This window comes from Larus michahellis, chromosome 8 (genome assembly GCF_964199755.1).
Source record: "Larus michahellis chromosome 8, bLarMic1.1, whole genome shotgun sequence".
Lineage (NCBI taxonomy): Eukaryota > Metazoa > Chordata > Aves > Charadriiformes > Laridae > Larus > Larus michahellis.
The window spans coordinates 36,031,250-36,277,309 of record NC_133903.1 but is presented as its reverse complement, the minus strand read 5'-3'; the positions used below and the strand labels follow the sequence as shown (position 1 = coordinate 36,277,309).

The 246,060-nt window shown below is 37.4% G+C and overlaps 9 protein-coding genes across 22 annotated transcripts; 5 read left to right on the top strand and 4 right to left on the bottom strand.

Moving 5' to 3' along the window:
• Positions 1 to 31,203: 31,203 nt before the first annotated feature.
• LOC141747193 (uncharacterized) lies at positions 31,204 to 88,986 on the top strand. The gene is made up of 73 exons (XM_074597109.1): positions 31,204 to 31,233; positions 34,007 to 34,202; positions 36,356 to 36,492; positions 36,796 to 36,887; positions 37,981 to 38,089; positions 38,717 to 38,743; positions 39,109 to 39,147; positions 39,931 to 39,975; positions 41,352 to 41,396; positions 42,865 to 42,906; positions 43,828 to 43,860; positions 44,716 to 44,751; positions 45,952 to 45,990; positions 46,667 to 46,684; positions 47,262 to 47,297; positions 48,819 to 48,863; positions 50,101 to 50,136; positions 50,461 to 50,502; positions 50,808 to 50,837; positions 52,389 to 52,424; positions 52,745 to 52,786; positions 53,081 to 53,110; positions 53,725 to 53,766; positions 54,071 to 54,100; positions 54,356 to 54,391; positions 54,795 to 54,836; positions 56,121 to 56,153; positions 57,620 to 57,640; positions 57,906 to 57,944; positions 58,068 to 58,109; positions 58,289 to 58,324; positions 58,439 to 58,474; positions 58,821 to 58,865; positions 59,858 to 59,887; positions 61,673 to 61,708; positions 62,334 to 62,375; positions 62,575 to 62,616; positions 63,529 to 63,570; positions 64,083 to 64,124; positions 66,463 to 66,504; positions 66,607 to 66,645; positions 67,034 to 67,075; positions 67,178 to 67,216; positions 67,532 to 67,573; positions 67,676 to 67,714; positions 68,104 to 68,145; positions 68,248 to 68,286; positions 68,415 to 68,459; positions 68,921 to 68,986; positions 69,805 to 69,843; positions 70,824 to 70,862; positions 71,548 to 71,586; positions 71,862 to 71,900; positions 72,218 to 72,256; positions 72,534 to 72,572; positions 73,298 to 73,327; positions 74,807 to 74,848; positions 76,813 to 76,851; positions 77,494 to 77,532; positions 77,817 to 77,855; positions 78,241 to 78,279; positions 78,638 to 78,676; positions 79,541 to 79,579; positions 80,016 to 80,054; positions 80,336 to 80,371; positions 81,072 to 81,101; positions 82,238 to 82,276; positions 82,710 to 82,748; positions 83,969 to 84,007; positions 84,457 to 84,495; positions 86,316 to 86,354; positions 87,001 to 87,030; positions 87,401 to 88,986. Exons 1-73 carry the CDS (start codon positions 31,204 to 31,206, stop codon positions 87,497 to 87,499), a joined length of 3,225 nt encoding a protein of 1,074 aa, XP_074453210.1. The 3' UTR covers positions 87,500 to 88,986.
• Positions 88,987 to 89,081: 95 nt separating this feature from the next.
• SLC35A3 (solute carrier family 35 member A3) lies at positions 89,082 to 109,858 on the top strand. 3 transcript variants are annotated; one of them, XM_074597039.1, is made up of 8 exons: positions 89,082 to 89,464; positions 101,496 to 101,700; positions 102,564 to 102,718; positions 102,800 to 102,922; positions 104,053 to 104,224; positions 105,386 to 105,504; positions 106,020 to 106,153; positions 108,426 to 109,858. In XM_074597039.1, exons 2-8 carry the CDS (start codon positions 101,514 to 101,516, stop codon positions 108,514 to 108,516), a joined length of 981 nt encoding a protein of 326 aa, XP_074453140.1. In that variant the 5' UTR covers positions 89,082 to 89,464; positions 101,496 to 101,513; the 3' UTR covers positions 108,517 to 109,858. The 3 variants fall into 3 exon arrangements, with proteins under 3 accessions (XP_074453140.1, XP_074453141.1, XP_074453139.1); XM_074597040.1 differs by lacking the exon at positions 89,082 to 89,464 and adding an exon at positions 89,840 to 90,041; XM_074597038.1 differs by lacking the exon at positions 89,082 to 89,464 and adding an exon at positions 93,020 to 93,185.
• Positions 109,859 to 112,771: 2,913 nt separating this feature from the next.
• Positions 112,772 to 130,561, top strand: MFSD14A (major facilitator superfamily domain containing 14A). 2 transcript variants are annotated; one of them, XM_074597033.1, is made up of 14 exons: positions 112,772 to 112,832; positions 114,830 to 114,902; positions 115,379 to 115,472; positions 121,340 to 121,435; positions 122,590 to 122,652; positions 123,272 to 123,399; positions 124,494 to 124,608; positions 125,769 to 125,987; positions 126,269 to 126,382; positions 126,869 to 126,940; positions 127,456 to 127,568; positions 127,707 to 127,804; positions 128,397 to 128,560; positions 129,229 to 130,561. In XM_074597033.1, the coding sequence occupies exons 2-14, from the start codon at positions 114,871 to 114,873 to the stop codon at positions 129,433 to 129,435; spliced, it is 1,515 nt and encodes a 504-aa protein (XP_074453134.1). In that variant the 5' UTR covers positions 112,772 to 112,832; positions 114,830 to 114,870; the 3' UTR covers positions 129,436 to 130,561. The 2 variants fall into 2 exon arrangements, with proteins under 2 accessions (XP_074453134.1, XP_074453135.1); XM_074597034.1 differs by lacking the exons at positions 112,772 to 112,832; positions 114,830 to 114,902; positions 115,379 to 115,472 and adding an exon at positions 115,840 to 116,072.
• Positions 130,562 to 130,988: 427 nt separating this feature from the next.
• On the bottom strand, positions 130,989 to 144,670 carry SASS6 (SAS-6 centriolar assembly protein). The gene is made up of 17 exons (XM_074597028.1): positions 144,586 to 144,670; positions 143,278 to 143,338; positions 141,374 to 141,453; positions 140,132 to 140,236; positions 139,113 to 139,284; positions 138,100 to 138,177; positions 136,983 to 137,102; positions 136,687 to 136,878; positions 136,284 to 136,478; positions 135,834 to 135,923; positions 135,559 to 135,738; positions 134,850 to 134,931; positions 134,319 to 134,428; positions 133,352 to 133,474; positions 132,962 to 133,050; positions 132,373 to 132,464; positions 130,989 to 132,275 (listed from the first exon to the last, which is right to left on the bottom strand). The coding sequence occupies exons 1-17, from the start codon at positions 144,651 to 144,653 to the stop codon at positions 132,190 to 132,192; spliced, it is 1,923 nt and encodes a 640-aa protein (XP_074453129.1). The 5' UTR covers positions 144,654 to 144,670; the 3' UTR covers positions 130,989 to 132,189.
• A 15-nt stretch (positions 144,671 to 144,685) lies between these two features.
• Positions 144,686 to 151,024, top strand: TRMT13 (tRNA methyltransferase 13). Of its 2 annotated transcripts, XR_012588630.1 has the most exons (12): positions 144,686 to 144,891; positions 145,310 to 145,356; positions 145,445 to 145,511; positions 145,936 to 145,998; positions 146,131 to 146,200; positions 146,627 to 146,739; positions 147,696 to 147,863; positions 148,151 to 148,223; positions 148,950 to 149,024; positions 149,887 to 150,030; positions 150,156 to 150,301; positions 150,621 to 151,024. XR_012588630.1 is itself a non-coding variant. In XM_074597036.1 (11 exons), exons 1-11 carry the CDS (start codon positions 144,703 to 144,705, stop codon positions 150,814 to 150,816), a joined length of 1,476 nt encoding a protein of 491 aa, XP_074453137.1. In that variant the 5' UTR covers positions 144,686 to 144,702; the 3' UTR covers positions 150,817 to 151,024. The 2 variants fall into 2 exon arrangements, 1 of the variants encoding a protein (XP_074453137.1); XM_074597036.1 differs by having other exon boundaries at positions 149,887 to 150,301.
• LRRC39 (leucine rich repeat containing 39) lies at positions 150,399 to 162,324 on the bottom strand. Of its 4 annotated transcripts, none has more exons than XM_074597043.1 (11): positions 162,169 to 162,324; positions 161,316 to 161,502; positions 160,718 to 160,763; positions 158,331 to 158,492; positions 157,296 to 157,401; positions 156,069 to 156,225; positions 155,391 to 155,527; positions 153,924 to 154,069; positions 153,395 to 153,547; positions 152,180 to 152,319; positions 150,399 to 151,147 (listed from the first exon to the last, which is right to left on the bottom strand). In XM_074597043.1, the coding sequence occupies exons 4-11, from the start codon at positions 158,453 to 158,455 to the stop codon at positions 151,092 to 151,094; spliced, it is 1,020 nt and encodes a 339-aa protein (XP_074453144.1). In that variant the 5' UTR covers positions 158,456 to 158,492; positions 160,718 to 160,763; positions 161,316 to 161,502; positions 162,169 to 162,324; the 3' UTR covers positions 150,399 to 151,091. The 4 variants fall into 4 exon arrangements, with proteins under 4 accessions (XP_074453144.1, XP_074453146.1, XP_074453143.1 ...); XM_074597045.1 differs by having other exon boundaries at positions 158,331 to 158,531; positions 161,316 to 161,414; positions 162,169 to 162,253; XM_074597042.1 differs by lacking the exons at positions 161,316 to 161,502; positions 162,169 to 162,324 and having other exon boundaries at positions 160,718 to 160,859.
• On the bottom strand, positions 162,309 to 176,343 carry DBT (dihydrolipoamide branched chain transacylase E2). 4 transcript variants are annotated; one of them, XM_074597031.1, is made up of 12 exons: positions 175,545 to 176,333; positions 172,158 to 172,222; positions 171,051 to 171,174; positions 170,820 to 170,895; positions 169,697 to 169,878; positions 169,242 to 169,369; positions 168,250 to 168,493; positions 167,340 to 167,506; positions 166,199 to 166,276; positions 165,067 to 165,258; positions 164,836 to 164,907; positions 162,309 to 163,940 (listed from the first exon to the last, which is right to left on the bottom strand). In XM_074597031.1, exons 6-12 carry the CDS (start codon positions 169,329 to 169,331, stop codon positions 163,773 to 163,775), a joined length of 1,011 nt encoding a protein of 336 aa, XP_074453132.1. In that variant the 5' UTR covers positions 169,332 to 169,369; positions 169,697 to 169,878; positions 170,820 to 170,895; positions 171,051 to 171,174; positions 172,158 to 172,222; positions 175,545 to 176,333; the 3' UTR covers positions 162,309 to 163,772. The 4 variants fall into 4 exon arrangements, with proteins under 4 accessions (XP_074453132.1, XP_074453130.1, XP_074453131.1 ...); XM_074597029.1 differs by lacking the exon at positions 175,545 to 176,333 and adding an exon at positions 172,871 to 173,050; XM_074597030.1 differs by lacking the exon at positions 172,158 to 172,222 and having other exon boundaries at positions 175,545 to 175,881.
• Positions 176,311 to 185,644, top strand: RTCA (RNA 3'-terminal phosphate cyclase). Its single transcript, XM_074597037.1, has 11 exons — positions 176,311 to 176,672; positions 176,794 to 176,894; positions 178,286 to 178,429; positions 179,831 to 179,954; positions 180,456 to 180,514; positions 181,036 to 181,177; positions 182,313 to 182,437; positions 182,562 to 182,620; positions 183,256 to 183,350; positions 184,538 to 184,642; positions 184,997 to 185,644. The coding sequence occupies exons 1-11, from the start codon at positions 176,628 to 176,630 to the stop codon at positions 185,093 to 185,095; spliced, it is 1,098 nt and encodes a 365-aa protein (XP_074453138.1). The 5' UTR covers positions 176,311 to 176,627; the 3' UTR covers positions 185,096 to 185,644.
• A 23,464-nt stretch (positions 185,645 to 209,108) lies between these two features.
• On the bottom strand, positions 209,109 to 233,919 carry VCAM1 (vascular cell adhesion molecule 1). 4 transcript variants are annotated; one of them, XM_074598326.1, is made up of 10 exons: positions 233,828 to 233,919; positions 224,320 to 224,424; positions 222,557 to 222,673; positions 215,722 to 216,000; positions 214,675 to 214,995; positions 213,806 to 214,078; positions 212,935 to 213,201; positions 212,222 to 212,488; positions 210,517 to 210,783; positions 209,109 to 209,784 (listed from the first exon to the last, which is right to left on the bottom strand). In XM_074598326.1, the coding sequence occupies exons 2-10, from the start codon at positions 224,357 to 224,359 to the stop codon at positions 209,624 to 209,626; spliced, it is 1,992 nt and encodes a 663-aa protein (XP_074454427.1). In that variant the 5' UTR covers positions 224,360 to 224,424; positions 233,828 to 233,919; the 3' UTR covers positions 209,109 to 209,623. The 4 variants fall into 4 exon arrangements, with proteins under 4 accessions (XP_074454427.1, XP_074454429.1, XP_074454428.1 ...); XM_074598328.1 differs by lacking the exon at positions 210,517 to 210,783; XM_074598327.1 differs by lacking the exons at positions 222,557 to 222,673; positions 224,320 to 224,424; positions 233,828 to 233,919 and adding an exon at positions 216,888 to 217,089.
• Positions 233,920 to 246,060: the final 12,141 nt, after the last annotated feature.

The window sequence follows — 246,060 nt, the reverse complement described above, 5'->3', positions numbered from 1 at the left end:
TCAGCTGTCTCAGTTGGGTTTGTGGGGGATTGGGCTAGAAGAGCTCTGCATGTCCCTTCTGCTATAAATTATTTTATCATTTTAAGTCAGAACAGTCCTAAGGTATGCTGACCAACAGCTGCCCAAGTGGCACACAGTTATTAGTTAACTTTCTGTACAAAATTTCTGTCACTAAAGAGAAGGGATGTCACTTTCCAGCTCTGCTTTGTAAAATCAAAGTGTCGCAGCACAGGTGACAGAACATGTTTTGCAACTACCCCATTTCATTGCATGCTTTATAAATTGGGATTTATCTATCTTATCTATCTTTAAGAAATTATTTCTGTTATTCTATTGTACAATACTTTTAACTAAATATCCTACTGAAAAATTGGTAAGGAAATGTAGAAACGAGCGGGGCTGGGGGAGGGGACACATCAGAGCTGCCAACTCTGAAACCTCACGGCACCTCAAATGGCTGAATGGAGGAATAAAGAGATGAAGTGCTAGTGGTGACCAGGCAGGTTTCTGTTGAAAGCGCCTTTTGAGATTGCAGACAGCAATTTGGGAAACATCTTTAATCAGGAAATAGGAGATCTGCCTGTCTTGCGGTGTTATTGTAGGCCACCCTAGAGAGACACCTGATCTCATCACCTGAGAAAGGACTTCCCTCACCAGCTGGTTGGGGTGAGGGCCGGGGGGCTGCCCTGCGGCCTGAGGGGCTCCCAGCTGAGCACTCTCCCAGCGGCGGGAAAGGTGAGGGGCTGCTGAGAGGAGCAGAGCCTGGGTTGGCTCTTCTGCAGAGGGGCCGCAGGCTGCCTGGGGGGCAGGACCCACTGCCTCTGAGGTGGGATGGGTGCTGTTGGCGTGCTGTGAGCCTACGGGCCGCTCCGGGAGGCGAGGCCTGTGTGTGTCCCCGCTGGGCCTGGCCACCCTGCGAGCCAGGTGAGCTCGCTGGCTGCCTGTCCCTTGGAGCCTGCGGAGGCCTGCAAGGGGGTGACAGTCACGTTGGTAGAGATACAATTAATCATAACTGTGTGCTCAAACTAGCCTTTAACTATGTCTGGTATTTACTGCAGCTGCCGTGTACCTGCGCGTTCGTTAACTTTTAAAGGGTTATTTGGGTTACCTTCCTGAGCAAACATCCCTTTGCAGGCCCAGCCCATGTATCTTCCCCTCCAGCCGAAGGGTTCTGCAGCGCCTCATCATTTGACAGTAACTACTGGCAAAACGCAACCTGCCAGACCCTAATGAGCCAAGTCATTAGGAGAAGCCTCTTATGGAACCGTGTGAGTTGTTCAACACCAGCAGTGGGTGCGGCACTTTTTGGTTATAGGCGAGCACTGCACCTGACAGGAAAACAGGTGAAACTTGCATTGACAGAAAACTTTCTTTTTTTTTCAAATGTGCCTGTAAACAGTAAGAAGGAAAATAGTTTTGCCTGTTGGTATTTTGTTTGTTGTGCAGACTTCAGAGCTTATACACCTGTTGTTTTAATGAGGGAGAGCGCAACCCTGAGAGTTATTCACATTTTGTGTGGTTTTTCACAGAAAGTGCTTACTAAATTAAAGTAGAGGCTTCCTAGTTCTGAGTTTTGCATAAAAGTGCAGCTGTCCAAGTCCAGCAATATTCATTTAAAACAGGCAAAAGGAATGTTGATTTCAGAGCATGAGCAGAATGTACAGTCCTGACTGAGGTGCAATTTCTTTATTACTTGTTTTAGTAACCACTGTTTCTCCCAGCGTCAAATTCCAAAGCAGAATTAGCTCGCTAGCAGTTGTGGTGGTAAGAAAATGAACCTGAGAGCAATATAGAAAGGAAACTGTGTTCCTGGTGATTGGTCAGGTGGTACTATTAGGTATCTGTGCTGTTGCAGTCTGTTGAGTTTCTGTAGGCACTTGCACAGTCCTGTTGCCTGTGATGTGTTTGTCTCATTGTGGGATGCCTCCTTGAAGCTGTTTCTTTCAGAAATCTTTATCTTTGTAGTATGTCTGTGCTATCTACAACCTTTCATCCACGGGTGGCTCTTTGCCCTGTGTAACAATCTCAGAGTACTATACACATGAAGTTTGGTATCATTGACTGTATTTGACAAATAGTAAAATTGTTTACCTCAAGTCATGTAATATTTGTGAGGAGCGTTTCCCTTCTCTGTGTCCACGTGTGGGCCACAGCAGTATCTCAGTAAAACTTCAGGTGGAGACACTGTTCCTCCCTATAGTGCCTTTTTGCAATGACAATGAAAGCTGGTCACGAGAGAAGAGAATTGTGCTTCAGCCTGGCAGGTTGGATCACCCGGCCTCCAAGCACTAATACAGGTAAGTTCCTTGCATTAAATTTTCTAAGAAACATAGGGTTCTATACTTCTGAGTTCTAAGTCTGGCTTTGGCAAATAAACTGGAGCCTAATTTTTTGTAGTGATGAGAAATGTAAGATGACATCTTCTAATCAGTTCTAAAGGAAGAAAGGTATTTGCAGTCACTTAGGACTGCGACTTCTAAGTACAATTATTTTAAAGCATGATGCTCTAAAGTGGGGTTAAATGATAATAGTGGAAGTTTTTTTTTTCAGGTGTTTTTTTAGAGTTGCAATCTCACAAAAAATGCAGGAAAGCTGAAAGAAATATTTGCTTCTTGCAAGTGACATCTCCAGAAAAGATTTCTACAAAACGAACAATCTGTTCTTTTGTGGGGTACATTCAGGAGCTGCTTTTTAAATTTCTTTGTAATTGTTCTTATGGCCATTGTCTATAAGCCTAGATAAGGCTAGCCTATATACAGCCTAGAACTGGAGAGTGGTATCTGCTCTAATAATATGTGATGAAAAATTGGTTCCAAATGCAAAAGTAAGGCTCACAGCTGCTTGAGACACCCTGAAGAGTAGCAAAATAATGAAGTAACGTTGTGTTAGCAAGAGCAGTCATTGGAGGGCATTAGTAGGTTAACTGTTGTCGAGATGGTTTGTAGTATTATACTTAAGGAGAGTTGGGAGTAGAATTTTGAAATAAGTTCGGTATATAAATTTTGTGGATGCGAATGATTGATTTAAACACCAGGGGTGACATGTTAGAAAGGATATCATTTGAATGTATGGCAACCTAGAAACTAGCACTGTGGGCTGTCTGGAGGTAAACATCTCAGTGGAAAGTTTGGATGATAGATTGGGTAAGAATAATTAAATTTTTAATCATAGCTGAAAAACTAAATTTCCATCTTCATAGCAGAGGGTGGCGCCAGTTTGCCACCTTCCGTTGTTCAGACTCATACTAAGACTAGGCTGGGTGATTTGGTTCTCCGGTTACTCATTCTGAAGAAGTCTGTGTATTTCTGTAGGGCCACACAGTCTGTGTTCTAATGGCTGAAGTCTCCGTTCCCAGAGGTCAAAATCATAATAATTTTTTAAGATGTTTAGAAAATGTTTTGGTAATATATTCCCATGTAGGGGAGGAATACATCTTTGACCGTTTGATGTTTTAAAGTGGTAATTGAAGCTAATGAGTAGATTTCAGTATTTAAAAGTTCAGGAATCTGTTTATCTGTTTTACTGCAAAGGTCAAGAATCTATTTATCTCTAAAGAAGGGTAAATGCTAGGATATGAAACCAGGTGTATTTATGATTTGTGTTGTCGTAAATCTAATGATTCTGTAATTGCTTGCATTTCTATCTGTTTCCTTATATGTTTTGTTTATGTACAAATAAACTTAATGTGAAAACTGAAAATAATTCTGCCTGGGCAATTGTTCACCATAACTGTTACTTTAACTTATGTATTTTGTTACATGGATTTTTTTAATTGCATTCAACTTGCACATAGTATTTTTCTAGGACAACCAATTGCAAACAATCAGGCTAATAATTATGAAACTGTAATTGAAAATTAATAATTTGGGACTCAGGAGAACTGTGTAGTGCTCAGATTTAGTTGTCAGTTTGCTTTGAATGTCTTTGTTCTCACAGAGTATGAAAGATTTGTAGGCCTGAGATTTATGTTGTGATATTGTTAGTTAAAGATAATTGTAATGCTGTACTCTAGGAATGAAAGTCAGTAATGGAGAAGTCTAGATAAGAATACTAGCAGTAGAAAGGAATCTAGATGGACACAGGCACTGAGACATGGTAAGAAAAAAGAATAAAGAGAGTATATGAAATGGTAGATCATTTTAAGTGGCTCAGGACAGCTTTATATAAAATACAATAACAAAAGAAAAAATACGGAGACTGTAGCTGAAAAAATCCAGGTGCATCTGTCCTATAGCTTTAAGTTCTAGCCATCAGCTTTACATGGTTTTAACGGGATACATTTTCTAGCAGTTATTCCAGTTGCTGAAGATGAGTGGGAACACCACATTTTCCAGATAATTTTGTAATTTGTGAAGCCTATAATTAGACCTACTGTGACAGCTATTATAAGAGGTAGTTTTGTTTTCTTGTAATGGCTGGCTGGCTAGTACTGCTCCCGGTCTTTCTCCAGGCCTCTGAGGGCCATATTGATGCCCTTGGTACAGTTAGGTTACTCCAGAGCTTTCCCCAAGGCCTCCAGGCACCATTCAGTTAAACTGAAGCACCAGATTCTGTTATCAGCTAGATCAGAGTAAATATAGGGTAATATAATTTCCATTCCTTGAGTAATTACATGTTTACTTTTCCATGATTTTGGCTTTAGACAGTTTATACATCTTTACCAACAGCAGTTTTAAAAGTAGAAATCAGAAGTATTAATGCTATAAACTATTGTTTGTTCCAGGGTAGGGGAACCTACACTGTGATTGGATACACTGCCACGATAGGGTCTTTAAAATAGTCATATTTAGGGGGCTTTTGCCTTCCTTGAAATATCAAGTCAGTACCTTTCTGTGAATCTAACTGAGCAGACTCTAAATTCTGCTGTATTCCCAAAAAGCTGATAGAATTTTATACTTTGGATTTATCAAATTAGAGAAAACATTATCTGCAAGAATATTAAAAGCAAATAAAAGCTAGGTGATAATAAGGTGTATATCTTAGTGTGAGTAGACAGATGTTCATCTGGTTATTTCTGTCATGGTTTCAAAGCTGACCTTTGCACAAAAATTCCTTAAAAATATGAAGGGTTTGGAGATTTTGTTCTTCTGTCATTAGAATCATAGAATGGTTTTGGTTGGAAGGGACCTTAAAGGTCATCTAGTTCCAACCCCCCTGCCATGAGCATGGACACCTCCCACCAGACCAGGCTGCTCAAAGCCCCATCCAGCCTGGCCTTGAACACTTCCAGGGACGGGGCATCCACAGCTTCCCTGGGCAACCTGTTCTAGTGTCTCACCACCCTCATAGTGAAAAATTTCTTCCTCATATCCAGTATCTTGATATATCCTGATATTCAATGTCTACCCTCTTCCAGTTTGAAGCCATTACCCTTTGTCCTATCACTACACGCCCTTATAAAATGTCCCTCTTCATCTTTCTTATAGGTACCCTTCCGATACTGGAAAGCTACTATAAGGTCTCCCTGGAGCCTTCTCTTCTCCAGGCTGAACAACTCTTTTAGCCTGTCTTCATAGCAGAGGTGCTCTATAGTCACCTTCGTGGCCCTCCTCTGGACATGCTCCAACAGGTCCATGTCCTTCTTATGTTGGGGGCTCCACAGCTGAACGCAGGATTCCAGGTGGATTCTCACGAGACCGGAGTAGAGGGGCAGAATCACCTCCCTCAACCTGTTTCTTTTGATGCAGCCCAGGACATGGCTGGCTTTCTGTGTTGTGAGCACACATTGCTAGCTCATGTCGAGCTTCACATCTACCAGTACCCACAAGTCCTTCTCCTCAGGGCTGCTCTCAATCCATTCTCCGCCCAACCTGTGTTGTGCGTGGGATTGCCCTGACCCATGTACAGGACCTCGCACTTGGCCTTGTTGATCTTAATGAGGTTTGCACAGGTCCACCTCTCAAGCCTGTCCAGGTCCCTCTGGATGGCATCCCTTCCCTCCAGCATGTCGACTGCTCCACACAGCTTGGTGTCGTTGGCAAACTTGCTAAGGGTGCACTCAATCCCAACATCCATGTCACCAACAAAGATTTTAACAGTACCAGTCCCAGTACCAACCCCTGAGGAACACCACTCATCAATGCTCACCACTTGGACATCGAGCTATTGACCACAACTCTTTGAGTGCAACCATTAGAAAGTTCTGTTCTGTCTGTGCTGGAAGATTGACTACAGAAGTTTGAAAGTTATAATATTCAAAAAGTAAACGTTTGTTAGTTTAGTAGCTGAGATAAGAAGCCTTCAGTCAGGTTATTAATCCTTTCTTCCAAATATCAGCACATACTTTTTTTTATCAGTGATGAAGTAATTGTTCTAAAGTCAGTGTTGCTGTTAAATGTTATCTTACTTCCTATCTTTCTCCCTGATTTCATTTAACAAAAGGCTCCATTTAATTGTGGAGATTCGTTGTTTCTATGTCTGCTGCTAGTGTTCAAATTGTAAAGCACTTAAATATTTGTTGAGAGGGAGAGCCACAGCATTGCTGTTTGGAAGAGAATCTCTTGGAAGGCAGAACCTTTGTGTTTCAGTCCATGCTTCAGTGCTTCAATTTTCAGTTAAGACTGATGGTCTGAAGAGCAACCTGCTGCTTGGTAGTTAGTAAATCCTTCAGAAAAGTCAGAGATGTGGTGATGGTTTAAGGGCAGGATATGAGAGAAAGGGAGAAGGACTTCTATGAGGACACCAAAGAGGGATAAGGAGGATGTTTCCTCAGCTGTGGAGAGTTTCAAAGTGGGGAGGCAGGAAAGAGGGAGTTCTAGTGTCTTGTGTGGCTGCATGCTGTAGTACAACAAAAATGATGGAGGGCGGGAAGCTGCAGTTTAACATTAGTCTGGGCCTACTGGATGGTCTGTGTGGCCCTGTATTTCAGTGGAGGGCAAAAGGAGGAACCTGTTCAGATTTGGCAAGATTCTTTAAAAAACAGTGTCTGATGCACAGCAGAGGAAGAAACTGGGAACACTGACAACATTCTTCTTTTTTTCTTCCTTCTTTTTTTGCCATTTTTGGAATAAATTAGAATATTTTCTAGGTTGTACCATTTGCATTGATTTTTCACAGTCCTCTTCTGAAAAAATGATCAAATGTAATTTAAGAGCCTACTGTTCAACAGTATTATAACAAAGGTTTATTATGTCATAAAAGTTTTGAAAAAGAACAGGCATTTTATTTTAGGAATTATTTGTATTTTTTAACTGTACAATAATAGCTGATCACATTCATGTGGTATAAAAGAAAAACAATTTAACACAGTTTCTGTTAGACTAACAAGAAATCTATTTGTAATTATTTTCATACTACAAAACCTTTCATCAGAAAGATTTTTACAAGTAAATTACTTTCTAATATTTAACTCTTCAACTATATCCATTTTGGATTCTGTAATCCTGTATAATATCACTGGAATTATTAAACTTATTGCTTAAACTAACTTTATTAATGTTGTATTAAAGTAATTGCTTTTATCTTATTTTTTTAATAGATTAATTCTGAGATGAAGCAACTGAATGCGAAAAGCAGGGACTTGGGTTACAGTTTGTGAGAAACCTTTGCAAAGAAACTTTTTTTAACAATTAAAAAATTTAGATTTATTTTTTTAATATGGGTAGAAGTTAATTTAGTTTTTTTTTTTCTAGTAATACTAAGCAAATATACTGTTCTGTTCAACAGGAAGCACGCCTCAGCCTGGAATAAAATAATTCATGTATGAGACTCAAGAGTCAGTAAAATGAAGAACAAGAACAGTATTCTCAAGTTTTCACGGAGTGTCCATTAATTTATGGGCTGAGGCTGTACAACAAAGGTACTCTGCAGCCTGTTACCATTATGTTACTAAATGTAAGAATTGAAGAGTTCCTTTGTTGGACACAGCTGTCCATGGACTATATTTCCAGATTCCTGGAAGATGGAGGAAGAGGAGATGGTGGTGGTTGATATGTAGTTTGATTTGGAAATACTGCCAACTGCCTGGTGAGATTTGTACTCTGAAGTACATTATGTCCTATTTTTGTCTCCCCAGCTGCATGGTATGTCCTTGCAGGTATCACAGTCATAGGGCTGTAGTGATATTATACCAAAATGGAATAGTAATCTAAGAGTTCTAGACCACAGAAGGGAAGAGCATCTTGAGGAACGTCATCTGGTTTTCACTTTTGAAAAATAAATACTTTTTTATATTGAAATCCCAGGGGAAAAGAATTCCTGTAGAGGCTGAAAAAACATTTTCCACCTGACTGCAGTCAAAATTCTGCATTATTTTGTCAGCTCTATTTCTAGCGCTTCATCCAGTTCACTATGGTGTCTTAAAGAGGACTCTCAATTTCTACATTCAACCCTTCACCCTTCTTCAGTGTAGCTAAAATACCACTGTGAATTTCACCCAGTAGTCATCAAAACCACCAGAAACATAAGTATTGCATCAGACTCTAAGGTTTTATGTGCTTGAACTTCATGTTTTGAAGTCTTTTGATGTCGTATACAAAAGTAGCTCATAATAGTAATTACTATAATGCTAACTTTTGTCTCATAAAGTTAATTCTCAGCGTTCCCTATTCAATTTGCTGTAATTATATACTCAATGTACTGCTAATAAATATACTCTTTGTGTATATGGTTGATGTATATACGTTTTCAAATGTGTAGGAAAGCAGTAGAAGTCAAGGATTCTACATCATCTTTAGCATTTTTTAGTATTAATGCTTTACTAAGTATTGTATTACATTAAAATTTGGCATGAACCTCAGACATGAGGATGCTTTGAAATGATAAACAGTTGTGACAGTAATTAGTACACACCACTCACACTATTCTGTTTCCAATGCTAAGAATTTAAGAATTGCGCTGAATTAACTGAAGAGACATTTGCATAGTATGTAGGTGTCTCTGTGGCCTAAACTTCCTTTCTTGGAAGATTTTGACTGCTGTACCCTGAGAACTTTTGGTAGCTGCAGGACATGTGGAAGTGGATGACAGCTAGAGCTAGCTGGTTAACACACTTCTTTTTGGAAAGTTTTGATTTTGGTTTCCTGCTCCATCATTTTCACTGCCCTTCCCAGTTAATCAGTAATTGTTTTCTGCTGAAAACAAAAATGCTGCTAGCTGAACTCCTACTTGGCTGAACAGGTATCTCCAAAGCAAAGAACCATCAATTTTGCTGCTGCTGTTGGATATGATCTTGAAATACTGTTGCTTCCATTGCTCGCAGTGCTATTAACAGAAAAAAAACTCTTCTTTTTAACATATGGATGAGGGGTGACTGGTAGTGGGTAGTAGTCTTCCAGTAGGCCTGAAGGTCTGCTTGTGTATGTGCCTTCAGATTGCAGTACCTACAGTTAATAATATAGTTTATAAAAATTAAATACTTAACTCCTACATTTTACAGCTGCTTTGCTCTCACATTTGTCACATCATACCATGTATAACCATCAGGAAACCTCACAGCCTGTGCTCATCTCTGACCTAACTGTACACAGCTTCCTGGGCTCTTTTTCAAGCATCATCTACAAATTGAGTTCTGAAATGTGTCACAAAGGTTTCAAAAACTCTGGTTCTTTCTTTGGATCATCATATGGCTTTATATAATGAAACAGCTCAAATATCCATTGAATGCCTTTGGAGATGTTATTCACCACGCTGCATTCTGCAGAAAATTACATGGCATGTGAGGAGCAGTTATATGAAAGTTATATCTATATATTACTTTAATACAGGCTGAATGATTTTTTTAAAAGATTATTCCATAACTTAGATCTTTGGATGTGTAGACCACAGGTTTATAGACTATGATAAAACTCCCATTTCTATTACTGTTACTGGAAGTTACACACTCATGACTTTGTTTTACTTTTCACGTTGATGGAGAAAGCGTTAGAGATGTAAAAATAAGAGATTCCTTAAATTAAAATGAAACTTGTCTTTCTGTGAAGTTAGATGTGAAGCTGAAAGTATCTGGCTCCACAGCTAAATTCTCTGGTCTACCTAGTTATGAAATGTATCTTCTTCCTCAGCTACTTTTTCTCACTTGAGATGTGTTGGTATTTTCCTTTTTTCCCTTTTCCTATGCTGTTTTTCACATCCATTCTGTCTTTATTTCCGGTTGTATTACTTTGTTTGAATTAATGTTGAAAACTATACACAGTGACCTAGTTTCAAGTATCTAGTTAATATCTTACACTGTTGATGTAGATGTGGTTTAATTCTTTTAAAACAGGCATGCAAAGGCATATTTCTGCGTGGCTAGCACAAACAATAGTATGAGTATGCAGCTATAGCAGATAGTATACTGTATTTTCTTGAGTTACGTCAGAAATTCTCAGTCCGTGCTTTGTGAATTACTGCCAGGTGGTCCTTTGACACCAGACCTTGAGTTGACTCTTCAAAATATTTTCACTTGCTAAACCTAATTAAAAGATATATTAAGGATATCTATATTACTGTTTCTCTATAATTACAGTTGCTACAAGGACGCTATTCTTTTGTGAAAAAGTGAAATTGTCTTTCGTACTGTGGATAACATCAGATTAAGCTTGAAAATTGTTAAATTAATGGATTATACTAAATTAATATTTCTCCATAAGGATGGTTATAAATTATTATTGCATTCAAATTTATTCCAAAAAGTAATGCATTCTGTAAGGATTCCACTTAATACATGGAACATCAGATTGGAGGAACTCATTGAGCAGGAACTCTACATGATTGTAGTCATTTGATGGCCCAAAGAAGGCTGGGCAGTAGATTCTTAGTGCAGAGCAAAAATACTGAAAAATGCTGGAAGAATAAGAGGACTTAAAAGCTATATTTGCCAGGCATGCCACGCACTAACTTATTATCCTGTCTTTCTGTATGCCCAATCACTCCAGGTCTAGCACATCTGTGAGGGACCCTGTACCAACAACAGCCTTGATGGGCAGCAGGTTCTCTGTGGAACCATCATAATAAAAAAAATCCCACTGAGGACCAGAAGTGGCCTATGACCTGCACTCAAAGCACAATCCAGCACTGCACTAAAAAGCCTGATCTACAGTACTTACTACTAAGAGTATTCGTCACCATCATACTGCCTTTTATCTTCGTTAATAAAAGCTGCAGAACACTGTGTCGTCTTACACCTACTCACAACTGAATCTGATATTTTTAGGTCTTCAAAGTGCTGTGTTTAGCATTAACCTAAGTCTACAGGTTGTGGCAAGAGCAGGACTGTGCAATATGGAAAGTTAATACAGAACATGCTTTTTAAATTTAACATTAGTACTACTTTGTTAGCGTAGGAACTGGATATGGGCCAACAGTAATAATGACAACTGAGAAAACATGGATTTGACATAGGATTTTTTTTATGGTGATTAAAACATAGGTGTCAAATTAGGTAGAGAACTAAGAGCGCTTGTGGTTGGTCTTGGAGATTGCATAAGGTTGTTGAACTGCAACCCAAAGACTGAGATTTATGTCTTTTGGGTTTGTTTGGCTTTGTTTTTTTCTAACCATATTAGGAAGAATGCTAGTATGCATGAAATTCTTCCTGCTCTTGCATCGTGTTCAGAATAACACAGTGGTTCTTAAAATAACTTAAGCAGCTTATGTCTGTGCAGCACTACTTTCTTTTCCTTTAAAGTACATATCCATTCTGAAACTGCGCCTTTTATCCACTACTATTTGGGAGATAAAACATTGTTTTTAATGTTTTATCTGTAAAGTTTGAGACCTGAACTGGTAGCGTTATGCTGATACATGCCAATATTTGTTTATTTACATATCTATATATTTATATATGCTGATACCATTACACAGATGTAGCGTAACATCTCCTTGGACTGGAAAGCAAAAAATAGCTGTAGTATGAAATTATCGTTTGGGTGTGTAGCATTTAACTGAGTCTGACAGAAAACAAAAAAAAAACCCAACCTATCTTGTGTTAGCAAGATAGCGTTGTGCAACAATTCTGGGAATGCCAGAATTCAGTGATCAGTAGGAGCATAAAGCACTAGATCAGAAGCATTAGATCAGAAGTGTCATGGAGCTCAGTTCCCGTTTTTGTCCAAATTACCTTGTATGTCATGGGTATACAGGGCTTTCATACTCCATGATGAGGGCTTTTAAATCTTATGTTACAAGGTTAACGCCTAGTGCTTCTTTGCCCTTCCAGTAGAATACTCTGTGGCTCTGACTGTTCCCTCTCTTAGAGTCACCTCCTTCTCCTCCCTGTCCTCTGGCTAAATGGAGGAGTAGATTAGTAGCAAAGGAATGCAACACTTCCAATTTGCCATGTAGGTGGTAATTGCTGCATTCCAAAGAGGTTACCACGGCAAAACCCTCAGAGATACATGTACCTTAAGTAGAAAGAAAGTATAGCTTCACTTACAGAGCTTGTTAAAGTTATAAATCATGTTTAATGTGACAGTTAGTATACTTTAACTTAGCTATTTCAACTCTAAGGAAAACCTAAATAAATAGTCATCTGTTTCCTCGGGTGGCCAGCTTCTCACACTAGTTTTCCCTATCAGTCCTAATACAAAGTAATTATTATGATCTCAGCCATTTCCTTTTCCTCACCTTCCTATTTTCCATTACATAACTATAATTATTATTGATTATACCTAATTAGGATTCATTGTGCTTCAAAGGAGTAATACTTGGTCTCTGCCTCCAAGAAGTGATAATCTTACATTTAGGCTTAACATCATGAGCAAGAGACAAGGGGACAATTAAATAGAAGGATAAGAGTGACCACTTCAAAAACACATGATCTTTGCCTTAGTTAACTAACTAGGTATTTGTAATTAAGTAAAATCTGAGTTCAAAGCATTTTCATGATTGGTATACGGAAGGAAATACTACTAGTGTGAAGTGGTTTCTTTATTTATTTCAGAAAAATGTGTTATCTTGAGGGCAGCTGTATTTATCCAATGTATAGAGCATGTGCACTTCACCGGTCTTGTAAGTTGAATGGCTTGCGTGCACACCAGGGACTCCTTTCTTTCATTTCACAGAAAAGTATCCAATAAGTCATGCTTCCCTGGGAACAGGCTCTGTTTACATGCTTGTCCCTCGCCCGTTTGGAGCTCTTTGTTGCTATGCTGTCTTCAATTTATTTATGCATTTTCTTCTATGCACAGGTCTCTGTATGCCCCTCATACCCAGGGTTACAGGATAATGAAACAATGACAGGAATTGACTTCTTTGTATATTCCATCCCCACTGTCCTCCAAAACAGATTCTCATCCTCGAAATACTATGAATTGTGTGTATTCTTTTGTTACTACTTCATCTAGAAAATCATGTGTCATCTGTCACTCATTTTGCCATACCTTGAATACTACATGGGAGACGAAGTACCTGACAGTCAAGTACTTGAGAAAACAAAGATTCCATAGTCTAGTAAAAATTATGTAATCTCTGGCTTGGTCTATAGGATGGAGAATTTTGCATGTTCCAATGCCTGGTGTTAATCAAGCCCCAGGATTGAAAGCTTTGCCAGAAGGGCATGAAGGTTTCTAAACTGGCTTAGCAAGCCAGAAAGTTGGTATAAGCCACAGCTCGCACAGGAAGACCATGTTCTCTTAGTGAAGTTGCAGGAAAGTGATTAAGAATGAAGAGGAAAAAAAAAAAACAAAGGTCAAAAAGAGGAAAGGTTAAGAGGCCTCAGTAGAAATGTTTTGTCTTCAGCCTCTGTGTCCTTTGTCTGATATGCTATCTGCAATGAGCAATCTTTGCAAATCAGGCTCCATAGCTACTTGCACTACCAAAGAATGTATGATGTATTATCACTTCTGAGGCTTTATCCGTTACAAATTTTATTAATTACTGCACTTCTATCTATTGCTGTGCAACGGGAATGCCAAACAGACACCAGATGCTTTTTTTTGGAGATGAATTGGTGTTGGTGCCTATCAGCGTCATTCAGGGAATGATGTTGGTAGGCATTAACAGACTCTGTCCCAAGCCGTTGCAAACTGGTGGGTGTAGATATGCCTGAAAATGTAGCTATACTAAATATACTGCACTTCCACCTATTGCCATGGGAATAAAAACCCCCAGACATACAGTTTTGGGTGAATTAAGAATTTTTATATTGTTACATTTGGTAAATAACGGGTGTCATCAAATCCTTGGATAGAATGCAGTACAGGAATTTATAAGCAAAATGACTCTGTATTAGAGTTAAATTGTTGTTATGCATTTCTCAGTTTAATTTTTAATTTATTTCAGATACGATTACAGGCATCTTAGTATTTTGAAACAAAATGGAAGACATTGTTCCAGCTTTGGGAAACTGGCTATCTATAGAAAGTAAGTTGTTTTTTTTTTTACTTATAGTAGGCAGATTTCAAATTCACCATGAAAAAATGTTAAGAATACTGAACAGAAATTGTTACCTAGGTGTTCCTTACAGTGTTCACTGCTGAAGGAGTGGGACTTCACCTACTTTTGCCTTTGAAAGTGAAAACTCAGTGACATAGCATCATGAGAACATATCCTGTGGTGACTTCTCAATGCTATGCAGAGTGAAAGGAAAGGCTTGGGAAACAGTCAGGGAATACCTTTGAAACTCTCTAGACTCTAATTGCCTGACAAGTCTTGAGTGCCAAGACATACATTCCAGTCCTGGCACATTTGGAGGAGACCTCTGAGCATTAAACAATAAAGATCAGCTGATTCTACTGAGAAGGTCACAGTTAAATAGTTTCTTTGTGGGCTTCTCTTGTGCCTTCCAGGTCCATATCTGAATATTAATATATTTCTATTAAGGCAATATCTAGAAGCCCCAAGAAGGTGTTCTTGTATTGACTATGATGACATAAGCAGTCATAACCCTTGCTCCAGCTCCAGCTACCTCTGACCATAAACATAATTTTTTATTTGTTTAATGTGTCTTTTTATTTTTACAAATTTAAAGAGTCTAAATGCTTGAAGATTTTAATTTATTATCCAGTGAAATTCAAACCTCTTTAAATTAGTTGGTCTAGCAGGAATTCAGCCGGGTAGATACTTTCAGCACCTCCACGTTACCCACTCACTGTAGCTCATCAATAGCCTTCTGCAAAGAAACAGGAGAGAAATCTTTAACTCTATGTCTAAGTCACCAAAGTCAAGCTATTTTAGACCAATGAACAAAGCAACTTCCAGACACTAAAACATTTGAAAAGTCATTTACACTTACACAAAATGTGAAAATAGATTACCACCAAAAATGTATTTAACTTACACTTAAAAGATTCCTTCTTGGTATGGTATGAGAGCTATCTCTTAATAAAAGAAAAAAACGAGTGAACCGTTAGTGAGGGATGCTGACTCAGCATCAGTAAGGAGCTTCTGGATCAGGCAGAATGGGGCACAGTATAGTTATTGACAAGGCTGCATGCACTAGAATGAGAGCTGTGAAGAACCTTGAAAACAGAGGAATAAGATAGATTTTCCTAGGATAGATTTCCAGGAGTAATGTGAAAGTGTACTCCTGGTCTGAACTATAGCATTAATATAGGTGCAGCCAGACTTTGCTTAGAATCAGGAGGACTGCCCGAGTCTGAGATCTGGCTGTCCTAATCAGTTGTCTGTTCTGGATTACAGTTCACAGTCTGAAATTCCATCATGGATCATTAAATCTCCTCATTAAGTTTTTGCCAGAAATATTGCTTGACAGTGACAGATTTGTTGGGTTTGTTGGGCAAATTTTTCAAAATGTTTTTGCTCAATCTTTGGTATTTGGACTTTTTAATCTACAGTCAAATTTTAAAATGTGTTTCCTTCACCTGGTCTTGGGCAGTCAGACTATGTCATAAGGGAGATATTTTCAATTTTCGGGCAAATTCTTTAACTTCTTCAGGACTCTCAGGACAGGAGAAGAAAGGAGTGTCTTTTTAGGTGATCACATTCACATTCTTTCTACTGCATTTATGAATAGCTCTTTGTTAAATTCTTATTTAGTTAAGCTCAAGTTAAGCTACTGATGCTTTTAGGAGTAGGTACACCTTTATGAATCTCCTTGATTCATAAGGCTGAAGATTCGACTGGTGATTGTTTATTTTAAAACAATGAAGCTAGCATAACTAATTGATCAGAAGTAACCAGGTAACAAAAATAACATTGTTTCCAAAATCGGTAATGTATGAGCAGACCTTTGTGGAATGCTGCCTTTCTTGGACTACTCTTTGTTGTAATTGTTGTAATTGTTATTTTGTTTCTGTATTTTTTCTAAAAATCATTGTTATTGTGGTAAGAATGGAATGCTTCTTTGAGAAAGAAGGCAGTAACAAAAACACTTTCTTCAGTTATTCTTTCCTCGGTGGTTCCAATTGCTGCATTTGTATGACAAAATCTGCACTGTCATACAGATAATCATTTAGATGATCATCTTTTATAAATATTAAGTCAGATACTGTAATCTTATACGTAGTTCTGAGAATCAAAAATTCTAGAAGTAATCCAATAGTAATCACTGTAAATAAATAAAAAAAGTCTATGTTTGAATTATGTTTGGCTTATGGAAGCTTGGTGAAGATTCAGGTAGAAATTGTATTTCCTGACTGACCATTTTATACATTGGTTTTAAAAATACATCAAATTAGTGTTAGTATATGATTTCTTGCATAATAATGTTCCTTTGGGTAGTCTAGAAGTAGACAGAGGATATAAGGAAACGATTGACTGTCAGCTCTAGTAAATCTTAGCTATGCTAAGATGGATTCATGCCTAAAACGTGAAAGTAGCTCACATCCAAGAAATAGCTCTACTTCCAAGTCATTGAGAAATCTTTATCTATATAAATTAATTAGTTGAACCACCCAGCAAGTTTTTCTGCTGCTGCTTCAAAGAAGAAAAATAAATGGAGATGAAACAACTATTGTTATTTCCACTTACCAACCTAACCATGTTCAGATGTTGGTATGCATCAAACTTCCCATAGTTTATCAATACAGAATAAGCATACCATGTGCAGTGCCACTGATCAGTGCCACCTGCCTCTTCCCGTGTCATTTGTGTTCTTCACCATCTTTTTCTTAAAGTACATTTCCCATCATCATACAACTGTCAAGTGCTTTGGGATGCATCTACTTTTGGAACTGCAAAAATGGTTTGGATATAAAGTTGAAAATGGAGTTATGATGCAATGCCACCCAATCAAGGCCTTGGAAATAATTATCACCGGACTGATTTCAGTGTAGCAAGCTATCTGCAGAAATAATAGGCATTGCTCAAGCCTGTCACACCTAACTTCTTGTTTCCCAGGCCATATAAATAAATAGTTGTCTTTGCATCCACACCTCTCCTGTCCCATTATTTCTCAGCATAGAAGGGTCCTTCATCTAGATTAGCGGACATATTGAAGCAGACACCCTCCTATTTTCATAACACTAGGTATCATTTTGATATGCTTGCAAGTGAAGAGGATAATTACCATTGCTCCTATTATCAGTGACATTGCTGTTACTGGTTCTCAAGCTTAATTTTCAGGAACCTGGTTTTATTCAGTACTAAAAAAGCACAGCTACTTAAAACTTCATCTCAGTTAATGATATATTTTCTGTCACATTCAATTCAACCTTTTATTATTTTTTAGAAATAGGTGTTTTTAGGAAAAAATATTCTAAGCTGTAGATTCTGTACTTAAAAATTTGCTTCTGGTCATTCCAATATACTGAACACGCTCTACAGGTAGTTTATCATTTTTACTCTTGTTATCTAAAAGTACTTTAGGCCCTCATATAGTATATGCTATGAGTTTCATTTTCATTCTTCATTAGCACTTCAGTTTTGTAGGATTCACTGGCTTTCAGTATGTCAAGCAAACAATTTCTTGAAAGGTTTCATTTTTTCTCATTCTAAGCTCCAAAATTATGTCAAGAGATCATAGGTCATTAAGTAGGAAGTAACTTGGATTACTAGGGTGTGTTAGTAACTCCCCAACAGTGCAATTCAAGATTAATGCTATCATCTAGAACTTTGGAATGCAGTAAATAATTTGATTTATTGACTGTTGATGAGCTTGGAAAAAATTTATGGTCTAGAAGTACCATCAGTTCAGTGTGAGCTTCTGGAGCACAGAGCCAGGAAAGAGTAGATATCCTTAGGGTTCTGCAAGATCTGTTCCTAAAATTAATTGTAGGGTAAGCCTAATGAAACTGTTCAAAACAGGATATGGTGAAACACAGAGCACTCCCTTGGCTCCCTCACAAATCCTTCCCTCCTCTTTCTACATTCTCAAAATAAATAGCTGTGGCTACTCGGAATCAGAGTGCCACTAATGCTACACTTTCCATTTTAGTTTCTGGGTTGCTGTAGTTGTTAAATACTGGAGACCGAGAGCTACACTGATGTGATTTTCATACATCTCCCATCTTTTTGCTCTTTTTCTGATGTCAGAGACCATCTCAGTTGCCACCATTCCATTTGCTTAGACACAAGTTCAGGGATGTACTGGACCAGAATTTCTTTAGAACTGTGAGGATTAAATCTGCTCCCATGCTGTCATAATAAACTCACAGTTGCATCCTGTTCCAAACTTTTCACCATAGCGGAAAACATCTAGCTTAGCAATGCTGCAGCCTGTGTAGAATATCTAAGTCTTGTATTACCCAAAAGTTTGAAAAGTTTTATTTCACAGGATTTCTGATATACGAGAATAGGGTCAAAAAGGCTCTGGTTAAAATAAGAAACTACCTGCAAGTTTGTGTCTCGAAGGCATTTGAATATACACTTCCTGTTTTAGCAGTAAGTGGAAATTACTGCTCTAATTTACTATTATTGGCATTCTTAACAATTTCTTAGAACTGCTAATACATTTATTTAATGGTGTCAGCCATTAGGCTGTCAACCACATACAAGAAGTCCAGTTTGTCATTTCCACAAGCAGCATTGCAGATCAATAGCTGTATCATGGCTAACATCCTAAGCCAAAGCCAAGGGAATAATTACATTTTGGTCTGATCTCATTTTAGGTGTGAGGGAGTTCTACAGCAGAAGAGTCTCCTCTAGGTTTTTTAGCAAAAGCACTGAGATTAGGTCCAGGATTGCAAATTCAACCATACAAAGCTATGAGGTTTGAAAAATAATAGTCACTGTTCTCAGTATTTAAAATACAGATGATGTTTCAATTTTTTTTTTCATAACTAGAGTAAAAAATGGAATCTGATATTCTCATATAATCACTTTTCTTCTGGCCCTAAGGAAATTAATTATTGAATCATGAGAACTACAATACTGTGTTGCTCAAATAAAAATTGATTTTTACTTTTTTTTTTTTTTTTGGCAAAAGCCTATCAGTTGGATGCCTCCAAATGAATTTGCCCAGATTTTCTCTTATTTTTTTTTTCTTCATTTGTATGAAGCTGCCACAGTATACTGAAGAACATGTATATCCTAACTAGCTTGTGTTTCTGTAGCGAGAGAATGAGAATCACATGATACCATTAACCAAGAGGTCAGAAAATTTTGTGATGTGTCTCCGCCAGCATCATAATAAATTAAGGGACATCCCAGTTCCCTAGGGCTCCAAGTCATCACCACACGGGTCAGTGTCAGCCCTTAAACTTTGGGTTGCACCCTTCCAACAAAGTGGCCCTCTACAATTAAAAGACACTTAAACACTTTTAAAGTATAAATTATAAATGTATAAAACTTTAGGTACCTTGCAGCTAACCACATAAGCATTACAATTTGAGGTTTATCATATATATGAATTACAAAGACAGTTAATTTTTCTACTCTAAACATAACTTATTAACACCATTCATTACAAATATGAATTACAATGAAAGTTTGTTTCTATGCTCTGAAATTATAAACTTCCTATAGTTACCCACTAAACATTTAATATTGATACAGGAAAAAGAAGCCAATTTCATTCAGGGGTAGCTAGGCCATTGGTCATTTTTTTGGTTATCTATGACGTGCTCTTGTAACTGTCTGTATGGGGAATTTATATGAGGGGAAAATGGAAAGCTTATGACTTTCAAAGACCCTACTCATTGTTCTTACCAAAAACTGAATGGGAAAGACCTCCATTTGAAGGCAGTGGTTAGTATTGTTCTCAGTCCTTTAGAGCTACTTTAGGGTCACTCAGACCTGAAGCTTTAAATGTTAAACTGCACGTTCCATACTGTTTATAATTCTTATGTCAGGGTCTCAGTCCAGTGAAGGACTTACTTCTCTGTCTCCCTTTCTCCCCTTTTACTTTTCTCATTTCAATCATTATATGCTCCTACCTTCTTAGAAAGGCACAAGAGTCTGTGCAATTTAAGAGGTCCGCAGCCTTGGCACGGTGGTTTCTGTAGTGGTATGGTATGTCCTTTATAATTTCACACAGTTCCAATTAGGTGGAAAGAGAATCAGCTGGGGAGTTTGAGAATGAGCTGGGCATGATATACAATATTACATCCTTTCTTCCCACCCATATAGCCAAATACCTATAAAGAGCAAGATTCAGGGGAAAAATAAGTAATCTGTAACTTCTTCCTTTAGTGTTTTAAATGCCTCTTCACATTTTCCTAAATTTTCTTGATTCCTAATTTGCATGAACGTGTCATACACATTCTTCTTCCTAACAGTTTTTTTCAAGAGTGGTTTATTTTTACCATTTTTTACAGACCAACTGTGTGGTACCTTGTCCCTGTACAATTCTTCAGTGAGTATTTCAGTAGAAGAAATAGGCCAAATTTTAATACTCTCGACCTTGCCCATTCCAGTTTATCCACTCCCAGCTGTACATCTTCTAATGCCTACCTTAGTCATGCCAAGCTCACATTTTTCTCCACTGAGTGTTGGGTCCTGCTGGCAGACACTGACTTCTGAGTTAAAAGTAGGGCTCGTTCTCAGTTGTAAATCTCTGTGTTGTTATAAGCAAGTGTAGATTTGTACAGACCTCTCAGTGATGTCAGCTTATACAGCGTAGTAACTGCATTCCTTTTGCTAAAAGCAAATATTTGGAACTTACATGACCCGATTTAATTTTAAAACCACAGATTCTAGAGTGTAAACGCATACTAGAAAAGCCCCAGCTTTAGTGGATGATCAGTTTTAGGAGCTGGGTAGGTCTTGTCATAGTACATCTGTTTTACAGCAATCTGCAAAACAGGTGAATCCTTCTTGTTTTAAATTTGGAGTAAAGTTAATCCAAGGGCTTTTCAGAGGTTTAATGGTGTCTCCTGTACTATATTTGCTATGGTTTGTCTTACAAGAGCCTGTATTGAGCACTTTAGAAGACATATATATTAAAATGATTCTTGTCACAAAGGCTTACCAAAACACAGAAACAGGCAGAAAACAGTAATAGAGCAGCAGCAGTTCATTCAGGTATTCCTACATCTAATTTGTAACCTTAACATAATAATTGATAATTTGTTGTCTATTTAATGTACTGCTACTAACAGAATTTGCATTATTCGGATTCTGCCAAGCAGAAACAACCACAGTGGTCCTCTGTTAAAAATTCCTATTTCAGCGTTCATTTGTGATTGCGTTTTTGAAAATTGCTCTACTAAAACATAAATTTTTCTTCTTTTCAGGACTTTAACTAATTATTTCATGTGTGTTTCCCAAGGTGATGGTTGTAGAATGAATGTTTTAACCTGTTAACCCACTCTATGAGTTCTGGCCACTTACATATCATAACTGATCTTTTGTTTTACTTGGGTGGACGTGAATCAAGTATTTGGTGATGGAACTCAAAAGTGCAGCTACCTACAAGTCTATTGAAACGACGCCTTTTGGCTTCACTCAGTATTGCTCACTTTCCAACGATACAGCAGTTCAACAGGCACTAGTGTGATGTGGTGGAATCTCCTGATCTTTAAGATATGAAACCATGAAACATGACAGGTGTGAGAGGATCCTTATTCAGCTGTGTTGCTGCAGAGAGGTTGCAAAATGGTGTAATGAAATCTTAAAAAGTGGTTAGCTAGCTAGTTGCCCTGTGTTTGACAGAACAATATGTGAACTTCACGTTTATCCCAAAATTTCTTATTTTTTCTGAAATATGGATCTCCTGTGGACAGATAATGTCCTAGAGAAAGTTCAGCTAAATTTCTAAAGCATTGTGAATTTAATGGATTATATAGGACCAACGCTACAGTTTCTAGTGCCACTACCATTAGAAGACTTTATTTCTGCTATGATTGTAATAACATTCCTAGTAATCCCATTGAAAGGCATGCCCTACCTTTGAGAATGTGTTCTGTACACAGTGATACAAGAATAGCTTTCTCTGTTCTGTTTCATGTACTGTTTTCTGTATTACATAACCCTGTTCTAATTCCTTGTATTTAGTAACATGCATTTGGTGAAAGTGAGTTCCTTTTTCAAGTAAAAAGGTGGCTTGTTATTTCCTGTAGTCAAGGTACTGGCTGTGGATATCATGAATGGGTATTAGGTATTTACAAACAGTGCATATAGACAGATATATTTACTTCAGATGACCTTTTAATTTGAAGAGGAAAACACCATGTGTTCATTGATGTTTTACCAACATTAAAATGCACAGATTTAGGTGACCAGTATTAATCCCTAATCACAAACAAAATGAGGATTGCCGTGGTGGAAGCAGAAGCATCAGTTTCAAGTTGTTGCCCAAAAATAAGTTACCAGTCATGTCGTCAGCATGAGTTGTTGGGGGTTGTAGGAGATAGTTACGACATTTTTCATTATGCTGACCAAAAGCAGTATAGTAGAGTACTTGATGTCACACCCTCTTCTCAATTAAAGGAATGTAAGCCTTAAAAAAAAAACAAGCCAGGAAATATTGATGAGAAGGAGGGAGAGGATGCAACACTGGAGAGAAGTGAGGCTTTGGCAAGTTAGAACGGCTGAGTATGTGTGTCTAACGTTAGGTACCTACATCCATAGAGAACTTCCAAAAAAAAGGTTATGTGTTTTTTTTAGAGATTCTAAGCATCTGTGGTTCCCACTGACTGAATGAAGTAGATATTTTTTCACAAATACATTCAGAATCCGTAGCTGTGTTGCCATCTAAGAGTGTGTGAATGCCAGATACATTAATTCAAGATCCATTGTTTTCTAGAATATCAGAGGAAAAATCAACAAGGAAATAATATCTGTGGTACTCTCTATGGCTCTGATCTGTCACATGGTGGGATATACTAGTCTGTAGCAGATTTCAGAGCCCATAGTCACGTTTCTAAACCTTTTGTAGGCTGATGCTTGCAGTTAGATTCTAAGACTAGAGAAAGAATGTGTCATTCTCTGAAGAAGGTATCTCTTTCCACAGACTCACAGGGTGTTAACAGTTCATCTTGACTTTGGGGTCCAGACATTATGCATAGATACCACAAGTGAAGTAAACCACAAATGTCTCAGTTAAGTGACTCACTTGATTAGCCAGGCTTGTCTGTGTAATGCAGAATTGTGATATTGATGTGTTACAAAGTGCCTGTCCTAAAACCTTCCCACCAAACATAATCATGCTATTACTGTTTACTCTGACAGCAGCTTCCTTCCACCCAAGGAGCTCAGCACATTTCACAAGCATTAAGCCTCCCTATGAAATAGTTAAATATCATTATCCCATTTTCTAGATGGGGCATATGGAGATTAATGACTTGTTAGAGTCACACAGGAAATTTGTGACAGAGCAAGGAACAGATGGCAGCTCACCCAGCTCTCATGCCTATTTTGTTTACAAAATGACTTTCTGTCCCCTAAGAAAAGGCACTCCTGGTTTTGGAGGAGCACTACTAATGCATGAACTGAAAAGGTGGATTAATGAATCAGTAAAAGAAAAAACCAAGAGCAACTCTCCTTCTTTTCTACTAATATAATGGAGGGACTGAGCTGTTACTGGTATAGGATTGCTTTTAAGTAGAGACAAGTTACAAAGAATGCAAGAATCATAGACCTGAATTTGAAGAAGGTAAGGAAGGGGAAGCAGGATTTCATCAGTTTGAGGCAGCACCAGAAATCTAGTATGACCAGCATAGAAGAAAGAGCTGTAATCTGGTCTTGAGTCTTGACCATACTGATTCATTCTTGGGCTACTTGATTTGGCTGTGGCTGAATCTCAGCATTTCTGTGTAAACTGAGCAAAATGCAGTGTTCACTGTGTGGGTCACAGGGGATGATGATGTTGTTTTCTCTTCCCCATTGCGTGAAAAAGGCACAGATCACTTCTGTGGCCCATATGTATATCCATGTTAATTCCTTTACTGTGTATGAGGAGGCCCATATTTAATTGCTGATTCATGGGCTATGTCCAGTTTCTCAATTTACAGTTTAACACAGCTAATTTCTCCTTATGGGTTAACCACAATCTCCCCAAATTCACACTGACTGTTTTTTTACTTAACAGAGTTGGTTTTTCTATTTATTGTCTTCCACGTTGATTTTACAAAAAGACCAGCATTCAATGGAAAGACTGTTTCCTAGGATAGGATGCAAATTAACATAATGTAAATTAAAAGTAGATTAAATTACAGAAGGTATTTGTGCTATCAGGGTCTTCTGAAGTTCAAAGTGTATAATTTAACAAACTATTAACCAGTAAAAAAAATAAATTCCATTGTTATGTGCACAAAGTAGAGATTTGAAACAGGAGATTCAGGGTGTTTGTTCAAATTCAGGAACAGAAAAATTTAAGTGAGGAAGATATGAAGAAATTTCGTAAGACAAAGTTTGGGCAACTGAAGATCTAACATGAAGCTCAGGTTTCTGCTTTACCAGCAAGAAGAAAGGGACATGATGCGCACATAAGTTTTTCATCATCCAAAGGCATCACCCAAATTAAGTACACTAACTATTCTAATACACAAACACACAGTGAAAAAATAATATGTGAAATGCATACATAAATGCTTACACATAAAAATACATCAGAGGTTTTGATTGGAAAGTTACTGTAAAAGTGAAATAGTTTAGCATGTGGGTTTTAATTTTTTAAGATTATTCTTGCTATTTTTTACTATAAGGGTTGTATACTGATTTACTTCTATAGTATAACAGTGTCTATACAGGAGGTATTCTGCTATTTGTGATTTGTCTGTATGCGTAAATATATGTACACATAGTGTGACATGAATTGTATGAAACTTTGAGCTGATATACATTGTGTAGAGACAGAAGGTGGGGTTTTTTTAAGTGCAGGAGTAGAAATTGTGAGGTTTGTGTCCTGTGTGTGTTCCGAGAGAAATACGTATGTATCTTTGAAAATAATTACTGCATGTTTTTATTGCATGGTCTATTTGTGCAATATTATCCTGCCTTGCTACGTACTTTTAAATTAAAGGAGTCCATAAGGAGGAATTCCTGGCAGAGGTGAAAATAAAGTAGAATCCTGGAGATAATCGGGAGTCCTAAGTGAAACAGCAGGAAAGCCATTAACTGGGGATCATGCTCAGCCTGGCTCTGACCAGGGCTGATGGAAGTTTCTTCTTTCAGTCAAGATTAGGGTGGAAGATGATACTTATGAAATCTTAAAGATGCTGGCCTACGCAGAGAAAGGGGTTGAGTGAACTTTTCAGGGAGTGTCACTGAGTGCTGACAGAGACTGACGCATACCATGAGTGGCAGCAGACTTTCTATATGACCTTGTCCGAGTCACTTAATCCCCTTGTGACTTGGTTTCCTCATCTGTAGAATTATGTACAAATAATAATACTTCTCTGCCTCACAAGGAGCTGTGGGGATTATTTCATTATTGTTGGCAAGGCGTGTTCAGAGAAGAATAGAAAAGATGCAGTGGAAGTGTTATTATTTATTTCTGAAAACCTGTACAATATCAAATACTTTGTGGATCATGTTCTGGAAAGTATATTGTTAACTGCCTATTGCTTGGAAATCCGATATTACCAGAAACCACATGAGCCCATCATGCCTTCCATCTTTCCTCTGCTTCCTTTATGCTCTTGTATCCAAGTAGTTGTGCACATGTTGTTAGGCAAAATTAGACAACCACTCTGCCTATCAAAAAACTATGCCTCTTTCTACAACGGCTGCTTTTTGGCTTCTGTAAATGATGAACCTGAGACACTCCCCCCCCAAAGCTACAATTGCATTCTCATACCTAGGAACATCCCGTACAGATTGACGTAAAGATAAGTAATAAAATTCCTTTAGTTTAAGTTCCAAAGAAGTAGATCCCAAGTGTTTAAGTAGATTTTGAAGTCCAAAGGAATGTCCACTAGTGTGAGCATCTCCCTCTTGGCCTAGGAGATTGAAAGAAACTCTTTCAATAAGCTCTATGCTTATTAATACTAGATTTGTGCACTGTCTGATCACATACTAGTACAGGTTTCAGTTATGGACATGCAACAATGTTTCTCTTAAATTAGCCAACACTCAATTAGCCTAAGCAGTCAAACTTTTTGAATTATGAGAGTGCATCAGCAAAGTGAGTTTATACCAGTCAGTGTTTTGTATCATGTAGCTATGGTATTTTTGACCCAGTACTGTTGGATTGGTAGAAGCTATAAAGTTAAATGTACATTACTGAACCCTAGCTGCTCACTCATGAGTGGACCACACAGGCATATAGATATGCATTGCATTAACTCCAATATACGGGTGATTCCTCTAGGCCACAGGGGCTCATGAAAAGTCTCTAAACATATTTCAACTGTGCTTGAAATATTCTGGATCCATATATACAAATTACATACGAAGAGAATTTTTCAGTAATGCCAGTAGGTGATATGTGTAAGAGGGACCATTTAACTTCTCCGTGCCTGTGAAAAAAATGAATTTTGATTGTTAATATTAAGGCTCCAATTTTCTTTTGGACTGCATATCTCAATAGTGGGATCCCTCTTCTATAATGTCTTCCATTCCATGAACAGATGTTTACACTTACTTAAATCTGAATATAGGGTCTGGTAAATCACTAACAACTGGTAGTCACTGTGGCTTATATGAAGTATTGCATATGTTTGCAGCCACACCCCAGCACTCACCTTAAAAGCACATGGGGACAATGCTATTTGTTAGCTTGCACAATGCGTGAGATAAGATGACGCAATGTTCATATGTCATTGCTGTTGTATGTGCTGTTCATGTCAGGTGTTTCTCCTGAGCAGCGTGTAAGTGTATGACACCGATAAGCTCTGCACAGTCTTTCTCACCCTCACCTCTATTGCAGCTAAAAAGTTCAGTCGAAGTAATCTGTTTGATCGCTCCTTTTCTACTCTTTTGTAGTCAAGTCAAACCTTTTTTTTGCTCACTAATTCTCATGTTAAGGCTCTTAGTGACATCATCTAACTAGGACTTTCAGGGCGTGGACCATTATTGTTATTTATAGAGTACCAGACTTGCACTAACGTCAGCAGTGTTTAAATCAGACAAGAAAAGCACTAACATGAGCAAAGACAAGAAATTAAAGTCAAGAAGGAGTTGAGAATTTTTAGTATGTGAGAAAGGATAATTTTCATATCTTCTTTTTTTTTCTAGAAAAACCTATAAATTACTGATTTGCTGAATTATCAGATAGTTACACGTTTATCAAAAGTACATTTATTTACTTTATATTATTTGTATATTATATTGCATAGTATTATTTATAGTGCACTTAAGAGTGCAAAATATACTATCTAAATTTTAGTTGGCTCTTACAATGTACTATTTTAATGTAATAGTCTTTCTCTGAAGAACAACACTATACTTCGAGGTAGAGCTATTTTGGGCAATAAGTAATTCTATTGTATTATGTGTTGGTGTATTTTTAACAAGGGAATATAATTATTGAATGTAAGAAGTATAATGTTCCCATATAAATAAAAAAATGCTGCAATACTTAAAGGCATTGGAAATAAGATATAAATATTGACACACTTGTATAAGGCAGAAGAAATACTGGTTTTGAAGGAAAGGTAAATAAATATATCTCTTCATATAATCATTATGAGACAATTTACATAGCCTATTAAGAATCCTCACCATTAAATTTAGACTAGAATATGTTTCAAAATAACTTCAGTTGAGTACTTTCGAGTTACAGACAGCATGCTGGAGCATTGCTGCAATGATAACATCCTCTTAATAGCACTTAATACTGTACACTGAGCAAACCACTTTCATTTGGAGATGAAATGTAGGATATTACAGAAATTTCTTGTGATTGTTGAAGTAGGTGTCAGGAAAGCAAATTTTATTTTTAACATTTATAGGAATTTTTCTTGGCCTTCTCTCTTTGAGCAAAGAGGAAACAAAGAAAAGGACTGGGAAAGCTTAGGAAGGCAGCTGGCACTTAAGAGGAGGGCAAGGGTGTTCAGTAATAATTGTTTTCTTTGTCATAATTATGGAAAATTGTATTTGGAAGAAATAAAGCTTATTTTCCTCCCTTCCCACTCACTTTTATTGTTTCATAGAGTCAGTATGAGGTATCCAAGCAAATAGTTTGTGAGTTCTCCTGCAAAGTCTAAGACTCAGTGAAGTATCAATACTGCATACTGGAAAACACCAAAGTGTTTTGATAATGATACCAGACCCTGACAAAAATAACCCTCACAACTTTTACCTTGCTATTTATGTATATATGTTGACATAAGCTGAAGCTTTGTTATGCTTTCTAGCATTTCCAGTTGCAATGTAAGTTTCCATATCAAAAATCATCTTTGGCTCAGAAGTTGCAGAGAGCAAGCTGAAGGTTGTTGAGGATCATGAAGGCAGTTGGATAATGTCAGTGAAAAGAAAAAGGAAACAGGCTGCTTTGTCTGATTTGGTTTTAACAGCTTTTAGTAGAAACAAAATATTTCTCGAAAACCGTGCCAGGGTTTGCAGTCCTTTATTCAAGGAGATACTCCTTTGCTTAGGTGAGTAGCTGACTTCCTCTTTGTCCACCATGTACCCTTTAAAATTTTCATGCACTGCCCAGTAGGGATCCCTTTCAGCGTTCTGGACTCTGGCCTCTCTCCCATGTTTCCTGGCTTGTTCCTAAAATGAACTGACTCACCCTTGGTGGGACAAATCTGATGTAATTATTTTAAAGAAAGACCAGCTGACTCTATATGGGTTACCATACAATCAGAGATCTGGAAAAAAAAAAAAGTGTGTAAGATTCCCACAGGAATATGCATTGAACACATTCCAAGCACCAGGGAAGTCCCTGTGCATACAGTGTAGGGTTGATCTGTACTTGCACAGTAGTTTCAGTATGTAGCAAACTTCGTAATCATGGTTTCACCAGAGTCAGGAATTCACCACTAGTTCAGTCGGTATTTAATTTCTGATCTCAAAATCGTCCTTTCAAGTGTGGAGACCTGAAAAAAGACTTTTAACTGTCAGTTCTGGAGTGCAGGTAAATTAATACTGAATCAGTGTCCTATGTTTGGTACACTGGAAATACTGTTCCTTTGAAATAAACCACAAGCAGTGTGTTGTGAAAGAGCTGGGACAGCAGGTTTACAACTCTCACATTGTAAACTAATGGTCTGAGTCTTTACCAGCTTATTCAATATAGTATTTTATTAGTGTTACAACCAACATAAGCATATTACTTGTCTTATCTATGCTTCTTTATAACCATAATATTACCGAGATTACAGCAATTCATTGTCTGAGACACTTACATATCTACCTGTCAAACCAAATACTAATGGAGTACTCAATGCTGCTCCGAGTAGCCTGGAGTAATAGTTCTGATCCCTCTGGTTACCTCTCAGTATCTCCTAGCTGGCAGCGAAGGAGGTCTTGCATACACGCATTTCTAAGATCCCATCTCGTTGTTTATGTGTTTCAGGTGCAATCAGTTGGCATTCCTTTACTGTATCGTTTATTTGATGGTGTTGCCAGTATGCTTTTGCGTTTGTGGTGTGTAGCGTGCATTTTCATTACTATTTATAACATTGGTATCAATGGTAAGTTTAGTGGTACAATAAGAGAAAGAAGATTATGATCTCTTTTCCAATGTCTTTCTTAATGGAGCAATGTAAATAAAATGCTACTCATTAATTAAAGGTGATTAACTGAAAGAGAATACAGTTAGTTAAATACACTAAATCTTAAAAATAAATAATGTTCTTAAAATGCTATCAGCATTTTGAATTTTAAGTACATTTTAAATGCATAAACATCAAGAATTTGAAGAAGTTTCTTGTGAACTTCTTTTGTTCATGGATTTCCTGGTATTCCCTGATTAAATACAAATGTCTATCATATTGTTAAGGTCCTTGAATGCATCCAGAGGAGGGCAACAAATCTGGTGAAAGGGCTGGAAGGAATGTCCTGTGAGGAGCAGCTAAGGACTTTGGAGAAAAGGAGGCTGAGGGGCAACCTCATTGCTCTCTACAGCTTCCTGAGGAGGAGATGTGGGTATGGAGGTGCTGATCTCTTCTCCCTGGTATCCAGGAACAGGAGGTGTAGGAATGAATGGTTCAAGGCGGTGCCAGTGGAGGCTTAGACTGGACATTATGAAGCATTTCTTTACCAAGAGCATGGTCAAACACTGGAACAGGCTTCCTAGAGAGGTGGCTGATGCCCCAAGCCTGTCAGTGTTTAAGAGGCATTTGGACAATGCCCTTAATAACAGGCTGTAATTTTTGGTCAGCCCTGAATTGGTCGGGCAGTTGGACTAGATGGTCCTTGTAGGTCCCTTCCAACTGAAATACTCTGTCCTGTTCTGTTCTATTCTACATGTCAATCAGCTTTTGGACTTCTTCCCAGTCTTCAGCAGAGACCTTGGGGAAAAAAAAAAATTAGTTTTTGACGGAGGTCAGATGCAGTAACTTCAGATCCTTCCCACAAGGTACATGAGATAAAACAGCCTCATTAACTCTTTGCTCTGAGAAAATGCTTGGCAATATTACGAGTGGAGTTTTCCATGTCTTTTCCAACTGTAAGAAAGGAGTAAAAAAGTGAAAAACTAGCAGCAGAATACTGTGAGGTCAAATTAAAGAGACTAGCGTAGAATATTTTACCGAAACTGGTCATGAAATATCAGTCTTCTGTATCGCATAATTCTGCAGATTTTATTCAACATGCTAGTGTAGTCTGTCAACCTCCCGAAGCCTTACCTATCCCAGATGCCTAGTTAAAGGTCAGAGGGGTTATGATTCACCGGTGAGGAGTGTGTGTTGTCATCGCCCCACCTGGGCAGGAGAGTCCCACCTGCCGTGTCCTCATTTCCACGGCAGAGGCGCGGGCGGCCCTGATTGGCCGCGCTGGCTCCCCGCCTCGCTGCCGATTGGCCGAGCCCGCCGCCTCCTCTCTCTCATCTTCCTGGGGCACCTGGGCTGCCCGGCTGCTGCTCTTCCACGCTGACCATAGAGGGACCGGAGGATGCCCAAGCGTCAGCACTCAGTCGATAAGGTGTGTTGTTGGGGATGTGGTGGACAGGGCGGCAGGCTAACCGGTGATGTTTATTCTCAAAGGCTGAAGAGTAAGTCTTGTGGCTCATCAAGAGCATTTAGGAGAAAAGAAAGGAGAAACACTCAGAACGACGTTAGAAATGGGTATGCAGGACTGAGTCTTAAACTGTTGGCAGGATGGACTTGCCAGGACTGTGTTTTTCAAATTACAGAAAAGTATTTATCATATTAATTAAATGCTCTATATTTAAAGGCTTTTAAAACAACTTTTGTCTCCATTCAGAAGTTTGCCCAAGGCTCTGGAGAAGCAAACCACCAAAGTGTCTCTTTCCGAGTCCACTAGACTTTGAACACAGTAGCTAACTAACTAGCACCCAGGGATTTAATTGCTGGCCTGAAGTTGCATTAGACTAAATGTGGAAAAGCATTCTTAAGGTAGCAGCTCAGGTACTGCAAATAAGAGGGTGATGTAAGCTCATAGGAAGAAGTGATTCTGTGTGTGATAAAAAAAGAATTAGAATTTTTCCATCAGATGAGGGAACTCAGGATACAGTTAATTTTTCATAATTTTATCCAATTAGAAACTTGCAAACAATGTTTATTTGCCAGAATTCCCTATGCTTCTATTTTATAAATATTTACTTTAAGTTTCCTGGCATTTTTCATGGAGAAAAGTTAAATTAGTGATGCAAGATAACATGATTGCATTGCATATGTATTGGAACTCAAGATCCATGGAAATTATTTTCTGCTTCTGCCTCAAGTCAGGACTTGGAATTTTGTAAGATGCTAATATCTCTCTCTTCCTCATCTACAACCTAGTTCCAAAGGATGGCGTGATGAGGCTCTTAGGATAGCTCTTGAACTGTTAAATCAGAGAGCTGATGCAAAGAGAAGGCATTTCATCCGTGTTTCAACTTCTTATGTTTGTGTTTCTGGCTCTCTTCTAGCCAGAAAAAGAGGAAAGGAGATTTCAGACTGGTTTTCTTTTGTGGCAGAGTGTCGCTCCAGACAGTTTTCCAGTCTCGGTTGAAATAGTGCTAAGGACTCTGTGCTTTGAAATAGAACATCTAATTAGAAACAGAGTTTTTTTCCATCTCTCCATGAGTCAGACAAAGATTTCAACAACACATAGGCTGGTTCATATTAAATCACTGTTTACCACATCTGTTATTATATTAACACCTATGCTGTATTTAAAATTTAATTAGAGGTGGGCCACGTCAAAATCGTCAGAAGAGATTGGATAACCGCACCCAGCATACTGATACCCAAATATAATGCTTACCAGGATCCCACTTAAGTGACATTTTCATGAGACTTTTGGGAGGGATATTCTTCATCTGCTTTAAAGACGTACTAACTTGCATATAGAGCTTTCCCGATTGCTGCACTTACTGGTTGTGACACTATGCAAACCTTCATCATCTTCCTATAGGAAATCTTTCAACACTTCACAGTCACTTGTTTTGTTATCTGTTGACTCAGTGGCTTTTTACAAAGTTGTTTAAGTTCAGAGTTAAGTGAATGCGTGTTGGAATTGTGTTCTGAAGTTTTTCCCCTCCGCTCCCAGATACTTCTGTTACTTATTTCATTAGCACATGCAAAACCGAATGGCCTTACACATTCATGCACAGATTAAGATACACAGGTAGATGATACAAACTGAACATGTCTCTTAACATCGTGTTTGAAATGCTTTAAAAAATCTCCAGTAAATATCTCCATTCTTTCTGTTACAGCCTATTGTACCACACAAGGCAATCCTGTAGCAAACAGGCATAAAAAATAGTGTTATTAAATACTTCTTGTGATTTAACAGTTGTATCAGCATTTTTGTAATTGAAACAGTGAGATATTCATAAGATGTAATGGTCTTACAAATTATCTGCTGCCACAGTTGAATGTTTAGACTTTGAACGTGGGCCATAAAATCTGGTATTAAACACCTGAGAATACTGCTGGGACGAGTTTCCTTTCTTTCTTGGAAACAGTTTACTATCATTGTCAGTACTACAAGTGAATTATAAAGAAAATACATTTTCTTCCCACTAACAATCCTTAAACACTGGACTTCAGTCCTGCCTCTTAGTTATTTTTGTGAATTTCTGTCCTGGGTATAATTTATTCTTAACCCAAAGGAAGCACACACTAACAATTTACCATTTTTAAATTGATTAGAAGTTCCAAAGGACTTTGCGGAAGTCTCGTTAAATCCTTCAGGAAACAAATATTTTGAAAAAATTTTAAGAGTTCTCCAGGGCATTTAACAATAGATTTCTTGGCTGTCTCTTGGAAGTGGGAGTAGGCAAAGCAGTCAAAAGAGAGCATGCTAGTCATGGTTATATCTACAAAAAGCAGTTCAAGAGACCAAGGTTTTTGTCTTAGTTCTTGAATAACAAAGGAGCTAAGCTAAATCTGCTGGCTCAACAACAAGGAAGCTTGTTTAAAGTCTTTTCTACTCCAAAGCCTTAATGCAGCAGACATGGCTGTTAATGGTTTGTTGTCATGTAAGCAGAGAATTTAAACTTCCATTAATAATTCAGTATTTTAAAATGGAAATATTTCTGTCCTTTATTGCACTGTTCTGCCAGTGTATATAGGTATTTCACTCTAATTTATTTTCTTCAAAATACATTAATGCAATGAAAGCCCAGCTCTCTAGGCTTTTTCTCTTTCCTGCCCTGGAGAAAAACAGATATTTGTCAAATACAGCAACTACTGAAAAGAAGATGCTATAAACTATAAAACTATACTGTCTTTTTGTTCCACAGATGAGAAGACACTCCTGCTTTGTTTTTTTGTTCTGTGCGATATTTTTGCCCAGAATCCTTGGTTTTCCACAGACAAATACCTCAATTGATTGTGATTCTCTGTTACCAAACTATGAAGCTGAACCACAGACATCTGCACCACCCTATCTTATTGCTGTATCTTTTGATAACTTTGAGCCAGGAAATGAAATTCAAGGTAAATAATCTGAATGACACAAAATCTTTATCCCTGTCTCTCAGAATTACTAGTCTTCACCAAATTTCCCCCTTCTCCCTCTCAGTCCAGTTAAATTTATTTTTTTATTTCAATCTCGTTCATCTATACCTGAGATATTAATCTTTTTTTGAAATGTTCTCTCTATATATGTTTATGTACAGTTGTATAACTGAAAATATATTAACTTTTTTTCTTTTCCCTGTCTAACAAATGTATCTTAACTTCATGCTATAATTTTTGTGACAAAATTAAAATGAAATGGGGCAGCTGAGTTGGACTAATAATTAGTTGCTCTTTGTAGTTTAGTTGCTCTTACAATAATTAGTTGCTCTTTAACTTTGTATTTGAGTATCTGCTGTTGTATCAGGCCTCTGCAATACAAAAGGATCCTGCTCATTAGATGTTCGCATGCTGTCATCTTAGAGGAAAATAAAAATTCAGGATGCAGTGTAAGACAACTCGAGAGTGAGACATTTTGAGTCATCCTAAGAGCTGCATCCAAGATTTTATCAAATTGCTGGAGGTGGAGCTATTGTGGTTTAAACTACCTTTTAATCTTCCTAATCCCAAATTGCTCTCTAGATGGAACACCTTGAACGCCTTGTTTCTCGACACTATGATGCCATCTCATGGTGCTGTCACACTTTAAGTGCCTTGTGAATGCTTTTTTTTCTAGCCATTTGCTAGAAGAAGCATAGAAGTGGAAGTGAGTTGTAACCCGTCATATGTCCATTGTTGTACCTCTGTAGCTGCCATTCTCGGAAAAACATGTGCGAATAACTCCTTCAAGGATCAGAGGGCTGTTTGATTACTGATAGCTATTTTCAAAACAGTATTGCCAGCAAAATGGTGGATGGATTTAAGTATATGCAGGCTGTTCTGTGAGGTTATATGGGATTTACCACGATTTACCATGATGAAAATATTGAATCCCAGATGCTACTACCCTTGCCTTTTTTTTTCTTTTTTTTTTTTTTTCTAACCATGCTTTTCTTGCTTTAGCAGTACTTTTTTATTGCTTCAAATTGTAAACATCCAGTATCTGATCTCTGGGAGCTGCTTTAGGTTGCCCTTCCATTGAGTATATTGCAGTTTCAGCTGTGGCATGCCATGTGCCAACACTCTTACAGTTGCATCTGTGATTGATTTCATACTGCATGCAAGTGTTGGACGTCATCCCTCCTGTGAGACCTGCAAAAAATTAGTCAATTAGGACTGAAAGTTGATGACAAATTGGAAGGCTAATAATGCAGGTCTTTGGAAATTTTAAATTGTCAGTGTATGATTGGTCCTTGCCTTGACGCTGTGTCATTCCCAGTTTAGCTTTCCTTATTTTTAAAGACTACATATTCCTTTGGTCATAAACCATGATTCTGATTTTATTTGTGAAAGTGCCTGATATTGGCATTAGCAGAGCAAGTTTATAATAGATCATAACAAATTTGATTATGCCTCTTGAAATTTAATTTCGGTTTGGATATACACAAAACTAGAAACTGCTCTCTTCCATATTTTTCTGAGCTCCTCAGTAACAGAACTTGAGTAAAATGGAGTCGTTTATAATTATTAATTTTTCATATTTAGTATAGAACATGAGAGCCAAACTGTCTAGTTTTTCTTTTTACAGCTGTAACACATTAAAATAAATGGTTCTGTAATTCAGCCTCAGGCAGAAGTTAATCTTTTCTTTTGAAACAGAGGTAGAAAGAAATGCAATTCTTTTTCTCCTGTAGCTAGTTTGACTACATAGGCCTAATTAGACAGAAAATAAATAACCTCTTGGTCAGCAGGGCCGTTGGCCAATATTCTTGGGGATGCAAATTAGATTTATAATAAAGTTGTAGTCATTTGGTAGAACAGAATTACTTTTAAAATTGTCAGTAAATCATATATTTCATGTTACTTTGCACAGAAATGCCTCTCCAAATTTCTTCCTTTTCCTTTATTTTCATTCTCTTGATAAGTAATAAAAACTGTAATAAATCCCAACATTTTTAAAAATTGTAAAAGGTTTTGAGTAATTTCTGTACATGCAGTCTTGTGCTTTGGAGTGAGGGAAATGAGTTGTTAAACATTTAAGAGGTTTCAGTTGTATACGAAACTTAAATTTCTCAAAATGTCTGTTTTCACAGTGACTCTAGAAGCACTTAAAGATGCTGGTTTTAAAGGATTTCATCTACAAGCTCGAGAAGTAGAAGGAGATGTTCCTGTTGGTACTTTTAAAATTACAGATCCAAACACTAAAGGCTTGGGATGTCATAATGTGACGGTATGTGTTCAGGCTTTGGAATACTTACTTAAGCTTGCTTTCCTTTAAATACTTTCATCAGAATTGATAGAAGTGAGCATTTTTATATGGCAAAGTTATTTAATCAATAGAGTTTAGAAATTTAGACGTTCTCAAGAAGTACATGTATCTTCTGTATGTAATATGAATCTAATGTAAAAACTACCTGGCACTTTTTAGGAGGACATCGATGTTACCTGTTGTAGTAGAGACAGTTCCCCTAATAATATAGGTAAAAGTCACTTTTGCATCTCATAAATTATATGTATTTCTTTTTCATTGCAGAATTCAGCAGTAGGTCATGCAAATTCAGATGTGAAGCAGAAAGTTACAACAACATGGATCGCTCCACGTGATGCTAGAGATCTTCAATTTATGTAAATTATTGTTTTTCTTTTTTTTTTTGCCTTGAAATTTTATTTATTTCTATGGATTATTTTGACATGGATCTGTGTTGCTGTTTCTGACGTTCTTCTCTTGCCACAATCATGGGGTTTTTTTCATAGTTTGTCATAACTTCCCACTGTGTCCATTAAATAACATGATTTCCATTTCAAGGTATATTTATGAAAGGTTAAACAGTGTCCTACAGATGTTAATATATGTAAATAATTATTTACATATATTAAGCACAGTGTTATTAATAGATCTTTGAGTAACCAGTTTTTACACTTTGACCTCTTCAATTACAAGAGTAACAATATGAATGTAACTAGTTCCCTGAATAAGTGAAGTTCAAACTCTATTCAATTATAACTTTTTTCATTTTGAGGAATGGAAGAATAGTAGTTTGATGTAAATGCTTGTAAGATAAATTTAAATATAAGTTTGTGACCTATGAACTACCTGCTGAAAGCAGGAGAAGACAAATTTATCCTACATTTACTGCTACTTTTCTTGCAGATCTGAAGCTTGTAAAAATACCACCTGGGCTAACAAAATGCAATCTTGATGTAATTGGAAAACATCTAAATATTTGATAGCTTGATATTGTTTGAAGTGTAGATTTATGACAGGGCATCTTGGCTTTCCTTCATTAAATCTTGAGGAATACAAAAAGGGGCAAAAGAATGCAAATTTAAAACACAATCACTTCCACTCATTAATGAAAATCAGTTCACCATCACAGATACAGATTGTCAGAGCAGGAAAGAGGTGTGACAATTTTTATGGACATTTGAGCATATACTCCCCACTGGAGTCAGTGCTTCTTCAAATAGTGTCCATTCCTCTTCTGCCCCTTCTCAGCATCTATTTTTATTTATCTTCAAAATGATGTTGGATGATAATACAGTAACTGGAAAAGTGTTCTGGGAAACAATGATGTTCTTTTCAAACTTGTACTGTATACCATTAAAGTCAAAATAGAGTGATTTTCTTGGTGGGGGGAGAGGAGAAGGAGAGTTTATTGTTATTTTTATACTGAAATATTTTGATAGAAAAATAATTATTATTTTGTTTCCTTTCCAGTGCAACTGTTGTTCAAGATCTGGAGAAATTTTGGGTTGGAATTCAAAGCAAAACTCTCACACCTACACATTCTGAGCCAGTTAATGGGACAGGAAAAAGTAAAAGGAAGGTATGTTTTGAGTGTATTTACGTACTAGAAATTAGTACAGTAAATTAAAATATGTTTGACTTGATACAAGACATACATTCTTTAAAGTGTATTCATTAAGATGGCCAAAATCAATAGATATTTTCAACACTTTTAATTTAACTGTCTGATCCTCACTAAATTGATGAAAAAATGAAATAAATATTATTTTCCCTCCACAGAAATAAAGAAACTAATAATCTAGTTATCAAAACAATCCATAGCATAAAGACAAAGAAAATAAATTTGGTCATAAGGAGAACTCTACTGTACTTATGGTGTATTGTTCTTAACTGCTGCCTCAGTCCCTGGGAAATGTAGCTGTGTAGCATATTCTAAGAAATTAGTTTGTTTCTTTTTTGGGCAAGAATTATGCTTATATGAAACATCTTAAACACGATAGGCAGCTAAATAAAGAAAGTGTTCAAATCCACCATATTAGTTCTTGACTGTAGCAACACTGATTTATGTCATCTTGTGTTCTAACCAAGAGTGAACACCTGTCTTTCGTCCCTCGCTTCAGCGAATGTATTTCCTGTTTCCTATAATGAGCTGGGTTTTTTTTCCCAGTAAATACTTTGTAAATGTTTTCTCATTTTTTTTTCACAGCTTATGATAGAAGTAGAGTGTAACAAGGTAAGAGCAAGTTTTTTTTCTATTTCCCAACTTTCAGTTACCAGTTTTAGAATTCCTGTCCTACTGGTGCAGTTGTTTCAGGGTTGTAGCATGAAGATTATATCATACCATTCAAATTACTTTCCTAGCAAGATCTCATTTATGCTTACGTTTTTGTATGCGGTTTTGAAGGTATTTTTAATTTTAATTGGTTAGCGTCAGTTCTCAGATCAGATTGTTACAACGTGTAAGGTATTGTAAGCAATGAAACACTTGATTTCTTCACTCAGACCATGAATGTGAATTCAGTTGATTTCCTGTTTAAAATAGTTTGGTATTTATACACCAGTCAATAAACAGTAACTGTAACCTGTACTTTCTTGCAGCGTGGAGGGACTTACACAACACAAGGCCGATGCATCATGGTAAATATTCTTTCTTCAAAGACATTGACAAACTGCTAATTGCCCAGACCTATTCAGAAGCTGCTTCTAGTCATATCTTTATCCCTCTTGTCTCTCAATGTATTTTTCTTTTTAGCAATTTATCTTGGTTGATTAAAATCCCAAGCTTTCTAAATGGTTGTCAGCCTTGTTACCATTTCCTCCTGCAGGTTCTCTCTAGCTAATCTGGAGTAAATTTTCTAACAGAAGCTTGCTTTTTTGTCTTCACTTTTTAGTCATAGTGTTTGCTTGCTTTTCAAGACAAATTATTTCAACAGCTCTGAAACCTTACCTTTTGCAAATCATGATCTAGATATAAGATTTAACTGATTTTTATTTCCTGAAAATCACTTTCAACTCAGTGAAGAAGCCTCTTTTTCTTCTCTCCTTCCTCCCAGAAAATATTCCCTACATTGCATAGTGTCTAGTAATTACATAGTCATATCAGTAAAAAGTTTTCATCTACTTTCTAATGATCTTGACAGTGTAGGTCTCTTCCTCAATGATGTGTATGAGGCCAGATAAAAAGGATGCAAGCAGCAGAATTATGTTAATTTATACTAGCTGTTTTGGTATAGTTTTGATTATTTGGCTTTAAAGATCTCTGAAATAATTTTCATAGTATCACTTGGTGGAATGAAGTCACAGAAAACTACTTTGTGTGTTCTTCCTTTTTCCACCAAGTAGATCTTTCTTTCCCGAAAATGTTATATACCAAAATCAATTTTCTGCAAAATAATAAATAGTATTTTGGTTTCTTTACAGGTTGGACCTTCCAGTTCCTCTCAGAACAGCTATTCAGGGAGTCAGGTAAGAGTCCTAGCTTCCAGCACTTGTATATTTTCCTTTAGTAACTGTGAACAACTGAAATTCTGTAACTAGAGTACTGAGGTGCTTTAATACTGTACTGAAATCTCATCTCTGCTAGTTGACGCAGAATGTCGGAGCTATTCATCCAGTAAACTGTATGTTCAGTACCTGGACTAGATTCAACTACTCACACTCTGTTGAACTCAGCAGCTTGATGTCAATATTCTTGCCTAAAAGATGCTTCACCACCTCTGATTTCACACATTAAGCATTTTTATCAAGCATTAACTTGACCCTTTTGAGGGGAAAAAAAAAGATTCCTTCCATCTTCCTAGAGGATTCCTACCTCTGTGTGCACATGTGCATGCAAACACAGTCACAAACCATTTATTTTATAGTTTGAGACATCTGGCAAAATGAAAATGAAACTATACTTATTAAATTATTCATTAGGCATTTTTCTTATTTCTATTTTTTTTTTACAATCGAAATAAAAGCACTAATTATACTTGTATTTCACTTTCTTTTCCACAAAAATTTGCAAAATTTCTCCAAACTTCACCAGATATGCAAGCATCTATTAAAGCTCCAGTATAATGTCTGTGTCACTTTTAACACCAGATTATATTTGCAGTTGAAAATTTGGGCATTTCACTGTCTAGTTAGCCTTTTAAAACTTCTAGGTTATGTATGTCTGTGGTCTCACTGATCACTTTCACTTCTTTAATCACAGAAATGTATACTTGGTTCTTAGTTCATTATTTCCACAACCACAATGTGCCTATTTGCACTTGAACTGTCAGATGCTTTCTGGTATGTCTCCAGTTTCTTGAACTGAGCTTCTCAAGGATGTATTTCTTACTACTTATTAGTGATTATATTTATTAGTGAATTATCTGGTAATATTCCACTTGTTCAATCTTCACTACTTGTAAGTGGAATTACCAGACTCTAAGAAATACCAAATATTTTGATGTCTATACTAAATACTAATTTTCTTCATTGTATTTCTTTCATACATAATACATACTCTTTTCTAAGAGCTGAGTTTCTCATCTTGTTACATAACAACCTGAAGTTATTGATTTTTTCTAAAATACAGACCGCTTAGTAAAAAAACTTGTGGATTTTGAAAGGTTACATGACCAACGACAAAGTTATATGAAATCCCAATGATGACTAATATGTCATACTAAATTAAAATTGTTACACCCAGTTAGCACTGAACTGGTAACCTCTGTACTTGCTTATCCCATACTTGCATATACACATTGCCAGTTGCACAGCTTTTCATGCCATAAACAGCAGGCCTTTTCTTTCCGCTGCCCCCACCTTTTTTTTAACATGGAAATAATTGACTTCTGTTTTTATTTCAGGGAGGAGGAGTAGTCTACACAATAAGCAAGAGTGGATGTGGCCCTGTAAGCACTTTTCTTACATTTACTTTTTTGTCCTCAACATAACTATATTTATAGTAACTCCTAGCCTTCAGTTGCGTTATTTATATGAGTGTTCATGTTGGAGTTTATGTTGCAAATAGAAAATAATGAAGAGAGAGCTAAAAGATTAATATTGCAGTTTATTCAATGGTATGAAGTATCTGGCAAACAGATGTCAAAAAGTTAAATAGAAACATTATAGAAATAGAAAATAGATTATAGAATCACAAAAAAAAGGACTGGAAGGAGTTATCTGTTGCACTTACATTACACGTATTATACAAGTTGCCTATTCTCCCCTTCTACTCTAGACATGACTAGTGTGAATGTGTCTGCATGTTCTAAGTTGTTCTTCCTCTCAGAAGTAATCACTCAGATATCTACAGTAACTAAGGCTATTTCAGTTTTTCATTCTTTCATGCAGCAGGGATAATTGTGAAGTTATGAATCCTAGACAGGTTAAGCCTGTCATCAGGAAAGAGGTGAAAGATGCTGTAATGTGGTGCTGAATACAAGTATTTTTATCAAGATGGTGACTAATTGTATGGACTAAAATATTTGCAGATTTATGTCAAATATATATAATTATTTTGGTTTTCTTTCAGCAAGATAAGATTTTTATTTTTTAATGCAAAGTTACTGTGTTCAAACACAATATAAAAATGAGAAAAAACTTGAAAGGTAAATGAAGTCAAGTTTACTCTTTCTGTGTCAATGACAGGGGTTTTTGCTTGTTTTTTATAATATAGCAAGTAAGCAAAAATAAACTAGTTATGTAGTTTGCTGTTGCTAAGCACTATCAGTTGCCTCTTCAAACTAGAAAAATGGGGATGTCTCAGCAGCAGCAAGGACAATGTTTCCAAAAATGTAAAACATTCATGTCATCAATACTTGTAAAATGTAAAATTTATGACAATGTATATTGGGTTTTTGCAAAGAAGAACAAAGTTACAGTTTTGGGGGAAACTATTGATTATATTAATAATGACAAGTGAAATTTACTTTAAAAAAGGAACTATTTATGCTGGACCGTGATATTTTATATTTGATTGACGGTAAATCAGGAAGGTGTTAATTTTTGTTTCTTTCCAGTTTCTCCTTCCTAATTTTTACATGTTGTGTATGTGTACATATTACATACATAATATGTTTTAACACCAAGCATTAAATTAAATCTTTATAGTTTATTTCTATTAAAATAATATCTTCACAGTGGCTGTTTTAAAATGTTTCCCGAGTACCCCTAGATAATCACTGTTATACAAAGGGCTAATGCACCTGGCTCTTATGTTCACACGTGGGTGTTCATGCATTAAAAGTGGAGAGTACAATACTCTCCTTATCATTTACCCTTTACATAAGGATCAGTCAGAATTGAGGGTGTCTGAAGTATGCCTTTTCTTCTTAAGCAATTATAGAAGAGAAATAACTGATTTCATTTTTTTCTTAGGGCGGTGCTGCTGATGCATATAGTCAACACGCCTGTAGAGATGTAAGCTGCTTATATATGTATTTGCTGATTGTCTACTACTATGCTTCTTAACACATCTCCTTATTGCAAATTGCATTTGATTCTCTTCTGCAGACCTATATTATTCTTCCTACACATATTAAGGAAAATGGTGGTAGTCTGAGGTATTATTCTGAGATTAAAATCCAAAATTAAAAGGTGTTACATTGTCACTTCCTTGAAGTGTAATCATTTATGTTATAGTGGCTACTCATTACCTGTTATAAATGCTTAATTTGTTAGCCTACTGCAATGTCAGAATTCTTGCTGCATAATGCTTTTTATCTGTTATTGTCTTTGGATATTGTATATTGTGCAATATTATTTGGGGGGTTTTACCATCTTTGTGTATTAAACCAATAATTCTTTAATTGGTTGAGAAAATTCTATTGTCAATCTCATTTATTTCATTTTCACATGAAAACAGATTTATTTTAAAATCTAACATATTTTACATTTTTAAAATCATGAAGGCAAGTGAAAAAATCTTATCAGAAAGACGACACACTCTCTAATGCCTGTTAGGAACTGAAACCATGGCCAAGAAGCTCCTTAATCATATGCTTTACTTTAAATACATCATTAGTTATATTAATTCCTAAATATTAAACATATTTCATCTTTGTTTAATATGTATGTGTAAATTGTATTTGTGATAGAGCAACATTAATCTGATAACTACAGTAGAACTTTTGAAAATTTTTACTTCAGTTATCTTTAAGCAGGTTCGGTATACTTTAGTATTGCCCTAGATTTACTGGAAATGAAATCTTAAATAATCTTATAGTAGATTAAATCGGTTTGATTTGAAGTGTACATCCTCTAAGGAAAAAAGTGATGACTTCTAGATATAATTAACAAATTATTGTACAAATAAATACCTGATTTATGTTTTGATTTCAGGGTGCATCTGGCAGTGGTCTTACCTATGGTCAGGTAACTATGTGCTTTCCAAGATGTTTTCAGAAACTAAGCAGTTATGCCCAAATTTTACCAAAGAATAATAAAATTCATGGAAGGGGATAAAGGAGGACTGTCTTCAAATGGATAAATAATAATCTTATCTGGAAATAACTGAAACAGATGAGTTACATGTTTAGGGGATGTTGTAATATCAACTTTGTTGGAAGTTATTAACTTCTGTTTTACACAGAAACTCGATTATATTTATTCTGTAAATGAACACCCAGTTACATTTATTATGATTTTCCAAAAGTCAGTGCTTTCTTTGATAGTAACTAAGAATTTAAAAGTATTTTTTGTGGCTTTTGCCTATACAATAGTACATATGCATTGATGAAATGGAAAACTTCATTGCACATTATTTAATGCTTCATTTAAAACACTTCTATTCTTATGGTGCATCCTATTTATTCAAGTTTATATTTCAAAGGTAGGTTTTTTTAGTTTTGGGAGACGGGTTCTGGAGTTTGGGTTGGTTTCTTTTTTGATGAAGTTAGAAGAGATTAATTTTTCTTTTCTACCAATAGATTATTTTTTATTATAAAAAACTTCCAATTTGATGTTAGGTGAAACATTTGCAACTTTTACACAGTGCTGTGTAAAACTAGCAAAACAATTGGGGTTTGTAGGAAAAAAAAAAATTAAACCAGTTGATTTATTTCAGTTGTTCATTTATTAATTGCCTGTACATTAATATTTTTCTTCAGAATCTTATTTTGTTTGGTACTTTAGGGTAATGATGTTAGCTGTAATGTTCTTGTGGAAAATAGTGCTGTTAATTTGTCATACATTTACCTAAGCAAAAAATGGATTCTGTATTCTCTACAGTCTGTCCCTTCAAGCAGTTCAGATTCCAGTAAGAAGGTAAGAACTCCTTTTCTTTTCAATTCAAAGGGAAAAAATTCTTAGAGTTTTAACTTGGCATGACTCATTTTATTTCAGTGGTATTACAGTTCCGTTTACTGGTTAAGACTTTTCAAGGTTTTAATCCAGATAGATTGATTCATATGGGTTGAATCAGTTTGCTTCTTAGATGACTAAGACTAGCAGTGCTATGGTGGCTTTTGTTGATAGTTGACTTCATTGTGTATAAAATAAAATTCCATACGTGTTCATGGGGATCTGTTTTAAAAAAGTTAAGATAGCGATTGTGATGTAATAAGGACTTTTAAGTATATAGATTATGTAATTATTATTCAGATGTGGCTGGAGAACGTGTGTGACCCAAATGAAATCAATAGAATTCGTATTACTGTTGAATTTGACTCATAATATTTACATGGACTCTTCCTCTCACTTCAGTCCCCAGGAAGCTCAGGGCTAATACTATGGTGTGTTCAGTAAACACACAGCGTACCCATTATGTCCTCACAGATATTGGGTTTTTTCATTTTAATTTCCCATTGTTTTAAGAATTTAAAATATACTGATAGGTTATTTTTTAATAACTTAGTTTAAAAAAAGTATTACTTCTCTCTATTTTATATTAGAATTCTTTACTTCGGATAGCACCAACTCCTTTTTTTACACCACTGGATAACATAAACTGTTTTCGGTTTAAAAAAAAAAAAGAAAAAGGAAAAACCCTTCTAATCAGAAAACATTAAAACCTGAACAGAAGATACTACTATTGCATTTGGCTTAGTTGTTTTGAATTAACTCAATATTAAGCCTTTTTTTTGGCATAATACTGAATACAGAGAAAAAAAAATTGAATGTCTAGTTTGGGGTGGAAAGTTGAAGATCAAAAAGGACACATAGTGTACGGGTACAATAAATGAAATCCTGCTTCTGCCTCTACAGCTGAGTCATTGTGTAACTGGGAGCAAGTCTTTTATCTCCTTATACTCTTATGTAAATCATGTATATGTATATATTCTTCTTTGCTTGGTAATGCGCATTAAAAATTTTTATAAAAATAGTATTTTATAAAAGTGATCATCCATAACATTATAATCAGAGTTTGTAGATTTAGAGAATTCAGTATTCTTCATTTTCCTAACATACTTTATTATTTAAATAAACTCTAGGATGGGTAAATTGCTTTCTCTGATTTCCCTATAGGTAGTGGTCATTGCCAACAGCAACCCTTTTCCACCTGTGGTAAGCAGTTTTTCTCCACAATGCTCAGAATTTTGACTCAAAAAGCTTTCAAATATCTACATGCTTAATTTGTCAGAAAGATTTATGGTGTATGGAGACAATTCTTTGGCAGACAGGGTTTACCCTAGGTGCATAATTATCTTCAGGGAAAGACAGTAGTAAGATAGCTACAAATCTCGTGGTTCTATGATTGCTATTAGTACTTGAAGAGTTATTGGATTAGCTGCAGATTCCAGGTCTCGCAATGCATACAGCATCTGTGTTCCTGAATAGTTCTGATTTTCTGTTTCTATTGCAATTTCTTTTGTAAATTCACTTCCACTCTCACTTTTAAACTAGATTAGATTTAGATTAGAAAATTAGATTTCCACTCTGCTTACTTGGAACTGATACAGTCAGTCAAAAGTAAGTTTAGCCTTAAGGTAGTTAAAGTGAGTTTGTATGACGTAGCATTTGATATATATGTTTTTCTGATGTCTAGTTTCTGATCAAACATGGTGTTGTTCTAACCCAAATGAAGATTAAGATGCATTTGTTCTATGCTATCCTTTCCGTGGATTTCTTTCACATTTGGTTGTGTATTGCATCCAAAAGACAGGGCCCTTTTCCTGACGCAGTTTTCTGTTTGCACCAGCCCTTGTGCAAATAATTAAAGATTGTTTTGTTTCATTTGCAGCGTCATACCTACCCCCAGGTAAACATACTTTTTTCTTATGATTTCTAGAATAGTAATATGGTTCTTATGGGATCAAACCAGTTGCCTCAGGATGGTGTCCGCTACCCTTTTATATTTGTCCCTCACATCCCAAAATTCAGCAAACAAATGATTGGATCAGGAATTGAATTTGTATGTGTGGTGATATATCACCAATGCAGGTGACAGTGAGACAGGTTGGAGGGATGATGATGTCTTAGCTTCACCCACCACATTTGGAAAAGCTGAGCTGACTGGTAGTGCAAAAAGGGTGTAGCCTGTGCTCTGCTGCTCTCTACATAAGCTGTAACAGAAGCAGATGCAAGCGTGGAAAATTACTTCGTAGGGGCAGGCCACCTCCCCAAACTTCTAGAGCTGAGGATAAACTAGTTTAATAGTAAGTGTTAAGAATTTGATACTCCGTACATCACACATACAACCTGTCCCTTTATTCTCACAAGCAAAATAGTACAACTTGGTATTTTCTGTTTAACTGCATTGCATTTAAACAAGCCAAATTAAATGTTTTCTGTTGTGGTTTTTTGGGGGGTTTTTTTGTTCTTTTTTTTTCTTTCAGAGTTTGGGAAGTTCTGCTACTAGGATCATAATACAGGTAGACATTCTTTCTCGATTATATTTGAGTTTTAACTGAAGCCTTGTCTCAGTAAACTAAATAATGGCTCATCTCTTTGGGAATAAATAAGTATGAATAACTTACAGATATCTTCGATATCCACAAACTACAGTGGTGGAATAGGATGTTTCTGTGGTTACAGCAAAGTGGATATCCTACTTGCTTGCTGATTAAAGACCAATGCAGCTGTTTCCTACAGCCATAAAATATGAAGACCTCTGCATGCTAATTACATAGTGCTCTCAAAATTTGCAAAATTTAACCATCTCAATCTGCTCAGGAAGGTAGATGGAATTCTAGAGCTGAAGCTTGAATGTTATTTGATATTAAATCAAATATGCATAAATCAAAACCTGCAGAGTTCCATGTTCATTTAAACAGTCTATTTTTTTAATAGAAACAACTAGTTCAGTGTTATTTTTTTAAAAACATTGCACAGTTAGGGCTTAGGTGAACTTTTGTTTGCTGTTCTATTTGTAACATTGCTTCTTGATAACCAGGCACTTGGAAAGCTCATTACAATCCAACCTCATTAAGAGCATGTTTGTAAAGTATTATGGATATCAGGCATATTTTTTCTGGGTCCTTTGCAGTTTTAACCAACCTACCACTCTTCACGGTTTAGGCTCTTCTTCCTTCATACGTTAGTCCTCCAGACTGTCAAAATAAATTCTCACTTTCACTGAAATATCAGAAGTAGGTGAACCCAGCTGAAATTTGTCTTTTGAAAATCATTGCTTTCAAAATGCATAGCAGTAGATTTTTCCATAACTAGTGATGAACGCTGGCAGAGAAAGGAATAAGATTTCCTTGTTGTTTTATTTCTGCATTTAAATGTATAGTGTTTTGATTTCACAGGTTAAGTATTTTCAATGCATATATATAAAAATAAAACTGATATATATATATCAGTTTATATATATAAAAATTATATATATATATCAGCTTATATATATAAATAAAACTCTCATAATCCATGTACTTCACAGGAATTGAAAGATCTTCTGCAGTGACTTTTCCTTTGGTTAAATTCTAACTGTGGCTTTTCCAATTTTTGTTTTGACAAAGCCTTTGTCAAAAGTTTGTTGTGCTTATTCATGAAAAAAAATCAGCCATAATATGAACATAAATGCATATAAGTTTAATGACAGTGTGTGATACATTTGAAGGCAGAATTATTTAAATTCATTTGAAATACAAAAATATGACACTACAATGTATTATATGATGAATTTTCATTAAGAAAATGACATCAAGATGTATAAATACTTTTAACAGTTTATGAAGGATCCTTATATACTGAAGTATTAAACATTGTAGTGGTTGGAGATGGCATAAATAAAGAACAGGTATAAGGAACTCTTTTTGGCTTTCAAAATGTCTAGTAGATATAAGGAGAGAGTTACTTCTTGAAATTTATTAGTATGTAAGCAATTCCTCTTAAAAAATAAATGCAATTACTCTTAAAAATAAATAACTATTTCTTTTGTTCCTGAGTAGGGTGGACAAAGACAGCAAAGCAGCAGCAGCAGTACTTATGTTCAGGCAAGTGAACTTAAAAAGGACTAGAAATATTCCTGTAAACTTCACTAAAACAGGGCCAGCACAACTTGGAAATAAATTATTTCCTACATTTTAAAATTTATTTCACAGGGTGCAGATACTTCTATTTCTCTGATTTTTGTTCATAAAATTGTCATCTGGTACTGGTGTTCAACCAATCACACATGGAGATACATTTATGAGTGTTACAAACAAAAATAGTTGAAGTTAAATGACTGTATACCACTCAATGTGTCCTCTAAAAGGTGCGTAAAAGTCATGGCACTGAGAGGAAGTGATTCTAGACTCAGTGTCACACTATAAATCCCATACTGGTAGATTCAGACCTGATGTATATTAGATCTCAAATTTCCAAAGGTTGTGAAGGATAGTTGCTTATCCATATCAAGAATGAAGGAGAATCATAACTGTGGACCTCTGTGCAACGTCTTTCAGGAGACAAAGCTACTTGTCTGAAAAACAAGTGTGTAAATTTAACAAATACTGAAATAATAATAACATAATTTGTTGTGGAGTAACAAATGAGAATAATCATTGTATGAACTCAAGTATGAAGGCTCTTCAGAGTTCCTCTTCTTTTGGGGGGAGTGGGGGTGGAGGGGGAAGCCAAACATCTCTCAATATTCTCTGTACCACTACAAGCAACGAGGAAAATGTTTCACAAGGGTAGGTATAACTTCTAGGGACCAAGGCTGTAGGTACTCAATGTGCACGAGGTTGGTAGTCTGTGTCTCAATTTGATTCATGGCTTTTGCTGAGAGTAGGACAATCTGCTGAACAGATGCTAGTGTAATGCTCTATCTCCTTAGAATGAGGAAGAAGCTTTTTTTGGGGGTGGGAAACCCCTGTGCAGCTGTATTTCCATAAACATTATGCTCTTTGTAGCAGCCTCCTTGTCAAGGTGCTAATTATCGTCTGGGGTTTTTTTTGTAAAGGGTTCCCAAGGCAGCCAGTCCTATGGCCAGGTGAGACTTTTCTGCTGAACTGTATTGAGCTTTTCTGTAGGAGCCTGCCTTGTAAATGGACTTTGGGGTTTGGTTGGGTTTTTTTCCCCTTCTTGGTGTTGCTGAGTGGTCCTGTATTTTGGTTTGTACCATTGAATTACTGTGAAGGGAGAGGAACATAGCACAGAAGAACTTTTAGTGGAAATGGGCTTTTCTGTCACAGCTGTGCTACGACTACAGCTTTGTTTACAAATGAGTTCTTGCCTTTCTTAAAGGGCTACCGGCCTCAAGGTGCCAGCTCCTATGGCCAGGTAAGCATCAGTCAGTATACACCGTTTGAGAAAGCAAAGTGCCATGGCACTGCAAAAGCACTTAGCAATCACTCAGAAGATGAACTTAAAGGACACTTTCTCTGAAAGTGGGTATTCTCACACTCAAAATTGATCCCCATGCTACTTATTTATCTGGAATCTCAGCATGTGAAATCATGACATGCGGCATCATTGTGAGGGCCAGGAGGAAGTCCAGGCTCTTCATACTGCCCAGCAGAGCTTCAGAGTGTAGTTGCTTGCTTCTCCTAATGCAGGCTGGATCCCTTACAAAAGGGAAATAACCAAATGGTGTCCTTGTCTTAGGGTGGGCCAAGTTACTCAGGCAGCAGCAGTTCCTATGGCCAGGTAAGCAAACTGGATATTCTGTAGGAAGTTCTTCACTGATCTCTCTGTGACCAGCATGACTGGCAGATTTTGAGAGTCATGTTTCGTTTTGTAGTCTGCGTCTCAATAGGACAATCTGCCATACATATGCTAGCACAATGCTCTATCTCCTTAGGCGCGGGAAGAGGCTTTTTTTTGGGGGGGAGGTGGGGGAGGAGGAAGGGGGGTGGGAAACCCCTGTGCAGCTGTACTTCCATAAACATTATGCTCTTTGTAGCAGCCTCCTTGTCAAGGTGCTAATTATCTTCTGTTTTGTTTTTTTAAAGGGTTCCCAAGGCAGCCAGTCCTATGGCCAGGTGAGACTTTTCTGCTGAACTGTATTGAGCTTTTCTGTAGGAGCCTGCCTTGTAAATGGACTTTGGGGTTTGGTTGGTTTTTTTTTTCCCTTCTTGGTGTTGCTGAGTGGTCCTGTATTTTGGTTTGTACCATTGAATTACTGTGAAGGGAGAGGAACATAGCACAGAAGAACTTTTAGTGGAAATGGGCTTTTCTGTCACAGCTGTGCTAGGACTACAGCTTTGTTTACAAATGAGTTCTTGCCTTTCTTAAAGGGCTACCGGCCTCAAGGTGCCAGCTCCTATGGCCAGGTAAGCATCAGTCAGTATAGAGCCCTTCAGAAAGTGGAGAGCCATGGTACTGCAAAAGGTAGCAGACTTCACGTTTTTGTTTTTCTTTCAATTTATATTCTGTTCTCAAGAAGAAAAAAGAAACAAATCTCTGAATCCGTTTGAAAACTTTTGTTCTGAAAATGACAGTTGTGTTTTTAATGGATATCTGCAGGAAGCATGGTTTCCCGTTGCTATGTGATCTTTTCCATGGGTATCGAACTTTAAAATTTATGCTAGAAATAGTCTATTTAGTGCTCTTCCTGTATCAGTTGATTTTCATGCTACAAGACACATTTATAGTCAGTTCTTTGCTGTCTCTGTTGGTCTCTGTATGGAGAAACAGCATTGAGGAGCTAAAGAGTACTGGGTCAGTTCCTCAGCAGCAGGAAGATATTCTTAGAGCCTACAGCTGATGCATGTTTACCTCCCTTTACAGTTTTTATGTGAATTAAAGCATCCCTAAGCTAGCTATGAATTTTGCAGGATCTTTATCTCATCAGATAGCAGAAATAGACAAGATAGTTCAAATCCTTTTTGGTAATGCCTGTCTTCATCACTCTCCCAGACAGCTGTGGCGCAGGTCTGCATGTACATGAAACATCTGCTCTTCTTTGACATTATATTGAAGGCAGATTGCATCAGCAGCTTATAGTTTCCCACAGTAATTTTGTATTACTGAAAGTTTTTCAAAAGGTACTGGCATCCTTGACTAATTCATTTGACCTGCAACTTTGAATTGAAACAAAAGAATGCAATTTTACGAATCTATATCTTTTCTAGGATTCTTTCTTAATTTTTTAAAATTATTTTTAGCCTTTATTTTCCCTCAGAGGAAGGGAATTGTGCAACTGGGGATCACCAAAAATACAAATATAGGAAATCAGTATTCACCGACCATTAGCCATCTAAGCCCAGTGTCTGAGACACACCAGGCAAAAGAAACAAAATAAGAAAATTTTGCATCCCTTCAGTGTCCTGGAAAACCTTCGTAAGACTAGAGTCCTGTCTGAGACGGATGTGAAACTACTCTCGGATGGTCATTTGAGAAATACACTGTGATCATTGAGAAATGCAGTGATTCATTCAGAAAAAGAAATGTCAAAACAATTGTAGTTAAGCACCAGAGTCTGTACATTCTCTGTCTTAATCTGCGTTTTTTTTCCCCACTAAGAGAGAAATGTGAGAGGCATATTGCATCACAAATACAATAATTATGAATCACTAATTCCTTCCTTACAGGGCTACCAGCCCCAAGGTGCCAGCTCCTATGGCCAGGTAAGCATCAGTATACACCGTTTGAGAAAGCAAAGTGCCATGGCACTGCAAAAGCACTTAGCAATCACTCAGAAGATGAACTTAAAGGACACTTTCTCTGAAAGTGGGTATTCTCACACTCAAAATTGATCCCCATGCTACTTATTTATCTGGAATCTCAGCATGTGAAATCATGACATGCAGCATCATTGTGAGGGCCAGGAGGAAGTCCAGGCTCTTCATACTACCCAGCAGAGCTTCAGAGTGTAGTTGCTTGCTTCTCCTAATGCAGGCTGGATCCCTTACAAAAGGGAAATAACCAAATGGTGTCCTTGTCTTAGGGTGGGCCAAGTTACTCAGGCAGCAGCAGTTCCTATGGCCAGGTAAGCAAACTGGATATTCTGTAGGAAGTTCTTCACTGATCTCTCTGTGACCAGCATGACTGGCAGAGTCATGTTTCGTTTTGTAGTCTGCGTCTCAATAGGACAATCTGCCATACATATGCTAGCACAATGCTCTGTCTCCTTAGGCTCGGGAAGAGGCTTTTTTTTGGGGGGGTGGGGGAGGAGGAAGGGGGGTGGGAAACCCCTGTGCAGCTGTACTTCCATAAACATTATGCTCTTTGTAGCAGCCTCCTTGTCAAGGTGCTAATTATCTTCTGTTTTGTTTTTTTAAAGGGTTCCCAAGGCAGCCAGTCCTATGGCCAGGTGAGACTTTTCTGCTGAACTGTATTGAGCTTTTCTGTAGGAGCCTGCCTTGTAAATGGACTTTGGGGTTTGGTTGGTTTTTTTTCCCCTTCTTGGTGTTGCTGAGTGGTCCTGTATTTTGGTTTGTACCATTGAATTACTGTGAAGGGAGAGGAACATAGCACAGAAGAACTTTTAGTGGAAATGGGCTTTTCTGTCACAGCTGTGCTACGACTACAGCTTTGTTTACAAATGAGTTCTTGCCTTTCTTAAAGGGCTACCGGCCTCAAGGTGCCAGCTCCTATGGCCAGTTAAGCATCAGTCAGTATACACCGTTTGAGAAAGCAAAGTGCCATGGCACTGCAAAAGCACTTAGCAGTCACTCAGAAGATGAACTTAAAGGACACTTTCTCTGAAAGTGGGTATTCTCACACTCAAAATTGATCCCCATGCTACTTATTTATCTGGAATCTCAGCATGTGAAATCATGACATGCAGCATCATTGTGAGGGCCAGGAGGAAGTCCAGGCTCTTCATACTACCCAGCAGAGCTTCAGAGTGTAGTTGCTTGCTTCTCCTAATGCAGGCTGGATCCCTTACAAAAGGGAAATAACCAAATGGTGTCCTTGTCTTAGGGTGGGCCAAGTTACTCAGGCAGCAGCAGTTCCTATGGCCAGGTAAGCAAACTGGATATTCTGTAGGAAGTTCTTCACTGATCTCTCTGTGACCAGCATGACTGGCAGATTTTGAGAGTCATGTTTCGTTTTGTAGTCTGCGTCTCAATAGGACAATCTGCCATACATATGCTAGCACAATGCTCTATCTCCTTAGGCTCGGGAAGAGGCTTTTTTTTGGGGGGGAGGTGGGGGAGGAGGAAGAGGGGTGGGAAACCCCTGTGCAGCTGTACTTCCATAAACATTATGCTCTTTGTAGCAGCCTCCTTGTCAAGGTACTAATTATCTTCTGGTTTGTTTTTTAAAGGGTTCCCAAGGCAGCCAGTCCTATGGCCAGGTGAGACTTTTCTGCTGAACTGTATTGAGCTTTTCTGTAGGAGCCTGCCTTGTAAATGGACTTTGGGGTTTGGTTGGTTTTTTTTTTCCCTTCTTGGTGTTGCTGAGTGGTCCTTGATTTTGGTTTGTACCACTGAATTACTGTGAAGGGAGAGGAACATAGCACAGAAGAACTTTTAGTGGAAATGGGCTTTTCTGTCACACCTGTGCTACGACTACAGCTTTGTTTACAAATGAGTTCTTGCCTTTCTTAAAGGGCTACCGGCCTCAAGGTGCCAGCTCCTATGGCCAGGTAGGCATCAGTCGGTCATGAGTCAGTATATAACATGTATGTGATGTTCCCATATATGTATTTAGAATTCTGTGATTTGCTTTTTGAAATTATATAGTAAATTGTCATTATAAGTAAGAGTTTTGAGCTTTCTTTCATTTTAGTCTGGGAACAGTAGCTCATTGAAGCAGCTCTTTCCCATACAGGAAGGACTGCATGCAGATATCAGCTTTTTGATGCGCTATAATATTCAACATACACAATACTTTACAAGAAATTTCCCAGTAGCTGGTATTCTGCCATTTAAGCAGTCAGGCAGCTAAAGCCTTTAAAATTTATTTCTGTATTTGAAATGGAGAAAAGTAATAAAGTAATATTTGGATTATTGAGATGCTTTTTTTTTTTGTTTTCTTCTCTCAAGCAGAGTGGTTCTGCATCTTCAGGTGTCAGCAGTGGTTGTGGACAAGTAAGTCCCCTTTCTCCAAATTATTTGGAAGCTAGACCCAGCTTTCTTTGTAGTAGTAAAATAATTTTTTATAAGTTATATAATGTTTGTAGTTGGAATCTTTTTTTTTCATTGTTAAATGGAATTATCTAGCACAGAGATCAAGAAAGTCTGATATTGTTGATCCCTCTAACCAAAGTGAAATGGCTTCTCCCATTTAGTGTTACACATAGAGGACAGACAAGTAGTCATTCATCTGTCTACTCAGTAAACAGATATAATCTTTGCTTGGAATGATTTTTGGATGTTACTGCATTTAGTTCCTATAGAAAGTGATAGGATCAGAAGGTGGCTCCTGTGGAATAAGAATTAGATTAATAGTTTTGATCCTAGTTCCATTTCAACTTGTGTATGCCTACCATGGAGTAAAGACAGTGTCTTCAATCATGAGATCCCAGATGAAAGGGTCATGGATGAGGCCATGATAGTAAACCTATGTTCAAATAAATATATTTGTGAAAGCAACAGGAAGGAAAGAGAAGTATAAATACAGAAATTTTTAGCATAAGTATTTAGCAGAACTATTAGGAATGGTATGAGTTATGTATGAATGGAAATGCATGTGAAAACATTGTAAGAAGCAGCACAAGGACACAGGTAACAGAAATTGAACTGATAAACCCTGAAGAATGTGTTACTTCCACCAAAGCTGTGTCGCAGGTTGACTTACCAACAGAAGACCTGTGCTCTAATAATGGGAGGGTGACAACCAGGGTAGAACTCATTGTATGTTCTGTTTCTCATCCTGTTATCCCAACAAGAAGACTGGCTGTAACCAAAATATACCCCAAACAGGGAAATGAAAGGCATTGGGCAGCAGCCCTGCCTAAGATGGGTGAATCTAGCAAGATTCTGAGGTAGGCAGTCACACAACAGTAACTGTTAATTCCTAAAAGAACTGTCAAAGAAAACCCCTCCAGTTCATCTTTATCAATTAAGAGGAACTAGGATGATACAGAGAGACATCAATTGCAAGCCTACCTTGCTTTCCATGTGGCACGCAAATAGTCCTCCTTTGATATGTGGGCACATGTCTTGGTGCTTGTGAGTAGGTGGGTATGGGAGTGACAGAGGGTAAAGCCACAGACTTAAAGGGTCAAATAAAATTAAACTCATCCTATGTAAAGTTTTATGTTGAGTTTTGTTACATTAATTCTCACATAAGAAATTTTAAGAAAGCTAACTACTTTTCAAGAAAATGAAAATTTGGGCATTTACCTTTTGGTTTGTTTGTTTTTTTAACAGGGTTATTCATATGATAGCAATCCCTGCCACCAGGTAAATGTTGCCTTCCTCCTCCGATTTTAAGATGCATCCAAAATGAGTTTTGACACTAACTCAATTAGTACCAACTTCAGATTCATAGATATAATATTACCAATTATGAGATTAGAACTCACTATCTTCCTATACGCAGGAGTTTGGGGTCTTCCCCTCCCCACTTTTTCCTGGCATTATGTCTGTGAAATGTCTAGTTCTATAAGATACTAAGGCCAGATTCTGGAAAGAACAGGTCCACTGCAGAGTTACTCAACTGGCGCTATTTAAATGAGGGATGGACCTCACCAGCATATTGTGGACTTTTCCCTTCAAAACTCAGAAAATATTTCAGGACTGCTGCTTGAGGTTTGTGAAAGAGACTGGCTTAATAATTCATGCAGTTTGTGCAGTGAAGTATATAGATAGCTACACGTATATTTGCTACAAGTTTCAGTGTTGGAACTCTAAAACCCACTATCCTAAAAGATGTCTGCTGTGTTTAAAGAAACAACCTCTGTAAGTGTTAAAAATTAGTAAGGAAACAGCAATGGTTATCTCTTTTTTTTATTCATGATATTCCTCTTGAGTCCTACTGATTTTTTACAAGAAATAGAAAAATTGAATAGATCATTGTATTAATAAATAACATGTATTACCAATATAAATATATACTATATTTATAAATCTACAAAGAACATAGATGTTGCTAACATATATTATTGTAATGTGGTATATGTATGCTATATGGAATATATTTTTGTAACTTCAAAGAATAATACATGATGTAGGTATGTATATTATTTTATAATAGCTTTTCAAGTTTTTTTATAAAGAGGAGCTATTTCTTTCTAAGACTAAAGGAAACACTTAAATTTTGTTCTAAAAACTGATAGAACATTGAAAGATAATACTTTTCACTTCATTTTCCTTTGTCTCTTCTGGATGAAGTCTCAGCTCCATTTTAGTGAATGGCAAATATCCCACTCACTTCAATAGCTCAGGATTTCACTGTTCTTTATGATGCACTTTTGACACTGACACCTCTATAAATATTTCTTCTCATTTCACTTTTAAATTACATTCCTTTTTTAAAGTTGAAACATATTGAGTGCTCTATTTAAAACCTTTTCCTCAAGGCCACTGAATCTCAGAGCTCCCAGCTTTCTGTGTAATAATGCTACCAGGGAAATTTTTCATTCCATTTGTACAAATTAGGTTTTCTACAGGAGAAAAAAAAGATACGTTGTCTAGAGTCTGTTCAGAATGCAACTCGTCTTGACGTATGTTCCTTGACATATGTCTCATCTAGTATTTACCTTTGCGCTGTTGGCAATCTATGCTTACTACTTTAGAAATCATACCTATATTGCATACCTGCCTCTGCTCCTTACTTCTCCTAAGCAAGTATCATAACTTTCATTAAAAATAATCCATAGCCAAACAGTAAGTGTCTAATGCATGCATAATTTGTGTCTCATTTACAGGATGGATCACAGGGTGGTCAGGTAGGTAGCTCTTTATTATCCATTTGGGAAAACATTTTAAGCAGCTCTAATTTAGAGTATAGCTTCCTTGCTTGTGAGGGTATAGACTCTTGCAGAGTCTCCTGAGCTTCAGCCTGTAACTCATTCTCTTCAAACATACTTTTTTTACTAGCCCTGAAATTCCACTTACATAGAAAGAACTCTGCAACCTAATAAAGCTAGCTCTGTGGATTCTGATCAAATTCAGCTCTCCAGCATTGTAACAATTGTTGTTTTGTTTTCACAGGGTGGGTCATACTCCTCACAAAACTATGGTGGTAGCCAAGTAAGTAGAGATTATTATTTCCTCCCACAGAGGTTTTACTTCACACTGGTTCCATGATGGCTGATCAATAGCCAATCTGCAGTATTGTAATATTAATTCTAATATTTTATTTTTTTTTGTTAGCAGGGTGGATCATCATACTCACAAAATTATGGTGGCAACCAGGTAGGTAGACCATGATTTTCTCCTGGTAAGGATTTTTATAATATCTGATAAATTATCTAGATATCTAGAAAGTTGTATTTGTTCAAAGGAATCCCAGGCAATTGTTTACTCAAGCTTTACAGCCCCCCAACAAAATCAGTGTCTTCTGAAGTAAGCATTTATATTTCTTTATTTTATAGGGTGGATCCTTCTCACAAAACTATGGTGGTGGCCAAGTAAGTAATGCCGTTTCCCTACTTGTACATCACTTCATACAAGCTTTAGCCTCTGCTCAGAATCAGGTTTTCTATATCGTAATTTTCTCTGATTTTGGTTTGTTTGTTTTAAAGGGTGGATCCTCCTCAGACACCTACTATGATGGTCAGGTAACTAATTCATTCTTTCTCCTAGTTACATATTATTCCATGCTAATCTTTGTAGTCCCTGCATCATCTTTCTCAAAGATGTCGTAAAACATAATACTTTCCATAGTCTTTTTTTTGTTTGGATAGATTTTTGGTTTTTTTCTTTACTGAAGAATGGAACATTCCCTGTAAGCAACCATTGCAGCCATGTGTTTAGCTCCTTATTTTCCTTTTAAAGATTTTACTTTAATTAAACTCAGCTTTTTCTTTGCATAAGCCTCAATTCTGTCTTGCAGAGTACAACATCAAATTGTATTTTAACCATCCATTTTTGTGAGGAAATAACTGGTATCTGATCTCCTTCTAGGATTCACAAGATTCCTCAGATGATAATCCCAATGCTTGTGATGATGTGAGTATATTTTCTCTAAAATATTTTCATCACAACATTTTTCATGTAGATGGGAAAATATTGCACTGCTAGATGTGAGCAGAATGATTCAGAAAGAATGTTGAGTTCCCACAGTAATAGCTGTTTCAGCAACTGCATGTTTTTCTTACTGAAAATTGTCATGCGTTTACAGATACATTTTGTGTTTTTTAAATGCATTTAACGTCACGTAATTAAGTAGCCTGGATGAAATTGTTCAGCTTGGAGAAGAGAAGGCTTCAGGGAGACCTTCTAGTGGCCTTCCAGTATCTGAAAGGGGCCTGCAAGAAAGATGGAGACGGACTTTTTAGAAGGGCATGTAGCGATAGGACAAGGAGTAATGGCTTCAAACTGGAAGAGAGTAGATTTAGATTAGATATCAGGAAGAAATTTTTCACTATGAGGGTCGTGAGGCACAGGAGCAGGTTGCCCAGAGACGTTCTGGATGCCTCATCCCTGGAGATGTTCAAGGCCAGGCTGGATGGGGCTTTGAGCAGCCTGGTCTAGTGGTTGGTGTCCCTGCCCATGGCAGGGGGGTTGATGGTCTTTAAGGTCCCTTCCAACCTAAACCATTCTGTGATTCTATGAAATGAAATATGGATAAAAAGATTTCACTGGCTTTGCAGTAACAGAAAATTTTGCCTAAAGTCTAAAGATACAGTAATTAAAAAAAAAATAAAAATAAAAATCCCTTAGACAAGCTTTAAATACATACAATGAAAGAGAGAGAAGAGATACTGTGGCAGATATTCCACTGCTTTTCATGTTACCTTTCTACCAATCTGAACATGCTATTAAAATATTTTTCAGACTGGAATGGTAGGATTTCAAAGTAATTTAGGCAAGGCTGTGGAGGATGTGAGCATCAAATGATTTTTGTCATGTCTGTATGCAGTATCAGAAAGAATCAGGTTTCTGTAAACTTACTGTATTTAAATAATTCTTAAAGAAGGAAATAACTTCTTCTTTTCCAGAATGACACTACCTATAGTGCCAATGGTCGGGTAAGTGCTTTTTTCCTTCTGCAGTATTCAAATTATTATGATTAATGACAGTGTTAGTAACTGAACACTTCTACATTAGACCTGTGGGCCTCTAATTGGAGTGTATGATTGCTTTATAATACTCTACAAAAAGTTAATTAAAGAATGAGATATTTGATGTTATATTTCTCTGTACTTAGTCCCTTCTAGCCGTTGTCAAGGCTGCTGTACAATACTTCTGAGAATATATACTATGTATATACTAACACAGTTTTTCTGAAGTATATGCACTTTGACTGGATAATTATTTGCGAATTAACCATCTGTGTACATGAGGCATGTAGCCACCTCAAGCTTTTTCCACTTGTTCTATTTTAAACTTGCATATATGCTAGTATTGTAACATTTATCCCCTGGTAATAGTCTCTTTGTCAAGACTTTTCATCTGTCCTACAAATTGTGATTAACATGGATAGCTCGTGACCAAGCAAATATACTATGTGTAAGAACTTCTTTCTGTTCGTAGAAAAGCTTTTTCCATCTGTTACTGCCATCTAGAGTAACCTTCTGTCATCAGTTACTTGCCTTTTCTTCAGTTGTCAGCCATGTACTTTACTGCTTTATTATTTTTCCTCTCTAGTTCTTTAGTACTGCACCAAAAATGTATACTAGGAAGTAAGGAGGCCTTCTGAAAACATCTTTTGGTTTTGCTTGTATTTTTGTTGAATGTGTTGCATTAGGTTTAATGCAAACAGTTCTGCAAAAAAAAAAAATCCTTCAGCAGCAAACCCTGTTTAAGTGTCATCACTTCCTCCTTTGTTCACAAAAGATGATATTCTCTTGGTTATCGCTATCCAGTACGTATTGCCGGACTTCATTGTAAAAGAGTTTGCTTCTAAATGTTCTCACAAAGAAGGGTGGGGGATGTTAAAAACAAACAAACAAACAAACAAAAAAAAAACCAAACAAACAACAAAAAAAAAACCAAAAAACAAACAAACAAACAAACAAAAAAAAAACAAAAAACCAAAACAACACAATTTGTTATAGAGATTGTTCTCTAAATCCCAGTGGTTGTGCTGAGGGAGACTCCACTAAGCAGGAACTTTTGATGAAGGAGTGATAAGGTGAAAACAGATGAAGAATATGCTTTTTAAGACTCTCAGTGATAGTAAAATGATAGCTGTGGCAGAACATAGCTGATGGCAGATTGCAGAATTATTGAGAAATTGGCCAAAATTCAGGTGATGAGCTTGACATAAACTTTTTGGTTTTGTTACTACATCCTTTACTGATAATTAAGCCAATTTACTGAAAAGTGGAATTACCTTTTGAATGTACTGTAGACATAGCTTGGTAAACAAACTATTTTATACTTTCACAATTTCATACTGAATTGTGAAAAAAATTAAAAAAAGAACACTAAAAGAAAGTGAGACCTGGCTACCTCACTCTTTAGTAGATGTGTCTTATGGTGTAGGTAAGTCTGAATTTTGTATTGGTTCCACAGGAATAGGCTGATGATGTTTGCATTCCTGTTTGTACCATATGAGGGTTTCAGCAGACAAATGACACTTTCCTGTCTTGCTCCAAAGCTAGCCTATCAATGTTAGTTGCTTTTATTTTCAAAGAACTCTGATACAATATTTTCTACTGTGTTTTTTAGTGAAAGGGAGGTCAATTCTCTGGATATTTTCCTGTCCCAAAATATGCCACCTTGACAAATTTAGGTAGATTTTTGCTGAAAGTATTTTGTGTGAATGGCTGCATCTATAAAGTAATAACAAGCTTCTGGCTCCTTTACAGAGTTCTGGTTGTGCAAACAAGAAAGTTGTTGCCAGAGTAAGTAACCTTTTTTTTCCTTTTCTTTTTTACTGTTTGTAGGATTTTTGCCCTAACTATACCTAATTTGTCCCAATTATGCCTAATTTTTCACTAATTATGTTTTTCCTAATTAATATTTACAGAAAAAGTAAAATAAAAATACCTTGGCTATTTGCTCTTTGGATTAATTTACTTTAAAGGATATGTGTGTGTGTGTGTGTGTGCGTATATATATATATACACACATATATGAAAAAAAGACAAGAAGTATGTTCTTCAGGAAGCACATACAGAGTTGGTCCAAGCTAAAGTTAAAATTAAACGAGTGTCATACAAACAGAGGATAGCTACAATTTCGGCTGAACTAATATAGAATAATGAAGTAAGAAAGATTAATGTTTCGTAATTTGTTGTGCATGTTATGGAGGAGATACAGATAAGTGTATTGTATAGCTTCAAGTTAGACTCAGCAGTAGCCTATAAAAATGATGCGCAAATAACTTTTATTTTGCTATAAGGCATTCCTACTCAATGTATGCATTAATGGGCCTGGAGTTGTTGTAAGTAATACGGAAAAATAGAATGCCTGTCACTGATCATAGAGTTTTCATGTCCTAATAGTAAATGTCTTTGGTTTTTACAGGATACATCACATGTTTTGAGCAGAAGAGACTACGATGCCCAGGTAATCCATTCTTGTCACTTTTTCTGAAATACTGCGGGTGTTACAGCTCCTTGGCATATTACCTACAAAAACAGGAATAAAGATCTAGTTTCCACAACAGAGTATTCTATTTAAGGTTAGGTAGTTCTTTCCCAATAGAACTATGTATTTTCATTTATTACCCTTACAGAAAAATGAGTCATTTCTTGTTTCTTCACAGAACGAGTCTTCTACTTCAAATAGCAGCCACACTAACGTCCAGGTAATAACATGGTGTCTACTGCGTGATCTCATTGCAAGGAGCTTTCTGATAAATTATATTTCATTTCTGAAAATTAGGTTCCACTAATTTATCTGTGCTGAAGTTGCTATTTTGATTTGGCAGCATTTTCCCTATAATGTTATAATTTTATACAGTTGTAAATAATTATAATGGGCCCAGAATATACTGTCTCCTCTGTTCCTTCACTCTACTAAGCAGGTAAGCATTGCACGTGTTTCTTTACATAACATGTTGTAAAAGTTGTTTGCAAAACACAAAAGAAATAGTTTTAGAATCTTTTTTTCAGAAACAGTCCTGTTCTAGTGAAGGTAATGGCCAGGTATATAATTCTGTTTCATTTAGAATTTGGTAACAAGGTACATCTTGTGATTATATACTTCTATTCCAGAAGTAGGTCCAGCTTTCATATTCTGTAGACTTATGTACTGCTGCAGCACTGTATATGTTATAGAATTATGTGAAATTTAACTGATCCAGAGTGTCACCTGATTCTATTTTTCTTAATATTTTGCACTGTACTGGTACCCATCAGCTTCCCAGAGATCTGGAATCCCACTATGCCCAGCATTATGTAGATGTAACACTACGATAGTCCTCTGTCTCAGAGAATTTCAAGTCTAATTCAATAGTACAGTCAGATGTCTGGGCTCCAGAGAGTAACAGCTGTCTTAATTAGTTTTCCTGATACCCATTCCCTGTGTATTGTGTCCAGTCACTAAGTTTCATCAAAATTTATGTTTTCACAATGATTCATACAGAGAGTTCTGAACAGATAATGTTTGTTGATGCAGGGAAGTAGTACAGTTTGTCACCTTACTTCTCACTACATAATTTTATACATGTTAGATTCTGATAAAATGTTTCCATAAAAAATAATTTGTTTCTTCACAGGGTGGATCATTTATTGCAACCGGTGGTGGATCAAATAGTCAGGTCAGGATTTTCTCTATTTTTATCTAGTCTTGTCAGATAACTTCCTGGTAATTAAACTAATTAAATTCAGGAGTCAGAGTTTAAGTCCAGTAGTTTTGCACGGGGGATTGTTGATGTTATGCATTTAATTGTAAATGAAGTGACCCTGTTCAGATAAAATTTATCTGAAATGGCTCTCTGAAATCACTTCTTAGCACTGTTTCAATTTCACGCATGGTTTATTGGTAAGACCACAATGATGATTCTCTTGGCTACACAAATAATTCTATCTTTATGAGGCATCTGGCACTGAGACATAGCACTGAGAGCTGTAGTATCAGTCTAACTTCCACAGGAAACATTAAATATATAGAGCTATGCTGTCCCCTCATTTGTTCTAGGTATAGGAAAGATCACAGTTACTCAGTAGTCCCACAGTCTTTCTTCCTCTAAATGCAGTTTCACATCTGAAATGAGATTTTATTTTAAATTTTCACAAAGCAATAATTATTTCCTCTTTTTTTAATTTATAGGGTGGTTGCATTTGTCCTGATGGAAGCAGTGGTAGCAGACAGGTAATTCTCTTTCTGAGTTTATACTTTCATCTGCATAATGAGTATTTTGAATTAATCACCTAGTAAGTACGGACACTTGGGTAACACTAAGCATTATTGATAATTTCCTTAGTATGGATAGAATTATATACAATGAAATGGAAGAATGAGTCCCACTTTAACTGCATGATTACCATTTGGCCAGTAACTTTCTGTAACTGTGCTTGGTAACACAGATGCTCTGTCAGTTGACTGTTATGTGCTAATTATTCATTCATTTCAATAAAACAGAGTCAATATGCCCTGCAGTAACCATGGGATTTAATTGCATCCAGCTTAGGTTCCATGTCCTTCTCATTGGCGCAATAAAATACTGCGACTAAAATGTCAAAATCTGGAAAACGTTTCAAAAGATAATCTCTTAAATCAGTATTTAAACTATTCTTTCCTATAAACAGGATCACTGCAATTTCAGGATCAGTGGCACTGGATAAACTTTTTTCTTAGGCAATGCCTCTGTGCCAGGAAAAAGCCCAAGGAGTGTGGCTACATGGGCATTATGTACTAGCTTTACCAGGCTTCTGGCAGGCAGGTGCTGCTTCCAGATATTTCTTCACCTGCTTCCAGGCAAAGCCAGGTGAACTTGGATTTTAAAGTCACCTGTCTTCTACTGGAACACTTATTTTTGAAGCTTTTATTGAAGCTGTATTTACATAAAACCATTTGAATGGTGGAATATTTTTTTCAGTTTTCAATTTCAATAAGAATCATATTATGGATTTTTTTTTTTTCTAAAAAGCATGCTATTTAAACAAACTAATTGTATAAAAAAATTGCTGCTTTCTGAACTTAATTGTTATTAACTTTAACATACAGCAATAATAATTTTGGTCAGGTAAAATACTGTCTCTTTCATAGAATTGAGGCTGAGCAGTAATCATGACCTACATGTTTTAAAATATAGACTAGTCTATTAAAATAACTAATATTGAAACTTAATTGAGGAAAACCTTCTTTATTTGTCATGTGATTGTAATGCTATGTAAGCAAATCCATTTACAAGGAAAAAGATGGACGTCTATGCAAGTTTTCATACTAATAGGGCCTTTTTCTTTGCATGCTTAAATTGGTGCAAAAAGAGGCTTAGTTTTTAATGGCAAGGCACCACAGCTTGCCCAGGGGGAGGAGAGTGTATTTAGTTGCTATCAAACAATAATTTTCAACATGAAGAATATAAGACATCTATATTGGACATGTTAAAAACCAGTTCTCAGTGCAGATGTGTCCACTTTGATACATAAGAGACTTGTATTTGTTCGTGATATTATCAGCTGATAGAATTAATTTATGATAAACTAGGTAGCAATAGTCTTGATCTTTGTCTTCACCCAACAGTAAAGTTCAGTGATATTTGCAAAGGAATAAACTGAATTAAAAACTGGACTTATTTTCATTTTCTGTCCAGGGTCATTCCTCTACATACGGCAGATTAGCATGTAAACACATTGGCCATGATAGGCAGGTTGATTCTTTTGAATAAAAAAGCAAGGTATAAGTAGATGGATATGTATAAATAAACCAGCTTTCACAAATCTTACTCAAAAGAGACAGTCATTTATTTCCATGAAGATTCTTCAGCCTGGAGGAAAATTCCCACAAAAGGCTTTCTTCTAAATGTAAAAGCTATGAGTTACATGAAGGTGTCTTCAAACCTGGAAAAGATTATAAATTAAAAGTCAAAGCTATACATATTTAAACCATCTTGTTTCAAAGGAAACAATGGGTTTCCTTTTGTGGATCCCCAAATTCCTCACACTGCAATTATTCCACTTTTTCTCTAAGCTTTATCCAAAGGCAAGAGCTCAGTCTACAAATAGTCTCTGACGAAGCAGTCTAACCATAAAATAACACTTTGCTTGTTTTGTATATAAATGGGATGTGGCAGTAATAATGGATGTTATGTACTGGTAAACAGTCTTCTCCTTTAAGTGGTGAGATGAAAAATCTGCTCTCCTAAACCCTATTTATACTTTGGAAGTTCAGTATTCTGGCAATTTTTAAAAACATGATCAGGGTCATGATCATCTGTAACAATATAGAGTCTACCAGGTACGACATAGGATTCTGTGATTAGAAAGAGTAAAATGAAAAGTTATTATTCTTTTCAGGTCTTTTAACCTGAACAAAAAAGTCCTTACTAAAGGTTTCCTTCTCTCTAACAAAAGTAACCAGTGTCGTCTTTTAATGGTTGCAGTAATGTCCTTTTTGAAAGCTCTATTTTGAAAGAATAGAAATTCAGAAATGGACTCACTTACATGTCTGTTTGCAAGAAAAAAGTTAGTCTGTGTTTTCATTTCAGGGAGTCCCAGGTTCTTCATACAGCACGTATTCTGGTAACCAGGTAAACATTCAGATAAAATGCCCTATTCAGAAACTCCACCTAAAACCTTCTCTGAAGGAGTAGCCAAATATAAACCAGTAACCCATTCTGTCTTCTGCACAGGGAGGGCCTTTCTTCTATCCTGGAGGATCCTATGGACAGGTAGTTGTTCTTCCTCCCTTACCAGGAGAACGCAGGCTCCCAGCATCCTGCTTCCTTCACTCCCAATTATAATTACAGACCTGACAGTTGTCTCTTAGAGTAGAAAACTTAAATTAACCCTGATGTAACCTAGTAGTGTGAGGTTTGACAGGGAACAGTGCAGAATGCTATCCACAGTTTCCTTGCAGAATTCAAATTTCAACAGGCTAAGAAAATTACCACTGGAAGACTTCTTCCACTTTAATAATACTGGTCTTGATTTTTGTTTAGGTACATAAAAGTTAGCTCAGAATTGAGAGAAAGGGTGTAAAGTTGAGAACCAGATACGCTGGTATTTAAATACTCATCTTGCCTGCAAGAAAACAGTTGGTCTGTGTTTTTCTTTCAGGAGGGCCCAGGTTCTTCCCACAGCTCTTACTCCGGTAACCAGGTAAATATTTGGGTCACAGTGCCTGCACAGGAGCACTCTAAAAGTCTTCCCTGAAAGAACATTTCAACTACAAAACAGTAAATGTTTTTCTTTTCTGCACAGGGAGGGTCTTCCTTCTATCCTGGTGGATCTTACGGACAGGTTAGGGTTCTTCCTTATTTGTAAAGATAAGACAGACTTCTGTTATCTTCATTCGTATATTCCCCATATAGTGACTGTTGTGACATATAAACCCCAAGAACTAAATCAAACATTTATAACTTACAAAATGAAGTCAGAGGAAAAGACTAAATTGTGTTTACAATTTCCACGGAATGATCTTTCATCCAGTTAAGAAATTTAGTGATAAAAAGTCTCTTGTTCTTTAACAATAGTGGCCTAAAGTGAGAGTCAGGTATATTGCTATTTACATCACCCTGTTTCCAAGAAAATAGCTAGTCTGTGTTTTCATTTCAGGGAGTCCCAGGTTCTTCACATAGCACGTATTCTGGTAACCAGGTAAACATTCAGATAAAATGCCCTATTCAGAAACTCCACCTAAAACCTTCTCTGAAGGAGTAGCCAAATATAAACCAGTAACCCATTCTGTCTTCTGCACAGGGAGGGCCTTTCTTCTATCCTGGAGGATCCTATGGACAGGTAGTTGTTCTTCCTCCCTTACCAGGAGAACGCAGGCTCCCAGCATCCTGCTTCCTTCACTCCCAATTATAATTACAGACCTGACAGTTGTCTCTTAGAGTAGAAAACTTAAATTAACCCTGATGTAACCTAGTAGTGTGAGGTTTGACAGGGAACAGTGCAGAATGCTATCCACAGTTTCCTTGCAGAATTCAAATTTCAACAGGCTAAGAAAATTACCACTGGAAGACTTCTTCCACTTTAATAATACTGGTCTTGATTTTTGTTTAGGTACATAAAAGTTAGCTCAGAATTGAGAGAAAGGGTGTAAAAGTTGAGAACCAGATACGCTGGTATTTAAATACTCATCTTGCCTGCAAGAAAACAGTTGGTCTGTGTTTTTCTTTCAGGAGGGCCCAGGTTCTTCCCACAGCTCTTACTCCGGTAACCAGGTAAATATTTGGGTCACAGTGCCTGCACAGGAGCACTCTAAAAGTCTTCCCTGAAAGAACATTTCAACTACAAAACAGTAAATGTTTTTGTTTTCTGCACAGGGAGGGTCTTCCTTCTATCCTGGTGGATCTTACGGACAGGTTAGTGTTCTTCATTTGTAAAGATATCAGTCTTCTGTTATTTTCATTCCCATACTGCCCTATTCAGAAGGAAAACTTGTTCTCGAGGGAACCAAGATAATAAACTTTTTTTTTTATTTTCTGTACAGGGAGGTTCTTCTGTCTATGACAGCAGTAGTGAATCCTATGGTCAGGTAAATACTCTTTTTCTCTTCGTATACAGGGTGCTGAGGGCCAATACCCTTGCTCCTATATACAGCTATATTCTGTATTTTGGCTCTCACTATATTTTAGTGAAGGTGTTTGGTTTTTTTCTTTGCAGTCTGAATTTGCATGTACTTCTAACTAAGTAGTCTGAAAGTTTATAAGGGGAGTAAAAAGTGCCTCCAACCATTAAAGCTTATTCCCATAAACAATGCTAGCTTTGAATTATCTGCAAGATGAAGGTCTCTTCAAAAATGGAAACAGAATTTGAGTTAAAAATATAAATTAGTGTTTTACAGGGACATAACTATGAGTTGCTCGGTAGGAATTCTGATAACTAAGTAAATATTCATATTTTTTGAATCTCTCCAGAAGGGAATCCCTATAGTAAGTGTCCAAAGGAAAAAAAAATCTGTCTGCAATGTGAAAATTATTTATGTTTTCTGAACAGGGTGGATCTTCCACATATGGTGGTGCTGGATCTTCCACATATGGTGGTACTGCAGCTTATGGTCAGGTAAATATTAACTGTCTCATACATCAAAAGCTTAAGCTTGCTGTGTTCGTTCTTATGTGCAGTGGGTTCCATATTTCAATTATCTTTAAGCAATGACCATGGAAATGCTATTTTACCTTTTGTTTCTCTTTATTTTTATTTACCCCTTTACAACTCCAAATGCTTCTATAATGGAGGGAAGGTGACGCACTAGATAAACTAACTGTGCCACTGTGACTGTTCAATGCTTTAACTTCTTTATTGTTTATGCATTAGCTGTTTCAAAAGGAAAATATTTTGTGCATTTACTTTACACACCTTACTTATGCAGAAGCTGTTGAAAGTCTAGGGCAATGTACATACTGTATTTGAAGTCTGTATTTACTGATGTGAATCTCATTGTGGGACCATTTTGTTTAGCAATACATTTTAACCAGCCGAAGTCATATAGAATTATTTATTAAAAATAATAAAACATATAATCCAGATTGGGTTTTCATAGAAAATTGTGTTGTGTTGCTACTTCTGGTGCAAGATCTGGAAAGAAAGCATAAATAATGGGATTTTTGAATGTAAAGAATGGTTAATTTTGCAAATCAACTTTATCTAAAATTTTTCCTTATAAAATGGATGTTTACAAGGAGGGTTTTTTTTAACCTCTTCTGCTTAAGCAACAGGTAGAGTTATGTATCCTTTCTTGCACATTCCCTGGTTTAGGTAAAATTGGAGATTATAAGTGGATGGTTATTTTTATTCTTCTATTTTATATTCTCCACAAGTAAGATCATGTAGGAGTCCTGTTGATATGAAAAGAAACCTGTTTTTTCATTATTTTACAGGATTCACCTTCCATAGGAGGCGATGAAACTGATGACAGTGTAAGTATTTCTTCTCAGGTATATCAGTATCAGAATTTACTACCTTTTAAAGTATCGAGGTGCTTACATGGACCTTATCTCATCATCTTATCTTCAAGAGCTCGTTCACAGTACGTTCTAATCCTCTGTGATGTTTAGTAATTTTCTGCAATAACTTATTTGAAATTATATTTTTTTCTATAGATAAAAGAAAATGTAGATTTAAATTATGTCACATTATTGTGCTATGGTGTGATAAGGACTTAAAATAAAATTGTAGTTACAACAGTTCTGACTTGTAACCATCATACATTTTGTGAATCAATTGTTAGAAGTAGCATTTACAAAGGAAGCTCTTTTCCTTCATTTCACAATTTCCATTGAAACTTAATATTAGTATATGCTCGTGCTGTACAAAACAACCAGATACATCTTACTTCCAGCAATTTAATTTGATTACTTTTTCAGTGTTAATTTAATACAATAACACTAATTTAACTACAGGAACAGTACTATCAATATGTCAAATCAGCCATTCTTGTTCTTAAGGGTTATTTTTTATGATGTATTTCTTTAATAGTATATTCCATATATGTTTACTATTATGGACTCTCATAACAATTTCCACAAATTAAGACTTTGAAACTTAATTGCTCTTAAAATACACATTTATTTTAAAATTCTGAGGTCTTAAAAGAACAAGACAGCTTTTTAAAGTGCTGATGTTTTCTCCTATAGCATTCTAAGAGGAAATAACATAGAGATGTGATCTCATTCCTTTATTATGCTATATCAAGGTTCATCTTTCCAAATAAAGAAATGCCATTCTCCAGAAATGAGCAAAGAAAGAACTTGACAGAATGCTACTTATCCTACAGCCTACATCTTTAACCTTTACAACAAGTCACGGAAACAAGCAGTAGTTTTCTTTGCCGTCCACCCTTGCTTAGAAAAAAACAGAAATATTTGCCATGCAATAACTAGATTCTAATATTTTTTAGGATTCCACCTCACCGTCTGGCAGCTGGCAGAGTGAACGGGTAAGCATTCCTTCCTTACATGTTGCCAGGGTGTCTGCCCCAGTGTTTGGCAACTGCTAGCCACCTACAGTGGTGGTGTGGCTGCTGCCAGTGTGGGACAGAAAATCCTCAAGCACAGAGGGAATGATGATACGGCTAAAGTCTTAAAGTGCTGTTAGAAATCACAACTGATGCTGAGGTGTGCTCTTGAATCTCAAACTCACAAACACGGTACCACAATTTACTTTTTCAGGTTCTTGCACCTTTTTACTCATTGCCTGACTGCAAAAGGCTTCAATACCATGATTTGTCCAGCATTTATTCTAAGTGAAACCCTTTGCTTTGTTGTGCTTCAAGACTGACTTATGACTGGTTCCATTTTCCTGTCATTTTTACATGGCACCCATTTTACTTATTTTCATGAGAATTAAATGACACAGACTTGAGAAATTATTTTGTTGGAGATATAAGAACTTCTTAATCATTGTATCCAAAAGAATATCTTTCACCAATTATTAACAATTATTAACAGGCAAAAAGGGGCATGTGCTGTTTTATAGAGGAAGACATTTTTTGTTTTCTTGAACAATCCATGAGAGAAAATTAAGAAATGTGGAGGAGTGTTCAGCTTCCATACTGATCTTTCCATACTACAAAAGAAAGGAAGTTTTTGTTTTTTTCATGTAATTTCAATACATTTTTCCAGGATTTTTATTCCCCTGGAGGCAGCCAGTCAGGTGGACATGTAAGCATCTATTTTATTCATTATTTGCAGTTCCCTTACAAAATGGCTGTTCTATTTAAAAATTATCCTGATGAGTAAATTATACGCAACTGTTTACCTCCTAGAATTTCTTATTACATCTGTCGTCATGTCTTGTGAAACCAAATGGCAAACTGTTTAAAAAAAATTAAACAAATTTTAAATAATTTAAATAAATGTGTGTATGACTATTCAGCAACAGTGGTGTTTTCCAGAAACCATTTTTAACAAAAATACATTTGATCTACTTTTTGCAGGGATCATCTTTTCAAGGTGGTGGCTACTCCAGTGGACAGGTAAATACTAACCCTTTGTATTTTTGACCTGAAGTATCTGTTATGAAAAAGCTTGAGTCCTGGTATTGTATTATAGAATTTTTTTTATCTGGGAGAAGATTCATTTGGTACTCAAACACGTTTTCCTTATATATCTCTACATAAAAGTCCAAGTGTGTAAGCAGAGAGAGCAAATAGAATTCATGTACTAACTGATGTTCTAACACCAGGAAACAAATGAAAGTAATAAATATTTTGTATTCATTTATACTTTCGAAATAGTAATTAGTTATTTTTTTTTAAAATATAAATTACGTTATTTTTGGTTTGTTTTTTAGGACTCATCCTCATACGGAAGCAACCAGTATGGTGGGCAGGTGGGAAATTTTTCTTCAGTATTGGTTTTTTTGGGTTTTTTTTTTTCCCAAGATATATATTTCAAGAAAATATTACCAGATTAGTAATACCTAAGTTTTCAGACTACTGTGGGGTTTTTCTATCCTCATTAATCTTTCTATAGGTAAAATTGGATTCCTAACCAGACAGATCATTTCAGACATAATTTAGAGAGTAAAAGACAATATATTGTAATCAAATATACATGTCAAACTTAACTTAAAGAAAATCTTTTAAATGAAAATACATTATTTACAGGGTTCAACTTCTTCAGGAGGCAGCCAGTCTGGTGGACAGGTACGCTTTCCTTTCTCCACACCATTCAGTTGTGCAAATGTCAGGCACTCACAATTTACTTTGCCTATCTTTCCTTTACAAGAATGGTTTTCCTTCACCACTGTCCTTTTTGCCCAAAGCCTCAGCAACACATTATTTTCTTTTTCCGTGTCATTCAGACATCCCGCAGGCCAGAGTAGCCAGTAGTAGCTGTCTGAATGGCAGTTGTAGTTGAACTTCTGTACCTGTGTTGGTGCTAAACATTTTTCTTCTTACACATTTCATGCAGATTGAATGTGTAAAGTGAACCCCTGGCCACCTCCCAGTTAGTTTTATCAGAGTAGAAATGCTGTTTTCTTTAACATCTGTAGCATGAAAAAGTATTGCATGTATTCCAGGTGCTCTGGCCTCTCTTGGCCGGGCGGGGGAATTGCTTTCTGCAGTACTACTCAGAATTTTTTACTCATCCTCTTGGTGAGTAAAGTTTTTAAGGTAGAGATTGTAGATAACAAATCTGAAGAAAACAAAATTTGAAGTTTTTTTCCCCATCAGAGCAATAAGTACAGGAATAGGATGAAGAGAACAAAAAATAGACTAATTTCTAGAAGTTGGGCACGTGGGCAGTTATGAATGTAACTTTACGGATTGCATACCTGGGATGATAGAAGAAGTAATTCGAGTTGTAACTGAAGTCCCTTTCAATCCTGTGCTCTTGATATCTTAAATATTTTCTGCGTTCTTTACAGGGTGGATGTGATTGTTCTGGGGGAAGTTCTGTAAGTGTTACTTGTTCATTACATGTTTTCTTTTACTAAATTATTTAACTAGAAAATTATCTGTGGTCCTATTTATTTCTAACTTACTTATTTGAATGTACTCTTAATTTTCATTGTTCTTTTGGTGACTTACATATTACTGACACGGTTGGAGTTATTTCTCATTATGCCAAGATGAAGAATGCAGAATCACAGAATCATAGAATCATTTAGGTTGGAAGGGACCTTTAAGACCAAGTCCAGCCATAAAAATAACAATGCCAAGTCCACCACTAAACCATGTCCCTCAGTGCTACATCTACACATCTTTTAAATACCTCCAGGGACAATGACTCAACCACTTCCCTGGGCAGCCTGTTCCAATGCTCCATAATCCTTACAGTGAAGAAATTTTTCCTAATATCCAATCTAAACCTCCGCTGGCGCAACGTGAGGCCATTTCCTCTTGTCCTATTGCCTGTTAACTTAGGAAAAGAGACCGACCCCCACCTCGCTACAACCTCCCTTCAGGCAGTTGTAGAGACCAATAAGGTCTCCCCTCAGCCTCCTTTTCTCCAAACTAAACAACCCCAGTTCCCTCAGCTGCTTCTCATAAGTTTTGTGCTCTAGACCCTTCATCAGCTTTGCTGCCCTTCTCTGGACATGCTCCAGCACCTCAATGTCTTTCTTATAGTGAGGGGCCCAAAACGGAACACAGTACTTGAGATGTGGCCTCACCAGTGCCGAGTACAGGGGGACAATCACTTCCCCTCTCCTGCTGGCCACACTGTTCCTGATACAAGCCAGGAACCCCTAAAGCTGGCAGCAAGGTGTATTCTCTGAGCAGTGACTTTAAGTTACCATACAGTATTTACGGAGATGTGTATCTCTTCTCAAAAAAAAAAAAAAAAAAAACAAAAAACCTTAACAAAAATTAAATTGGTCGCATTAAGTAGCAGAATTAATTGACAAAAGATCCATCATGAACGGAAGCTAAAATAATATTGGTCTACAAAATTGCCAACCATAAAAAGTTGTCTCAGAAATCAATGTTTACCAAATTAAACAAAAAACAAAAAATACAAACTGAGCACTTCTCATTTGTGCTTTTGAGTCCATATGAAATTATTTAAAGACTGTGAAATAAGGTGATACATGCTTTCCAAAGCAAATCATATATTGTCAGTCAACATGTAGTATGTAAAGGATATTCCTGCACCTTGGGTAGCATTCTTGTTTTCTACGCAGTGAGTCATGGGCAGATAAAGACAAAATGATACTTTGTGATTTATGGTCTTCCAGGCCAAAAAAGACTATTTGCTATCTTGGCAAATTAAGAAAAGTGATGTCTAAGTGTAATTTAATTTCAGACAGTGATATTCTTCCTTTAAAATACCATAGAACCATTTTAAGGTTTTGTTTCATTTTTAGTTTATGATCAAAGACAACGCCTAATTTTTCTTTTTTTTTTTTTTTTTTTTTTCCCCCCATTCCCTACAGGGTGGATCCCCTGCCTTAGTCAGAAGTAATTCCTCTGCAAATGTAAGCAATGTTCATCAGCTTTTAAGTGTGCCCTCTGTTTGTTTTGTCAATATAATGGCTGAGAGGTTAGAAAGAGTCAGTACCTAATAGACTGTCACACACTTGTGAAAATAACCTACCTTAATTACAATTAAAAATACACACAGGACATTCGTGCAGCACTCAGTTTCTCTTTCCATTTGAAATACTGTTCATTCAAAGAGAAGTCTTGGGATGAAAAATGTTGTTTAGCACAAAAGCAGATACATAACAAGATAAATACTTACTTTGGGAGTCAGTTCCATTGGCTTCCTTGGAATTATGTCAAAATATCCCCCAAGGACATGGATTTACGTGTTTGTATTCCTCTTAGATCATTTACTGCAAGAAAGGTTAGTATTCATAGATCAGTAATCTAATGATGCCAGCCCTCTCATATGAATAAGAACTCTTTTGCAAGACAGACCTGTTTACAGCATTCCCAAGACCAGTTCTGTTCATCACATGTTAGAAAGTCATGCCATGTATGTCACTGGAGCTCTGCATGTGCTGCACTAAAGGGAGAAAAAACATTTGGGTCTTTTTGTATCTAGCACAGAACTCTCTGGCATTGTTACCACGCTGCTAACTCATAGAAAGCTGGCTTTGTATAAAACACAGCTACATAAATGTACCATATCAAAATTAATATTACATGATAAATAGGACTGGTCTTGTGCTCCCTTTTAGGAAGGAAGAATGTGTGTATATGAACAGTCAGGAAAATATTTTTACCCACCTGTGTTCTACATCCTTCATATTACTGGGATGGTTTTTCCTTTGAAACTTCCAATTGGGACTGATTTTTCTGTTTTTTTCTGACTTGGTCGTCTTTGGACAGCAGTTTGGAATCAGGAGTTGTGTATAAAGATTGAGGGAACATAGTGGTTGTGTCTACATCAACAAGTACTGCAAACTGCTAGGACTGTTTCGCTCTATAGAGTGAAACAATCAATGCTGATAGACTGATGGCCACACTATACACATGCTTTAGTGGTGGTTTTGGCAGTGTTAGGTTGATGGTTGGACTCGATGATCTTAAAGGTCTCTTCCAACGTAGATGATTCTATGATTTCAGGACGGGTTTGCTCTGGTCTGGTCCCATGGACCAAAAGTCTGTTTACTACCTGAATGCATTAAGTGTGCCCCTAGAGAGCATTCTACAATTCAGTTTAATCTGAAAGGCATCCAATTAATTCACTCTGAGACCACTCCATGATGCAAAACAAACTACAGTGAGTGGGACTATCAGTTTTGTCTCAAAGGCGCACTCCTGATCTGTACTTTAATGCGTAGATGCACCCAGTACCTCAGCATGGGAGAATGGCTTTTGCATCCTGGACATAGATCTTAATTCTCCCCCAACTATATGTTGTAGTCTACCTCACAACATTGTCTTTAATATTGTCTTTACAGGGCAATGAAAAAGTCATCTTACACAGTTAAGATTCCTCATGAAGGGCATGTTTCTGATAGATGCTTGACATTACATACTAAACACAAAACAGTTTCATTTCTTTATGAGCTTAGCAGATCTTGTGGAAGCTCAGAGTACTCAAAAGGTCTGTAGTATTCTGCAATAATGAATATTAAAAGCTTTTTGTGTGGATGTCGTTCTTCAGTATGCTGATTTTAAAATGAGAGAAATAAGCTGCCTATCCAGTCAGATCCTTTGAAGTGAAATAGCTGGTATTTCCTTTCTGAAAAGGCTATGGAGGCAACCATTCTGGTGGACAGGTACATACTAAATTTTAGATGTATTAACAAAGTAGGGAACGCTGGATTTTACATTTTGAGTAGATTATTAAACCCATGTAAAAAAGTTTAAAATATAAATCTATATACTACTGTCCTTCAAGAAATTTTGCTTTCAAATAGTTCTGTTAGAGAAAAACAACTGGTTTCCTTCTTTTTTTTTTTTTTTTTTTTTTTTTCTTTTCCCCCAGGGCTCATCATCTTCGGGAGGCAGCCGGTACAATAGCCAAGTAAGCACTCATTCCAAAAGGAGATACGTCCTAAAAATTATACACATACACAATGGTTTTTTTTAGCAAATAGTGCCCTTGTTTTTGTGAAACTTGTGATGAAACTAGTGATAATGAAGCTCTCACAAAAAACAGGTGTGGGGAAGGAATGAATCAAAATGTAGCATTATTGATTCCTAATGAACCCAATTCATTAAGAAGAAAAACAAACCCAATCTCCCCTCTTTAAAGAGACTTCTTGTATGAGGTTTCAGTAAACTTGCTTAGTTTGGTTTTCAGAGTCCTATTAGGTAGCCAATCTTTTACTGCCAGCTTTGGTCCAGGATTCATCTTTCCAAATAAAGATATGCCATTCTACAGAAATGAGCAGAAAAAGATCTTGCAAGAATACTGCTTTAACCTTCCCAACAAGTCACACAAACAAAGCAGTAGGATTTTTCCTTCCACCCTTACTTAGGAACTTGGGTATTTCCCCAAGTTACCTTGTAAGGCTTGAACTCTAGTTATTAAAGCTTACTGAAAGTCCTGCTTGCCTGCCTTCACTCTTACCTTGTTCTCTTGCTTCTATTGTTTTGGGAGAGTCATGCTTTGATTTAAGGAAATCCTACAGCAGGTAATTCACTTATTTGGTATTCTTTACAGGATTCATATTCCTCTGGAGCTAGCCAGTATGGTGGACATGTAAGCTCTTACTTCTAATATTTTATACGATATATTTGTTTTACCATTATTTGACCATTACTAAATAAAGGATTATACAGATAGCTATCTCAATTTAATATTTCAAGAAACTTTATAGTGATCTGTTCTCTGTAGTAATATTGTGAATTCAAGGAAGACAAAAATATGGAGTATATTCTGGGAAGACTACAAAAAACCAGTCAAATAACATAATACAGATACCTTTGCCATTCATCTCCATGAATTAGATATTCAGAAATAACTCATTTTCAATATTTTTACAGGGGTCATCTTCTTATGGAGGCAGCCATTATGGTGGACAAGTAAGCATTGAGTCCCCATTTTTGTAGTTTTGACCTATGCAAGCTTGTATTTTATTCGTTGTCTACTGGGCTGTCTGCCTTAGCTTTATTTATCTTAGTCTAAAATTTTATCAGTAAATCTTTCTCTCTAGCATTGTGGTGCTACTACAATTAAACAAAACGAGTTCAGATGAAGACCATTATTTAAGACTAAGAAAAAATAGAATACAAAATACATGGTTGACTCAATTGGCTCATTCAATTTTTGGGACTAGAGGTCATGTCTTTCTGAAATAAATTAGTACTTCATGAAGCTGACCAAAATTTTTAAAAGCCTCGTGAAATGATTTTATGACTCTGAAATGGGTGTAAAGAAGTTTCAGTTTCCTTTTTTGTTGATATTCAGGGCTCATCTTCCTCAGGAGGCAGCCAGTATGGTGGACAGGTGAGAATTCTTCCCTTGTAATGTTTTACTACTTTATCCAAGAGATTTGGTAATTCTCTGTGTAAAAGAACATTTTAAGGAGATGGATTTAATTCTTTTTCCATGTTTTCTTTAATTTATTGCTAAGTATATAGTAGTTATAAATGTATATGATAGAAAGCCACAGGAGAGTTTTTAGGACATGTAATTTCTAATGCATGATGGTAAAGGCAGATGAGTCTCAATCCTTTTTGCACAGTCTGGCTCAGTCCACTCAGTTTTGCACTGAAAGAAATTAGGTACCTCCCCTTCATATGGGGCATGGTTTAAAGGAGTACTATGACATGAATGTAGAGATCATTTAATTCTTTTTGTTCAGGGTTCACCTTCCTCAGGAGGCAGCCAGTATGGGGGACAGGTGAGAATCTCTTCCTCTGTAGTCCTTATCCTAACACCCAGCTTCTACATCAAAACTTGGTACTTCTCTATTGACTGAAAAAATAATATTTTTGAGTAAACTCTGTTAATCTGATAATAGATGATCAGGCGTCTAAAGATACATGATCTGAAACAATGCAAAAACTATGAAGGGCCAGTACTTCTGTTGTATCACAGTAATGCAGTTCTGGCCTTGTTCTACTCTCTGACCCGTCCTGCTCATTCTGGAGCCATTTCGCTTCTGCTGCTGTCATGGGTTCTTAGCTCTATAACAGTAAGGAGAAGCTGGAAGCAGATTGCATTCCTCCTCTACCTTAATACCTCACTTCCTTCAGCAAAATGCAATGTAAGGGTTGGTATCAGAGAAGCAATGTGTCTCAGGAGGGCAACAGCGGAGAAGGTCAGGAGTTGTTAAGAGGTGTTTCAGGCCCTTGTGAAATGAAAGATGATGGATAGCGTTCCTAGTGCTGTCTAGTGGTATAGCCTTTAATATGGAACGAAATCCCTAACAAACTCATCCTTGGCCTCTGAAAACTTCTATTGTCACGTTTTTTGGAGAGGGAATTAGTAGAGAAAGACATTTTCAGTCCAAATACAGTCCCCCAAAATGAGGTATATAATCCTAATAGCTCATGATCAGTATTATGGAAGATCCGTGTGTTACAAACCATCCCTAATTTGCATAGAATGCATAAAGGAATAGGTTGAGTGTTTATCTTTCTGTAATCTTTCATTGTACAACAGAGAAAGAAAATAGTCTTTCTATCAAAAACCCTTAAAAAAACTTTAAGGGAAAAAGAAATAATAATAATTTATAGAGAAATAATTGGCACCTTTGCTTCAGGGTCCATCTTTCTCAGGTGGCAGCCATTATGGAGGACAGGTGAGAATTGTTTTTCTATTTATGGGTTGTTTTTTCCATTGTTTATATTCCTCTCTCTCTCTGTTTTGTGAAAAACTGAATATTTTACAAAGGGGTGTCTTACAGCAAAACAGTGTTTAGGCAGAATAGATGAACATACGACCTGCTGCTGCATCAGCCCATTCAGAAAATTAAAACATAAGAGGCTGCCCTGAGCCCAGGATCCAGTGCAGCAGTACTACTCACACCTGCCTGAAGCTAACTTTGATTTAATCTTTGTTGTTCTGTTTAAACAGTAGCCATTGCAAAGGCCAGTAGATTTCAGTATAGTTATAAAGGAAGCGTTCACATTCCTGTGACGCTTAAATCCATGAAGACAAATAGAAGTGTGTTTTTCTGTGACAGGTCATGAGTTAGAGAACGTGCAACAAATATAAATGCTTTCTCATTTCTTTAGGGTATAGCTTCTTCAGGAAGCAGCCAGTATAGTGGACAGGTAAAATTTCTCCTTTCATAGTATTTTCAGTTTTGGTACACTGTTCATTAAGAAAACTGAGACATATTTTTTGGGAAAAAAAAAAAAAGGAACATTCTGAGAAACAGGGGCCTGTGTGACTGCATGGAAATACTTCGTTAAACAGATCATCGTTCTAAGAAGCCCATTTTTGTTGTTATATTTGAACAGAAGCAGTTTGAAAGACTAATGACCACAGAGAAAAAGTGAGAACATTACTTAGTAACACAGAAATACTTAGTTACTCTTTTATTTTTTTCCAGGGCTATTCTTCAGGAGGCAGCCAGTCTGGTGGACAGGTACGCTTTCCTTTCTCCACACCATTCAGTTGTGCAAATGTCAGGCACTCACAATTTACTTTGCCTATCTTTCCTTTACAAGAATGGTTTTCCTTCACCACTGTCCTTTTTGCCCAAAGCCTCAGCAACACATTATTTTCTTTTTTCCGTGTCATTCAGACATCCCGCAGGCCAGAGTAGCCAGTAGTAGCTGTGCTAAACTGTGTTGGTGCTAAACATTTTTCTTCTTACACATTTCATGCAGATTGAATGTGTAAAGTGAACCCCTGGCTGCCTTTCAGTTAGTTTTATCAGAGTAGAAATCACCTAGTAGACTCCACTGAAAGTCAGCTTTAGTGTTTTCTGTAACATCCATAGCATGAAAGAATACTGCATGTATTCCAGGTGCGCTGGCTTCCTTAGGAAAATAATAAAAAAAAACAAACAAAATATTTTTTATAGTACTACTCAGAATTTTTTTTACTCATCCTTTTGGTTAGTAAATTTTTTTCTGTAAGTTTTAAATGAGCAATTAGAAGAATTAGCCTGAAAGGACAGGGGGGAGAGAAAGAAACTATGTTTTAGATGGAGCTTGTTAAGTCTATCGTCAGGATTTTATAGTCTGTTTTCTTGCAGTAGCAGAATGTGAGTTTTATTTACTAATTCAGAGGCTAATTCAGTTATAGACTCAGGAAAATAAGTTTGGTTGTGTTTTATACAGGGTGGATGTGTGTGCCCTGGTGGAGGTTCAGTAAGTATTCTTTGTCTTTGTATATTTTTCATAGCATGTACACATACTGGAAAATTCCCAAGGAACTACATTTCTTGAAATAATTTTGTCAGTCAATTTATATGTATGATGAACAGTTTTTTTCACATTCTGCTAAAATGAGAAATGTTGAACCTGCTAAGGGGAAAAATATTAAGTGACTTGCAACTGTAGTATAGTGTTAAAAACTAGCTACACAGATGCATTTCTATTTTAAAAGAAATACATGGGAAATACATTGCGCTTTCCCCACCCTGGAATAAACAAGTAGTAATGTTGTCCAGTATCTGTATTAAAGGAAGATTAGTCCTAATTCTGTAAAATACCCAGACAGGAAAAACTGCTTCGAAGCATTTTATTTCTCTTGGTTTGTAAGACAGGCCTGTGACTTTTCTAAGAACCCATTTCCCAAATATCTCATAGTGTATCTGCTGGGTTTTGGACACATGTGTGTTGTAGTGCTTTTCTTATGATGGTTATTAACAGTATGGTTGAACAAGTGAAACTTAGATTTAAAATCTTAGCCCAAAATGCTTCCAAGTGGGAGCAGAGCAACATTTAAAAAGTTAAAGCTATTTACATTTTTCTAATTAGTATATTCCCTATACTTTTGTAAATACTTTAAAACAAACAAACAAAAAAAACCCAAATGAAAACAACAACAAAAAAAAAACAAACAAAAAACAAACAAAAAACAACACCCCACACTTTTGCTGAAATTAAGCTAATTTACTTTTGAGGGAGGGTTCAGTTATCTATTGTCTCAGTATAGTCAAAATTGCTTAGATGACTACTTCTCTTGCTTGGATTATGAAATCAAGCAAAACCCACAGGCCATAAGTACCACTCATGGTATATACGCCACTTCTGATTCTCAGAAGTGCTGAAAACAACTTATAAATTATCAGCTTACTTCTCTTTGCAAGCGAATAGTCTGAAGGAATAAGGATGAACTGAAACTAAATCCTTTCCTTGTTTAGTATACCTTTCTACTTGGTTGATTAGTAATCAGTGTAAATGACTTGTTCATTGCAGTAGGTGAATATGTTCTCTTGTTTTTCCTCTCCATGACATTGAATTTAATACAGAGTAAACATTGCTATTTTTCTTGAATACAGGGCTCTTTTGGAGGAAACAGCTACCATGGTGGTGGACAAGTAGGCAATTTGTCTTTAACATTTATACAGAGTAGCTCTTCAGGAATTAACATGGCTCAGTTGCCATATTTGCCCAGAAGCCATTAGATACTGAGTTCAGTTTAGTCACAGAGATAGGGACAATAATTCCAGAGAGTCCATGTGGCTTTTATTTAATTACTCTTGATCTTTCTGTGTACTAGAGCTAAGGTTTTACTTTGTAGTTATAGAAGCTTTGTTACCTCAAAAAAGTACTGAAGAATAATTCACAGGATTCATCTTACTGCATAAACAACAAATACGATGTGCAGATAAGTAGCCATTTGCCACTGCATTAATAACTGTGTAAAGTTCTTCCAGTTCTTCTCTTCATGAACGTTTAGATTAGGTATAGGTTTTTTTGATGCCAGGTGGTATTTAAGAAAATATAGAAAAATTTCACATTCTTTTTCAGGGTTCATCGTATTCTGGAAACAGGCAGTATGGTGGACAGGCAAGCAACTTTTCTTTGTTTTCAAGATCTTCTTTCTACTTGCTATTTATTAAATGAAAAATACGATGCAGTGCATATACTGCCAGTCATTTTTTCAGTGTCGTTTTACTCTGAATAAATATCTGCAAACAGGGACCGTTTCTCAGTAACTGAAATGGAGTAGCATGAATAAACTTCAATTTAAAGAAGAGGCATAGATCATAATTTTGGGTTTTTTACCTCAAAATGCCTCTTACTTAAAACTAAGTGATAGTTTTAATTAACCACTTTTATGTTTCAGTTTCCCATTGCTATGACACCAGTTCAAAATCTATATTCTGTGTTATTTTTCAATTATATTGAAATTATCCTCTTTTTTTTTTTTGCATTTGTTTAGATTAAATAGGTGGAAATTTGGTACAAAACACACCAATACATATTGCTTTGAAAACATAATATATATTATAATTCTGGTGTGTTACCCGCAATAATACTACTATGCTCATTTTCAGCTGCAATTCAAGTCCCTTACTGTAAGCAGCTTCCTATGTACCTTTTGTAGACTTAGTGGTTTGTCACTGATCATGAAATCTTACTAGCCCCAATAGTTAACAAATGTAATGGATGGCTATCTAATAAGAAGGTGGAACATATTTTTCATTAGTATTACTCTGTTCACAGTGTTTCACTCTGCTATACTAAAAAATAATTTCATTTCTTTTTACTCTGTTGGCAACCATTTGAGTTCAGTATCACTCTTATTAAGAAGATCATGTCTTGTAGCATGGAGAGGATTTTAAAAGCTGCAAAACAAATTTTTCCTAAATGACTTATTTGGAATAATAAGGATGCTTTTACGATAATACACATAATGCTCTCTGAACACGTTTGACCTAGCAGAAAATCACAAATAAAGTGGATTAATTTTTTTTTTTCCTCTGGAACACAGCCATACTTAAAGAAACTTTGTATATTTATGTCAGAGAATAGTCTTAGCAGGTGTCTTGTGACTGTTTGACAAATTTACTACCTTAAACCGTAAGGGAACTTAGCAGAATGAAGTCAGAAGTCTTTTACTGCATCTTTTTAGATTAATATACTTTCCAGATTGCTACTGAGATTTCCTGTCAAAAGGTCCTTCTGTGATGCTTCATTTGCACAGGAAAAAAAAAAAAAGGGGAGTAACTGCTGTTACCCTGCCAATGCTTAAACACTTAAGTTTCCTGTGATTTTTTTAATAGGGGTATTCTCCTTCAGGAAGCAGCCAGTATGGTGGGCAGGTGAGTGTATTCTCTTCCCCTCCCAACACTCCTTACTCTTTGCCTGTACTGTCTGGATCAGATCAGTTACTTAATGCTGAAAGATACATTCATTTGGCCATTTTACTGAGCTTAAATAGTTGAGGTAATATCAATTAAAGCTGTTTCAGTAAGCTGAATAAAAGAATTGGTTACAATTCTTACAGTAATTCTTACACAGAATTACTGCTCTGTGTAAAACTATAATTGCTATACTGTATTTCATAACACTACTTTCTTGATTCAGAATAACAAATTGCTGCTGTTCTGATGTGCAGTAGATGATAGCTTAAGTTTCAGATACCCCAGTTACTTTTTGTTCAAACAACATCCAAATAAGTTTGTCCTAAGTACTGCACAAATTGTCTCAAGACAGTGATAGAAGATTTTTTTTTCATTCAATTAATAGATGTTTGATTGACTTCTTACAGGGCTCATATCCTTCTGGAGGCAGACAACATGGTAAACCAGTAAGTAAAAAAAAAAAAAAAAAAAATCAAGTTTACCTTTCTTTTTTTCTTATAAATCTGTTTATATGCAGTTAGTTATGGAGTAGACATTTTTCTGAGAATTGCTTAAATATGCAGAGTGTCACATGATTAACTTATCTGGGATAGTCTCAACAAATGCAAATGCAATATTTATTTTCACACTGTTCTATAGTTTTGAGCCAGCATTTTACTCTGTAATTGAACTTCTGGTCAATCTCTGGATTAGTTCTAGTAATCCCAGAATGAGATTTCAGGATCTTTATTATTTTTTTTGTAAGGGACTTCTGAACAGTTTTCTGTTTAAATTCATAATGATCATACACTTTTTGCTCAGGGCTTACTTTTTCATTGATTTTATATGCATTTGTCTTAACTATTTTTGGCTTGCTTTGAAGAAAATATTTTTGTTTTCTTTTTGAAGACAATAATAGTTGACATTTGACTATGTGTCTTTTCATCTTATCCCGTTTCAGACCACTCTTTTTACTATGTAACTTAGACCTTGCTCTTGTTGTCATTCAACGGCAGGAGATACAAATAAGTACACACAATGTTTTAGCTTATCTCTTATAGAAAATAAGATGTATCCACCTGTTATTAAAAAGCAGGCACAAATGTTACATTTTCTTATACAAGAATCATAAAAGTGAGGCATGTTGTGTACCATGTTTGATGGCATTTCTGAAAGTCAGTGCTTGTAAGAGTTCCTGTTGGCAATCCCATTCAAATAAGCAGAGCAACTTTGCCAGAAAACTGAATAAGACTCTTATAGAACATCTGATTTTTCAATATCTACTTTTATTTTCAATTACGTTCATTATTAGAGCTTTCTTGAAGTAAGGCTGTAAAATAAAGGACTCTTAACACTTACCTTCCTGGCCCCTCCACAAAATCTAACTGTAGACTGATTCCAGGTGAATTAATGTTTAATTGGACCTTATTATGTTTTCCTTTCTATATATTAAACACATCATAACTACAAACCAGAACTTTCTTCTTGAGAACTTAAATTCTCTGACTAACACATCATTCAAAAAGAATGCTTGTAACAAAGATGTTAAATCTTTTTCTTTTGGGTAAGCTTTTCCCCTGTGATTTTTGGATGACTGGACACAAAATAGTGTTCATTTTCCTGTGGTCCTTTATTCCAGATAGCAAGAATATATTGAAGTACAAATAGGCTTAGAGTCAAAAACAAGTATCTTTTTTCAGGGTTCATCTTCCTCAGGAGGCAGTCATCAAGGGAAGCCAGTAAGGATATTTTTCTTTCAGTATTCCACAACCAAAGTAGAAATGTGGATATTGATATTTAAATAGGTAACAATAATGAGGGTGAAATTTAAAATTATGTTACAATGGTAAATGTCTGAGAAAAATGACCAATAAAAATTAGAATATTTTGTTCAAACTTGAACCTTTGAATGAGGCAGCATTCATTCAGCACATAGCAAAGTTTTTATATACTCTGTTACTCAGGAACATGCTTGGATCATTCTATTAAGAATGACGTATTTGAATATCAGGATAACTCTTTCAGTTTCAAACTTTGTAATTCAGTCCATGATACATTGCTTTGAAAATCCTCTGAAATTGTTCGTGGAATAAAGAGGACACAGCTGTGCTCACTTGAGACAATTCAATTAAAATAGGGGAAAAAAGTGCAAGGAAAAAGATAAAATCAAAGCCAGTATCAAAACTACTAATACCTAGGGCATTTTCAAGGCCACTGTGTGCTCTTTGGACACAATTCACTAGGAGTCTCATACAACAAAAATAAATGATTTATAATTATTTTACAGGGTGGCTCTACCTCAGGAAGCACTTATTCTGGGAAACCGGTAAGAATACTTTCAACACAACATTTTCATCTTCTTTTCTTAGTAAACAAAGAACCTGGGTGGTTGATAGAGCAATTTCAGGATGATTTGGTCTGAAGAGAACATTCTGTATTAGTTCTATTTGTGTTAGAGCATATTTTAAAAAAAACGCTGTGGAAAATACGGCCTCAGCCTGAGGTATTTCATTGTTACATTTTAAATCTGAATCTGTCTTGCTTCACATTCCAGTTAGTGGCCTTGTTACATTCTGCTGCCCCCTATTTTTAAATTCCTGTTCTCTGTGTAGATTTTTATAGGCTCAGTCCAGTTAATCCTTTCCTTTTTTTTTCTTCAGTACTCATCAATTTTTAACATCCTCTTTCAACTAGGGATGGAAAACTCTGTATGGAATATGATAGTAGAATGAGAGAAAAACAAACTTTTCCCTGTCATCAATTTAGCTGAAATTTTCAGATGTAAGATGAGATAGATGAGATAGAATGTGTAACAAACTATTTACTTTATCTATGCAAAGCTACTTTCCTCTTGCATAACTTAAAACCGTGCTGTGGGTTAAGGTATTGAAATTTTGTTGATCAGAGGCAAAACTGTGTTGAAAATCATTGTGTGGGAACACTTCTACATTTATTTATTTGTTTGTTTTCAGAATTCACCTTCCTCGGGTGGCAGTCAAGTGGTAAGCACTTTCCCTTTTTGTAGTTTCTGCTGGTTTCTTCCTGTACGTACTGTAGGAAACTGAAGGTATTGTTTATACTGTGAGGTTATCTGTCAGATTTCCTATATTTGAATAAATGTTTGAGAATACATGTGCAACATAATAAATGGGAATAGTATCAACAAAAATGAGGAAAACTTGAAAACTGAACACCCGTTGATTTAGGTGTACTATATGTGTGGCACATGATCTTTTAACATCAGAAGCATCTACATAACAGAAGGGGCTAATAGGAAAAGATTTCTCTGAAACTTTCTATGCTTTTATAATAGTAGTAAATAGAACTACTTTGAATTGGGTTTATCAAGTTGCTCTCTCCTTTTTTTTGCAGAGCTCTGCTGGGAAACACTCTACTCCCCAACTCCTGCTGTTATTCAGTGTTTTGAGTGCCTTTGCTCTCTCTGCTGTTACATCAAAATGGTCTATATGAACTTCTCAAGAGTTGCTTGGCATCCTAGACCTAGATGGGTTATATTCAGTAATATTAGATTAATTACTTGATGTAAGAAAAAAAAAAATACCCTTAAATCAAATTGGCTGATGCTACTTGGCTGTTATGTTGTATGTCTAGATAGTATGTCATGCCTCTCCTTAGTTTACCTTTGGTTTTAGTCATCAGTAGATATCATTAGTTTTGTCAGTGTTTTAGGTATCATTTTAAGAAAGTATATTGTACCCTACCTATATGATTTATTTTTGGTTTTATTTCCGATGGGGAATGCCATGAACACCTACCTGAAATCTGATTGGTACAACAAACAAATACTTAGAAAATATTTGGTTATTAAGCAAAGCGGAGGAAGACAAACAAATTGTTGTATATGCAAACTGAGCACCGTGCCTGGTCATCACCACATAAAATAAGGCTAATGTAACATCTGATGAGCAGTACTCCCTGGGACAGAAGAAAATATGCTAAAATAGTATCAGAGTTATTGGTTTTAGCCTGTTGTAATCAAATGCAAGTTCAATATGGAGGCTGCAAAGCAAAAAAATAATACTCCATGAGAGTGAAATTTTGGGGGGTTAATTAAAGTTTATTCATTAGAGAAGCCAAACAGCTCAGAGCGAAGAAATACTGAACTCTGTTCAAGCGGTTGCAAATACCTAGAGTTCTGTAGAGAAGCGTATGAGGCAATGCACTCCAGATTAGGCTGATAGTCTAAAAGCTGCTGGAAAACAATGCATTTTCCCTTGGGAAGGAATGGAAATTTAATTAAGTTCGTATAACTGATAGTATCTTGGCTCCTTTTCTCAAGTCTTTAGTCTAACCTGTACTACCCAGTACATCTGCAAGTTTAATTTCAAGAATGATGCTGATATCTTGCAAGCAGGTACAGTAAATGTGTTTGCAGAAAGGCCTGTGGCCCATTTTTGAGTTCAGGAGCAGTCCCGCATCTTGCAGCAAATGCTTTGGGAGCCGCCGGAGCCACCATCTCTCTGTGCGCAGTGGCCCTTGTGCCCACTGTGCATCAGCGTTAGCCATGGGCTGAGCTCTGGCGTGTTAACAACCTGCACCCTCCTAAAGCATACTCCTAATCAATGACTTATTGAACATGTGCCTAGTATTAAAACTACATTTATTAGTAGTATGCTTGTCTCCCCATGCTTTACAGTTGCAATCGATGACATATATTTCCATTCACGTTCTGCTGCCAGCGGCGCTGGGGCCTGGATTTCACCCGTTTTTGTCTCTCATGTGGTACACTGCGCAGGACACACGCTCCTTTGCCAACCGTCAGTAAATCAACCCAAGTACCTGAAACTGTAATTGAAACATAAAGGAGTTTTGCCTAAATATAATCTTCAAAATTTGCCGCGCAATTGGTTTCTTTGGAACAGTTCTCTGTGAGAGGTCCGTATCTTAATTCGAACTAGCCTTGCACTTCTCTAATAAATTTATCACGGATTTCATACAAAATATTCGTGTCGTTCTCTGCAGAAACACCCCTACTAAAAGGCTGTTCCCGGTGAAACGCCCGGTCCCTCTGTCCCCTGAGGGGGCCGCGCTCGCTGGAAGGCGTCCGCTGTGGTGGCGCCGGCCCCGCGCGCAGCCCCTCGCGCCGCCCCCTCCTCATCGTCCGCCGGGGCGGCCCGAGCCGCGGCGCCAATGGCGGCGGCAGGGGTGGGTAACGCTCCGCTTGGAACGGGATCCCTGCTGCCCCTGCCGCCGCTCCGAACCCCAAGCATTCGCCCCACGGCCCTGTAGCTATCGCTACACCGCCCACCGGGGCCGGTGGCTGGCGGGGCGCGCTGCTTTGCCGCGGCCCTGGGAACGGAGCGGGCGGGGCCACGGCTGCAGCCGGAGCCTTTGCGGGACGGGACCGCGGCACCCGGAAACACCGAGTGGAGCCGGCGGCAAGGGGCGAGCTGGGCCGGCGGACGGGTGCTGCAGGTGGGAGGCCTGGGCTGGGACCGGGAGGAGCAGAGCCCGGCTGAGGCCGCCCCGGAGGGAGCGGTGCAAGGGCTATGGATGAGGGAGGAAGCCTGAGGGAGGCCTTTGGTGTGGGAGAGGGAGATGTTTGGGCTTGGTGTATGGGGTGGGAAGCGGGTCTGTGGGAGCAGCCTGGGGAGGGGGAGAGTGGTATTGAGGAGACACTGAGAGAAACGCCTGTAAATGGAATGGTCTGGGGAAGAGGGAGGGAGGGGTCAAGGTGAAGTTACTGTGGGGATGCAGCTATCTGTGAAGTTGGGGAGGGATACGGATCTGGTCAGCAGGGGTGTCGTTGCTAGGGTTGTGGCTCACTAGCTGGGTTTGTTCTCGGTGTAGGTGCAGCTGGTGCTCTGCTGAGAAGGTGCTTACTGAGCTTGATGTAATGCTGTATGTGAAGTTAACAGAAATGCACACTTCATAAGTATTTTCGTGGCATCACAATTTCATCATGGGTTTTTGAAGTGAGAAACGCTCGCAGTACAAAGCTTATGGGTTAAGTCAGGAAGTCAGAAGATGCAGAGATAATGAACATAATAAGGTAATACATATAATGGAATAGACTGGAAGGTAAAAAATAAACACTGAAAGGTACTCCAAGGTATTTCATTTTATTGATTTAAAATATAGCTTATAGGATTCAGAGTGAGGAAGACTTGGATACTAGAGAAAAGATTTTTAAGGAATGATTTGGTGGAGAAGACTCAGATTGCTTTCTGCAATGGAGGGATGTGTTATTTGGGACATAAAGAACTTTTGCAACAAACCTTTCTAAAACTGAGCGAGCACCACAGTCAGAAGCTTATCTGCCACAGTGGTCTCTACACAGGAGGGTTGGGATCTAAGGCAACCCTTGCTTTTCAAAGAACATACATGCAGACTGACAAAATGGGGTTTAGAATGAACACTAGGTGATGGACTGCTTCTCCCAAAATCTGTGGGGTTTCTTTTCTCCATAGGCACTGCACGTGACTCATCTGAACTCTTTGTATATGGACTGGGTTGAGCCTGACCTGTTCAGCTCTTCTCTGTTAAGTTAGTACACAGGAGCTGCTCCACAAAAACTGTCACTGCGTAGACAGTTTGCTAGAGTAGACTCTAGCTCTGTGACACATGCTTTTTTTTTATAAAAGAATAAGCAGCATTGAATTTCTTTAGGGGCTGCAGGGTAAGTTTGAGGGAGGCAATAGTTGTGGAGAAACTGATTTACAATCATAGAATAATAGAATAGCAGGTTGGAAGGGACCTCAAGGATCACCTGGTCCAGCCTTTCTTGGCAAAAATGCGGTCTAGACAAGATGGACCAGCACCCTGTCCACCTGAATCTTAAAAGCATCTGATGTTGGGAACGATAACCTCTTGCTTTAGAAACTAACTTATAATTCCTTTGCATATTGTTAGGCATTGTGAAAACTTGTGATTGAAAGTTACAATTATGGGAGATAAGGATCCATTGGTTTGGGATGTGTGATATTCTGGTTTGTAGAAGTAGAATATGTAGTGAAAATACTGGGTTTGGGAAAGACTATGGTGGTAGTAAGTATAAATTTGCTTTATTTGGAGCAATGTATTATTAGGAGTGATTCTATGTCTTTAAGAATCCTGCAGGCTGCCTACGGGGCCTAATTCCTTATGCTAGTTATGCTGCTGTTTGCAATAACAGGAAAAAGGCAGGAGTCATCTGAATGAGGTACCTAGGTAAATCAAATCACATGTGGCTGCTTAAAACAGTTCCAGATTTGACAGTGTTAACTGAGGGCAATACATTCTTGATCTTTGGGACAGGCTTGCTAGATATAGTTGTTCCTCTCTTATTATTCTTGAATTGCCACTTGGGCTCATTCTTCACCAGTTACTTCAGTTCATACCCATATACATGCTGCTTGCGCAGGCTCAGTGCCTTCATTGGAACTCAGGAGGCTGCACAGCTGGATCACATCAATGGAGGGTGTCTCTAGAAGGGAGGGGAAGTTCTTAAGATTTGTACCTCTTAGGATCTGGCATAATAACGTAAGATGGTTATGACTTCAAGATTTTCCCATTGAATTTTTCAGCCTTCTTGTCTTATACCCCTGCAGTATACTGTTCAGCTGCCTAATTTTATTTGTAATTACTAGCTTTCTGCAATAAGTGTCTACAGATTTACTTTCACTGTAGTATCTAGTTTGTATTACTCTACTCAAACTAGGTCACCTTGACTGGGGGTGGCTGCATTGCCTTGAGCACCCAGGCTTGATTAGTAATTCATAAATAGCGGAAGTGTAAGCTGTAGCTGAACCCTGGCTGTATTCAGTGTTCAGCCTTTCTGCACCTTAAAACAAGCTCCTTCATTGGCTTGATACATCTGCAGGAGTTGCATTCGGGCGGTGCTTCAGTTTGTGGCATTACACTCCTGTATGCTTGAGGAGGTACGGGCATTTGAACTAAACCAGAACTGAATGCGTCCTTGCTTACGGTATCTGAATGTGGCTGCTAGGATCTTTCAATACTGTGACCTATACAATGAACACAGTGTATGTACTGTTTGAAAAAGAGAGAGGCAGTTAAGGCAGGTGGTGTCAAATTTCTATGCTGGCAGGCAGAGTTATGTCAATGTTATGTTATGTCAATATAAAACTATTGCGCTACTGTGCACATAGTTGAACTCTTCATCTTACAAGAAAAACTGGTGTTAAATTTAGCTCAATGAGGACCTGAATTTCCTGAATACTGAATATTTATACTCAATATGTGATTTCTTTAATATTCATCAAACCAAATTCTTATCAATGGAAGAAATCTTATCTTTGGATTCTTAGGTTTGGTGTAAAGGTTTAAGGAGGGGGGGGCCTTAAAGAGTATTTAGCTACAAATTTCACATTTAAGATTCACAATGCCCAACTTTTCTTGTCTGATACATAGATTAGAATGGTGATTATTTTTTTTCCCACAATAAAATACTCACAAAAAAACCTCAGCAGTGTTAAGTTCCCTTTCTGCTAGGTTTTCTGTCAACCTATAAGAAAACCTTACCTGAGTCTCAATCAGTTTATAGCGTTGTCTGAAATTATATGTTAGTTAATATGTAATTGCATTCCCTTTGTTAGACTTGGCAATGGTGGAATTTCCTGCTTGAGTGATAAGCCAGCAAATTACTGATACACCCTCCACTATCCTTGTCAAAAGCCTAGGTTTTTGGAACAAAGTTGAGAAGAAATTGTTGGTTGATCTTTAGCAGTTACAATTTAATGTGTAACTGCAATGCTAAAAAGTATCTGCGTCATTTTAAAAAGGCCAAGATAGGGTTGTGGCTAGGGAGCTAGATGATGTTGCAGGGGCGAGGTGCGCCAGTGTTCTACTGCATTGTGCTTGATATCCTTGTCATGAAAATATTATTTGAATGCAGTGATGTTTTTAATTTTTTTTTTCACCAGTTAAGATTTTTTTTTTTTAATGTAAATGGAGAAATTGGAAATACTGCCTGAAGGAAACCTTCATGTGAAAAAAAATCTTTGTTACTTAGTTTCTGCTAGAAGAGTAAGGAAAAACCTTTGCTAGAGGATTTGCTTTTAATAATGCTTCTGAAGAAGAATACAAGCTCTGAGAAAAACATAGCATATTTTTGTCCATAGTGTACTTAATACAAATTATAATGTATTCAGCAAGAAGGATGCATAACAAACTGAAAAACAAAAGAAAGAGCAAGGTAAGTTTTTAAACGATGAAATGATTTGCAGTAGTTTAGTTGAAAAGTGCCATGTATTTGGGGAAGAACAGCTGGCAAGTACAGATAGCTTATGAGAGGGAACAGAGAAGAAGCCTGTTATCAAGTATGAGGAAGATGGAAGACATGAACAGTGACATTTTAAAGTGAGAAATACAAGGTTTAATATTATTAGGAATGTTTATAACGTTATGGTTTATAAAAAAAAATTACACAGGCTTGACAGATGACTTCTTTGGGGGGTGAGGGAGAAAGAAATGCATTGTTGAATTATAGTGGTCTAAACTTAGCAGTTAAATTATTTGTATGTAGGTAAAATCTTGTTCATAACCCAGTTCAGCAGGACTTACTAGATTCAGAAAGGTCTATGCACCATCAATGCCATCTGTGATATTTATCATGGAATCTTAGAATGGTTTGGGTTGGAGGGGACCTTTAAAGGTCACTAGTTCCAACCCTCCTGCTGATGGCAGGGGCATCGTTCACTAGATTAGATTGCTCAAAGCCCTGTACAACCTGACTTTGAGCACTTCAAATGGGGCTTCCGCAACTTCTCTCACTGGCAACTTGTTCCAGCATCTTGCTACCCTTACAATAAAAAATTTCTTTCTTATGTCCAATCAAAATCTATCCTCTTTCAGTTTAAAGCTGTTGCCCCTTGTCCTGTTGCAACAGGGCCTTCTAAAAAGCTTGTCCTCATCTTTCTTGCAGGCCCCCTGTAAGTACTGAAAGGCCACAATAAGTTCTCCCCAAGGCCCTTTCTTTTCCAGTCTGTCATCTTTCTTCACAGCAGAGGTGTTCGATCCCCCGATCATTTTTGTGGCCCTCCTCTCAACATGTTTTAACAGGGCCATGTCTTTCTTGTGCTTGGGGTACCAGACCTGGATCCGGTACTCCAGGTGGGTTCTCATGACAGCAGAGTAGAGGGGCAGAATCACCTCCCTCAACCTGCTGGCCATGCTTCTTTAGAGGCAGCCCAGGATACAGTTGGCCGTCTGGGCTGTGAGTGCACATTGCCAACTCCTATCCAGTTTTTTATCCACCGGTACCTGCAAGTCCATCTCGACAGGGCTGCTCTCAATCCATTCATCACCTAGTCTGTATTGTTATTGGGGATTGCTCCAGTCCATGTCCAGGACCTTGCACTTGGCATTGTTGAACTTCTTGAGGATGGAACTTCCTTCCATCCATTTATTTCAAACATAAACTACTTGTTGTATTAGATGCAACTTCTGGTAAAAAGGTGGCTATATTGAGTCCAATAGAAAGAAGATTTATGGAATAGAGCTTTCCTCTGAGGAATGTAGTTCTTTTATAGAAAGCAGTGAGTTACGTGTGTGTTAGCCCACACAGGGAAGAGGGCAATGCACATGCAAAAGCGTAGAAGGAAGTCTTATAAAAATACATTCTTCAGGTTCCGTGAATTACCTCCTGCTCCACCTTCCAATTGTGCTTTTCCTCTTGGTTGCCAGCTCATTGTATTTGTATAGGTGTAGCATCAGCACTGGGTTCACATTTCGTTTGAGAAATAAGAGAACACAATCCTGTGTCCTTAATCTGCTGTCTTGATTTCAAAGCAAATGCCTGGGAAGTGTGTCCATACCTGTTCCACTGGAATGAAATAGTGTGCTTTACTTTCCACTCTGTTTTTCATTCTTAAACTTTACCTTTTGCAGTTTTCAGAGGCTGGTTGTCTACTTCTATTTGGCTTTGTACTTTAACTAATGTGCAAGTGCCTTTTGGTTAAGCAGTCTCACACTTGTTGATCATAAAATGGAATAAAAGCCAGCAATAGCAATAACTTTATAACTTGGCTTCTTACTCTAAAAGACCATCAGCAGTGAACATATTTCACAGCTAGGCTGGAAGGAGCGTAATTCATGTAATGCCATCACTGTGAAGATTGGAAGCATAATAGTAGTTAGTAATTTATTTATTTTTAATTTAACTTTCCTTGTGACAGTAGGGAGTAGTAAAGAAATAGTGGCCAGTAGAAGTTATTTTCACATCAAATCTTTTGGTAAATGGGTAGAAAATAATACAGACATTAACTCTGTAGCCTGTCGGAAAGGCCTCATTTCAGCATTTCCTGTTACTCTGTATGTGTTTTTTCTCAATACGGTGCATCCCTAGGCCATCACCTGGGAAGGCCTTTGCTTTTGTACCTGTGCAGTGAGGTGTGAATTGCGGGATGGGAGGCTAAACCAGTTAGTAATGTCTGTCATGAATTCCTCTCATTTTATCTGTGTGGACTTGTTCTAAAGATGGTGTTAGTGGTAAATTTATTGACATCAGACCTAAATTTATTGACATCATGACCACAGGTACCCCAAAACTATTTTAAGTGACTTTTTAATTGTATGTTACAGTGAGAGGTGCTAAGTACCTGCAACTCATTGGCTGTAATGTAGCCTGTCACATCTGTTACCTGATAGTTAAAAAACAAAGTAATTGCATGGATGACTCTTACTGTGGATTGCTCTGCCAAATGACAGAGCAATTTGTTATTTTAATCTGTGAATTTAGCCTGCTTTTTTGTTATGTGGCATTGTGGAATTCATTGTTAATTCTGTTTTTTTGTTGTGTGAGCTACTTCTTGAGATAGTGTTGGGTGCTTGGCTTTTTTTGGATGCTAATTTCTTTTTTTTTTTTCCAAGTTTTATCAGATATTCTCTGGAAGTTTCAGAAATTTAAGGAAAATTAAATTTAATTAATATAGTTAGCCAGCTGCAGTGACTGTAAGAAAAGCTTTCTTAGTAATTTCGGCTGAACTAATGAATTATAATATAGAATACTGGATCATTTGTGATACTGAAAGAACTTTCAATGTAATTGATGCAGAAGTCAAATAAATGAAATTTGGATCATTTATGCATGAACTATCATCTTTTTGTATTTATAAAATAATACGTGAAAATGTAAGGCATCCCAACCTTAAATTTTCAATGAGTCTAAAATGTGCTAATCAGCTAAGTACTTGATGTTAGACAATGTTGAGTCTTAACAGTTCTGTGCTCACTTTATCTTAATATATTTGTATCTGCACGGTGTGAAATTTTGGGATTGCCTGGATCTATGGAGTTGCCCCTGCCCTTTCATTCTTGCAGATGGTGTTAGGCTATGCTTGCTGGAAGGATCTCCATAATACATAGTATATCTCCAGCCATCTCTGGAAAGTGTCTCAAGGCAGTCTCTAGTTTAGCTAAAGAGTATTTAAAATAAATTAGTCGTGTTTCCTTCTAGAGTTCTCTTTTTTAGTGTTTTAGATACCTCAAACAAAAGTAATTCTGTCAGATTTTGAGACCTCCTACAAACTCAAGAATAGGATAAATTCATAAACTAATCCTTAATTTTGCACAAAATTATGTTACTGTAGATATTCAGCAGCTGAGAAGCTTAAAAGTTTAAAGCATCAGATCTTTAAAAGACAAAATCTTAAGATTAAGAAAAGTTCTGTAATCTTCTTGTTGCTCATGTAGTAAATCCTGATTAATATTAGCAAGTTTTGTTAAGAATGGATAGAGGAAAATAAAAAATATATGGTATGTTTACTGTTCATTAAGTCAAATTGATTATGTTCCTTTTGGTCTGATGTATTTGATCTGCAAACATTTACCAGTATTTTAGGAGGGAAAGTGTAGGGACAATATAAAAATAAAATGTAAAATATGAAATTTTAGTCTGTGGTGGAGAAATTACTAAAGGAGGTGAAAATCTGCAAGTCAGAAATTTATTCATTTTGTCTGAATGAATATTATGAAGTGAAAATGTGTGAACTGAGGTTGTTTAGTCTGGAGAAAAGGAGGCTGAGGGGAGACCTTATCGCTCTCTACAACTACCTGAAAGGAGGGTGTAGCAAGGTGGGGATCGGTCTCTTCTCCTGAGTAACAGGCGATAGGCCAAGAGGAAATGGCCTTAAGTTGCGTCAGGGGAGGTTTAAATTGGATATTAGGAAAAATTTCTTCACTGTAAGGATTATCGAGCATTGGAACAGGCTGCCCAGGGAAGTGGTTGAGTGACCAGTCCTGGAGGTATTTAAAAGACGTGTAGACGTGGCGCTTGTGGACATGGTTTAGTGGTGGACTTGGCACTGTTAGTTTTATGGTTGGACTCGATCGTAAAGGTCTTTTACAACCCAAATGATTCAATGATTTTCGACTTCAAAAACATCTGCTTCCATTGGACAGGTATTTTTCAGACATTGTACGGTATGATACTTTGAGCTGAAGTTATTACTTTCTGTATAGATTGTCTTGTTTTGTTTTTTTGAGTCTGTAAAACCTTTTCCAGGTTCTCTTCCTTTAAGGAGAACAATGCTTCATGTAGTATCCACCTGCGTTTTATCCACATGTGTGTACTGAAGTTGAACGTTACATGGCTGTAAATACCATCTTGGCTTACTGCATGTTGACTTCCCATATAGACCTGCCTTTAATTTCTTCCCCTGCCTTCCATATTGCTGGCAGTAGAGTGTCTCTACATGGTATACTGAATGAACTACACAGAAGTGATTAACTTTTTTTTAACCTAACTAATAAAAGAGAAGAATAACGAGCCTGGTCACTGAGTTAACATATGTGACAGGCTACATTACAGTCAATGAGTTGCAGGTATTTAGCACCTCTCACTGTAAGATACAGTTCAAAAGTCACTGAATTAATGTGACCACTCAACTTACAGTCTTTGAATTAGCAAATCTAAATCTGATTTTTGGAACAGATGCATCCTGCAGAGCACTGAGTAGTCTGTCCAAAGCCCAATAAGAAATGTAAGCCCGGTTGTAACTCTGTACAGGAGACATGCTGGAAACTTTCATTTCATTATTGGTTTAAGACAACCGAAGTATGGGCTGTTACTGAAGACAACAGTTCATTTAGTATATGAGTGCACAGTCTGATACAGTGAGGGTAGCAGGAACTCATGTCGAGAAGAGAGGGATTTACACCTCTGGTAGTAATCTGTGAATCTAAACCTGCTGTGAAACTGCAGCTGAAGACAGTTCAACTGTTTAAAGTTCAGTACTTGGCTCCTTTTCTGCATCCGGTCCCCAGTTTGCACGGAGTTCTATGAGCTGATATGCAGCTCTTTTAAAAGAACGGAAGAAGGATCAGGACAGCTGGTAAGATATTATGTGTGCTCATTAAAGGGTGGTTATTTTATTGACGTACGTAAATTTCAGGACTTTGTAGTTCCTGCTCTGTGAACCAACCATTTGCAACTACAGCATGAAGGTTCACATACTTGTTCTCTACAAGTCTGTCTTGCTGACCACTGACAGGAGAGCTTTTAACAAATATCCTTATTTCAGTTATCACACTGGATGCTTAAAGTTCATTTTGTGTGAATTTTGGAAAGTCTGAAACTGCTTTAGTGAATTATGGTAAAGAAATCATTTCTGCTACTGGCAGAGACACATTGTCTGGGAAAGTTCCCTTTTTTATCATGATTGCTAATGAAGATAAGACTGTAGTTCAAGAAGATATTGTGGTATGTATTCCTTAGGCTTTGCTGATTAAACTTTTTAAACTATTATGCTTGTTGGTATGTTTTCATGCTGAGTGCTTTGATACTTGCTCATAAACAGGACATTAGTGATTTACTTTTAAAATTACCTATTACGCTGCTTAGTAAATAGAGGGTTGTATTTCAGCGAGAAATTTGTGTGAACATTATTTTCTGATATTGTGACCTATTTTGAAGGTTAAGTAATTGATCTCTGAGAATTTTGAACATTTGTAACTTCACAGGCTCACAGAATGCAGAAATTTGGGCCCAAGTTCAGGAGAGATGTGTGTTCCCATTATCTGTATTATCTGTTCAGAAATATTTTGAAAACTGAAACCCAAAAAGTTTAAAAACTTATTTATCGTAAGTGTGCTTTCATGAAATTTAGTGTTGTTTATTTTAACCATATATTGCTCTTTGTGTTTCCAGATTGTCAGGGCTCAATAATAAAAAATGAGGTAGATGAAAAAGGTGGAAAAAATTGCATTTTGCAATGTCAGTTTTCTCTAGTAGCATAGGTAGACTTTTCATGAAGTTCAGTTCTGTATTTTCTCTCAGTGGATTTTTTTTTTCGCTTTTCCTCTTTCTCCCACTGTATTCTCTATGCTGATGATATTTCTCCAGAAAGTATGATCTCTGACCTTGCGTGTCCCCTCTTCATCCTTTCACAGCAGCTGTTCTTCTGTTTCTCCTCCTTGTTCTCAGCTATAGCAAATCTGTTCTTCAAAGATGTTCCCCTTTGACTAACTGATCTTCTCCATTTTGTTGGTGGGGATGCGTATGTCCACAGTTAACATCCTCATGTAAAGGGTTATTCCACCGGAACCTGTGGAAAAAGTTAGTAAATCTTGAATGTTGTCTGCAGTTTTCTTTCCTTCATGCTTTATATTTCTGTCTGATTTATATTGTTCAGTGCAGTTGCATCTTTAGTATTTGTCTCTTCAGTGAGTTAAATGAGATCCTAGTGCATACAAAAGTATCTTCTATTGAGATTCCTTAAAGAAATCCTTGTGTATTTCTTCCTCAGTTTCTGTATCCTGGCATCTTTTTCTTCCTCCTTTGCCAATAGGCTTTTACAAATATTTTTACATCCATGTGATTCTTGAGGTAAAGAATTTTATTGTGTAGGATACAAGTATGTATTTCATATCGCTGCAGCTGTTTGCAGTTCATATTTGTTTGCAGGCTACTGCAATGTCTCTTAAGTATCCATGTCATAGCTATTAATATGATTTCGTATACTTGACTGGAAAAAAATCTATTAATGCTTAGAGACAAGATAAAGGCAAGTCAGAAATATTTTAATAGCACAACTCTCCAGATCTCTGAAAAAATAGCAATAAAAATTGTTATGAAATGCATCTTGAGCTAGAGAAATGCAGTCAGCAAGAAGCAGCTTCAGTTTCAACTACAAATATTTAGAGGCACCAGCACAGCACATCCTTCAGCAGTGTGTACAAAGCTAGATAGTTAATGAGTCAAAACTTCTGTGCCTGTAGATGTAAAACATGCATAGGGACAGCTCTGGCATATGCATCAAATAAGTACTCCTTATGCCATCTCTAGACTTCTAGAAGTGAGAACTGCATTCATTGTCTTGACTTGTTACTGTTTTTCTTTTACTTTAAAACATATTTTTTAACTGTTAGTGATTTGATTTTAGTTTAGCATTATAAAACACTGCTGGTTTTGAATATGCGGGCAGTGAAGGCAGTAGTAATTAATTTTTTATAGAAAGCATTAATTTCTGTGCATATGGAAATTCTTCATACTTAATATGAAGAATAGCAGAAAATTATACAATATTTTGAATAGCAGTTACGCATTTTTCATTTCCTTTTAATATATTATGCTTGCAAAATGAGAATTGCTTTCTCTTGTAGTGTCTTGCACTAAATTAATGGTTTAATTGGTGACAAAGGCCAAAGAAAACCATATTAGCTTGGTGAAAGTTCATCGTAGAGATAAGGATCATACAGCTTTACTAATGAAAGGTTTGTGGTAGTCAGTGCATTATGAGAAAGTAGATGCAGTCATCTAGTTATCTATATTCAACTAATTTTTTCTGAGCAGGATAATCAGTAGGACAGGTTTAGTGCTGTCTTCCTTGCAGCTCCTCCATCCCATGTTTTCCTATCCAACCCTGCTTTCCCACAACTCTCCTTTTCCTTTGGTGTTGGGCATACCTCTCAGTTTCATATAAAACAGCCCAACTCTCACCCTGTCCTATGCTGACACTGTGTCGTCTGGCAAGGCAGAGGCTGCAACCTGTAAAACTTTGGAGAGGTGGAAGAGTGAGAAGATCTCTTAATTCTGGGAATAACTCATTGCAGCAGGGGTACTGGGTATGCAGTACCACAGAGTGGGGCTTTTTCACTTTGAAAATACCTTCTGAGCCTTCACCTACATAAAGAAATCCATGATTGATTTAACTTGGGAGATTTGTTTTGTGAAACCTATTATTGGAAAGCTAATTATCAGTTAATAGTCCTTATTTACTTTATTATTGTGACAGATAAGAAATACTTCATTTCTCTATTAGTTATTACTTCTCGTAATATTCTGATATGCTTCTCCATTTGTAATCATGTATTTGAAAAACATTTTTAAACTGTTAATCTCCTTTTTCTTTAATACCTTTAAATATCACATTAGGTTTGTTGTTTTCCTTTGGTTGAGCTCCCTGGGCAACGTATTTTAATATGCTGATTCCTAAGGGAAACATCTATCTGCAATATTACCTTCTAAGCCTGGGTTTGGGTTTGTGGTTTCTTTTTTCTGTTTCAGGAAGAAAAAAGTGAAGAAATGTCTACCAATTTAAAATACCTTTCCTTGGGCATCCTGGTTTTTCAGACCACAAGTTTAGTCTTGACCATGCGTTATTCTCGAACACTCAAAGAAGAAGGACCTCGTTACTTATCCTCTACTGCAGTAGTTATTGCTGAACTTCTGAAGATTTTGGCCTGTGTTCTGTTGGTCTACAAAGACAGCAGTATGTGTCAAATTTTGCACCAAGTAATTTTCCTAATCAATATGCTGTATTGTAGTGGCAACTGCAAATCAGCCATGTGAGTATAGGCATACAACAAAGCATTTCCCTTCTTATGTAAGAAATAGTCTTGGAAAGACACTAATCATACTTCACTCCTCAACACGTGACAGAAGATGTTGTATTTTTGTTGAAGAGAGTTCTCTTTAAAGAATGTGGATGCTGAGGAGTGCAAGAATAAATTTTCTACTAAAAGCTTGAAGCCTATGTTTGCTCAGGCATTTTAAGAAATTCATATGTAGAAGTAGGAAAAAATGAAAAGCTTTAAGTGTGTCCAAAGCATGAGTGCATTTAGAAGCCTGTAATAAACCGGAGATGCCGAAGGGAGGAAGCAATTTCATTACTACAGCAAGAAGCACACTTTTAAACTCAAAAAAAGTATGTTCAGATTTACTCGAGTTCTTATTTTGTACATTTTATACTGAATTTGTCCAGTTCCTTGGAACGTATATTTGATCTTCAACAGCTTAAAAATATCATTGTATGTGCATAAATATTGATGACTCTCTAAGCTCCTACATGTGCATTTTTTAGGTGATACTCTGTAACGTATCATCTTCAAATATCGATATGGTTTCAATTAATTTTACTTAAAGTATTTTGAATAATTGTTCTAGTTCTAGTATTCTAGGCTACAGGAAGACACTTTGCAGTGTCTTTTTTCTTACATATATGAGGTTCGTGAAAGTCAAACAAACATAGTGTTTTGAAGTCTTGATAGCAGTGATAGCTATCTTTGGTTTTGGTTTGGTTTTTTTTCCTCCCTTTAAGTAAATGTCTATTTCTTTTATTGTTTCTTTGGGTAGAGTGCAATTTGCGGACTCTGAACAGAGTGCTACATGATGAAATCCTTAATAAACCCATGGAAACTCTTAAACTTGCTATTCCTTCAGGAATTTATACACTTCAGAATAACTTGCTGTATGTAGCATTGTCAAACCTAGATGCAGCCACATACCAGGTATTGTACATTTGAATTTCTCTGGAAGTTTCAAAGAAACCCATGAATTATGTGGTAGTAACTGTTTCTGGGTTCTTCTAGGTTACATATCAACTGAAAATTCTTACCACAGCATTGTTTTCTGTGTCCATGTTGAGCAAGAAATTGGGTGTGTACCAGTGGCTTTCGTTAGTAATATTGATGACAGGAGTGGCATTTGTGCAGGTAAATTTTTACAGGCGGTTTCTGTTTATTTAACGTGTTTATTTAAGGAATGTGCGTTTCTATACTGATTAAAAAGCTTTCAGTTTCTACCAGCTGCACATGAGCACCAGACTATGGTCAGGAACCATGAATCACTACTGGCCAGGGCTAGAAGACACCAGAAATGGTTCAAAGGCAAAAGATAACACCTCTTTCTTGTCCCAGTGCTCTATTGCAGAATGTGACAGGTCCGCTGAAGCAACCTGCAAGTAACAGTGATAGCAGTATTTATTAGCACACTTCTTAAGACATTAGGGATTCACAGATCTTCTGTGCCAGCATGGTCGTGCTGCTCACCTTGTGATACACTTTATGCATGGCAAATTTACTTGAACTTTTTCAAGAGGCAAACTTGGCCTCTGTTCTAAATACTGCAGGTACAGTATCTTGTACTTTTCAGAGGCCAGAATCATGGGATAAGAGAATATTGTAAGAATTTTTAGCAGATTTTAGCATATCCTAGACATCTTCATTTTAAAACTTAAGAATTTGAAAAAAACTCTGAGGATTTAATTTGATAGAATTTTAAAATTTAATAATGAGAAATGAGAACAAAACATTCTGATAATAACTATCAGACTCTTCAGTATGTTTTTGTCTATGGCATTGCATTTTATTCTGTTAGCATTAGATAATGCAGGATTTAGCTTCATAAATTTCAGCTTGTTTTAGTCATCTGCATAATCACTGAAGAGAGGCACATGCAAAAGGCAGTTCATCCCATCTTAAAGACAGCTAGTGTAAGTGGTTTTCTAAGTGTGCTTATATTTGTAAGGTAACTAACTTTGGTGGCAAAAGATGGTGACTGAATGAACACGATAAGTCATGCTGGGATAGAGAAACAGTTATGGCTTATAAAACATAAATTCTGGACCTATTTAAATTGATGGGTATTCTCCCAGTCCAGGCACAATTTTACTCCTTACAAATATGTAGAAAGAAAAATTATGGCTTTTCAGTCCTTTAAATTGACCAGCATGTGATTGTCTGTATTTAGTAACTGTTACAGTTGCTAAAAACAAATTTGCATTTTATAGATGCTCATGACTTGATTTTATCAGTGAATTCTGTATAACTGTTTTTACATCCAGTGGCCTTCAGACTCTCAAGCAACAGCTGCTAAGGAACATTCAGCAGGATCTCAATTTGTAGGCCTGATCGCAGTTCTTATAGCATGCTTTTCTAGTGGATTTGCTGGGGTTTATTTTGAGAAAATTTTAAAGGAAACTAAGCAATCTGTGTGGATCAGAAACATTCAGCTTGGTAAGTTTAATTTTAGTCATCTCTTACAGATACCGCATTCTGAAGAATTAAGATAAAGGTGCAAAATATCTATATGTGTATATATATAGATAAATAGTATCACCAACATTTTAGTATTCTGCATAAGTGTACTTTTAAAACCAAAAGTATAGACTCTGCTAGATAGAATTTTAGCAGTTGCTTTCTGATCTCAACCTAGTTCTTCATTTAATTTGCTTATAGAGTGTCTGTAAGTTTGTACAGAATCTGTCAATTGAATTTGTATTGAAAATTTCCTGAAGAATGTTATCTTATGCAGGATTCTGTGATTCTTGTTGGAGTTGCCCTTCTTTCTCTAATGGAATCCCTCTAGTCTTCACCTGTAGGCAATAATTCTTTATTGCATATTTGAATAAATGCCTCAGCAGAATTTGAACTTTCCAGCACCACAGTACGGACTCTTGAATAAATCCATAGTTCTGTAGAATTAAGTCATGAGGATCACTTAGTGGATCAGGGCTGTGTACTGAGTATGGTAGAATGTCATGAAGTACCATAAAAACAGGAGATGGTGTGGTTTTTTTGTAATTAGATAGTTGGTCAAAAACTAGTATGGTCAAAAATGCCTGAGTACAAGCAATATTTTTTTCCTTTCTTTTCCTGTTGCTGTGTTTTAATTATAAATGGTTATAAATGCAGAACTGCATTTTGATTATATTTTAATATTTTTACATGTCCATAATGGTTTGAAACTTGAGGATAGAGAAGGGGATCAAAACCTCAACTCACAACTTGCTAGTATTTATTGAAATTGTGCATGTTAAAACTAAGTTTTCTTGAACAACTCTAGTGTGACTTCAGCCTTCAGTCATGACTAGTTTCAGGAAAACTGAAATTGTGTTTAAGTGAATTTTGCTATATGCCATCCCATTCCAGTAGAAAGCAATGGAAGATAAGTATATAAGAATGCCCTAATGGAAACAGTCAAAGCTTGTTATAAGTGTGGAACGTAGATTTTAAAAGAAAGTATTTGTCTGAACACCGATTGCATTTGAACGTGATGGTATTGCAAGTGGCAGTCCTATTTTTAAAATCAGATATATGTGAGCAGTCCTTGAGGACAAGGAACCTGTTTGTATGTTTTTTTCACGTAAAGCTTTTAAATCAATCTTGTACTTCCAGGATTTTTTGGTAGCATATTTGGACTGATGGGTGTATACATTTATGATGGAGAACAACTGTCAAAGAATGGATTTTTTCAAGGATACAATAAACTTACCTGGATAGTTGTTGTTCTACAGGTGAGATACCTTGTATGACATGTTTCTGTGCATTTGCAATTTACTCTTCTATAAATGACTGGGTAAACTATTGGGTGTCATTGAAGCTATTGCAAATTCTATCATCAAAACTCTGATCTATTAGAATCTATTCTATCAGAATAAACCTCTAAAGAAAAATCTGGAAAATACATAGCAAGTATATGACTAAGTATTGTGCAACATAAAAGCATGTATACCTTACTTCTTTTGCAATGTTTTAAAAAAAATATATATACCCTTCCTCCTGTGGCTAAAAATGTATAGTACAAGCACTTCCACTAATTTAATGATGGTAATATGATCAACAATTTCTTTAATGGGAAAAGAAGGACTCCGCGAATATTTATCTTCAACAGTACATATCCATAACATAAAATAAATGTAATGCTCCTAAACATAAACAAAGGCTTTTCCTAAAGTAAGCCCATGTTGTTAAAATAGGTGCTCTCAGTGGAATTGGCAGGCTGCAAATCCAAACCTCAATATTTTTTCAGGCACTTGGAGGGCTGGTGATTGCTGCTGTTATAAAATACGCGGACAACATTTTAAAGGGATTTGCAACCTCTCTCTCTATTATACTGTCAACGCTGATCTCCTATTTCTGGCTGCAAGATTTTGTCCCTACAAGGTAAGAATTATTTTCCATGTCTGATGAAAAAAAAATAAAGTTGAAAACTTAATGCTTACCAGATATAACTCCAAAAAGAAATAAAAAAACATGTTTAGATACAACTTGCACATAAAAGTTTAGTTTCATAACATACCATAACTAATATTTAATTTTTTCAGTATAGTTGGCAAGATTAAATTTTCTGTAAGGTACAGTGCCCCACAGGTCAAGAATAATTGAATCTCAGTTCTTGGCTTTTGACACGCCACTCTCTTGCAGGCTCTATGTTTTAGTTCACTGTCCCTTTCTCTTCTTTTCCTCCCTCCCCGATCTCCCTCAGTTTGGTTCAGCTCCTACTTTGCTTGTATGCTGAAGCTCTTCAGTTTTGACGCTTGCCTTGCATTGCCTTTGGCTCTGCTCTTTGAACCAGTCTCCCCCCTGCTGGCTCTTCTGAGTAAGATCGTGACAAAGGGGTTGCCTGTCTCTCGTTTTCTCTTTGTCCTCTGGATGGACAGATCTTCCACAAGTCATCTCATTGCAAGAGGAGTTACGGCCGAACAATTATAATAATCTTTTTATAGTGGTTTTCATCCATTCTCCAAACAGTCTCTAAAAGAGATAACTGCAATGACACACACATGGAAGTTCCACGATTAGTTGCCCAAGGACACCCAGAAGTCCAAAGGCAGAGCTTTTTTCTAGAGACAATACCATATTTATTAGTGAATGCACTCAATCAAGAGAGAGAGAAAAATGGTTGCTGTATGATTCTAGGCCAAATACACTCTGTCCTGATGTTTTGTCAATCAGATTTTAGTAGCTTTGTGCAGTGCAGGTTTTGTATGTGGGTAGGTTCCAGAATAGTGCTTGTCTTGGTAGGGCATGTTAATATATGGTATGTAGAAGTAATATTCCAACTTTCAGATACATTAATAGGTTTTTGCTTATAATTAACTTCATATATGTTACATATACTCATAGTGTAAAAATATTTTGAATATTTACAACTTTTGTATCTGATACAAAGAAATATCTTTTTATCTAAAAGTAGTATTTGCAATATTAGCAGGAGTTTACTTAAACATTCAAAAAAGGAACTAGAACAACTATTTAGGCTTAAAAAGTGGAAGACATTGAACTTAAATTATAAGTAGCCTATACTTGTCCTATGAAAACAAATGTAGAAGGTAGTTTAAGAATTTCTATGTGCTCAAATGGAAAATTAATAAGTAACTTACCAGCTTCTGCAAACATGGTGAAAATGGAAACAGTGGTAAATAATTAAATGAGATGGAGCCAACTAGCAGCATGTAGAACTTGAAGCAATCTAGTTTAATAAAACTTGATTAACTTGAGTTAATCAAACTTAATCTTTAGAACCTTGCTTATGCCAGCTGAATTTATTTGAACTGAAACTGCATGATTGTTTCTGTCACTTCAACTAATTTTTTTTATTGGGATAATAGATGTAAAGTGCTTAAGTGCTTCAATGTGTTGCAATGGATCGTGTCCAGAAATAGGCTAACTGTATTCTCTGAAGGATTATCTTGTCACGTGCCACAGTTTTTTTAGCATTTGGTTCAGAAGATCAAATTGTCAACATTGTCATGTCTTTATGACAAGGTTCTTTTCTAAAATGTGTACTGATTATCTGTTGGCTTTGGATATTTTGTTTCAGACTCATAACTATCAAAACAACTTGAAAGGCCCATATGTCATAATACAAAAGATGCCTTTATTATCTTTTCCTTACATAAATCTTTATGTATCTGCCAAAAATTAGATTATACTGACTTGCAAACTGGTTCTTGGGCAGCAGTAATTTGTTTTGACATAAGCTTTGGACTTCAAAGCAAACACAACTCCAACAACATGATTTACGTAAGATGTTAAGTAACTATGGTAGTTGCATTTCTTTAGCTTCTGCTTGTGTTTTGCACAGAGCTTTAGGCAAAAGAAGAAAAAACCCAAACAAATGAAAAAAAACCAAAAGAACAATTGGTCTGATCACTTTCGACAATTGTTCCATGAAACTATAATTTTCATTTTCAGAATATGTCAGTCTAATGATACATTACTTTGTGGATATGTTTCTTATTTCAACTTCTTCCTGCATCCTTCTATAATAAATATATGCAAATTATTTCGTTCTTTATAAACTGGACAAATTTAATTTATCTTTCTGTGTTCCCAGAGGAAATATTTCCTTTCTTTTGATTGTATTATGTCAATAAAATTGCATCAATTAAAATGAGCTAACTTTTTTTTTTTTCATCCCTGTTCTATTCAGTGTCTTTTTCTTCGGAGCGGTCCTTGTAATAGCAGCTACTTTCCTATACGGTTATGATCCCAAACCCGCAGGAAATCCCATTAAGGCATAGCAGACTTCCTCGTCAACCTGCTTCTCAAGATCATGCATTGGGGGTCTTGCTAACAATGGCATGTGGAAAGTGTCATTGTGCACTGCAAGGACAGGAGTACTACCCTGAATCTATTGAAGAAATGCTTATGAGTAGCTTTGAACAGCCAGAGTGGCTAAAGGTGGATGATGATACTGTCTGTAACTGATGAAAAAATAAAAAATAAAAATGGCAGGGGAATGCCCAGTGCAACTTGCTAATTAAAAACTTGAAAGGAACAAAAAGTTTCCAAGAAACTGCAATTAGGAATGTTTACAGCTTTGACTGGGATTGCATCAAAAGAATTTACTGTATTGACTGCTGCAGAAGTATGTCCTATGCACTCTTTGAAAGAGCACATGACAATATTGTCAGATTGTATGTTTTTGCAATTTGACTATACTTAATCTCAGTAAATGTTTTTAACTGTTTGTCAATTTACATGAAATCAGCTGAATATACATCATAGTTCTAAAGTGATGGTTCTAATTAGGTATTCCTTATTAAAACTGTGAAGACTGAAGTATGATTGAAAGACACTTTCACAATATCCAATATTTTTATATTTTTAGAAGGCTGATTTAATAACAGAAATGTGTTATTAAATTATAATATTATCATTCTGTTGCTTGTATAAAACTATTGTAAGAATGTTAACATTCTCACCTAAGTACTCAAAGGGAGAAGCTCAGAGTGAAATCTTTTTTGCTACTCCAGCCTTCGTCAGGAGAGCCTGCAGTGTTCCAACAGATGCAATAACTCTGGGAACACAGGCCGGAGGTTACTGCACTGACCTGGTACTAAGCATAGGGTTATGGTGGAGCGCTTGCTCAGATGTAATGTTCATTCTTTTTAGTTTTATTGATTATAAAACAACTTTTTGGCAGAACCTTTAAAGTAGTTTTTATGCTTTAAATACCCTCTGGGGATTTTTTTAGCCACAGTTTAAAAAAAAAAAAAAGAGCCCATAATAAACATTTTAAATGCATTATTGTTGTCTGTAACAGCTCCATCTGGAGCTATTATGGTATATCATCTGTATACGGTACTGTACTTTATTACAGAGGTGTTTTTTAAACAAGTGTTGTTTACTCATGAACTCTTCAAAGCTTTTTCAGTACATTTCTATGTAACGGCTTAATTAGAGATTTTTTTTTTTTCAATTATTATTTTGTTCTGGGACCCCTTGAGCCAACAGACCAAAATGGGTTTTCTGGAGCTATTCAGTCTAGTAGAGGAATTACGTTAATAGGAAACATAATGAAAAAGTAACTAATTGTGCAATAGGTAAATATAAAAGCATGCTGTTCATCTGTTTTAAACCAAAAAAAAAGTTCACAAAGAAACCTAGATGCAATTAGAACTTAGATCAATTAGACTGTTACGAACACTTCACTTGTTGAAGTGTTTGCATATAACCAGAAACACCAAAAAAAAAAAAAGCCGGAACTAATAAACAAAAAAAGCTGTCTTAAAAATCACTTGTTTTCAGGAGACCTATTTGCAATGGATTAATGTAGAGTGACTTCTTATCCATATGTTACACTTGTAAAGGTATACCTTTATAGAAAAATATATCAATAGTCCCTTACCTGTAGAATGACAAGTGGTAAAAATATATGATTTTCTTTATTTCCCCCGTTCATGCACTTTCTCGCTTCTGTCTTCTGCTAATGAGCACGTTGTGAGAGAGGTGTTTTAAAATGTTTGCCAAAGTACCTCATCCTCTTTCCCCCATTTTCGTGGTGGATTTACAAGGAGACTCTGTAAGAGTGCTCTAAGATTTTTTTAATGAAGTATTGTAAATGGGAAAGGAAAGATTCCACTTACGTCAGCCAAGTAAAAATAGTGTTTTCCTTCTGTTTGGCAATGACATGGATTATCAACTTTGCATTTGTTTATCATATTAGAGCAAGACATTACATTTCAGAGAAATTCCTCAAGGAATTAACCAATTTCCATTACTGTGATTCATGGAATTTATTGCTAAGCTTTGTGAACTGTGAATCTATCCAGCATGCCATAATTGCAGGAGCTCTGCTAATTGGTATGAAAACTACCAATGCCAAAAATTGGCATTCTATGTTAATATTAAACTTTTTACCTAGAACATTCAATGTGGCAAAATCTTTGAAAAATTGCTTTTAGCCATTTCGCCACTGAGATACGAGAGGTAAGATGTACGTGTAGAGCAGCAGCTCGCAGCATTGTGTAGTGTCGAATGGGAAGAGCCTGACTCTGAAACGATCTAAGAAGTGTTGGTAGTACTGTCTGATTTGGAGTTTGGCCTACACGATAATACTTTTAGTTCCATGAATCACAGTAATGGAAATTGGTTAATTCCTTGAGGAATTTCTGAAAAAAACATTAAAAGCAGGTTGAGAACACTTTAAAGCCAGTTGCACAGGAAGGGACCAAACAATCAACACATTGCTGGAGTTCTGTTACATATAACCCTGTTTTAATACTTCCGGTGCACCTGTCAATATTTGTCAATAAGCATCAGTTTAAAGGGAAGCACAGGAATATGTGCTCTTTGCTTTTGAATAGGATGTCATACAGCTTTGGAAAACAATATATCTACTGTACTAAGGAACAGTAACTCCTGCCTGTAGACCAGTGACTCTTCCATGCTTTCAGCTGACAGTTCTGTTACATTCTCCAGTAGAGGGACAGATCTCTTTGGACACTTGTTGCTGTAAAGGAAATAATAATTTGCGTTTTGAGCTGTCTTTCCCTAGCAGCCCTTTACAGGCTAAGGAGAGACTCTTGTCTGAGGCCCCCAGGTTGAAAAGCATTATTCTAGACAGCGGGAAGACACCGTATGTTTCTTGAGAACAGAAAGGATTTGAGGAGGCTTTACTGATTTCTGTAACCTTTGCAATCCGAGAGCATATGCCCATTTTCTCATTGAGATACTTTTGTATCTGGATTTTAAAATTAAAAAAAAAATCATCAAAAAAACCCCAGTTTAAGTCTGTAACTGATTAACTAACCAAAGAAGCATAGCTAGCACAGAGCATTGGGAAGTACGGGGTAGCGTCCTTTGAGTTTGCCCTAAAAGCAATCTGTAGGAGTCTAACTTTCCAAAAATAAACCTGTCTTTCTGAACTATTGTTCTGACTTTTAGACAATGGATTTGTTAGTTTAGTTGTATATTTAGGAAGCTAACCTATACTTAGCAAAATTTTATTTAAATATTTATAAAGTTATAGCTAGGTATTTATTTGCAATAACTTGAATTATGTGATTTATTTTTTTTAAGACTCGCATAATGGAAGTACTAGTATTTATTGAATACTGGGGTATTTGGTAGTTTGAGAATCTCTGGGATACATGATAAATGGTCGAATAACTATAAATGTAGAAATATTGTCAAAGAAAAATAAATCAGCAGTTCAGTGGTGAAAAATCTTGAGTCTAATAAAATAAGATAAACTTTTCTTTAAACATTGTATTTCTGTGCTATCTACAAGTGCCCAGTAATATTTTTTTCTCAAAGAATTCAAATAATTTTATAGTTCTATTCAACTTCTTTGTTATAGACAAACTATAAGAAAACTTACCTTTTTGTTTGCTTTATTAATGGGTAGGTTAATGTTCTAGATCCAGCTTCTACAAGATAACAGCTTGGGGTTTTTACTGTAACTTTTTAGAAATGATTGTTTTATTTTTCCTCAAAAAAACAATCTTATTTTGGTAGCATGTACTTACGTTTCAGTTACTCATACACTCCTTCCATAGATTTTTAGAAGTAGGTAATTGTTTTGTTTTCCTAACTTATTTTTATGGCTGTAATTCAAAAGACTGTAATGGATTTTGTTAAATTATTTCAAAATTGATAAATGAAACATTGCATTTCTTCTGGCTTTTGTTGTCAGTAACTTTCATTTTTTAATATATTTCCTCATCAGCTGTGCATGTTCTGTTGTATTTAATCAATCATCCTTTTCCAAATTTGAAGCTGTTGCTCATTTTCCTCCTGTTGACAGTGTTTCTTGCTGGATATTGTGAATGAGGAAGATTATTCATTGTTTTCGTCTCTGAAATCCATGTTTTGTAAAAATGAGATATTAAAAAACATTGAGGGGTTTTGTGTATTAGAATCATAATGTTTATCTATAATATGGTATTATACCATATTATACCATATATGTGGTAGTGTATCATTACCTATGGTGTTCGGTTATTGTAAGACAATCCAAGAAGTGTTTCCTTACCTTTATTTTCATTGTTCTGTTCATTTTTAATGCTGATTATTTTCCACAGGAAGTTACTAAAGAGTTCTACTCTTCCAGGTAAGCTATCGCTTGTTTTTAAATATCTAGAATCAAGGTATTTTTACTGGAAAAAATGCAGGGGGAAATGCAACAAAATAAGTAGGATTAATTAGATGGTATCTTCTGCTCTGTTCACTGTGAATACAAATTTCTGTTCAGTTGAATTTATAACTTTTTCTAATTATTTCCCGCTAAGTGAATTTATAACTCTGTCTAGAAGCAAAAAAAACTGTCCTGAGGTGCCATTCAGTGATCATTCTTGAATGTCTGCTGCACGTTTGCATCCAAGAGTAGACATGACATTTTTAACTCTTGCTTGCAGTCTTCCATCATAGTTCTGACTGTAATTAGCCTTATTAATTTCATTAGTAATTTATAGCTCAGTAAAAATTGCTTATATGCTAAGCATATGTTTATATTTGCTGACATGAGGAATACGTTTTTAGATTTTTAAAAGTTCGTCTTTATTGTCAGTATATTTTAAATTTGATTTTAAATATATGAGCACAAATAGAAATCATATATTCAAACATTGTAGCAAAATTTTTAAGGTAGTCTTAGGATTTTTTATATATTGACTTTGATATTTGTGTGTGATTATGCTGGATACAATTCTAATATATGGTGTTTCCAGGCAGTTTGGAAACAGGTTATTTTTTTGGTATAACACTGCTGAACCATGGAATGCATCTTACATGACCTAATACAGTCTTTTTTTAATCCATAATGGGGTAAAATACTGTATTTTTTTCTCCTGTATGTGTAGATAATGTAACTAGAGTAATAAACTGGTTAAAATTAAGCACCGGCTGTATTAAGGATATGATATAAAACTGTTTGAGAGCTTTGTAAATGGAGAGGCTTTCCTTATGCATATTTTAACAGAAATAAAGCAATGTTTTAATTAACATACATTATTTCAGAATATAATTTTTGGCATAATTTTCTGTAAACTCCAGAGGGCTATTGTAAGATGTTTCTTAATGGTATCTTTTAACATACAGTTTACTGAATTTTGCCAGAAATTTAATTTTGACTGAGACGTGCTTCTTTTTTGACCACTGTATCATGACTTCTTGTGAATCGCGTTCCACTATTGTTCCTGTGACTGTCTGTCTGCACTCTTCTGGTCTGAAAACCCTCATCTCCGTGTTCAGGACTGCGGTTCCTGAACTGGAGGTGGTAGGGAGCATCTGGGTCTCAAGTACCAGCTTACCAAGTATGGTGTGCAATTGTCAAACTCAGTAATCCTTTGTAGAAGAGTTTTGCCACAAGTTGCCAGGAGGCAGAGGGTGATTCAGTAGGGTTTTTTTTTTTGCCCTGTTTTAAAGATTTCATTTTAATAGCAGTAGAATGTACTATACAATATATTCTCTAGAATACAACACAATCCATTGATTCATGTTACAATTTAGAAGCTGAGGTTTTGTATAGCTGTAATTTACAATATATCAAAGACCTGAACAGAGTTCACAAACACATTGCTATAGATGGTGGATAACATGTTTCCCTGTCCTTTCTAGATATAGATAGACAGACAGACAGACAGATAGATAATAAAATCAGGTCATTTCACCGGCTATGCACCAACAATTTTCAGGACTTTTCATTTCTGTCAGTTTCTTTTGTCAATTCCTCTCTGATCTTAGTGATCGCATGCAGCATGATTTAAACTGAAGTTTTTAGGCCACGAGGTGACAGAAATGAATTATTCATCAACTAACCAAAGGGGCATAGCTGGTACAGAGTACTGGGATGCAGGGGACAGCATTCTTCGAGTTTGGCTTGAAAGCAATCTGTAGGAGTCTTAACAGAAACCATTGAAACCATCATCTGTCTGTGCTGTAGAATCAATGGTTTCCCTTAGGGAAATGATAAGTACTCTGTCGATTTTCATTCTGCTTCCAAAAATATCTCCTACAGCTGGCAGGTAGTATTATGCGTTTACTTTCTATAGAAGGGTGAACAGTACAGGTGTTTAGATGTAACAGGCAATTTTTGTTTCTCTTCTTCAGCAGATCAAATGTTTGTCAGGAATTTATCTCTCAGTTAAATAATGACAGAGCGGATTATGTCTTACTTAATTAGGTAAGTGGAGTTTGATATTTGAAAATGTGTAGCTAGCTCTCCCATGGAGAGCTGTGTCTGAGGTGGTCAATGTCGTAGTACCAGATGTGGACAGATGTTGCTCCATTTAGTGCTGCCAGACAGCAGCAGTGAAGGAATTTAAACTATAAGCCACAGAATAATAAATAATAATAGTACATGTTTCTAAAAGATTCTCTCGCCTAACAAGGGGTAGGATGCCTTCGGAAAGCCGATCCCAGTTATCTCGTTACCTGCAGGCTGCGTCAAAAATCAGTGCCTGGCAAGGCCTGCACATGCGAAGTTGTTAAAGCCGTCATAAGTGAAGTTTAAAACTTGAGAGTAAGAAAGCAGAATGTCTCCGAGTTGGATTTTTAAGATGGATTATGTGTGTGGTTATGTACTTTGGCTCTAGAAATGTCTTTCGACATCTAGCAGGTATATCCAGTAAGAACTGCCTTGTTCTGCTCTTTCTCCAGGCCCCTCGCCCAGCTCGGGGCGGGAGGCGGCGGCTGGTATCGATCCCTCGGACCCGGCTGGACGAGGCAGCTCGTAGGACGGATGCTCGCGGAGGTAGGTGAGACACCGGAGGGCGTCGCAGGGCGGACAAGGCCGCGGTCCAGGTTCTGAAACGCGGGCGTTGCCTGGGCAGGGGAAGCGCAGTGCCTCAGAGTGCAGGTGCGCTTGGGCAGCGGCAGCACAGGACGGCGGCCACCGCCGCGCCCGGCCCGCTGGCAGCAGCCTCTTTTATTATTTTTTTAAAAAATGTATTTATTTTTTGTCCCACGCTAACCATTAATTTTCTGCAAGGCACCAAGAGGAAGCCCCGCCCGGGCCAAAAGCCTCCGGGCGGCGGGCGCGCGAGGGCCGTGCCGGGCGGTGCGTCCCGCACACGTGACCGGCCTCCGGCCAATGAGGGGATCGCGTGATGCGCGGCGGCGGCTGCGCGCGGGGGGTTGGCTGGCCAAGATGGCGCCGGGTGCGTGAGGGGTGGTGGCGGCCGCGCGGGGAGGGGAGGCGAAGGCCCGGCTGCTGGGGAGGGTCCGCTGCTGCCCCCGCTCCCCCCCGGGGCTGTAGGATGGTAAAATGAGCCAGGGGGGGAAGAAGAAGAAACGCGCCGTGAACCGCAGTATCATGCTGGCCAAGAAAATCATCATTAAGGACGGCGGGACGGTGAGGCCGGGCGGGGCTGGGGGCGGCTTTGGGGCGAGCTGGCGGCGGCGGAGCCCCGGGTCCCGCGGCGATGCGGGGGGCTGGCAGCGGTCGGGCAGGGGGCCCAGGCAGGTGTGACCGGGCCCGGTCCGGCGCGGGGGGCGCCGGTGGGCCCGCGGGCCTCGGGCGCCTTTGGCTGGCGGCGTGCGAGCGGGCCGTGCTCCGGCAGCGGCGGCGGGCCGAGCTCCGGCGAGGTTTGTTTGTTTTATGCTGCGGGTTGCTGCAGTGCCGGTCACTTCGTTCCGGCACCCCTGGCTGGTTTGCTGGAGGCAGTTGTCCGCGAAACACCTGTCAGCCTGTCCCGCCAGTTCAGGTCTTCTTCGTAAATGCTCTTTCTCAGTGTGGGCCGATTTTTAGGGCTCAGGAGCAAGTGTGCAAAACAGTGCTGTCTCAGGGAGTTAGGCATAGGTAACTGCAGATCACTTACGTTTGCCTGAGATCGTGTGGTACGTGTCTAAACCTAACTTTACATTGAAGATTATTTAAATGAAACGTGAAGGAAGAGCTGCACAATAGCCTGGGACGGTGCCGGCAGGCAGTTGGGCATTGTAAAGGGAAACAGGAAGCGCCGAGTGTGGTGAGGATGCAGTTCTGCTAGTGGTGCAAAGCCCGTCTGGGATGGATCGCCATCATAGCAGCCTTCCATCCGCTCTGTTTCCATAGTCTGAGAAAGAATAGGTCAGCAAGGGGGACAGACTCTTGCATCAGAGAAGTCCCGTAAAGGCTGTCCAGAAGTATTTTGCAGTTCCCTCCCACTATTTTGCTTCCTCTTAAATACATACACTTTAAAAAGAAAGGAAGCTGTTACGTGTTTGGGCTGCTGGAGCTTGGTTTTTCTAATTGATGAGTAGCTTTACTTCCAATGTATTATTGCCCTCGGATTTTTTCCACCATGTAACATCACGTAGCTTTGATGTGCACTCTTCTAAATACAGTATCATTATTTCAAAGAAAGAGACGTCTTGACAGACTAAATTGCTGGTGGCCCTTCAGTTTGTCTTTTGGGGACAATAATGGGAAAGAGGGAGGTGTCAGAGTCACTGTAGTTGTTCATCGAACTGGTGACCAACTGTCTGGATTGCTTAGTGGTAAGAAGCAAAACTAATTCCAGTGATGGATGTTGGTGTTTTGCAGGACATGTTTTCCTGCTCTTTATAAAGATAGAAATGTATGAGATTACCTTGTACAAACGCTGAACACAAATATTTTAGAATGAATAATAAAAGCAGAGTAAATGTTGTTTCTTATGGGACATGGTGCTTCAGAATTTCTCCCTGGAGCAATCATTGATTACAATATATTTCCAAGTGTCCTTTGTCTCTCAACTTTAACTTTCTTTTGCCAAGAGAGGAGAAAGGATATTATAGTAACTGCATTCAGTGATACTTACGGTGCTGCATTCAGTGTCTCCTGCCAGTTTCAGAAGCTGAGCGCAAACTTGTATGAGTTCTGTATGACTTTCAGTTGTTTTTAGAACAGTGGAAAAATGGGCTATAAACATTAGATGAAGGTATGTGTTTTAATGTTTGCTGAAATGTTTCATTAGCCTTCTGTGCTCAGTCGTCTTAGTTTCTTTGCTTAACCAACGTGCTACGTGACGTTATGGAAACAATTATATGAAAATGGCCCACGTCTTGAATGGCTCCAACTAGCAAACCAGTAATTAATCAAGCATCTAATTTTGCAGTTTCCAGCCTTATTGGTTTATTTTGAAACTGTTCGACATTAAAAAAAAAACCTGTGTGACTCTCTTTGCCAGCAAGAATATACAGCTGTTGAATGAGGCAGTGTCACAGGCAAAAAGAGTTGACGGATGTGGAACTTGAGTTTATTTTATTGTCACTTCTAATCACTGATTATGATATGGAAAGGAAAAAAAAAAAAAAACAAGCAAAAGGGAAAACCTACCCATTGCCTCTGCAATGGCTCTCCTCCTGCCACAGGTTACGCTGGGTCCCCTTGGCGAGGCGGTGGGTGGTGCAGGAGGTTGGGTTGGTGCCTGGTGGTATTTTTGTAGTGTTCTCTTTGCAGCTTAGTAGCTGTATCACAGAAAAAAACGCGTGATGGTATGTGTACTCAATTGCGTGTTGTCAGATCCGGCAAAGGAGAGGCAGTAACACCAGTGAAGTGGTTTCAACACTGTTGTTCATTTTCCCTTCCTTTGTGACCAGTTTGAATTAATATTCTGTAAGATCGTGCATTTTTGAAGCAGTCATGAAATGAATTAGGAGGGACACCCCTGGGCAATGCTGGAGAGAATTAGAGCTTAGTGCTTTATTTGGTGCCTTTTCCTTTCCAGCAGAGGAGCAAGAGCTGTGATCTTACCTGATACTTTTGTTGCTTTGATGGTTGTTCTGTTATTGTCAGATGCGTGTTCTTAGAGTTGCCTGGTATAATCGCTTTTTATCACAGGCATGACTGATAGTGCAAAGTGTTTGGTTAAAGACATTTTCTCTGTAACTAGAGAAAGGTGCGTTCATTCTTACAGTACTGTTCTGTGCCATAGATTTTGCCAAACATAAACAACCTCTGCTCCGTCTACGTGGCTGCAGAGAAGGGTTGCTATTACTCTGATTGGAACATCTCAGTTCCAGGTTGTTCACACAAAGGCTCCGTATCTTTTATCTCCAGGTATAAGGCCTTCTGATTTGGTTGCACTTAGGTTATCACATTACATTACACTACATTAGCCAATTTGTAAAGCTCAGTGGGGCAGGTTTTTAGAGTAAGACAGGGCTGAACACCCAACACCTGCGCTGTACGTATTGGGGTAGGAAGGTACATCAGACTAGTACTTAGGACTTATGGACTGAATGCACATAATATATCTTACTGCACTGTAATATAACCACCTATTAATCTGTCTCCCTCTTTCATCCACCTCAGGAGTATTTTTGCTACTTCATAGTTTAAAAATAGCTATAGAGGCGGTGATCTAAATGTGACTAAATTACAGCCTTTTTTATAGATAAGAACAAGTAACAGTACCTGTGATAAGCAAGCATGAGCAAGAAGAAAGCAAGGAAGTGTAACCCTAGTGAACTAAATGTCACTTGTGTTTGTTTCTGCCAATGTAATGGAAACATCTGATCCGGTTGCTTACAGCTGGATGACATGGCAGAGGGCAGCAGTCACCCGCTTCTATGTCTCTAAAATCACCAACAGTTTAGCTCTGCAGAACAGCCACTGGTTTCATTCTGCTGTTTTGGGTTGTGCGTGTGATCTTCAGGTAGCTGCCCACAATGGGACAAGAGCAGCATAGAGACTGTTGAGCTTGCATTTGCTGTATGTGAACAGAGTGGAGGTGCTTGTAACCGCTGGTGCTTGAGGGGACAGGGGTGGTTCCTGACTCTTGCCTCGCCGGGTGTAGTACCTTGGAGGAGTCACGGGCCAGTAACTTGACAGACATCTGGGGACTATGAGAACGAACCTGATTTTCTGTATCAGACTGGGGCAAACAGCTAAGGTTGTTACTTACCATTTGTGCAGAGCTGGATAAATTTTTAACCCAAAACTAAAATAAGGGTTGTGGGTGGAAAGTGAAAGGAATTGTGGGAAGTGAATATAATTATAGCCACTTTCTGTACCTATAAAGACTGGTAATTTACCTCTGTAAGAGAATAGTATGAAAAAATAGCAGAAATATCTGTATGGTCTGCCCGTATTTACTGAAGAGAATTTAGGAAAGAAAAATGGCACAGTGCTAAGTTACTTTTGTAGCTCACCTTTTACATATTGTTATGGTTACTTTTGATAGTTATGATCTTGTCTAACGATAGGGGTGAGTGGCCAGTGTGGTTTTCTGTATTTATTTCCTACAGTTGTTCAAAAGGCTTATTTTTTTCCCCGTACTGGAAATATTGGAATCTGGAAAGAAAAGCTACGTATGGCTTGCATAAATCTTGTAATAAAAGAAAGATTCTAGTATTACCTAACTGGAACTTAAAATAGTGTAGTACTTGAGGTTGCAGGGCACCTCTGAAGACCTCTAATCCAACTACCCTCTCTCTTCCCCCAAAAAGGGTCAACTGGAGCAGTTTGCTCAGGGCTGTGTCCAGTCAGGTTTGGGGGATGCGGATTCCACAACCTCGCTGGGTAGCCTGTTCACAGGGGTTTGTTTTGTTCGAGGTTTAAGCAGAATTTCCTGTCACTGACACCTCTGAGAATAGTCTGGCTGTGTTGTCTTTACTCCCATCAGATATTTGTACACATTGATAAGATCCCCCTCAGTCTTCTTGAGAAGCAGCTGTGGACCTTAGCATGCCTGTGTTTGCTCAGTATAAATGCCAGGTCTAATCAAATCAGTGCCCCTCTGTTACTAACTCACCTTCACACAAAGCTGGGAAAGTAGATGTTAAGGCAGCGCTTGTAAGCTTAAAGAATGCCTATGAGATTTCTGATGAGTTATTCATACTACCTTCATATGAAAATAATTAGTGCACTGTTTCCTCAGTTTGCAAATGATGAACTGTGGCATGTTGTTTGACAGGGTAGCATTTACAGAGTATATGAGATGAGCAGGTTGTCCCGCCCATGCTGCTTCTGATTATGATAAATCACTGAAGAATTTGAAGTTACTTATTTCCAGTCTTACCCAGATCTCTTCCTAAATTTGAAGCGCATTGTAGCCAATAGGCCTGCTGTCAGTATTTGGGAAGGGATCAGTGCTGTTCCTGAGATTCACTTCTGATGTTCATTGTTTCAGTTTTTCTTTCCTAATTAGGACTATTAAAGTTTTGTACGTAGCCATGGTGCCTTTTAGTAACAGAAGTACTATAAAGCTGATTGACAGACCAGGTAATTCGACTTTAAGATAGCTGAGTGTGAATGCTACCATGTTTTGAAATTATGAAAACTTGATTTCCATGCAGCATTCTGTGGACTTAAGTATTTTTCTCAAGGAAAAGGAACTAGTTTTCTGAAGAAGTGTATGTTTTTGCTTTCAGTAGTATCCTTGTTTCCCAGACTGGCCGTATTAGTGGTTTATTTTTTGATTTGAGATGGGATCACACTTTGTATTCTGCAGAGGATTAAGACACTTCAGGATGTTAGCAGCAAAGGGTTAAAAAAGGAATTTCACTCAGTACCAGTTAGCCTGAATAACTGTATTCCAGTGTTTTGAGTCCTGTTTAATTTCTTAATCCTTCTGTTCATAGTGTTCAGATGCATTTCTCGTGACTGTGATAGATTGTTAGATATTTTAATCACTGTTTTTTCTCTGATTTTAGCCTCAAGGAATAGGTTCACCCAGTGTCTACCATGCTGTTATAGTGATCTTCTTGGAGTTTTTTGCATGGGGACTCTTGACAGCGCCCACTCTGGTGGTAAGTGATGCGCTTAAGCTTTTTCGTGCTGCATGGGAGATGGGCAATTACTGCAAAGGCACTGAGTGTCTTCTGAGAAAAACTATATATCATTGAGCTGCTCTGTTGTGCAAGTGAAAAGTTTTGTATTTTTACACGTAATCATGAATTTAAAATTATTTTGTTAAAGCAATGCAATGCTGCAGCATAGCTGTTTATGTACAAGTCTCGTAATGCTCAGGCTTACATGTAAATATTTTCTGACTTGAAACCAGTAAGACAGTAATGAAATTACCTTTCCTTTCAAGATGCAACAGAAAGTTGGCACATTACAAATGTAAGGACAGAAACACACTTGAAGTTTGGTAAAATTATGCAAACGTGTGTGTGTAGGTAGGGCGATCTTTGCTGACCTGGCTTTAAATGGAAGCTTCAGAGCACAGACCCTGTTACACCAGTCAAAGCTTCCCTATGATTAGCGAGACAGTCATTCCAGTATGTTTGTAACAAATTATTTTCTAAGGTAGTTGGTTGCTTTCCATTTCGATTTAATCTTTGAGAGTGACACATGCTTACAAGTTAAAAGGAAGTGAAGGCTTAAAGGTCTTCAAGCAAACTCCACCTAAAATGCCGTCTTGGTGCGTCTCCATACTCTGATGTTAACCATAAGCAGTGTCTTGGATATAAACTGCATGTCGGTTGCTGAATGGAATCCATCTCACATAACACAAGTCAGAGTGAGACAGGTGCCTATTTTAACCTGCATACTTAGGGTCTGGTCACCAGATTGAGAGGTGCTCCAGAATGACAGTGTCGCTCCACTCTCTCCCCAGCCCCCTGCAAGTGACACAGTAACATGTGGAGAGTCTGGTCTGAGATCATTTTCTAGGTTCTCTGTGGTCTATTTAGATTTCAGACACTGAAGTTGGATGACATGAATCCTTCCCACAGTGTTGAGAGAACTGAGGCCTCTATCAAGTAAAGCTAAAATCTCAAAGTACCTTCCACGTGAATTAAAGATTAAATAGATCATTTGTGGTGTATCTTTTTTTTTTAGTTTCTCAGTATTCTATGAAAGTATAAAACTGTGTGTGTCACTGTAGAAGTTGAATGCATCATGAGCAATATTTGTAGTTCATATTATGTAAATGACAGTGTTTGTTTTTCTTCTCCAGGTTTTGCATGAAACCTTCCCAAAACATACATTTCTAATGAATGGTCTAATTCAAGGAGTAAAGGTAAGGTGACAAAAGTTAATCACAAGCACAATTTAAAGTGAATGGTGGGAGGAATATAGAAATGGCTGCCAATTGAGAGAAACATTCAAGACGTTTTTCAATGTAGCTTTCATGGTATAAATAAAACAGGGGAATAAATTATTGCTAAAAAGGCAAATATGCATCATTTTACTTTTAGTAAGATGTTGCTTAGTCTGTACATGCTGTTTGGGTTCATCAAATCAAAAGGTAGTTGACTAATCCCAAATGACGCACATGGTGTTACAATTTCAGAATTTTTTACTCGGAGCTTGTAGCTCCAGTAGGGTATTTTCAATTACTTGCATTTATGTGAATTCTAAATATATAAAACTATAAAACACTGTTCATAACACTGCTAGCATGACCAGATCATTTGCATTTTGAATTTTATGTAGCTCTGAGGTAATAAATCTCAAATTTTATGTAACCAGAATGGGACAGAAGATCAGTAATGCTTGACCATACTGCCTTTGATGCATTGCGCTGTAGTCATCAACTTTAATAAAAACAGGGCCCAGCCTGCTCTCAGATTGCGGTACGGTCGGCTGTCACAATTCTAACCACTTAGTTCTAACTTGAAATGTTTTGTTTCATTTAGGGCTTATTATCGTTCCTCAGTGCCCCGCTCATAGGTGCCCTGTCCGATGTGTGGGGACGAAAGTCCTTCTTGCTGCTAACAGTGTTTTTCACCTGTGCACCAATACCACTAATGAAGATCAGCCCTTGGTTAGTAAATTTTTTCAGACTAGATTTGCTGTTTCTTGTCAAGGTTGCTGTACAATGCTTATGTTTGTAGCATTGATAAAATGCTGTTTGTGCTCCAGGGAAGGTCGAGGCTTTTGTACTACTTCAGTGCAAAGTTGGGAGAACAGAGTCAAACTGAAGTAGCTGCCACGAGGCCCAAACGCCTTGGTCAGAATTCTGAGAGCCGCTGGGTTTGAGCTCTGTGCTGTAGGCCCCACTTCCCACTGCAGCACATTCGCAAAAGACATGAGAATGCAATCCAGTAAACTGCGCAGGTCTTTACTGTGGCTGTATTACTCAAATACTAACCAACTATGCAGAAATTAAAACCTACCTAGTGATAGCTAGTGCATGAAGTAACCCTTTGTAACCTAAAATATTGCTGCGATTTTATACTGTTGTTTCTCAAGTTTTAAAATCCACCAACTTTCACGCTGTGTGCAAGTTAGTAAGTTCTTAACTGGCACGTACGTTCTCCGGTAGTGCATGAGTCAGGCTCTCAGTGCTGTTGGACTCCCCGCGCGCTGTGCCTGAGGGTGTAGCTGAACTAACACAGGCGGCACTGACGCAGGGCAGAGCCAGCGGTTCAGGTAGCTCCCAGGGCCTTTTCAGTTTTCTCTCCCGTCACACAGACTTCGTGGTTTCTTCATCCCTTTTCGGGGAAGTAGCTTGTTTCTTAGTGTAGATTAATGTTTGGAATGATGAGTGCTAGTGTCTGCAGTATAAAGATAAGGCTTATGTTGAGACCTCTCAGTGACCAGATTCCCAAGTTCCTAATTTGCTTTCAGTCATAGGCATCCAGTCTAAATTAATCTAACACCTCATTTCTTAGAAGTACTTAATCACAACAGCTTTTTGTAGATGTTACAAAATTATGCTGTTTATCTTTGTACTCGGTGTGCTAAGGAGGAATTACACAACTGTATTGAGACACATTCACATTGGCTTTATCCAAGTTTATCTTAATATTTGTCAGGAAAAGTTGGACAAGATGATTTACTGTTGAACTGTACTTGGATAGTAAATAGAGACTTCTTGTTTCTATTTAGCTGTTCTAATTTTTTTAATGTTCTTAGGTGGTACTTCGCCGTTATCTCTGTCTCTGGAGTTTTTGCAGTGACGTTTTCTGTGGTTTTTGCATATGTAGCAGACATAACCCAAGAACATGAAAGAAGCATGGCTTATGGTTTGGTATGTATCTCTTTTCGGCTCTGTTCCTGTGGTACTCAGTACTAAACACTTCAGTAGGTCAAGCTTTTCAAAATTTATTTTTGTTTCTTCTCTGGCAATTTGCTTTTAGTTTGGAGTAGAGTTTTTCTGTTTAATTGTTCCTGTCATCCAGTCCTGTCTGTCTTGAATACTCTGCTTCTAACTTAAACAAAATACGACCATGTTAAAAGCTGTCTTTCAGATATCTGTCTGAACGGTTATTGTCGGTGTTAATGATGTAACGTGAGGGGCTTTAGTTACTCCTCCATTGTTTCTCACACCAGTACTACTCTGTCATCTTTTCAAAAATCTAACCTTTTGATCCTGGATAATTTTGGAGCTGCCACTGTATGATATCTTGACTACTCCTGCTCGTGTCTCCAGTCACGCTGCTGCACTTCAGTTCAGAACTGAAGTAGCTGAGTCGCTTTTCTCTCTGAGTTCTTACAACGCGCCCCCGTTTCTCCATTGCCTCCTGATAACCTGCCAGATCTCGGGAGCCTTCGCAGCCCTGTGTATTATGGATTAGCAGAATTATTTGTTGCATTCAAGTTACAGAATCCATTGTCATATTCATCAGGAAGAGCCGAACGCAATAGATACATAACTAAACAGTTTCTTTCTGCCTGTAACATCAGGAATTGGGATCTGTTGAGAAGGTTCCTTCAGTTTTAAAGTTAACACCTTCCACAAGAAGGCCAGCTGGTTCACTGAGAACTACTTTCTGAAGACCAGTTGTACTGAGTTGGATTAACCAGCAGATTAAATTTAATAAGCCCTTGATACATCTGATTTTTTTCTTAACAGGAATCGCATATTTCACTAATATGAAGATTAAATACAGCCCATCACTTCCCAGAGATATCAGCATACTGTATAGTTAATTAAACCTAATTATGTCAGTACATGCAAGAGAGCTGTGAGCCTCACATTGCTGTCCAGTTATCAAAAAAAAATAATTGTTTTTCTTGAAAACTTTTGGCTGTCTGAAATACACGGCTGCTACCACATAGTCATGGGAAAAAGGTTACTTTTAATCACTACCTGATTAAAACGGTTGGGCTTCTGAAAATGAGGAAAAGTGGGTGATAGTAATGTTGACTTCTTTCATTGAAAATCTTACCAGCTGTTATTTGTTCTAGGTTTCGGCAACTTTTGCGGCAAGTTTAGTTACCAGCCCCGCTATTGGTGCCTACCTTGGTCGAGTCTACGGAGACAGCTTGGTCGTGGTCCTGGCTACAGCAATCGCCTTGTTAGACATTTGTTTTATTCTTGTTGCTGTACCAGAATCGCTGCCAGAGAAGATGAGGCCAGCATCCTGGGGAGCACCCATTTCGTGGGAACAGGCTGACCCTTTTGCAGTAAGATATTTAAATATGGGATATTTTGTTACTTGTAAAATTTGAGGGAAAAGACTGACATTTACTACATTTCAAGCTGGAAAAACAAAGCCTGTATTTTTTCAGGTTTAACCTTGAGTTACTGCTTGTGCTTTTGCCAGTGATCTTGCTAAACATGTAGGAATGTTTTGGGAGTGCCCCATAACAGCTTTGAAGCTATTAACTGACGTGCTTCTCAGATTCTTGCTAGGTACGCTTTTCTGAGTATGAAGATTAAATGTTTTACTCTTTTCTCGCCGTAGTCACTGAAGAAAGTCGGCCAGGACTCAATTGTGCTGCTAATCTGCATAACAGTCTTTCTTTCCTACCTCCCAGAGGCAGGTCAATATTCCAGCTTCTTCCTATACCTCAGACAGGTAAATTAACATTTTGATACGGATGTGAGCAAAAGTAAACTTTTAGGAAAAGTTTTCAGTATTGCTGAATTAATACAGAAAGTATAGATAACTAGTGTAACTTAAAAGTTTCCAGCAGCTGACTGAAGTCCTTTTGCTGTTCCGTTTTTCTATTTAGAGAGAGAGAGAAGGATAAATGAGTTATAAACCAATTTATTGTATTTTGTAATTATTTGCACTGTTCTTGGACTACAAGGTTCACCATGTTAAACTGTTGGGGTTTTTTATTATTTGAGGGAACCATTTACTTATTTTCTTCTTATTCCCCTTTATTTTTGTACACTTTCTTGATTTATTTAAAACAAAACCAAAACAACAACTTCTTTCTAAGTTAGGGAGGAGTTGAGCAATATCGGTCTCCTGCATTGTGTGTTCCCCCACTGATGTTTCTGACATCGTGACACACGGTTTACAGTTAATAATCACATTGTGGTTTTTTTAATACAGATAATGGGATTTTCATCGGAAAGTGTTGCAGCATTTATAGCAGTCCTTGGGATTCTGTCCATTATCGCACAGGTGAGTTACTGCTCTGGGTCTCATCGATTCGGTAACTTTGGAAGAGCTGAGCACAGCGGAGAACTTCATAACACGGCGCTTCCAGAAACGTGACTCACCGTTTCTGTAGCTGTTTCTCCAAGTCCCTAACAATTGATTAACACTCTTACCTTAACCGAGATCAAAAAACAGCTCACCAACAGGGGGTGGTTCATCAATATCCAAAGTGCATTGTGTTGGGAAAACTAAAGGCTTCGTGCATCAAGGGAGATTGACAGTTTGTTCATATAACTTGCTAGATGATTGCTGTGGTTTTGGCAGAGGTTCCTGAATACTTGGCAAATTAATGCTTTTGGGTAATTTTACTTGGCTTTCTAAAATTAATTTATTTATTTGCATGTATTTAACATTTAGAATAAAAAATTCTGATAGTTCTTGTTTGTTTATTTTTTTTATCCGGATATATTTAACATTTAGAATAAAAGGTTATTTTTCTTTGATTCCTTTTTTTTTCATTTTTTCTCCCTCTCTGCCAGACAATAGTTTTGAGTTTACTGATGCGGTCCATTGGAAATAAAAATACTATCCTACTGGGCCTAGGATTTCAAATACTACAACTTGCGTGGTACGGCTTTGGATCAGAGCCATGGTATGTAAATGCTACTTTAATATCTGAATGATACGGTGTTTGTCTGCATTTTATCCTTTATCCAAGGGAGACACTGAAGTGCGTGTACATGTGTATACATACGCTCCAGAGCAGTTACTTTGAGCGTGTTTTTTGCAGGATGATGTGGGCAGCGGGCGCTGTTGCAGCCATGTCCAGTATAACTTTCCCAGCTGTGAGCGCACTGGTTTCCCGAACGGCCGACGCTGACCAACAGGGTAGGTTTTGCCCTAATACTTTGAATTCTAGTCAAAGCATAGCGCAGAGGCAGCCACTGCAGGGAGTCGGCCTCAGCCTTTGGCACCGGGCAGCCCGTATGCGTGAGCGTGGGTCACACAATGTTAAAATCCAAGTTACTTGGAAGTCGCAATACATGCATAGGACGTTTTCTGGCACAGGGGGAAAACATTCAACAGGTCCCCAACAGCAGCAAAATTAATATGCTGATTATTTTCCTCACTTTTGACAAAAGTTTGCTTAGTTGTCCGGGTTGCGTACAGGGCGCACTCTCCCGTGAGCCAGCGATAGCAAGGCTGCTGTTACATGCAGGTCTCTGAATGAGCCCAGCGTGGGAAGCACCGCTCTCTGCCTACAGGCAGCTGGAAATAAAACTTGGCTATACTGTAATGACAGGTTTTTGCACCCCTTGTTAATTGCTACCCATAGCGCAACACTGGTTAGAGAAACTTTCCTGCTTGCATCGGTTTCAAGGTGAAGTGAATAAAGCCTTACTGAGCTGTTCATAATCCATTAAAGATAGTTAATTCTGTACGTATTAATATAGGTAACAGTCTGTTTTACTTTTCCCAGGTGTGGTTCAAGGGATGATAACAGGAATTCGAGGACTCTGTAATGGTCTGGGACCAGCACTTTATGGTTTTATATTCTATATATTTCATGTTGAACTGAATGAACTCCCCATGCCTGAATCGCCATCAGGAGGTAGCGTGGTCACACAATACCACTTACAACAGGTTTGCTGCTTTCACTTACTCATTCCAAACCACAGAAATTAGGAAGGGATCATGTGCCCACCCATTCTTCGGGGTGATGCTGTATTACATTTTGTTACACTGTAACTGCAAAGGAAGCCTGTAAAAAGAGGTTCTGAAATCACTCTTGGGGAGGGCTGTTGATCTGTTTGGTTTTAACTAGACGTTATGGTTTAGTTTAACTTGTGAAGAGATACAGCTGATAGTAATTAGACAACTGATGACCCTTGTAAAGAGAACAGATTGAGGGAAGGATGGACTAGTAACTACAGCAGCCCACTCTTCTCTTGTCTCCCTGACATTGTTTTTACCTTTCACATGTTGTACTGTTTTGTTTTATTGTCGTTTAGTCTTTTAACCAAGCTCGCTGCATTTTTGTGGTTCCTACTAGATATTAATTTGTTGAGGAAACTCAGCAGCAAGAACTTGCATGAGATAAAGAAGTTTGGCAGGCATTGCTAAGAACCGTACGCTCCCTCTCCTCAGACTTGGGATGGAACACTTTCCACATGGGGACAAATACTGTATTGACTCCTGTAGCAAGAAAAAGTTCTTCCCATGCTTGAAATTTGTGTAATTAGCAATTGTAGTCTGTTACTGTGTGCCTAAGGGTTCATTAATACTTAGTTGTTGTTTGTTACTGTTTTCAGAATTCCATAATTCCTGGACCCCCATTCTTATTTGGAGCGTGCTCTGTGCTGTTGGCGCTACTTGTTGCCTTGTTTATCCCTGAACACACCAACCTGAACGTACGATCCAGCAACTGGAAGAAACACTGTGGCAGCCATGGCCATCCCCACAGCCCACAAGCTCCAGGTGAAGCTAAGGAACCCCTATTGCAAGACACAAATGTATGACAAAAATCTAGAAAGATCTTTTAGACTTTTTTTTTCATCAGCAGTTTGGGATACACATTCCAGTTCCATCAAAAATGTCATTTCTTAAGGTAATCTTAAGAAGTATCTTTCTGCATGAAGTTTGTAGGAATTAAAACAACAAAAAGGATGTTTCTCCAAAGATGTTGCCATTGAATGAATAATTTGCTTTTAAAAACAAACTGTTACGTACTCATCTCTTGCCATGAAATACTGTTACTACTAAACTTTACATTCTAGTTCAGAGACAAGAAAGAATGGCGTCACGGCATGAGCATGTGTCCTTCTGTTTCCTTACGGTGGTGAGCTTTAACTCCAGTCACGCTGAGTCTCAGTGGGGCCCACTCGTTTTAACCGTGTAAAATCTTGGGTCAGACGATTCAAAGCCTTAATGTAAATGTACTCAAGTAGGGAGAAGGTGAATTGGTATCTTTATTTTAAAAGTCATATGGCAGATGTTTTTTTTTAAGTTTGTACTAATATAAAAATCACATGAGCACGCTTGCTGAACAGTAAAAGTTATTTTTATGTAAGTGCATTTACTCTTTCTATTTTTGAATAAACGGTAGTATCAAACACTTATTTAAATACTAAGTGGGTGTTTTGAGCCTACAAGTTTTAATACTGGCTCTAAAACTCTGCTTTCTAAGTACCGTTTATTATACCACTATACTTCGGATGTTTGCGTAATCATAAAGGACCTCAAAACTTGAATACACAGACTGAAATATAAGCTGATAGCCTTGAATATGTCCGTGTGCTATATAGTGGCCTTTGAGGACTGTCACAATAACCCTTTTGCATTACAGAGCTAATGTTTTAGTCCTAAATTTTCAGGACCCTTAGTACAGAAGAGAGCTTTATACAATTACTGATGTGAATTTCTCGAAAAGTGTATATTTTTGTGTCCAGTTGTATTATTTAAGTGTTCCTTTGTATAAATTTGTGTATAAAGTACTGTATAGGTTTAAAATGTTTTCATCTTGTGGTTATTGCTTAATGCTTTTTTACCTTTGAACATTCACCATGGTTGACCAAGAGCAGGAAAAAAATAAATATGTAAATATACTGTTAATAAAGTTAAATATTTTAATGAATTTTTAAATAATTGTTAATGTCTCTTAAGACCTTAATTGAAGTTTCTGCCTCCCCTGGGCTGCAGTGGTGTGGGGCTTCCTGGGCCCGCTACACTTCTGTTTCATGCAGGTTGGAATAGGACGGGGAGATGTGGAAAGCTCCCCCATCTTAATTACCAGCTTCCTCTTTGAGAGCAGCTTACAATACTTCTAGATAAATAGATTTACATTAATTTACACCTACTAAAACTTAGCTAGAAGTAGCAGCGTAAGCACAGACCTTCAGCCAGGGTGGTCCAGTAGCACCGCCTTGGGTGGGGAAACGAACAAGCTGGGAAGAAAACTCCAGAAAAAGGTAAGGTGAATGAAATAGTATCATTCTGGCACTTACCTCAGCTTGGACTTTCAGTACAGTGGAGATGTTGGGTTCATACTCTTAAAACATTGCTAAGCAGAGGCTTTGATAAAAAACATTTAATATTGCCTTTGAAACTTACACGTGCCAAAACAAGTGAATATACATTAACATGGTGCTGATTTATAAACAAATATACACATTTTGCACTGCAAAACAAACCACTTAAATAGACAATCCTCTGGATGCACTTAGTTACTTAAGGTAAAAGGTATGAAATATCATTAACAGCAAAAGTATGTAAATAATCATTTAAAAAGTGTCTTTTGTATATTACAAATACTTGCACGCCCATTCTTTACTGGGACACCAACTAGAAGGTGGCACCGAATGAAGTTGTTACATGACTCCAGCATCTGAACGGGCAGCAGAATGAGCCCAACAGACTCAGTCCCCCTAAACTTGAGTGTCAGAGTATCTTACATTTCACACAGCCTTACCATTAGTAAAAATTAAGTAGCTTTTAGCTGTTGTGACACTTTTCAATAGTTAACTGTTCAGATACTTCTCCTTAGAACCTTTTTTTTTTTATGCGTGGTGGCCGGTAGAGTATAATACTGACAGATTAATAGAAAAGTTGGGATAACCAAGAATGAGAGTTTTAAATTATAATTTTATACCTTCCATGAAATAATTTAGCATGTTTAATATTAAATATATTTGTAAATCTGTATGCAATTCAAATAAGTTGGTTCTAAATTAAACAAGTTTTTAAAATCAAAACTGTCAGGGAGGATTAGTGAGGCAGTCGTGCTAACGTATGAGCTTGACCATTATTGACATCGACAGCTTCACCCTGTTCTCCAGCACTTCCCATTTGCACCAGCCTTTCTCTGAAAGGCATCAAGAAAGTTCTTGGAGAGGAATGCTCTCTCGCAGGGCCTGCTAGAGTGCACATTTCAGCTGTTACACAGCCACGCTTGTCAGTTCCGCTAACAAAAGAGTCAGTGCGCTTCAGTGGGTTTTTAGGCAGACAAGAGTGTCTCCCGTGTGCTGAGAATTATGCACAGCCCCAGTGGTGTAACTACAGCTACAGCTGAGGCTGCATAAAGCTTCGTCTTTTCTTTAGGCTCAAGTATCCTGAAAAGTCATCCAGGTCAGTCAAGGCATCTTTCTCAGAGAAAACAGATTCAGACTTGTAAAATGATGTCAGTTCACATTGATACTTTACTAATACATTATCACAGGACATCCAAAAGTTGCCTAAATGGTTAAAAGAGCGCTCTTAAATAAGAGCCCTGTCTGCTATCCAGGAAAATAAGCCGAGGCTGGTGTTACCGCAGCTTTCGGTGACGGCTGGGCTTTTGCTGTTAAGTAGGGTTTCAGATACTCTGTAGAACAGCAGAAACAAGATACTCTTCTTAGGACCGTAACTATTCCTTTAGGGACATTTCAAATAAGGTTGTGTTTTACTATTTCCATACATACCTGAGTTCACTGTGTTTTGACTGAGCCCTCGTAAAGGAATGCTGTCATCTTTTTTCTTGAAATACTTTGAATCCAGCCCCAAATTATCACCACTAGGAAAAAAAAAAAAAGGCTAAATAAAATTTAAAACACATGTAGTTAGTTAGCAGCACATTAACACCAAGTGGATACAGACTCATTCAGAAAAGTCTCGAAGTGGAACTACTGCATTCATATGAACTTCAGCATTTGAAGGTAAACCAGCACTGAATAAGTTAAGAACAGTCTAGAACTAATTTTCTGATTGACCCATCACCTGACAGCCTTAGATCTACCACCAGGAGGGACAACAAACTTTTGTTCCTTGTGACCCACTCCTGAGAGCACGGCTCTTGGTTTGTTACCTACAACCCATGCTTAGTGACCAATTACATCTGCCACAACTTAAAATTCATTAACACAGTGATGGAGAAAGGCAGATCTCGGAACTAGCTTTGGTACTGGAAATGTTTTGCTCAGTTCCAGACACACATAGAAGACAAATGGCTTGATAAAAATAATAATAAATAAAACCCCCCACTAAAAACACAATACATGACACTTAACTTACTTCTCCTTATTTGCTGGATGAGCGGCTGCAGTCACTGCTGGGACATCTGAGCAGCGAGTCATTTTTGAAAGCTGCGTGTTGAAGTGAACCTGCAGAAAGGTAAGAGTTGCAGTTTAGAGACAAAAACTCCAGACACGAGGGTCCCAGTGTGAACTATCGGGGACCAATGTTGCTGTTCCTGGCACAGCACTTCCACGCAGCAAAGCGCGCTATTAGCTATTACTATTAGCTATTAGCTATTACTAATAGTGATCGTGTTCAGGACGGGGAGTTTAAGAGTACTAGGATATACAGTAAACATCCATGCATTTTGAGAAATACTCAAAACATTAAGCTTTGCTGTTTTATGTTATCCCGTTCTTAAACGAATAGAAAGGTCAAAGTGCCTGCCTTTGGTACTGGACGCTGGGAATTGACATTTTGGTTGTGTGCCGGTTCCGGAAAGTTCTGGAAGGCATACAGAGGAGAAATGGGATGACTGATTCCTGAGCTGGGAAAGGACGGTCGGTCAGGCTGTAAGAGAAAAAACAATTCCTGAAGTAATTTTTTAGAAAGATTCAAGATTCAGAAATTATCAACTAGCCACAATTAGAAAGCTAACGCTCATTTGAGTCTTCCTGATGGGAAGAAAACAGCACTTTCCCAAGATTCACATTCTTGGGGAAAACTTGCAACTTCTATGAAGTTAGATGAGTTGAACACTCTTAGCTAATAATTATAAGCTCACAATAAGCTACACACCCTGTAACTGATTAATATATTAAGTGTATCTAGCTATAAATCAGAGACCCTTTGCATGAATACACCCCTCCACTACTGAATAAGCAGCTCATCAATTGCTGGGTGGCATTACACAGCTGTACACAGGGGACAACACCAAGTAAGAACCAATAAGCCATGGTATTTAACAAAGATAGTAGGTAATGTTTCTTACTGCTTATTTTCATGTTTCTAAATATCACTAATAAGAGTATTCAAATAGTACACTTACTTTTTCAACCTATACAAAGATAATTAGTATGTAAGTGAACCTCACAACACAAAAATGGTGCCTTGTTTTTCCCTTCCCTCTGCACTTCATCTTTTCCAAGCTAATTTTGCATTCCTCTGTATTTTAATAAATAAGAGCTTAGAAAATTCTTGCTTAGAAGGCCAGAGCACCAAGTAGCACCCAACAGGGTATTATGTTATTAAAAAAAACCCAAACCTAACCTAAACAAACAAAATAAAAATCCACACCCACCCAAAACTATAGGGCCCAAACAAGATGGGAGCACTTTTGTTTTTTCTTTTAGGGACACACATTTCAGTAAATGATGACTAGATCATAACCGTGTTATGTATAGTTGTGTCTTACCATGCCATGAGGTGAAATGGCAGCCCTCACACCAGCGTGTGTACCCGCAGAAGGCTCCAGCTTCTTGGCCATCTGAACTTCATTCAGCTGTTTGTTTAACCATGTGATTACTGAGGAGATAGGGAAAAAAAAAAAAAAAAAAAGGTCAAGCTGTTTAAAACAGCAAGTAGCCCTTCCTCAAAAAAAGTGAGAGCTTGGTGGGCTATTTTTCCTCCTTAAGCGCAAGCATCACTAGAACCCGGGTTCCATGGAAAGCCTTTTTGCTCAAGCTTCCTCCTCCCCTGCACGTTCCCTCCTCCGGAGCCACCCCCCCTCGCACACCCCCCAGCCAACCACAGGTGCCAACTCGCAGCTCTCACCTGTTGCACACCTGCTACAGACAGAAGCTGATTTTCCATAAATTACCATAATCGCAGCCCTTTGCAAAAAAGGGCACTGGTAAAACAATAAAGTTACTTCCATTAATTTTCGGTAGCAGCCACGTCACTGTGTCATTTTTATGGCAGAAGAAATGGAATTGTACAAACCTACCATTTTCATTGGTCTTCAGTAACTGCTTACTTTCTTCTAATTTTTGTATTGTTGTTTCTAGCTGTTCTTGGAGCTTGCTAACCTGCAATATTCCCATAATAATTATAACACCATCAGGAGCTACTACTAATTACAAACTGAAGAAAAAATATAATATAAATAAATAAAAAGGATCTATGAAGTTCTAAAATTACTTCGAGAAGTTTGAACACAGAGTTTTACAAACGCAATACAATAATTATTTTAAAATAAGCCCTACTTTTAGCTAGGGTTCCAACAAGATGACAGCCACAAACCTTTGCGACCTTAATTTTTCTCTGAGTAAATAACGCAAGAACTCGATGCAGGGGAATCTACTTAATGGAACAAAAAGTTCACTCTGTTCCTGTCCTTGCCTCCTTCACCAACTGTCACACAAACATGCCCTCTAAAGGATGTCGACCCATCCATTATATCGTTTTGTACTCTTAATACAATTTTAATTTTCTTCCATATGGATGGATGGTTCCTACAAATCAGTTTAACATGAAAAAAAATGAAACGTCGATGACACTTTTAAAAAAACACGTTAACTAAGTAAAAGAGTATATTCTATTCCACGGAAAGATTTAAGACCTTATTGCTGTAAATAAGTAAGTTAAAATACACAAAAGCCAACCCACTACATACAACAGCATTTACAGGACAGAGGGTTAACATGCCACAATACCTCCTGCTCCTTCACTCGAAGGGATTGTCCCATCTCCTCCAATTCTCTCTGCTCTTTTTGAAGTCTCTCTTCTTTTTCTGCTAACAGTTTTTCCTGTTGAATTGTCACTGTATTTTTCAATTTTAATTTACTCATGAGAGTTTTCAAGTCTCCTTGTAACTTCTTGATAATTTCATTAGCCTATTAAAAAATATTAAATCAGATATTCTCAAAATAAAGGAACATGTAAAAATAAGGAAGACATTTCATAAGGATAATGGCAAGTTCAAACAGACCTTAAGAAGTTCAGCAGACAACGACTTAATTGTTGTCTCCAGTTTTTCAATATGACTTTGTTTTTTCTCTGTACTTTCTTCCAGTATCACCTTTAAAGAATAAAAGAATATTAAAAGTATTATAACAACAACGTGATAGACATCATTTATGATTTCAAGCAGAACCTCAATAATTCTTTGAGAACTAATTCTTACAAGAAATACAGTCCTTGCTTTTCAGTCAAATTACATAGTATCTGCATTCATCCATTTTTTTTGTTCACAAGCACTGACCTTTGTAAAACTGAATCCAGTATGCTTTTGATGCCGTAATTTAGAAGCTTTAACTACATTTGAAAGTTACATTACTTGCTGTATTCATAAAAACGGGTCAGCTGCTGATCTATAGAGACTGCAACTAAGAAGGTTCTACAGAGCTTTAGAGAAAATTATTTTGAAACTTGAAGGAACCTTTTGTTCTTGTGTCGCATCTAATACTTCTTTTGTTCTAATAACCAGCTGATCTTTATCTTTGATCTCTTGTTCCAGAACAGCAACTCGTGTCTGCAGCTGATTAATGAGTTTCTCTTTTTCATGACATTCAGCATCCAGAGTAGTGTTCTCCCGACGCAGCGACAGCACCTCCTGCTTTGCTCTTTGACATTCCTAGAGTGTTGAGAAGGAATTTTATTTTATTTTTTTAAAGAAAGCCTGTAATAGTAATTGAAACAGATATATCTAAATAGTAAGCATAATGTGGAAGGAAGAAGAGCTGAACCAACTTCATATGCTGTATTTGCTATTACATGCACAGGCAGGCAGTGTTAGTGCTCTAAAAGTGGTAAGTTTGGTTATGGAAATTAACAAGCCGTACATCTTCCATTCCGGAAAGCTTTGCTTTCAGTTCTCTGACTGTGGAGTCTCCTTTGTATCTCCTTTCTGTTAGATCTTTATTGATGACCTCGAGTTCTGAGAGTCTGTTCTGCAACTGTTGGGTACTTTTCTGATGCAAATTTTCTAATTCCTTCTTCTGTTGCTCATGCTGTTGTTGGTACTGAGCTTGTGCCTATGAGAAGCAAAGAAACAAAGTAGTTAGTCAATGAATTTGAAAATTAGGCCAAGAAACTATTAACATATATGAATACTGTTAATTCTTCTCTGTTGTCATACCTGGAGAGCTTTTTCCTTTTCATTTGTCAGCTCCTGGGTGTGTTTGTTTGTTAGAGCTGCAGTGTGTGATGTCCATTCATTTTTCAGTTTGTCTAGTTCTCGGCTCTTCTCTGACAAGCTCTGTTGAAATTTGACAAAGCAAACAGAGTTTTAAAAATTCAAGCATTTCAGTCAATACTGAATGATTCTTTACTGTTACTTCTTAAAACAGACATGGAATTATTAAGAAAAGTCTAAATTTCAGCACGAGGTGCCAAAACATCTGTTCAATGTGTGAACAGTGAGGCACTGAAAAGCTAAAGAGCACCTTTCTGACACTGTGGATAAAATAATCTTAATTTCAAATTGTGTTTTCTTCCAACAATTATTTAAGAGTGAAAAAACAGCCTGCTGATGTTCCCTACCCTTATAACACAAAGTGCTCTAGTGGGGGGCAGGGGGGGAGAAAGTCCTTCAGCAGTATCTTTTCCTCTTTTTGATTTGTAATTCTGCATTCACATTCAGCAAACACATACAGTAACTCCAACTGAAACTGCAAAGATGAGTTAAGCAAGTATTCCATTCCAAAAAAGCTACATAACAGGAGTTTTAATGGAATTTTTCTGTTTCATGATAGTCAAAAAAGTCAACTTGGTAATTCTAGAGTTTGACCCAAATCATCCTCTTGAAACACAAATACGAAGTCATTACTGGGCTGACTGCAAAAATCAGAAAGTAGTAGAGTAACATGAAGTCCAAGACTTCGGATTTATTTATCATGGTTTCACATTTTTCCAAATATAAGGATTTCCAACTATTCACAGAATATGTAGAATATATTTATCTTCACACTACCATGTATCTGGTATACAATTTGTATATGCATATGCAGACAGACCTCTGTGCAAAATAAAGTAAAATTCTGCTTTAGTACTGTAAGACCTAAATTTTATTTTTCAGTTGCACGCTTTACTCATTCTTAAGAAAAGCTACAGTAAACGACTACTCTCCTTTTCACTCACTCCCAAGTCAATTATCTTGGCTAGGTAGTGACTAACCAACCAGCCCACAAGAAGTGCATTTGCCACAGATTATAAGAAGTGCAACTTACATCAGGAAAATTAAAAATTTACATTACCTGTTGAGTGTAGCTCAGCTGTCTGGTAAGATCCTCTTCAGTTTTTCTAAGCTTTTCTTCCAACATCATTTTGTCTTCCTATGTACAAATTGACATTAGGTCAAATCCTTAGTTCCCAAAAATACAACTAGTACTTAGCTTCCATTTTATCAGCATACCCTGCCTAAGCAACCACATACCCACGATATTTGTGTATAATTGTATAAATGTATGTATAATTAATACATTTAAAAGGAAAAGCACTGGTTCAGAAGGTAAAAAACTCTGAATGAAATTATTTGCCAAGTTTCTATAAAGAAAAATATCTTATCATAAAGACTTGTTTATAAAGGAATTGCATGAACATCAAATCAAGTGAAATAGTGTAAGTTTGTGTTATTAAAATGGCTTATTAGGTGTCTATAACCATGGCAGCACAGTAGGAGAGACACATACCCCAGGTTATGAAACTGAAACAGACAACAGTCAAACTAATGAGACCACTAATTTCTCATTAAATAAAACCTAGCACGCTACCAACTGCATCAACATTACAATTTTAATTTGGTATTTATAGCTACTAGTCCCTTGAAGTCCATAAAGCCTTAAAATTACATACACACGCGCATGCTTTCCTAAACCCAACTGCAGAGCAAAGAGATTGAAAGCTTAGTGTTTTATTTTTGCAGTTGATCTGGCAATCAGCGCAAGGCTATGAAGCACGAGACACTGAAGCATTCAACAGCTGCATACTACAGGCACTGCACGTGTAAAATACCCGATCTTCTGCCAGTTCAAATTATAGCGCTTGGCTGAATATACATGTAATATTGTCATGGCTAGAGTGACAGTAACAATTTAGTTTCATAACATGCACCCAAATAACTGCATGCAATGACATATATGAGCTAAAATAAAAAATAAACTAGAACATACAATTTGGTACATACTTTTGAAGTGTTAAGACTGAAAAAAATGCTTATGTACACATAGCATCAAGGCCTAGTTGCAACTATGACAAACCTTCATTTTACCTTAAGGCATTTCAAACAGCTGGCTAAAAACTTCTTTATTTCTGCATCATTTCCTGGTAGAAATTTTAGAGAGAGATGGGTAAGATGTTTGAAAGGGTTGGTCTCCACTACATTTAAAGAGACAGGTGTGTGATCTAGAACAGACGCTGAAGAAACCAACTGCAGCAAAAACCTAGGGAAAATAAAAAATAATCAAATGTTTAGCATATTTCTTTTCCTGAAACTACCTGTAGATCCTACAAGCTATTTTCAAATAAAATATATTTTTACATCTGCAATGAAACTTGTCTGTCCAGTTTTTGTTTGAAAAAGAACTATGAAATTCGATCCCTATGTTGTAGTTAATATTACAAACAATTATCAACTAAAGTGCTTGCACCTTATAATAAGAAATGTACAAAACTAATCAGTTTGTTTATTGGTAAAATTTTCAGAAGCCCATCTTAGATTTAAGAGTCCAAAACCAAGTAAGACCTTTGTAACCAAATTCAAAAGGAAAACACACTCCTATGTTTTAGGTATCCTACAACCTCGTAAAATTCACAGCACACAGTAGATGCTTCAGGAAACGGCCCAATTCCTGGAGTGGAGCAAGGTATTCTGGACAGGGCTTTCCTCCGTACCCACACAAACAAAAATAACATGTGAAAAGGCCACTACAGGGAAGAGTGGACCTCAGGTCTCCCCCCTCACATCTTAATATCTGAACAATGAAATGAAAGAAAAAAAAAATCCTTGTCAGAATGCCTCATAACTTTGCCTTCTCCTGTGAAACAGTACGATTTACACCTCAGTCCATCAAATTAAGGTTAGCTCTCTAGCATGTTAAAAAAAAAAAAAAAAAAGCGGGGGTGAGAACAACAACACACCAGTGCTGCATGTGCACCAACTGATACTCAGATGCCTACAGGGGAAGGTTAAATCATCCTTGTTCTACTGACTCTTCTCAGTCTGAGTGGCTGGCAAGTATGTTAAGGACACATACACACAGAGTACTACAGCACTCACTTACTACCTACCTTGGGATGTCTTTGTTCTGTTCCTGAATGCATTGTTGAAGCAGATCTATAAATTTTTGTGGGAAAGCAGAGAAGTCTACCAAGAGACCCTGCTGGGATTTTAAACTATATAAACAGAATGGAAAAAAAATACATTAATGATATACAGAAGTCTAATTTATTTCCTATAAAATATTTTGTTTCCACTAGCAGAATAAACTAATACTGAACACGTCATTAAAGTCCACTAGCGTGTCATTTTTAATGCTGAATACAGAAGAAATGTGATCACGTGTTGGATAATAATCCCTAGAGGACGTTTTTGATTTCAAGAGCTCTTGCAAATGAGCTGCACTAAGAAGAAAAAAAGTTATTGTGGCACAAAAAATGTGCTCCCTTGAGTAGACGCCTTCCTTACAGCACAGAGTGGTACGGTGATTGGATAAGGGCTCGTGGAAGAAGCAAAGGATGATGAGGGGAGACTCAACCATTATCAAGACTTTATCTGCCTACTTCTTTATTTAATTGCTTGTCTTCACCATAGACACAGTAAACTCGAAGACAGAAACAGACATTCAACAGGGTATGCACAAAGTCATACCTTGTATATCAAAACACTTCTGCACATCTGTTTTATAAACAGTGTTTTACTTTTGCCTTTTGATCCACACAGTGATTATATCACTCTTTAAAAACAAAACAAAACAACACCAAAACCAAACCAAACAACAAAACAAACAAACAAAAAACCAATCACCAAACAACAAAGCAGAAGACTGAACTGTTCACGCCTGGTGCCCGAATTTGATGACCAAATTCTAAGCAAGTGAAGTAAAATGAGACCAAACAGCACAATTACTATGCAAGAAACCATAACACAAAGGCTCAGGTCTGTGAATCCATGTCCATGCAAACAGAATTTCCTCTGGCAATTACTTCTTGAAATAGTTCACACATACACAATAGTCTGTAAGAAGTAATTACGATAAACAGAAGATTCAAGTAGTAACATAAACTGTGGTACTGTAGCTGTGCAGGGAACTTAACATCATGATTCTGTCATTCATCTCTATAATCCTGAGCCAATCCTGTTCCTGTACTTGGTTGTTTCACCGACTAGTCAAAGAGAACGATACTGCTAAAATACTGACAAAACTGCAAAAGTGAAAAATGCCAAAACATAAATTACAAGATAAAAGATATTCCTTCATTTTTTTGGCACTTAGAAATATCTCATAGACAAGACACGATAATTTCACTTACCTTTGAAAATCTTCCTCAGATATGACAAGGTTATAAAGGAAAAAAGGATCAGTATCATCAGTCAATCGAACAGCTAAATCCTGAAAAAACAGACATTTAAGTATGATTTAAAACACTATAAACCACCCTGTAGGATTATTTAAATATTGTAAACAATATTGCAAACAGTATTTAATGCTTTTACTGTTTAGCCAAAAATACGACAGAATTGTGGCAACTAATTCAGAAGGTGGAAAACATTAACATTTAACACAACTTCAAATATTACAGTGGGAAAAACAGAAAAATGTTTTCTCACAAAAATAAACTAAGTAAAAACCTTCAACTTTGAGCAGCAAAGGTTTCAAAATTCAATGTGTCTTCATCATTTTACAGAAAGAAAACTATTCACTATTTTTCCCTATCATGAAATAGAGTGTAACATTAGCAGTCCACTGAAATGCATCTCAAACACATAATTCCCGTAACTGGAAGTTTTCCAGAGCATACTGCTCCTAAAAAGTTTAAGAAACTATCTTCTGAAGAGTTTATATTATTTGAATACAGAGCTTCACAAAGCAAACATAAAATAGTTACATCTGAAGTCCAGGAAGCTACTGAGGAAAATTGTAGCATTATGTTGCTTAGCTTTTAAAAATAAACTCTTTGTTAGCTGGAGGTCTACACAGTGTCTGGGGAAAACTGCCTTCTCTGTAAATGTTAGTCTTCATTACAAGGCTAAGGTTATGCAAAACACCTGGTACATTAGGCCCAGGCATCTGTTCTCTGTAAGGAGACTCAAACTTGTGTGAAGAATGTAATATTCCCTAACAGAGGAAAAGAAAGGAAGTAGAAACCTGACAGGTCTTCCAACATAACTGAAGTGTGACCATAGCACGTATACATACACAGAACTGAAACACGTTTCAGTAATTGAGATACCAGTAACACTAACAAAGCTCTCAGTTGGAGGCATACAAACAAACTGAGAGATTTACACGTGCAGCCACCTTATGTTAAAACTAATGCCATCCCAAATTAGCTAAGGCGTGTTGTTCAGTAGCATAAGAATGCCTGCTTGGTTTGACATCTCGTTAACTGATCCAAGCATTTGAAGTTATCTTTTTAGACTGATCATTCACTGATGTACCCAACTGGATTTCCAGGCTCCTGCTGATGCAGGCTGCAACTTGGCACACAGTTCTTAACTGAACTCAGTATTATCATTGTCACAGTTGGCAGAATCTTACAAAGAAATGCTGTACTCCTTTAGAAACAAACCTTTACTCAATAACACTATAACCAACTAATGGCCAATCTTAACATCATGGTAGGTGAATGTACAGTTTAAGTGACAAATTAGACACACAACAAAAAAGATTTTATATCCTCCAGTAGTAACCTCATTGCTATTTTTTATGAGAAAGAAGAGGTGTTTTTTTACTGCAAATTTAGTACTTTACTTCCTACCCCCCGGACGAATTCCAAACAAGTTCAAGTTCAAAGACTAACACACTTATCAACAAAAAGCATAATGTTACAACCACATACAAGCTGTAATTTTTGCTAGTTAAGATGAGGACTTTGCAAAGACAACTGCTGCTCTTATTCTTAAATAAGTGTTGAGTATATTTGAGACTGCTCTTAAGCTCTAACTCGGGTTCCTCTGAGGGTCTCCAAATACTTTTGATTTGCAAGTTTACTAAGAATCATGAACAGCGAATACAAAAGACAGGACTAAAAGGGCTAGAAAAAAAACACCATACCAAACCAACTAAATTACTCAAGAAATTATACCAAAAATAAAAGATGGACAAGTGACAAACATACTAAAATACTATTTTGCTTTTTGTCTATTTGTCCTCTTATACAATGAAATCCAGATTATACCTAATGAATGACACAAACATAACTAATCCACAAACCTTTTTATGAACAGGATTCGAAATTGACAGTAGCTCAACGTTCACTCGAACATTTAACCTCCTGTGTACAAAAAGATGAAACTTAGTAACAAATGAAGAAGACGTTCTCCAAGTAACAGATGTTTGTAGCCACATTACAGGAATTAAATGACATTTCGAAAACAAAAATTTAGGTAGAAATAGCGAGAAAGTTCCCATTGATGACTACTACTAGGATATCTGAAAACCCCACGGTTTACAGCTCCTCAGTCAGGTCAGGTTTTTTTGTTGCTTGTCACACACCAAACTTTAAATAGCAAGGCACAAGTTTTGAAACTTTGTCCAGAAACTAGAACCTTTGGATAAGCTTCTTGAAATTTATTAACGACTGCTGAAACCTTTGATAATCATTCATACAGCACTACTTTGTCTTCACTTACTTCTTGTTGAGCAATCCGAGAAGTTATTTGCATTACAAAATACACCCACTGCCATCAGCCCTTCTGTGCTTTTTAACACAGGCAAGTCAGAGTAGCCCTAACGCCTGCACGCATTGTCTAATGGGTCCAGATAGGGCCTATATTGCTGAAATTCAGTATATTTTCAGCAGACGCTTCCCATATGGTATTCCTGGGCTTTCCCAAACACCAGTGCTAAGCCACGCATCCACGCCTACAATGGTTTATCCCGCAGCAGAAACCGACTGGGACAGACGCGTGGGCTCGCCCACGCCACGGGAGCAGTAAGGAGGGAGCTGAAACGCTCCCGGAGGCCGCGGTAAGGCCGGCTTCAGGCTGCGAGGACGAGGAGGAGGAGGAGGCGGGCCTGCCCGCGGGGCAACCGCTGCGGCCTGGGAGACGCGCAAACAGCGGCCAGGCCAGCCGGACCCGCAGCGGGAAACCTCGGCTCTCGCCTCGCCGGTGGCGGGGACGCGTTCGCCCCCGCACCCCTACGGCGTTTCTGTAAAGCTACTGCCTGCGCTCTCCGCTACCAGTGCCTCCTCTGCCCGGCATGGTACCCACAGGAGCCGCTCCAGCTCTCACTGATCGCCTCCAGCCCTGCTGCGACCGAGTCCCCCTCCCTCTAACACAGAGGGGCCCCCCATAAGCAGCCCCAAAGCAAGAACAAGGCGGGCGGCTACTCAGCTCACCGCCCGCACCAGGCGCAGGGCCCCGCCCCTCACCCACAGCTGTTAGGCCAGGAAGAAAAGAAAGAAGGAAAAGAGCCCGTCACTCAGCAGCCGTTTTCCAAAAGAACGCAATAAAACTTCCGGCAACTGCTGAGGAAACCAATTCAGAGCCCGCCGCGCCGTTCAAGCCAGCCTCTCACCTCTCCTCGCAGCCCTGGCACCTCACTTGCACACTCACGGGCCGGTTGAACAAGCTCTCCGCCGCCATCTTACGCTTCGAGTTTGGCGCCCGGCTCCCGCGGAGGAGGAGCCTCAAGATGGAGCCGCAGGCGGCGACCGCAGGGGCTGCTGGGACGGAAATGGCGGCGCCGGAGCCGCAGCTGGAACCGGGCCGTGGCTCCCCGGTACCGGGGCGATGTGCCTACTTCGTAGAGAGAAAGAAGCGCTTCTGCAAGATGACCCCGGGTCCTGGGCGGCGCTTTTGCGGAGAGCACGGGCAGCACGAGGTACCGGCCTGGCCGGGCGGGGCAGCAGGCCTCCCGGAGGCTAGGGAGGATGGGCTCCTGGGGACGGGCAGCCCCGGCGGCACCCCTGGGGGGGACACCCCGGGGGCCTGGCGGCGCCTGTCCGCCTGGGCTGGCCCCCAGCACGGGCAGGGCAGGCAGCGCCTGCGCCCGCCTCTGGGCCCTGGGTGTGCTGAGGCCGCCGGTTCAGCCCAGCAGGAACGCTGCCATTGCATTACGGGTTTATTCTTTTAGGGTCCGTTAAAGTATTAAATTCCTGTCTCAGTCTCTCCATTCCGGTTAACCCACCTATCTCAGAATAGATGTTTTATGAAACTCAGATGTCCCTCAGCAGCTTTTCTAAAACAGGAACACTGAATGCATGCTAAAGTGTTGTCTAAAACTTTTCTTTTATAATTAGGGAGAAAATGACAGAAAAAGAATTCCATGCCCTCTTGATCCAAAACAGTAAGTATATGTAAATGCTTTTCCTATTTTTTGCCAGAGCTCACATGATAAGTGCTGTTACTTACTTTTATTTCCATTTGGATTTTAGCACTGTATACGAAGACCAACTACAAAAGCATTTAAAAAAATGTAATTCAAGAGAGAAGCCAAAGCCAGTAAGTGCAGCGTAAATTCATCACTACTTTCACTCAGATCTAAGACCCTAAACATCACAGGTCGGCAGAGAACTGATCGTGCTGGGGGCAGCTGTGACCTGGGGACAGCAGTCCTGGCCAGCACCACTAAGGATGGTGTGGAAGCTGAAAAAGTACTTGCTGAAATGTCTCTCCGTCTTCCATGCCCCCTCTCACTGTAGTTCAGCTTTTCAGCTCTTAGTTACAAATGAAAAGGCCGAATACATTTTTCTCAAGAGCGTCCTCCAAGAACAGTCTCACCATGCTGTTCATTTAGAGGCTTGGTGAGAGGTTGTCCTCGAAAGCAAAGCTAACAGGGAGGCTGTAGGCGTCTGGCAGTCTGACAGCTGCCGGCTTCAGCCAAGCTAGCAACGAATTCAAATTTCTTTTCTTTTGGTTTTTAAAGGTCTACTTTGTTCAAGATATTAATGCAGGTTTAAAAGATGGGGCAGAAATACCAGAAAGACAAGTGAGTACATTTATTTCTTCTGAAGCTCAGTCCCTACATAACATGTTGCAATTTAGCATATGACTAAAGAACTAGCAAAAATAAAAAGTTCTTGTATTTGTGAGTGGTGTTTTTTTTTCCCTTATTTAAAAGGTACCTATCTCTTCTCTATCCAAAGAAGGGCTGGAGAATTTAATTACCAAGTTGAAAAAAGCAAGTAATGGTGAGCTTACTTAATACTGAAAATAAGATGTTTTAAATTGAATTACTTAAAAAGTCATTGTTATTTTTGTTGTCAGATATCTGTGAAAGTGTGAGACTAAACGCATCTGACATAATTATCATCAAGATGTTGGCAATACTCCAATAACTAAATTTTATTCAAAATAATAAACTAGATAGGGAGAATGATAAAATACTGATCTTTTGTTCATATAGCTACTTTCCCTTCCTCTTGTGTTTTCTGTTTCCCACTCAAGTATCCCTAGAGATAACAATAGAGCTGTGTTATAGAATGATAGATTTATGCTCCCAACAGACTATTTTGTTAGTGCTACAAATTGAACTCATGTCTGAATATTGTAATGTGTGTGTTACAAAAACAGAAACTTGGAAACTGGAAACCTATACCTAAGAGTTTTGCATTTAGGTGCAGGCCTAGAGCTTCGCCTTAAGGAACAAATACTGTCCCACCAGGCTTTACAAGAAGCCTTAAGTGACCCAAAGAACGGGGAATCTGCTTTCAAGCACTTGAAACAACAGGTATGGTCACTGCTTTACTAATAGTGATAGATGTTTCTAAACATGTGGAATTCTGCTGCTGTAAATTTGATGACTGTGCATGCATAATGCTAGTTGCTTCATGTAGAGGAAATCTGATATGCTCTGTAACTCTATGCGCTTCAAATAATAGCATATATATAACCTTTGAATGGCTGCTTTGTTAACTGTTAGTAAGAAAATTTTATTAGGATATTGGAATAAAATTACAAATTGTGCAGTGTTCGTCTCAATTTTACTTTTCTTATTTTATATTAACTCGTAATAAATCTGAGCTACAAAAGGTAAAATATTGTATTTGCTAGAAGTAAAAGGAATTTTTTTTACTTTTTCTGTGAGAGCTGATCCTAGATTTCCTGGTTGTGTAACAGATGTGTAAAAACTGAGTTTACCTTCTACATTTTTAAAGTATATTGAACAGCAAGAATTTTAAGGGAGATGGATTGCATATTGTAGTAAAATAGAAAGTTTTGGGAAGAAAAATTTAAAAGTGAGAAATGTTTGTTTCCTGTATGTTCTTTCTGTGCTCTACTTTCCTTCCCTGTGTATTATAAAATGCCTAAATCCAGCAGAGAGAGAGGGCTCTGCAGGCACTGATGCCTCACAGAAAATCCAATACAGTACCCATATTTTGGATGACTACTTCGAGAATCATCAGAGAAAAAATAATATAATGTGTATCTGATCACAGAACTCCATTTAAAAAACTTCTGGGTGGAGTTGTGTGAGCAGTGGAAGAAAGGCAGGGTGATGCTGACCAGACAGAATTTATAATCCCTTTCCTCTGTACACACAAGATTTTTTCCCTAATCCCTCATGGAAGGGGAGACTTGAAAAAGTCTTCTGCAGTTTGGTGAAGTAATCATTTTTCTGTCAGGTATTACAGTACATGGTATATACATTTGCTTGGTTTGTAAATAAGTAATCTATGTTTGTAGGCTTCAATTTTAGGTAACATGGAAAAATTACATTTACTTGGTCCAGGAAGATGTTTTGTTGAATTTGGAGCTGGGCGAGGAAAGCTGTCTCATTGGGTTGATGTTGCCTTACAGAACGTTGAAAACGTTCAGTTTTTGCTTGTGGAAAGGGCAACTACAAGATTCAAGGTAAGAGACAATATTGTCTTGTTATCAGAGTATAATTTTTAAACTGTTGTCACTGAAGCTGTTAGTATTTGCTTTTTATCTTCAAAAATAACATAAAGCCTTCAAATTTTAAAAGTTTTGGAAGTGTGATTCCATACTTCACCAATAGCAAATTTATTAGAAAAAAAATCCTGGTGTATAATGTTGGAAATGTGCAAATGTTGGCTTGACAGGGAAAAAAAGTCCGACATTAATACCTGGAACAAAATTATTAGTGGCCAGCCTTACTTAATGTTCTGTTTACACAGGTGGATGGAAAACATAAAAGAAGAGATTCTATATTTGAAAGGCTTCAAGTTGATATTCAACACTTATGTTTAAGTAAGTTCTTCTTGGCTTGCATAATTCTGAAATAAAGGCTTAATTTTAGATTTTGAATACTGGAGTTCAAGTCAATTTGTATGTAGCATGCTTAAATGGACTTGGTTTTGAAGATATTTCTCAGTGGTTGTTTGGACATGTTAATACAGTGTGTATGTACGTATACACAGGCATACATACATTAAATGGAGATTTAAAATTTTCTGCTTTTTATACACCTACAGGACATCATTATGGGTGAGAAATACCAAAAGAAAAAACTTTTGAAGGTTTTTTAGAATCTGCAGGATTAAACGCCTTTGCATTGTTTGTTTTAGGTGTGCAGAATAAAGTAAGTCATGCATATCATTGGTATCAATCATATCAATTCTATAGAATTTGTGAGAACAGCTCTCATCAGGAGATGCATTAATGTCATATTTACATTTCATAGGCGGTGTAGAAAGGCTGAAATGGTTAAATATGCTTCTCAGCCACAGCATCTGATTCTCTTCATTTGTTTTAGAAAAAGAAATTTTCCTTTTAATAGCTTATAACTGTATGTACAGACCACTGTAGTTTCAGCAGTGGTAAACATGTATTTCATTTTTTAAGTGTGCTGAAATTGTATTATCCAGAAAAAATATTGCCCCAACTATAATAATAGAGGTTCTGGGGTTGTTATGGATTGTGTGTGTGTGTGGTGTGTTTTGTTTTTTGGGGTTTTTTTTAACCTTTTCCTTTCAGAGAAAGTACCTATTTTGGAGAAGAAAAAACTACCAGTGGTAGGAATTGGGAAGCATTTGTGTGGAGCTGCAACAGGTATGAATCGTATTCGTGTTAACTGCAGAAAGTTAGGATACTAAATCTTACGATCTGAATGGACTGATCTTCCAAACTGTCCTTTTAAGCTTTTCTTGCCCTCTGACCCTTTGTTGGTGAATGTCGCCGTTATATTCTAAATATCTGTTGACTTCAGTGAAATAGTAAATGAATAATAGATGCAAGGCTACATTAGACAGAAGTAAAACCTTTCTGTTTTTTTATAGAGTAGAACAAAGAATAGTGCGTGGTGGCATGGGTCATGTATTTGCAAACTGTTGAAAGTATCTCTTCTTTTTTTTTTTTTCTTGACACCTTTGCCTCTACTCCGAAATATTTTTTCTTTTTAAGTGAGAAGAATGTGTTTCTGTCCTGGCCATTTTAAATTAACTAAACACTTTTTTTAATGTTATATGTCTACTAAGTAGAGAAAGACATCTCAAATGTGACACCTATATAGTTACTGTTACAAAAGATGATGCAGTTAAGTGTTTAAGTAGTACATATATCTATTCAATAGACTGTGTACTAAATGTCAAACTTCTAGAGCATGTTTTATAGGGAGGAGATCCTCTTACAATATGCCAGTTTGTTAACCAAAGTATTTCACATTCACTTATGTAGAACAAATATTCAAGAGGATAAATATTCATAATATTCATTTAGAATTTAGGGTTTTCATGTTTTCAAAGCATGCTTGTAATTTTTAGTTATCCTTAAAACTGCTTTTTGGCTTAGTTTGTAATGTATACGTTTATTCTCCTTTATGGGAAGTGCATTCTCGACCATGATAGAGCCTGTATAAATAATGGTGTGGTGTTCATCACTATTTTTTGAGGGGTGTATATCTGTTTTTTCCCAGATCTTGCTTTGAGATGCTTGGTTGAAAGTTATACAGCTTGCTGTGACGGAGAAAGTGAAGAGCCTGCAACAAAACGCTTTAGGACTGATAAGACAGAGGTGGCTTCTAGCAATTCTGCTGATAATGAATGCAATAAAGATGACTGTAAGCCTGTAGCTGGAATTGTTATTGCACTGTGTTGCCATCACAAGTGTGACTGGACACATTATGTAGGCAGAGAATTCTTTAAATCAGTAGGACTTGGACCATTAGAATTTCATTATTTTCAGAGAATGAGTAGTTGGGCCACTTGTGGCATGCGAGAAACCACAACCAGAGCCTCTACAAGTCAAGAAAGTGAAGATGAAACTAACGACACAGAAGAACATGAGCAAACATTCAGCAAGACAGAAGGTGGTTCTGATATTTTACAAGGGTATGTAATTATATTTTTTTTTCCTAGCAAATGGACTCCTGCAGAAAAGCAGTTATGTATAGTGGTACATGAAATTGTTTCAGGTCCTCAAAATGACTCATTTTACAGAAACATTTTAATTACTAAATTTATAGAAATGTTCTACTTTAAAAATACAATTTTTGTGGACATATGTTTTAAAATATTTAAACAGCCATGCTTGCCTGAATTAAAATGAACATAAATTGATGTCAATACTACTTCTAAGCTTAACTACTAATGTTAACAAAACTATTCTTCTGACACATGTTCATTCTTTTCCTCCTTTTTATAAAACTAGGATACTTACTGTTGAAGAACGAAAGGAGATAGGTTGCCTCTGTAAACGGCTGATTGATCATGGACGGATTGAATATTTACAACAACGAGGCTACAAGGCAGCACTACAGTATTATACAGAGTCTGCTGTGTCCTTGGAGAATGTCCTGTTGACAGCTGTCCCAAGTCCATCTTTGATACCAGAGCCAACTATGTGACAGAAGATAGATTTGGAATTGATAGGGAAAAAACCCTATAAAACTTATCTGATCTTTTTTAAAAAGCTAATTCATTGCTTACAAAAAACTGTTTTAGTCTTTCCTATACCCAGGAAAAGGTCTTATATTTCCCAGTTTCACTGGGAATGACAAATATGCAAAACAGTTCTTATAAGTGGAAAAATAAAATGCCTAAGAATATTTGAAACCTGTTGTACGCCTCTTTACTAAGAAGAAGTATACTTGATATTTTCTTCCATTCACAGTTACATTCTTTATTCATTATCATTTATGATAGGAGAAGGATCAGAAGCACAACTTTCCAGATTTCCTGAAAGACAATAGGTTAAAATAAGAGAAGTTAACGTACTTCATTTTAACTTTGAAGTTCAGGATAGCTTTGTATTTCCTCTTAAATTTAAGTAGGCCTAGGTACTTTCATCAGCCTGTGCTGCTAGGGGAATCTGTTTAAGGAAGAAAACTTATTTGTAAATTGTCATCTTGATATATTTTTGCTAATTTGATTATTCATTCATGAAATACCGGTAAGAAAAAACTGGCTTGGCATTCTAAATCAAGAGCATTTCAGTCATTTGTTATTTAAGCCTTCACTAGAAGCAGAACAAAGATCAGAGAGAACGTTTTATATCTGCAATGAAGTTCTCTCTGCAAGTAACAGCTGCCACCTGCACATCTGTTCAGAAGTGCTCATTTTGGTGTTCTACTGCAACCTTTAAGCTGTTACCTTTGAGACTAGTAATGGCATTTTTTTGGTCATAGTGATTTCGAAATGGGATGAAGTTGTAGGGGTGTTTTGTTATGATTGGATTTTCTGTAAGGGAAAGCAAGTTGTGAGAAACTTCTGTTTAACAGTTGTTGATACTTCATTGCTAAGAAATACTGTATGTTGGGAATGTAGGCCTCTGTCCCTTACATCTGTATTTGGTAGTCTCCATCTGGACAACATCCAGAAATAGGGAAAGCTGAGCTTCATGAGGCAAACAGGGCTGGAAGACCCACACTACGTAAACTGATTAAATTGCAAATACAAGAGACAGTCATCAACTTCCAGTTATCCAGACTGTAGGTAACTCAGGCACATTTACTCCAATGTTCCATGGTTCCAATATGTTCCTACTAGAACATACGGCTGTTCATGTGAAGACTTGCTGTGCCAACTCCTGAAAAAAGCGCCCCTGGCCTCACTAAAAATCTGTTTACAGATTTTTGGAAAGTGTTACTCATTTATTAAGAAAATCATTCATGTTTCATTTGTATATGCATCCTAGCTTTCTTTTATCCAGTTTATCCTTCCCTTCCTCACTGTATTCCAGAGAGATTAGAATTAATAAAAAAGCCATACCTGTTTTCTTGAGTGACTCTTGGATATACATGTGCATGAATTCAATGCCGAACATTTCCTGTTGCTCCTCCTCTTCTGTATTCTCACATGGAGGAAGTGTTACCTCTAACTCCAGTGGGTTGTCTCTGAAGTTGACAAATCTGATGGTTCACCAGAAAAGGTTACTCTTGCAATAGGTTTTGTCCAGAGAGAACAACCGAGTTAAAAGTCCTCAAACAGTATTTTGAGCAAAATAAAATAAGTCTTTTCTTGTACTGAACTCACCACTATATTAGTAATATTAAGTAAACTAAGCTAAGATGAGGCCTTATAACAACAGTAGCTGATCGTGGTGGGAGAAAACATTGCAGCACTCCTCACTTTGTCTTCAGGTTTTCACCTAATTGGCATCCTTACTGAGCTTCCACAAACAGATGAGTGGATGAGAACAAGAGTGCAAATGCTTGCATCCTCCCACCTTTGCAAGGCAAGAGCCAGCCCTTTCTCCCTCTGTCCTTGATCCATGCCTGGGCCTATACTTGTATATATATATGTTTATAGACATGCTGCTGCTTCTAAAACATCTGAAAACAAAAATTGTTTTACTGGGTTAGATATGATTTATTTAGACTAGCATTCTTTCTCTAAAATGGCCAGTATCCAGTAATTCAAATGAAAATGTAAAACAACAGGAAAGTTTCTATCACAGTATACAAAATAATAATTCCAATTCTACCAATTAAAATGTTATGTTCATTTCCTTTTTCAAGCAAGTACAGGAGAGTTTCATCCATATTCTTATACATAATTTAATTCTGAATGCTTGACTTCTCAGTGCCGAAGTTCTACTTTTTGCCATTTTTATGCTTGTCACATTTTTCCTCCTAGCTCTTGGCTTTAGAGAGTGATATAAAATGTCAATTAGAACTGGGAATTTGGACCTTTCAGAAATGAGAAAATGTATTACAGTCTCCTTTTTCATTTGGGACTGTAACTATCGTAGCTTACTTCTTTAAATGAGTTGTGCTACACAAAGCTTTCTTGACCAGATCCTCAACTGTTGTGAATCTGTGTAATTATGCTATGTAATTATATGGTATTGTGTCCATCTGTACAACTGTGGACATGCCTTTTCTTTTCCACTTCCTTACTATCACTCCATGATACACCACTTAAGGGAGGCTTTAAAACTTGTCTTCTGGTATTTTTGTTTATATTTCTGTTACTTTTCCTTACCTCAGATTCGTCATGTCCTTCATACAAGCTGGAATATCCTTAAGTTTGTTGTTGCTGAGAACAAGAGTACTAAGATTTTTCATATTTCCAATGGTTTCTGGTAAAGAATTTATCTCATTCCTTTGGAGCCATAAAGTGTGGAGATGTTCCATTCTGTAAAAGAGGTATTTGTGCAATCAATCAAGATTTAGAAGATCGATCTTATAAATCATTAATATAAAGTAATTGATTCATTTTTACAGCCACATAAAGAATACAACAATTCTCAAAGGAAACCCAGTATCAAAGATAATTACCTAACCTCTGGTCAAAAATGTCATTGGCAAGAATATTTACTGGGTAGTTGATACTGAATTTATTGTTTATTGAATGGATTATTCCAGCTCATCCAAAATAACATATCAGGGCTGATAAATCTTAAGTTTGCAGTGAGGTTAACATTAAAATAATCTTTTGAAGTAGGATTTAATAATTAGAATTTCAATGCAATGGAACTGAGGGTAAGATGTGAGCTTTGAGCTTTATTTACCTGTCAATTGCATCAGGAAGCTCCTGGAGTTTATTTCCCCCCATGTCTAACCATTCTAGATTTGGCATGTTGAGAAGAGCTGAAGGGATAGTAGTAAACTGATTCATGCACAAATCTATGTGTGAAAGCTTCTTTAAATCACTGAGCTGAAAAGAAAGGGAGATTTAATGCAAGATTGTATTGCTGTTCCATTACAGCAGTGCTATAATAATGTTGACTAAAAAAAAAAATTAAAAATATTATAACACATTTTGGAGTTAGTAAACAGAATAGTTTCTGAGTTACATTACATTAGCTGATACTACCTAAAAATTACCATTCTTGCCTGTAAGGTAGGTAGGTTTGAAACTGCCACATGAAGAACTTTATGGCAGATAAAGTTCTTGTAGTGAGTGGTAGTGAGTGCCCTAACTGCTGAGAAGCTGAACGCCATGGCTGCAACACAGATATACCTCAAGCCTTGAGAAGAGGAAGAATTTTAAAGATACCATTGTCCTTAGTATTTCATACTCCATGCAATATGCCATTTTTCGTTAGTCAAATATTTAGATTTTTGTGGATCAAATTGCATGGACTGTATTTTAGAGCGAACCTGCACACCTTCCTTGTTGTAAAGTCCATTATTATTGGCAAGACATTCTAACAATTACACAGCATCATTCAGTACTGCAACACCTAAGTCCTTTGGTGAATCATGTCTTCAAGTGATTTTACAACATTCAAGTGATGCAAAGATGTTTTATTGCAAATCTGGTCCAACTGTCTAAACACTGAAGGCCACTCAAGTACGTATAACCAAAGCTTCACGGATCATTGTAGTCTCAATAGGACACAACTATGTATTTACTATGAGCTGTTAATTTAAAAGCTATCGCTCTACACTACACCACGTAACCAGTATTCACATAGATTTGTAAATTCTGGATTCTGATTGATAGTGTGTATTTTCATTTGACGATTTATTGTTAGGTATTACCGTTTGGACTCACTCAATTTTGCAAGGCACTGATTGCTGTCAACTATTGCAAACCCTTTTCATAGCTAGCAGCTCTGGTAAAGATGCTTGCAGTTGTGTCCTGGCATATGGTATGAATTTGTATTCTCATCCATAAAAGGGAACTTCTCTGTGCTAAGGCATCAGATCCTCAGTGGGGTAAATCAGAGAAGATCTAAACAAATGAACATCAAGTATATCACTGTCCTACATGCACTACCAAGTCATTTATCTGGACAAAGATTGGGTCCTTCAACTATGCAGGTATACATCTGTCTGTCCTCATGTGGCTTCAGTTTGACTGATCATATCAGTATTGTTCACATACGTGTTTCTGTGGAGTAGTTGTGAAATCAGAATATCAAAGCAAATCTGAAAACATGGAGTGCAATGTTTAATGATAATTGGTTTTGGATAAATTCAAAATATGCATTAAACAAAACTCAACAAAAACCACAACAGTCTATCAGAACCTGAGGAGGAAGATCACTGATACTCCTGTTCACAGCCAGTTCCAATCTTTCCAGACTGACACAATTACTTATTTCCTTAGGAACAGATTTTATTCTATTGTAACTGAGAAGCAGCTCTTGGAGGCTAGTCAGCTGACCTGCAGAGACCACAAATGAGAAATGTTTATTTTATCTGAAATACAACATTACTTGTTTTGTGTTATCCTTATACTGTTATACAAGTAAGTGCGCTAGGTTCTCACTTAAAAATAAACATATTCACTGAAATACAAATAGTAAGACATAGGACTCTTTAGTACAGAACTCTAGTTGAGTGCTACAAAAAAGCCTCAAAAACCACTTATGAACATGGGCTACTCATGCTGTAGACTCAGAACATGAAGCCTGGTTTTCAATATCACTTTTCTAGCTATATTCTGATGTCTAGTATCTGCTGTGCTTACAAGTTTTTTTTCTTGTGGTGACCTTTCACAAAGTTATGTCTCCTCCATCCAGCCATCTTTTTTAATTTAGAAGGAATCCATGGTTTTAAGATCTTTATCTCACTGTCAGATTTAATTCTAACTACCCAATAGGATTGATAGACAGGCAAAGTACACAAAAATGGCATGTTTATGTACGATTAATTTTCTTCGAAAAATAAAATAAAAGCTTAAAATAAAAGAAAGCACAGCTCACCAATTTCTTTAGGTACACTTTCGATTGAGTTCCGGGATAGATCCAGAACAACAAGATTGCGAAATCTTCCAACGAACTGAGGAATTTTCTGCAAACTAGTTCTATGAAGCTGCCATTCCTGGAGATGGATTAGTTTCAATAAGCACGAAGGCAGCGTCTAAGACAAGAAATATGAACCAGAAGAAATTCAGCTTAGTATACAACAAGAATACAGGCTTAGGTAGAAGTTTTATTTAAAACAGTAACAGTCTTGTGATTAAAAAAAAAAAAAAAAAAGGAGGAAAAAAAAGAAATCTCTCCTCCTCTAGCTATACTGTAACATCCCAATATGAACATGATGGATGTGGGTCATTCTGACCACAGATTTAACCTGCCCGCTTTTTGCTCCCAGTATTTAGATACCTGCACTACTGTCATTGCTTGAAAAGCCTCAGGCTTGCTTTTCTTTGTTTGTTTGTTTGTTTAAAAAAAGAAAGCCAATATAACTGAAGATGAAACTGCTCTAAATAGCTTTTTGCATTTAAATGGTGGTCTAAATTGTATTTCTTGTTAAGAAAAACAGCGAGCAGCTGAGAGCAGAAGAGCTGAGGGATATTAAAAATGAGAATGTCCGTATGCTATGAGTTCTGAACAAACGCTGGCCTATGGACCACCAGAGTATTGCTGAGTGTGGGTGTCACTCTCTCACTCCCCACAACACGGTCTAATTCTCAACACTTTATAGGGACTGGCACCTGCATTTCTGTGTGGCTCAGAACAGACTGTTAGCTTCCACTCTGCCTTTGAGTCTACACTTAGCCAATTCCCCCCATGCATTAGAAACAAAAAATAATAGTATTCGGGGAATCTACTGGTTCATTTTCACTCTTAGAAAGTAAATAACAGTAAGAAATATTTTCATGCACCTAAACACCTTGACACATTTCAACAGTTCCGGTATGATAATGTTAAATGAGAATTTATGTAATTAAACTCATAATTTGCAGTGTAAATAATTTCTAATGCAGAAAAGCCTTTTGAGCTGTATTTTTGCAAAGTAATGCTTCATATTCAGTACTAAAAAAGAAAACCAGCTTGCTTTTACACCCTCACAACAGTCTCAATTCATTGTTAGCAAAGCACTTCATAGATTAAAAACAGTAAAATTGTGAGACTAAAGTTGTAAATAGTAGTTTCCTGATGCATCAGTCATTCAACCCAAACAACATTCATTCCTATCAACACTACCTTCCATTCTTCTTCCTCTATCCTCAGAATTGCTCTTCCATCTTTGTGAATAACTTTTTCTTTGAGCTTTGCTAGAGCAGCTCTCTCCTCCCAGACTAGTAGTAGCCTACAAGGGAAAGAAGATCAGTGGTGCAACAATGAATACAGGCAATAATTACCATCCATTCAATTTTCTGGAATAAAGAGACTTTTTGGATGTCAAACAACATTTATTATCTCTGGATGCTAAATATACTATCAATTTGAGGGAAAACAGGAACATAAAGCAATGTTTGGCTGAAGTAATTTACAGGAATTCTATTTTATTGCAGAACTATTCTAGTTCTGCAAATTTACAGTCAGAAGGACAACATAACTTCATTCACTTTCATCATGCTGCAGCAGGGCAACAGAATATAAAGTCATGTGGAATTAAGTTCCAAAGCCATTAATTTTGAAGCAGTCTCCTAAAAAGGAAGCCTTCAGTTCCACCAAATGTAAATGCAATCAAACAAGGTAAATCAGCTAGGGATTCTTTTAGCTTGATTTCCAAAGGGACTTAAAGAAGAATTATGAAAATTAGGCTAATTCTTTTTCTTTCCGCTTGTATTTTCCATTAGTAACTTTTTAATTTGTTATTCCATTTCAAACCAATCTGACAAATTAGGAAGAGTTACAAAAATAGAATGCTAAATTTCTTCACATTTCATTAAATTGCTGGCCAGACAGAAGACCGAGTGACCTGGTTAACACCTCCACTGAGAAGAAAGCATAACAAATTGAATCTCCACAGGTTAGGATATCCACACTATCTATACCCATAGGATTTTAATATCTGAATTTAGGGGATTTAGTATGTAGGCTGATATTTTTAACACAAAACAGAATTCTTGGTTTGACCTGACCATATTGCTAGATTCCAACCGGTGGTAATTCTGCTGGAGTAGCGACTAAAGAGTTAGACTCTGGATGAGTTTGAAAAGACCAATTGTAGTCATCTGAAGTATAACGTGTCGTCCAGCTTTTCACATACTGAGAGATCTACACTTTACCTACCTTCCTGCAGACCTCTGTCTGAATTCCTTTTCTTTCTGTAATTCTTCGTTTATCTTGTGTATTCTCACTTCCCAAAGTGTCTTCACAGCAGTGAACGTTCCAACGCAAACGGCAGTTTCAGTCATGATCCTCACATGTTCAGGTTCAGTCACAGGAATCTGCCTGTGAATTCCAGGGTCAGTGCATCAGCGCGTGTATCAGCTACCAGATGGGGACAGTGACATGAAAACTAAAATGCTGCAGTACCCACTTGATTATATTATTAAATTTATTTAATGTATAGAACTGACAGAATTTTACCAACTGCTTTCTCTTTATAAAAATAGATAATTGCAACTAGTTTTCTTATAATAAGAAATGGTATTCTTGCAATCTCTCTGCATTCTTAGTCAGTGAACAACTGCTTCTCTCAGTTCCTTCCAATGGTAGGCTGGGTCCTGACCATAATTATTAAATGCAGATATGAGCATTCATTCCCTTCCCAGGAAGAAATTAAGCTGTTAGCTGCAATGTAAGGCAGTTAAATCCCAGTAGCTGCATCCCGGCAGCTACCTGCCATAAATACTTGTAACTAAAGGAGTTTTGCACTTTTGAGAAACTGAAGCGTTGCTGGAAATAAATTAGTATACTTTACTTGCATTAATTTTCTTCATAGTTTAACTCATTATAATATATTTTATAATTAGCAAATTTAAGAAAAGGCTTTTTAAATTCTTCAGATCTCTCTCTGAATCTTCTTGTAGCCCTGCTGAGTGTCAGGATCCACATTTAAAAAAAAAAAAAAATCAGCCTAAAGTTTTGCAGTCATCTAGCTTAGTGAGATAATTAATACATATTTTCCTGAAGAGCAGCAAAGTAGGATACTCGGTCATCCTAATCAGTGCATCCCTCTAAAAAGCATTCTTGTTACTGTTATAGTAGTCATTTGGGGAAGGACTTTTTTGGAAATAAACTGGAGCCAAGACATTGATATTCAAATAAGCTTGGAGGGCTAAACTTCATGCCAACAGCAGTGTACTCTGAACAGTGATGATCTGAGTGCTCCCTTTCAAACATTTTACTAATACTTGCAGGTACAAATAAGAAAAACATCTTACACATCCATTCAAATTAAAAAAGTGAGGACAACTTTCTTCCAAACAAGCAGGTAGCTAACAACAAAAGTGGAATTTCAGGTCTTTTCGTACATGTATTTCCCTACAATAATTGTTGCAGGTCTGTCCTTCAGAGCAATCTTTTTTATTGTATTTATTCCATTATCATTTTATGTGGCATGGATAAGCCACAATTGCTTAGTGAAATTTTTTTTATTCAAACTGTCAATCATTCTATTTTATGTTTATCATGTCCCTTGCTAACATAGTTATTTTTAAAGCCTGATTATACTGAAATCACTTAATTAAAAATGTATAGGCAAATACCAAGAAACGTAAATTGTCGGGATTGCTTCCTGTTTTAAAGACAGCATAAAAATCAAATTATAATGCCTGAATAAAGAATCTGGTCCAATACATTAATATTAAAGATTCTTAAATGTTCTCTGTTTGTTAAGAAAAATGGCAGGATTTGACAGGTGACAAATAGCAACCAGTGGGGCACAATGCAGTCTGGCATTTGGGTTCCTAAAGAGGGATTGAATTTTTTCCTGTAAAGAGAGGATTGTATCCACTTTCCCTCCCCCACATAAACATGATCACATTTCCTAGTTTGAAGGATTAACTTCTCTTTCAGTAGTTCTCAGAGTGATTACCTTTCCTATTCTTCATCCCAATATGCAACAGTAATGACTAAAATATCGTATGAGGATTTTTCCTCTAATTAGTGGTTACAGTTGAAGTTGCCTTACCTTTCAGGATTAAACTTCTACTGAGATTAAGTGATTTACCTGATGTATAATTTCTTGTTGTTTTGGGACATTTTTTGAACTATAAGCCTTTTTAGGTAAAAAACTTGATATCTTTTTATACAAATTGTGCAGAAAAGAGACATTTGTTAATATTTGTACTACTAAACCCAGTATCAGACTACATCATTGAAACAATACTTATTTTTAGTAAAGCTTACACTAGGCAACTCTCTTTTGCTGTGCAAAGCGTATTATTCAATAAATATTGCTTTAGAACCATGAAATATGAAAGAAGGCGTAAGTATATGACTTTGTTTTCAAGGAGATTTAATTATATAATAAAGGGACTACCATCAAAAACTTCTTAGATCTTATTATTTGTCAGGAAAATAACCACCATAATAATCATGCCATCACAGCCAATGGTTCAGAAAGGAATTCCCAAGTGTGGCTGTAGAACAACTGCAAATTTACTCCCAAGTAATCAGATCTCCCAACAACTTCCCCTGCAAGCATCTAAAAGAGTTTAACAGCAACTTACCTCAACTATTTGGCGTTTTCAAGGATTTTCTGTGACTCGTTGCTTTCTGGGCAAGAGCAGAGATAAATTACAAATCCTGTCTGTACTACCAAACCCATTTAGAACTCTCACTCAAGCTCCAATGCAATGTCAGTCTAGTTCTAATTTTAACCTATGCTGAGAATAGAAGGTATCACATGAGGCACTTCTGCAAAACCCCCAAGCATTCACCACTCTTAATGTCTTACCAGTTTGCTGAATGTGACTGGACTCCCATAAAATCCTGGACTCACATTAACAAAAGTTAAAATTGTGAACAAAAAGAACAAAGGAGTACTTGTTATGCTTCACAATAAAAAATAAGCTAGTTTTAAACTCAAAATGACAATTACTTGCTTTACTCCAGTAATGTTTCTCTGGAAGATAACTGAGCTACAAGGTGCTATTAAACAGCAACATTGACTAATTAGTCTAGAAAAAGTATTACATCACAAAGTATTTTACTCATTACTTTTGCCCATGCTTAAGAATTCTCTTGTTGAAGAATTTTAGTGCAAATTATCAAAGTCCAGACAGAAAAGTAATCTTTATCAGAATGTGCAGAGGGGTTATTACTCACCCCTTTTCATGCTTCCAGTCGCGAAATATTTTTAACATTCTGGTTCTTCAGAGAGCCCGTGGAGAAGATAAATGAGAACACCTCTGTCAGAATCTTTCTCTTCAGCCAAATGGAGAGAGAGCAATAATCACAGGTCACTATTTGAGGCAGAAGCCATAAAACTGGATAATTCTAACCAATTCTCGCACTGGAGTATAAAATATGAAGATAACATTTTAAAAATATCATTAATTTTGTTATAATGCTCTTTCAGTAGAAAAAAAAAATTCCTCATTATTAGCCTTAGATTCTAGCATTACCACATAGAACTCTACAACCAAAAAAAAACCCTCTCCTGTCCACGACCAACTAAATACCTGAACACCAAGACCTATTTAAAAAAGACACTAACTGCTTTAGCTTTCAATCTTCTAAGCCTTTTTTGTTTTGGTTTGGTTTAAATAAAAGCTATGCAAACGCGAAAATGATCCAACAGGTTGTTGGTGCGGGAATTTCTTCTGTCAGTTTTGGTATAGATTCAATCCCCACAGTGTTTTTTTCATCAATGCTTTTTCTTGATCTAAAAAAGTCATAACTAAAAACTTAACTACTTAATTTCCTCCTCCTTAAAAGAGACAGCTAATTAGAGCTAGGGAAAAAAAAAAACCAAACCAAACCAAATAAACCTCAGCCTTCCCCTTTACTGGAGCTTTGAGAAACAAAGAAACTTCAGGCTCCTTGGGTGAGCAAAACCATTCTGTCTCAAATATTTCAAAATCAATTTAATGCTTTCTATCATACACTTATATTTTCTCAATTTATTTTCTCCATGGTCATCGTATTAAAAAATATACTTTTCAAACTAAGCCCTTACCACAACAATATACTTGGAGGAAAGCAACCATTAGGCTGTGTTCTTTTGGTAGCCTTGAGTGCAATACGTTCTTTAAGAAGAAAGAGAAGTTAGTCACCTGTACAGGATCGCCTGCATAAAATTCACAAATAAAACCAGTATTACTATAATTCTTTGTGGCTTTATTTTTTTTATTAGGAATAAATAAATCTGAAAAATGGAATAGGTGATAAGCACAATATATTAGTCAAGCCTTGCAAGAAATGATTTACATATAAAAGACCCTTATACCACAACATAAATATAAATAGCACCTTACACGTATGCTCCCTCCCCTATATTACCAGCTTTCCTCTTGCTTAGTCTCAGCATCAAAGATAGCAGAGATTCTACCTCTGGTAGCTTGTGTCTTGCATCTTCACACCTAAATGTAATAGACAACTTTGGTCTACAATTTTGGAGAATGCTTCTGTAGGGGCAGTTTTTGATATATCTAAAGAAAGGAGAAAATGTCCATTTTATGTCTCACTAATTAATTTTTAAGGCTATGTAACTGTCTTTTCTTTTGTCTATTTGCAACTTATGTTTCTAGAAAGTATTTATATCCAACGGTTTTCTTCGTATCTCCTGTTAAATAACCAGTGCGATCTTCAGCATCTGTTTAGTTTACCTCAAAGCCACATAACTCTCATCTCTTCTGAACGCATTAACTTGAACCTATTAATTATGTGCCTCATATCCAAGTTTAAAAAGTCCTTATCTCATATAGTAACTTTTTAGTGTTAGTTCTTTGTTGTATCTGATTAATCTGTCAAATTCTAGTATCTGAACATCAATAATGCAATGCAAGCTTTTAGAGAATGTTCTGCTTACTGTCAGTCTTACCTAATAACGGAATAACAAATGAGATCCTCCTTTCTTTTTTTTTTATTTTATTTTTATTTTTAACAGATAGATGCTTTCTATAAGAAACAAAAATAACTGGAAAGTATTTAAGGACTGCAACTACTTCCAGCCTATAAAAGTACAGGGTATTTTAGAGTGTTAAGGCCCTGATAGTTATCAATTAATGTTATCAGTAAGCACTTGTTGATAGGAAAACATGGACTAGCAAAAGACTTGAGAGATTTACTCAGTTAAACAACAAAAAGCTCTCTGGACATCTTACAGCAGAAGCATAAAAGGAATTTTATTTGTATATAACTTTTGCATAACTTCTTTTGGGAATTTGGATATTAGTTGTTAAAATAAATTTACATGTCCAACAAGAAAGAACAGGTTAATCAGATTATAAATACTGCAGATGTAGACCAGTGTCATTCAGTGACACCAGCCTCACAACCGTATGTATTATAAAAGGCAAAATAAAGACATTCCATCACCACATTCAGAAGTCGTGCCATGACCTATTAAGTCTGACAGTCTGCTGTAGAAGTAGTTACAGCACTAGTAATTAAAAGTAGTAACAAATAATTGATAGACCGACGACAGCTGTTGAGAACTTTTAACCACATAAAACTATTATATAATGTGAGTAGCAAAGGGCACGTGCTAGCAGAGCTAGCTTTTATAATTGTTCAACCTAATCCACAAAGTTTAAAGGCATATTCTAGCCATGGTTTCCTTTATTTAAGGTCTAGCAGCATCGAAGCAGGGTTCTCCAAGTAAGATTTCCATAAGTTAGAAAACCGGGCCATCGTAGCTCCATCAATGATGCGGTGATCAGCTGACCAACTCACATTCATTATCTGTGCTTTAAATACTTCACCTTTTCCATTAAACCGAGGGAGAACCTAAAAATCAGCGGAAGGAAAAAACCAGAAATAGTAAATACTTTCAACAACAAATATGTATTTTTTTATTATTAATTTCTTAATCTAAAATTTAAACATTTTGCTAAATTAGACAGACAGCAGTAGTGCCATTCAAAGACTGAAGACCTTCCCATTATTATTTGTGCTGCAGATTAGAAGATATTGCAAAATAGTCACATTCTATTTCCACTATCATGGAAATACTGAAGTAGTGAAAACCTTTCTTGACTCAAAAGTTTCTTCCTGAATAGTTTATTACACTGTTAGTGCTCAAAGTAATGGTTTCCTTAAAACATTCGCTAAACAAAAGGCTCATAGGAAGAACACAGAAAAAGTATTTTAAATTAATACTAATTTAATTTCCAGCATTGATCTCAAATCTCTATATTAAAGAATTAAAGCCTGACATTCGGAAAATACAAAACTGCCTTCACCATACAGAGTTCTGTATGAATTCAGCTATCTGGCTCATGAAATTATACTTCATTATCAGAATACTTTTTTAGACTCAAGTTTTCCTGTTAATGATAGCAAAAATGCTATTGCTGTGTTGTCAAACTTGTAAAAATATATTTACGTTGTTTCTTAGTAACTGGAAGGCTAAATGTAGATGTGAGCGAAATATAACAGGATCCTAGAAAGCAAGTGTGAACCTTTGGCAGAAGAGACTTCTATTTAAACACTTGATGTCTCTGCATAGTGATCTAAAAACATCACAAAACTTTGCACACACAAGCTATGCAGTTTCTGTAACATAAAGAGGAAATATGTTTATATAAGAAAAACAAAACAAAGGGACACTTGACATTTCATTTTCATTACAGATGATCTTAGCTAGAGTTACACATTCACATCACTGAGAAAGTTAATATACCTGTATCTTTCCAAGTGCTCCAATGGCTACTTCAGGAGGTAGTATCACTGGTTTGGCGTAAGTGCCACCAATCTAAAAAGAAAAAGCTGAAGGTATTAGTTAACAAATAATTTTTCTATATTTTTTAAAGCAGATTGTCTCGCATTAATTACTACAGGTTTTGTTCATTGCACATTAAACTTTACTAAGGTATTCATTTCAGAAGTAAGTTCTCATTTTTCCTGTACTTACTGTGCCAATATTTGAAAGGGTGAACGTTCCCCCACTGAGGTCGTTTGTTCCCAGTTGGCCAGCAGAGCCCAAGGACTGTAGGCGATTTAATTCAGAAGCGATCTCAAACACACTAGAGACTTGAACATTTTTCACATTTGGGACAATTAAACCTTGCTCTGTATCCATAGCAACTCCAATGTTGTGCGAAGCCTGCAACAAGTTTCATTAACTGGACATTAACATGAACAGTCAACATAAAATGTATTTTACATAAAAAAAGCACTTGAATAATGTCTTTTTTATATATCTTTTTAACGTAGAAAGTGCTGTCCGTGCTAAGCAACTCCTCTATACAATTTTGAGGGGAAAAGGGGATGTAAATTTTTAAATATTAGCTTTCCACATCTGCAAAATGCAAACTGGTTTTGGCAGTTTTACATCCAGGAAATAAAAAATCCTGGAATCAATTTCACACTGAAAATATTTCACTTTAGGGTGATTATACAGGCACAAAACATGACTACCAGATTTTAAAAAGAACACTAAAGTTAAAAAAAAAAAAGGAAACTGCATCGCCTTTCATATGCTATAAGGAATATATAAGGACTCATCTGAGAGATATTGATAAAACAGCACAAAAGGAGTCTGTGCTGCAAGGAGTATGTACACATCACTTAAAAAAGACACTTGCTGCACACAAGTATTAATTCAGCACCTTGTATGAAAATTAAATAACGTTTATCAAAACTGAGTTTAAAATATGACTTTAATACATAAGGGTCGAGCATTGGAATAGCGGAACCACTGTGGCATTACTAAAAAATTACTGTATTGGATTTTAAATGTTCTCTTTTTAAATGCTTGGCCCATCTTCAGGTAAAAAATAGGAAATCACTATATTAATATGCATTTTTGAGGCAAAGTATAATAACAACATATAAAATTAATAACAAAGTGACTCTCATTAAACAAACTACTGAAATGAGATCAATAATAAATCAAGTCCAATATCAGAATTTGGACACACAAATTATTTTCCAGCACAACACCATAATTTTGGTTCTTACAATTAGCTCAGACATTCCGAAAAGCCCTTGTTAGCTGTTAGTTTAGGTTTTCTGCTCACAACTTTTGTCAGTAGTTTACAAACCTTGTATGTGACATTTTGACAGCTTTCATCCAAAGAAGCATTAAGAATGGGATACTGCAATAATCCCAGAGAGGCTGCCTGTTAAATACAAAAGAAAAAAAAAAGATAGATTTTTATATTTTATAACCAGAGAGCTGCGTGGAAAGAAAGGAACAGTGGGAGACAATTTAGATTAACAATGCTATGGATTTTCTCAATGCAATCAAATTTGGCTTGAACCCTCCTAAACTCGTCTGTTGATGTTCTGTCATTATTAGGATCGCAGAAGAAAAAGACAATCTACAAAACCCAAATATACATCAGACAGACATATAAAAAGTGATAATCCCTTTCCCAAGTATAATTGAAGCTGAATCTGCATTTGTTATTTCTGTTCCACAATTCAAATCAAATATCCCAAGACAAAAGTTATGAGATTCAGCAGCAATGTCATTCTCCGCTCTCCACTTAGATGACAATTATTTCAAGGAAGTAATACTAATTACCCCTAAAGAGAGTGAGCAGAATGAGTGCTTACTTAGCACTCTAATTGAAACAGCATTACCAGAAGTTTCAGACTAAGCTATACATTCAGTGCATAGCTTAGACAGTGCATCAGCCTTCATTGATGCCAACAGTTGGAAATGGAACCATGGCAACTAAATGAGTGCAAGTGCCTGGTCTTCCGAACAACAGAAGAGACATAATCATTCACCTGAACAACAGAAGAGACACTCATTCACCTAATGGATTTATTATCAACAAAATAATAACAACAACAACAACGCATTTCACGTGACATTCATTTTAATGGAGCTCATAAAAAAAAAATACTGACCATTTCCAAAATTGCTTGTGTGTAATTCAAACACTCAATGATGCTTACTCCCATAACAAATAATTCTTTATGTGCTCTATCCTTCCCCATTAATATTCCAAAAATTTTTCATGATATATATTGTAGCTAGGGTTACATAATAACCATAACTACAATTCCAACAGTAAATTGATTAGTGGTGCAATAAACAAGAAGAGTTAAGACTTTTCTTGTGACCTGTAATTATTCAGTTGATAGAGAGGTGCTCCACTTAGAATAATCGTCGATCAGATTTTGGTAAAATCTGCATAAGTACTCTACACAGTGCTCTGTTGCATGTCTCACCTTTATGAAGAAAGGCATAAAGGAAAGCTTAACTCCACGAATTTGTGCTAGAGGTTTCAGCTCTTCTCGCAGCTGAACAAGCTGAGTCAAATCAATCTCATCACAATAACCAAAGTGGGGTATCTTCAGGGCTGCACTCATAGTCTTTACCATCGCCTTCTGAAAACCTAGAAAATATTCACTGACTTCTTACACCAACAAAATGAGCTTCTGGGAAGTTATGGTGAAATTTCAAATATTTGTTTCCATTAAAAAAAAGACACAAAAAAAACCCCCAAAAACAAAACCCAAAACAAAACCCAACAACAAAAAAAGAGAGGGTAAAGTTCACTTATTTAGCACATGCAACTCAATTTTTATGACTGTTATATTTTAGATATTACTGCATATCCCTCCTATGTAATTTGCACTACTCTTTTCAGCCTCTCCAAATAAAAATTGCCTGAAAGGCAAGCAAAAACCTATTATCTTCCTCTCTTAATGTGATTTTTCTTCCCTTAATGTCTTTCCTTGCACTCTTCTCCAAAACAAGTGTGAATGCTGAAGTACGCTATTATTAAGCACTGATAAACTCTTAAATACACTGCACTTTGCCACTAATTGCATAATGACTCATACTGGGACAAATTCACGTTTCAGAATTCCTACCTGTTTCAGCATACGTTTGAAGAAATATGGATTAAAAATGAGCAAGTGCAACTTGCAGCCCAACTCCATCCAACCAAAACATGATTAATTATTTCATAAAATAATACCTTCATGCAACACCTTCCTACAGAGCATGTTTTCCTATTGCTCACTTGCATGACAATAACATGAAACACACTCCCATCAAAAGGGATCAACTGTTCACTGATTAACATCTACTGGTAGTGAACGTGGTCTCAAGTTTTTATATTTCATTATTTACCTGTTATAGGTTCCGTTTTATCTTTTCCTGAAAACACAATGGGTCTGGAAACAGGCACAGGAATTTTGTGTGCTCTGTCCTTTGGAGCAGCTGGCACAGTCTCTGATTTTGGCAAAGGTGGGATAATTTCAGCCTTTGGTGATGGAGGTAAAATAGCTCCTGTTTGTTTGGCCAAGTAATTGAGTATGTCTTCTTTAAGAATTCTGTTATCTTTCCCTGTTCCAACAACTTCACTCAATTTAATCTGAAAAGTACATAACAAGCTATGACACTTTGGTTTTACAGCAATATAAAAATGGTTTAAAATTATTCCAATTACTGATCTAACATACCTACAGTTTTCTTTCCCTTTCTATGATATATTAAGCACTCAACATTGTTCAAATCATCTAGAAGGCCCACTAGGTGTCTAACTGCATACTTTAAGGAGGAGCTATGAATACTACTTACCTCTAAATTCCCTCACGGGACCAATGGTGAAAGCTATTTGTCACTTAATTTTCTCTACTTATTGTTTTATTTTTCTCCTAAAAATGCACCCCAAGCTTTCAAAACTAATGGAATATTGACAGGGAAGAAAAGAGAATTAGAAAAGCGCTTAAAAGATCACCTAATACATCTTCTGCTCTAATACAAATCTGAAAAACAGAACAAGGTTGCCAAAGCTGAGATTCCATTTTACCCTCCTCCTTTTTCTGTTCCAGGAATCTATTCTGGTACTTTGTTATTTTTATTCTAAAAGGGTTTTCTTAATCTCCAGCCTAAAGCATCCTAGCTGCATTTTAAAGCCAGTAATTATTTTCCTATCCATCATAATCATCAGGAAATACATTAGAAATCTTCATCTTTACAACACTTTTTACACATTTGAAATGTATTTGAAAACAAGTAATTTCTCACTGCACTTTCCTCCAGATCAACATTCTCCTAGTCAGTCAAACAGCTATGTAACGATAGATAAAATGCAGCAGGACCTGATTCAGCAAACTTACATTGTTCTCCATGGCCAGACGACGAACTGCAGGGGTTGCTAAAGTTTTGTGACCTTTTATCTCTTGGTGAGTATGCTCTTCATGAGACATAGGAGGTGTTTCAACAACATCTTCTTCTGGAGAAACACCTGCAAACAAAAAGAAAAATTTTAAATTTACTATATTATAAGCATTTGTTAAATTACAACCTCAACAACTCTGTGATGGGAACGTAGCATGCTAACAGCTGCTGCTTAAGCTAGGTTTTCAATAGGAAACACCTGACTTTTGAGATTTTAAATCCTAATAAAATATCATAGCTTTTTCTACTTAATTTTCCTGACTTTATAAAGGTAAAAAAAAAAAAAAAAAATCAGTTTTATGATTTTCAGGAGGAGAAAATAAACTCCGCTGTCACTGATCGTTTTATGACAACAAACGTAAAACATGCAAGATAAAAAACTGTCTTACTATACCTTTTGAAGCATCAATTTCAATGTCCACTAATGGCTTTCCAACATAAGCAATTTCATCCAAATTGTAATGGAGTTTCCTAATGATGCCATCATAACGACTAGTAATAGTAACAGAAGCTTTATCACTTTGTACTTCACAGATGCTATCAAACTGAGACACGCTATCACCTTCTTTTATATACCTAAGAAAAAAGACACAGGCTTGTATAAAACATATTAAGTGTAAAAATCCATGCTGTGCATGCTTTTGATTAGTTCAGTTACATACATCCCCACAACGTGAAAATGCATTCCAGATAAGACAAATTCTACATAATAGATATATTTGCTATATACCTTTTGCCTGACTGCTCCAGAACCCTTATTTGTGTGAAATGACACAATGACTTAGAATATCATCGCACATATATTTTTACTATTATTTTAGTAAAGCAGAGTTTTCCTGACAGATTATAAACCATCTAAAAACAATAATGAGCCCAGCTTAGTCTGAACCAAAGGAAGTTCTTAGTTGCACATTCCCAGGATCAGTATACGATCTGAAAAAGAAACTGGAAGCGGGAAACACTGTCTTCTATGCAAAGAGAAGTATTTTCACTTATTTGTACAAAGAACAAGGCATTTCAACAGTGTCTTCCTTCACCGTACACTTTGATTTTGCTTAATCCAAACATCATTGGCTTTTTACAAACAATTTAAACATTCAAATATTTTACTAAAGTCAATAGAGAAGGGGTATAGATAAAATTATGTGGATTCTCCAGACTAGTTATTTGTTTCTGAAGTTCGGTTTAAGCAAGTATAATAAAAGACAGACTTTCTGCACTCTAAGAACATTAATCACTGAAGGAAAGCCTATATACAAGTGCAGTTAGGGCATCCCATTCCTTCCACCTTTTCCACTCCCAAATAAATCAGATTGCATAAACAAAAATGTAAAAAACATAAACAAAACATAAGCAAAATGTAAAGCTTAATATATACAAGGTTTTACAATGTGGAAAATGAAACTTGAAAAACTTCACTAGTAAGCCAGAAAATATATTCTCAGGTAAATAATTGATAATATAGCTGTTAAACTACTGCTGATTTCTTAGTATATTTCTAAGAAAATAGAGCTTACCATTCTTTTACAGTCACCTCCGTAATCCCTTCTCCAATGTCCGAAAGCTTAAACTGGACTATTTGGCCACATGAAACTTAAAACAGACAATAAAATACTAAGCATAAGATATCAGACAGAAAAATCTGAATTCATCAAAAATAGTCTACATACCAGTCATATACAAACCGCTAACATAACACTCATAAAATAGCAAAATAAAATAAATTATTTTATTATGAAAAAGATTACCAGCAGATGTTCTGAATAATCGCTGTTGATGACTAAACTTGAGGGCAGATTTGTCAAACACGCACACATATTTTGATTTTATAAAGCGAATGCCGCTGCACGATCTAACACGGTGAATGCAAACCTGGGGGAGAAAAGTCTCAAGTGTTAATATAATGGACCAAGGAACGTAGAGCTCATTTAATATTCCTGATGCAACAGTAATACTAAAATTTTTTAATTCTAGTTTATATAAGAGAAGTTCTTATGGTAACACAATTATACTGAATACATACTGAATGTACAATAACCATTAAACTAGCGTAAGCTTTGCCAGGTCTTTAACTTCTTTCACTAACACAAGACATGGGGAGATCAAAGCCACAATAACATAACCAATTAACAAAAATCATGACAAGATCTGGTAAGAGATTCATACTTGCTACTGTTTCTCTAAGCAATTAGTTTAATCAGGACACACACACAAAAAGCATACATAATATCAACTACATCAGCCATCTGAAATATTCTTATCCAGAATGGATGCTAGAAGGGTCCCCTAGACTGCAGGAAAGATCAGCATATTTTTCTTTGTCAGTTCTTATTCCAATCAAAGGTTGATCAGAAGCACTGATTGGAAAGGAAATTCACACCAGAGGGCACAGGCAGTGGCCCTTTTATTTATCTTAATATATAGGAGGCGATCATCTGCAAGTAAATATAATTTCACATAACTTTAACGGCATTTTTTAAGAACTGGGTGTGAGAGGGTTTTCTTTCATGGTTACAATTATATTTATCCACAAATCAACTTAAAGGGTCAATGGAATTTTCTGAAAGGTTCTTCAGACAAAACCTTATGCTTTATAGGATCATGTAATCAGTCATGATTTTGGTCAAAAGCAAAGCCAGTAGCACTTGCATTGACATAAACAGGCATTTTATCATTAATCTCAACAGAAGTTAGTTCAGACCCTTTCTTATTTAGTAAGATTTCTTAAATCTAGCGTAATTCTGGTGTTATGTTGTCTTAGAGTGCTGTAAAATTAATAAAAATAACAATTCATCTGTAGATACTATCTCTAATTAATTTAGAGATATGAAAAAAATTCAGGTGCTACAATGTACCTCAAGTAGCGCAAAACTGTAAAATTTAGAAATTATCTTCTTAGAGGAGCCAGAAAACAGCACACCTGCATAGGAAAGTTCATTTTAACTTCTTTTTTTTTAAAAATTCTTTCAGTAATTACAGAGCATATGAAACTTCCTGATTGCCCTCCCCGCCCCCCAAAACTGTTCAACTATTTGATTTTATATAACACTTTAAAAGAGTAGATCAGAAAACTGTACAATTCTGAACTGACGATGTACATATTTTCTATATTATTTGATCTAGCATTGCAAGTTATGTTTAATATCACCTTTCTTTGAGGAACAAATATTTATACAGTACAATATACCATAAAGGATACAACAAAGTTATATTGAGTTACTTTTCTACTAAGATTGTATCTACTGATCTAGAATAATAATTTTTCTAATTCCTATAATGAGCAAACTTTTCATCCTTTTCATCAGTCCTCCAAACAATTTTCCCTATTAAAAGATCAGCTTGAATGGTAATTTTAAGCTATGACAAATCTTAGTTTATGAACACATTTAAAATTCTCATTCAATTACAAAATTGGTATATAAGGTACATCTTCACAAGCCTACTTTCTCCTATATTTAATCCTGTTTTTCTTCCCACTTGAGTCCATGGTTACATCTTTTTGTCCCAAACTTACAATAAAACTCTTTTCTCTTTACATGACCCTACATGGAAAACATTCAATATTTACCTGTGAAGATGACCACAAGGAGCACATCAAATCTCTGAACTATTTCTAAATGTGAAGTTTCATAACGCTTTCCATGCGTTTTTAACATTTGGTAACCAATGCAGGTAGTGAATTAGTAATGTCACTGCCAAAAAAACAGACTGGTTTTGTTACAGAAGAGTTTCGATGCTGTTTCACATTACGGTTGTAGGAATAATTCAGAACTACTCCATTTTTTTTAAATTGAATCTTTTGGGTTTGCAGTTTTGCACATTCTCTAGGAAAAAGCTGGTGCGCTAGTATGTTAAGGCAATAACACAGTACCCAATGTCTTCCTTTCTAACACGGGAAAAAATTAAAATCCATGAAACAAAGAAGCTGTGCTTATTAATTTCAGTATTTAGTCCCATAATATACTATTTTCTGTGTAATGACAAATAAGGAAATAACAAAAGCATATAAGAGATAACATTAGTTCTAATATCCATAGCATACCCATCTACGTACCTTGATGTCTGGAGAAATATAGTAATACAAAAACCAAGCACAGTACTAGCTGTTAGGTTTACATCACCACTATCACGCTATATGACAATTTAAAGGCAATATTGCCACAGCAAGGTAACACCTTTCCTGTGCAAGTCCTCAAAGCGTGGAGTTACTCTGGGGAGAAGAAACTGAGGACCCACTCCAGAGGGCACATCAGCTGCTGATATTGGGTTGAACTTGTGGTTCAAACCAAGACAACATGGGAGCTATATGCTGTTTGGGGGAGAACTGTCTTGCCCCTGTTTAGTTCACTTTTGGTTGTTTCCTTAAAAAGACGCCCATTGTGCTTTTTGAAATAACCAGTGATTCCAAAACTACTGCTGGCTGCGGAACAAAATGTTTTTATGCAGCCTGCAGGCAACTAATCACCTGATGAAGTAACACTTAATTTCAAAGTCAAATTGAATAGTTTGTGCTCAAAGGCAATGACTTCACATTAAAGGATACTCCTCTGTAGACCTCTTTTGACTTGCTGTCCCATTGAGTCATTTTTAACAAACATTTACTTACATCGGCTTAGTATTTAGGCAGGTATGTACTTGGAGATAAAGGCAAAACAAATCCAATGTCTTTGGTAGCATGTTTCAGTCAGACACTATTCCTCACCTAAATAACTGGCACCATGTCCTAGTGTCCAGGTAACTGCTATTTCCTAGCCACTGAACACGCAGACCCCCAGGCTCCTTTATTTTCTTCTTCACAACTTACACTCCCCATGGACAACGACCATTACTGGTGTCCTGCTTCCCCTTGCTAGCCAAAGTGTTTGCAAAAGCACTGAGAAAATAAAGCTATTTAATATTATAACAACCATATTATTTCTTGGATCTTATGACTGTTTCACAGTACACAGTCACAAGAATAATTAGTATCTAGCAAAATTTAAAATGTGCTTGCAAGAAACACACACTATAAATAGTCAGTTCTATAGTTCAGCATGCACATAGACAAGATGAGCGTTTACATGTTATCAGACTCTTCCTCTGGATTTAAGAGTAGATAGTTTAGTTAGAAGGAAAACTAAAAAGAAGCTGCCATTTTCAATATTCTTCATTATTAAAATAACTTATATGTAGCCTAAAACTAGATAATTACAAAAGTATCGCTGAAGAAATTCCTCACTACTAGGCTTTTAAAATACAATATAAATCATTAAGATAAAAAATTAATAATAGAAACTAGAATTGATCCTTAATTTTGTTTTCTCATGGATTATCTGACAAAAAGATGTTTCTTTTCCTGACATTCCACAAAACAGCAGTGACAATTGGAAACCAACATTCTTAAACACTTCTACAGCAGGAAGACTATAAATGGAAGAAGGCAGAAGAAAGCATGAAGTAAGTCTTCATAATGGTATATGCTTATAAGATTATAAGCCTCCTAAAAGGCAATCAAGTAGATTCACTTCTTGAAGTATGGTAAGGCATCTCAACTACTTAATTTACATATATCAAGGCTCCTGGGATTCAAAGAAAGAGGTTTCCCCTTTCTGCGTGTGCAACTACACGGCCTCTGTGCAGATACGGTGTGCGAAGGGGGCTGATGCACGGGCGGAGGAGCGGCGATGGCAGCGCAACGTACGGGCAATGCAATGAATCCGATGAGTGCAAAATGACAGAAGGATGCCACCTTACCGGAGGCACACCCATCTTTCACAGGAAAGACGGGCAACGGGGAAGACATCAGGGGGCAGCAGCGTGGGGCGGAGGAAGTGTACCGGGGGTCCCTGGGGACCGAGGGCTCTCTGACCCCCGGGTGCAGCGGGCGGGCTCCCCGCACCGCGGGGCGTGCGTGGCCGGGCACCGCCGGCTGACGCGCCGCGCGAGCGCCGTCACGTGTAGGGCAGCGGCAGGGCGGGCTGAGGCGGCAGGGCGGGCTGAGGGGAGCCGGGGAGGGCAGTTCGGGCATTGCCCGCCCGCCGGCACGGGGGAGGCGGCGGCCGGGAGGGCTGAGGGGAGGCGGCAAGTCTGCGTGCGTGTCGTGTTTGCTCCGAGGGTCTGCCGCCCGGTCCTCGCTCGCTCCCGTCTGGAAGGAAGCAACGGGGCTTCAAGATGCCGCTGAGACGAAGATGCCGCGCGTTGTCCACACCCTCGCCGGCTAACCCAGCGCCCTACCACCCGCAGGGTCCCCTTGCTCCCCTTACCAGGCGCCCCGCGGTCCGGCAGCTGCTCCTCAGAGCGGTCACGGCCGCCATTTTACTCCGGGAAGAGGCAGCGCCGGGCCCCCGCACACCTCCCACCGAGCAGCCAACCGGACGGCAGCCACGCCAGCCGCAGCCAACCAGGCGGCGGGCGGACACCCTGGGCCTGGGCCAGGGAGGGGGCGGTGGCGGGGGCCGGGAGCGCGGGGTGGGTGGCGGGGGGTAGCCGGCTGGTCCCGATCCGCAGGCGGCGCCTCAGAGCCGTCAGACGCCCACGGGAAGTAACGGGAGGGTGTCACCTGTCCCAAGCGCCTCACGGGGGTTCCCGGAGCAGAGCTACTGGCGGCGGCGGTGGAGGGAGTGTGGCGTCCCTTGGCCAAAGCGGCGTGAAGGGCAGCGCGAAGGGCCTGGCCTTCCCGGTACACCTGTAATAAAGTCCCGAGCGTGGCTGCCAGGCCAACGTGCCTCTATCTCTCCGTGCTTCGTTTAGCGATCTCGCTTCTGGGGGAAACGACTCGCTTGTAACTGTGACGGCAGGAGTTCGGCCGCTCTCCTCCGGCCCTCGGCGGCGGCACCGGGCGCCGCGGGGCCGAGCTGTGCCCGCGGGGCTGCCGTCCCAGATGCCGCTTGGTCGCGGGCTGTCACGTTTGTCACCGCTCCAGCCTAGCGTGGCCCTTGCTCGGGACAGGGGAATGGCACTGTCTCCTCCGGGCCGCCGAGCCGCCGCAGCTCTGCCCTGTGTCGGGACGTGGCCGTTAACGCGGGGAGAAGGAAGCTACCCCAGCCCGCTACGGGGCTGCCCGAGCGCTGGGACCCGGCGGCTGCTCCTCAGGCAGCGGAGCCGCCCCTGACGGGGATGTGGCTCCGCTCTGCGCCTGCTCCAGCGCCGCCGCCTGCTCGAGGCCCAGACACCGGCACCTTGGGGCTCTGCCGCCACCGGAGCGCATCTTGGGCGTTCTTCCATCGCTAAGTGTTCGTGGCCCCGGGGGGCTGCTTCGTCGGGGGCTCGCCGTCTGCAGGGCCCCGCCAGGATCCCATCGGCGCGGCGGGGGCCTCTGCGAGAGGCAGCTCCGCTCGCCGCCAGCCATGGACGGGGACAGGGTGGAGATAGACGGCGGCATCATGGAGGGGGTGAGCACCGGCGGCGGGCTGGCCTCGCACTGTCTCGCCCCGGGCAGCGGTGACGGGCGGGAAGGGTGGGTAGCGGCCGTCCGGGTGGGAAGTGCCTGACGAGCGCCGTTTCTCCGTGCAGGGCGGGCAGATCTTGCGAGTGTCCACAGCCTTGAGCTGCCTGCTGGGCCTGCCGCTGCGAGTGCGCCGGATCCGCGCCGGGAGGAGCCAGCCCGGCCTCAGGTAACGGCCCCTGACGGCCGCTCGCCCGGGCGGTGTCCCGCGGCGCCGTGGGGCTGGCGATACGTCGTGTGCAAGGCGCCCCCCGGGCCGGGGGAGTAGCTGTGCAAACCCCTGGGCTTGCTTTTGTCTGAAAGGCTTCCAAGAACAAACCCCGTGTATTTCCATTGCTTTAAGAGGGCCTTTTCGTCAGAAAATCCCGTCAGTGGCGGAAAGCTAGGCTATGAAGCGGGCACTCTCCCGGCGGGGGGGTTCGGAGCCTTCGCCTGCTCCCCTCAGCGCCGTTCCCGCCCCTGACCCCGTCCGGCTGCTGGGGCAGGCGAGGGCGCTGCGCCGGTCGCCACCTGTCAGGGCCGACAGGCTTACAGCGCATCTCCAGAGCGTATTCAAAGGGGCGAAGCAGACTGCAGGGTACGAGGCATGAAGTACAGCTGAGGTCACGTAATGCCTCAGCAAAACATGGTTCACCGAGTGTGTAGTGTTAAGGACAGTGCATTTCTTTCCTGATTAAATTACTCAAATGAATGGAAACGCAAACAAAGCAAGATACATAGCAAAACCGTTAGCGCTCTCGTGGCTCTGGCAACCAGCTACTGGCTGGGCTCCAGTTCAGTATTGCCATCGTTACCCCATTGCGGTTTTGTCCAAGCATTTATCACAGTAGGACAAGCGACTGCTCCTGCATCTCATCTGTCTGTCTGGGTCCATTCTAATGGAAAACACAGCAGAATCCTGCAAATTCCAGAATGCTGCTCCTTTGGCTGCTGTGAACTCAGGAGAAGTACTGTAGAATCATAGAATCATCAAGGTTGGAAGGGACCTTTAAGATCATTGAGTCCAACCATCAACCTAACTGTGCCAAGTCCACCACTAAACCATGTACCTAAGCACCACGTTTACTCATCTTCTAAATACCTCCAGGGATGGTGATTCAAGCACTTCCCTGGGCAGCCTGTTCCAGTGTTTGACGACCCGTTCAGTGAAGAATTTTTTCCTAATATCCAATCTAAACCTCCCCTGGCACAACTTGAGGCCATTTCCTCTCATCCTATCACCTGTTACTTAGGAAGAGAGACCAACTCCCACCTCGCTACAACCTCCTTTCAGGTAGTTGGAGAGAGCGATAAGGTCTCCCCTCAGCCTCCTTTTTACCAGACTAAAAAACCCCAGTTCCCTCAGCCACTCCTCATAAGACTTGTGCTCTAGACCCCTCACCAGCTTCGTTCCCCTTCTCTGGACTTGCTCCAGGAGGAACCAGACCAAATTTCTGATCCTTATTTGATCTGAAATTTGCAATTGAAGTATTTATCAGTTGGTGTTTAGTAGTTCTTTCAATGTAAAATGAGTATGTAGTCTACTTGAACCTATGTTTAACTTCGTATTGTCACTCCAAGGCCTCAGCATCTGTCTGGTTTGGAGATCATTCGGGATCTATGTGAGGGGAAGCTGGAAGGTGGAGAAATTGGCTCAACAGAAATAACCTTCACTCCCGGGAAGATCAAAGGTGGAACCCACATAGCAGATACAAAAACAGCAGGGTATGTCTTTGTACACAGATAATGACTGACTGTTAACTGCTCTTACCTGCTTTTGGTAACTTTAAAATTATGACAGAAGATGTTTTGGTAACTTAAAATTATCACAAAAGGGGGGGGGGGGAAATAACATTAATACATGGGCAGTGAGCCAAAATCTGTACTGCCTGAGCCAGGTATATGTTACCAAAGAACCTTTAGTGTAGGCAGAACATGTATGAATAAAGTACATGCAAGTGTACTAGTTTTAAAATTGTAATTGATGTATAAGTTGAACACTTGATTGATGTTAAGCAAAAAACAGCTGCTCAAATGCATCAAATTAGATAAGTATCTAAAATCTGGGAGATCTGAAATAAATTTCATCATATAATAAAGTAAATTTTCAGATTTTACTTACGCATGTAACGGTACCATATGGGGTACCAGTCTTTTGGAGAGGGAAACATATTCTATCCACAGTTCTTTGTACCTGTGTTTGTCTGTCCTGTATTTCTGTGTTGGGTCCTTTGTTCTTGGAATCTGTTTCAAATCAGAGTAAATGGGTTTAGCTATGGAAGGTTGCTGTGAACAGTTGTTTGGAAGTATAAGCTAGGTTAGGCATAAGTTAAAGTTTCCTTTAATTTAAGAGAAATATTTTTCTGAGTATGAACAACCAAGCCGATGCCTTTTATGTAACACAGAAAGGTTTGAGTAAGCAGCAATGCAGCAGAATTAGTAATTAAGCACAAGCAAAAAAAAAAAAAAGAGAAACAGTATGGTTCACAAACATTTGGAAGCTATTTAAGGAAACAAAACTGTGTTTTCTTCAGTTCAGTGGTGATTACTGTTTTCACAATTCAAAATGATGTTTGAAAACCCTGTGAGATAACTTTTGTTTTGCTGAACAAGCTTACTTTTGGAAAATTTATTTTGGAAGTTTTTTATTATCTATGAAATATGGAGAGATTCAATGATAGGGGAATCTTATCTCTAAAAGTGTATTTTCTATGCCTCTGAATTTTCTTGTGCGGGATGCTGACTGGCTTCTAATCAATTTTATAGTTTTCCAAATATTTTGTTATTTAATAAGTATTAAAATGCTAAAATTGCTGCCTAAGCCTTTTCTGCTTTTATCACCTGCTAGCCAAACCTACAGTTTTGACAGTCTCATCAGTACACTGAATAAGCTACATTACTTTTATTTCAAACAGGAATATTAAAGATGCAGTTATCGTGAAACAAAAATCTTCATATTTAGGCTTGCTAAGGACATAAAGTTTTAAATTAATAACTTTTAAGTAATAGGTTTATAGGTAATGTTCAAAATCAAATACTTATGTGAATGCTCTGAATAATAATGATTCTATGGATTTCTGTGGAGTATGACTGCACAACATTTGAGTATCTTGTAATTGCTTTTAGGAGTGTGTGTCTACTGATGCAGGTAGCAATGCCCTGTGTGCTGTTTGCTGCTTCCCCATCAGAACTTCGTTTAAAAGGTGGGACTAATGCTGAGATGGCTCCTCAGATAGACTACACAGTCATGGTAGGGAAAAATTTCTTTGGCTTGGTGTGTCTTTCATACATATATATGCAATGTAACGATTGTATTTCTGTTGCTCTTACTGCAAGTTTATTTGTTAATATGGAATTGGGCATAGGCATATTACATGATTCGTGTACTGTATGTAGAGAGCAACCAGTGTTTCATGGAATTGCCTGAAACAGCAAGTAGTCTGTTTGCTCTTAATTACTAAAGAACACGTCACTTAAAATATATTCTTTATTCTAGAAGTGCTGTGAATTGTTAAGAATTTATCTTCCTCTTTCCATAAGAAAATACTTTTCCACAAAATGTTGCTCAGAGTGAAGTATGAGGAACATCAAATAAGCTGTATGGAGGAGTCTGGGTATCTTTTTTTTTTTTTTTAATAATGTAACTGAAATTTGTGTTGAATTCTCTTTTCTGTAAGACTGCATAAAATAGTAGGAAATTATAAATGCAAAATAGATTCACCTTATGTTTTTATGTATGCTTGTTTTTCAGGTTTTCAAGCCAATAGTTGAAAAGTTCAATTTTACATTTAATTGTGACATAAAAAAGAGGTGAGTTACAGAGGCATGTGTCATAGGCAGGCCTTCCTGAACCAGTGTGTGAGCACAGAGGCACACACACAAGGTGCCCTGAATCAAGCTGAGGGGTGAATTTATAATACATGAACTAATCTGCATTAGCTGCCCCTGTATGTAGTGTCACCGAATGATCAATGTGATACAGTTTTTCCTGTCTTTTTTTCATTGCTGATTCTTCATCCGCTGTTTAATGTTTCCCATGAGCTGCCTCCAAGGGAAGCGCGTGCTGAACAGGCACTCCATTGCTGAGCTTTTTCTGAGGTGCCAGTTATGTTGGTGTTAGTTAGTTAGTAAGATGCGTGCTATGAGGTAATACTGTTAGCAAACATAATTCTATTACAAAGATTTCTAAGGCATGCATCAACAAAATTCACATGTACAGTGACAGAAAACATAAACATGTATAACGAAATATATGCAGAGCATTATGGTTCTTTTCTTGCTTTCCTTGTGATCTTTGCATTTAATTATATCTGATTACTGTTTCTAAATAGGGGCTACTATCCTCAGGGAGGTGGTGAAGTTGTAGTCCAGATGTCACCAGTAAAAGAGTTGAGCCCAATAAGCTTAACAGAACGTGGCACAGTGACAAAGATATATGGAAGAGCATTTGTTGCTGGAGCGCTGCCTATAAAAGTAAGTACTGATAATAGCTCTGGTAGTATCCATCTTCATATATCTCTAGAAAATTGCATGTAATCTGCTTAACATACTTCTACTGTTCTTGTATTCTGCGGTCTTTCACACACAAAGTCGCCTTATTAAATGGTTTCAATTATTCAGACTGTAGAATAGAATTTTGGACGTTTCTGAAATGCATTTATGGCATAGGAATATGGTAGCAGCTGAAACAGGAAATGACAACTGTATCCTTGATATCCTTCATATGACTGTTGAAAAGTCTTTAGCGTATATTGAGGGTATCTTATATGTGATTTACATACTGTTTGTGTTTACGTGGATTATTGTAAATCTGAAATCATGGCCCTCGTTCATAGGTTTATGGGTAAACTGTGGTGCACTGTAATAGGCATAGGTCAGGCAACATCAAACTTTTCAACCATTGCTAAGGGTATTGGACAGAACAAGTTAAGGGTTGGTTTAGCCAAGGATAAAACAGAGAAAAATTTGCTTCTTTATAATCCCTTCTTTCTATTATTCCTATCCTGTCTGTGTTTACAGAGAATGAGTGGTGGGATCTCCTCAAGGCTCCTTCTCATACACAGGGTAGGAATTAGTAGAGAAAGGAAGAGGAGAAACTGAGTTACTTTTTGAAGAGCAGTGGACAGCTGGTTTTGGTCTTAAAATCTCCAAACCCATGAATATTGGCTATGGTTGGATCACAAGGATGGGATAAGCTTCATGTGTCCCCACCTGCCTGCAATTTAAAATTGTTATTTTATATATTATAGAGTACATAATAATTGGGGGGGAGGTTACAATCTAATCTCTTGAGATAATTGGGACTAAAATTAAATCTTTCTCCCTATGAATGGAGAAAAGTCCTTGAATTTCTATTGATATTGAAGCTTCTACATATATCACTATAACTGGCATTCGTTCAGCATTTAGCGTTACCTGAATTTTGTGGGAAAATTCTCAGAAGAGATGATGTTCAGTGCTTGCTTGTAGGGGTTCTATTGCAATCTTTTATTTTTCTAGTTGATCAAGTAACCCCTTTATTCAGGGATCCACTGTAATAATTAAAATTACGAGAAAAAAGTATTACTATAGTTACATAATTAATGTTTTTTACCTCTTACCTTGTTAGCTGGCAAAAGACATGTCAGCAGCAGCAGTGAGATGCATCAGAAAAGAAATCAGAGATCTTTACATTAACATTCAGCCTGTTCGAGAACCTGATGATCAAGCCATTGGCACTGGAAGTGGAATAATGTAAGACAAGCCCAAACTTTCTATTAATACCTGTAATCTTGCCAGTTCATTAGCTAGATCTTGATTACGTATCTGATAATGTGAGTGATTTTGTTGTGATACTGATTCTGGTTTTTCCGCTTAGTGTTGTTGCAGAGACTTCAACAGGTTGTTTGTTAGCTGGGTCTTCACTTGGCAAGAGAGGTAAGAGTTACATGAAGTATACCTCTTTCAGATTTAACTTAATGTATACTATTAACAAATAGGAATCTGAAATATAATTTGTTCAAAGATCTGATGCTTTGAGTGTTGCAATTTTAAAAGTATGTTGTTTAGTAATAAAGGACAGCAGAAATAAGCAGATTTTAAACGTAGTAAGTGGAATCTTACACTTCTAAGCTACTTCTGCCTAGTGACAAAAATTACCAAAGGGTTAAACTTACCTTTCATCAGAATGGATTGTTAAGGATCACTTGAGTTGAAAATGTTTCTGGACTTTTAAGACCATAGTCTTGGTGGTTTACCTGCGAAGTTTTTGTTCAGCACTGAATCTAGATGTGTATCTAGATTAAAAGGAGTATAAGTTATTTTTGTTTTAAATTATTTGAATAAGATGTTTCTCTGACTGTAAGTAGGACTACTTGCTTCCCACTGCTTAGGAAATATGAACTACATGTCATCATAAGGTGGGAGGGTTTTTTTAAGCAGACATTTTAGGCAAAAGAATGGAAATAAGGTTTAAAAATTTCGTCATTTCTTGTTAATTTTCTTTCATTCTGTATTTTTAAAATGTTAAATAATAATTGGCAACATTGTAATCCCCTGGATTTCTCTGTTAGGAAAGAATGCCGACAAGGTTGGCATTGAAGCAGCTGAGATACTGCTTAGGAATCTTAAACATGGTGGAACTGTGGATGATTCTCTGCAAGACCAAGTAAGGCTCCTGTATGGGTTCACCTGAAGTTGAAGTAGCAAGAACATGCATGTATGTATTACTTGTAAAGAATATAAAGCTGAACAGGGAAAGAATGAGATATAGATTTCAAAGTTAGACTGTATCTCCACAGGTAGGCATGGCTTTATCTAATTCATTGATAATTAGAAGTTTTAGGAGGTTTCTGGGTGTGGTCACAACATCACTAGGATTAGCAAATTACCTACAGTTCTTGGGAACTCCAGATGCTGCTGACTTTGCATCAACGCTCTTAAATTTTCCCTTCCTGCAAATCATAATAGGTATGGAAGAAAGAGGTAGGAATTTGCTTCTGTTTGTCACTCCATGTAGTGGAGTAAAAATAGTTCCCTGGTTACATATTGAGAATGATACTAAGTGAAGCTATTAGAGAACAGAATATCTAGGAGGTGTTCCTGGTTGTCTTGCTTGCCTAATTTTATTTGAGAATTAAGGCCTTCCACCATCCGCTATCTTATTTTCAATAACGCAGCCAGGTAAGAATCTTGGGCTGTTCTAGATAGAATGACATTACCTCCTAGCTGTAAACAGCTGGCCACACATTACTATTATGTAGATTAAATGGAAGTATTTAGGTCTGGGACTCCTCGTACTTTTTCCAAAGCATGCACAGTACAGTTGATGGAAATGTGCCACAGCTAGATTTAGCGTGTACGGGAACTACTCAAAGTTAGATGATTCTTTACAGAGTACTTGTCATGGTGATGCTTCTAAGTCAAACCAGATTTTTTAAATATCTGTCTGGTGAATATGTGATCAGAAAGTGTTATAATTAGAAAACCCTTACTGAGTTTTTCTCACCACACAAAAGTAATATAGCAATCTGGAGTGTGAGATGACTTGGGGGAATTTCGGGGCAGGAGGGTGAAGGAGAACAAAGTTAAGTGTAGTGACAGAAATTCAGTGCCAAACTCCACCGTGGAAAAGTAGCAGCACTTGTGTAATATGCATTACAGTGGTAATTTCCAAGCTTCTTGAGCTTTGGATCACTGTTAACACTCAGCACCGTGAACTTTTATGAAACTTGGCAGACGACATTTTAACATCTACAGACATTTTGCATGTTTTTCCTCCTTCTTTTTTTTTTTAATCAATAAGTTGCTAGGATCTCTAGAGTTACTTAATAATTACCTTTCCTTCCCTTTCAGCTGATCATTTTTATGGCGCTAGCAAAGGGGGTATCTAGAGTGAAAAGTGGACCAATTACACTTCATACTCAAACAGCTATACACTTTGCAGAGCAGCTAACAAAGGTGAGTCCAAAACTTCAGGAAGTTCTACCTGTCAGTTGTCATCCAGTAACTAGGAATGTTCGCAATGCAGTTTAGCAGGCATTGTGAACTGAACTTGATCATGGAGGACAAGCACTGACAAAATAATTACTACGATATTTATATGGGAGTTTACCTGTAGAAAGTGAATGTACTTTAAGAGTTAAATGCCTTTAGAATGGTTACCACCTTTATTTAAATGTGTTTTCATTAAATCAGTCAAAGCTATAATATATATAAACACATATCAATATGATTATTGGACATGGGACATTGAATATTTAAACTTACGTATGTTATAACTTATTTAGTGATGTATTTCTAATCCTGTTTTAGGCCAAATTTACTGTGACAAAATCAGAAGAGGAAGATCCCAGTAAAGATACCTACATCATTGAGTGCCAAGGAATGGGGATGATAAACCCAAATGTATAGTGTTAAAAACAAAACAAAACAAAAAAAGCAGCAAGCTGACAAAAGCAAACCTCAACATACCTCAGTGATGTACTGCACTACATTTCAATGGATGTATAGTACGCATGTGAACAGGAGGAGCCTTCTGCCACATCTGAGTGATTTAACTTCAAGGATGATGTTGAGTTTTTCCTTGGTGTGCTGAGAATCTGTGGTGTGAAAAATGGAAACTTTTCTTTCCTTTTTTTTTTTTTTTTTTTTTTTTTTTTACTATTAGCAGCAAAATGAGCACAGACAGGACAGCAAAGAGAATACATTGTACGTATGTGAGGGCTTCAATTTAGAAGCTTTGAAAATTCAGATTCACCAAAGTAGAAAATAACTATTTCAGTTTTGAAAAAATATTGATACATTCTTTTCCCTTTAAAAAAATTAAGTTTTATTCTTTGAGAACCTTTATGGTATGAGGTATATGGAATGAAGTGCACCATCAAATCTGTATTGCTGTTCTTCCTTAACCGTTTTGCTTAAATTGTGCGTGAGGAAATAATAAAGCAATATCACAATATGAAAGCCTGTTATTTGTATTTGCTGTTACCTCAGCAGGTTGTGTTAGTGGGAGATGGATACAAAGTAACTTTTCAGAAGCATAATTTCTTTCCTGCAGAAAGAACACTCAATGCATAAAATAATCTTCTTTTAAATGTTTTCTTTTCGTCTATTTTAGAAAAACCTTCTCAGGCAAGCTAAAAAAATGTACCTCATTACATCCGAAACACAAATTATTAACTTTATGAGATGATAGGATTTTCTGTCTACGGTTGTCGTTGTTAGCATACTAACTGGGTCTACGTTTTCACCAAGCTGTTGTTGTTTGTTCTTTTTAAAGGGAGTACTTAATTTCAGCTAAGATCAGGTAGCTGTTGAACAGGCATATACACACATATATTTACACAATGTTGCATATACACACAGGTATATTTAGGCATATAAAATCCAGTTGCGTTATGCCCCATCTGTGGCTTAAGTAAGGAAGACCTTCTGCCAGTCTGGCCTTAGTAGTGCTACAAAAGCTTTTCCTGTTGTAAAAGAAGGAATATAAAAGGAGAGATAGGGCGTAATTTGTTTTGTATATGAAGAACTGAGTCACAGAGTTGGAATCACTTAACCGAAACTATATAAATGCACTCTGGATGCTTGAACTGATTTCCAGGTTTTCCATAGCCCAGTGTTCAGCCCTTGCTTTAAGATCTTTTTTTCTTCAGTTGTGACTATTGAATCTAACAGCTAAAGATGTAACTTGAAGTATGATTTGTCTTACTCATTAAGATAATTGCATTACTGTGCATTTCAAACAAGACAGAAATCCTTTACTGATATACAAAAACGTCCACCAAATACCTACTTAACAGTATCTTTCCTCTTAAGGTTCTTCCCCTCTTCCCACCTGAAAAGTAGTGCAAAGGAATGGGATGCTGTTAATGTCTTTCTCTCTAATACTGGGAATGGTCTGAAGGCGGCAGCAGATACCTGCGAAACACGTTTGTGACACTGATACTTGACTGCCGTTGAAAAGCACCTCTCTGAATTGCTAGTCTGTGCTGCTAATGATTTTTAGTGGCTGTTTTTGGAAGAACTCAAAAGTGTATTTTTCAAATAAACGGAAAGAAAGCCCCCAAGGAGTTGTTGCCTGTGCTTAAGAAAGCAACCTCTTCTAAGACACATTTCAGTGGATCTTACCTGTTTCCACAATTCAAAAAATTAATATACTTGACTAATTTTATTTCTAATGGAGAGATTCCTGCTGAAGGGATGGCTGGGTGTAATTTAATTCAACCTCCTGATCAAAACACCACTAATTTAAAAGTTGTATCAGTTTGCTCAGAGCCTTGTCCAGTCAAGTTTTGAAAGTTTTCAAAAATGGAGGTTCTACAATTTTTCTGTGCAACTTGTTAACAGAGCTTAACCCCTCCCAGAGCTGGCATCTAATGTGAGCAGGCAAAAGGGTTATGCTTTGTGTTTGTTTAGTTTTTGTGGAGTTTTTTGTTTGTTTCTTAAGCTGAGAGTCTGCTTCTTAAATGGAAGTTACTTTCTGCTACAGGAAACATATTGCGAAGGTGAGCTTAGCAGTATACCAGTTCTGCAGTATTTCTTCAGAAGAAAATTAAATAGTCAATTCTACCTTACTCAGAAGATTTCCAGTACGTGGGGAATCCTCAGGTTGCTCTGGCAGCTGAGAACAAGGAATCTTCAGTAAGCCCTAGAACTAAAATGATAAAACCAAGAATTAATTACAAATAGTTACATAGCATTGCTTAAAGTAAATACAGAAAAGCCTACTGAATACAGTTTGTAACTAACAAAGTATTCCTTTTTATTAGTTTTGAATTCAATCATTGGATTCTCTATTTTAATATCTTTTTACCAATATCCAATCAAGTAACTTTCACAGAGTGCAGGCAATTAAATTTATTTTTTATGATGCAATTCAAGCATTCATAGAAATTATGCTAATTGAGAGACATTCTTTGTACTATTATTCAAAGTAAGCCAACATTGCGTACATCTTTATAAATTACAGTCCAGCAACTAACTCTTTAGGGGTTTAAAACCCTTTAGGCTTTAAAATCTCTAGCGAGTGCCTTACACACTCGGCCTTCTTGCCCTGTAATCACAGCTGCACTTTAGCAATCAAATAAGAATGACCTGCTTTCTTGCCTAATAGATTCTTTGTGGACTATAAGCATACTTAGATGTTAATGCCCAGATGGTTTAAAGACTAAGTAAATCAGCGTAACTAGCTCCTGTCATACTAAGAAAACCTTATGAATAAAAGCATGGCCAAATTACATCTTTTAGATTAGGCAGGCTTTTACATTTTTGTGCACGTGTACATACTGTGTTATGCATGAAAAGTAGGATAAGCTTCAGCATGATTTTATATCTGCTCAAAGGCTGGCTGGAGTACCTTGTCATAGCTTTTTTATCGCTTCTCTTTGCTTCTGAAAAACTATGCCAGTTTGCATTCCTGAGGTGTTCTCTGCAGTGCTACCAAAGTTTTTCCTACATTCACAAATGCCCAAGACTGTCTTGGAACAATTGCAGCAAAAAAGAAGAGCTAGTAAAACCTTGAGAGAACTATGTCACATTGCAATTCCTAGCTCTATCCAACACTTCCTGAAGTCGGGTCTATCTAACTAAAAATTTATTTTGGAAAGCAGTTTAAAAAGTGCAGGCTTTGTTTCTAAGGAGAAGAGAAAACAAATAATCAACAAAACAGAGCAAAATTCAGCTGAACAAAAAATTCCCATTGAAAAATTAAAATGCAATTCCTGGCTTCCAGAGAGACATACAAAAGCATATAAATGCTCAGCCAACATACTTAACAAATATTATGAAAACCCAGGCTATCAAAAAAAGTTTCTTCAACTTCCTCTTGTAAATGTACAATAAATAGCAGCTCGGCAATACTGACAACTATTACTGCACCTCCCCACTCTCCGCAAGCCTGTTAAAAAGAGCAGCTGGTCATTAATAATTAGCAGTCCTTGGTAGCTTCCTTGCAAGCCCATCAAGTGTCCAGCCTTCTTTTGTGACATGACCACTGGGCCACCACTGCATATATACCTTAACGAATTTTAACTGAGGTAATAAAATTCATAAAATTAATTTGGAACTACTAGTATCATTCATATTCTACTGAGTTGCTACTTTCCCTTTTCAATGGGGTTCTGCATCGTAAAACTTAATTCCTCTGAGTTTAAGTTTACTTTCAATTCACTTAGATTTTAAATCTACAAGTCAAAACATGAGCTGCAGATCTTGTTACACCACACTGCTAGGTAGCGCATGATGTATGTACTCAAGCTTAAATTTTACAGCATAATTAATTCTTAAAATTAATGCACTGTGTGCAAATTAGTTATTGTTAGTTAGCGGTGTAATATTTCTTTTTTAAAACTTCCTGCCCTTCTTGAATATTAACTAATAATTACAGTGCATTACTTGAAGCTTTTTAACTTTCATTTATATCCATTTACAATCATATCATTTTTAGCTATAAGGTTGGATTAAGTCACTTGTGGGAATGTATTAACCTTTTGTTCAGGAAGAGATGAGACATTGCTTGCACCTGCTCTACAAATACGCACCAGGTTTTCTTATGTTAATCAGGCACATTTGAATCTTACATAAAAACTTCAGTGTGGGTGTATAGATGCAACTAAGATGCTTACATTTAATACTGCTCAAACAAGTAGTGGCGATGACTCACAAGTTCTATACACCAAGGAAATGGGATTAATCCTCTCAAACCACGTGTCCCTACTGTACTTTGATGAGAGAGAATTGTGTTTGGATGAGCGCGATGATCAGGGAAAGGCATTGCACTGAGACATGCAGGGACTGAAGTCTCAAGGCAAATAATAAGGACATTATATGCAGCCAGTTATAAAAAGTTTCCCAGGAAATACTGCACTCTGGTTACTGAAACTAAATACTGAACTCTGGTACTCAAAAAGAGTAACTTTGAGCCTTTCCTCCTCTCGTGCCCTTAAATCTACTTCAGCTGGGAACTGTTTCTCTTCTGAGCCTATGCATCTCATTCTGGTCACTAAAATATAGTAAAACATTTACTATTTTCTAGGCCTTATTGAGAATGCTGCATTCTGTTATGGACCCCTCCATTCAAGAAAGACACCAATGGTCAGGTTGGTCAGGGGCTGGAGCCCTGTGGGGAGAAGCTGAGGGAAGGGGGTTTGCTCAGCCTGGGGAGGGGATGGATTTGGGCATCTCCCAGCAACCTGCCAGTGCCCGTGAAGAGGTTATGGAGGGGACGGAGCCATGCCCTTCATGCTGGTGCATGGCAGGAGGGCGAGAGGCAGCGGTGGCACACTGAGACATGAGATGCTCAGGCTACACAAAGCCCTGACCAGCCTGAACTCATGGCAGATCCTGCATCGAGCAGGGGTTTGGACAAGAGCGCTCCCATGGTCCCTTCCCATCTCAGTTATCCTGGCATCCTGAATGCCCTATCCAGCAGCTAATGATCACCCGAACATAGTGTGGAAGAATTCTCTAAAATATTCCAGCATAGTTTATTTATAACTGACATTGTTGAAATGAGCCATAGGTTAAATAAAACACTAGACCAAATAAAGGTGAATATCGGGAAAATAATCCAAATTAAATTCTTTACAATGGAAACAGTGGAGAAGCTTTTTTTAAAATTAGAGCTATGTATTCTTGAATTAAAAACAACAGAAATGCAAGTGAATGCAAACACAGAGATACAATCTGTTGGTGATTGGAGACAATAGAAAGTAATATCAGTATCTAAAAATCAAGTAAGATAGGTCAACTGGAAAGTGCTTCTCTAATATTTGACTGCAGAAAAGTCTGTAAAGACTGAGGTAAAACAAGTGGGAACAACAGTCCTGTGTAAACTTAGGCAGAACCAGATGTTTTCCTTTAATCCCACATTTACTAGAGCATTGCAGACCAAAGTTCAAGGCTTAGGAAATCCTCTGATAAATTCACTTAAAAGCTAAAAGCTCTTACGGAGTACGCATATGGAGAAGCTCACACTATAAACTGTGTGATTCTGAGTATTTTGTAACACCCAGCTGCCTCTTAGGTGTTTCACAGTCTCTCCTCGGCCCAGGATGCTTTCCAAATCCAATACCATAATTCCATAATGATAGGGTATCTGCTAGAACAAGGATCCCTGATTTGAAAAGCCCACTTTCAAATAATAACTGAATCTTTTTCTTCACATACAAGTATTTTAGGATGAAATTTCGGGCAAATTTTCTGCTACACCATGCACGTTTTCAAAGATCCGTAAAAACAACAAATTTTTTAGCTAGGAAAACATCCAGAACTATTTCTACTTCTCTCCTTCCGAATATATTTGTCTAGCCACTTAAGATTTCCATTACCAGATGAATGATTCCTGTGTAAAATGACAATTTGTGAAAGGGTTTAATGATTTTTCCACATGGAAACCTCTCTATAAACAGAGAATTTTACATGCACTGCACTGTTCTAGTTTATACAACTTCAGCTGACCTGAAGTTTATGCAGCTCTTGTAATCCAGGAATGCGCTAGTAGATCGTATGTTTTCTCAGCCTTTAACACTTGTAGTAGAACAAAGTCAGGCTTTTTATCCCATACTCCTTTTGTATACCGGTATTACATTCCATTAAAAAAAAAAAAAGAAAAAGTGATGAATAAAGCATTCACATTTTATCAGAATGGGGTCTTATACAAAAAGGCTGTGCAGACTAAGACAAATTCCAGTATACTGCATTTTAGAAACAGTGGTCAAGACTTTGCTGTTATAATACAACAGCAAACCTTTGCTTATAATATGATGAAACCATGACTAAGGGAATTTACATTTGCATAACTGAAGGTGTAATTTGGGCTATATGCATAATTGAAAAAGATTATCAGATTATAGCATTTGGCAAAGAAAGGAAGGGAGAGTAAGCAGTGAGTCTAAACAGCATTTCCATCACTTTTATTCTACTATCATCCCCCCAAACTTAGCCACAGACTACTCTGACTTTGAATTATACTTTGCTGTAATAGCTCGCTAGTGAGTACTCCACAGCAATTGAATTATGCTCGCTCAATTATCTGTCAGTTATACAAAGTTACCAACTATATTGCTTTTTATGAAAGTTAGTCCTTTCTTCCCCAGCCCCATTTTCCAGGATTCCTTAGACTTTTTCCTTTGATCAAGTATAGGTTAAAAGTTAGGTCCTCTATCAGTACCATTTTAACATGGGAGTGTAAAGAAAGATTCTCAACTTATAGCAACTAAATTCACAGAATATCCAAGTAAGTCAAAGAAGTTACTCTGCAGTAGCACTGGGGAGCACCGGCCCCAACTGAACAGGGAATATCAACACGTGCTGACAAATCTTAGATAGCTACAGTGGGCTCGTCATCAGAAATGAGGGTAAGCACATGGCTCCCTCGTGTTTAAGTGTTTTGATGGTGCTGTATAAATATCTCTTATCACAACAAGATTGCTAGCATTCTCTTCTGTGTGGGAGAGTTCATTTTCATAGTCAAATTATCAGATGTAAAACTGTAAAGGAAAACTCTACGAGTTAAGCTAAACTGTATGAGCTCAAAATAAGGGCTTAAAAATTAATTACATTCCATATAGACAAACAAATCTTGGGCCTTGTATCCATTCAAACCTTTCATCTTTTTATTACCCCCCACATCATAGCTCTGGACTTTAAACTTCAGTTCCTCAGCTTTACCAGGGATTTTGCTACACATAATTACCTTCTCAGCTGAACATACTTAATAGTACCACTAGCTGTTTTTTCTCTTTCCATTCCAAAGTGTAAAAGCCTCTTGTCTCAAAAGCCTTTGAAAATAACTCTTAATTCTATATTTTTTCTTTCTCTAATTTTCAGTGCTAAAAAAGGAACAATTAAAAAACAACAAACAATAAAAAATCAGTCTAAGCTGCTGCTTTTGCTGGAGAGCTAAGAAAAGACCTTTGCAGCTGATTTCCTTCACCTTATTAATTACAACTGGAACGAAATTTTCAAACTTGATGGACTGCTGGAGCAAAATTTTAAAAGCAACTAACTGATTTAGAAGTTTATATCTTTCAATAGGACACAGCCTGCTCCTCGGTCAAGCGGTGTTTGCATATAAATATGTGTACAAAGTCTTATTTCCAGAAGTGGCTACTTGAGCTCCCACCAAAGTTTACAAGTGTTGCAGTGTGCTCAGCTCCTCTGAAGCTGAGGTTATATTTAAATTTTTTCTTTCTTTCCTTCCTTCCTTCTTTTTTTTTTAAATCAATTGTAAAATGTGCACCTCTGAAGACAGATTTGGTTAGTACTAACAAAACAGAATATTTAGAATTCGTTAATATAGTCCAAACAGCCATATACTAAATAAAAATACTTTATATATTAACCCTTTTTACTTGCAGAAAGGAATTAAGGTAACTGAATGAATTGAGATAACCACCATCAGGGAGAAAAGGTCGATGTGACTTGCTTGTAACGTATTTTGGTCAGTCAGCACAAATAATTTTGAAACTGCGCTTTTAGATAGATTTGTTTGCTTCCCTCTTAGAAGATGGTGACCTCCAGGACCACAAGATTTATGTCCTCTGGCTGCAAGCCAAATTCCTGTATCCTGTAAAATAAACACAATGCAAATGCTTTGCCACTCAATCAAGAGTCAAGCTCAAGCCCAAGCCCACATTTAGACAGAATTTAGACGTGTTTTATCCAACGACTGTTTAATGATCCTGAAACAGAACAAATGAAAACTTCTTCCATATGAACTCCGCAGCCACTCTGGTTATCACGCAGGAAAAGAGGCAAGGCTCTCTCCCACAGCAACCTGGATAGCTAGTGATTCCTGCAATTTGGAGGGAAAACTATTTAAATCCTTTCTAGCAGAGGAAGAAGTTGAACCTGCATCTCTTACTTCCTGAATGTTGCTTTAACTCACACATTGTGAAAAGGAGGAAACCCTACCACCTCTTGTCCAGACTTTTAAATGACTCATGCTGTCTTTCTGTTGAAAAGATTGCTGGTCTCTTGCACTAAAATATCACAAACGGATGGGAAGGTGTCCCTGCAGGAAGAACTGGGTTTCGAACATACGCACGTACCACTCAGGTCTTGGCAGCAATGGCCAAGAATTTGGATGGTTCCCTGCTCCACTCCTCATGGGCTGCACAGTGAGCCTTGGGGCAAACCAGGCTCCCACTGTCCAGGAATTTGAGTCTCAGAGCCAGCCACCGCAATCTAATCTTTTTTCCTTATTGCTGCTTCTCCTACCACGTGACTGCATGAAACTCAAATCCCCAGTAAATCATAGGCAGGCTCTTTCCAGGAGCCACTACTCCCCTGCACATGTCAGTAGCATGGGTAAGATAAATAAGGTAAAAATTCATCAGAATAAGGAAATCTCAGCAAAAACCACCCAATTTTCCGTATGATCTCATGGCATACGACAAAATCTCTGACACTTCGCAGGTTTAAATTACACAGTGTCACCCTATTGATCTAAACCTTTCTTTTGCCTTCTTTCTCATTCTCTCTCCCTAGTCACTATTCACTTTCTTTGTGTCACTGGCCGTAGCGTGTGAATCTGTGAAGAAGTGAGCAAGCTAATGCCCATCTTCTGCACTGCAGACTATCAGCATCTCCAGATTGCAGACTCGGTTGCAGTGGAACCAAGAACTTATGACAAATAGGATCAAATTAAAAAAAAAAAAGTCTTTTTTACTTCTTGTTGGTTTTTTACTTCCTCTTCTGCTTCAATTTTTATTTTGTGCTCTGCTTTCAAGTGAATTTCTTTCCTGCTTTATGTGTGTTTCCTCACCTTCCCTCCAAATTTATATTTATTTCCCTTCTCCTCCCTCTTCTCATATTCACATCTACTTACAGAAGCATTAAAATATCACAGTATTGTTAAACTACAGAATTAGAAGTACAGTCTGGCTCCAGCTAACCTTGGTCCTTGCAGAATCATTTTACTTCCTGCAAACTACAACAATTGGAGATGCAGAAAGCGTCCAAGGACATCTCTGCAAGCCCCTCCTATGGTTTAACTGGAGAGAGGCTCAGTTCCCATGAGTGCAGCGCTAGCTTCTGTCTGCAGAGACAGCTACAGTAAACGGTGGTTCATGATATCTCATGAAATAGAAGGAATACCGGAATATGGGATTCACCTTACTTCTGCAGGTATAGGGGAGAGACACATCCTCCTACGGAGTTTGGCTGGGTTTTCTTGCATCAAAAAATTTGTTCTTCAAACCACATGAAACTGAAGGAAATTAAGCTCACGTATATAATGCTGTAGCTGTGCTTGAGTTTATGCTTAAGTTCCTGGAGCCAGCTGCACCCACAGAGCCTGGAGGGGTAGGACTTTCATGTGAACCTATCCCCATGCCTGACTCTCCTCTTGGAGAGGCTTGGCACAACCGACTTAGAGAAAGTTATGTGTAGGCAGCATGGATTACCTGGGAGTTCCAGCTCAAGCAAGCTAAAAAATAAAGTCTAGACAAACATGTAGTCAAATACCACTTGAGCAAAAATGGACTCCCGTTGTATACATGGAGATTTGTGAAGGCTCACAGCTACCTCCCGGTCCTGAGCAAAATAACAGTTGTTGGCCCATAGACAACCGACATCTTTGAAAGACGTTTTTCTTTTCTTTCTTTTTGTTTAGGTGACAGAGTGTTGTTCAGAGTACGCCTAAGACTACATCCAAACTGCTGGGAAGCTGTGATGGAAATTTCACAAAATTACTTGCATGAGATTCCTGAGGTTTCCCAACTTCATCCAGGAAAAGAACAAGACTGGCTTTTCTCACATAAATGTAAGACTGACATTCAGTTAAACCAAGATATGCAAAATCCACAAAAGCCCAGAAACAAAGCAGATTAAAGAAAACTTGATCAAATTTTAGAAAAGTCTCTTTCCCAGCATTTTACTCCTACATATGCTTTATCTACCCTGCACTCAAATTACCACCATATGAGGAAGAGCAGTCTTCTGCCCCAGCCTCTTTCTCCTAGTAGCTACAAAGTTATTTACAGGAATTAAGCTTCACAATATGCCTGTAAGATAAATCAGTGTTACAAGGCAAGGTACAGGACAGACGGACAAAGTGAAATCAATTGCTAAAAGGCATATCAGAAAAGACTGAGTCAAAAAGTAGGTTTCAGGGTCCCTGGTTCTCAGTTCCAAGTCGCACTGCCTTGTAGTGACTGCTCTTACTATTTTGTAATGACTGTGAAATTTATAACTATTTTGAAGATTTCTGCACATCACTGATGGTAACGATATTTTAAATCCCTCTAGTATAGGGCTAAAAAAAATATAGGGCTATTTTCGTGGTAACAGATCTCTCAGAAGTCCAAAAGTGCCTCATATACTGTTCAAATTCTGCACAATTTTCTTCTCTGGAACAGAATCTAGCACCCAGCTTGTGCACCGTACCACAGCTGTTCCAGTAGCGCATTAACACTCCTAAGCACACAGAACATATTTAATGCCTCTTTACAAATAAGAATGCAGCATGAAAACGGGATAAGAGTACTTCAGAAACAACATTCATTTATGAGTCTGGTGGGTCTCAGCTTAGAATCAAGTGCAATTTTGTGGCAATTTTTAGGATTTTATGTACAAAATCCAGAGGAAAACCTTTGCAGGGAAACCGCTGCATCCAGGAATCTTTTTGAGAACCTGGGTCACTGTGCTTCATGACTCCTGGCACTTTCATAGCCATCCTTCCACTGTCTCACAAGCTGCTGCCCTGTCTCCTCTCCACATTTCTCCAATTACAGCCCCACAGCTCTACGGTCGCATACCCTGTATGTGGCATAGGGTTGGGTCACAGTCCTGAAAAGACTTAATGAACCCTCAATAAAGTGCACTGAATTTACTTACCCATTTAAAAAGCATTGTGTTTTGTTAATCCACGATTTTCTGGCTCAGATTCTCACTTCATGTGAGCATCATGGTAATTTCAAAAGACTAACAAAATGTATCTTTAGCCTTTTGGATGACTTATGTCTGGTGCAAAAAGATAGGGATCAACTTATTCAGTTACTTCTTACCTTGTCAATACCATTGCAACTTAACCATTCAGAAAGGAGACAAATTTGTTAACAAAGTTAAATTAAAGGTCCACCAAATTAAATTGCAGCTATTAGTAATATTAAAAATAACGTCTTCTACTATCAAAAAAAAGACATCATAAACAGCACCAGCTTTTACTTAAACAGTTTATGGATTTTAGTAATTAACAGAGTAAAAGCTGCTCTGGCACAGCTTTACGACTGTATGCAGGCAGAGACATTTTTCCCCCTTTAATCTTACAAGCAGATAGTAGTAATGGTGGTGGTGGTGACAGACACCCAAGTTTAGGTCAGGGGACTAAACAGCTGCAAGGACAGCTGTCAGTTCACACTATATTTATACTTTTCTAAAAAGACACAGCTGTTGGTTCACATGAGTTTTGATGTTACACAGATACGTGTCTAAACCAGCTGACTCTACATTATCACAGAAAAATTATTTCCTAAGCAATTTCTTTATGAGAAGACAGTAGGAAGACAAACGGCAGCAATTTGTAGATTTATGTTCTTGACTCATGGATTTTGACACAAAGTTTTGGGGTTTTTTTTTGGTTTTGCTGTTGTTGTTAAGCAAATTGGTGATAATAAAAGATGACAGGAACAGCATGTGCTCTTAACGAACTTGCTGTTTCAAAACAATGCTGGGAAGCTGCTGACATACCAATATGTATCAATCACTTGCATGGCTAAACCGCTGAAAGTAACCCAGAGCGCACATGCATCTACAGCTTTAGGTCTGCTCACCAAGTTCCTTAGGGAAAACACCTGACTCCAGGCTGCAGGCTTTCTCCAGGGTCACTGAACACTGAACCACCCTGATGCAGCTCACAGCCCTGGGTTTTTCCTGTGCACCACGTGTCCCACCATTCCACCCAGTGTGGCTCTTGATTAATGCCTTTGCTGAGGTGGAAGACACCGAAGAGGTGTTGTCTCAGTAACAGTGAAGCACATACTGGAGTTCATGGATGCACTTGGGATGTGGCTGAGGGGGTCATAAGACAGGTAATCCAGAGTAGATGTACAAGTGAGCACTTTCAAAGAGGAGAGGAGCAGAAGAGGTGTTCTCTGTAACTAATACTAATGAGAAGTGAAAGCTTCTCTTTTACTCAATGCTGATTCATTAAAAACAGAACATGCTGACCTTCCCCCACACGAAGAGGGGGAAAGTTCTTATAACTTTCCATAGTGAGGAAATCTATATTTTAATTGGCTTCTGATGATATTGGTGATTTATGGATGGTTGATCCTAAATGACATTTGCAACAATTTGAAAAGGAAAGGGATATGGCTGCAAAGCACTGCAGGGCCCTGGTAGGAGAGATACAGCCCATCATCACATTTTCCTTTGTAAGGGCTGAATCCTATATCCTGTGAAATCTCTGACAAGTCCCATTTATTTTGACAGTACGGGTCTTTACATTTGAAAGAATGTTAAGACAAACCTTAAATTCTTTCTGGGAATAAAGATTTACTTGAATACACTTTTCCGTCAAGGATACTTTAAAGGAAGTCCTGAATGTGGTTATCAAATACACTTCAAATGTTCAAGGAAATGAAAAATATCTTTCAGTCAACTTACTTGGAAAATCCAGGTCAGGCTTTATAAATATCAAAGACTTCCAAGGAGAAGCTAACTGCTTTTGACTTCCTACAGGAAAGTTTTGCTGTGTGACATGCTGAACAATGCCCATTTAGATGAAGTTATTAAATCCACTATAAGTTTATTGTGCATGTTTCTAAGTAGGCAATTAGAAATCACTGTTCTATGTCCAGCAAACATCTCTGCTGAGTGTGCATCTATGGCTAAAAAAAGGTCAGCTATCAGAAGTAACTGGTTTCACAGACACTTTCAGTCGATGCAAGTGTGGGAGAGATGGCTCTGTCATCATGCTGATGATCACCACCACTAGCTTGGCTGCACTAGCCTAAATGTGAGTAAGACCTACAGCAATTTAGGTTCAGGACCTGGTCCAGCCAAAAATTAACCCAAAGAAAAGGGGTGGGTGGATGAGAAATTAGTTTTCAGTAAGGAGCAGACAATTCACATTAGAAATTTTGAAATATCTTCTTTTAATACCAGCCAGACTTTGTCAGATTAAGACAGCAATATCCCAAAATATTAGGATCTGCAAAGAATGAGATGCAGAATAGTATAAGAAACATTATAACTCCTTTAAGGTAACTAAATGATAGAGCTTCATCTGGAATAGAAAGTACCAGACTCATCCCTGTCTATGAAAAGCGTCGTCGCACTAGAGGTTTTGGAGAGGGTGAGAGAGATTATTGCCACGTGAAAAGTGTTTCTAAATATAAACACTTAAGAAAGTGATATTTTGGTGATTTTATTTTATTTAGAAAAGATAAGAGTAAGACAGAATTGCACACATTAATGATTAGTAGAAAAATGGTAGATGCTAAAATTTTAGTCTTCCCACATTGTAATACAAAAACAAGGGGACAAAAAGGAGAAGTATTTCAAACCAAGTAAAGGAAATACTTTTTATAAAGTGTCTAATTAAACTGTGCAACTCTTTTCCACAGGAAGTAATTTGGGACAGCATTTTAAAGGGAGTCATGAAATGACTGGACGTTTAGACTTATGACTAATACCATTAGTTATGAAAAGAGACTAAGTCTCATGCCTGCAGACTTACATTTAAGCAATTTATATAATATATCAAAAAAAGCTCAATACTGTAGAAGCAGCAATTCCTAAATCTTTCTCCATGTGTGTTTCTTACATTGTCCTGCAAAACTTTGGTTGCTGCTCATTGCCAAAGACCAGTGTACTGAACTGTTTGAATATTTTTCATTTGATCTTGTACGGGAATCACATTGCTCTTACAAAACAAAAAATGGTATCTTGTGGAAGCCTCTATCATGCATAGTTATAGAAAAATTTAGGGGGGGATGATCACAGGAGATGATCAAGTCCAACATCCCACTCAAAGCAAGGCTAACTTTACAGTTAGATTACGTTGATCTGGGTCTTTTTCAGCTGAATTGCAAAAATCCTCAAGGACAGAGGTTCTACTGCTGCTGAGCAACCAGTTTTGAGTGACGGACCGCCCTCAGCATGCATTTTTTTCTCACATACAACTGGAATTTCCCTCATCACATCTTTTGACCGTATCCCCTTGTCTTTTTATTGCACACCTCTGAGAAAATACTTGCTCTGTGTTCCCTCTAACCCCTGCTAAGTGGAGGGGTATTGAAAGACTACAATCAGTCCAGAAATACACTGTGGCCTTCTAAGATGCACTTCTTACCTGGCAATCATATTTAGACATATCTGCAGATTACAAACTTCAAATTGCAAAACAGATTAAATAAGATCGAAAAGTAGGCTTATATTTGCCACAAAAATTCTCATACTCTGTCTTTTAAACCTGCCATCAGTATATTTTCAAAAAGTCTATGCTTTTAATTCAATCTAATTGTGATCTCTTCAAAGTTAAGAAATCAAATTATGAAGAATTAAATTGATCAAGCATATTATTATGTGAAATTTAAGGTGCTTCTTTGTACAACTTGTGTGTGGATCATTCTAGGGTGACCTGGAAGATGCACTGTACTACATTCCTTTATCTAGACTGCAGACTTCTGTCTCTTTCCATAAAAAAACAGGAGCCTGAGGATGGCTCTTTTAAGACACTCAAAAAACATGCTTTCAAGATGTCTGTGCTTGACAGTTCAACTGCAGGAAAGATACAACTAAAAAGAGGTATTCATCTTTTAAGTACAGGCAGGGATGTTAATCTTGTGGTTCAGAACTGACAGTTTTTCTTTTCAAGTGTCATAGGCTTGAGCTCTGATTACACACTCTTCACAGGCTCCAACAAAAGAAGCTCTTGTTTCATCTGTGCTTCATGCTGTTGGTCTATTGTTTCACATATTCATTTTGATAAATCATACAAAATGCTACCTTGAAATTAAGTTTTTGTCATTAACAGTGGAAACAATACCTATGTAAACAATCTTCTATAAAATTTTATGAGATTTTAAAAACATTCTACCAATTCAGTTAGGTTCTCAATATTTATCTCTCGTCTGTTTTATTACTACTCTCTACCCTGTTTTATTATTACTCTTACTTTACAGTTTAGGACATTTAACAATGTATCAGCCATTCTTCTTTAACACTCTCTGGTCAAGATTTCTACATACCGAAAACATCAGACTCTCTTACACTCCAAATAACTTACCTCAAAATTTTTCCCAGGGTTGTTGTGAAAAGCATAGTGAAGGCTTTCATTTTATTTGCAATGAAAATGAGAAGGTGTGGTGGCTAGTCTTGCTCCTGCCAGCCCTGAACCTGACTGTCACAGCCATCCCTTGCTTCATTGTGTACTCTGCAAAAGGAACAGGGTAGCACAGCATAATAGAAAAACAAAAACAAAACCAGAAGTCAAATAATCCCTCAGCAACAACCCCAAGGGGACTCTTCTTCAGTCCTTCAAGGAGTCAAAAAAAACCTCTTCCCCCACCTCAAAACTGTCCTCCTTTACCTTGATTTCAGTTCCTCAGAAAGGCCTACATCTCACCAAAGGAGCAATGTTCTAAATTACTGTACAGATTCTGGACAAGAAACCTTTTTATTTTTGCTAGGTGAAAAGCAGTTTTGTGAACTGACATAACCAGTCCAAAAAGTGACCAAGCTTGGGTTTTAAAGATAAGCATTCATTTAATGTCATTGCAACACTCTTCCAATGAAATAACCTCAGTTTTTATTTCAAAGAGATACAGCATGAAAAACCTGTTTTGAAAGTTATTAACATTATACTCTTTTTCAAATATAAACCCTTAATAGAAACAGTATTACATCAGTAGATCAGTAGACATCAGTCCTCAAAAATAAAAACTCGGGTTTTCTTCCAATCCTAATTCTATAGAAAACACTTGACCTAATTTTTAAAGTAATTATCCACTCTGCTTACAATTGCTTTAAAAATAATAATTTGAATGTTAAATATCTAACTGAGAGTTCTTCAAATGTGAATGTAGTTGATTACTCAATTGTACTGTAAAATACAGCAATTGGCAATACAGATTGTACGCAGAACTATTCCTCAAGAGATTTTGCACACTCAGTCCTCCAACTATAATTTGTGGGATCACTGCCAAATCCCTCCCTCCTGCTGCTGACAGCTTGTGGCAATGCTGTGCAGAGTTCTTCACACTATATTCTCCTGTGTCCCAGACATTATCTAGAAATCTAGGTAGCTTGGTGTTGACAGATTGCTCAAACTTTCTCCCACTTTGTTCCATTTTTAAAAGAACACAAACCAGAAGAGTATAAAACAGAGATTTCAAAAGCTCCCAGACATACCACCACAACATATCAAACTCGGCAAAACAGTAAGTCATTGCTTGCAAACAAGAATGTTGTGCATGGTATGAGTTTACATAATTTCAAGTGACAAAACAAACAGAAAACAAATCCATTGCAAGTTACTAAACGCAGTGAAGCAAACTCTGACTCAGGAAACTCCCAAGTTTCAAACCTGTTGGAGGCTGGGAGTGCATTTGGAGAAGATATTAAAATACTTGTTGGTTGTACAGCATTTTTTAGACATTAAGTTTTACCTACTGCTGATTAAAAAAACTTGCTCTGACCTAGTGTGGTTATTCTTATGTTCTACATCATAGTGAACCTCATTTTGCTTTCACTGGGTCTTTCTACAATTATCTTGTTACCTCCTTACCTGGGTCTGGTTCCAAAGTTACATGTGTGCACTCATAAAAGACTGCAGAAACCTTGGGGGTGAGTCAGCATTAATCTCACCCAGTATTTACTTTTGCTTCCCTATCCAATCAAGCCCAAGGCTAAACAGGTGCCTCAATCATAACTCATATCTGCTCACCTGTCTCTCATCTCTGCAACAAGAGGGCTTTGCTAACAAAAACCACAACAGCTTTTAGGAGGTGGACTTTCATAGCCAAAGAAGTGCAGATCTTGGAGGTTTACACAGCCTCATTCTATTGAATTAACAGTGAACTAGACACAGGAAAGAAGAAGGAATAATCATACATGCAGGCTGCTGGTAAAGTGTGCTCTTCAACTGCTTGCTACTACAGATAGTTGCTACCAAAAAAAAAAGGGAACAAAACAAAGAAGAATACAGTTCTGTCAATAAGTTTATAGATACTATAAACAGGATATTTCAGTACATTTATATTTTGAACACAGAGTTTTCAGCCTATGAATTTACCTTTAGATGTGGAAATAAATTCTCCTATATCCTATACATTTCTTGAGCTGCTTCTACAGATACGCTACTTTTTTGGCTAGCAGAGAAAGTAGAGCACTATTCCGCCCCGTTCTTGCTTTCTACTTCAACTCAGACTTGGGAAGAGTGGTTTATGCTAACATTGTCACAATTTCTCAAAAGAAGTGACGTTCTTTAATCAATAGAAACAAAATCTTGCTTTCTGCTCCATCCCTGCTCTGTTATCGGCACCAAGGCCATTGTGACTATGAACTAGAACAAAAGACTCAACAACAATGTGGCGCTGAAATTGCATTTTGTTTGTGAGAAGGAATTTTTCTTTCCTTTTTCTCAGAGCTTATCTACAAGCCCTAAATTATCTCCCTAAGATGTTTATTTCTGTATGCTTTTCAGATAAGAGTGCCTGAATGAATTATTCAATGGTAAAGAATCATGCTGTCTTGCCTCCCTCTACTGTTATGGTGCTTGGATATATATGGAGGGACAAAATGTTCCTGAATTTTAGTCAAACAGGGAATCAATAGAAACAATAGCAGATAGATTTTCGATGTCATTTTAAAAACTGTAGGCAGTCAGATTTTAACTCTATTTTATACATATTTCTGATATTGAAACAAGCGAACAAATGCACCATTTGTGCTAAGATTTTGTTGCTTAAGACCATTAGCTGGAGGTCAAGATACAATGTCAGTAAATAACCCAACCCCATTGTCTGAAGTTCTCTCTTCATCTGCATGTTAGAAGTAGTGCTAAAGGATGTAGTGCTGGTTTTTTTCATGCACACCAAATGCATGGGAATGTAAAAACCTAGTTTAATTTACTAGGTTTAACTAGCCAAAGCAAAGAGGCTCTGTGGCTCAACTGGTGGCAGTGTCTTAAAGTTACACCACTGTTGAAACTGATAGTCTCCATCACTGTAAGTCTCTGAGCCCTTAAATATGAAAGCACAACATAAAATATAACAGCCTGAAATAGGTGGGAGTGTTCAAGACATGACATCTGTGTTGGGAACATGAATCAATTCAATGTCTATGGCACCATTTCCTTCAACTGCTGAGAACAGATGTCCCATATCTGCCTCTCATTCAAAGGAAAGGTAAAATATTTAAGAGAAAAAATCAATGGCATTAGGTCACAACATTCTGGTTTTTACAATTAAGCACAGCAAAGAGCAGTAAAGCCATTCTGTTTTCCTCATATGCTCCTTTCTGGTTCAGTTAACATATACAGGTATAGTTTTCATTATTGCAATGAAAAAAAAAAACAAACAAAAAAAAGTCATTGTCCTACTTCAAGTCATATAAGCACAGAATCACAGACCCTCTGTCACATCTGCTTATAAAATATGTATTTGCCTTTTTTAAAAATAAATCTTCAGTTAGCCCCGGCACAAATCTTAGGATTTAAATGCCTACATTTCTTCACATTGCAAAAAGCAAAAGGCACCCTTGTAAGGGTAAATTTTCAACCTGTCAAAAAACTGTTCCCTTTGTTTCATCCGCAACAAACCTTAAACGTAGCAGAATCACTGAGAGGAACGTACGACACAGCAAATGAGGGGAACTTGACACCCCTGTGTCTCACAGACACACATCTGGCCACTCTGTGTACTTCAACAGCATCAGAAGGACTGTCACGTGGGAAGGGGAGAAGAACAGACAGTACCTGGTGACTACCCAAGCCCTCAGAACAACACATTTTAACTACTAAGATGCCTGGTAGCAAACAGCAAAGCACATCACTCTTTCCACAAGCATTTGCATATTTCTGCTAGCATAACTTGCATCACTTTGGTGGCAGGATACGTAGCACGTGAACTCCAAAAGATTTTGAGGCTTAAAGGCTGTTGAGATGCACAACAGACAACAGAACAAGAGAGGTTGTTTCCCCAATATAACTGCTTCTCTCTTTTCTTTTTTAAATGTGAAATGGCCTTCAAACTGAGTATAGAGTAGTGTCAAAAACTGTCAGTTTTTGATTGGTAAATCTGGGTAAAATTCAGACTGGTTGGTATGACTAAGTTTTAAATAACGGGAAAAGCTGATACAGGGATTAAAGCACAGAAAACATAATTAGTGCCAGTCAGCATGGTTTTATGGAACGTAGGCATTATCAGACAGATTTAAGGTACTTGGACTCATGAGGCATTTGACTCTGTATCGCATAGCTTTCTGTTTCAAAAAAACGTACTAAGAACAGCTCTGAGGGACTGTATCCTACAAAGGACTGAGGAACCATAATGGGAATAAGGAATTGACTTACTCTTTATTCCCTGCAGCAAGTCTCTTACCAAAAAAATGGCAAATGTGGAAAAGGCTGGTTATAGAAGCAGAGCTGCACAGAGGAGTACAGAAGCAAAATCACCTCTGTCACTGTCAGAAACAGCGCTGGGGGATCATATACAGATCTTTTGCCACACGTTAAAGAGTACGTTGAAGTGCTAGAGGGGATTTAGAAAAGACCACAATGAGTGTTTACTGCTGTAGAAAATGCCTTATAGAGAAAGGTAGCCTTACAATAGCTTAATCTGTTTAGTTTATCAAAGAAATGAGATGGCTTGATTACAGCATGCAATTATCTTGTGAGGAGAAAGGCGTGGAAGGTCAGACCAATTGGACTAGGAAGTAGGCCATGTATATACAACAGAAAGGGCACTGCTAATTATCAAGGACAATGATATATTCTCCATTTGTGAGAAACTCCCAGTCAAAATCAGATTCCTTACAGGGGGACATGTTCTGTTCAGAGAAGTTACCTGGTGGGTGAAGCTGAACGGGCTGCCGCAGGCAGAGACACCAGGCCGTGGTTCAGCCTTAAACACCACGATCGGGCCCTGTTAGTCCCTGCAAACACAGGGCCTCCAGCGTTATCTCCAGCAGGTAACGTCACGGCATATATTAACTGTTCAGCATACCCACAAAATAATTTGAAAGCCTTCTTGGAGAAGTTTAAAAAGCATATTTTGTTCTGTTTGAGCTTTACATTTTAAGGAAGAGCACATCCTGAACTAGCTGCGGGGAGCAAGATTTCGCGATCACCTTTTAAAATCCAGGCTCATTTTAGCACGAGCATTTAGCTTTTCCCCATGGTATTGCTGGGATGAACCCCCTCTCTGAGGACAGACACGAGGGCAACTGGTGTACTTGAGCACAGGCCCAGGCAGGGGAAAATGGAACTCTACAGCCTGCGAGGTGACTTTGTGGAGAAAACCTCGGCGGAGCTGCCACAGCCCTTTCCTCTACACACCACTTTCTTGGTCATAAAGACAGGCCCTATGTCAGGGACTCTTACCTAGACCTCCAGGTGGCCCTGACCCCTTCTGGAAGAGCTGCTGTTCATGCGTTTTGGCCAGGGCAGAGGCTCTGTATTTTGCTTGATGAGAAAGAGTGCAAGGAGAAACAATATTTCTTCTGTAATTTTCAATAAAAAGAGAAGTTATTTGACTGTGAACTTTTAACTTCCGTAGGACAAGCTTCTACCCAAATCATTAAGTGTCCTTGAAAATACTGAGAATCAGGCAATAGGGGAGGAGATCCCCTGGCAACGTCCTTCTTTGTGATTTCACCGAGAGGAATCTTGCTGCCCACACAAGAGCAGCCTCTTCTAAAATGAGCACTACAAGCTCTATCTATCCACTTAGTATTTCTAGGTGAAAAACTGGCCCTGTTGAAATCACAGACCAACTCCTATTGACTTAAATGACTTAATACAAGGGTAGACATTAATGTCTGCATCTGTATCACAAACACTGGTGAAACCAGCAGGGGAGAGCATACCGGGAACCCGTGGAGGAATTTCCAGGAAAGGCCACGCAAGCACCAAAGTGCTGTTGCAATATTACTCCTACTTCTCTCCCACTCATCTTTCTTCTTTTTATTCCTTTTAAGGGACGGCGGGAGACGGAAAAACAGCACAGGAACTGCTAGGCTCCTTCTTCAAGTATATCTGGTCCAAGACCACTCGGAAAAGGCAAGACATACCTTACTGGGTCTTACCAGTGATCCCGCCACCCCAGCGTCTCCAGCAGTGGGAGACACTATTTCAGGAGAGCATGCAAACCTGGCCGATTTCTGCAGTATATTCCCTGGGGATTGCTCTGCATCAATGGCCATTGGATTAGGGATGTTATATAGTACATCATTTCTGCCTATTCCCTTTAGTATTTTTTTTATGGACCTTTAGTCCATTATTTTTTCCATTCCCCTTTTGAGCCCATTGTTACTGTTATCCTCCACAACCTTCTGCAGCAGCTTCCCGTAGTTTACCATTCACTGTGTAAAGAAGTGCTTTCTATTATTTTCATGAAACTGCTCTCTCCTTAGTTTGCGTGGCCTGCAGTTCTGGCATCGCATGATTTTACAAACAGCAGTTCTACATCTGTTGTTTGCTAGCGACTGCCTTCACAATTTGGAAAATGTCAGTCACATCCCCTCCTCCTTCAGAATTCTCTCTCCAAAATGGAAAGCCCCCGGCATTTTCATTTTTCCTGTTTTCCAGTCCTCCTTCATTGTATCTTTTCTAACTAATCTTCTTGCAATGCAGATACCAGAACAATACCCAGTAGGTAAAATGTGTGTGTACCAAAGTTTTGCACAGTGGAAAAATCATGCTTTATGGTTTGTTCACAAGACAGCATTGAGACAGGCCTGACATTATTCTGAATAAATCTGCCTAGCACCACCTCCAAGAAATTTATGTCATGGGCCTGTCAAAGCTCTCCTCCTCCTCTGCCTTCAGTCTTTTCTTCACCCTCCTACTGCATGCTCACATTCCTCCAAGCCAAGTCCACATTGCTCTCCCATTTTTCTGCTACACCCCCAAATTTCCAAGCCTCCCTTTCCAACTGTGGATAAGCACAGGATCCTGCATGCATTGATTTACCATGCACAAAACACTGCTGAATACACTATGAGAAATATATGGGAGATCTGCACCACTGCCTTATCCTGCAGCCAGCTACCAAGAGACATCTGCATTTGTACTATATTGGGGCAGTTGTTACCATTGCTGTAATGTAAAGAAAATCTTTTCACATATCTCTGCTTGACCTTGTGTGTGCAGGTTTGGGGGAGCCAAGCCCACTTTCCTGTGCCTAACACAGTGGCTCAGGGACACTGAGACTAGATGCACTTCAACATCTCAGCCACAGTGCCCACATCTCTCACAGCCTTGCCTTCAGTGCTGAACATCACCAACCAGATGAGTCAAAGCAGCACTGCTAGCCAGGAGGAAGGATGTAAGGGAGGATGCCATCAAACTCCGCTTCTCCTTCCCCCTCATCTTTGCCTCTGCACAGAAAGCCCACCATTTTCACAGCGATTTTGCCAACACTAGAGAGAGTGTGCGGTGAAAAAAGGCACTAACCAGGGTGAAGCATGCAGGCACCAATTGTCTATTAAAAGGAAAGTTGTCAGGCAAGTGGTTTAGTTTTCCACAGTTGGCAGCTTGGAAAGAGCATTTTTTCAGGAAATGACTCAACCACCATTGCTGAGGCTGCATAGATTTTGCCTCTCCCCCTTGCCTATGCCTTTAGGTCACTGCCTGCCTTGCTTGTGCCTTTACAGCTAGGGCTTCCTACGACACTTGAACTTGAGAGTGCCAGAGCACTGGAACAGGCTGCCCAGAGAGGTGGTGGAATCTCCTTCTCCGGAGATATTAAAAACCTGCCTGGACGCAGTCGTGTCCAACCTGCTCTAGGTGACCCTGCTCTGGCAGGAGGGTTAGACTAGATGACCTCCAAAGGTCCCTTCCAACCCCTAACACTCTGTGATTCTGCTGTTGCTAAGGATAACAGTTTTCAGTAGTTCCTTCCATAGGAATGCGTATTCTGACATAATCTTAAGCAAGAATCACTAGGGGGTTCTAGTCAAAGAAACCTACTGGTAGTTCTATTTTGCAGTAGAAATCTGTAAAGCATATTTATTGCCAGCTTATATTCTAAATGAAGGGTCTGATATGTCTCATCACAAAGTAAGAGATTTCTGACATTGATTTGAGAATGATTAAACCCTACAAAAATACCTCAGCTGTCCTAAAACTAACTAGACTATAATCCCAGACGCTGTATGAATAGTATCTAAAATAAAATGTTTCACAAATGAGCCTTGTGCTCTTAAATTAATTTAAATTAATTAGAAATGCATAGCCCAGTGATTGTGTAACTTCATTGAAGGTAGAGTTTATGGCAATATGAATGAAGATAATATTTTCCAAACATCACCACAAGCAGACAAATTATATTAAAAACATTCACTCTGTAGAGTAATACAAAATAAAATATTATCATCTGATCAGCTCAAATAATGCTGATTTATATCTTTGAATTAACAACATTTTTCTGTACAGTTGCAGTAAGACTGCAATTTTACAAACTGATATTCAGTTGAACATATTTATAACACAAATTATACACTATGTACAAACCTAGTTCTCCAAGAAACTCTTTGTTCAGCATGCTTCAACATGGAAGTGATTTATCAATTTTTAGGACAGGAGGCTAGCCTTCCCTTTAATTTAAATACTGAAATACTTCTCAAAACATGAAAAAAAAATCCATTTGCTATCAGATGGCAGTCTTCTTCAGTCACTTGTTTGTTACCATGTATTATAGAAGAGCAGAACCAGTCACAACAATAAATAACATTGCTTATTATGAACTTAGACTTAGATTCATGCGATCACACTTTCAGCCTGAGTGCTTTTACAAGACTGTAGGATCCATTTATTTTTGCTTTTCTTGACACGTAGATCAAAATTGCAACTACAGGTACTGCTACGGCTGCTACACAGGAGAATGCAATAATTAGTGGTATCATTTGATCTGGTTTTTCCAATCTTCCTGAAAACGGAGACAAAAGAAGAAGAAAGAAATTGTGTAAAAACTGATTGAAACAGATACATGCATATTACTGTAAAGGCAGCGTTATTAATGACCTTCATTTGGAACACTATTTCTGTTTTCACGCACAAAGCACATTGCAATACCTTTTCCCTATGCTTTTTTCTTTAGTAACTCCATATTACACACTTTAATTTCTAGCCACTATCTTGGTCTCAAATTTGCTGTGCAAGTTCAAACCCATCTGATAACATCTACAATTAAGTTCCTGAAGCACCACGGAGTTCATGAAGAATACAAGAAAAATATCACATATTTTACCCAGGAAACATCTGGGGACTTTTCTACCTCCTGGAAACAATGCTTCAGGAGAAGACCATGTTTAAAAAGCCCAATCTTCAGATTTTTTTGTGAAACAGAACTTTCTCTGGATTAGTCTTACTGTTCATGCCTGTGGACAGAAATGCAGCCAGGATCCAGCTTTTTCTGGCCCTATCCTTAAAGCTACTGCACCAGCTCAGGTAAGAGAGACAATAATATTCACACTGAAAGGAGGTTAAATACAGCTTGTTCTCACTAGCTGTTCTATTATTTGGTTTGATTTGGGTTTTTTTATAGGTTAACTGCAGTATTGTTGTGCAAGGATGAGCCATGAACGAGTTGTGCTCACTTTGACAAAAAATTCATTAGAAAGTACAAGCAAAATAAGTTTAAGGCAATAGATCTACCTACCTACAACAGCTATCTCAATCACTTTGATGTTGTTTCCAACCTCATTGAAAACATCAAGCAAATATCTGCCTGTATCATTTTTGGTGACATTGTAGAGTATAAAGGTTCCATTCACTGATGGCAGAATAATTTCTTTCTCCTGATGGACTTTTTTCAGGACCATCTGTGATGGTGGGTTACTGTATGTGCTACATGTAATAGTGACATTTTCTCCTTCTTTAACATTTTCTGACGGATATACTAACACAGTAATATTTTGGGGAGGAACTGAAAAGAAAAGAAATGCAAGGTAGGATTTAGCAACAAAGAGAAGCAAAATCTCATGAGGTATTAGCAGTGTGTGCACACAAAATTAATGGATTCACTAGAATATTCAAGCACATAGCCTTAGATACTACTCTGTCACTAGCTATCCTTCACACACTGCAGTCAACAGCAGATGACAGAAAAAACATTTTATCAATTGATGGAGAATGTTGTGTATCTTTTACCTTATATGAAGTCTTTTCTTCATTTCTTATTTTAAATTCACCGTTTGTTCATTTCAGTTCATGAAAGGGCACAGGCCAACAGACCCAGAGGTTAATGTCCTCTTTCAACAGAAGAGAAACAGAAAAGGCAAAGGAAGGAGTCCTAGAATAGTATTTTTTTCACTAGGTTCCACAATTTTACATCCTGTTTTCAAAGGTGGAAGTGGAACTATGAAAAATTTTGAAGAAGCAATTATTTTGTGCATCTGTCATTTTGGACGGAAGTTTTCATTAGCACTAAGATCCTACGACTTATGATAAGAACCTGTGCAACTCATCTCAGTTTTTTAAAAGACAATTCATTCTTAAAGGAATTGAAGTGAAGATGTCTTTCTAAAAAAAAATAGTAATACTAACTCTCTACAGTAGCTATTTTAACTAACCTTTGATGTAAAGTACCATGTGCTGAGACTGCTCTCCCAGTTCATTAATGATATGCATTCCTATGTTCCTGCGTCCTCTAGCTGAGCCCTGTCTATGGTATGTGGTATATTTGCCATCTATTGTTTCAAGGATTGTGATCCCATCACCTATTTTCTTTCACAGAGTACTCTGAACAGATGTAACATCCGCAGATGTGCAAGAGATGGTTAACACTTTCTTCTGGTATCACTGCACTTGAAGGGAAAAAGTGTATTTTTTGGTGCAGCTACAAAAATAGGAAGAGAGAAGCAGCAGGGCTAAAGCAGAGAAGTCACTTACTACTGAAAACGAAACTTTACTATGACCGCATGTAGGTTGAGGAATCAGCATTTGGTATAGCTTAAATGCAGCTTGCGAGAACAGGATACAAAGTTGTAACTTAAAGGAGAGACAAGGGGCTGTAATACAGTCCCTCCACAGAAAGGTTTCAACATGTACTTTCTCTGAATCCTCCACCGAGACCTATTTGGAAGAAAGTATAGACACTGCATAGCTTCTTTGCCTCATGCATACATTTGCCAATTGTGGAAGGAGTGATGAAAGCTCAACTGACATGACAACTTTGCATGAGCTATCTGTATTAAGGCAGATTTCACCCTTCATTGTTTAAAGCTTCCTAAATGACTTAATGACATGAGGGCCAGCTTTTAAATCCACGGACATTAAAGACAGAAGTGCTCTGTCCTCCACAGAACGAGATCTGGACCCAAAATATAAACCAAAAAACTTGTGCTCTGTCTTGTTCTACTAACCTTGAACAAGTAAATTCACAACTTTTTCTTCTTTGCCAAATTGGTTATAAGCTTCACATTCATAAAGCCCCAGATCTTGACTTTTTACGTTCTGTATAGTTAAAGTTGAATCTTTAAAAATTTTCTCATATTCCCCGGTGGCCTTCTTTTTCTTCCAAGAGATCACTGGAGCTGGATTACCAGAACTAGTACATTTCATTGTCACAGTTTCTCCTTCTTTAACAGCAGTAGCAGGGATAACAGAGATCATTGTATTCTTCGGTCCGTCTGAAGGGAAGAATTTTGTAGTTAATCATTGTTGGATTATTTAGAGATGGATCCAAAATGTCCTACTGGATGCCAGGTTGTCAGCCTCACAAAGTTAATTTCTTTTTCATTCCCAGAATAAGCAAAGCACACAGTATCAGAGCTTCCATACAAACTCTCTATAGCCTAAATGTACTAACCAAATACGTCTAATCAAGAATGTTAAGAAGGTAGACTAGTTTCTCGCTCATTCAGATCCTGACTTAAGGCTGCCATTACATTAAAGATTTCATGTCTTTGTTTTGCTCATCAACACTGTTCCTTTCCTTGGGGAAGAGCAGAGTACTGTGCTGATTTTTTTGTACTCATAAGGCTTTGTTTAGTTTGATGGTTATATTTATCACTGAAGTAAGTGGAGAATTAACTCATTATTTTTAAATGACTGGGAAAACATTATATATACTTACATTCCACATTAAGTGTTATATCACTTTTACTTTCCCCAAAACTATTTTCTGCTACGCATTCATAGTTTCCTCCATGTAGGAACGTCACAGATGAAAGAACGAGAACTCTCCCTTCACTGTATGGCCCCATGTCTGTGCTATCAGCTTTTCTCCTTAAAATAATCTTGGGAGGAGGGTTACTCTCAGCAGAACATTGTATGGAAACATTTTCTCCTTCTTGAACTGTTGCTGAAGGCTCAATGGAGAGTTCTGCAATGTTTGGAGCACCTGTATGACAAAAGAAAAGGCTGTTATACTAATGCAAAAGTACTGAGGATGGAGAAGCGTTTAAGAAAGCAGGAACTGTTTGCCCAAGGATCTGTTCATTTTGGTTTTGGTCCTAGGCTCCATCTGAGACTTTTGGCTCTATTGAAACAGTAGTAGTTGTAATAATAATAATAATTATGTACCAAATACTTTGACTATTAAATGACTACTAAATTTACTGCTAAAGACTAAACCTACTAGTTCAAAGAAAGAGACTGTGATGTCCCTGCAAAACAGATATGTACATTAGCATTTCGAGGAAATAACCGTGTCCCCCACACCACCACTTCTCAGATTATTTTATCACTTTGAGTGTTTCATTGCAGGAAACATATAGAGGCATGCGTGTACAACAGCAGTACAGAGAGAAATTGCTGAAAATAAAGCATAGAAATGAAAAGGGCAGCCCATAAAGTGCAGCAGTAAATTGAAAGCTAAATCCTGAATACATAAAAAGGAAGGCCCCACAATTTCCTAATTTTCAGCTTTTCCACATCCTCCAACCTACAGCGCAGTTGCCAATTGGGTACTAGATAATACAAGTTAAATTCAAGCAGACTTGTACCTTGTATAACAATGTCCACAGTTGCTTTCTCTGTTTTGTTAGTTACCAGATTAATTACTTCACAGATGTACAGTCCTGAATCATTGAAACGGGCATCGGGAATAGAAAGGACATTGTTTTCTATCAGATGCTGAATGCTTTCATCAGCCAGATGTTTTCTCCAAATTATTTGTGGTGATGGATTACTCTCAGTCACACAAGTGAGGTTTAGAGAGTCTCCTTCCATTGGTGGGTTGTCTGGAGATACAGTAATGATAGTATTTTGTGGACCAACTAGAAGAGAACAAAAGAGAGAGAAGGTCAGTAAGTTAATGGAGAATGACATGCACATCTTTAGCTTCTCTAGAGGCGCATTTCACACTATACTGAGAAAAAAATAATGTGTATTCCAGTAACACAATGGAACAATTTTTCCAGGCTTGATAAGACATTTAGCTTGCAGCTTTGAAAGCTAAGCTAGACAAAATATGTAGAAATTTATTTTTTTTTTACTCTTACATTTGTCTCCCTATTGTTTAGGATTATAAACTTGGAACTGCTAAGCATACAATGGCAATTTTAAAAACAATTGTTTTTAACAGGCTGACATTTTTCTTCTGGTCTTTCTGACCGAGCACCAGTGCCCAAGGTAAGAGAGTTACTAAAGCATTGCCTAACTTCTGTCATGAACAACAGTGAATGTTTAATGACTCAGTGACTGTCATTGAATACAACAGAATTCAACCAAATACAATAGATTATCTACATAAATAATATAGAAAAGCAGTGCAGATTATAAATGATTTACAGTACACACTTTGTAAACCCATTCCATGAAACTCAACATTAAACAGTACCTGGTGTGAAGGCCCTAGAATAAAAATACTTACAGTTTGCATTCAGTTTCTGAGAAGTTACTCTTTCTTTGGGTTCAAAGTCCATATTAGCAATTGGTAACTTGGCCACACAGGTAATCTCTTTCCCAATATCTTCAGACGTGTATTTAAATGAATACGTCACAGTTTTAGTTTCTGTATTTGTGCTGTCATCTTCATAAAAATTTTCCTCATGAAGAACAAGTTCATCTTTCTTTAGGATTACTTCCAGGTGATCAGAAGGATACACATCTGGGATTTTACAGATGACAGTGACTCGTTCTCCATAAACTAAGGAGGATGGTCTGATCTCAATGATAGGATCACTGGGGAAAGCTAAAAGAATAAAATCCATTTCTTTAGTCTAGCAGAGATGAGCTCTGGGGTCAACATAAGAGCAAGATCCAGACATCAAACATCTTGAGCTTAGAGGCGTTCAGAACATGATGTTATATCATCTTTATTACAGTACATATCTTGATATGAAGACATACAGGTCTTTTATAAGCAGTTCATACACTAAAAGGAATTCTATCTGTACAATTGTTGAAATATGATCACAAATTAATAAGATCCAGCAAGGCACCTAGGCAGTGATACAGCTGCCTAAATATAGGCATCCAGAGCAATCCATACACTGGTGTTATCCTGTTTTCTGTGCTGGTACGTTTAGACATCTGAATCATACCCCTGCAAACTGCAAAGCCTTTGATTAGGTGCTCTGCACTTGCAGGTTTCCCAGATACGTTCATCTCAACCAAATTGGTTATTGTTTTTTTTTCCAGTTCTATGAATGTTTTGGGGAGTCTATGTTTTGGCTTTCAAGTATGAACACGACTAAGAATAAATAAGACCAGTAAGTACTACCTTCAGTGCAGAAAGCTAAGCAGAAAGAGGGTGAGAACGAGTCCCAAACAGATAAAGGAATCTTACAAGGAAATATATGTTGAGCTATAGCAGACTCATTATCCTAGCACTATCAGTTAACTACCAACCACAATATCTAAAAACGACTGCTTTTTACGAATGTGTACTTAAAGAGAATATTACATGTTTACTTACAGTAAAGTTCAACTTTGATACTCTTCTCTTTTTTCTCTTGCTCACCGCAGAAGACAGTACACAGATAATCATGAGAATTGACAACGCTAACTGGATTCATAGTCAAGGTAGAGTATGTCCTATGGTTGTTCACTGTTCCTCCAAGGGGGTTGTCCATCTGGGTTCTCCAGGAAAAACTTGGTGATGCACAGCCAGTAGTATTGCATGTGAGTATCAGTGTTTCTCCAATCTGTGCAACAATTCTGTTAGCAGGTATAATCTCCATTTCGAAAGCTTTAACTACAATAGGGAGAACATACATAAACTCAGTAGCATTCTCAACATTTATTTTCACATTTTTTCTCATGTTCTGCTGTGGCAGGCTGCCCAGAGAGGTGGTGAAGTCTCCGCCTCTGGAGACATTCAGAACCCACCTGGACGCAATCCTGTCCAACCAGCTCCAGGCGAACCTGCTCTGGCAGGGGCGTTGGACTAGATGATCTCCAGAGGTCCCTTCCAACCCCTACCACTCTGTGATTCTGTGACACAAGGTCATTACTTTGCAAGGTTACTTTACAGTTGTGTGGAGGTTAAACTAATAAAGCTCATACAGTGGTTTACATCTCCAAAATACCCCATAAACTGCTATTTTTGTCAAAGATAACACAGACTCAGATGACTAATAGACAGATCTCATGTATAAAATGGCATAAACCCAATGCTCTCAGGGAAAATAAATGCATTGGCAAAATATTTTTTTTTTTGGCAGGTGGATCTAGTTCTAAAACTTTTTAATATTTGAGGGGAGGGGTGCTAAGTAAGATAGCAAGGACAACTGCAGAATCACTTTCAACAGGACATTTAGTACCAAACTTGACTGATACTGTCAGGGATGACGGTAAAAATCAAACATGCAGGGATAAACTGCAGTTGTCTCCTAAACTCCTTTTAGCAAATTCAATAAGAAAATGACTGTGTCGTTGCAGAGCACAGAAAAGCTCAAAGTAAATGTCAAAAAAAAACCTTTCCTGACATTTTGACAGAACAACTTAATTGACAGTTGTATTCACTGAAATGTAAAAGCAAGTGGAACAAAGAGAAATAATGATCAAACAGTAAATTGTAAGTCAGTTTACACTTAACAAAATTAAAAACAAATAAAGCAAACACCCCCCACCCCAACTTACCAGTCATTAATATACACAAAATTATTAGCACAGCTTGCCTTGTTCTTCCCATCGGTTTTAACATTTCTAATTGCTGTTACTAAGTAAAGAAAGTAAATTAAAAAGCCTTGCTTTCTATTTTCTGTGAAGCAGACAGCGAGATCCTGCTGCTCTGCAACAGTTTATTAGAACAGCTCCAGCGTGCTCTTTATAAAGGCTCTCCTTGAGGTGGAGTGGGAAATCCCTGGACGGGGAAATCCAGAGCAGGGAGGAAGAGACCCATATCGGGCTGTGCCGGTGGGCTCAGCGCCCTCTGCTGCCTTTTGTTATACAGGATTTAAAGCCCAGGAAAACAATACTAACATTCGTAATACAGTGTCTACCAGACTTAAAAAGATCAAGTCAAGACTTGATCCTGCAAACAACTGATAAAATGAAAGAATGAGGGTAATTCCAAGTAACTGAATGGTACGATATCTCAGATGGAAAAGTTATTTGAGTTTGCAAATATTTTTGTAGGGCTGAGTCTTGAGAATGCTTCTAACAACACTCATTTCTGTACATAACTTTACTTAAATCAGTATTCCCTTTGAAAACTGTGCTACCAGTTTAAGAGGTGGCGTTACCCAGATCCTAAGTATTTTTGATCCCTAAAAATGAAGAAATAAGTCAGAAAACAGAAGTCTGAATATCCGACTCTATCAGCTTGAATCAGGCTCATCCTGTATGGATTAATTCAGTGAACTAATTTTCCCAATTACACTTTAAAAATTACTCCACAGTGTCCCTTGTTCAAGATGCTGCTGGTATGCACTACATTACTGATACGTCTCTCAGATCTCTTATGTCCTGTTTATGTATAATTGAGGTATAACTGTTGATAATACAACTCTGGGATTATTTTCAGTGTTTGGTTTCCAGTGGGTATATGAATCCAGTTTGCAATATTTCTGAGGAGAACTATTACTGGCTAATATATGACTATGTTATGAAAAAAGTAAAATAACATTTTTACTTAAAATTTTAAAATAAACATTTCAGTATTTAATTTTCAATTGGGAAATGCTATGAATGCAAAGAAGGGATAAAGGTTTCCAAATTTCAATTGTTGATTTATTCAACTACTTGAGTAGTTCATATTGGTCAATTATGAATCACTAAATAAAAGCGGTAAGAAATTCAAAACAAAACATATATGTTTTTAAAATGCCTCTGGAAAATCGTTTGGTATATAATAGCTTGGTCATTTGATGTCTATAAGATCTTGTCATCATATAGTATATTTTATAAACAGCACAGATTCAAATATCTAGTAAATGAGTAATAACTTAGAAAAATAAAGGCTGATGTAACGATGCTGTAAATGCTAAAGAAATTTAATTGCTGAAAAGTGGGCACTACATCAACCTAATATTTTTTGAGTCAGGCAGACTTTACGGTTAATAAGCTAATGCTAGCTCCAAAATACCATATTCAGGTGAGAGTAGTACCAGAGGATATAAGACTCCCACTGGCCTACTGGCAGTGTGTCTTCTTCAGGCACTATTTTTTTCTGCTTTTCCCTAACTGCAGCTGCCCCTACGTTTGCATCCTCATCAAAGGATAGCTGAACAGTACAAGCTGTTACACAAACACCAAAGCACATTGTAATAAATACACCTCTGACTCTGTCAAAGATCTTACACCAGGTAGAATAAGAAGCGCCAGCCACTTTTTTTCATATGCTTATCATAAACTCATAAATATAAAATGATTGTGGGAAGATAAAATTGAGATCTAAGGCAGAAAGTATGTCTTAAAAATAATAACAATATTCAGAAACATGGAAAAACTGAACAAGACAACCCAAGAATTACCCAGAAAACAATAAAACAGGGAAATCTGAAGAACCTAGCAATGCCTAGCCAAAAGTCACGAAGCTGAAATTCATTGACACTGCCACAATGGATTCTCCCATAATATAATATTTTTATTATCATCATCATTGTTTTTATTAGAGGAGGAGAAGGAAGAAAAAAAATCTTGTAAGTCTCAGGACTTACGAGTACTATTCTGGAAGTATTGTTATCAAATCCAGAAACCCAAAATCTATACAGAGTAGGTAACAACATCTACAGAATGTGATTTTACTTCACAGAAAAGGGTTTTGTTGAAGAAAAGTATACTCTCTTAGTTAAGTTGCAAATAAATAATTTTTAATCATAGGCAGAGAGAAGTAAGAAATGAAACTCTTCTGCTTTGACTGCTTAAATAATCATAGGCTAAGCTGAAGGAGAAAAGGGAAAATTTCCCTATTTCTGGGAAGTCAGTTTCTAGACACAAAAAGATATAAACACGGGAGGCCATATCCGCATGCTGGAGAAATTGTAATCAAGTCCTTCATCAGATAACAAGAAATAGGAAATAACTCTGATCCAGCTCTCAGTAAATTAAACTGGACAGCTGCCATTAACTTTACTGGAGTTGGATCCTTACCAGAGGGACTACTATACTGAGTGACCAGACAAATTTAACTCAGACAGTATAGGTAAGAGCAGGGTTAGCCAACAAATAGTATTAAAGGAAACACAGATCTGCCAAGAGATTTAAAAAATTCTTAAAACTTGCTTTTTACCCAACTTCAAATGTAAGCCCTCTATGTATGTTAAAAAGAACATGTACTTTATTTTTGTTCCTACTCTCCTGCAAATAGGAAAATGGGTATCAAGTTTGCTTATTTTCAGAACTGGCTGTTCTGTCTGAAAACAAGCAGAGATCAGTTGACAAGTTTTAGCAGTTGACCTCAAGAGTTCAGATAATTTAGCTTTTTATTTAAATGGCACAGAGGAGGATGCTGGGGATAAAAAATGGAGGATGCATCTAGATTCACAGTGGGATCAAGTATTATAGGATCATCTGGAAGATATTCTGACACATGCAGAGCATAATGAAGACTGGAATGTAACAAATATTACAAAAATATTACTAAAGGCAAAAGAGATTAAAAGAATTAAGCACTGGCATGTAAATATATGTTTTCCAATACATCTAGTAATCAAAAGAGACTTTTCTCAGGCTTTGATGGACAAAGATAAAATAATTGTGTGTTTCAGAAAGGAGTTTGGAAAAACCAAACACATCATTTTTGGCCTGGCATCAAAAAATACAAATGTCCTTCAGGAAACCGAAACTTACTTCAGACTTTTCTGGAATGTAGGAAAAGAAAACCATTTTAGAACTGTGCAAAGCATTTGCTTTAACTCATACTTCTACAACCGCGCTAAATAGCTGTATGATGAAGTTCAATTCATTTCCTCCAGACAAAACAGATAACAAGTTCTTGGTACCCTAATGAATTATTTGAACAAAACACACTTTATGCAACATGTTAGTTATCCAACATTTCTAATCCTCTTCCTGCATTTTTAATGTGTCATGGAGGCTATCAGAGGAAAGCTGAAAGGCTAAACCTCACACAGAATTTGGTCTCTCAAAACCTTCACCATTGGTTTTGTGATTTATGGTCAAGGAATTATGGAGAAGAGGGTAATCCTTCTCTTTTGGCAGAGATTTTTTTAAAAAAAGGTAGACGGAAACTCATCTAATTTGACATTCTGTTTCCTCTGTCAGTAATAAAATGCTTCATGGCATTTCATCCCAGTACCTGCATCTAAAGTCACCACTTGGGATTTCTGCTAAAAATACCCAGTGCTGGAATAATAACTGCTATACAGGGCCCCAACACAGAAACATAGGCAACATGTTTATTACTAAGCAACTTTGTGTCCCATGAGCGTGAGAGGGCAGAATCCTTCTGTGGAAGGCATGGCATTCAGGTGAGAAGGTGTAGCTAAGTCTGACTCAACAACAGAGGTATTAAGCAAGTTCTTAATGCTTAGGTCCCCCATTCATACTGTAGCCCTCACCCATCTCATGAAAGATCTCCTTGGGATGTGCACTGGACGTCTAAGAAAGCCTCTTACAGAGTTTCCGATGCTTTATGGAAGCAGCTGGGATGAAGAGCTTTCACCCTATGCAAAGAGTGTCTGATACCTCCACAGTATGATCATGCGTAAAGAATAAAACCGAGAGGAATGTGCTGTAACTCAAAATGAGAACTATTCTCAGAGGGAAAACATATCTGCATCAACAAAGAGGAATGCCCTTTAGGCACCACATCCAAGGTAACACCTTTAATATGGTCATACTTGATCAAGTAACTGAAAATGCATGAACCTGGAGGACATGTACGAATCCTACTGACTATATGGCTTATATAGCAGATAATGATCTGCCAGCCTCAAAATTCTCAGTTCTCAGTGACCTCAATAGCCTGCTATTGGGGTTATATACTGTCTTTCCTTCCTCAGTGCCTACTGGCTTTTGGTTCCAGAGCTCCCTGGCCCTTTGCTTTCCCTAACTCCCTCCACCTGCTTTCTTATCACCTGACAATAATACAGCCTCTGTGTAGCCCCCAAGAGGGGGAGGAGAGCATCATTGACTCCCTATAATTTTCATCTCTGGATGGGAAGGATGAGATCTACATGCAGATCTATTTAAAGGGTTGTGTCTGTTTCAGGAATTGTAACTTTGTTCCTAGCTACAAAAAGAACACCAACGCATTACCCTGTAACCCACATCGCACCTTACAATTGTACTCCACATCTAGCTTGTCATCTATTGAAAAAAGGGAAAAAAGAAACAACTTAAGAAAGTTTTATAATCTGCTTCTTTCCCTTTTCTGGAATTTCTGAAATACTGTATATAAAAAATAAATTAATCTGCTTCCTTCATTATTTTTCTCGCGCACCACCATGACACTTCCTGTTTGGTTAGTCTGAAGGCATCCAGAATCCACAAAATCTGGCAGATAAAATAATACAGAAGTATGATAACTTGCATAGACTACAAAATAGCCAATTTCTTATTTTATTCTATTCAGAGGCATTGTCTATTTCACTTCACAGAAGGAACAAGAAGTTCACCTAAAAAATAAATAGAACCCGATAGAGAAAAAAGTCCCTACTTTTTATCTTAGTCTCTTGTTGCTGGCAAAAAACAAGCTGTGGAAATTCCAAATCTTATTCCTAAAAAAAAAGAAAGTATGATTTCATGTTGGGTCTAAAAGTGAAACTGTTGAATAGCCTTTAAATCCACATAGTTAGAGTGCCAAGTACTGTACTGTAAGTCAAACTTTGTTAGTTTGGGTAGCTGAGCTTCTATTGTCTTCGTAGTGACATATGTAATAAAAAGCTTCCCTTTTGAAATATTCTCCAGTGTATACCAAGAGCCAAATTCAAATACAAGCCTTGGAGTAACCAAAATCTCTTTGGGAATTTTGAAGTGAGAGCTCAGATCTACTTTTATTTTAAGCCAAATATACTGAGACACGCCAAAGTCTTTCATTCTCACTGGAAATATAGCTTTTCAGACAAAACTAATTCAAAATGGTTAGAGTAAAAAAATTAAGCGTGATTTGGGTCAAAGCACGGATGCTGGCTAGGACCTGGGATATGGCAAGATAAAGTCAACAGAAAATATTTAACAAGGAATATGAACAAGTCACTTCATTCCCCCAACGCTCCACATGAAGTTCCAATACCAACTAAATATTGTTGTGTAGCTCATTAAGGCCAGCATTTCACATGATCAGATGAGGTTAATCAAGAAAAGGGTGGAGAACTTTTTGACTAAGCTTTGTTATTACTCACCAGCAGCTGGTCTCCAAGGCCCTTTTGTAGATCCTTGGCTGTGGGGAAAGGGAGACCAGTCACTTCCCTGTTTCCCACCTCCTTCCTGTTCTTCAATCATCAGGTACATGTATGTCCCTATGGGCCCAGAAAGACAAAGGGGAGCGATGACAGCAAGGTCTCTGAGAGACGATTCGAGCTGGAACAAATGCAGAACTTGGATTCTCCTAGACAGGCTACTGGTAACTGCACTGCTACTAATTGATTATCCTTCAACTTGTCTATCACAGACTATAGCCTTTATTCTCTTACAGTGATTCATATTCCAAAGAGCTGTGTTCAGCTGTACAGATGTTATTTTTGCTGCACTGCGTTATATAAATGTTATCTTTGTAGTCCCACAGTGGACTGGTTCACTAACAGATAGAAATATTACACAGATATCAGAAAGGAATTAAATGACTTAACATTCATCAAATGAATTAACACTCAAGAATCATAATTTTTAAGTCTTTCATACGGGTGAGGATTACAAGGATTGCTCAATTTTTAAAATCTTTTTTTAAAAAGACACATAAGGAAATCTTTCTTTTATCTAAATATTGTCACTTTTCCCTCTCTGGAAATAGACTGAAAGTTCTAAAGAAAATGACCCTCCAAATAGAAACATGAAGGAAGGAACTGACTCTTACTTCCATCAAGCCAAAATGACAAGTGTACAAGAGGAAGCATTTTGCAGTAGCAAAATATGTGTGTTTGTGTGTGTACATATACTAAAAAAACGAGTGACACTTAATCCATCTGCAAGTCTGTTACGGACCCGGCACCTTTCCTTTATCTCTTGAACGTGCTCTACCCTAAATCAACAACATGCTGTTTTGGTACTTAGACTATTTCTCTCTTTCATTTTTTTTTCCCCACGGAGTCAAATACCATCTTAACTACTTGGTTTTTTAACACTTTCATGGAAGAAATATGCCAATGTAGGAATAGCTAAGTGACAAAAACCATGAGCCGCTGAGTTTTTCTAGACAAGCACGGGTAAGAAAGATGGAAGTTGCTGGGATTTATTTCTCCTTTCAAGACAATTACTTGGCTAGGCATCAAAGGCCCTGTCCTTGTTGTCTGATATAGACAACTGAGGAAGAATGACTTTCATAGTTGTGTCACCCTCTATCATAGACCATGTTACTCTCTAGTGATAAGAGAGGCAACTTGAGAAATGTGACACGTGTTTGAAATTGCTGTCAGGCAGGATAAAGGTCTGTGTCTGTGCTGAATTAGGTTGAGAAATGTCTGACTTTCAACATTCCCATGCTTCTTAACCAAGGATCCCCCACAAAATTTCCCAGAATTATATGTGAATACCAATTCATAAGGAACTGATGGTTTAATGACCCTTTTGGTTGGGCAAATTTTCCCTCTGTTGACTACAGTTCTGACTTTAATTAGCTCCACAGCATGAGGAGCAGGTATTAGCACCTCTCTTCCAACAGCTCAGCCCCAGAGAAATGCTCTACCTATATGGTTTTCTGGCCGAGGTTCTCTTCCTGCTGAATGAAATCACTACTGACTGGGTTGGACGACCATGCAGCTACTGCTAGGGTTTTTACTTGGAAGCCAGGATACCCTAATGGGAAACAAAACATTTCTGTGCAGCCCACAGTTTCTAAAAGATAAAGAAAACATGTAAATGCTGTCTATGCTGTACTGAATCTTTCTGTGGATCAAGGACCAAAGCCAGTTAAGTTCTGAGAGGCTCATTAGCTTGAGATTAGTCTTACCTCTGTGATATCTTTCTGTATTCATGATATCAATAAGCATGGTGACTTGGTATCCGCAAGACCATCAGGATCAAGGTGCAGGAATTTCCAGGGACATGTTCAAGGCTGAATTCATTAAGATTTTGAGCAAATTATCTTACACTCAGTTTCTCAGATTATTTGAACAAATACAATACAATTATCTCACACTGAAAAGAAATCCTCTCTAGTAATTCTGTATTCTTGATCTAAAGTGTTTGATATAAAACTATCAGCCTTTAAATGATTTATTATTACATTTTATTACACTGATTCATCTGCTACAGTGCAAAGATCCAGTTGCTGACTTTGCTTTTCTTGCACTTTCAGGTATCTTGTGCCATGACTGTATTGAACTTTGTGGCATGAAGAGATGTTCATTCTACCTCTGAGGGCAGCATATGGATCCTCCTGTAGTTTATGGATTCAGAAAATGTATTTGTACATAGCAAATACATTCTATTAACAATTTAGGATCCCAGACAATTTAAGAAAAAATTGTTTTCCTTTATCCTGCAAATTGGATTTATTAATTGGAATGCTTACTTTTAATTTATTTTTGTATGCAATTTATTAATTGGAAAATTAGTAAATAAAATGTATTTTAAAAGATGGCTAGAAGGTTTTCACATTTAACATAAAGGAGGACAAATTTTCAGGTGGAGTCTATAGTACAAGAATGAACAGAAACTTATCACAAGGTTGAAAAATAAGGGGAGGGAAAGCAATTACTAAATTAATCTGCACTATTTACTAGTGCCCACTAGATCATCATATTACTATTCTAATGCAAGTGATAACAGTGCTTTCTAAATTATCAAAAGGACTGGAGAGTACCGTTGAAAAAGACCATTAATCTAGACTAAAGCCGCAAATTATTTAAAGATGAATAAATGATGAGTTGACAATTTTGCATAACATTCTTTGTAAAGTTAGTTTCATTTTTGTGAATTATCTTGTAAACTTACCTTGATCTTTTATCTTCTTACTCTTCTTTACAAAATTTAATGTTTTAATTAATGCATTTCATACTATAGTGTTTGTCTATTTTTGTCAGGATTTGTATTGTGCATTATGCCATTTAAGATTCACTTTATCCTTCCCATCCCTTTTTAGAAGGCCAAACCTCAGACAACCAAGTTCAGTGCTTTGACTGACAGATACAGTTCTCTACTGGACTTGACTGGGACTAGCACTTTTCTGGCACATAGCTATAAAGCAAACCATTGTGAATAACTGGAAATCCTGACAGGATCTAATTAGGAGAAATAGGACATAAAACCAAGCAAGAAATCATCTGTAATTTCTTGGTAATCTCATAATAACCGAGTTATATCAGTTGTAACAATTTTGTAGCTACTCTTTAAGGTCACTGAAGGTGAAATGCTATGGAAGCCTAACTAGATATGCGATAGAGAACTTCCAGTTTTATCTTGGCTGTAATTGCTTGCTGTCTCTCAAAAGAGAAATGTCTACATTATTCAGAGAGCTCTCTCAAGTACATGGAATTTCAAGGGCCTGGAGTGAAAGCGAGTATAGCCTGCATTGTCACATCTGGGTTTACAACACACAGAAGTGTTCAGTAACGGTGAGAGCAGCTTTGTGCTTCCCAAGCGAGGATGAAGTAAGTTCCCAGGAGCCCAAGGCAGCTTTAAAATCTTGTTGTTAAAGAGGAATGAAATCTACCATTCCTGCCAATGTAACAGTGCTTTCCACAGAGGTAAACTTCACAGGATCTTCTCTGAGAAATTTACTACTCAGCTGAGAAATTTACTACTCAACATATGCATGAATGCCACACGCTGCCATGAACTTCATAAAATTTCCAGGATCCACATAATGGAAGGCTATTTGAAAAAGTAGTGAAACAAATCCTTACAAACACCTTAAGTTCTTCTTACTCTAAAACTTAAAATCTTTCCTGACGAATCCCAGCTTTCTGCTCAGGAATCATTTACAAAACACAATAAATAATGCAAATAGCTAAAAGAACAAAAAACAGAGAAAAAATGTAAATCAGAAAACAAATATTAAGGAAAAAGCTCTTCCGGAAACATTATTAAACAGTCTTAAGTACTTCACGTATTTTAGGAAAAGCGTTTTGTCTTTTCAAAGAGTTCAAATGGAAAGACAAATTATGCTATCACGTGCAGTTCAAATAACAGAAAATATTATATAGATGTTCTTATTCTCTTATTCTTATTTTCATGTATTATAAAACATGATGTGTTTTGGGTTGGAGGTTACACTTTTCATCTTCTACACCAAAAGGAACCTTTTTCATCCACAAATTCTGCTTCTGCTGCTTCTTCCTTACATTTAGAACTACATGCTTGTGATCTTCTCCATAATATATTAAAAGAAATGCAACTCTGCACCAAAACTTCTGACATAAACATCTCCTTATCTAAAAGAAAGATGTTTTTTCCAGTTAATTCAGTACTCCTCTGAATCTTTGTAAGAATCACGGAAAGCAGGCCAGGTAGCACCCCATTTACAATATTTCTGAATTCAAACCCTGTTTGAACGTGCTCATCTGTGTAGTTTTTATTAGGAGAGAGAGATGGCATTATCCAGACTTTGACACACCACTGAGCTTTTGGTTTATGAAACCAAGATTTTTATCAGAATATATAAACACCTGCAGTGGATCAGTCAGAATTTTATCAAGGCAGAACCCCATCTCTAAGACTGGTCAAAAGCAGATGAAGGGAGAAAAGCTTGAGAATGGGGGAAGCACAAGTGATAGTTGCTTACACAGGAACTCAGAGAGAGATGGTTTCTATGCATTTAGTCTGTGTTTTTGAGAGCATAATTCAATACAAGAAAAATCCTATGAGCAAATGGAAAGAAATTTGAGAAATGTCTAACAGATTTGGAAATACAAGCCTACTGACATATGTTCCTAAAGCTTGTAGCCTTTGAAAATCTTATCCTAAACAGTGTAGAAAAATAGAAATTAATAGTACTAATTAATACGAGTTCATTTCGAACTCAGGTATCACCTGCTCCCTGCTGCTACTACTGCAAAATCTCTTTTTCTTCATGCGTCTACAAAACAATCTCAGTCATTCCCGAATCTAGAATGCCACTGAACTTCATCAAATGAGCTCTTTTGAGCATGCCAATTTTGCACAGAGTCTGCCAAAATTTTGCATTGCAAAACAGCCGTTGCTGCCGGCCAAATGCTGCTAATGCATTACTCCTGGGCCATCCCACAGTCCTCTTACCATGTTTTGGATGTCTCTACTGTGTAGCAGCTTCTCCATCCGCTGACTTTGCACTACATGCTGTTACAAAGCTGCCTGTTGGCATCCGCCTCTAAAGGTATGTTTTCCATAAATTAAGTATGTCACCTTTTTACTTAGGTCTTCATTCTGGCTTAATCTAAACCCCAATGGATTCAAATAGCTAATCTTTTAGAGATGCTAATAGACTGCATTGTCCCCTTCAGCTGTGTAATGACTTATTAATTGATTTCTTAAAATTGAAAGCATCACATTTACTACCAGCAGAAACTAGAATAACTGAAAAACTAAAGAGCTACTTTGCTGCCAAGGATAATGAGTCATGAGGAACAAGATTTGTAAGTACTTTACAGGCTCCGATGGGCCACTCAGCCCAGGGCTCAAGCACAAAGCATGGCCGCAGTTCAGAAGGCTGTCTTTTCCACAGTACAAAAGTTGGCAAACTTTATCACAAAGAACCTTTTGATAAAGGGTGAAAGCTGGCTTTGCAACACAACTGGAAAACATAGGTCAAAACTGATTTCAAAATACAAAGAGGTTCCAAAGGAAACATACGAAATAGTAAATCTCTACCACTTATAGTAAAATCACTTTTTTTTTCTGATGTGTTTCTTTCCATTCTCCTCTTGGGAAAAAATTGGCATTTAGCATTTTAGTAGCATCTATCATCACTCTTTAAACATTTCTCAATTTTAGCAGAAAGATCTTCACCTTCTCCAAATACACCATAGATGAAACCTTTCTATGGCTTTGGTCCTTGTCAAAATCCCAATGTCACACAGGGGATAAAGAAAGAAACAGGATATCCAAGTAAAATATACAAAAATAGGAAGAAGTTTGTTTATGAAATGGCAACCAGAGTCCTGACATATACAATATTCTCGTTGTTTTTTCCTTTGCCATAAGTTTTCTGACCCATCTGTTTTGCTTTTCTGGTTGATTTATTCATCAGCTTTTTCTATCACTATGGCAAAGGCAAATATCCTTTGGAAGGAAGACCATCTTCCCTTCTCCACGCTTCCTCCGGGACAGAGAAGAAAGAACGTCGATTTATTGTCCTGACAAAGTTGGCCACCTGGACTGAGAGACCCATCGTTCTCAGGCCAGAAGTGCAAGACTGCCTGAGGAACAGATCATTTGCCACATCAGCAGCATTTACTGTTGGTCCACTGTCTCATTTACAGTGATAGTCAACAGCGGGTGCTTCAGCGGAAGAGGAAGACTGCACATAACAGGCCAAGTTCATCATGCAGTGCTTTAAATAATTTCCTTATTAGCACGGAATATTATGTCCCTTTACTTGAGGTATGACTTCTTTCTTTAGCTTGGCTTACTTCACTGCAAATATTATTCATTCAACAGTGAAAACCCACAACATTTGTTTTAAAAGGCAAAATCCATGCAGAATGAAAAATACACACAAATAGTTGTAAATACTGGAGCGTACAAATTTGTATAAAACTCCAGCGTTTTATATCTGAAAACAGCAAGAAACTTCCTGAAAGTTTCCCAAAAAAAATTACTGCATAATCAGACAGTATCATTATCTGAAATCAAAACCTACTTAATTCAAGGAAACGTGAAACATTTGACTGGAAATGAGAGGAATTCTCACTTATCAAAGCACAGTGCTTGCTGTTCTTCAGATAAGAAAAGTAATCTTCCTCATTTCATCTACGCTGTGATATTTTTAACATTGGAACTGCGTTTATCTAGGCTGTGAGCTTAATATTTGACCTTTAATCAAAATAATTTATAGAAAGACAGAAAAAAAATGTAGGGAAAAAAAAAGCAACTTATGGCTTACGATGGTCTAGAAGTTAAAATCATTGCCATGAAAAACTGATTTTTTTATTTTTATTTTTTATGTATTCCACCTAGCTGTAGGACTTAAATCGGTTTTACTGAACTTCAGTAACTGTGCAAGTTGACATATGAACACCTACAATAACCTGCAGATATCCTGTATTTAGGTGTTTATGGCTTCAGTTTAATCCCATCCTGTTATGTCCCTTTGAAAGGATATTCTTTCTCAGTTACAGTTTAAAATTCCATACAACACAAAACTTTATGGCCTATACTAATACTATAAAAATGTTCTGTGTTATGTGAAACATATACAGATATATCAATATAATACGGTATTAATGTCTAAGTGGCATATATACTAAATAATTATATGCAAAAGAGAAAATACACATCTCTTTCCATATTCTAAAATAAATGATAAGGTTTTACTTAGTGATTTATGTATATGCTATAGATTACTATTAAAATGCCTCCTATAGCCTGTCTTTTAGTAAAGCTACATAAAATACAAATAATTTGTTTCCTAGTGCCATGAGGAGCACTATATCTGCCTTTATTTTTTTAGTATTAAGAAACTCCATACCAAAAAGAGAAGCTCATTTCAACTAGTCCCACTCTCCGTAAGACAAGGAATTTATAGTTGAAATTATCTCAGATTTATGGAAATTTAAGTTCATTTATAAACATTTTTCTCACTTTGCTGGTGAAAGCCATCATCACCAAGTTGTTTGTATGTGTACAAGTGGAGACCATGGACTGCCGTTTTTGATGGAAACCGCCATTTGACTTTGTCTAACAAGCTCACAGGAAATGTGTGCTGCTATTCAAGCTGGGATGGAAAGTACTCACAGTGAATGAATTACACAGGAAAGTTAAAGACCTAACTGTAGTATTAAAGGGAGAGAAAATAATACACCATTCCAAGTTCTATTGGAATCCTTCCAGACAACTCAAATATTGAACCAATATCTCTACATGCTGCATTACGTCAATCTTCAGAAGTACTGTATTCTCTATAGGGCACATATGCAAACAAATAGGTAACTCAGTCTCAATTTTAGTTTTCTTTAAAAAATGGTTGAAAAACATTTTCAGTTACAGAAAATAATAATTCACCCATAATTGCTTTCAATATCCTGACTGACTTTCCTTTTTTCCCCCCTTTTTTCCTTTTTTTCCCCTATGTAATACATTATATTTCTTATCACATTATTATAGATTTTTTGAGTTGACATTCTAGTCATATTTTTATAAATGTCCATCGAACACTGTTACGTAGTAAAGCCGAGTTATTAATATTATTATTGTTAATAATAACAATAGAAATAGTACTCATTTGGAAAAAAATAAGGCCATTGAGGGAACTAGTATTTTTTTATTTGCTTCACTACAGAGAAATATGTGACCAGAGTGATTTGGCCATACAACATTCATGAGAGTTTCTTCATGTGGGCCCTGTAAATCTTGCCACTAATCAGGTACTGCAAGTTCTTGATTTGAAATAACTTCAGAAAGTTATTGGCAAGGATTTGTTGTTCAATTTTGATTCTTTTGGACCAATTCAAAGAGAATGGAGCCTCATCTTTCCTTGGAAGGACTTCAAAATTATGAATGACTGCCAAGACAAGCAGCCTTTGCTAGGAAAAGTAATGTTTAAACAATGCAATAGGTCACTGGAAGTTTCCCTCTACATTTTTTTATACTTGACCTTTTGGGGACCAGAGGGAGGTAGGGTCTTTCATTTGAAACAATAAACTCCAACTAAATACAATTTAAAATATCTTTTTAAAGGAAAAATATTCTTAGGACAGTTGGAAACTAACTACTCTTGGTAGCACTGGGCTGCTACAGTCTGTTCTCTTAATTCACAAACAATGTTACTCTAATCAGCCCTGCCGTGTGTCCCTAATTGAATAAAAATCTTCCAGGACCAACACAGCTGGAAGAACAGTAGCGAAGAATGGCTTTTTCTTCAGTTATTGAGGGCAATATTTGGGGCAGCTCTAAGTGCATGCACTGTGGCTTGTGCCATGCCCCTGGAAGAGCTCTACATGATTCAGGATGAGCTGTTCCATATGAAATACAAACAAAAAAATGGTTTGGGTAAAATGCATGGCACATGGTAACAGGTAGGACACATTTTGACAAAACATACGGTAACATTTAGGTACATTGCAAGACCATATAGCTTCTAGTATATGTCATGCTACGCCATGGCATATGGAACGGAGAAGAATTTTTCTAAGTTTTTTCTAAGAATTTTTCAGTTAGGAAAGAAGACTGTTACATTTTGTGACAAGTCAACCTGCTGTAATGCTACTTTTGCAATTAGGTTGGTTTTGCATTCCTTCTTTTTGCTGGGTGCGGATACACATCAAGCTAACATACAGCCAGTTCACAGATGCTGAAAATTTTTAATCTTGGTTTTCAGTACAGCTTTTAGGACCAATCATTTCTAAATTTCTTTCTTAAGTCAGTCTTGCTTTGTACTGGCTGTACAGAGAATGTGATGGGAGCATGACAAAATTCCTCCCTCTGCTGTGGCCACATTTTTTCCAAATGTTTTGCTAAAGGTAATTTCCAACCTTTTGTTTCATTTTTGGTGTCTATTTGAAAGACGATAAGAGACAATTAGTTGCTAACATCAGCAGAAGCTTAAAAATATTGAGGAAGAAAGGGAAGAAAAATAAAAAAACCCAGATGCCCATGTAGCTGTTACAGAAACATAGGCATTTCACACGATTATATTGAAGAACAGTAGGTGCTTTAGCAGTCTCCATCCTAAAAGAGTTTCCTGTTTTCTTCAAAACCTCAGCTACTGATGCTAAATGCTAAAAGATCCACCTTAATGCCATTTTTCTTATTATAGCCCCTATGCCCTATTTGTAAATCTTCGCAAAACACACACAAAAAAGAAAACTGAACCATTGAACCGAACTAATTTCCTAGTTCTTGATGAGTTTTTTCATTCAGCTATAGGGTTAGCTTTAGACTTTAAAAAGGCTCATTAAAACCATAAAGATACATTTACAGAAACACAGCTTCACAGGATAAAAGCAATTAGTCATGGATCAAATACTGTTAATAAAATGGAAGTGCTTTGTACTTCCAAACTTGTTCTAGTGAAGATGACTATTGATCAAAACACTTTCTTAGAAACTCCCACATGAATAGCTATATGTAGAAACAAAAAAAATTACATAGTCAAATTCTGTATTGACATCATTTGATAAAACAAAATCTGTCTCAGGGTCCCTTTCAAAGTGTATCTACTGTTTCAGTCCATTTTCTCTCTTTGATGAAAAGTGAATGAGTCATGGTTTTAAGAAACCTGGAGGGTAGACACTTTTCCACTTATTTAGGAAGTACTGCACTTCCCAAGTTGTGTCTAAGTTCTTAAGATACTTTTTAATCATCTCAGAAATTTGTTCTGGTAAAGTATGAATACTGCTTAAGAGAACTGCTCTAGAATATCTCAATTTGATCAATGTATTTTTTTTAATTATATTTTTTTTTTGGTGCTGATACCTCAAGCAATGGTTTTCAAAGTACAGGCTGCAACAGCATGAAATCTGATTAGACCTGTGCTGCTTTATTGCACTACTCTGGCTCTCAGACTTCAATGACAAGATAAAAAAAAAAAAAAAATTAAATTTGATCCAGACATACAAAGCCTCACCAGTCCCCTCTCATTGTCTTTACAGTACATGAGTTAAAGCAGGTTGATGGCAATGACTGCATTTTTCCTATAACAGCTTTTTGGCTTTGAGATATTGTCTAGCAATTAAGACTATTTTGAAAATGCCTGCACCCCTCACAATATCCACTGAATTGTGTAAATTTTCCGTACTACCAACATCCTTAAAAATCACTACAGATTCATTTCCTAGGTAAAATCTCAAAATGCTCAACATCACTTTTGATCTTTTATGAAATTTTTTGATCTGTTAAGCTTTTAAGCACGAACCTTCCCTATGCATATGAATGCCTGTGTACATACATATTTTACAAATACAGTAGAAAACACATTTTCAGGTTTTTGCTTATTCAACCATATTAGAGTTTAAAACACGTCACCAGTATTTTAGCAACTTCCATATAAAACAGACTGGTCATAGCAAAGTCTCCACTGGATTTCATGGTATATATGCTGCTCTTATGATATAATTTTTAACATCCTGCACCCTAAAACATATAGTTGGTCACATTACTCATTTTAAGGTGTTCCTTAAAACACTTAACAACTTTGCAAAAATATTAACATATTTTTTTTAGATTTTTTGACAAAAAAGTTCAGTTATTTCCAAATGGAGATATTATCCCCTCATAACTGTTGTTTATGACCATACCATACACACACCACCCCTTCAGAGCAAATAACCGTGTTTCAGTTCTTCCTTGCATGCACCCAGGATAGTCCTAAACAGACATACCTCATAGCTCAACAGCACAGCTGATCTGTTGGAGCTGTAAGTTTAAGGCGTTCCCATGGTCTCTGTCAGTATGACCCACTATGATGGAATTTCTGCAATAAGATACTATGTTTAAAAATGCTATTAAGGTTGCAAATCCACATGCTATAACATGCGAAAGAAGAGAATTAAAGTTTACTTACATGCTCACACACTTTTTTTTTGCCAGGAAACCTTCAGTTCCTTTACTGTAGGAGATAGATTGACTGTGGGAAGGAATGAGGAGTTGGAGGACAAGGGATACTCTTTGTACCAGAACTTTGCCTCATTTAGCCACAATTAAAGTTAGTGAGAACCATCTTTTGCCTAATTAAAGTAGTAAGGAATGCTTATTACTCTGAAAACTCAGATGCTCAAACTAGGCATTCAAAGTTAATGGAGTCAAGGAGCTCCAGAGAAGTGGGTGGAAAAAACCAATAAATTAATCAGTGGCAGTTATCTTCCATGTTTTGGTAACCTACATCAACTATGTGGCATAGGTACAATAAAAACACATGTGTTCATTTCAGTACATCTACTATCCTCTGAATAAGCTGCAAGGGAAGGGAAAGCTTTTAAATCCTGTTACTAATGGAAATTGCCGTAATATCCTCATGATTATGAGGAAATGCTTTGAGATTACAGACAAAAACAAGAAGGCATCATAACTGAGCAACAGAAAAAAACAGCTTTAGGCTATATCCAGCTTCTAGATAGTTTTTACATGGGAAGTGACACCCATTTATCCCATTTCCTACAAACACATCCACTTCTACAAGGAAAGAACACCAAGCAAGACCCAGATCCTCACAGCAGTTTCTCTTACCAGAAGTTCACATTTTTCTGTACTATGTGAATGACGTATCAGATAACTTTATATTATTTGTAACCTTAAAAAGATTTATTTACAACAAACGTAAAAAAGTGTATGCTCTGGAGGTCTCAAAAGCTTCGGAACATTACTATTATCAATCACCTCCATTTTCAAATGCGGATGGGTCTATGCTGTGAGGGAAAACCTTTGCTCAGGTTAAAATCTTATGCTTCAACTACGGTGCTATGGTACAAATCATTCCCAGCTAGATGTCCCATGCACAATAGCCTATATTATACAATGGCAAAAATAATAACCTACCTTTTAATACGTTCACAACATACACAATTTGCTGCTCTTCCTAAATTTTCTGCGTAATAGCATACTTTGTCAATACTGTGCAGAAGTTTCTAAATTTCCTTTTTCTTTAAATGTTCTAACTACATCTAGAAAAAGTAATATAACAGATAGTACATTTACTAACAACTTGTTGACAGATTGATGTACATTAATAGAGCTCCTTCCTGATAAAAATACCAATGGCTGATGGCCAATGACTTCCTTGTCATTGTGTGAATAAGTACATAGTTTTTCATATTCAGACATACAGACACCTGCAAGTCATGTTCTCACAGTAATTTTCTCTTTCTTCTTCTCCTTTTGGACAGTCAAAAGCCATGCAAACTCCTTCCAAGTATGCTGATGGCCTTATGCAGTGGGGAATAAGAAGTCATGACCTAAAAATCTAATGATCATTAAAAAAATCTAATAAGAACAAGTATCTTATGAAAAGATAGCTACAAAGAGAAATTCATCCTTGGGAAGAAAGCTGCCTCTATGCCAAGCAGTTTTGCAGTACTGCAATGGCAAATGCCCCAAGTTATTTTGGTGAGTTCAAGATCGGGGAAGTCCCAATGCACAAAGCACTGAATCACTTTAAATACTACTGTTTGAAAAGTACCTGGAAGATCTACTTCTCACAAGCATATAGTTTTCCATGTATACAAAATTGTTCTCAGACCCAAAGGAACTTTAAATATTTCCTTCTTCGCTACCACATGCCTATACTTCCTTCTTGATTATCACATGCCTCACTTAGCAGCCTCTGGTTCCCTGTAACTGCTCAGCACTTTTCTCCAAAGAAACAGCAATAATCAAGAATGATAAAGACCATCTGCTGACAAAGGTAACCTTCTCTGTCATACTATCCTTACAAGTCTGTACAATACCAAACCTTGGCTATTCTTTTGTGACAAAACAGTTGCAAGTGCTAGCATTTAAATTCACATCACGCATATGAAACGTCTTTTGAATCTTTCTTGCAGCTATGTCTCTCTAAGTACCTGGGCTCTCCTCTTTCAATTTCTTTGCAGTTATCAGTGACTTAAGAGTTATTTTGAAACTCTTCTTGCTGGTAATTAATTTTTAATCTTATTTCAGGATTTCAGTTTTACTATCTTTCTCCTTAATTATGAAATCATTTGCAACTTTATAAATTACTTTCAGCATATTCAGTTTCCCTTTCCGTATTATTTTTTCCCAATTCTGCAGAGAGTAACTTCAAAAACCTGTTGTTATTTTATTTAAAGATTCTCTTCTACACTGACAGTTCTCACATTTTTTATCACCATAACTGTTCTTTTGCCTTTTTCCAGTCCTGTCGAGATCACAGGCTAAATGTTCTCAATTCTTTTCCGATATGCTTTACCAAAAGTCAGTTTCTAACATTTTGAATTACAGCTAATCGATTACTCAGTATGCTGGACGTCTGTCTTGCTTCTTTGTAAAGATTTCCTCACTTGTATCTGAAAAAAGTTAACAAGACTACTCAGGTGATTACTTTTCACAAGCCATTAATGGTTCAAGCAGCTAATGAACGTAGCCTGCAATTACTCTGATAGCTAGAACTAACGGAACTGTAAGATATTTTGTAGCATAATATTTGCAGGCATTTAACCTGCTTACATTTCTTATAACTTCCAATACTAGCTGAATTCTCAAAATCCTTCCTTCCAAATCCTTCCCAAAACTAGCTCCCATATTACTTGCTAGTATTGTGTAAACATGCTATTGTTCTTTTCCCACCTAGTTCCTGCTCTGTCATTCCAGCTAGTTCGTTTGTACAAAAATAGTAGAATAAAACTGATTAAGATTTCCTACTATTCTTTCTTTCAGTTATCTTGTTGGAGATGCCCCACCCACTTAGAAATTTGAAAAAAAATATTCTAAGATATTGTAACCTTCTACAGAAGAATATAAAAGAAAAAAAAAAAAAAAAGGATAAAAAATCCTCTTATTTGTGAAACAAAACAAGAGGATTTAAAAAAAATTCTCTTAATACTCTTCACACTAAGTTCAGTGTAGGCTCTCAGTACATTGTACACTCTCAAAACTGAAAAAAATAATATTTAGATGTTACTCTGCAGGTAAGTCTTTTTCGTTATTAGGTCTCCAAAATACTGAAATATATACACATCAGTGAAGGCATTAGTTCCAGTTAACTTGTAACTGAAGTCTCATATCTACTTAAGAGTTTTGCTAAAAGGGCCCTTACTATCATTAAATAAGAGGTGTAAATGAAGGTGCGTAAAAATGCTAGATGATGCTCCCCTTAGCTGGTAGAACATTAACCAATGAACTCAAAGACTCATAGGCCTTGTGTAAAAAAACTTTTAAAACTTTTACTACAGCAATGACATCTTAATAGCTCTGAACACGTTTTGTACATGTGTACTAAGAGCAGACAGCTGTTTAATGAGGGTTTGAAAGCTGTGGAAATACCCTTGTAAAAGAGAGGAAATGGAAATCCCCCCTTATCCCATTATTACTTCAAAAATTTATTTATATAAAATTAATGTCAGTCATGGATGAAGTTGAATGTTTAGGAATATGGAAAAATCTTCCTGCATTCCCGATATTTTGTGGAGATCCACAGGGGCCCGTGTTGTTCCGAGAATCTCCTGCTCATAACTACTCTTTCCCAGTAAAAACCTCACCTTTGTTACATATTGGTCGCTTCTTTATTTATTTTTTTTCAATCACTCTTGTATTTCACAAGACTAGACTAGAACAGAAAGAAAAGGAAAAAGAACATACATGGTCAAACCAGCACCCGCTTCACCCAAATGCTGCAGATAGCAGAGCAGACACATGGAGGCAAGGCTCTTTTCTCTGGCTTGTTCCTCTGGTTATGAACGTTCACGTCTTTTTTTCTTCAGACCCCACCCGCACTGGAGCAAGTTGCTTTTAGACATTCCTGCTCATAAGAGAAGTATTCTAATTTAGAGCTGCATTACTGCTCAAAGGTTACACTCAGAGAGAAAACAGAGAAAGAAGGGAAGCAAAAAAGAATGATGCACAAGTGAGAAGGAAGCAGGAATCTCTGTCCTTCCCCTGTGCAGTGGGCCCTGGAAGGAAGGCTCCTGCTCCTGGGAAGGTCTCTTCTGGGTGGGAAGCAATTGTGGAAGCTGCAGCCAATTTCAAAGCTGTAAAGGAAAGAGATGCTTGGACAGACAGACTGGAGTCACCTGCATATAAGCTATTACCGCAGCCAGCACAATTAAGTTTCAACGGGAGATGAAAAGAAAGATGCATGGCTTTCCACAAGCTGTCTCTTTCTCTGCAAATGCAGTAGCAGGCTTGGGGTTTGCATCCTAAACTAGGGCAAGCAGAGAAAAGGTCTGAAAGACCATTGAAAACCTCAGCTCTTACTCTGTTCTCCAGCCTGCCTTCTTCAGCAGGGAGCCTGGAACACCCATTTTATCTAAATTACTGCAACCAAATCAGGGTATCTCTAGCAATACTGGGGCAGGTTTGGGAATTTGTCCTGTAATTTGCAATAGAATATTGCAGCAAATACTCACAGAGGACTGAAATAAACAAACATAAATAATTTGGCACCTTCCAAGAATGTTAAACAAATTAATTTACCAGAAATAGTTTTTTAAGCAGAAGAGTGATTTTCAAGTGACTACTGCATATATAAATGGATTTATAATAATTAAATTGTAATCTGCTCTTCAAATCAGTATGGTGCAAAATGCTACATCAATGAAGAGACTATTCAACATCCCATTATAATGTCGTATATTTCTAATACATTCCTAGTATTGCTCAGAAACTATTTTCATTGTAACAAGGAATTGAGCATTAATTCAGAGCAATTAACACCTTTAAGAAATGTTAATATTTTCATGTGTTGTCTGTGTCTTCTGCTAGAAGACTCACGATGCCCTAGGCCTGTTTGACAGGCCCTGTTTGGACTTCTGTGAACACTCACCAGACAAAATTATGTTGTTACTTTTAGTATTTTACAGATAAGTTGCAGTTTTCCCTTAAAATACACCATTTTGATGAACCATCTTGTGGATAAATTCATCCAAGGATAGTGAAGTAAAATGAGTGGTTTCAGTGTGTGGTAAGCAATTAAAAAAAAATAAATTAGAACAATTAATTTTAAACATTTTCACAGATTTAAAGTACATTGAATTTATCAACTCATGCTTTCTTAAGTTCACCTATGACACTAAATCCAAAAAATAGTCATGTTGGACTTCTTGCTGAGTGTGCTCATTTTAGGGCAGTCGCTGCAATCCAAAATTAGTACTTCATTTAGCATCAGCACTTTCTTGAAAACAAATACAAAGTTGATGGTTATTTTTAAGAATTTGCTGCATCACACATTTGTAAAATACAAATGATGCTAGCAAACATGAAGGAGATGTACCAGGAAACAGAAATCTGATAGAACAAGGAGATCTTCCTATCACCAATAACTAGAAATTGGACTTGCTATTGTTTACTTAAAACATAGGGAAAAGTCTGCTTCCTGTCACTATACATGTATTTTGCTCCATATACAACACGACCCTTGACTTGTAACAGACGTGAGAGAACTTCTGGGCTTTCATTCAGTTTAGCCATTACAGACTGAACCTGCAGAAGGTTCAGCCAACATCCACACTACTTTAAAAGGATTTGACACATCATCAGAAAAAAAGAAAATGTGAGTTTCCTTGAATTCTAGGGGGGAAAGTACTTGAATGGCAAAAAAAAGAAAAGAACAGAAATATTGTTAGGTCAGACACTACTCTGTGGACAGTCTGCCTCCTTGTTGCTGAGGTGGCACAAAGCAAAACTGACAGCTATACAAGTACTGTATCAGCACAACAGTATTTTTTAGGGCTTTTGAAGGCTGAAACCTGCAGTCAGTTCTCAGAAGTCCAGAGCCATCCCCAGAGAGGAAAAAACTGTATGTGATTCCCATAAAGTTAAAAACAAATTACAAAATAAAGACTGGTGTTTAATAAAGCAGCAGTAATCCATGGTTAATAAAGGACAAGGCTCACAATCTGCCATGTCTTAATGTAAATTGGAGGAACGATACTACTTACAGGATGGTGCTCGTTTTTCTGGGTAACCTACGGCAGCTGAGCTTTCAATGCAAACAGGGGCACATCAGCAAGTAGGTGGTGTTTTTAAAAGGTGTTAACAGGAACTAGAGTTTTTCACATGTTGATAGAAGGAAAATATTTTGTAATTTGTTATAATTTATTCTGAATTTTGTTCCTAAATTCCTCCACGTAGCCATTGTGGTCATGGAGGGCTTTTATGTTTTCCATCTCTTGGGAAGCTTAGTTTTTCCCATTTAAACCTGATGTCCTCCTAGCATACTGATACTTAACATAGGAGCTAAAAAGGACTCCTGAGTCATCAAACACACGATAAAGCAGGAGCTGACAAATTCAGTGTATTGTATCTTGAAAAGGGAGGAAGATCTCAGAAACAATTGCTGTGAAATTCATTTCACTTTTTTCTTATTTTTAAACAAAGTGCCATGTTAAAAGCAATTGATTTTTTGCTCTTTTCTAGCCGAAGGGAAATTTGTTTTGCTACTCCAGTGCATGGTTGTTCTAATAGCCTGATTCTTCAAATTTCCAATCCTGCTGCCAATTAATATGGACCTGCTTCTCTGCAGATTTTCTACAATTCTTTTGACCTTCTTCTTCCGCTATGTCTTCTGTCTACAGATTCCCTCTTTTCTAGCCTCTCTTGAAGCATCTTTGATAAACTTCCTAGCTCCTTGCCAGTATTCCATCTTGGGTATGTCTGTTGTATCATTTTTACTTCCAAGGAGGTGTCTTGTTCTCCCATTCCTTCCAACACCATTTTCTCAACTGCATTCCTACACATCAGCTCTATTTCTTTTCCAGCTGGTGGCCCCTTAGCTGTCCTTGTAGACAAATTCAGTGTATTGTATCTTGAAAAGGGAGGAAGATCTCAGAAATAATTGCTGTGAAATTCATTTCACTTTTTTCTTATTTTTAAACAAAGTGCCATGTTAAAAGTAATTGATTTTTTGCTCTTTCCTGCATTCCTACACATCAGCTCTATTTCTTTTCCAGCTGGTAGCCCCTTAGCTGTCCTTGTAGGATTGCAGTTCTATGAATTTGCCTCACTGACCTTCTTCATATGCAATTTTGCAATTGTGTAAGCATAAAAATTTTGTAATTATATTACGCTTTTCATTTCATCTCACTAGCCCTTTTTTGCAGGTTCTCCAGAAGTGCCTCAAGCACTTCCCTATCAGCCACTAACCTTGAAGCTTTTCTAGCATTTCCAGATTAGTTACATGCCCTTCCATAACCCTTACTGTCACATTAATGACATACTGAACCCCAAAGGAATAGTATGGTATCCCATGGTTACCTCCTGCCATGATAAAACACTACAAAATCAGTCATTTATTGCATCTGTTTTGTGACAGATGCATGTTTCTGTAACTTGCCAATTTGCATAGCAACATCTTACCTCTAAACCAACAACGGTTGAACTCCTCTATAAAAGAGACTCTTCCTTTAGCAAAAGACTTTTGGTTCAAACACAGAATGCCGCAATGCAAGCCCCTTTGTTGCACGAGCAAAGTATACTAATTAAAAAGCCTAGAGGCTGGCTTCACTAGAGGCACCAAGTTGTTTGGCTGCCTGGATTTTATTTACTTTCAAATGCTGAGACCTCCTTTAAACTCATTATTAAATAAGACCTCCCCAGACTTCCAAAGCTTAGGGATATTTTTGTTCATTTGTTTTGCGTTTGAATTTTTGCGTAAGAATCACATTCTTCTAATGAATTCTTAAGCTTAAAATGCCTACTTGTACTCTTAAATACTAATTATAGGTGAGGTAAAGGCTTTGGTTGGCCTTATAATTTTAATAAAAACTATACCAATATATAATTTTCTGACTTTCATTTCTGATAAAAATAAAAACGGATGAATTACATATATTAGTTAGCTAAAACCTAGTATAACTGAGTAAAAAAAATATTTTCTAAAAATAGAGATTAGGAAAACTGACATATGAAAGTTGAAATACATGTATATAAAGATAACTTAATGAGTATCATACAATAACTCCCCCAAGTATTTGCTTGTACAAGATTTATACCTTGGCAGTGCAGATCCCTTTATCTTGATCCTAAAAAATCAGCAAAGAAAAGTTTAGTGAGTGGATCAGGGTGGAACTTTTTCCTCTCTACCTTCCTGAACCAAATAAAATGAATGTATTGGTTTTCTTAAATTGCACAGGTGTGGTGCATTGCTTATCTACTTCCATATATATTATCATATTTGAGCAGAAGTATCTAAGCGTATGTTTAAAAAACACAAATATGTTTAAGTTATGTTGAGGCAATGATGCACAGCCTATTTCTTACAGTTTTATCTGCGTAGGCAATCTTAAAGCCATTTTACGTCTGTAATCTCATATCTATATGCTTAAGTTTAAGTCTGCTAATGTTAAAAAAACCAAAAGCTAAATAATTGTATCAGTGGAAACCCTGTTCTCTCTGTAATTCCACTTCAGGAATTCTGACCCTGGTTTTGCTGATATCTATTAAATTCTAGAGGCTTTTTAGATCAGATGACTTGCACAGCTTCATCTGGTTCACCAGCAGCACATATCTTTGGACCATAGTGCCATCTAGCTTCTCTTTTCCTGACCTCAGTAATTCTGTGTGCTGAACACAATTGTGTGATGTAGCAAAAGGAGGCCCAGGGAGCTATTGTTAATATAATTGTCAAGATAGTCTTGGCTATTTATCTAGATGTACAGCTGAATAAGGGAAAGAAATTACTCACCAAGCCTCTCAATAAACTCCTCTTCGATCATCCCTTCAAAAATGGGAGATAAAAGTATGTATTTTCCTTTGGTATTGGTCTTACTGCTTCCCTCCAAAATGGAAAATCAAGATCCATACTGATGCTCTAGGCAAGCTACCTGTGCCTTTGCGAAAGCTCTGGCACCATACCAATACTAATACACACCTCACAGGACATCATGGGCAACATGGCTAAATCCTCTCACACTGCTGAAGGCATTTTGTCTCCTAACAAAAAACCCCTGCTCTCAAAGAAGGGATATTTGAAAAGATATTTGAGGTGATAAGAAAGGAAAAAAACTAGAGAAAGATACTTTTCGTTCACATGAGGCGGGGAGATGTGTCTTCTTCCTTCAGTAACAAATACTTTTTTATGAGAATGGCAGAGCAGACACGAAATGGTCCATCATAACTCCTTGTAACAGGCTGTGTGAAATGAGAACTCTTTTTGAGTAATGGATTTCCTTGTATATACCTGGAATCTGAGACCCACTCAAAGATGCCTGGATTTCATCTCCTTTTCCAATATATGCAGGACCTACCTATAGGGAAGTATACAACCAATCCAGTCCCCCTAACAAAGGTCATAACCTCATCACAAATGCTGCAGTAGAAGAGCAGATAAAGACCCTTCCACATCTGGTTCTGGCTAACATCCTTGGCAGCTTCTGGTGAGCCAGGACTATACAAGACCAAATCTAGTTTCCTTAATTTTTCTTTCTAATTCGCTGATATGGTCTTTACTGTTACAAGGGGTATTTCCTGCTGTGTCTCAGGAGCATGGTTCACTTCTATCAACTGTCATCATGATACAAAATTCTTGCTGCTAATGCCCAGAAGCAAAACAGCCGAGTTTTCAAACTCTCACTTCAGATTTAGTAAAGATTTTCCATGAAATTCTACTAACCAACCAACCTTCTTAAATGATTAGGACATAATAAAGCCTTAATCCCTAAATAATTAACAAACTAATTGAGATTCCACTGCCCTTATTCCTTTTCACATAAACCACTTTAAGTCTGTGAAGATACAAAGACAAATGTGCTACAGAGTAAGCTGCAGGCTAGCAGCCTGAAGAGTTCCTAAAGAGCATACAGACTATCCTCACCGCTGACAGCATCCACTAGCATCAGACACCCTTGCTTAACGTCTAGACAACCTTGTGATCACTGAACATTTAAATGGACTTTCTTGGCAATAGTTTCTTCATAGACTATCTGAATAAAAGTACCTATGCCACCCTAGGAATGGCTGGCACATAAGCAGCTTTGTACATGTGTGCTTGAAACCCAATATTGATGTCAAAATATTAACAAAAATATATTGCAACAACTCACCAACTTTGTTCTCAAAATCAATTAATAAAAAGCAGTATTTCAATATAGTACTGTGTAAGTGATGAGAACAGGAAACAAAACAACACCGCAGTATTTCTACAGGTATCTCATTTAAAGATAAAAACTTGTACGTGCCATTCTATCCTGATTATGGTGATCATAATTATTTTTAAAGTACAAATAAGGCTAATATATAATAAGCTATTTTATTCCTTAGGTTAACATATTTATAGTGTCAGATGTTACTAGATGAGGTAATAGTTACAAGACCCTTCGTTTTATATGTAGTGGGTTTTTATTCTGAACTATTTGCTCCCCAGGTTGCATCCCCAGATTCCTCAATATGGTTGCCCTATAACTTTTTTACATTTGGGAAAAGAATTGCTTTACACATTTGCATACTTACGAGACTTTTTTTTTCTTTAGAATTAAATGAACAATTTGCTCCCAAATCCAAAAGAAAACAGACCAATGATAGTAACAAAATCTGAAGAAGATACCAGATAACGACTTAAAATTTGTTCTCAGAGTTCCGTCCTTACATTCTACAGAAATCAGATAATTCTCTGAAAGCATGTATTTTATTTTCTGTGAAGTCACCTACTACCTGCCACCCACATTCTGCAGTCTCGTAAACACGCATCTCTGGTTCCCAAGACCAGCTTTTGGGCATTAGAAGTCACCAGCCTCTGCCACGAGAGAGACCTTGGAAGGCATAGCCAGAATGCCTGGGGCACCATGCGCTGAACTGCAAAATAGCATGAGCTTATCTACCCCACTGACACATGCTGCCTAACAAGCTTTCACATGATTTCTTTGATGTCTGAGTAATAACTGCATTTTTTTATATTCTTAAATTCCCAAATTCAGCTGAAGGGATGTTTGGCAAGGCATAAGAAGTTCTGACAAGTTTTGTTTATCTCATATGAAGTAAAGCCATTGTTCAAAAGGCTAGGTATTTTTTAATTATATACACGTATATGTACATATAAGTATATACTTTTCCTTGAATGTTACTAACTCATAAACAAAATATTTTTCCCCTCAAAAATTTCAAAAAGTATTCATGTTTGGGCTGAGACCAAGCATGGGACACTACCATCTCAAAGATACATTTTTTAGCATAGCATGACTACATTGCAGAAGGGACTATAATTATAATCTTGACATTACCATAACGACCGTGGTTGCTATCAGGTGACAGGTATAATATAGATAATCAGTAGACAGTACAATAGCAATATTTAATGATGCATGAGATAGAAGAAAATTAATTCATGCCTTTAATTCAGCTCAGAGCCATCATTTGTTATATTTGTGTGTGACTTTCCTGTACATAACAGTTACAATGAACAGCAAAGAGTCAAGCAAGATATCTACTGCAGAATCCAGAGAGCTCACATTTACTCATCATATACAACGAATAATTTTTGTGTTCCTATTTATCTTTTTTTTAGCACGATAGATAGTTCTACTGTCTTGTTTTATTACCATACAAAAAAAAAAAAGCTGATAGCCACAGTGAGAGCTGTGAAAAGTGCCTTTGCCTTGAAATCAAACAGAAGTAGTAATGAGGCTGTTCTTTTGTTTTCCCATGTTGCAGTCTACCAACTCTCTCATTTAATCAGCCTGAGAGAAATAATGCCACAAATTGGAAAAAAATCCCAACTGATCTAGAGTAAAGGAAGATGCTCTATTGCATGAAAGAGGGACAAACATGCTCTATGGAGGAGCTAACATGGCTACACATTTCAAAACCTTCAAGATTTTACCACTACATTTATAAAAAAGCATTAATTGAAAGAGATTTTCTTATGGAAGAGGGCACTCCTGCAATGAAGCTATTCCAATAGATAGCAACCAATGAAATGCAACAGAAGAGAAAGGAGTAATACTCAAACATAGAT

Coding starts and splice junctions, on each gene's coding strand:
- DBT (XM_074597029.1), bottom strand. CDS start 172,958: ATGTTAAAAACGCATGGAAAGCGTTATGAAACTTCACATTTAGAAATA. Junction 168,494..169,241: donor GTCTGGCCATGGAGAACAAT/GTAAGTTTGCTG, acceptor TGTACTTTTCAG/ATTAAATTGAGTGAAGTTGT. Junction 163,941..164,835: donor GAGCACTTGGAAAGATACAG/GTATATTAACTT, acceptor GCTGATTTTTAG/GTTCTCCCTCGGTTTAATGG.
- LRRC39 (XM_074597043.1), bottom strand. CDS start 158,455: ATGACTGAAACTGCCGTTTGCGTTGGAACGTTCACTGCTGTGAAGACA. Junction 153,548..153,923: donor CTTCCTGATGCAATTGACAG/GTAAATAAAGCT, acceptor CCTCTTTTACAG/AATGGAACATCTCCACACTT. Junction 152,320..153,394: donor AAGGACATGACGAATCTGAG/GTAAGGAAAAGT, acceptor GTGAACCATCAG/ATTTGTCAACTTCAGAGACA.
- SLC35A3 (XM_074597038.1), top strand. CDS start 93,132: ATGTATTCAGCAAGAAGGATGCATAACAAACTGAAAAACAAAAGAAAG. Junction 104,225..105,385: donor GATCAGAAACATTCAGCTTG/GTAAGTTTAATT, acceptor TTGTACTTCCAG/GATTTTTTGGTAGCATATTT. Junction 106,154..108,425: donor CAAGATTTTGTCCCTACAAG/GTAAGAATTATT, acceptor TGTTCTATTCAG/TGTCTTTTTCTTCGGAGCGG.
- LOC141747193 (XM_074597109.1), top strand. CDS start 31,204: ATGCCCAAGCGTCAGCACTCAGTCGATAAG. Junction 57,641..57,905: donor ATGGATCACAGGGTGGTCAG/GTAGGTAGCTCT, acceptor TTGTTTTCACAG/GGTGGGTCATACTCCTCACA. Junction 84,496..86,315: donor GCAGACAACATGGTAAACCA/GTAAGTAAAAAA, acceptor ATTATTTTACAG/GGTGGCTCTACCTCAGGAAG.
- TRMT13 (XM_074597036.1), top strand. CDS start 144,703: ATGGAGCCGCAGGCGGCGACCGCAGGGGCTGCTGGGACGGAAATGGCG. Junction 145,512..145,935: donor CAAGAGAGAAGCCAAAGCCA/GTAAGTGCAGCG, acceptor TGGTTTTTAAAG/GTCTACTTTGTTCAAGATAT. Junction 149,025..149,886: donor TTTGTGTGGAGCTGCAACAG/GTATGAATCGTA, acceptor GTTTTTTCCCAG/ATCTTGCTTTGAGATGCTTG.
- MFSD14A (XM_074597033.1), top strand. CDS start 114,871: ATGACAGAGCGGATTATGTCTTACTTAATTAG. Junction 123,400..124,493: donor CTAATGAAGATCAGCCCTTG/GTTAGTAAATTT, acceptor TAATGTTCTTAG/GTGGTACTTCGCCGTTATCT. Junction 125,988..126,268: donor AACAGGCTGACCCTTTTGCA/GTAAGATATTTA, acceptor TTCTCGCCGTAG/TCACTGAAGAAAGTCGGCCA.
- RTCA (XM_074597037.1), top strand. CDS start 176,628: ATGGACGGGGACAGGGTGGAGATAGACGGCGGCATCATGGAGGGG. Junction 178,430..179,830: donor GCAGATACAAAAACAGCAGG/GTATGTCTTTGT, acceptor AATTGCTTTTAG/GAGTGTGTGTCTACTGATGC. Junction 183,351..184,537: donor ATGATTCTCTGCAAGACCAA/GTAAGGCTCCTG, acceptor CTTCCCTTTCAG/CTGATCATTTTTATGGCGCT.
- VCAM1 (XM_074598326.1), bottom strand. CDS start 224,359: ATGCTTATTGATATCATGAATACAGAAAGATATCACAGAG. Junction 222,674..224,319: donor TACAGAAAGATATCACAGAG/GTAAGACTAATC, acceptor CTGGGCCCATAG/GGACATACATGTACCTGATG. Junction 212,489..212,934: donor TATAACACTTAATGTGGAAT/GTAAGTATATAT, acceptor TCTTCCCTTCAG/ACGGACCGAAGAATACAATG.
- SASS6 (XM_074597028.1), bottom strand. CDS start 144,653: ATGGCGGCGGAGAGCTTGTTCAACCGGCCCGTGAGTGTGCAAGTGAGG. Junction 138,178..139,112: donor GCTGTTTGAAATGCCTTAAG/GTAAAATGAAGG, acceptor ATTTGTACATAG/GAAGACAAAATGATGTTGGA. Junction 135,739..135,833: donor TGTCTGCTGAACTTCTTAAG/GTCTGTTTGAAC, acceptor ATTTTTTAATAG/GCTAATGAAATTATCAAGAA.